The following is a 288,358-nucleotide window of genomic DNA, read 5'->3' on the forward strand; positions in this document are numbered from 1 at the left end:
CTGCTGGTTTGAAACTAAATGCTAAGGTTAGTGATGGTCAGCGTTCGGCGTGAGTAGTCAGTCACACAGCTGGGAAATAGGCCCTTCGGCCCACCGTATCCATACACACCACCACCCATCTATGCTAATCCCCTGGTGGATGAGTTCAAATGTATTTGGTTAATAACGTAGTTACGTTAGAGCATCATACATTATGGAAATATGCCCTTCAGCCCACTGCATCCACACTGGCCGTCAACTATGCATTTCCTGAAGAAGGGTCTCGACCCGAAACGTCACCCATTCCTTCTCTCCCGAGATGCTGCCTGACCTGCTGAGTTACTCCAGCATTTTGTGAATAAATCGATTTGTACCAGCATCTGCAGTTATTTTCTTATGCATTTCCACCAATCTACTCTAAACCCATTTTACTCTCCAAAGAATCCCATCATTTCCTCCCAGATTTTATCACTCATCGACACACCAGGGGCAATTTAAATCACTTACTAACTTGCATGTCTTTAAAACTGGGAGGAAACCAGTGCCAGCAGAAAACACATATGGTCACATGAGGATCATGGCGACTCCACACAGACAGTACCGGAGGCTGGGATTGCACCCAAAACTCTGGAGTTCTACCACCTTGCCACTGGTGGAGCAATCTCAACCCTGGCTGAAAGATATTCCTGGGAATCCTCCTTTCACCTTTTGCTAACCTGGTGTATGGGCCAGCATTGCCAAGTTAGATGCTCATGGGAAGGATATTGTGAGGTGGATGGACCTTCTTGTACCTTCATCGCTTCCAAATCCCATGTCCAGCCCCAAGATCTGAAACTCCTCATTTTCACCCTCCCAACCTGCAGCGGCTATAGGGGAGGAGAACCGTTTGCTAAACATCAGAAGGGGGCAGTTAAGAGTCAGCCATAACACTGTGGGGCTGATGCCATGAGTGAGCCAGACTTGGTCAGGAGGATGGATTTCACTCAATGAAACCCAAATGAACTAGTTGGGAGTTTATAATCTGGAGTTTCCCCAGTTGCTAATACTAAGTTTATTAATTTCAAACAATTTAATTAGCTGAATTTAAATTCTCAGCTACCGTAATGGTATTTGAACTCGTGTTTCTGGATCACTGGTTAATTAGATGACTATTACGCCCTTCCGCCAACCCCAAGGAAAGTTTGGCAAACAGTGGCATTGCCCCAACGTTGACTTAAAACGCCCAGGCACTGTAAACCTGACAAAGTGCTTGTGCCTAAACAAACTCTCTGGCCCTTTTGGCAGAATGCCTGTGATATGCTTTGTGAGCAGAGACCTGCGCCTTCTACCAACCATACTCCCAAGTCTGTCCATTACAAGACCTGGAATTTCCTGTTCACATCCCAAGATGGAATCTCTGGGCAGTAGGTGTTTGCACTGGACAAGGTAAATATTCTGGCATGAGGTAAGAGAAAAAGGCAAGGGATGGCTGTTGGCTAGCTGTCATGCAAGTCACTCAATCAAAATTGTCTGAATCCATGGGCCCAGCCAACACCCTGGACTGACCAGCAGAAGTGCCCTGACTATAGCCACATACCACTAACCTGAGAACCGTGACCTCCAGGATCAAGAACATCTTCCTCCCATCAGCCATTTGAACCATCCTGCACAATCCTACCTCAGCATCTAATGATCTACTGTGGACTTTTTATGGGTTGCAATCTGTACTATGGATCAGTAATTACATAGTATCGCTGATTTTATTGTATTATTGCATGTTTATTTGTTGTGTTGCGCTAATGTGCTGTAAAACTGCAGAAAGTAAGAATGTCAATGATCCAGTTTTGAGGTATATGACAATATATTGCCTCTAGACCCCAGTGGGAGTGCACACAGCAATGACACTGAACAACACCCCTTTAAGTTTAAGAATAAGGGGTAGGCCAGTTTAAGAATAAGGGGTAGGCCATTTAGAACTGAGATGAGGAAAAACTTTTTCAGTCAGAGTTGTAAATCTGTGGAATTCTCTGCCTCAGAAGGAAGTGGAGGCCAATTCTCTGAATGCATTCAAGAGAGAGCTAGATAGAGCTCTTAAGGATAGCGGAGTCAGGGGGTATGGGGAGAAGGCAGGAACAGGGTACTGATTGAGAATGATCAGCCATGATCACATTGAATGGCAGTGCTGGCTCGAAGGGCCTCCTCCTGCACCTATTGTCTATAACAAAAGTCAAGTCCAGTGAAGGGAATGAGGAGTATAAGAAAATAACTGCAGATGCTGGTACAAATCGATTTATTCACTAAATGCTGGAGTAACTCAGCAGGTCAGGCAGCATCTCGGGAGAGAAGGAATGGGTGACGTTTCGGGTCGAGACCCTTCTTCAGGAAATCAGTGATAGAGATTGGGGGTTTATAGCCCAGTAAAACTGGCAGTGAGGTCAATCGCATGGTACACACCGCACAAAGATAGTAGGTAACCTGCCAACAGCACTAACGCAAGCAATATTTGCAGAATTTATTTTTTAAGATTGCCAGGTAGGTCATAAGAGCAGATACAATAGCAACATTTAAAAGGTATTTAGACATGAATAGGTTGGGATGCGGACCATGTGTCAGCAGATGGGGTTAGGTTGGCATCATGGTCTGCAGACACCCTGCCCCAAGAGCTTGTTCCTGTGCCACATCTACAGATCTTGTTTTTCATCCCCATATTTTCCGATAACTGATTCTCCCACTCCTGTCTATCCCTCTTTCACTGCCGTTCCAAATTTGCTTAATAACTGCCATTCTTGGGACATGGCAGGAAATCAATGAAAAGCAGGAACCCCACAATCACAGGGAGCGCATGCAAGCTCCACGAACATGGGTCAGTAAGGATCAAATCATAGTTGCTGGAGCCACAAGACAGCAGCACAATCCTTCACCACGCCACGTGCCCTCAGCACAGTGCAGTGGAGATGGAAGGTGGTTCATCGCCTTTGAGGACTGATATGATTGATTTGTCATCTTCACTAACCATTCCCATCCTTGATTGCAGAGAGGCTCATATTAAGATTATTTGAGACCATGCCTGCTTTAAACTCTGCCAAAATTGTTTTATTTCAAAAAAGACAATGCTGGAGTAACACAGCAGATAAGGGAATATCTCTGGAGAACATGGATAGATGACATTGTGAGTCAAGACCCTTCGTCCATCAGAGGAATAGCTGCCACCCAGAATCACCGCCAAGAAATTACCACAGAACATCTGTAACCAAAGTTTATTTCCAAGAAAGTCACAAAACAGCATACAAATGGTGCAGTATAATGGCAGGATCAAGAGCACAAAGGAGAAAATGTATTGCTCCAAGTTTTCAATACCTCCAGTGGGCAAAATGCACATCAGGGCAGCGCATTATTTACAATGCAGTCATTGACGAGTGAAGGATTAAGCACCAGCATTTCTGACACAGGAAACAGCAGTTTTCTTCAATCTCTGGCCACAAGGTCATATCACAAGTCAGAAATTATCCATACCAGAAATACTAAACTCTTCTCTCCTCACACTGTAGCCAGTATCTGTGAAATTCATGCAGGAAAAGTTAATACACCAACAGCAAGAAATGTCACTTTCTTGATTAAATGTATCCTTTCAAAGAGCTACCACATCACAAGTCATTTTAAAAGCCTGCAGGACTACCTTTTAATGTACTTATCTTCTGTTGAAATTCAAGGAACACTTCCAAATACACACTGGTATAGCACAATTTTGTTTCCAGTGTACCCAATCTATAACTATGCCCCTCCAAACAATGCCCCAAAAATCACTACACAAATGAACTCTACCACAAAGTAACAAGTGCAGGATTTACAAACAGTAACACTACAGTTTAAACACCTCTTGCACTTCAGGAAACATGAAAAACTAATACATACAAAAACTAATCACAGCACTCAACCCACAGATAGCATGGCACAGGTACGCTTTAATGTTAAAAAATGCCCTCGGGGCTTGGAACGGTTATCTCACAATAACCAAGAATTGAACAAAAACCACTGCTGGTCAGACCTGCTTGTGGGAGGATGGGGTGAAGAGGAGATGGGATGTAATTCTCATCAATTGAAGATGTACAAGCTTAGCAATTCCAGCAAGAGACGAAATGTAACCCTTGTAGAAGTCAGTTATCTGCCCACAATACAATTCCACCTTTATAAAAACTTCAACTCTGCCTAGAATTCACGTCTGAAATTCTGCATATGAAAATCCGATCACTGGTTACATTATAGAATACATGAAAAGAAAAAACAATGAACAGCTAAAACAGGGTAAAAAATGCTTAACTACATGTCTTAAGAGTCTATTAAACAAATGCAAATCACATTCTTAACAACTCCGACAGTCTGTACAGAGATCTTCAAAGGCAACCATGCTTCAGATTCACTTCCTATCAGTTGACCTGGAGCGGCTAAAATAGAAAGAAACAAAACAAAGCTTAGAATAGAGCCAACAGTACATTTGATGCATCCAAGATAAATATTTCATTTCTCCCCTCCTGGCAGACCAAGCTGCACTCAGCCAGAATGTCTTGTCCCCACATCTTCATACATTTCCCTCTTCAGCTCCACCTTAATCCCCAAGCTTAGTGCTTTTTAAAGAAAGGTTTCTATAAAGATAAAATATAATTCCTTGTGGACCTATAAAATCCAAAATGTCATCCATACCTAGATATTACTCCGAATAATGTTACTCAGGTATAGGCAGTGTAAAATTATGTTCTGCACACAGAGCAGTTAGACTGTAGACAATACGATCAAGGCTTCTGCAGTACAAAACAAACTATTTGCAAACTAGAAAAGGAAGGAACTTTCAAGTGAAAGCTTCTTAGCTTCTTTTGCTCCTGAATTAATACTTTTTGCTCCCTCCAGAGCACGCGAGCATTCGAACTTACCTGCGAGACCTGGAGAATGAGCGAGATTGCTTATGGTTCCTCTCCCTAGACAGGGACCTCTCTCTTCTACGATCCCTTGAGAGGGACCTATATTAAAGGAAAATATGTTATGAGATCACAATACTTCATTTAACTACCTCGGGCCACTTGAATCAACATACACAAAGCCTTTTTTCATTGTGGTCCACTTATCAAAAGTCTTCTCTGCCGACTAGTTTTTTAAATGAAAACAAAGTGCTAGAGTAACTCTGCAGGGCAGGTCGCATTACCGGAGAAGATGGATAGGTGACGTTTCGGGTTGGGACCCTTCTTCAGGCAATTGTAGGTGGGGAAGAAAGAGGGACAGGACAAATTCTGGCCAAGCAATAGGTTGATACAAGTAATAGGTTGATACAAGTAAAGGAAAAGTTGCGAATAGTGAAGAATTGCATGCATGAAATACTGAAAAATTGAGCGCTAGCAAAGAAATCACTCCACAAAAATTACCAATTGCTAAAAATCAAAACCATTCAGAACTTGCAATGATCCACAAACTTAATTTAACTTCTGAGAAACTATGAACTTTCAGACAAAGACAAGCTTAGCACATGGGGTTCCAATTCAAAGGAATTGCAGAAACAGCAAAGAATAAGGACACGAGGATCCGATATTCATAGTATTGTCAGCTTGAGTAACTGTGACAGAAGGTTCTGGAATGATCCAAGACACCTTGTTACGAAAATAATCATTCGTATGCAACACTACACGCACCTGCTCCGACTCCTGCTGAAGCTCCTCCGGCGAAGTGGTGATCTGGAAGTGAAGGGAAATTAGTTAGGAATATGCTGACTGCACAATGACTGGTATGAAGTACCATAGCTGGTCCCAATAACCCAACTCACTAATAAAGGCAATTAATCGCAGTACCATAGGCACCTGAGGGCTGACAAACCGCCTGCACAAAAATCTTTTTAAAGATTAAAAATAATCTGCACAATACGACATGGAAAATGTTTTAGGTCAAACCATTGCAGGGTTTTCGTTACTGGAGCGCCTCGAAAGGCTTTCCAACCTATGCAGTGATGACTTGTGTTGCAAATAAACCAATTCATGGGAAAATTAGTACAAAATGGAAGCTAGTGAATTGTGAGGACAACTCATAACCATTGTCACAAAAGGACAGTTAAGCAGCAAGGACAAGGAAAACAAACTCGATGAAACAACAGGAAGCCATCAGCTGACTGCTCAGCTCTTGATGGACCTCTCGGGGTGAAACACAATCCTGGAAAACCCTGCATTGGTGTAATGTAACCGCTACGAGTACTAAGGTCCTTGCTATGGTGGAACAAATAAATTGCGCACTGCATATTCCAGAAATGAGTGGAATCCACTGGTTAACAGCAGGGATGGAAAACATTAAGAACAGGCTCACTGGTTGGGAACAAAACTAAAAACATGAGGCCTTGTGTGCATCAGCAGCACCTGCAATGCAGCTGGCACTCCACGCGAACAGCTTAAATTGCGGTTGCTTAATATTTTAGTTTGTGAATGAATCCCAAATGAGGGAGAAACACCCTGCAGATTATCTTCCTGCTTGATTTCCATCCCCGAGAACATCAAGGCGCACAAATGGTTCCATCATAGCAATGTACTTTGACATTATATACAGTTATGATAAATCGATAAATACACATTCTTAAAGACCCACATGGAAAAGTGTTCTGTTACCTCAATTGTCTGGGTTAACTGGCTCGAGTCCAATTTCACGAACTCACTGCAGTACCTGCCAGGCCTGACTGCTGCATCCTAAACTTGCAAAACCTACTTCTCTTACTTGAGGAAACAATGTACCCAGTAGTGGCTTACAAACCATTTACTCAGAAGCCAACAGAAAAATATAGTCTTTCATTAAAGTTATGTTAACACAATAATAATCTACCACACCCTCCCCCCCCCCCCCCCCATTATCATCAAAACGAACAAATATGCATAGATTTTACATTATTGCATTTGCTCCCCATACAATTTACAGTGAGATGCAGAAAAAAAGTCTGATGAAGCCACCACTGTATTCTATCCTCAATTGAAAAAAATCTAGGGCCTAGTTCTCAAAGAAATAAAAAAATTAGGACCTCCATATCACCATGACTGCTGCTGGACAGTTGGCACAAAGTGGCCACTGCCAATTCAATGCGGCTCAAGCACCACATTTAGCTATTGGACAGCCAGTTTCCATTTATGGTATTTTCCATCATGCTGTTTACTTATCCTTTTTACCTAGGACAAATCTACTCTGATTAACCTTTAATCTTTAACAAAAAATCTTAGCTGTCATTCCCACTTTAGCATCACTGGGGCCAGGGCAGCTCTCAAGGGAACATAGTTCTTTCATAAAAAGGACAGGCAGGATTTGAGATTTCACTGGATATTTCAACATAGCATAGAGACTTGAGAAAAACCCAATGGCTGTAGATACAAATCTTGAAAACTCAGGAGAGTTTACGAAAAACAAAGTTTAAGAATAAACAAATTGTAATACAAAAAAATCGAGTGCCCAATTTTGTTCAAACAGGACACGTCCCTTCAGAGTTACACTGGCCCAATTATCAAAACTTTTGCACTGAAGGCCAAGAATATCACAGGAATCAAGTGCCACAATTAATGAGTGCACAAAACAAAATGCTTAAATAGTATGATGTTATTCCTGTGCCCTGGTGCAAAATTGTCCTGCCCATTCTAAAAAGCTTTCACGTTAAATTTAGTCTTTACACAGCCAGCCCCTAACAGAACACTAGTCTCTTTACCTTGTCAAAAAGCTTACTCCATTATACCAGCAGTAGACTATTGTATAAAGCAGGAAAAACTTACTAGTCTTTTGGCTTTCAACAAGCTAGAAATGGAGAGGTGAGGCTGCCGGACTGACGGCCAGGTAGAATTTGCTGAAAAGGTTTGCCAGATGCGTGGTATTTGGTTGGCAGAGGGGGGTGTAGTGGTTTTTTTCCTGCTTTTTATTTAGCCGAAGGCTGCTGACACAAATGCTGAGTGTTCGGCTGCTGTTGTGAAGACAACGAGTAAAGTAAACAGCTGATTGACCAGTATTGTGCGGGCAGTTGAGGCAGCCGCTGCCGATTGGTCATGGTTGGAGAAGAGGCTGAGAAACAGCATGCTGGGGAACCAAAGGGCGGTGGTGCAACCTGACGACTGGACATGCCTTGGTCATGTGATTACCGACACCAGCCAAGCTGATTGGGGCGCGCTGGTCACATGACGCTGAAAGGGCTAGTTGACTGGCTAATGCAGATTCGAAGGGTGGTGAGAAGAGGCATGATGGTGACTCTGCAAGGGGGGGTTCATTTTTATTAATATAAATAAATGGATAAAATGCAATTTTTAAAATAGTGCAATATACAAGCCATCAGTAAAACCAATCTTGATTATCAAGTCATTAAGCCATTAGTGATGAGTGACAATGCAAAACAGCAATATATAACCTATTAACTTTCTCATTCTGATTGCAAATAGCCAGAATGCAACAACATGCGGAGCAATTTATACTCAGGGTTCCTTCTGGATGCAAACAATAGAAAGAAATACATGCCACTAACCTGCATACTGCTCCTTTCTGTGGCAAGAATTTGGATCCCAAAAGGGAAAGAGATGGGCCAACTCTGCTGTACTTAAATGTCAGCAATCGGAGTTGCATCTCAAACATGATGAGTTGGACAGTTACAGCATTGAATCTTTGATGGATAGCCTTGAGCCTCAGGCAGAATATGCCAGACGGCATATGCACTTACGTATCGCCAACTTGCCAAAACTCTCCCACACCAAGGAGAAAGGGCCGCCTTGTTTTTAATTTTCATTCAATGGTCAATAAAGCTACAGAAGGAAACCTGGCTAGAATGCAACAAGCTTCAATGTAACTTCACAAGGCACAGTGCACCCCAGTAACAATTTCAGCTCAGATTATTGCATTCCGCAAAAATAAGCTTAGTAAACCAGTGGCTCAGATAAAGCCTAGGATTAAATCACCAAATTGGAGAATTTAAGTCATTAACATTTTGGCAGCAGTTCAAATGCACAGTATGTTTGGAAGCATTTTGAATATCTTTATCTTAACCTCTGGTCACCAAAGGGCCATCTTCCAATATTCCCTTTAAAGAAAAACATTCTTTAAAAAAACAGCATGTCAGATTATTTGAATGCAATTTTCACCTTCAAATCTCTACCTTTATATAGTTTATCCCAAGGGAACTCAGGTGATGAAAGCCCCGTATTTTGCAACAACACTTACTAAAAGATTGATTCTGGAGATACAGAATTGGCATGCAAATGCATATATTCTGTCTGTTGCATAAATGCAACCCACTGGAGAAAATGTATAGAGCAGTTGAAGGCTAGCCAGATTAGGTAAAGCAATAGTTTACTGAACACTCAATTAACTAGTTACTCTACTGCAAAAAAATAGAATTAAATTTTTTGAAAAAAGTGAAATTTATCCCATTTCAGGGCTACTTTTAAAGCAGTCCCTTTAATATCCTCACTAGCCAATTCTGATCTCTTTGCACCAGTATTTTAGAAATTTAATTTGTGATGCTGTAAAATAAATGTTAAAAGCTCTGAGCCAACAGTGGCAGATATCAGATGGAGCTACAACCCGAGTGGTAGACCTCTCTGCTTACACATGGGGTGCCTCCAAGCCCAGAGACTACTGAGCTGACAACTAAGGATGTCACAAGGCAAATCAATTGGAATCAGATATATTCACAAGGAACATAATAGCAATGGATGATCATCTCCACTGGAAGTCCTTGAAACTCAAAGCTAAGGGATAACCAGGTCTTAGCAGAAATAGCATGGCACAATGCCAGGAGGCATTTCAATGCCAAGATTACTCCCCTGTTGATCAACCCCAAATGTAAGATTTCAGTACCATGAATTCAATCAACATTCCAAGGGAGCAGATAGTTGGTGACATATTAACTTAACATCTGACAACTTAAGATCATGGCGTTTATCCCTGTCCAAACTTATCAAAATGCAACTGAACACGACAGGAAAGTTCAGGCTGTTGTTGAAAACCATGTCGCCCATCACTAGTAGCCAATACATCAAGCAAACATTTTAAATAGATAAATTACACACAAAAAAAACAATTAATTGAAATTTTGCATGCACAGCTATCATCAGAAGACAAAGCCCATGGGTGTTACCTGCGCCGGACCGGGGGGCTCCTGCGGCGATAATCCTCACGAGAACGCCTGGCCCATGCTGGAGGTGGACCACGATTACGAATGCGTCTCTCACCATTAGAAAGCTCTACACGAACACGGCAGCCACAGAGATTCCTGAAAATCATCAAATCAGAAGCTGCCTATTCACAATCCTTGTCCTACACAAACACAGGCAGCCCGGGTAGGCTACACAGTGCATTGAGAAGTCCGCAGAAAATCTAAAGTAGAAATTCAAACTGAATATGAATACAATGGCAACTGTATTGAAGAAATTATCACCGAACAAGGAAACAAATAATTCTACGCTAAAATCTGTGCACGTGACAATTTTTTGCCGTGGCTACTCAGCAATTTCTGCAAAGCAAGCGTGTATGTGCCTAGCAGGACAAAGTGTATCATGTTCATTGAGTCATTGGATTATCTTGATCATGCGTAATGGGAACACTATCCTCAGAAACAATGTTTGGATCCCAAAGTTTAAACATCAACTCCCATGAAAAAAGGCTCTTGATAAACAAACATGTCGATATCCACCTTAAAAATTCCATGCAATCAAGAATTGAATCATTAAAGCCAAAAAAGTCAACGGCCAATCAGCTCAAAGATTAGCAATATTATTGATGTACATGCATATACCAAGGGACTCATTGTATTATCAATCAAGATATCCAGTGGGCAGCAGTAATCATTATTGCTACGCAGCTAAAGAACCTTGGTACCACTCGGCACCAGTGAGGTCCGTGCTGACAAGCTGGTGGTTAAGTGGCAGTTGTAAATTACTGTCCAGTCTAGGTAAATGGCAAAAAAATCAAAGGGAAGTTGAGAGAAAAAGGTTATAGGGGCAAAAGTAAACAGGAGAGGGGACGGGATGAGTGGGAGCGTTACCCATGAGCCAGCATAGACCCTATGGTTCCTTCTGAGCAATTATAAAGACATTGCATCCTGTAAAAGAACTCCGAGCTCCCCAAATGTTTAAATATGCCCCAGTATACACCACAATCTGGGACAACAGTATCAGAAAGAAATTCAGGAAAATTATCCAGCTGTGTTCACTATTCCTTTTTGTGGAAAGAGTGAATGCTTACATAGTTCAAGCCCAAGTACATTGCAAATTAGCTTCCAGCTGCAACTCTAGGTCAAAACGTAGGGATAACCAAAAGTCTGCAATGAAACAAAAACTTGTGATTATTACCAGTGCAAAGGCTGTGGCTGGAAGACATGCTAAATATATCAAATGTTTCTGATGTACTCTATAGTTATTAGGGCCAATTTGCTGTAAATCTCACTGTCACGATAATTGAAAGTTTTTACTGTTCCATTTGGTGCTAAACCAAAGATCTAAAAACATCATAAAAAATATTAATGGCAGTACCAGCATGGATTCAACAGCCTCGTGTATCACAAATTTGGGATCAGTAATAATTTGTCCAGTGACAAGAATTTCTCTGGCAATCATCATAGAGCTGCAGTCACACAAAATTAACACTTGGAAAGTGAGTGCAGCTTCACAGCTGTGTCTTTCTGCAATCTCTCATTCCAGTCATTAGGTGGAGCAAGTGTGGAGGCAAAACAATATTCAAGAAGCTGCAACCACTGTAAAAAAAATGTCTCCATCGTAGTAGACTGTATTGTAGTAACATTGGCACAATTGTTAACTGAAAAAAATGCAGTGGGGAAGAGGTGTACAGACTTGAATAGCTTGTTTGGAAGAAATAGAATGGTGAGGAAAGTATCATTACCTTCCGTCGAGCTCTCTGACAGCATCTGAAGCATCACGTGGATCTTCAAATTCAACAAAAGCAAAGCCTGGTGGGTTTCGGGCAACCCACACACTGCGAAGTGGGCCATAATATCCAAATGATCTCTCCAGTTCAGTCTTGTTCCCATTATTTCCAAGATTCCCAACATACACCTTGCAATCTAAAGGACACGAACCATGATTCATGGCTGCAAAGAGAGTACATTTTAGTTATCAATGTATCCAATACATCAAGCAAAACCAGTCCCTATTCTCTGCCCTCCGCCCATCAAATTGATTCAATCTACTCTTTACTGGAAAGCAATCAAGACCAGTCAACGCCCCAGTCACTCTCTGCGCTCCTCTTCCATCCCAAAACAGGATTGTTGTTCTCCATATCCATGTTCTCCGGGGTTGCTGTGTGTCTGTCGGGCCTGTTGAGTTACTACAGCACTTTTTGGTAAACAAATGTTGCAGTTCCTTTTTTCTACAGCGAATCAGAGGATTTCTCTGCCATTTTCTTTTCATTTTATCATTTTCTTTAACAGTCTTTTCATATGCTGAAGATAAATTCCCAATGTACTGCTTTACAGCCCTTGCACATTTCCTCATGCACACTACCCAATGCAGGCAACACAAACAGTTTTCATTATCTTAGACAATAGACGCAGGAGGAGGCCATTCGGCCCTTCGAGCCAGCACCGCCATTCAATGTGATCATGGGTGATCATTCTCAATCAGTACCCCGTTCCTGCCTTCTCCCCATACCCCCTGACTCCCCTATCCTTAAGAGCTCTATCCAGCTCTCTCTTGAATGCATTCAGAGAATTGGCCTCCACTGCCTTCTGAGGCAGAGAATTCCAGATTCACAACTGACTGAAAAAGTTTTTCCTCATCTCAGTTCTAAATGGCCTACCCCTTATTCTTAAACTGTGGCCCCTTGTTCTGGACTCCCCCAACATTGGGAACATGTTTCCTGCCTCTAACGTGTCCAACCCCTTAATAATCTTATACGTTTTGATAAGATCTCCTCTCATCCTTCTAAATTCCAGTGCACACAATAACAAACTAATAACTAAGTGAGATAGGATTACTATAATTATTTGAGCTTCTTTAGGTGATGAAAATTTTACATGCAACCACCCCCTTGAAAGCAATTGAAACAAAACGTACATGGGACTTAAATTAACAGGAGACTATTCTAATGCCAACTCTAAAGTTACCAAGGAATGAGAATCTGAAATTTGGCTTCTAGACCTGGCTGGCATGCGTGGGAGTGCCAACAGTTATGTTAATAACACTGCTTAACCCTTTAAAACATCAGAAAAAGGCTAATTGAAGGCAGTGCCAAAGTTTACTTTCCCACAGGAGGAATGCTGAAACTACTACCGATCAAGCAATTCCAGACCAGTATCTGTGGAAGTGGCCCTACAACTTATTCAATGTATACAAAATATTGCAACAGGCAGATAGTTGAGAGATAAGATGGGAAAACTAGACTTGTTAACTGCAAACTGATTTGAAAGACCCGGGGGGGGGGGGGGGGGGGGGGCGCATTTAAATGTTGCATTGCAACATGGTGAAAGACATCCAGATGCCACAGGTCAGTGAGTTAATGGGTTACTTAGAAATCTTCAACAAGAGTTCGCTCGGGGAAAAATAGAGTAACCTGATTCTCTTTGTCAAAGAGATATCAAGAACAAAAACACATAACAGGACACAGTTGCTGAAGGGGGGCAGTTTGATTTTCACAATAGCTCCACATTCTAATTGGGTGTAAAATTGGGACAGGACCACCACCAAAATTATTGGCAGAACTATTCTCAGGAAAAGAAAATGCAAATAGGTTTGCAGTTTACATTAAACACTATTTTAATATAGGAACGGGTGAGAAACAAGCACAAGATGTAGAAAAATATGCAGGAAGGAACTGCAGACGCTGGCTTACGCCGAAGATGTAGAAGTGTCTATGCAGAAAAATAGTTCGGGCTCACACGGTGAGAGCAGTTATGGAAGGGGAGCATTGGGGCGAGAACTGATCAGTTGAAGCTTCAAGCGCTGGGAGAGCAAACGCCCCTGGTGCCGGACAGACCTCGGCCACAGCATGGATAACGTGCAGTTAGTTAGGTAGGGGGACGGCGGAGAGACACAAAATGTTGGGAGTAACTCAGCGGGACAAGCAGTGTCTGTGGGTGTATATATTCAATCTTTGTAAAACCAGACATGGATCTACAGGCAGCACCTCTGGAGAAAAGGAATGGGCGACGTTTCGAGTCGAGACCCCTCTTCATATTGCGAGCTAGGGGAGCGGGAAACCAGAATATGGACGGGCAAGATGTGAAAACGACAGGTCAAAACAGGCGATCATCAAGTAAACGTGGAATGGCTCATTGGGTAGGAAGGAATTGCAGATCGTGGTTTAAAGCGAAGACACAAAATGTTGGAGTAACTCAGCGGCTCAGACAGCATCTCTGGATAAAAGGAATAGGTAGCGTTTCGGGTCTCGATTGCTTTTCTCCAGTGATACTGCCTGGCCAGCTGAGGTACTCCGACTTTTTGTTTCCACAATGGCTCATTGTTGGCTGAGGGGGAATGTGACATGGAGGCATACAACCAGTAACATTAACTAGGGGGAGGGTGGACGGCGGGCATGGAGCGGGGCCCCGGCCGCAAGGCCCGCACCGTCCGCCGCCTCTTTGTTCTCGCCCACATGGGCCTGACGGCGGCAGAAAATGGCGCCGCCGTCCACATGGTCCCGCCCGCCCTTCATGCCGTGCTCTCTCTGTCTCTCTCTTTCTCCCCTTTCCTCTCTCTCCCGGGGGCTCAATCCTCGAGTCTGGGTCGACGACCGCTTGGTTAAATGCAGCGGCCTCGGCCGCCGGGGGTCCACCCGGTCCGCCGCCATTTCGCGCCAGGGCCCCGGACCCCGACAACGCGGCTTTCCCTGCGTCTTGCCGTCGCGATGCCTGCACCGGGCGAGGCTCATCATCAGACGGGGGGTCACCGTCCGATAGCTGCTTCGATCGGGCAGGAGGGGTCCTCGGTTACCTGCAATTTTCTCTGCTTGCGACTGCCTGTCTTTCTTCTAAACCAACCGACCGCTCTCCCCTCACGAAGCAAAATGGCCGCGGCCTTGCGCCGCAACCGATGGAAATAGCCGCGGTCACGTGATGCAGCCGGGTCCACCCCGCCCTCCACAAGCCGATTGGTGCAGAGCGCCCATTCATTCATTTCAAACTACACAAGGACACCTTCTCTCGGCTAACAGTGATCTATTCTACATGGTCTGTGTCAAAGAAGGGTCTCGACTCGAAACGTCACCCATTCCTTCTCTCCTGAGATGCTACCTGACCTGCTGAGTTACTCTAGCATTTTGTGAATGAATTCTACATGGTCCTTGAACCTGTTTCCCTTTGTCCTATTTTCACACCTTACACTTCCTTACTTATGTACCTCCCTCCTCCCTGACATCAATCTGAAGAAGGGTCTCGACCCGAAACGTCACCCGTTCGTTCCCTCCAGAGATGTTGTGTGCCCCGCTGAGTTACTCCAGCATTTTGTGTCCATCTTGCGCAAGGATACATGCATGGCTGCAGCCATCAGGACAGTCCCCAGTCCCTTGCATATCTTTCATTCATTAGTTGTATATCTCTCTACATCACCGTCTATACATCTCGTTTCCCTTTCCCCTGTCTCTCAGTCTGAAGGAGGGTATCGACCTGAAACGCCACTTATTCCTTTTATCCAGAGATGCTGCCTGACCCGCTGAGTTACTGCAGCTTTTTGTGTCTTTCCCCAGTCCCCCTTATTAGAAAGGCCAAGCCAGTCAAGACTGTTTGTGTAGGAAGGAACTACAGATGCTGGTTTCCACCGAAGAGAGACACAAAATGATAAATTAGATTCTTTCAATTGAGTCATAGATCGAACATGGATCAGGTTGAAACATTTATTTGCAACAAGTAACGCTGCAGAAGGAGGGAGAAATCCACTTTGTTCCCAGACGTAAGTGTTAAGTTGAATGAAGTTGGCTCCAACCAAACGAGAAGACAAGAGCTAATTAAATCGTTTGAACAGCATGAGTGCCCAAGATAGACACAAAATGGACAAAGTACTGGAGTACCTCAGTGGGCAGGCAGCATCTCTGGAGAAAATGGATAAGTGACGTTTCAAGTCGGGACCCTTATTCAGACTGCTTGTACGGAGGAAGACGCGGGAGGGAGGGGAACTGGAAGCAAGAAAAGACCAGGAGAAATCTGGCTACAGATAACCTCAAGCAGGGAGATTCCCTGATAGGCTAATTGTTGGCGAGGGACAGTATGATTCCAAGAGGAGTACATCGTTGTGAACTGCGGAACTGGTTAACCGACTTTTAGTGGAGGAAGGGGACAAGGGAAAAGAGCGAGAGGAGGGGGACGGGAGTGTTTGTAGAATTTACCTAAAATTAGAGAATTCAACGTTCATACCGCTTAGTTGTGAGCTCCCCACGCACAATATAAGGTGCTGTTCCTCCAATTTACATTGTGGCGTCACTAGCAATGAAGGAGGTCCTGGGCAGAAAGGTCAGGATGCAAATGGGAAGGGGAGTTAAAATGGGTAGCAAACAAATGAGTGTCTAATTGAATCCAATTGTGTAACAGTCCACATGTACCACTGGAAACAGTATCCAGTTGAAACTGAGTTGGACTCTGTTGCAGATTAAGTAATAAAATGAGTATGAAAGAAACAAGGATGATGCTCGTTTACACAAAAGGACACAAAGTGCTGCAGTAACTGAACAAGGCAGGCAGCAGCTCTGGAGATCATGGATAGGTGATGTTTCGGGTTTAGTTTCAGTTTAGATTAGACATACAGTGCAAAAATCGGTCCTTCGACCCAACAGGTCGGCTCTGACAAACAATCCCCACACATTAACACTATCTTACACACACTGGGGGCAATTTGAGTGTTCATTCAATTTACAATTTTACCGAAGTCTACAAGCCTGCATGTCTTTGGAATGTGGGACGAAACTGGAGCACCCGAAGAAAACTCACGCTGCCATGGGAAGAACGTACAAACTCTGTTCAGACAGCACCTGTAGTCAGGATTGAACCCGGGTCTCCAGCGCTGTAAGGCATTAACCCTACTGCTGCACCATCTGAACAAGGGTCCCAACACGAAACGTTATCTATCCATGCTTATCCATCTATTGAGCCGCTGAGTTACTCCAGCACTTTATGTCCAAAAATTAGTATATTACAAATTTGGAGGTAATACTGCAGGATAACAAAGTTTGTGAAATCTATGGCATGAGTACCTAAGGGGGATTGCCCAGTGACAACAATGAATTTTAACATTGCCCAAGCAATGGAAGTAGTAGAGACACAAGAAACCCCAGAAGCTGAGATCTTGAACAGAAAACAAACTGCTAGAGGAACTCAGCATGTCAGGCCGGATCTGTGGGGGAAAATGGACAGGACTCAAAATGTCATCTGTCCATTTCCCTCCACGGATGCTGCCTGGCCCACTGAGTTCCCTCTTCAGTTTGTTTCTTTGAATGTTGATGGTAATCAATCATGCGCAGTATTTGCAATATTACCCAGTGAATGCTCAGTGTGTTAATAAGGTGAGCCTGCTTCACATTCACAAAGTCAAAGCTGGACACATAGCATCTGTTTGACCTATTTGCACTATTTATAGAATATCGAATAGTGCAGCAAAGGAACAGGCCCTTCAGTGCACAATATCCATGCTGAATATAATCATATCATATCATATCATCATATATATACAGCCGGAAACAGGCCTTTTCGGCCCTCCAAGTCCGTGCCGCCCAGCGATCCCTGCACATTAACACTATCCTACACCCACTAGGGACAATTTTTACATTTACCCAGCCAATTAACCTACATACCTGTACGTCTTTGGAGTGTGGGAGGAAACCGAAGATCTCGGAGAAAACCCACGCAGGTCACGGGGAGAACGTACAAACTCCTTACAGTGCAGCACCCGTAGTCAGGATCGAACCTGAGTCTCTGGCGCTGCATTCGCTGTAAAGCCAAGTTTAACTAATCCCCTCTGCCTGCATGTGATTCATATCCCCCATATCCATGTGCCGATGAAAGCCTGTTAAATACAACATTGTATCTGCCTCCACACCAGATACAGCGCGTATCAGATGCCCATCACTCTCTGTCTAAAAAACTTGCCCTGAACGTACCCTTTAAACTTTTTCCTCTCACCTTAAAGCTCTGTCCTCTGGTCCTTAACATTTGCACCCTGGATAAAAGTTCTGACTGTGTACCCCATCTAGGCCTCTCATTATTTTTATATATGTTCTTCTATCAGGTTTCCCCTCAACCTCTGATGTTCCAGAGAAAATATTCCAAGTTTGTCCAACCTCTCCTGACAGCTAATATGCTGTAAACCAGGCAGCATTCTGGTAAATCTCTTATGCACTCTCTCCAAAGCTTCCATATTTAAGGTACATTTGTTCACAATTTACTTGAAAATAAATACTTGATGGGCCAAATGGCCTAATTCTGCTCCTGGAACTAAAGAACATGAACAATAAGACACAAAGTGCTAGAGCAACTCAGGTAGCATCTCTGGAGAACCGGAATAGGTGATGTTTCAGTTGGAGACCCTTCCTCAGACCTTCCATGGCACAGCAGTGTAGTGGTTGAGTTTCATGTCACATCGTATTGTATGGTATCGTCTCATATTTGTTGCCTACAGCACCAGACATCCTGGTTTGATCCTGACCACGGGTGACGTCTGTACGAAATTTGTACGTTCACCCTGTGATCACGTTGGTTTTCTCCAGGTGCTCCAGTTTCCTTCCACACTCCGAACACATACAGGTTTGTAGGTTATTTTGCTTCGATAAAAATTGTAAATTGTCCTTAGAGTGTGAGTTACTGCTAGTGTATGAGGCGATCGCTGGTCGGAGTGGACTCGGTGGGCCGAAGGGCCTGTTTTTGCACTGGATTTCTAAAAAAAAGTTAAAAAGTCATAGCATCTCATGGAACATTTTCACCCACGCCCCACAGACGGCAGGCCCTGACCACTCCATCAGGTGGTTCTGGGCAGCAATCTGAAACCAATCCAGGGTCAGGGAATCTCATGGATCACCAACGATATCCATTCAGTCTCAAAGGACGTCAGGCAGCAGCCACTCGGGGCAGCAGTCACTCGGGGAAATACAGTGTAACACTCGGACATCCAAACCAACAAGCAATGTTCCTGATCCGTCAAGATACCAGGGACTTCTTTTCACTGAAAGATGTAATTAATACTTTGTATATTTGATTTTCAATTTTTAGAAAACATTCTCAAGGCGTCAGAACTGTTGAAATTTTATGTTTCATGTTTCTTGATGTGTTATATGACTGTTGGCAGACCAATTTCCCTGCTGGGATTAATAAAATTCTATCATGTCACATCTTATCGTATGATATCGTATCATATGTGTTGCGTTTAGTATCAGTGATCTACTTAAGAATGTAAAAATAAGTAACATTGGTGTGGCAGCTGCTGTCAAAGCCATGCCTTACTTCGAAAGTTTGTGAATAACGTGTTAGCTGTGGATGTCAGTCATACAGAAAAGAAACAGGTCCTTCAGCCCAACTTGTCCATGCCAACCGAATGCCCATCCACGTCGGTCTTATTTGCCTGTGTGCTCAATGTAGTACATAACCTGGCAGTTGGTGGAGGTGGGTACTCTAACAACATTTAATAACCATCTGAATGAGCATTTATATTGGTAAAACATAATAGGCTACGGACCAAATACTGGTAAGTGGGATAGTACAGATAGGGTAATTGCGGACTGCAGCAGACTGCATGCATTCTCAATGCAGTTATGACCCATGTTTGTTGCGGAGGTATAAGGACCCGGGGAACTAATTTTCACAGAAGGTGAGTGCGTATATGGTACCGACCGCCAGAGAAAGTGATAGAGGTGGGTACAATTATTACACGGATGGGAAAGGTTTGGATGGATAATGGCCAGGCACAAGCATATTGCTGTAGGACCCTCTGTCATTTATTTATATTCTCTTCAGAGTTTCCTCAAAGAGGAAGGGAAGGAACCCCTGTATTGCAACCATCAGAGTGACTTGCAGAGTAAGAAGAGATGCCAGTGCAGAATGCTTCAATAGAAGAGCATGACCTTGGCCCAGTGCGCTTGTTTCCATAAAACATGTGCTCAGATACTGGCACTGATACTGGTTCAACAAGAGTCTGAAGAAGGAAACCCCTTCTAAGTTACTCCAGCTTTTTGTATCTATCTTCAGTTTAAACTAGCATCTGCAGTTCCTTCCTACACCCGGGATGTAATTTGCTCTTTCATGCCAGAGAGACACCCTGGCAAAAGGCTTCTATTGAATTTCAGCTTTTATTCACCTCTTATTCTCCTTTTGTTATTGGCACACCTTTTGTTATTTTAAAAACTCGCTTTCAACAGATGCCACTAACACTTAGTCATCAAGTCATAGATCCTGTCATTCAATTTTTACCTGATCTCCTCCCTGTTAAACACGCTTCATTTTGTTCTCTCCTCCCTGTGTCCCTCAAATTAAAATTCATTTTACTTCTAACTCTAAAAGGTAATTGACTGGAAATTCTGTTTCTCTCTCCACAGGTGCTGCCTGATCTGCTGAGTATTTCGTTTCAGGAGGACAATCTAGTGAGATGCACATGGCGGGGAAGTGTGATTTATGTTGAAGGGTAGAATGTAAATGTAACCTAAATAAAATTAAACAATTTTAACCAGTTTGCAGTAAAGAATGAGAGGTCCAGGGAGGTCTTTGAAAATGGCAATTTGAGTTTGAAGAGGTGAGTTAAAAACTCCCAATCTGATGAGAGATCATCAACCTGAAATGTTATCCATAAGTGCAATAGGTAGTGCAAAAGAGAAAATAAACAGAGTGGAGAATAGTGTTAGATTTAAAATTAGAAGAATGAGTAATGATGTGAGGAGAAACAGTTTTTGTGATCCAGCATCATAGTGGAAGCAGATTTTGTAATAAATTTGAAAAGGGAAATTAATAACTATTTAAAGGGGAAAAATATCAAACTCCTGGGGAAAGAGTGGATTATTGGAACAATTTAATAGTTCCGGCTTGATGGGTTGAATATTCCCCTTTTTACCAGAGATTGGTGTGGAACAGTGGGAACAGATAGTAAGTAGATCTATGCAGTTGTGCAGATGTTATATATAAGGCACATTCTCTCCTAGCATTATTGAATGAATCATTTCGGAGTTTAAACTTGTCGTCCAAACATGGACTGTTTAGAAGAATGAGGGAGGACCTTATTGAAACGTACAAAATAGTGAAAGGCTTCGATAGAGTGGATGTGGAGAGGATGTTTCCACCTGTGGGAGAGTCTGGGACTAGAGGTCATAGCTTCAAAATTAAAGGACGTTCTTTTAGGAAGGAGATGAGGAGGAATTCTTTTAGGAAGGAGATGAGGAGGATTTTTTTTTTAGATTTAGAGATACAGCGCAGAAACAGGCCCTTCGGCCCACCGGGTCCGCGCCGCCCAGCGATCCCCGCACACTAACACCATCGTACACCCACTAGGGACAATTTTTACATTTGCCCAGCTAATTAACCTACATACCTGTTTGTCTTTGGAGTGTGGGAGGAAACCGAAGATCTCGGAGAAAACCCACGCAGGTCACGGGGAGAACGTACAAACTCCGTACAGAAGCAGCCCGTAGTCAGGGTCGAACCTGAGTCTCCGGCGCTGCATTCGCTGTAAGGCAGCAACTCTACCGCTGCGCCACCGTGTCATCGTGTCGCCCTAAGGGTGCCGTAGTCAAAGGTTGGAGAATCTGTGGAATTCTTTAGCACAGAAGGCTGTGGAGGCAATGTCAATGGATATATTTAAGGCGGAGATAGATCGATTCTTGATTCACACTGGTGTCAGAGGTTATGGGGAGAAGGCAGGAGCGTGGGGTTAGGAGGGAGAGAAAGGTCAGCCATGATTGAACGGCCTAGACTTGATGGGCCGAATGGCCTAATTCTACTCCTATCACTTATGATCTTATGATGACTGCATTTGGATAAGTTGAGTTGCAGGGATCTTGGTTTGGGACCTGGGCTGCAGAAAGTAACCCGACTGGTTGCATCATGACCTGCTTTAGCAATTCCAATGCAGGAGGTTGCAGGGAGTGGTGCACTCAGCTGTGCCCATCGTGGGCGCAACTCTCCCCATCATCAAAAGCATCTAGATGGTGTGCAGCCTGAAGAAGGTGACATCTGTTATCAAAGATTCCCATTATCCAGGCCATGCCCTCTTCCCACTACCACGATCGGGCAGGAAGTTATCGAAGAATTTGAGGGCAGGGTGGAAGTTAGTGAAGTCCACGAGTTCCGCACAGGTGCAGGAGACAGCACCGATTCAGTCGTCGATGTAGCGGAGAAAGAGTTGGTGGATAGGGCCAGTGCACACCTGGAACAAGGACTGTTTAACATAACCAACAAACAGGGAAGCATAGCTGGGGCCCATGCAAGTGCCTATGGCCACACGTTTAACTTGGAGAAAGTGAGAGCAGTGGTAAGAGAAGCTGCTGAGAGTTAGGACAAGTTCCGCCAGGTGGGGGAGAGTGTTAGAGGAGGGAAATTGATTTGGTCTCTGTTCAAGGAAGAACTGGAGGGCCTTGAGACCTTCCTGGTGGGGGAATGGAGGTGTAGGAGGACTGGACGTCCATGGTAACGATGAGTGAATGGGGGCCTTGAAATTGAAAGGTACTAATGAGTTGAAGGGCTTGTGAGATCATGGATGTAGATTGAAGGGATTGGACAAGGGAACATAGGATAGAATCAAGGTATCTTTCAAAACTATAACTCTATGCAGTATACAGGGGCTGGATGGATGCAGACTTTTCGGTGAATGGTGCAGTTTGTATAGGAGAGCTATACCATGTGACAGTGTGAAGAGCACTGATTAAGACCCAAATAACAGATGTGTCTGAAGGGTGAGGTGCAGAGCCAGTAGGAACTGAGGGGAGGATGTGAGGGTGGGAGCAGCAGGGGTTGAAGGTGAGGGCAAGGGCAACTGGAGATGAGAACATGTGAAGTTTCCAATGGTGGAGAGGATTCACAAGTGCTCCATAAACTGCCCTGAATGAAGTGGTTCAAGATTGGGAAACATTTGTCTGCAATATAACAGTCAATGACATGAAACTTTTAGTGCAATTCTAAAAGTATTTGCATTAATCACCATTTCCAGAATAGTAAAGGATGAGACATTACCTAGGCTGACCGATAAGGAATGAAACAAGGACAATGATAAATTGGACCTCTCGATTAGCACTCATTGTCCCTAATGATGACAATCTGTCTCAGAGACATTGCGGCTGGAATTAAATTTAAACTGAAATCTTCTGCCTATGTTCTCTGCTATCATTAACCTTTGAAATTATAACCAAGAAAGATGCAAAGATCAATCTTTGCAATCATTAGCTCTCCCAGGCAACAGCTCCCCCTCACAACAATAAAACACAGTCTTGCTCAGCACTCATTCCACACACATGACTACGGTGGCAGGAGATGGGTGACCTTTACACAGTGAAACACTTATGGAGAAGCCTCCGTTATATATATTTCTGATTATGGGGCCATCTTTATTGCCCAGCCATTGTCGTGCTGCATGACAGGAATGAAAGGGAAGGATGTTGGCCCAATGAAGGAAAATGGAGTGTGGACGAGTGGGGCTGAAGGGCCTGTCTCCATGCTGTACAACTCTATCCATGACGTGGCACAGGTGATCACCAGGAGGGTGAGGTGGAGAACTAAGAGGAACTGAGGAGAGGATGTGAGGTTGGAGGCAGCAGGGGGTGAGGGTGAGGGTGGTAGGGGGTGAGGGTGGGGGCAGCAGGGGGTGAGGGGGGGCAACAAGGAGTGAGGGGGGGCAACAAGGGGTGAAGATGAGGGTGGGGCAGCAGTGGTGGGGCAGCAGGGGGTGAGGGGGAGGGCAGCAAGGGGTGAAGGTGTGGGGGCAAGGGTAACTGGAGATGAGGGTAGGTGGTTTACAGGGGTGGAGGGGATTATACAAGGCTGGGGGCAGTAAGCAGTAGAAAGAGGCAACACCCAGCCACTGAGGGCAATTAAGACCAGACCAGTGTGAGAAATACTAATAACTGTGTGACAGTTTCGTGAATGGTTTTCAGTCACTGCCTGGAACAGAATGCTCAGTTCAAACTGTGTTTAGAGGTACTTTAGAAATACTACACAAACCAACAATGGGGAGGGATAGATGAGTACTGAAGCTGTAAAACTCAAGTGTAACATGACCATTGTTATATTCATTCATGAGTGTCCCAAAACGACCCTGAATGAAGTGATTCAAGAATTTGTCTACAATTTAATGAGCATGAGATTTTGAGCCAATTCTAAAAGGATTGGCATTAATCACAATTTCCAGAATGGTAAAGGATGTAGAAACGACCCAAAGTGCTGGAGTAGCTCAGCAGGTCAGACAGCATCTCTGGAGAACATGGGGAGTTGCTGTTTTGGTTTGAGTCCCTTCTTCAGACTGATTGTAGGGGGGAGAAGAATGTTGTAGAAAGGGAGAAAAGGGGAGTAGAGGATGGGCCATTAACTAGTCATGGAGGCTGGGATTAAATTTAACCAGAAAGCTTCTGTCCACAGCTTCTGGCAGCACAGTGGCACCTGGACAGTACAGTGGCGAGACTGGTAGAGCTGCTGCCTCACAATGCCAAAGACCCGGGATCGATCCTGACCTCGGGTGCTGTCAGTGTGGAGTTTGCTCGTTCTCCCTGATACTTTGTGGGTTTCCTTCGGGTGATCCGGTTTCCTCACATATCTCAAAGACATGCGGGTCTGTAGATTAATTGGCCTCTGAAAATTGCCCCCAGCGTGTAGGGGGTGGATGAGATTACATAGAACTAGTTTCAACGGGTGATCAAAGGTCGGCATGGACTCAGTGGGCCGAAGGGCCTGTTTCAAGCTGTATCTGGAAACTAAACTAAACCAATTATCTTCTATCAATAGGCAAGAAGAATGCAAAAATTAACCTTTCCAATCACTAGCTCTCCCAGGCAACAACTCCTCCTAACAAGAGAAAAATAGTCTAAGTACCTTGCCACGCACTCATTCCACTCACCACAGTCCTTTTGTCAAACACTTGATGATGGCCTCTCCACCACTGGTCTGTGATCTCTTGTGGGTAATGTTCACCAGGTTTGCCAGAAAACAATGCAAAGTAACTAGAGTCTTTCAGCACCTGGACAGCCCCTTTAGGCATTGAGTCATAGAGCGAGTAAACAGATGCTTCAGCCCAGCGTTCATGCTGACCAAGTAGGCATTGTGGGCTCCTCCCATTTGCCTGCATTCGGCCCATATCCCTCTGAACCCTTCCTATCCATCTATCTGGCCAAATGTCCTTTGAAGTCTTTAATTGTTCTCACATCTGTAGCTTCCTCTGGCAGCTCCTTCATGTAAAGACTACTCTCTGAGTAAAAATATTGCCCCTGAGGGCACTCTTAAATCTCCCCCTTTCACCATTATTTATACCACTTTTATTTTAGATTTCCAGCATACAAAGTTTTTGTTTGGGTTTCAATTAACTTGAAGGTGTGGGATGAGGGTTTATCATGCAGGTTACTTTGTTCTGAGCATGTTGAGCTTCTTACCTGTGTTGGAACTACACTTACCCAGATAAGTGAAGCATATTCCATCAGATTTTTAACTTCTCCCTTGTAAACGGTTGAAGGACTTTGGGAAACCAGGAGGTGAGTCATTTCCCTCAGTGCACAGAAAAGTCCAAAAAAAAAGCCTGTGTCAAATAACCATATAATCTGCTTTGATTTATGTAGAGATGTGGTCGGAGTAACACAAGGATGTCAGTACTGGACCTGTGGGATTGGTGTAAAACCATGGGTGGGAAACCTGCTATGAAATGGATGGTAACTACCAGAGATTCATTTTGTTTATTACATACAAGGTGCTTCGGGTCCGAGCCCTTACTTATAAAACTGGCCAGGTGAAACCAGTGACAAATTGCCAATGTGTTTATTGCCCCTCATGCCGGTTCATTTCAAATCTCCAATTGCGAAATCTCCTGATGCTCATTACATCCCGCAAGGATATCGTTTTGCAAAATTCCTTGCATTGATTAACTGTAAAAAAGAACATGAGGTATTAGTGCCATGGACTCCAGGTCGAAAAAACATGATGCACAAAAAGATACTGGTATGGCGAGTCCGAAACTTGTTGGTTGTAGAAGAAGTTTATTGCAGCCGCAATCTTCGAATACAGAGTTAAACAACAAGGTAAAGGACAACCATTACAAACTTACTGTCTTCCTTGAAGACTTCGCCGAACTGACTAAATCGGGCGCCAAACGCGCACATGACATCGCTGGCCAATCAGCGATGTCGCTCCCTGGACCAATCCCCATGGTCGCATTCCCACGTGACCTCACTGGCCAATCCGAGGGTTCGACGACCTGGACCATTCTCTATGGTCGCTACATGACCCCCCCCAGAACCCGAGGTGCGGAACCTAACAGGGAGCCGGATTTCGCGACCATAACGGGTACGGAGAGGGACAGCCTGAACCACAGGAGCCGGAGGTTCCGGACTTGGCGGAACAGCCGGGACGGGAGGTTCTGGAGGAACTACCGGAACGGGGGGTCCAGGAGGAACTGCCGGAAAGGGGGGTCCTGGAGTAACTGTCGGAACGGGGGGTCCTGGACTGAGCGGAACTAACGGAGGTCGGCCTCTCCTAGGGGTTTGACCGACCAGGACTGGTTGATCTGGATCCAAATGGGCAGGTTTGAGCCGGGACACCGAGACGAGCTCACTCTTGCCGCCCATGTCTAAGGTGAAGGTAGCCGTTCCCTTACGCAAAACCCGGAACGGCCCTTGATAGACCCTCTGCAACGGGGCGCGATGGGCATCTTTACGCAAAAAAACAAACTCACAGTCCTTCAGGGAAGACGGTTCATGTACCATGGGACACCCATGACGTGAAGTCGGAACTGGAGCCAGGGAGCCCACCCGTTCCCGGAGAGATGCTAACACTGATGGGACGGTAGGCAGCTGGTCTGAAGGGTCAGGAAACAGATCTCCGGGTACTCGAAGTGTCGAGCCATATACTAGCTCTGCGGACGACGCACCGAGATCTAGCTTAGGAGCAGTCCGGATGCCCAAAAGAACCCAAGGGAGTTGGTCTACCCAGTCCGGGCCTTCAAGCCTTGCACTGAGGGACGCCTTAAGTTGGCGGTGGAACCTTTCTACGAGTCCATTTGCCTGGGGGTGATAAGCAGTCGTGGGTTGTAACTTGGACCCGTACAGTTCTGTCAGCGCGGCCCAGAGGGACGAAGTGAACTGTGGCCCTCTGTCAGTGGTAATAACTGCCGGGACCCCAAAACGAGCTACCCAATGAAGGGCCAAAGCCCTAGCACAAGACGCGGACGAAATATCAAACAATGGGAAAGCCTCTGGCCACCGGGTGAACCGATCCACCACCGTGAGGAGGTGGGTGTAGCCCCGGGAGGAAGGTAAAGGCCCGACCAAATCCACGTGGATGTGGAAAAAATGAACAGCCGGGACCTCGAAATCCTGTACGGGGGGCTGGACGTGGCGCTGGACTTTAGCGGTCTGACAGGGCACGCAGGAACGTGCCCACCCCGCTACCTGTTTCCGCAGGCCATGCCAGACAAACCTCGCTGCTACCAAGGCCGAGGTGGAGCGGATGGACGGGTGCGCCAGCCCATGAATGGCATCAAAAACCCGGCGCTGAAGGGAGGGCGGTACTACCGGTCTGGGACGGGGAAGAGAAACATCGCACCAGACTTTCATGCCCTCCGACCCACAGGCTACCTGGGCCAACTTCAATCCCGAAGTGGTGGACCGGTAAGCCGAAACGGTATCCGCTAGGAGCTGTGCCTCCGCAAGCTCCTGGGGATCCACTTCGCAGTCCACCGCCGAAATAGGGGGAAAAGCAGGTCTAGACAGGGCGTCAGCAACGGCATTAAGCTTACCCGCGACATGACGGACATCGGTGGTAAATTCGGAGATAGCAGTCAGGTGCCGCTGCTGGCGGGCCGACCATGGGTCAGACAATTTCAAAAAAGCAAATGTTAATGACTTGTGGTCCGTAAATGCCACAAATGGGCGGCCCTCGAGGAAATACCTGAAATGACGAACAGCTAAATAGAGGGCCAGAAGCTCTCGGTCAAATGCGCTATACTTCAGCTCGGCCGAATTTAGTTGCCGGCTGAAAAACGCTAAAGGCTGCCAACGGCCACCGACCTGCTGCTCCAGAACCCCGCCCACCGCCACGTCAGAGGCGTCAACCGTCAGGGCCGTGGGGGCGGAGGGGCTCGGATGGACCAACATGGTGGCGTCTGCCAAGGCTGCCTTAGCTGCTGTAAAAGCCGACTCAGCGGTCGGGGACCACAACAAATCTACCGGATTCCCTGCAAGGCATTGGAAGAGTGGGCGCATGACTCGCGCAGCTGCCGGAACGAACCTATGGTAGAAATTAACCATGCCTACGAACTCCTGTAGCCCTTTTACTGTGGTGGGCCTAGGAAATGCCCGGATAGCCTCCACCTTTTCGGGCAAAGGGGAGGCGCCGGCAGGGGTAATTCTGTGCCCTAGAAAATCAAGAGCAGGAAGGCCGAATTGACATTTGGAGGGTTGGATTATGAGCCCGTGGTCTTGGAGCCGCTGGAACACGGTCCGCAAATGGGCCTGGTGTTCCTGCACGGAGGGGCTGGCGACCAGGATGTCGTCTAAATAAATAAACACAAACGGTAAACCCCGGCCCACGCGGTCCATCAGCCGCTGGAAAGCCTGTGCCGCGTTCTTTAAACCGAAAGGCATACGCAACCATTCAAACAACCCGAACGGAGTAATTGTTGCAGTTTTCTGTATGTCCTCCGGTCGCACCGGAATCTGATGGTATCCTCGCACCAAATCGATTTTGGAAAACACCACCGCTCCTTCCAGCCCAGATGAAAAATCCTGTAGGTGCGGTATGGGGTAGCGATCAGCCGTGGTGACAGCATTGAGACGCCGATAATCGCCACATGGTCTCCACCCCCCAGATGCCTTGGAGACCATGTGTAACGGCGAGGCCCACGGGCTGTCAGACTGACGGACAATTCCCATCTCCTCCATTTTCCTGAACTCCGCCCTTGCCACCACCAGTTTGTCTGGCGGTAGTCTCCTGGCCCGAGCGAAAACGGGAGGGCCTTCGGTGCGGATGTGATGGACCACACCGTGCTTAGCCAAAGGCGTATCAAAGCGTTGGACGAGCAGCTCCGGAAACTCTGCCAGAATCGCAGCATACGAGTCGGGGGCCGCGACGACGGCCTGGACAGTAGGGGTGGGCGAGGAGGCGATTGTCGGAGCGACGTGCTCATCTTCGGCGGAGGGTCGGAGGTCGTTACCGCGGACATCCGGAACCAGTGAAAAAGCCCAAAGAAAATCTGCGCCCAGGATCGCTTGTTTGACGTCGGCTATGATGAATGGCCATTCGTACGTGCGGAGGCCTAACACAAGGGACATCTTCCGTGTACCGAAAGTGCGAATGGGGCTGCCATTAACCGCGATGAGGGTGGGACCTGTCTTACCCGATCTGGTTTCGAGGTCGGTCGGCGGCACTATGCTGACGATGGCTCCGGTGTCTACCAAAAATTCTGTGTCCGTGAATCGATCATGGACATAGAGGCGCCGGTTCTGGCCAATCGTAACTGCCCCTATGTACGATCGGCCGAGGCATTTCCCGCGAAGGTACAAGGCAAACGGCAGTTGCGGGCTTCGTTACCCCATCGTAGGTGATAATAGCACCAGCCGCGCTTGTGCGGATCTTTTTGGCGGGCTTTCGGAGAATTGGCGGGAGATGTGGCGCCATCTTGCCGTCGCTGTGGCGTGGTCACTGATGTCGAGACTTTGTTGATCGAACCACTTGCCTTGTTTTTTGCCGCTATGAGCGCGTCCGCTTTCGCTGCATATGCTTCGGGGTCCTTAAAAGAACAATCCGTGAGCAGCAGTCGGACATCCTCGGGAAGTTTCTCGCGGAATGCCTGTTCGAACATAGGGCAATCCGTATGCTCACCGGCTAGCATCATCATTTCGGCCATGAGGACGGAAGGCAGTTGGTCTCCAAGATCTGGTAGGTGCAGAAGTTTTGCCGCACCACCATGCTTATTAAATCCGAAGGTTCGCAGTAATACTTTCTTCATGGCCTCGTACTTGTTTTCCGCAGGTGGATCCACGATGAACCGCATCACGCGCTTGGTTGTGTCCGGCGATAGAGCGCTGACGAGGTAGAAGTACTTCGTGGATTCGTCCGACACCTTCTTTATATGAAATTGAGCCTCGGTGTGGATAAACCAAGCTTGCGGTGCGTGCGTCCAAAACCACGGAAGATGAACTCTTCCGGCGCTTAACTCCGGTGTGCCCGGCTCGGTCATTGTCAACGAGGCGTCGGGTTCCTGCTCAGTCGGTGATCGTCCAGATCACGTCGGGGTCACCAATATGGCGAGTCCGAAACTTGTTGGTTGTAGAAGAAGTTTATTGCAGCCGCAATCTTCGAATACAGAGTTAAACAACAAGGTAAAGGACAACCATTACAAACTTACTGTCTTCCTTGAAGACTTCGCCGAACTGACTAAATCGGGCGCCAAACGCGCACATGACATCGCTGGCCAATCAGCGATGTCGCTCCCTGGACCAATCCCCATGGTCGCGTTCCCACGTGACCTCGCTGGCCAATCCGAGGGTTCGACGACCTGGACCATTCTCTATGGTCGCTACACTGGCGAATAAATATAGCAACAGTTGCAAGTATGAACAGTATGGCAGACAGCCAGATCCCTTGTACTGGATGACCCTCCTTGACTCTTTGATGTTTACCTGTGATCCTGAGGGCCCTACTTAAAGTTGCAGAGTCTTGTAGATCCTCAGTCTGCTCATACACCTTCGAACTAGAGCCACAACAAGGGGCTCCAAAAGTACAATCAGAAGGAAGCTTCGGTGAGATACTCACTGCTGTCTCAACCTTACAATATTTTCTTCTTCATATATCTCTTGCAGCTCATTAATTGCCTTACAACTGCACTAAATGAGTTAAAATACTCTGGATATTTCAATCCTTTATGCATAACCATCCCACCTCTACCAGGAATGCTGGGTGTTCTGCTTGATTCAGTGGCAGCAGAAAGATGTGTGTGAGTGCACGCAATTATCATCTGCTCATAGAAGCATCTGCAACTATGGATGCCTGTACATTGGAGTCCTCCTGTGCAAAGCCATATGTGTGGGTATTTCTGTTGCATATTTCCAGATATATGCAACAGATATTTCTGGAAGAAAGACACAAAATGCTGGAGTAACTCAACGGGTCAGGCAGCATCTCCGGATAAAATGGATAGGTGACATTTCGGGTCGAGACTCTTCTTAAGACTGATTGTAGTCGGGAGAGTGTGGAGAAAAATCTGGAAACGGAGAAAAAACAAAACAAATCGGAGCCGGCAACAGATGAACTCAGGCAAGGAGGTTCACTGATGGGGAAACGTTGCCTGTTAGCCAGAGACAGTTGTGAGCCCAAGAGGTGGGAAGCATTTCCTTTTTATTGGATACTAGACCAAGTGTATGGTCTAGTTGGGCCCAGGATATATCTCGAAATATGCAATAAATTTCCATTGTTTTCTTTCTCCTCAAATATATATTCTTGCTCTGCTTGCCTGCCCCTTTCCCCAAAAATGTACAATTAAATTCTCCCAGATTTTCCATAATGATTTTCATGCTTCATAAATCATCAAATATTTGCCATGGAATCTTTATCTTTCTGGATCAGGTTGCATTTTTTAATATCCCTTTAATATCCCTTTTAAAAAAATGCAATCTGATCCGGAAAGGTAAAGATTCCACGGCAAATATTTGATGGTTTATGAAGCATGAAAATCATTATGGAAAAGCAGGGGGAATTTAATTGTAATTTTTTCAGAAGAGAGGGAGGTAATCAGGAGACTGTTGAAGATACAGGGAGAGGGGTGAAGGATCAATAGGGAGAGAGCCTACTGATCTTGGGAGAGAGAAATGCATAATGAGGAGAGAGAAAATAAGCAGTTGGGGGTGAATGAGGGGTGAGGATTGGGGATCGAATAATAAGACGAGCCATTGGTATAAGGATTGTTACACCTCACTGCTCCAGAGACCGAGGTTTGATCCTGTTCTTTCGTGCTAACTGTGTGGAGGTCGCACATTCTCCCTGTGACCAGCAGGGTTTCTCCCAAGGGCTCCGGTTTCCTCCCACATCCCAGGGTCATGTTTGCTGGGTTAATCCACCCCTGTATGTTACCAATGGATTAGGTGGATGATGGGGTTCTCATAGTGGTGTTGATTGGCATGTGAAAGAGAACAGGGTACAGGGTACACTTTTTTTGCATTACTTTCATTCATTGTTCTATATCTCTCCACATCACCATCTATACCTCTCGTTTCCCTTGGGTGACGTTTTGGGTCGAGACCTTTCTTCAGACTGGTTAGGATTTAGGGAAACGAGAGATATAGACGGTGATGTGGAGAGGTAAAGAACAATGAATGAAAGATATGCATAAAGTAATGATGATAAAGGAAACAGGCCATTGTAAGCTGTTTGTAGGGTAAAAATGAGAAGCTCGTGCAACTTGGGTGGGGGAGGGATAGAGAGAGAGGGAATGCCGGGGCTACCTGAAGTGAGAGAAATCAATATTCATACCACTGGGCTGTAAGCTGCCCAAGTAGAATATGAGTTGCTGGTCCTCCAATTTGCTTTTAGCCTCTCTCTGACAAACCAGCACCGCCATTCAATATAATCATGGCTGATCATCCTAAATCTGTACCCCGTTCGTGCTTTCTCCCCATATCTCTTGATTCCGTTAGCACAAAGAACTATATCTAACATCTCCCTTGAAAACATTCAGTGAAATGGCCTCCACTGCCTACTGTGGCATAGAATTCCAGATTCACAATTCTCTGGGTGAAAAGGTTTTGCCTCATCTCAGCACTAAATGGTCTACCCCTTATTCTTAAACTGTGACCCCTGGTTCTGGACTCCCCCCAACATCGGGAACATTTTTCCTGCATCTAGCCTGTCCAATCCCTTAAGAATTTTATATGTTTCTCTAAGATCCCCTCTCATCCTTCTAAATTCCAGTGAATATAAGCTCCAGAGATGCTGCCTGCAGTTACTCCAGCATTATGTATCCATCTTCGGTGTAAACCAGCATCTGCAGTTCCTTCTTACACATTACAGAATCTTCACTGACTGGACAAGGTAGCCTGAGGGAGGTTGCAGCCAAAGTCACTGGCAACTTCAGCATGCACACACCTGCTGACACTGAATAATAATAATAACACAGGACACACTGATAATAACACAGTGCTTTATTTCCGGGCGGCACAGTTACACAGCTGGTCGAACTGCAGCCTCACAGCCCCTGAGATTTGGGTTCAATCCTGACCTCTGGTGCTCTGTCTGTTTGGAGTTTGCATGTTCCCCCAGGAGTTCCAGTTTCCTCCCACAATCCGAAAGATGCGCAGGTGGGTACAATTAATGACTTCAAAAGACATTTGGCCAGACAGATGGATAGGAGGGTTCAGAGGGATATGGGCCGAATGCAGGCAAATGGGAGGAGCCCACAATGCCGACTTGGTCAGCATGGATGCTGGGCTGAAGCATCTGTTTCCCAGCTCTGACTCAATGGGCTGAAGAAGCTGTCCAGGTGATGTAAGACTCTAGTTACTTTGCATTGTTTTCTGGCAAACCTGGTGAACATTACCCACAAGAGATCACAGACCAGCGGTGGAGAGTCTATCATCAAGTGTTTGACAAAAGGACTTTGGTGAGTGGAATGAGTGCCTGGCAAGATACTTAGACTGTGTTTTTCTTTTATCAGGAGGAGATGTTGCCTGAGAGAGCTAATGATTTTCAAAGGTTAATTTTTGCACCCTTCTAGGTTAGGATTTCCACAGCTATTGATGGAAAAGAATGTGTTTAGTTTAGAAATACAACATGGAAACAGGCTCTTTGGCCCATCAAGTCCATGCTGACTACTGATCACCCGCTCACACTAGTTCTGGTATTCAGTTATCTCATCTCCTCTCTAAATGCTTGGGGCAATTTATAGGTGCCAATTAACCTGCAGAGGCCAAATATCCTACAAACCTGCACATCTTTGAGATATGGAAGGAAACTGGAGCACCCACGAGGTCTCAGGGAGAACGAGCAGACTCCACACAGACCACACCTGAGGTCTACATTGAACCGCGATCTCTGGCGCTGTGAGGTAGCGGCTCTACCAGCTGTGCCAGTGTGCCGTCCAGGCACCACTGTGGTGCCCAGTCACCACTGTGCCGCCAGAAGCAGTGGACAGAAGCTTTCAGGTTTTCAGCTTCAAATTTGATCGCAGCATCCATGACTCTGGTGGAGTTTTATCATTCCATCATGGTATCATTAATATGTAGAATGTTCGCGTTAGTGACAATGAGTGCAAAACGAGAGGAACAGTTTATCATTTTCCTTGTTTCATTCATAAGCGGTTAAGCTAAGTAACGTTCCATCTCTTATTCACCTTTACTCCCCTTTTCCAACTTTCTTCTGTCCCCCCCCCCCCCCCGCCCCCTCTACTATCAGTCTGTAGAAGGGTTTCGACCTGAAACACCACCTATCCATGTACTCCAGAGATGCTGTCTGACCTGCTGAGTTACTCCAGCACTTTGTGTCATTTCTACATCCTTTACTATCCTGGAAATGTTGATTAATGCAAATCCCTTTAGAATGACTTCAAAATGTCATATTATTGACCATTTAAGGCAGAGATTAACAGATTCTTGATTAGTACAGGTCATCCCTCAGCCTCCGATGCTCCAGAGGAAAAAGTCTCTGTCTATCCAGCCTCTCGTTATAACTCAAGCGCCTCATTCCCACTAACATTCTCATGAATCGTTTCTTCACCCTTTCCAGCTTAATGACATCCTTCCTATTGCTGTGTGACCAGAACTTCACACAACACTCCAAATGCGGTCTCACCAATAACTTGATGTTCCAATTTCTGAACTCAAACCCCTGAATGATGAAGGCCTGACAAACGCCATCCTCCCTATCTGTTTGACCACTCTCACTGCAAAATGTACCTTTGCCACATGGGAGCGGATTAAAGGCTCACTTGAAATTAGAGAAATCAATATTCATACCACTGGGATGTAAGCTGCCCAAGAAAAAAATATGAGGTGGTGTTTCTCCAATTTGCATTTGGCCGCACTCTGACAGTGGAGGAGGCTCAGGACAGACAGGTCAATATGGGAATGGGAAGTGGACTAGTCTGCTCTCTTCCCTTCATTCCCTGCTGCTTACCTTCCGTTCTCCACACCTACTGTCTGCTCTCTGCTCCACTCATCTGCTCCCAACTTTCCCCACGCTCCACTAACTACGCTCTACTGCCTGCTGTTGACTCTTTGCTGTGTGCACTCAGCTCCTTCCTGTCTGCTCTTGACTGTTGGGAAAAGGGATTGGTGATGTTTCAGTCTGAGGAAGGGTTTCGACCCGAAATGGAATTTACTCCTTTTCTCCAGAGATGCTGCCTGACCTGCTGAGTTACTGCAACTTTTTTGTCTGTCTTCGGTTTAAACCAGCATCTGTTGTAACTCGCGACACATTTTTTCTACTCTCTAATCCCCGTTGTAATAGAACTATTACCTCCAGCATGAAGACCAGTTTCTTCCCACTGGCCATCAGGTTCTTGAGCTACACTCTACTATCCAAACCATATCCCTACCTCCCCACCAAACCACTGTGGACTTTGCTGAAGGTTTGCACCACGGACTTCAGCTTGCACTACTATGATCTGGTTGCCTGGTGTCACTAATGATTTATGACATTATTGTTTATTGTACATTTATTTGCTGGGCTAATGCACCTGTATAAGCTGCAGCAGGTGAGAATGCCATTGTTTTGTTCCTGGTGCAGATAACTATTAAACACTTGAATTTTCATTGAATCAGAGAATTTTAATTGAGATCGTACTAAGATTTTTTTTTTTTTTTTTTTTTTTTAAATAAAATTTTATTGGGGATAGGTACATAACCTGTTTACATCTTTACAGTCATACATTTTTGAATTGATAATATTGTCAATTATTATTATATACCTTTTACCCCTTTTTTTAAATTTATTTTATATAAACTAAATAAAGCTAACGAAGTAGATGAAGTGAAGAAAGAAAAGAGAGAGAAGAAAACTAAAAACAAAAACCAATTTAAAAGAAAAAATAACTAAAAACAAAAAAAAAATAAAAATAAGGAAAAAATTAGTTAAAGAAGAATGGAAAAATTTATTAAAATAACAAAAACTTCATTCGAGATATATTCGTACATTCCAAAGTATAGCATTTCATTCATTCTTTAGTCCGAGTGCTAGTCAGGTTCCTGTGCTGAACTATTCTGACCCTTTAAGTAATCAATAAAAGGAGACCATGTTTCCATGAATAATTCCTGTTTGTCCAACAGGGAAAATCTGATTCTTTCCACGTTTAAGGTCTCCGTCATTTCTATAATCCACATTTTAATTGTGGGGGCCGTAGGGCCTTTCCAAAATTTTAGAATTAATTTTTTTCCTGTTATTAAACTATAATCAATAAAGTTTTTTTGTGTTGTTCTGAATGTTTTATTTAATTCTAATTCTAATATTCCGAGTATAATTAATTTTGGATCTGGGTCCAATTGTGTGCTGGTTATTTTAGATATTATACTAAAAATATTTACCCAAAATTTTTTAATTTTTATACAGTTTGCAAACATATGAGATAATGTAGCTTCTAAATGTTGACATTTATCACATTTAGGTGAAATATGTTGGAAAATTTTATGTAGTTTTGTTTTTGAATAATGTAACCTATGTAATACTTTAAATTGTATTAGAGAATGTCTGGCGTTTAGTGAACACTGATCTATATGTTGCAAACTTTCTTCCCAAGTATCTTTCGTTATTACTTGATTTAATTCTTTTTCCCATTTTTGTCTATATAAATCCGTAGAAGGCATGTCACTGTCTAATAAAATATTATATATATAAGATATTAATTTTTCTGTATTAGGATGTTTGTTCCAACATTCGTCAAGAATTTCTGAATTTCTAATTTGAAAATTTTGGGAGTTCGACTTTACGTAATCTCTAAGTTGAAGATATCTGAAATAATCATTTCCACGAAGACCATAAATCTGTTGCAACTCCTGAAATGTCAGAAAGGTGCCTTCCTTATAAAGTTGTCCCATATTTTTAATTCCATAATTCTTCCACTGTGTAAAACCCCGGTCTAACCATGAAGGCTTAAACAAAGGATTATTCACAATTGGAAGAAAAAGCGATAAATTATCTAGTTTTAATGTCTTTTTTAATTGTTTCCAAATTCGTATAGCACTAAATATTATACGGTTTTCCCTATAAATTTTTTTGTTTAATTTAGACGTGGCAAATAATATCGAACCAATATCAAAAGGCAAACAATCTTCCTTTTCCATTTTTAACCAGTCTGGTTGAAGATCTATTTCTTCCAACCAGAAATTCATATTTTTAATATTAACTGCCCAGAAATAAAACAAAAAATTGGGTAAAGCCAGGCCTCCATTTATTTTTGATTTACACAAGTGTCTTTTATTTATCCTATGATTCTTATAATCCCAGATGAAATCATTAACAATAGAGTCCAATTTTTTAAAAAAGTTTTTTGTCAAATATATCGGAATTGTCTGAAAAAGGTATAATATTTGCGGTAAAAAAATCATTTTTATGGCATTAATTTTGCCTACCATTGAGATGGGGAGTGTTTTCCAGTATTGAATATTCTTATGTAGTCTGTTCAGTAACGGGGGGAAGTTTGCTTTAAATAATGATGTATATATCTTAGTTACATAGATACCTAGATATTTAAATTTTTCATTTACTATTTTAAATGGAAATTGTTGTATTATCTGTTTGTTATGTTCCCTTATTGGCATAATTTCGCTTTTATTCCAATTTATTCTGTATCCTGAAAGTGATCCAAATTGGGTTATTAGCTTTAATAAGTTTGGAATACTAATTTCTGGTTTTGTGATGTAAATTAATACGTCATCTGCATATAGAGAAATTTTGTTCTCTGTGTTCTTTGTGTTATATCCATGTATTTCCGGATGCCCCCTAACTCTTTCTGCCAGTGGCTCAATAGCAAGCGCAAATAATAATGGGGATAACGGGCATCCTTGTCTACAACCTCTAGCTAGGCTAAATTTCGATGACAACCTTTGGTTTGTAAATATTCTAGCCGTGGGATTTGTATATAACAGTTTTATCCATGTACAGAATTTCTCCCCTAGCTGCATATTTTCCATCACCAAAAATAAATAAGACCATTCAACCTGATCAAATGCTTTTTCAGCATCTAGTGAGATTATTGCTAGATCTTCATTAATAATTCTCTTGGAATATATAATATTAAATAATCTTCTTAGATTATAGTATGAGTATCGTTTCTGAATGAAGCCTGTTTGGTCAGGGTGTATTAATTTATTCATCACTGTACTTAATCTATTCGCTAGTATTTTAGTTAAAATTTTTTGATCTGTATTTAAAAGTGCAATTGCTCTGTATGATCCCGGGTCTTCCGGATCTTTATCAGCTTTAGGAATCAGTATTATTATAGATTCATTTAAAGTATCTGGAAGTTTCTGTTGAGTATATATATACTCATACAGTCTATGTAAACGTGGGCTAAGCAAATCATAGAATTTTTTATAAAATTCGGAGCCTAAACCATCTGGTCCTACTGCTTTACCGTTTTTTAAAGAACCAATAGACTCCTCAATATCCTTTATCGTAATCTCCCTTTCTAATAATTCTCTATCGTTTGAATCTAAACCTTTTAAATTACATTTTTTTAAAAAGTCTGCTATTCCTTCTGATTGTGCTACGGTTTTAGTTGAATAAAGGTTCTGATAATATTGAAGAAATCTATCATTTATGTCCTTGGGCATTTTTAATAATTCTCCTGTCTCTGTTCTAATTTTATGAATTATTTTTTCCCCTTCCATTTTTCGTAATTGACGTGCTAATAGTTTTTGTGGTTTGTCTCCGAATTCAAAATGTAATTGTTTTGTTTTTTGATAAAGTTTTATTACTTGTTCTGAATACATTTTATTTAATTTATATTTCAATACAGCAATTTTATTATGTTTTAAAGTAGATGGCATTCTCGCATTTTCTATATCTAGTTGTTTAATTTCACTTTCCAATGTATGTTGCTTAATCCTGTTCTCTTTATTATAAAATGCTTGAGCAGAAATTAATGTACCTCGAACATACGCTTTAAACGTTTCCCACATAAGAGAAATAGGTGTGTCAGGGTTGTCATTTACCTCCAAAAATATTTGAATCTGTTTAATAATATATTCCTGGGATGACTTTTCGTTCAAAATTTGTGGGTTAAATCTCCAATATGCTTGTTTCTCGGACATTCCATTTAATTTAATCATGAATGTTACAGGTGCATGATCCGAAATTATAATGTTATGGTATTTTGAATTATAAATAAATGGAATAAACCATTTTTTGTCTGTCTTCGGTTTAAACCAGCATCTGTTGTAACTCGCGACACATTTTTTCTACTCTCTAATCCCCGTTGTAATAGAACTATTACCTCCAGCATGAAGACCAGTTTCTTCCCACTGGCCATCAGGTTCTTGAGCTACACTCTACTATCCAAACCATATCCCTACCTCCCCACCAAACCACTGTGGACTTTGCTGAAGGTTTGCACCACGGACTTCAGCTTGCACTACTATGATCTGGTTGCCTGGTGTCACTAATGATTTATGACATTATTGTTTATTGTACATTTATTTGCTGGGCTAATGCACCTGTATAAGCTGCAGCAGGTGAGAATGCCATTGTTTTGTTCCTGGTACAGATAACTATTAAACACTTGAATTTTCATTGAATCAGAGAATTTTAATTGAGATCGTACTAAGATTTTACAGAAGCAATCAGCATCGCACCACGGAGCCAAAGACAGACCCAAAGAACGAATGCTGGCTACAAACAAGCAACACCAGGGCAGTTGCCTAGAACCTTTGGTTCAATGTGTTGGAATCTACCGTACATCGTTCATGGCCTTTGCCAGCCACCAGCAAGGTTTTATTTGCCGGTGAGGATGAGGCCCGTCTGGATCTCGTGGGTTCCTCTTGGATGGGCGGTCTGGCGTGGGGCGGTCTGGCGTGGGGCGGTCTGGCGTGGGGCGGTCTGGCGTGGGGCGGTCTGGCGTGGGGCGGTCTGGCGTGGGGCGGTCTGGCGTGGGGCGGTCTGGCGTGGGGCGGTCTGGCGTGGGGCGGTCTGGCGTGGGGCGGTCTGGCGTGGGGCGGTCTGGCGTGGGGCGGTCTGGCGTGGGGCGGTCTGGCGTGGGGCGGTCTGGCGTGGGGCGGTCTGGCGTGGGGCGGTCTGGCGTGGGGCGGTCTGGCGTGGGGCGGTCTGGCGTGGGGCGGTCTGGCGTGGGGCGGTCTGGCGTGGGGCGGTCTGGCGTGGGGCGGTCTGGCGTGGGGCGGTCTGGCGTGGGGCGGTCTGGCGTGGGGCGGTCTGGCGTGGCTTCCTCTTGGATGGGCGGGATGGCGTGGGGCGGGAATGGTGTGAAGCGGGCTGCGAGTCCGGTTCCTCTGCTGTGTTGACCCTCATCAGGGCGTTGATGATCCACATCATGCGCTTGAATTCAGCTATCGACTTCGCTTTGTCATTGAGGAGCTGGTGTTCCGCGACCGTCCGCTTGCTGAAAGATAAACCAGGCGACTGGTTGGAGGTTACCGGCTCTGTTGAGACTTTATGCTTTAGAGATACACCGCGGAAACAAGTCCACACCGACCTGCGATCATCCCGGACACACTAGTGAAGATTTAGACTTTTACAGAAGCCAAATAACCTACCACCCTGTACGTCTTTGGAGTGCGGGAGGAAACCGAAGCACCCGGAAAAAAACCCCACACAGGTCACGGGGAGAACGTACAAACTCCGTACAGACTGCACCCGTATTCAGGATCGAACCCGGGTCTCTGGCGGTGGAAGGCAGCAACTCTGCGCCACCGTGCCACTCTGGTCAGTTGTAATCCTGGAGGCAGTGTCACATAAATCTCACATTTTCAGCCACGCTGCTGATCGCTGCTTAACTTCGCCAACTGAGGGACGAGCTCAAGTTCTGTGGTTGACCGTTTGCTGAAAGATAAACCAGGCGACTCGCGAGAGGTTACCAGCTCTGGTCGGCTGTATTCCCGCAGGCATTGCCACATAACGGAATCTCGTCCAAAAACATGTTTTTGGATGACAATAAAGGCTATTCTATTCTATTCTATTCATAATCTCTCATTGCCAGCCTCCCTGCCCACCTCATATTCCAATCTGCCAATTGTACTCCCCTCACCTGTATCCACCTATCACTTGCCAGGCGCCCACCACTTTTTCTCTCCTTACTACAATCAGTCTGAAGAAGGGTCCCGATCTGAAACATCGCCTGTGCATTCCCTCCACAGGTGCTGCCGGACCTGCTGAGTTACTCCAGCGCTTTGTGTTTTATTAGGCACATGGATGCTCAGGAAGTGGAGGGATATGGATCATGTGCAAGAAAGGGAGACCGTTCAACTTGGCATCGTGTTTGGCATGGACATTGTGGGCCAAAGGGCCTGTTCCTGTGCTGTACTGTTGTATATTCTGTCCAAACAGGGTTGGGCAAAATGTTTCCTCAGCCAGTGCCGCCTTGTACATACCAATGCAATAAGATCAGCTCTCTCCTGCTTATTCCTTAGTCCCTACCTTTCAGACGGACCAAACTGGGAACTGTTTTCATTTCATTCACATATAACCCTTACCCCGAGGAGATTTGTACCGTCGCAAAACACGTGCTACTTACTTTTCCTCTACTGTGCTGACTGATGAGCAAAGGAAGAGAATTGCAACCGTTATCATCAGAGTGTGGATGGTTGACACCTTCATAACGTCAGGTTCTCCTTCAAACAAGACATTGAGATCTGTTAGTGACTGAACTGTCCCGAGCACTCGGACGCTGATCGTCCCAGGTCCTCTGTGGAACAAAATTAACTCGGTTCGCCGAAAGTCATTCTACCGCTCAGACTGTGGTATTCTGAGTGGATCTCCTTATAAGCCGTGAAACGGAGGACATGCCTCGTAGAGTCCAGGTACACGTGAGAATGAAATTAACTTGGATCAGCCAAGCACTCGGAATGGAGGAGAATTCTCAAGGCGCCAATGGCCAAGTCCTGACAATATGTTGCTATCATGAGCACCGAGCAGAAGATGGGTGACCAGAGCTGATGATGCCGCTGACCATGGTCATGGCAGTGGAAGGAAACGGGATGGGAGGCAGGGCCATCTTAACGCATGGGCCTGATGGGCACTTGCCCGGGGGCCCACGAGCATAGGGGCCCCATGCTGATCTGTGTATGTTAAGTGACTTGCAATAAATAAATACTACTTTAAAAATGTAGGTTCAATAAGTGCTTTTTTCGCAACATTTTCGGTCACTAAGTGCTTCTCACAGCGATCTGTAAGTACTTTTCGCAACAATGTAGCACCCTAAGTCCATCGCTAAGTGCTTTTCGGTAAGTGCTTTTCGCCGGCACGACAGGGGGGGGGCTGGTAGGGAAAGGGGGGTGGGGGAGAGTAACGGTAGGGGCCCCAGTACACTGCTTTGCCCGGGGGCCCATAATGCTGTAAAAACGGCCCTGATGGGAGGTGAGGTTAATGTGGGAGGGAGGAGCGCAAAACTTCACGTTTTGTTTAGAGTAAAGGGACTTAAATTGCGAAGTCAGAAATTAATTGTTTAAGCAAAGAACGACACTGATTGTAAGTGAAAGATTTGGGTTTCCTCACAGATCCAGGGTTGGGGAAATGGGTGTTGCAGCAGCAGAGCTGAAGCATCGCAGCGCCAGAGAACCGGGTTTGATCCTGACTGCGGGTTGACTTCTCCACCTTTAGATATTTCCTCTGTCCCTCTCTTCCCCTTCCCCTTCCCAGTTCTCCCTCTATCTTCCTGTCTCCACCTATATCCTTCCTTTGTCCCGCCCCCCTGACATCAGCCTGAAGAAGGGTCTCGACCCGAAATGTCATCCATTCCTTCTCTCCTGAGATGCTGAGTTACTCCAGCATTTTGTGAATAAATACCTTCGATTTGTACCAGCATCTGCAGTTATTTTCTTACACTGACTGTGGGTGCTGTCTGTACAGAGTTTGTACGTTCTCCCTGTGACCGCGTGGGGTTTCTCCGGGTGCACACCTCCTCCCACACTCCAAAGATGTACAGTCTGTAGGTTAATTGGCTTTGGTAAAATTGCAAATTGTCCTAGTGTGTGTCGGATAGTGTTAGTGTGCGAGGATCGTTGGGCCGTAGGGCCTGTTTCCGCGCTGTATCTCTAAACTAAACTAAACTAAACTAAACCAAACTAAACCAAACCAAACGGTTTATGGCACCTTGGTGGATCTTGGTCTTTCTTTTGTGTATGAATTCCTTTTGAACACGAACAACCATCCCAACCGGCTCTGTTTATTTTCTACCACAAGTTAAAGATCTGTAATGTAGAAGTGGCCATCGTTCAGGTTACTGATCTTTTGTTCAGTAAGGGCATCTGAAATGCAGTATCTAGCGTTCAGTGTATGTTCAATCCAAACCTTCAGTTGCCCTAGAACATTAGGCTGCTCTTTCAAAGACGGGTATTAATTTCGTGGATTATTTCTCGCCACACTACGCGAACGGAAGGAATTTGTTCTTTAAACAATAAAGTTGCTTCAGCTGAGAATTCCAGAGGCTGGGACCGAGCAGTTTTACTGGGATTGGGCACCAGAGGAGCTTTGCTGCCAACTTCCCTCTGGTTTCAGAGCAGGAACTTCCAGGACTTGAGTATGGTGGAGAGATGGAGGTTTCCCCTACTCCAAAGGAATATTGAATGTGCAAGAGACTACATTAAAACAACTTCCTTGCAATAATATTTCACTGCAAGCTTTTATTGCAGGCAGGACTGTCCCTTGAAATATTATATCTTGCCACTTTCAATATTGCATCAAATCTCCAGTACCGTCTGCAGGCAATTTACACTGTTCATATTTTATATCGGCTCATGACACGGGAGCCATTCAGCCCATCGAAGTCTATGTTGACTCTCAGAGCAATCCCACTCCTCACTTATTTCCTGTACCCTGTTCTCTTTCACTTGACAATCAACTCCCCTTTGAAGAACCCTATCATCCTCCTAATCCAGGGGTAACGTACAGGGGATAATTAATGCAACATACAGTACGACTTTGGGATGCCGAAGAAAAACCAGGGCACCTGGGGGGAAACCCATGTGGTCACAGGATGAACATTTGCACAGACAGCACCAAAGAGCAGGATCAAACCTGGGTCTCTGGAGCAGTGAGGTGTAACAATCCTTACACCAATGTGTAAGAAAATAACTGCAGATGCTGGTCCAAATCGAATGGATTTATTCACAAAATGCTGGAGTAACTCAGGAGGTCAGGCAGCATCTCAGGAGAGATGGAATTGGTGACGTTTCGGGTCGAGACCCTTCTTCAGACTGATGAACCAATGGCTCATCTTATTATTTGATCCCCAATCCTCACCTCTCATTCTCCTACAATTGCTCGTTTTCTCTCCCCTAATCTCCTAAGATCAGTAGGCTCTCTCCGTCATGATTCTTCACCCCTTTTCCTGCATCCTAAACATTCACCTGATCACCTCCCACTCCTCTGGTGCCTCTATTATATCCCCCAAATCCTCAGTTCTTCCTCCTGATACCTTGCCTATCTCCGTTATATCACCACCTCAATCCCAGTTCTTCACCTCTTTCCCTCTCCCTAATTATTTGTCTATCCCCTATTTCTCCACCTATCTCTTTCCCGCCTCCTGATTCCTTGCCTCTACACTGTAGTTCCACAATTCTCTCTCCCTTTATTCCTCACGTCTCCCTCGTTGTTGTACAATACTTACCTCACTAATTTCTCATCTCCAGCTAGGGTAATCAGTGGAGAGTTGGTGGGCATGTGGGTGAGAATAGCTTACAGATAATAGACAATAGACAATAGGTGCAGGAGTAGGCCAATCGGCCCTTCGAGTCAGCACCACCATTCAATGTGATCATGGCTGATCATTCTCGATCAGTACCCCGTTCCTGCCTTCTCTCCATACCTCCTGACTCCGCTATCCTTAAGAGCTCTATCTAGCTCTCTCTTGAATGCATTCAGAGAATTGGGCTCCACTGCCTTCTGAGGCAGAGAATTCCACAGATTTACAACTCTCTGACTGAAAAAGTTTTTCCTCATCTCTGTTCTAAATGGCCTACCCCTTATTATTAAACTGTAGCCCCTGGTTCTGGACTCCCCCAACATTGGGAACATGTTTCCTGCCTCTAACGTGTCGAACCCCTTAATAATCTTATATGTTTCAATAAGATCCCCTCTCATCCTTCTAAATTCCAGTGTATACAAGCCTAGTCGCTCCAGTCTTTCAACATATGACAGTCCCGCCATTCCGGGAATTAACCTGTTAAACCTACGCTGCATGCCCTCAATCGCAAGAATATCCTTCCTCAAATTTGGAGACCAAAACTGCACACAGTACTCCAGGTGCGGTCTCACTAGGGCCCTGTACAACTACAGAAGGACCTCTTTGCTCCTTTACTCAACTCCTCTTGTTATGAAGGCCAACATTCCATTGGCTTTCTTCACTGCCTGCTGTACCTGCATGCTTCCTTTCAGTGACTGATGCACTAGGACACCCAGATCTCGTTGTACGTCCCCTTTTCCTAACTAGACACCATTCAGATAATAATCTGCCTTCCTATTCTTATCACCAAAGTGGATAACCTCACACTTATCCACATTAAACTGCATCTGCCATGCATTCGCCCACTCACACAACCTGTCCAAGTCACCCTGCAACCTCATAGCATCTTCCTCACAGTTCACACTACCACCCAGCTTTGTATCATCTGCAAATTTGCTAATGGCACTTTTAATCCCTTCATCCAAGTCATTAATGTATATTGTAAATAGCTGCGGTCCCAGCACCGAGCCTTACGGTATCCCACTAGTCATGGCCTGCCATTCTGAAAGGGACCCATTTATCCCCACTCTTTGCTTTCTGTCTGCCAACCAATTTTCTATCCATGTCAGTACCCTACCCCCAATACCAGGTGCTCTAATTTCGCCCACTAATCTCCTATGTGGGACCTTGTCGGCTTTCTGAAAGTCGAGGTACACCACATCCACCGGCTCTCCCCTGTCAATTTTCCTAGTTACATCCTCAAAAAATCCCCGAAGATTAGTTAAGCATGATTTCCCCTTCGTAAATCCATGCTGACTCGTAACGATCCTGTTACTGCTATCCAAATGCTCCGCAATTTCGTCTTTTATAATTGACTCCAGCATCTTCCCCACCACTGATGTCAGACTAACTGGTCTATCATTTCCCATTTTCTCTCTCCATCCTTTCTTAAAAAGTGGGATAACAATAGTTACCCTCCAATCCACAGGAACTGATCCTGAATCTATAGAACATTGGAAAATGATCACCAATAATGAAATGGAGGAATGGGATTGCCCTGAGAGTTAGCAAAGACTCAATGGGCTGAATGTCCTCCTCTAACGTCGTGGAGTGTTATGAAAAATGCAATCTCACCAACAAAGGGAAAAATTCTGTGGAAAATAGTTAAAGATTTATGAAGCAAGGGAACCACAATAGAAAACCTGGGGGGATTGAATTGTATGTCTTTATGGGGAAAGAAGTAGGCAAGCAGAGCAAGAATATATATTTGAGGAGAAAACAAAACTATGGAAATTTGTTGCATATTTCCAGACATATTTGATGTATACATCTGGAAACATGCAACAGAAATACATTTACATGTGGCTTTGCACGAAGGGACTCAGATGCACAGACATTCAAAGTTGCAGATACTTCTATGAACGGATGATAATTGAATGCAGCCGCTTCATATCTTTCTGCTGCCACCGAATCAACTAGAACATGCGGCGTTCCTGGTAGAGGTAGGATAACTAAACATAAAAGAGTTAAATATCCAGTGTATTTTCACTTACTTAGTGCGACTGTAATGCAATTAACGAACTACAAGAGATATATGAGGAATAAAATATTGTAAGGTTGAAGAGCACTTACCGTGGAGTGATAGAGCAGTTGGTGTCTCGCCGAAGCTTCCTTCTGATTGTTGTCAGGCTGGCTTTTTCAGTAAGAACAACTCTGATTTGAAACTCTCATCAAAGTATCTTTGGAGCCTCGTGAAGTTGTGGCTCTAATTCGAAGCTCTATCAGCAGACTGAGGATCTCCGAGTCCTCAGCTTTAAGTAGGGTCCTCAGCATCAGAGATGTACGTCAAAGAATCAGGGAGGGAAATCCAGTACAACGGATCTGTCTGTCCGCTATCATCCCTGGACTGCTGCCACTTATAATTGCCATCATCCTTTTATACATCACATTTTTTGACCCTGGAGTCCATGGCACTAATACCTCATTTTCTTTTTTTTACAGTTAATCAATGTGAGGAATTTTGCAAAAGAATATCCTTGCGGGATGTAATGAGTATCAGGAGATCCCGCAGTTGGAAATTTGAAATGAACCAACATGAGGGGCATTAAATACGTTGACAATTTGTCACTGGTTTCACCTGGCCAGTTTTATAGGTAAGTGCCTTGTATATAATAAACAAAACAAATATCCCGTAGTTACTGTTGTGATATTGCTGGGACTACTTTGTTTATCCAAGAACTACTTTGTATGGCTGTGTATATAAGTGATGGGTGTGATTAGGCAGACACTCTGGATCCAGGCGGCCTTGGAATAAACAGCCTGGAGTTAAGCTCCACCATGATAACATCTTAAACATGTTGTTGTACCTTTGTTGTGACCCTGGAAGGACCACGAGTACACATGTTTAAGATGTTATCATGGTGGAGCTTAACTCCAGGCTGTTTATTCCAAGGCCGCCTGGCAGTTACCATCCATTTCGCAGCAGGTTTCCCACCCATGCTTTTACACCAATCCCACAGGTCCAATGCTGACATCCTTGTTTTATTCAGGTCAATGTATGTTCTTCAACTAACATCTCTACATAAATCAAAGCAAATTATCTGATACTTTGACATGTAGGCTTTTTGTTGGGGGGTTTCCAAGCACTGAGGGAAATTACTCATTTCCTGATTTCCCAAAGTCCTTCCACCATTTACAAGGCAGATGCTAAAAATATGATGGAATATGCTTCAGCTGTTAGAGGCAGGATAGTTAAGCTGAAAGTATCTAAATATCTAGAGTATTTTAACTGATTTAGTGCAGTTGTATTGCAATTAATGAGTTACAAGAGAGATATGAGGAATCACAAATTGTAAGGTTGAAGAGCACTTATCGTGGAGTGAGAGAGCAGTGAGTGTCTCGATGAAGCCTCCTTCTGATCATATCTTCAGAGTCCCGTGTTGTGGCTCTAGTTCGAAGGTCTATGAGCAGACGAGAATCTCCGAGAGTGCTGCCACTTCCAATTGGCATCTTTTTGTACAAGTTTTATGAATTGGAGTCAATGGCTCCTCTACCTCATGCTCTTTTTTGCTATGCGAGGAATATTTCAAAAGAATATTCTTGCAGAATTGTAATGTATGGTATTGTAATTCATTTATTAGCCAAGTAAGTAAAAACATGCAAGGAATTTGATTTGCCATACAGTCATTGCAAAAAAGCAACAAGACACACAACTACATAAAAATTAACATAAGCATTCACCACAGTGCATTGTGATGGAAGGCAATAATGTATTATCTTCTTCCCTCCTTTCCTCCTGTGGTGGGGCAGTCGAACCATCTGCAGTCGAAGCTCCTGCAGCCGATCGAAGCTCCTGCAGCCAGTTATCGAAGCTCCTACGTCGGGGCAATCAAAATACCCGCGATCGGGGCGGTCGAAGCTTCTGTGGTTGGAGCTTCTGAAGCCGGTCCCTAACCAAGGGACCGTGAGCTCCACGATGTTAAGTCCGCAGGCTCCTGCGGCTGGAGCTCCTGAAGTCGATCCCTGACAACGGGATCGCAAGCTTCACGATGTTAAGTCCGCAGGCTCCCGCGGTTGGAGCTCCCACAGTCAGTTCCCAGCAAGAGGCCGCCAACTCCAGGATGTTAGGCCGCAGTGCGGACGGAGATTCCTATTAAATCTTTTCCCTTCACCTTAAACCTATGTCCTCTGGTCCTCAATTCACCTAATCTGAGCAAGAGACTCTGTGCATTTACCTGATCTATTTCTCTCATGAGGAATTGTCCTCAGTGGTTGGGTGTTGCCTCCTTCTACTGTTTAATGCCCCCATCCTTGTATAATCCCCTCCACCCCAGGGAAACTTCACCTACCCTTATCTCCAGTTGCCCTTGCCCCCACCTTCAACCCCTGCTGCCCCCACCTTCACCTCCTGCTGCCCCCACCCTCACATCCTACCCTCAGTTCCTCCTGGCTCTCCACCTCACGCAAATGTTGACTACCTGTGCCATATCATCGATAGAGTTTTACAGCATGGAGACAGGCCCTTCAGCCCTACTTGTCCATACTGCTCAAGAAGCCTATTTACATTGTTTCCATTTTACTTCATTTGGCCTGCATCCTTCTCTTTCTTTCCTGTTCATGCAGCACCACTGTGTAATCAGAAATATATATAATGGAAGCTTCATAAGTGTTTCACTGTCTGAAATTCATCCATCTGTCAGTGTGTTCAAGGTGAGTGGAAGGAGTTAGTGGCAAGACTGTGTTTTACTGTTATTTTCCTGGTTTTCCATCTCACCCATCTGGTGATCAGACAACATTCAGTCAAATCCGTTATTTGGGCCTTAATCTGTACTGTTCACACTGCCACCATATATGTATATATATGTCTGAAGGGTCTCGACCCGAAACGTCACCCATTCCTTCCCTCCTGAGATGCTGCCTGACCTGCTGAGTTACTCCAGCATTTTGTGAAATAAATACCTTCGATTTGTACCAGCATCTGCAGCTATTTTCTTACACTATATATATATATATATATATATATATATATATATATAGTGTATATATAAGAGCTGTATATATAAGAGCTGTATATATATATATATATAAACATAGCACAAAAAGTAAGGAAATTTGTGTTTGGTAGATTATTTCTTTGTTGTAACAATGCTTCTTGGCAATAAATCTTATACCGTTGGAAAGCCTGTTTATTTCCCTTTTAAATGGTGCCACATTTGTAAGGAACATGCATTTGTGGGATGAGCAGCAGAGCTGAGTATGTGGGTTGCGCCCATGAAAAATCTGCCAAATCTTCTCTGCCAATGCCAAACAGCTTATTCTGCCATTGACTCTTGTTCGGTGTTGTTTGGTGGATTGGATGATTGAAGTCTGAAGAAACAAGACATATTGGCAATTTAACAATTTATTCATTTAATAAACAGGAGCCTCAGTAGCCACTTCACGGCCTGTCTCTGACATCCCCTGTTATATGGAACTTGGCCTTCACTTTGGAGATGGTACTAGGGCTCACTCCAAATAATGCCGCAACTTGGTTTTGCGGAACACCAGCTTGAAGTTGCCCTATCGCACGGGCCCTATCCAGATCAATCAAACGTGGCATGCCGATTCTTGGAGCAGACACCTACTGACCACTGTAGCAGGGCCCATGCTCACAGATGCTGCCAATCAGGTGCCAATCAGGCACCTGATTGTCAGCACCTGGCGGTACCAGAAGCGCAAAACAAGAGTCAAGAGCAACAGCAGAATAAGCTGTTTGGCATTGGCAGAGAAGATTTGGCAAATTTTTCATGGGCGCAACCCATATACTCAGCTCTGCTGCTCATCCCACAAATGCATGTTCCTTACAAATGTGGCACCATTTAAAAGGGAAATAAACAGGCTTTCCAACGGTATAAGATTTATTGCCAAGAAGCATTGTTACAACAAATAAATAATCTACCAAACACAAATGTCCTTACTTTTTGTGCTATGTTTATATATATATATACAGCTCTTGTATACAAACTGAATCTTTCACTGAAAATTCTGCATCTATCCTCACCCTTGCTCCTCTCGAGCGAGTGGAGCGGCTCCTCCCGGCCGCCGGCGGCGCTGTGGAGCGTCTCCTCACGGCCGATGGAGGCGCTGTGGAGCGGCTCCTCCCGGCCGATGGGGGCGCTGTGGAGCGGCTCCTCCCGGCCGCTAAAGTTTGGCTCCTCCTGGCCGCTGGCGGCGCTGTGGTTTTTGTCGCCTCTGCTCGGTGCCGCAGCGGCCGGGTTGCTGGCTGCTCCAGACCTGTCTGAGGCGGAGCGATTGGGTTGCGGCAACGAATGGTGAGTCATGCACCAAGCATGAACGTAAGGTTGTGTCTGGGGAAGGTGTATCATCGATGAAGCTGCGATGGCCTGGGGCAGGTGATTGCAGAGCTGGTAGTGAGGGGGACGGAGAGGAAAGGGGGGGAGGGGTGTTGGGAAGGGCGGTGCCGGTGATGGAGGGGGAGGGGGGGTGAATCGGGGGAGGGAGAAGAGGGGTGTTGGGAGGGAGCATAAAGGCTGAGGAGGACGGAGTGGGGGGTGAGTAGGGGGTGAGGAGTTGGGGGTAAGGGAGAGAGAAGGAGGGGGGATAAGGAAGGGAGAGGGAGTTGAGGGCGAATAGGGTTTGAGGAAGGCAGAGAGAGGGGGTGGGATTGAGGAAGTGAGGGGGTTGGGTGGGAGGGGTGAGGAGGGTGGAGAGGGTTATTGAGAACGGTGCCAGGTCTGAACATGGGTAGAAGGGTGCAGTGCAGGGAGTGGTCAGGACTGGCGTAGTGGAAGGTGAGGGTGGAGAGGAGAGAGCCACAGCTGCTGCAGTGGAATTGCAGCCCAGGTTGTGTCGTGGGAGTTGCTGGAAATCGGTACTGGGGATTGGGAAGGGAATGTGCCAAGTATTTAGGAGGAAGGATTTGGTGATTAGAATGGAGAAAAAAATGCCCTGTAACTTGAGTGACCAGCTTGCACCTTCCACTGTCGCCCCAGTGCTGAGCAGTGATCCAGGGAGGAGAGGGGGAATTGGATGTCGCTGCACCAGAGACCCAAATTCAATCCTAATCTCAGATGGGTTTCTGAGATTAGGATTTGGAAACCCACATGGGTTTCCTCTAGGTGCTCCATTTTCCTCTCGCATCCCAAAGCTATGGGTGCCTGGTGGGTTAATTGGCTGCTGTAAATTACCCACTTGTGTGGGCAAGTGGTTGAATTTGGGGGGGGGGGGGGGGGTTGGGTTGATGAGTGTGAGTAGAATAAAAACACGACATTAGTGTGGGGTTAATGTAAATGGATGGTTGATGGTCGGGGTGGATTAGATAGATATTTCCGTGTTGTTCACTCTATGATGACCGTTGGTCTTGCAAGGATCATCTGACTCCCCTGAGATAATGTTGAGAAGGTTCAGCTTATTGATACTCAATCTGCTCCCCTCGCCATCATATCCTTCCTACATCTAGATCAACCCACCCCCCCCAATCCTTTGCATTACCCTCCCGCATTAACGTTCATCTCTTTAGAAGTATTCAATGATTCCCAGTCTCTGTGTTTTCCCTCAGTACTTCTCAGTAGGTTTATCATTTTGCACTATATAAGGCAGCATGCTACTGTTGGCTAAACTGTGGGAGTTTTAAATGTTCTTGTGCACTGTATCTGCAGGTGTTGTGTGAATGGGAAGTGTGAGGGGATGACTGAAGAGTCTTGGTTCAGTGACAGTGGCGGCAGTGAGAGAGAATCCTGGGCCAGGAAGATCATTCGTCGCCAGTGTAGACACACCAGGTAAGCAGCTCGACGCAAGAAGCCAGCAGTACTCGTCTAGGGGAGATACCACTTCGAGTAAAATATGCATTGACCTTAGAGACTTTCACCCAACAACTTTCACCATTGCAACATTTCATCCCTAACAGTCTGTGAGCGATATATAACGGAATTCTGATGGCGTACTCACCAATGGTAAATGCCTTTCTGTAATAGTCATAGAAATGCAGCATGGAAACAGGCCCTTCAACCCTTCGAGTCTATGCTGACCCTCAAGCATCTATTTTTGCACTAATCCTATGCTGACCCATTTTATTCTCCCCACGTCCCCATACACTCCCTAGATTTTATCACTTGCCTATATACTAAGACCAATTTACATGCCCAGTTAACCCACCAACATTCCATATTTGGGATGTGGAAAGAAACCAGAGTACCCAGACGAAATGCAGGGCGAAAATGGAAACCCCACACACACAGTATCAGTGGTCCAGTCTGAACCTGTTTGCTGGAGTTGTGAGGCAGCAGTACAATTAGCTATTACTGTGTGGCTGCATTAATGATAATATTTTTAACTTAAAATTAAAACCACAAAGCTTGAATGCTATCAAAAAAAGCTGCCTTCCCCATGCAGTTGTTTATTTTCCTGTGAGCAACCATGCTCTCATAACAATTCCCCTTCCCAGTCCAACAAAGATCTGGTGGATGAACATAAAAAAACCCTGCAGATGCAGGAACTTTGAATAGGAAACACAACAGTGTAGGGAGGAATTGCAGATGCTGGTTTAAACCGAAGATAGACGCAAAAAGCTGGAGTAACTCAGCGGGTCAGAGAGCATCTCTGGAGAAAAGGTGACGTTTTGGGTTGAGAACTTTCTCCAGACATGCTGTCTATCTGGGAAACACAACAGCCAGGTAGCATCTATGGAAAGAGAAATAGATCAGTGTTTCAGATTTTAGATCCTTGTCTGATGCTGCCTGACCTCCTGACTATTTCCAGCATTTTCTGTTTTTACAAGTGTAGTGGAGACAGGCAGAGCCCAAACAGTCGGTTGCTGAATCATTACGTTTTCCTGCTGTTCGTGCTTGTATTCTGGTCGATAGATACTTTGTGTTGGTCACTAACGTTTTCTTTGTTCCAGATTCACTTGTTTACGTTATTCTTTTTAATACGTTATGGTGCATCAGCAATTGATCACTGATCTAAGTGCAGAGTCTGACTTTGTGTTCCTGATTTTTGAGACTCACTTTTTTACTTTTGTAGTCTGCAAATCTTTCTTAGGAGGTTGTCATGAAGCTTGATCATGACAGCAACGGGTGTCAGCTTGTTCAGATTCTTGTATCCCCTGCCTGTTATACCTTTGCACTAAATGTTGTACCCTTTATCCTTCATCTTTGCACTAAGGAGGGCTTGATTGTATTTCTGTGCACTTTTTTGACTGGACAGCAGGCAAACACTGGCATCTCTCGGGATACCTGAACTAAACTCATGGAGAAATTATATGGAGGGATATGGATTATGTTATGGTAGATAAGATTTGGACTTGTGCTCGGCACAGGCATTGTAGGTTGATGGGTCTGGTCTTGTGCTGGGTTTGTCTCGGCAATTAATTCCAGGACCCATGGACCTATTACTTTCCCTGTGAGCAAACCTCATCCACAAACTACCCCTTGCATTTGAAGTACAATGCTGGTTTCCCAAACTCTATCACTGTACTGACTGACTTTGTTTCCTGGAGAAGGCCAGGACTGTGCAGGTGACAACCTCTACCAGTAGATGGCAGAGCAAAGCACATTGTAAGGCAAGAGTCAAGAGTGTTTCATTGTTACATGTACCAACAATGATATTCTTAGTTCTAGCAGCATAACAAACCTATGTACAGATACGGAATGTGAAAGAGTCAATGAATTATATTTCAGTGGAGATTATTAATACAGTAAAACATCAGGGCTGCTGAGGCAGAGCTGGTAGTGAGTGGGGGGGACGGGGACGGGGACTCAGGGCTGCTTTCCTGTACTAACTCCTTATCTCTTATTCCCTCCAGCAATCTTTGTGGGTAGAGAATTCAAAGGTTTCCTCCCCTTCATTCTCACAATGATCCTCGGTAGCTGACCCGTTTGAGACTTGCCCTTGGGTCCAGACACTCCAATGAGGGAGAACATCAACTGCACATCTACCCTGTCAAGTCATGTAAAAAAATTAATAGGATAATCACGTATTGTTCTAAACTAGGGAGTATAAACTGGTTTGCTTAATCCATTCTTGTAAAACAAACCTGTCTTCCCACAAATTAATCTGGCGGACCATCCCCGAGTTCTCTGCATTGCAAATGTGACCTACCTTAAGCGGTGAGACCAGACATATATGTGCAGGAAGGAACTGCAGATGCTGGTTTAAACCAAAGATAGACACAAAAAGCTGGAGTAACTCAGTGGGTCAGGCAGCATCTCTGGAGAAAAGGAATAGGTGATGTTTCGGTGCTAGACCCTCTTCAGACTGAGAGTCATGGGAATAGGAAACTAGAGATATAGATGTGATATAGAACAAATGAATGAAAGATATGCATAAAGTAATGATGATCAAGGAAAGTTGGAGGCCTCAATGGTTCATTGTTGGCTGTGGGCTAGATGCTAACGAGTTATACAGACAGTGAAACTCAACAGGACGTCAATGAAAATGACTGCTGCTTACAACCCAGCAGTCTGAATATTTATTTAACTTCAAGTAACCCTTGCATCCCCACTCTCTCCATCCCACCCCACCCTAGTCCTGGTCCTTTCAGCCTTGTCATTTAAAGAGTACTCTGCCTTTCTACTAAAATGAGCCACGTCACATTTTTTCTCATTGCATTCCATCTGCCATGTCCTTGCCTATTTGCTTAACTTGTTGCTATCCCACTGCATCCACCTGGGCCCCTGGAACTGTGAGGCAGCATCGCCACTATCTGTGCCACTTACATCCTACATAATGCTGTGTGACCAGAAAGAATCAGTATTCAGCTGGGTACAGGTTGCTTGCCACAATATCTCTTACTGTTCAGCACTCTAATGATTACTTTCACTGTAACCATTCAAAATACTAGTCAGCAAGTTGACATTATATGCTATCCGGCCAAAGAAATAGCAGCAGGATTTTAGATCAGTTGTTGTAAAGAATATGTAGTTAGCAATGTAAGGGTTACTGGCTGTGCAGCCGATGAGTTATTTACTTCAGATTGTTGTTTTTCAATACTTAACTGTGGAAGCATTCAGGTGAGTAAGACACTTAATGATGCATACAATCTAGTTTCTGCCCTAGTGCTCGTTAAATGTGGTTGTTGGAAATGAATTATTCATTTTTGAAGCAGGTATAAACAAGCAATATCTGTTCAAGTTGTATTTTTACATCTGTACTTTGACTTTTTTTTAAAAAGTACTCAATGTACTTCATGGAGAAAGAACGACTTTTCCATTAAACAACTGCATAAATACTTTCCGTTGGAAATTTCCACGAGAGGTTATCATTAGTGGTATAAAGGAATTCGAATAATTCTGGTTTTGTTCCATGTGAGGAATTATGACGAAGCCGGAAAGTTACAAGAGGCAATTCATGCTTATAGTAGATAAATCTCACGACAGTTGAAGTATTGTGTTCCAGATGAGGATTTGAAAGACCAAGAACCCAATGGAATGGAATTTTATCAAGGTAATCAGTGGGTTAAAAAAATTAACAATACATGTAGCCATCACATTTGTCCTTGCTGGTTCCAAAACATCTCAGATTTAATATTCCCATCTTTTGTTTTGTAACCTTTCATGACTTCATCCTCAACAAACTAATTTCCTCCAACTACACAATTCTTTGAGTTATCGCTGTTACCAATCCCTCCTCGTGAAAAAGTTTTTCCTCAACTCCGTTCTCAATGGCCTATCCCTTGTTCTTAAACTATGGCCCCTGGTTCTGGACTCCCCCAACATTGGGAGCATGTTTCCTGCCTCTAGCGTGTCCAATCCTTTAATCTTATATGTTTCAATAAGATCCCCTCTCATCCTAAATTCCAGTGTATACAAGCCCAGTCGCTCCATTCTTTCAACATATGACAGTCCCGCCATCCTGGGAATTAACCTCGTGTATGGATTAAGACATTTCTTTCCTAATCCATTACCAATCAACCTCACCTCTGTTAAAAGCACATTTAAACATATTCCTGGCTAAGTACTTGACTGTTTACCACAATATGACTCTATTTACCAAAAGAAGCGACACAGTGGCACAGTGGAAGATTGGTGCCTTACAGCACCAGAGACCCGGGTTCGATCCTGACTAGGGGTGCTTTCTGTACGGAGTTAATATATTCTTCCTGTGAAATACTGATTAAGGTTGAAGATTAACAGGGAACTCTATATAGATCAGAGCACCGGAGGACGAAGGGTGATCTTATAAAGGTGTACAAAATCATAAGAGGAATAGATTGAGTAGGCGCACAGAGTTTCTTGCCCTGAGTAGGGGAATGGAGAAACAGAGGACATGGGTTTAAGGTGAGGGGGGAATGATTTAATAGGAACCTGAGGGGTAACCTTTACATACAAAGAGTGGTGGGTGAATGGAACGAGCTGCCGGAGGAGGTAGTTGAGGCAGGTAATATCGCAACGTTTAAAAAACATTTAGACAGGTACATGGATCGGACAAGTTTAAAGGGATATGAGCCAAACGCAGGCAAGTGGGACTAGTGTAGATGGAACATGTTGGTCGGTGTGGGCAAGTTGGGCCGAATGGCCTGTTTCCACGCTGTATGACTATGACTCTAAATGGTTGCTGGCACTGCATAAGGAGGGAGGGGCTGGTGTTCTGTTTACCGGGATTGTTGTATTGCCTGTGATACTTAGATGATATGGACAGAGCCTGTTTAGCAGGTTTCTTCTCTGTACGTTCCTCATGTTCTTGTACTTCTGAACATAGTCACTGTATATATCTGGCTCATTTAGCTATAATCCCCAAATGATTATGAATTATTTTGTTATAAAATCTTCCTATTGTGTCATTAGTGATTTACAGTTGCCTGTCAGTGTTAGAATTGTTGACAAAAGTACACTGTTTCATTTTTGGATCCTAGCCAAGAGGGTGGAGTCTTCCTTAAATCTTCATTTAAAAGTAAGAGTCTTGAGTTCGCTTTTGGCCTTGATTATTGGCAGATCTCGCCCTCTTCAGAAGGATTGAGGACTCAAACCATATTCCAGAGACTGGAGTCACTTCAATGTAGAAGCAAGGGAGTAATTATCAAAAGTGAAGTTTTAAACTTAAATAAAATGACAGTGCTGGAGTAACTCAGCGGGTCAGGAATCATGCCCAGGCGACAGGCGACATGGACAGGCGATGTTTCAGGTCAGCACCTGGCAGGTAATAGGTGGATGCAGCGGAAAGTTTTTAATAGGTAGATGGTGGACAAAGACCAGAGATGAAAAGACAGAAGTTGTGAGACAATAGGATTGGGTGGCACGGTAGCGCAGCGGTAGAGTTGCTGCTTTACAGCGAATGCAGCGCCGAAGACTCAGGTTCGATCCTGACTACGGGTGCTGCACTGTAAGGAGTTTGTACGTTCTCCCCGTGACCTGCGTGGGTTTTCTCCGAGATCTTCGGTTTCCTCCCACACTCCAAAGACGTACAGGTATGTAGGTTAATTGGCTGGGTAAATGTAAAAATTGTCCCTAGTGGGTGTAGGATAGTGTTAATGTGCGGGGATCGCTGGGCGGCACGGACTTGGAGGGCCGAAAAGGCCTGTTTCCGGCTGTATATATATGATATGATATGAACAGTTGCCAAGGAGTTTGTACGTTCTCCCCGTGACCTGCGTGGGTTTTCTCCGAGATCTTCGGTTTCCTCCCACACTCCAAAGACGTACAGGTATGTAGGTTAATTGGCTGGGTAAATGTAAAAATTGTCCCTAGTGGGTGTAGGATAGTGTTAATGTACGGGGATCGCTGGGCGGCACGGACTTGGAGGGCCGAAAAGGCCTGTTTCCGGCTGTATATATATGATATGATATGATGATATGATAACTGTGAAGCTGGAGGAATGAATGTAGGTAGAAGGAGGGGGGGGGGGGGGAAGAAATAGTGCGAGTCCAGGTGGAGCACAGGGGAGAGGGGGGTTGGGCAAAGGGATCGAGTTTATGGGGGAAGAAGGGAGATGGGAAGGCTTTGACAGTTACCTAAAATTTTAGAATACAATTTTCAATTCTTAAAGCTAGACCACATTTCCACCTTTAAGTGGATGTAAAAGATTCCAGGGAACTCTTTTGGAAAAACAAGAATTCTTCCAACTGCCTGTTGAACAATGGTTCCCCACATGACAGGTCATTTGTACTTTTACCCTTCATGAGACCCAACTGTGTCCAGATTGACTTCAGTGTTGTTTACATCACAACAGTAACTACTAAAAATGGTTCTCCAAATCCAAACTTTTGAGCCTGTCCACTAATACATTAACTTTCCTTTTGAAATCTCTTCCTCTAGTGGGCACTAAATCTCGCATTGATAAAACCAAGAAACTTTCTCTTCAACACCCATCCTGCTAATATTTGTTTTTAGGAAGCACTAACCTCAGTGACCTATCTAACTCAGCCAAACCAGTCCCTCTGGAATATTAGCTGTCCCTTTAGAACTCAAAACTCATTGTGCCAAGTTCAACTAATCTACCTGAACATGATCCATGTCCTTCCATTCCCTGCATACCACTGTGCCTATGCGAAAGCCTCTTAAATGCCACTATCATATCTGCCTCCACCACCATTCCTGGCAGTGTGTTCCAGGCACCTACCACTCTCTGTGTAAAAAGAAAATATCATCTTTACACCTTAACCCTCTCATCTTAAAGCAATGTACTCTCGTCTTTGACATATCCGTAAGGGAAAATGGTTCTTCCTGTCTACCTTATCTATCCCTTTTAATAATTTTACAACCTTCGATTACGTCTTCTCTCAGCCTCCGACACTCCAGAGAAAATAATCCAAGCTTATCCAACCTCTCCTTAGCTAATACCTTCTAATCCACACAACCTTGCGTAGGTTTTTTTTGCACCCTCTCCAAAGCCTCCACATCTTTCCTGTGTGAGAAGGATTTGTGTATTAAATGGAAGCACATTTGCCTGGAACATTAACTTCCCCATTGAAGCCCAATGACTTGTATATGGCTCCATAATTGTTGGTCAATGGAGTACTCAATGGAGTACTGATTGAAAAGAGATTGTACTTGTGTAGATATCCTCAGATGAAGGCAGCTCCATCAGCTGTGGAAGGAGTTTAGTTTAGAGATACAGCGCGGAACATACAAACTGCGTACCGACGGCACCCATAGCCAGGATTGCACCTGGGTCTCTGGCGCTATAAGGCAGTAGCTCGACCACTACGCCACCGCAGATATGAATCCATCTCGATTACTTTTAACCATCACAGAATTGCCTGGCAAGATGATAATAAAATTATTGACCAGTCGATCTTTACAGATTATTCTATAGAAATTGCAGGTATGCACTGACAAAAACCTCCTGTGTCCAAAAGTTTTGAGAAATTGAGCTTGGGACTGTTAAGGGTGAAAGTGGCGGTCCAAAATAGTATTCACATCATGCAGTTCAGGTTTGGTTTAGTTTAGAGATACAGCATGGAAACAGTGAACCCACTGAGTTCGTGCCGACCAGCAATCCCCATACCCTAGCACTATCCTACATGCTAGGGATAATTTACAATTTTTACAGAAGCCAAATTATCCTTCAAGGCTGTACATCTTTGGAGTGCGGGAGGAAACCGGAGCACCCAGGAATACCCATGCGGTCACGGGGAGAACGTTCAAACTGTGTAGAGGCAGCACCCGTGATCAGGATCGAACTCTGGTCTCTGGTGCTGTAAGGCAGCACCTATGCCACAGTGCTGCCCATTCAAACTGGGCTGCAGCTTCAGAGCTCTGATCACAGGGGCTCGTTCAACCTGCCCATAGGCTGCGGATGTCCCGATGAGGTCGACATCGGCTGCCTCACCCGGTCTGGGACCCACATTTTCGGGGGGACTTCCTGGGGGGAATTTCAAGTGCGCTCTTGTAATTTTGTCCGGTTTAAAGGAGGTGCCTGAACACTAGTTGCCGGAAAATCGGTGGTGGACCCCTGTATTTGAACCTTGATTGCTGATCAATATGGAGGATGCTAGAAGTCCATTTAAAAACATTATCACTAGAATTTACCTACAGCTAATACTGTAATAACTTTGCATCAAGATCTAACTGAACGATCATGGCCCAATGAAGGTGACTGGACAGTGAACTTCTAAGTCTTGCTCCTTCCTAAATTATAATAACAACTGTTCATGAAAATGTTTAATTGGACATAGAGGTTTGGGATGCCCTGCAAGAAACATGAAATATGCTTTAGAAATACAAGTCTTGCATTTCAATTTTTTTTCTAGGCTGCTGCTGGAGAGATAATCAACATCTTTCAGTTTGCCTTCCCTATGTTGTTTGAGAAGTCATTGAAGTTTTCGGTACGGAGGCAACTCCTTTTAAGAGAATGAAGCAAGCAAAGTGAGCAGAAAGTTTTGTAAGGTTTGCGGATTTCCACATGGTGCATGGACTGCATGCACAATGGTTATGAGTTGCGCATGTCAACTGCTGCATGAAGGGCTGGACTTAAGAGATTTTTACTGATTTGACCACCAGGTTGGTAAATAAAGAGCAAGAGTGGATGTGGCGATTCTCGATTTTTTAAGTCAATCCATGTACTGTATGAAAGGTTGTTAGATAAACAAGGGATTAGAGGCAAATTTCAGGGACAGGGAACGGTAGGAATCGATATGTTTTTCCGGACTGGCAGTCTTGCGAGTAGCATACCAGAGGAATTGATATTGAGTCCAAAGCTCTTCACTGTAAATGTACGTGAATTTGAGAGGTTTACATTGTCTTTTCGTCTGCAGTTTCTGCAACGAAACTAGGTGGGAAAGTGATCTGTAAGGAGAGGATAAGTCTGTAGAAGGATATAGGTTAAATAGTTGGCACAGTGTTGCAGCGGTAGGGCTGCTGCCGCCTCACAGCGCCAGAGATCCAGGTTCGATCCCGACCTCGGGTACTGTCTTTGTGGTGTTTGCACGTTCTCCCTGTGACTGAATCACTTTTCACTGGGTGCTCTGGTTTCCTCCCCCATCCTAAAGGCGTGCAGGTTTGTAGGTTAATTGGCTTTTGTATATTGTACCTAGTTTGTAGGGTGCAAAACTGGGATAACAGGACTAGTGTACGGGTGAGCTTTAATTGGAGTGGATTCGGTGGGCTGACAGACTTTTTTCCATGCTGTATCTCCAAAGCAAAGTAAACAATTTAAAATAATGTGGGCAAATATCAGGTTGTGCTTTATGATTAGGAAAATATAAAAGTGGATTTTTTTGAGAAATGGTGAGAAATAAATGAATTGAATCCAGAAGGATTGGGGTGTGCTGGTTCACGCAAAGAAGAAAGCACGTGTGCAGGTGTTGCAAACAGTTAGGAAGGCAAATGGATTGTCAGCATTTAATGCAGGTGAGTTTAAACAGTTTTGAGTGACCATAATTGATTCGATGATGAAAGGGTTATCCTCTATAGAATATATGAGGAAACCAAGCCTATACTTGCTGGATGAGAGGTGATCTTTAAAGCACAAATGGCTGATTTCCTAAAACAAGGAATTGACTACTTGCTTAAGCCAAGGATTGCTGGCAAGTCTAATGTGGCCCCATTCATTTCCATGGTGTTGCCAGCAATTACTTAATGAAGGTAATGAAAGTGCAAATGAAGGTTTGCTTTTTTGGAATTAATATTTTTAAGTTATGTGCTGAATGTAACTGGCAGCACAGTGGTAGAGCTGCTACCTTGCAGTGCCAGTAACCCGGGCTTGATCCTGGCTACTGGTGCTGTCTGTACGGAGTTTGGACGCTCTGCCTATGACCGCGTGTGTTTTCTCCGACTGCTCCAGTTTCCTCCCACATTCTACAGATTTTCTAGGTTAATTAACTTTGGTGAAATTGTAAATTGTCCCTAGTGTGTAGGATCGTGTTAGTGTATGGGGTGATCGCTGGTCGGTGGGCCGTAGGGCCTGTTTCTGCGCTGTATCTCTGAAATTCATTGACAGACGCATTCTTTAAACGTATTATTTTTAATATTTTTCAACTGTTTCAAAACGTCTGTTGTCAGTGACATTTAAAACAGTCGACTCCGTGACAGAATGAACTGTCGGAATGCCATCAGGTCAGGACCTTTGTTTCCACCACCTGAGGCTGGGTCACTGCTTGCAGGCTACTCTGCCTCAAGTGACAGCTGCAGTAGTAAGACGGGCAACATGCATCTGCAACCTTGGGTATCCCTAGAGAGGCAAATACAAGTTCAGGTCGAGCCCACAGAGCACTTCCGCAGTGTGTGGAATGGTTCGAGTAACTCGTGCCTTGTGATCTTGGAGGCCGTGTTGGGGCTTATCCAGTTAGCTCCAATTGCTGCTTCTCCCCTCCCAGTCGTAAGATTATGGAAGAAAGGTCTCGACCCGAAACATCACTCATTCCTTCCCTCCCGAGATGCTGCCTGACCCGGTGGGTTACTCCAGCATTTTGTGTCTAGGTAAGATTATGGGATCTGGAGTAGGGCATTCTCTATAGAAGTAACATGTCCAACATTACACGTGGCTAGAGACGAGTCCTGCCTTGAAACGTCACTCATTCAGGTCCTCTGCAGGTGCTGCCTGACCTGCTGACTTGCTCCAGAGCTTTGTATCTTTTTTACTCGTACTGTATTCTCGTATCGCATTTCTATTTTCACACTGGTTATAAAATAGTTAATTTTTCCAGAAAGAATGCAGCTGTTATTTGCATACCTCCACTCGGGACAGCAATGCCCCAAAGTGTTTTACAACGAGGGATGGTGAGTCACTGCTGTGATGTGGCAGCTAAAATGTGCACAGAAAGCACCACAAGCCAAACCATTTGTTTTTAATGAAACTGGTTGAAGAATAAATATTAACCTATGCGGCACCATAGGGCAGTGGTAGAGCTGCTGCTGCACAACGCCAGAGACCCGCGATCAATCCCAACTACCAGTGCTGTCAGTGCAGAGGAAGGAACTGCAGATTTTGGTTTATACCGAAGATAGACACAAAGTGCTGGAGTAAGTCTGGGTCAGGCAGCATCTCTGGAGAAAAATGGTGGGTGACATTTCAGGTCGGTGCCCTTCATCTAAGAAGGGTTCCGACTTGAAACTTTACCCACCCTTTTTCTTCAGAGATACTGCCTGACCCGCTAAGGTACTCCGGCACATTGTGTCTATCTGTCTGTGCGGAGTTTGCACTTTCTCCCTGTGACTGTGTGGGTTTCTCCCACATTCCAAAGACATACAAGTTTGTAGGTTGATTGGTTTTTATAAATTGCCCCCTAGTGTGTAGGATGCGAAAGTGGAATAACACAGAACTCGTGTACAAGCGATTATAAGGTCATAAGTGTTAGGAGTAGAATTAGGCCATTCAAGTCTACATAATCAAGCACATTCAATCATGGCTGATCTATCTCTCCCTCGTAACCCCATTATCCTGCCTTCTCCCGATAACCTCTGACACCTGTACTAATCAAGAATCTATTTATCTCTGCCTTAAAAATATCCACTGGCTTGCCCTCCACAGCCTTCTATGGTAAAGAATTCCACAGATTCACCACCCTCTGGCTGAAGAAATTTCTTGTCATCTCCTTCATAAAAGAACGCCCTTTAATTCTAAGGCTATGACCTTTAGTCCTAGACTCTCCCACTAGTGGAAACATCTTCTCCACATCCATTCTTTCCAAGCCTTTCACTATTCTGTATATTTCATTGAGGTCCCCCCTCATTCTTCTAAACTCCAGTGAGTACAGGCCTAGTGCTGACAAACGGCAATCATAGGTTAACCAACTCATTCCTGACATCAATCTTGTAAACCTCCTCTGGATCCTCTCCAGATAAAGTTTCGATGGACCAAAGGGCCTGTTTCCACGCTGCATCTTTAAAAACTAAAACTACGAACATACATCAGTGTAGATGTTTCAGAAAGCCCTGCTTGAAATTTGTTTTCAGGCTTCTCCAACTCACTGGAAGTGCAAACTAAAGGGAAAGCTTTAAATACTCAGCTGTAATTTCAGCATCCTGATGACTCGACACCTTGGTTACACCGGAAAATAGAACCGCTACCTCTATGGGTTGAGGGGTGGTGAATGGATCAGTGATAGCGTAATAGATATTAACATTGAACATTGAGAGTGCAAATGAATTAAGTCATGTTTCATTTCAGTGATGATCCTGATGCGAGACCGGAAACCAGAACCATTAATCACATATATACAATAGCAAGGTGTTGTCAGAATTTGAAATCGTAGAATCATGTAGCATGGAAACAGGAACTTCAGCATATTGACTTCACTCTGACTATCATGCACCTGTCCATACAAATCCTTCACTGATCCCATTTTACTCTCCACATTTCCATCAAACACAATCACCCCCCAACTCCACTGGATTCTACCAGTCACCAAATATAAGGGGTAATTTATAATGGCTATCACCCTATGACCTGTTCCCTTTATCATTGTTACTTTTTTCCATATTTTTCATTCATCTGTTCTATATCTCTCTACATCATCATCTATATCTCTCGTTTCCCTTTCCCGTGACTTTCAGTCTGAAGAAGGATCTCAACCCGAGACGTCACCCATTCCTTCTCTCTAGAGATGCTGCCTGTTCCCCTGAGTTACTCTAGCATTTTGTGTCTACCCTATGAGCTACCTTTGGCATAGGGCAGTAGATCAGAGCTCCTGGAGTAAACAAGGTCAACGAAGAACAGGCAACTCCGCACAGACAGCACCCGAGATCAGGATTGAGCCTAGGTTGTTGGAGCCATGAGGCAGCATCTCTACTGGTTGCACCACTGTGCTACTCTACATCGGCGAGAAAAGAGCTCCATTTTAATTCTGTAATCCAGGCAGAGCTCTGACCATTTGGGAATCCTCTGGTTGGGTGGACTGGTTTCTTAATTACTTCATGATATAATTGAGGTATGTTCTTCTGTGTTTTTTTTAACCGGTTTCTCTTAATTGTTGACGACACTCGGCATAGGACAAACTTTGCCTTTACTTTCCTGAAAGTTGCACAAGTATTTTCTTTAACCTAGAAATAGTTTGTATGCTTTTATGGCAGGTTAGAAAACTGGTTCCACGAAGTTAGGCAACAAAAAAAAGTTTACAGAATCTGCCAATGTCAACAGTTCCCTGTCAGGAAATCAGCCTAACATTCCAACCAGGTCTGATTCTTAGACCACAGAAACCTATTGTGAAAAGTTGCAGAGAGAGCGTTGTGCATTTTTTTGGCACCTTTTTTGTACATTGTATCTATCGTCAGACTGACATATGATGAAAGAATGGGTCGACTGGGCTTGTATTCACTGGAATTTAGAAGGATGAAAGGGGATCTTACAGAAACATATAAAATTCTTAAAGAATTGGACAGGCTAGAGGCAGGAAAAATGTTCCCGATGTTGGGGAATCCAGAACCAGGGGGGGTCACAGTTTAAGAATAAGGGATAGGCCATTTAGAACTGAGGTGAGGAAAAACTTTTTCACCCAGAGAGTTGTGAATCTGTGGAATTCACTGCCTCAGAAGGCTGTGGATGCCAAATCACTGGTTGTTTTCAAGAGAGAGTTAGATTTAGCTCTTGGGGCTAAAGGAATCAAGGGATATGGTGAAAAAGCAGGAACGGGGTACTGATTTTAGATGATCAGCCATGATCATATTGAATGTCAGTGCTGGGTCGAAGGGCCGAATGGCCTACTCCTGCACCTATCTTTCTCTATTTCACTGTTTATTGAATTGCAGGGTGCAGGTATGGATTGAAGCTGGGTTTAACCAGAATTAACTCAATTGTCATGAACAAAAATATATTTCCGAGCATAGGTGATGTAAGAAGTGCTTTCCGGCATATGGCCCATACTAGATATTCATGGAACCAAAAATCTCTGCGTCATTTAGCTGTTATATAACAATGCTCCTTTGTGCTCCTTCTTGCATAAGTGTGTTAGGATATTATGCATTCAAAGTCACCTTTCTGCTATGCGGCAAAATGTTGCAAACTGCTTTGTGAATGATTTCATATCTCAGTTGTAAGCCCGTGAAACATACAAAAGCAAGTAAAAGAATAATGTATGTATTTCCTGTAGTTTTTGTACAACAGCCCTCTTGCCTTCAAAGCTGTGTACATCTCATGACTTTCTGCAGCCAATTAAAATTGAACCGATTAATTTTCCTTCTCATTTTTTCTACCAACATATGTTCCCTTTCTAATATTGAACTCTACAAAACTATTTTATACTTGCATTCAAGGCGAGAAAACAATCCTCATAACTTTATTCCAGTCTCCCCATTGACTTCAGATATTCAGAGGGCAAGTTTCTACACTGTATCACTCTATATACACAAAGTGCTGCAGTAACTCAGCGAGTCAGGCAGCATCTCAGGATGGATGACATTTCTGGCTGGGACACTTCTTCAGTCTGATGGACTGTGTCTATCTTTGGTATAAACCAGCTTATGCAGTTCTCTGTTTTCCACTTGATTTAGACACACACACACTTCTCATTTGTCTTGTGCTCCTCAGTCATAGTTTTGCTTCTCCCTTAATAACTCTACCCTACCTCCATGCATTGAAAGCTTCCTACTGGTTTGACGACATACTTGCCCATCTCAGAATCCCCCCCCCCTGAAATAGATCTATTGTAAACAGATATGAGGAGTGATCGTATTAATGGTTTTATTCAATTTAGATTTGTTACAGCAAATCATAGTAGCACAGCATCTCTGGAGAGAAAGAATGGCTGATGTTTCAGGTCGAGACCCTTCCTGTAGGGTCTCGACCTGAGACGTCAGCCATTCCTTCTCTCCAGTGATGCTGCCTGTCCCGCTGAGTTGCTCCAGCATTTTGTGTCTACCGGAGTATAAAATTAACCATAAATACACCTAATTAATATTTTTTAAAGCAATATTTTCTTACCTCTACAAAGCAAAACTGGAAAATACAGATGAAACTCGGGTCTGTATACGCGCAGCAGATCAGCCAGCGAGAATGTTTAGCCCCTATGACCGGCGCATGCTCATTCGAGATACCGAACTCGCTTATTGTGTGACATGTAACTTGTGAATTTAAGTTGTTTTTAATGTGTGCTTATGTCCCAATTATTTGTCCCATGTGTGAAGATTTGTCCGCAATTCTTTCGAAATACCTATGATTGAGAGTTTCACTAGATTTAGACAATAGACAATAGGTGCAGAAGGAGGCCATTCGGCCCTTCGAGCCAGCACCGCCATTCAATGTGATCATGGCTGATCATTCTCAATCAGTACCCCGTTCCTGCCTTCTCCCCATACCCCCTGACTCCGCTATCCTTAAGAGCTCTATCCAGCTCTCTCTTGAATGCATTCAGAGAATTGGCCTCCACTGCCTTCTGAGGCAGAGAATTCCACAGATTCACAACTCTCTGACTGAAAAAGTTTTTCCTCATCTCAGTTCTAAATGGCCTACCCCTTATTCTTAAACTGTGGCCCCTTGTTCTGGACTCCCCCAACATTGGGAACATGTTTCCTGCCTCTAACGTGTCCAACCCCTTAATAATCTTATACGTTTCGATAAGATCTCCTCTCATCCTTCTAAATTCCAGTGTATACAAGCCTAGTCGCTCCAGTCTTTCAACATATGATAGTCCCGCCATTCCGGGAATTAACCTAGTAAACCTACGCTGCACGCCCTCAATAGCAAGAATATCCTTCCTCAAATTTGGAGACCAAAACTGCACACAGTACTCCAGGTGCGGTCTCACTAGGGCACTGTACAACTGCAGAAGGACCTCTTTGCTCCTATACTCAACTCCTCTTGTTATGAAGGCCAACATTCCATTGGCTTTCTTCACTGCCTGCTGTACCTGCATGCTTCCTTTCAGTGACTGATGCACTAGGACACCCAGATCTCGTTGTACGTCCCCTGTTCCTAACTTGACACCATTCAGATAATTTAGGGCTTACCAACAGTCTGTATTTAAATTGCTTCCTCAAAGAAAATTGGTTTAGGATGTCCTTTCACAATTATAACTTTACTACTTGGTGGCGCAGCAATAGAGTTACTGCCTTGCAGCGCCAGAGACCCGGGTTCCAACCTGACTATGGATACTTGTCTGTAGGGAGTCTGTACATTGTGACCTGCGTGGGTTTTCTCTGGGAAGCACCAGCCTCCTCCCACACTCCAAAGATGTGCAGGTTTGTAGGCTAATAAGCTTGGTATAAATGTAAATTGTCCCTAGTGTTTGTAGGATAGTATTAGTGTGTGTGAAAGAGTTAATGGCTATTAACTTTGCATGATGAGATGCTTGACCATAATAAAACGGTAGAATGAATAAAAAGCCTGAACTCTGAATAGCTGATGTTTGCAATATTACACCTGGCAGGATATTACTCCTAAATCTTGTACACCAGGCTGATAGTACATCCCCCATTTTGCTTGGGCAGGACGTCTTGGAATGATGAGAACAATGTTTCCGCTGAGATTGGGATGTAGTTGATTGCTGACTGATTGTGGAATTGTGCAAACATGACCTGTGGTATAATAAGGATCCTTACCTTTGACTAATGACTTTGTGTGAAACATTTTATGACAGTAGAGTGATAAGAATATTGGGCAGGAAACAATCTGTTATTAATTTGAAGGAAATGTTGTGTGAAACATTCTTGCTGCAAATTCTGTATAAAAATGCTGCGAAAATGCTGTATCTTTGAGTGGAAGCAAGGGGAGTGCTGAGTATGGTCATACACCCTTAACACTGGTCCCCCCCACTCCCGTCTGACGATAATTAAAGCTTTGCTTGGTTTACCTTTATCTGTTTATGTTGTTGTCTGTTTTAAGAAACGAACTTTAACATGTGGGGATCGCTGGTCGGCATGGACTTGGTGGTCCGAAGGGCCTGTTTCCGTGCTGCATCTCTAAACTAAACTAATCAGAATAGATGGATTTTGAGTTGATTCCAAAATGAATGAATTTGGAACGATTGGATTAGGAAGGAGGAATTGAGAGGAAGGGGACCATCAGTCAGTCCCGTTTTCATACCTACATTGACAGCCATAATCAGAATGTTAATTTATGTCTTAGTTTCTAAGTAATGATTTTGACATTGTGCATGCATTTGTATGTGTGAGATTTTGTTTTAGTCCATATGAGGGGTATTGACTTGAAATATCAACTGTCCATTTTCCTCCACAGAAGCTGCCTGATGTGTTTACTTTAGTTTAGAGATACAGTGGAGAAACAGGCCCCTCTGCCCACCGTGTCCGCGCCAACTAGCCATCACTCCGTACACTCGCACTATCCTACACACTAGGGACAATTTACATTTTTTAACCGAAGCCAATTAACCTACAAACCTGTACATCTTTGGAGTGTGGGAGGAAACTAGCGCACCCAAAGATAACTCACGCAGTCACGGGGATAGCTTAAAACTCTGTACAGACAGCAGCCCGAGTCAGGATCGAACTCTGGTCTCTGGTTCTGTTAGGCAGCAACTCTACCTCTGCGTCACCCTGCCGTGAGCTCCTGTGTGTCTGAATCAGTTGTTTGTGTGAAATTGAACAAGTTTAAGTGTATTTAGATGTTTGTGCGAAAGTGACTTTGTCAATCTGTGAGTGAATTTGTCTCTAAGTTTGTGTATCTGAGTGTTGAGGTGCACCTTTAAATCAATGTGTATTTGTGTGCACTGCAGCACTGCTGTGAAAAGTGGACTCTTACTTTGACACATAAAAGCACCGTCTGGTTGGATCTCCTGTTGTATGGGCGGGGATCGTGTCAATTGGGCAGATTTCAAATGCTGGAGATCATTCCTGACCGGGCCCTTTTCTGCCCGGGGTCCTTGACGGAAAGTGGATTTCGCCATGGCATGAGAAGACAGTAAGTGAGAGCCCAGCGTTCACCCAGACTGGAATTGAGGATATCTCTCAAAACTGGTGTGAGAAATGAATGAATTTGTGCACTGATTGAAGTGATTAGCCGTCTCAGTTAAAGTGTCGGGAAATATCTGTTAGTAATAAATGAGAGATTGAAACAGTGACAAATGGGGCTCTTTCCAGCTTGGAACTACTGTACAAATTCTACGGCTGCATGTGCTGTTTTAAGGAAAAAGAGCTCTTTAGCTGCATGAAGGAAAAAGAGTAGCAAGCAGTGGAGCTAGGATGTCGAAGGCAGTTTGTGTGAAGCTTGCTTGGTGTGGAGCAGCTTGGTGCTTTCAAAGTTTCTCTACTGTAAATTTTAAGTAATTTTATATTAATGCTGAATATACATTAAAAATACAGGCTTGGCAATCAGTGACTAAACTGAACTGTGTTACTATTCATTTGAAAAATAATGATGAACTGGAATTCTGAGAATCTCGGTGAAGTTGGTGGGCATGTGAGAGGAAATAAATTGTCGGGAAGTCAGTGGTGGTAGGTGTTGGTGGGATTGTACTGAGCGCTGGCATTGAATCAATGGACTGAAAGGTCAACTTCCATATTGTATGGAAGGAAAAAATAAATTCTTCAATTTCTTTCTTTTCCATCTATGAATATTGTTCTTTTTAGAGCATTTTGGGCCAGGAATTATTTTTGAATCTGCTTTATTTGTACTGTTTTGAAACCTGACTCTGGTGGAATATGCTCACTACATAAATGATAAGAATGACGGGGATTTCCAGGGCAATAACTGACGTTATCTGGGAGGTGTATGACGGGAACACAGCCCAAACATCGAGGGGAGAGATGAGTGGATGTTTGTGGATCCTTGTCTGCTGCAAGCTTGGACTGTTGGTGTTGTCGCAGTAGAGACACAGAAATAATCCATTCAGACTGTGGGCCATTCCTTATGGGACAGCATGTTGGCACAAGCTGGTAGAACTGCCTCTTCATGCCTCTATTGACCCACCTTCAATCTTGAACTGTGGAGTTTGCATGTGATCCCTATGATCACGTGGGTGTGTATTCTGGTGTCTTCCCACATGTCAAATATGTTGATCTATTAATTGGCCACCATAAATTGTCTCTAATGTGCGGTTGAGTGGTATAATGTTTGAGGGTGGGGGGGAGTTGATGGGAATATGGTAGAGAATAAACTCTGATTATTGTAAATGTGCGCTTGTTCGTTTGTGTGGGTTGACGGGCTTGTTTCCATACTGCTTGTCTCCTAACTATGATTTACCAAGCTTATACCTTAATGTCGATTCCCAGATCAAATGTACCACTGGGAACTCAGCCAGGGTTCTTGCTTCTGATGACATTCTTTGTCCCATGTGTTCGAGAGCATATCTCAGTTTGGGTTCCTGCCCTGATGACTCCTTTGAAAACCCTGCATTACAGAAAAGGGAGGTCAGTGTTTCCATTTCTGATCACAATCCTGTATAAATGCTGTGATCACAATTAATGCGGCATTCCGAGAGTGGAGCAGTTGACCAACAAGTGCTATCTAGACAGACATGGCAAGGCTGAGATGCTGGAAATAGAATTAAACAAGGGGTGGGTGCAATGGAAGGTCGCCTAGTGGGTATGCTTCCAGGACTGACGCGATGAATTTGTGATGGGCTCTCTCGGTGGGTCGAAGGGCCTGTTTCCACGCTGTATATATAAAATCTAAAGTTGCAGCTGCGCCCCTTTGTGGCTGCTCGTAGACTTGTAAAAGGTTTCGCCAATTTGTAGCATATGACAGACTGACTAAAGAAACCATTTGCGATCATAAACCCCTAGATGAAGTCTTTATTGTTCTCAATGAGAAGGGGTAGAAACCTGGACTTCCTGCAGATAAAAATGCGGACGCCATTAAAGCCCTCTCCTTTGTACCCAGTACAATCCCCAAACATAACAATGCTCTTAACCTTCTTAAAACAACATTAACATGTATTAATAGGCATTAAAAAAAAATTAAGTACCTAAAAGGCAAGGTTATTAGTTAATAGCCTACTTCCGTTGACTGCATTAATCCTTACAAGCTGAGTCTGTGTTAACATCACAAGGTACAGGTGCGTAAGCAAAGACTGCTTTCTGTTCCAACAGTGAACAGTGGAAAGCCACTTGGTGCGAGTGGTCTGGAATCTGATAATGGTACTAATGCAGACAATGATGGGTTCATCAATGTACACGTGCATATAGATATATTTCTGTTCTTGCCAGTGCTGTTAACCAAGCCTTGTTGTTGTGCCTTTTTCAGATGGCACACAGTGCAGACTCCTGCTGATAACAAACTCCCAGAAACAACAAATAAATAAATGACCAGAGGACCTATATAACCAAAGTAGGCTGATGGATAAATATTGCTCAAGATTTTGTATTTATCTAATGCAATATTAAGAGAGAGAATGCCTGTGTACCTGCAGTTCCTTGCCTGCATGTTGATACCCAAAGTTATGAGACAGCTGTGTGGAGTGAGGGCAGAGAGTGAAATGCCCATTGACTCGAGGAGAGAAGAGCAGGAACACAGGCTATTTCAGTCGAATGGACATGTGTAATTTAGCAGGTACATTTACATCAAAGTTCACAGTTTTCAACACTGTTTTCTTGCGTGGCATTTGGTCTGGGAGAATTTGGGAGATTAGGCCAGAGTTTTAGATCTGTCGACAATGAAGTCACAAACACAACTTGTGAGTGGGCTGTTTGAAGTGTGTCATGTGCTCCCTCATGGCGATTGATCTGCTATAGTCAGCAGGTCAGCTTGCAGAAATGACTCCACACTCCAAACTAATGCAGATGTTGGAAACCTGAAATTAAAACAGAGTACAGGGTCTCCCCAGTTATGGATGTCCCGACTTACGAAAATCTGACTTTATGCAAACTCTTCAATACAATCTTAAAACATTTTTCAAAGAAAGTAATAATAATGAAAAGTTTTGTGATATACATTAATGACTGAATTTAGTATACATTGCATTGATAATTATGGGTCATGTTTGAGTAAATATTTGAGGAAATGGGCAAATTAATACAAGTGTATGATGAGTTCTACAATATGAGTTACTGAATAAAATGGATGTTTCAGACTTATGGAGAATATGTTTACATACGATTCTCAGGAATGCAACTCTTATGTAACTCAGGACTGCCTGAGCTGGAAATACTCGGTAGGTTGGGCACCTTCTATGAAAGAAAACAATTAACACTTTAAGCCAATCCTTGACCTTTATCAGGAAAAGTAACTCTGCAGTTTTGGCATCTTGAAGAGAGATATACTTATACTGGAGACACAGTAAAGACATCTGGGAATACAACTCTTTGGACTTTAGAAGAATGAGAACAATGTACAGAGAAGCTCATAACAAGATAGATGCTGAGCGGATGTTTTCCACTCAAGGGGGAATCTAAAACTGAGGCTGTTTAGAATTAGGAGGCTCTTTTCAGCATAAAGTCACAGCTATACAGCATGGAAACAGGCCCTTCAGCCCAATGTCCATGCCAATCAAGTTGGCATTCTTGGCTAGTCCCATTTGCTTGCTTTTGGTCCATTTGGCTCTAAATGTTTCCTATCCATATATCTGTCCAAATGCCCCAGCTGTAATGGGAAAGGTGTCTGTTAGTTGTTTGGAATTTGTTGACCACGGTGTGCAACTCCTCCAGTACTGGCCAAACATCTGCTCGAGACTGAATGTAGACCACAGTCACGATGATGGAGGTGAATTCCTTTGGGAGGAGAAGGGATGGCAATTTACTGCTAGGTTATCCAGATGTAATGTCCAAGAGTGACAAGATCCCTGCCACGTCTGAATAGCACGAGGAGTTTGCCATGAGGCTGATGCCACTGTCCTATTTCCTAATGGTGCCATCCGATTCTTCCGATGGATTGAGAAACCTTTGGGCTGGAGGGATGAGTCTGGAGAGCTGGGGTGAACCATATCTGTGAAACACAGTGCACAGAGTTCCCTCATCCCTCTGGTAAAGCAATCTTGCCCTCATGTTTCCAATCTTATTTTATAGGGATTGTACATTGGGCAATACGATGCTGGGGAGGGGTGGGGCATAGTCTTCGGCATTTCATTCTTATTTGCAGGCCACCCTGACGGCCATGTTTCTATGCACAAAGGAGTTCTCCCAGTATAGCAAAGGGGATTACAGAGGCATGAGGCGGGAGCTGGCCAAAATTGATTGGAAGGAGGCCCTAGCAGGGAAGACGGTAGAACAGCAATGGCAGGTATTCCTGGGAATAATGCAGAGGTTGCAGGATCAATTTATTCCAAAGAGGTGGAAAGACTCTAAGGGGAGTAAGAGACACCGGTGGCTGACAAGGGAAGTCAGGGACAGCATAAAAATTAAGGAGAGGAAGTATAACATAGCAAAGAAGAGTGGGAAGACAGAGGATTGGGACTCTTTTAAAGAGCAACAAAAGTTAACTAAAAAGGCAATACGGGGAGAAAAGATGAGGTACGAGGGTAAACTAGCCAATAATATAAAGGAGGATAGCAAAAGTTTTTTTAGTTACGTGAAGAGGAAAAAAATAGTCAAGGCAAATGTGGGTCCCTTGAAGACAGAAGCAGGGGAATTTATTATGGGGAACAAAGAAATGGCAGACGAGTTAAACCGTTACTTTGGATCTGTCTTCACTGAGGAAGATACACACAATCTCCCAAATGTTCTAGGGGCCGGAGAACCTAGGGTGATGGAGGAACTGAAGGAAATCCACATTAGGCAGGAAATGGTTTTGGGTAGACTGATGGGACTGAAGGCTGATAAATCCCCAGGGCCTGATGGTCTGCATCCCAGAGTACTTAAGGAGGTGGCTCTAGAAATAGTGGAAGCATTGGAGATCATTTTTCAATGTTCTATAGATTCAGGATCAGTTCCTGTGGATTGGAGGATAGCAAATGTTATCCCACTTTTTAAGAAAGGAGGGAGAGAGAAAACGGGTAATTATAGACCAGTTAGTCTGACATCAGTGGTGGGGAAGATGCTGGAGTCAATTATAAAAGACGAAATTGCTGAGCATTTGGATAGCAGTAACGGGATCATTCCGAGTCAGCATGGATTTACGAAGGGGAAATCATGCTTGACAAATCTACTGGAATTTTTTGAGGATGTAACTAGGAAAATTGACAAGGGAGAGTCAGTGGATGTGGTGTACCTCGACTTTCAGAAAGCCTTCGACAAGGTCCCACATAGGAGATTAGTGGGCAAAATTAGGGCACATGGTATTGGGGGTAGGGTACTGACATGGATAGAAAATTGGTTGACAGACAGAAAGCAAAGAGTGGGGATAAATGGGTCCCTTTCGGAATGGCAGGCAGTGACCAGTGGGGTACCGCAAGGTTCGGTGCTGGGACCCCAGCTATTTACGATATACATTAATGACTTAGACGAAGGGATTAAAAGTACCATTAGCAAATTTGCAGATGATACTAAGTTGGGGGGTAGTGTGAATTGTGAGGAAGATGCAATAAGGCTGCAGGGTGACTTGGACAGGTTGTGTGAGTGGGCGGATACATGGCAGATGCAGTTTAATGTAGATAAGTGTGAGGTTATTCACTTTGGAAGTAAGAATAGAAAGGCAGATTATTATCTGAATGGTGTCAAGTTAGGAGGAGGGGGAGTTCAACGAGATCTGGGTGTCCTAGTGCATCAGTCAATGAAAGGAAGCATGCAGGTTCAGCAGGCAGTGAAGAAAGCCAATGGAATGTTGGCCTTCGTAACAAGAGGAGTTGAGTATAGGAGCAAAGAGGTCCTTCTACAGTTGTACCGGGCCCTGGTGAGACCGCACCTGGAGTACTGTGTGCAGTTTTGGTCTCCAAATTTGAGGAAGGATGTTCTTGCTATGGAGGGCGTGCAGCGTAGGTTCACTAGGTTAATTCCCGGAATGGCGGGACTGTCGTATGTTGAAAGGCTGGAGCGATTGGGCTTGTATACACTGGAATTTAGAAGGATGAGGGGGGATCTTATTGAAACATATAAGATAATTAGGGGATTGGACACATTAGAGGCAGATAACATGTTCCCAATGTTGGGGGAGTCCAGAACAAGGGGCCACAGTTTGAGAATAAGGGGTAGGCCATTTAGAACGGAGATGAGGAAGAACTTTTTCAGTCAGAGGGTGGTGAAGGTGTGGAATTCTCTGCCTCAGAAGGCAGTGGAGGCCAGTTCGTTGGATGCTTTCAAGAGAGAGCTGGATAGAGCTCTTAAGGATAGCGGAGTGAGGGGGTATGGGGAGAAGGCAGGAACGGGGTACTGATTGAGAGTGATCAGCCATGATCGCATTGAATGGCGGTGCTGGCTCGAAGGGCTGAATGGCCTACTCCTGCACCTATTGTCTATTGTCTATTGTCTATTGTCTTGTACTCACTATGCAAGCGGTGTGGTTGGGGTCCCCTGCCGACGGAATCCCCTGCCATCGGGTACTCCTTTCTCATTGGGACATTGTGATTAGCGCTAATCCATTTAAATGGACTAGCAGCCTGTCTCTTACAGCATTGATTTATGCTGTTTCTTTGAAGTTATGAGTTTCAAAACGACAAAATTTAATCTTAGACACAAAAAGCTGGAGTAACTCAGCTGGTCAGGCAGCATCTCTGGTTAACAGGATTAGGTGACGTTTCGGGTCCCACTGAGTCACTCCAGCTTTTTTGTGTCTAACCAGCATCTGCAGTTCCTTCCTACATATTTAATCTTGACCTGCTCTGCTGTTTGCGAAATGTTACCACACTCTGGCACCATTTTATTTCTTTCCTGCTCCCATTTCTTGCCCTTGCCACCCCTCATCCTTTCACTCTTCCTCTTTTTGCCCTTTGCAGGTGCTAAAATATCTGTCAGCAGAAACGTGAGAGAGAAAGGATGTGAATCAATTCTAACAGAGACAGAGTTTTTGTTAACTTGGTGTGGGTCACTTTCCAGAGTTAGAGGGTAGTCACTCGGCGTGTAGGGAAGTGAAATATTATTCTCCTGGAGATGGAACCTTTTCTGGAAGCTGTAGATAGATTTGCACAACTTACTGGTGCAGGAGGGATCTGTTGATGTGAATACTGAACTGCCGTTCCCTCCAGGCAACTCTGATTTCTCACATGCACCACGGCATCAATAATTAACAATGGATTGAGTGTCAGCCGCACCCACACCAGGAGGTGTCTTCACAGCAACTCAGATGCTGTCAATTCAGGGCTGTGCATTTCATAACACACAGACCAGGAAGGTTATTCAGCTCACCGTCTAACCAGAAAGCCTGGATTCTCAGTAGGCCTTCGAGAAGGTGCCGCAGGTGAGGCTGCTAAAGAAGACGAAAGCCCATGGTATTGCAGGGAAGATACTGGCATGGATAGAAAGAGTGTGAATAAAGGGGTTTTTTTCTGGTTGGCTGCCAGTGACTGGCATTGTTCCGCAAGGGTCGGTGCTGGGGCCGCTACTCCTCGCGTTGTATATCAATGATTTGGATGAGGAAATTGAAGGCTTTGTGAACAAGTGTGCAGATGATACAAAGGTAGGTGGATGGGCAGGTAGTGCAGAGAAAGGAGGGAGTCCACAGAAAGACTTGGAACAGGTTGGGAGAGTGGGCAAAGAAGTGGCAGATGGAATACAGTGTAGTAAAGTGTGCAGACATGTATCTTGGTAGTAGGAATCAAGGTGCAGACTATTTTCTAAATGGGGAGAGGATTCAGAAATCAGAGGTGCAGGGGGACATGGGAGTGCTGGCGCAGGATTATCAAAATGTTAAATTTGCAAATTGAATCGGTTGTAAGGGAGGCAAATGCAATGTTAGCATTTATTTAGAGAGGACTAGAATATAAAAACAGCAATGTAATGCTGAGGTTTTATATAAGGCACTGGTCAGACTGCATTTGGAGTAATGTGAGCAGTTTTGGGCCCCATATCTGAGGAAGGATGTGCTGGCGTTGGGTCTAGCAGAGGTCTATGAGATTGATCCCGGGGATAATTGGGTTAACATGTGATGAGCATTTGACGGCACTGGGCCTTTGCTCGCTGGAGTTTAGAAGGACGAGGGAGGACCTAATTGAAACTTCCTGAATAGCGAAAGGCCTGAATAGAGTGGATGTGGAGAGGATGTTTCCACTAATGGGAGACGAGTGTTTATGAATAGTTCTCGGCAATTGAACCCTGTCATAACCTAGGGGGTGTATGTATTTGTAGAATTATTGAAATCCGCACCGATATTTAAAAAATCGACATTTATTGAACGTCGCCTCGTATTTTGAAGTCTGAAGAAGGGTCTCGACCTGAAACGTAACCCATTCCTTCTCCCCAGAGATGTTGTCTGCCCGCTGAGTTACTCCAGCGTTTTGTATTTATCTCGTATTTTGAGAGTAGGCTGCTGGTGACACAGTTAGTAGTGATAACCATGCACTATCCTGTGGGAATGCTGCTGCAGTCTGATGAATGTTGGTGTTACATTTTGAGCAGGTTCAAATCCTGAAAACCCAATCGTCATCTTGCTATGTATGTCTTCTGACTATTTCTTTTACTGCGTTCCCATCGTTCTATGCCAGTTGAGTTAGTTGGTCACGGTGCTATCAGATTAAATAACTTCTTCTGTCCTGTGTGTTGCTCTTACTTGCAAATAACATTTTTTTTACCCCATCTGAGTATTCACTGTTGATGTGAAGTTTATTCTTAACAAGTAATAATTAAAGACTATCCTAGTTGACACTTTAAAACCTGTTTTCTGTAAAGATTGGGCCATTTATTCTTAATTATAATTGTAAGAGAGTCCACGAGGTTCTCATGGGCTTTATTCAAGCATTTATACAGCACGGATGAGGGCCCTTCATTCCAACACATCCATGCTGAATAGGTGCTGCCTCAGCAAGTCCTACCTTCCTGTGTTTGGTCCATTTCCCCCAGAGCCTTTCCTATCCATGTATCAGTGAAACATTGTAATTGTATCTGCCTTTATCAGCTCATTCCATATACCCACCATCTTCTGTGTCACCAGGTCACCTTTAAATCTCTATCCTGTCTCCTTAAACCATGTCCTCTATTTAAACTCCGCTACCCTGGGGAAAGGACTATTTAGCCTAGTCCCTCATGATTTTATAAACCTCTATAAGATCACCCCTCAACCTCCTTCACTTCAGAGAAAAGTCCCAGCCTATCCAGTCTCTCCTTATAACTCAAGCCCTCCATTCCCTATAACATCCTTGCGAATCTTTTCTGCTGCCTTCTCTCAATGCTCTGTGAAGAATCTTAGGTTTGAATGGTGTTGCGGATCGAGGGAAGGACAGCCTTCTCCTTTTCCGTGCTTCCTATGTAGAGCAGTGAGGACTGGGAGTCATTCGGGCACAACAATTGAGCTCAGTCGAGATCGTTGCCTTTTTTGATGAGCTGTTATCTTCTTCCCAGTTAGACTTATGGTCATAAAATAACTTCTGGTATTCATAATCCTGCAGAAGACCCTTTGCTATTTTGTTTTGTGAGCCCCAGGTGAATTTTAACAATCTGGATCAAGGCCCCTCAGCCTCTCAAACTTAGTGGCCCTTTGAAAGACTCATAAAACATAGAACAGTACGGCATAGGAACAGGCCCCGAGGATGTCTATTGTGATGCAAGAGAGGCATTATACCCGTGGGTGGGAGTGGCTTTGGGTTTACATTGCACCTAGTGCACATTTGCTATCTGCAGTCGAAGAGAGGAAAGGGGGATGTACACTTTAGTAAACATGAGAGTCAGAACAGCTCAAGGTACCTCACAGCCAATGAAGTGGCTAGTGAACGAGTGAAATTCAAACACGATTTTGAACAATGAATAGGATTAAATATCAAGTTAATGTTTTGATGTGAGACTAACGGTGAGCAATATTTATATGATCTCCTAACACTAGTTTCTGCTTTAAGTTATTTTACATTGCTTGGACAAGTGCCTTGGTTTCGCACACTCCATAGAATGTGTTGGAAGCTGAGGGGTGATCTCACAGAGGGGTATAAAATCATGAGGACAATAGGTAAAGTGAATGGACAAAGTCCTTTTTTTCCAGGGTGGAGGATAAGTGGTTCTTATCCTCTCCACTGGATATGTTGAAGCTGATCATCATCCGATCCACTGTTCCTTCAAAGCCGCAGCGCAAACCAGATGGTGTTGAACCTTCCGTGATCTATGATATTTTACAAAGATGAGTTCAGAAATGACCAAGAACACAAAGGAAGGCAAACTATAGTAAACGGCAGCACATCATGGAGAGTGTTGAACTGAACATTGTGAGGGGGGTGGTTGAGCTTTAAATCAATTTTGTGTATCTTTGGCGATGAGCAGCATCACTAACATTCATTGTTTTTCCATCGTTGTCCTGAACCAAAGAGCCATTTAAACCCATTTTGGGTGTTAGCAGTATTATTGTCGACATTTGTAAAGAATTAAAGACCATGCAGGACTGCTGAGATGATAAGGAGGGCAATATATATACGGTGATTAGTAAAACCACAACATTGATTAAAAGTAAGTTAATAGATGCAATAAAAGTATTCAAGGAAAGTTGCCAGACATTGATGGGATAGATTCATCTTTTCAGAGAGATTTGAGCAGAACTAGCAGAAGCCCAGGAAGTTATATTAGGAATGGATATGTTCTCTAGGAAGTGATCAAGAAGGGAAGTTGAGCCGACCCAGAGACAGTTAGTTTGACTTGGACTTGCAAAAGTCCTTTGCTCCAATATCACATGGATGTTAATTGCTAGATAATTAAGAAGATGGCTGCACAATTTTGCAAAATTGGTTAGAAGCAGGGAAGCAGAGAAGTGTGACAATGTGAATAGAAGTTGGGGATGTGATTAGCTGTTCTAGTTTAGGTTCACCTCTATTCAACATAGAGTTATAGATCTATACAGCATTGAACTAGGCCCTTTAGCCCAACGTCCATACTGACCAAGTTGCCTAACTAAGCTAGTTCCACACGCCTGTGCCGACCCAAACTCCTCCAAACCTTTTGCTGACTGTACCTGCGCAAGTGCTTTTTAAATGTCATTATTGTACCCGTCTCTACCACTTTGTCTGGTAGCTAATTCCTTGCACACACCAGCCTCGGCGCAAAACGTTGCCCCTTGGGTCCCTTTTAAATCTTTCCCACCTTACCTTAAATGTATGTCCTCCAGCTTTAGATTCCCAACCTTCCAGACCCAGTAACACTCTTATAAATCTTTTTTGTATTATTTCTAGTTCAATTACATCCTTTCTTTAGCAGGGTGACCACAATTGTACTTATGTACTTATTGTCTTCTGCTTGTAGAGCTGTTTCCTGCATTTCCAAATGTTACTACTTGGATTAAAGAACAATGCCAAACAGGCCTAGTGAATAATTATTGGGACCAAAGGAACTTGCAAAGGTATATGGAAAAGATAAGGGAATGAGTTAAAAAAAAATAAAGTCAGATTGAATTCAATGTCATTAAAGGTGAAGTTGCAGGGTTTGGTTAACTAGTGTGGTAATTATACAGCCAGGCATGACTGGATAATGTGGCACTACAGAGGGATTCGGAGGCTCATTTTAAAGCAGCATTCGACTCGATGAAGGTGTAAGGAAACTTGATGGAATGCTGATTTTTAATGCAGAATTATCTAAGATTAAAGTTAAGTTACAATAGACTTTCACTGTCAAAACTGGGCATGCTGACCTGAATCAAGCAGAAGGATTACACAAAGCACAGAGCTCACGTTATGGAGTGTTTCACCCGTCTCCCTTATCTCCCTCCACCTCCTCTCCCTCCTCTGTCACCCCCACCCTCCACTTCATGTGGTACTGGATCTGATGGGATGCAATGATGTTAGTCCCTGATGCCTAGTTTTGAACTACGTAACCTGTTCTGAACCAATGACCTTTAGAATGGTGGTGTTGCTACACATTATGATGCTCTTGATGTGAAGAGAGGACGTTGCTTCAACAAGGACTGAGCAGTGATTAATCCCACCAGCACAGTCGTAGGTTTAACTGTGATGGTTAAATTGGTGGCAAAGCAGAGTGCTGTCGTTGTTCTTGGAAGCTGTTGGTGTATCACATATGTGGAGTAGGGACGGTTTAATATTTATTGTTGGAACTGTCCTTCCAACACCTGTTGATTACAGGAAACAGGGTTTAGTAGGAATAGATAGTATGACTTTGATTAAAGTCTTGCTCTCAGCATGCTAACTACACTGGAGTTCCCATTCCCTCTCTCCTAGATGCTGCCTGACCTGCTGAGTTACTCCAGCATTTTGTGATACCTTCGATTTGTACCAGCATCTGCAGTTATTTTCCTACACTGGAGTTGATCAGTAAACCCTGTGGTTTCTGCATTATTGTACTGAATAGCATTATTCATGTCATAACCATTGTTGGTAGGAAAGAACTGCAGATGCTGGTTTAAATCGAAGGTAGACACTAAATGCTGGAGTAACTCAGCGGGTCAGGCAGCATCTGTGGAGAGAAGGAATGGATGACGTTTCGGGTCGAGACCCTTCGTCAGACTGATCTTTGTTACCATTGTTGGACTGTTTTCAATTTGTAGTGGACCAATATGATTTTTAGCCACAGGTACACCTGGAGGAACCTTAGTTCTCTTTAAAGTACTGCTGTAATATTGGCACCACTGGGCCCATTAGACAGTCTAAAGGAGGGAGATGCCAGTTCCAGCATGTGTAGTCAGTCAGTGAGACGAACACCTCTGATGGGGCCCAAAGGAGAATAGAATTAGCCTTTTTACAGTGGCTGGGGTACCAGTCGACACTCGCTGATGTAAAGAGAACAACTGCTGGAGGAATGCTGGTTGTCAGGCAGCATCTGTGGATACAAAGGGATGGTCGATGTTTCGAGTGGAGATCCTACATCAGGACTGACATTGGCAAAGGGGAGATGGCCAGTACATAGAAGTGGTGGGGAAGGTTCTAGCAGGAGCTGGCAAATTATCAGCGGATCCAATTGAGGAGGGGCTGTTGGTCAGAAGGAGCCTGGTGGAGGAGGGATAGGGACAGGTGGAACTGTAAGGTGATGAGTGGAGCCGACAAAGGGCTGCAGACAATGGGGTCTGATAAGAAAGGAAGGTAATGAGTGGAACCTGATAAGGGAGAGATAGTAGGCAGATGGGAACAATAAGAGCTGGGGATGCAGAACCCAGTGGGTTAAGTGTGAGGCAGATGAAAGAGGTGGGGGTGGCGAAAGAAATCTGGTAACAGAGGGATTGTGGGTGTGTGTATGTATACTGACCATGTGGTATCCTCTGTGTGTCTTTACTGTGGCAATGGAGGAGGCTGGTGTGAGAATGGCCGTTAAAATGCCTTGTAACCTGTTGCTTAAGATGGCCATGATGGACAGCGCATAGATGCATGGTAGAAGAGTTGTTTGGTTTGTTCTCTGTGTCACTGATGTAGAGGAGGCCGTATTGAAACCACTGAATGCAAGAGATGTGGTTGGAGAAGATGAATGTATTGCTGTGTAATACTAGTGGGTAATACTGCTGCAGTAATATTATCCCCCTAACTTGCAAGAGACTTGGTGCAGTCGGTAACCCTGGAGTGTGCTGGGCATGATCCTGTGTGTAATACCAGGTTCTCTCCTTCTGCTGCAGGTCTCTGCCACGTTTGCGGAGGCAGCCAGTGGTGCGGAGTCCCAGGATGAGCCTTCAAGGAGCAGTGGCCAACAAGAATCCATATCCTTCACAGCAGGTGAACCAAGCCCTTGACCAAAGGGAAGAAGGCAATCTCCTGCCTTGCCTCCGCAGCACATCTCCATCTGTCAGGCAGCGGACCTCAGGTGGGTAGTTCAACACTTTCATCGGCATTTCTGCAAGTAGAAAAGGGGTGACTTGCATTTGGGTGGCACTTGGTGTCTCTCAATGCTCTCCCGACCCTCTGACACACTTTGAAGTGAGTTACTATTGTGATGTGGCGAAAGTGATTGCCAATTAGTACACATTGAGACTCCCCAAAGCGTGAAGAGATAATCAATAATCAGCACTTGAGCAATAAATAATGACCAGATCAGCATGGAAAGTTGCCTTGGTGTTCAAAAACCTCTCGATTTATCACATCGAAGCAGACCGTTCAGCCCTTGTCCATCCCTCTCGAGCCCTTGTTCTGTAAACTTGTGGGTCCTGCACTCGAGTGCATGTTTCATTACTTTATAAATATTTCAATACAAAATATTTTCATCTCCACTCTAATCCTACTACCAACTCCTTTCTGAAATAGTTACTTACTGTTCACCCTATCTAGGCTTCTTACAATTGTCTAGAGTTGCTAAATCTCTCCTTTGCTCCTTTTATTCTAAATATCTTGGCATCTTGTCTTTATAAACAGAAGAACTTAGCAATCTCAAATCCTCATTAAACCAAGAACGTAATATTTTATTATAGTTATTATATTATATTTTAATATATATGTTTAGATTTTAATTATTTATATTTAAATTTATGTTTGAATTTAAAATGTTTGCAATTGTCCCTGCCTCACCATCCAACACGATGTCACTGAATATACATGAATCTTGTGTAGAGTGCTATTGACGTTACTTTATTTTCGATCCTTGCTCTTAGTTCAAACTTTTCCTTCAGACTTATCCTTAGTTCCCTTTGCTCCTGCTGCCCTCCTCTGATCTGATTGTGACATTGCTATTTACATTTATGCTTGCATTTCGAGTTGATCTCTGGGCTTCATTTCACCTCTGCTCTGTTTCCCAAGCATCTCAGTAGCTGAGTTTTATACTGCCTCGTTACTCCCACTGTTTCTGCGCATTCTATACTCTTTGCACTGAATCTGTCTCTCTAAGTAATAGAATCAGACAGCATGGAAACAGGCCCTTCAGCCCAACTCTTCCATGCCAACCAAGATGCCTCATCAAAGCTAGACCTATTTTCCCACATTTTGTCCATATCCCTCTAAACCTTTATTATCCATGTACCTGTCCAACCTGCCCCAACTACCTCCTCTGGTAGCTCATTCCATAAACCCACCAATTTCTGAGTGAAAAAGGTGCCCCTCAGGTTCCTTTTAAATCTTGCCCCTTTCATGTTAACCCTAGGTCCTCTGGTTCATGATTTCCCAACCCCAGGTAAAAGACACTGTAGGTTCACCCTATCTATTCCCTCGTGATTTTGTACACCTCTATAAGATCACCCTTCAGCCTCCTGCGCTCCAAGGAATAAAGTCCTAGGTTGCCCAATCTTTTCTTGTAGCTCAGGCCCTCGGGTCTTGGCAACATCCTTGTGAATCTTTACTGCATTCTTTCCAATTTAATGACATAACTTATCAGAAATATGGATGTTCTATGTTATTAGTGTCAGAGGTTTGCTCAGATATTTTGCTCTCCCCAGTGCATGGTTGGTACCTTTCTGTTTTATAGCTCAGATGATTTGGTTTCCATTTGATTCTTCTAGAACATCACATCTATATTCAAATGTTAATGCATCTTTAACCAATATTTTAGACCCACACTATTTTTATCCTCTCTTTTCCAGTCAGTAATGTTGTACTGCTATTCCTGTCCTTTAAGCCAATCTGAACATTACCTACAAAGTATCTCAGCCTCTTTGCCCTCAGCTAATCTGCCTTGTTCCCTGAGCTTTTTTTGCTGTCTATTTTCTAGTCTGCCTTTCCTCTGCCTTCCACCCTCACTCTGTATCTTCCACTGAATCTTTGAATGAAAGTTCAGGTTACCAACCCCTGCCAACCTATTTGCACCTTACTAAACCGTACCAACCAGCCTCCCTGCCATCCACATCTGTTGAGCTGCAATCTGCCCAGTCTAATATGATTTGAAATTATAAACCGAATTAAATATTTACATGTAATTATCCTTGCTGTCTCCTCTTGCGCTGTGATCGCTTGAGTCAGTGTTTTATTCAGATCACTTTCATCAGTCATTGATTTCATACAGTGGCAGTGGAACCCACAGGGTATATATCGTGACTATACGCAGGACATCCACTAGAATGATCAGGCACCTTAATCCCGCAGCCCTCCACATGTAGTGTGTCGGCGCTGATTGGAGTTCGATCTCTTTAATCTGAGCCAGTTCAATTCGCTGATCTGGCCTTGTGTTAAAAAGCTCCTCAGCACCACTGAAACCTCACACTGTCAGAGTCCCCATTCCTCACTCTGCACGCACCCTCCCTCCTCTGGGCCCAAAGCCCACTCTCACCAGGGTCCCTGACCTTCCCTTCCCACTCGCCAGGCTTGCCCTCCCTCTCCAAGGGCCTGGTCCCTGCCTCTCTCCCCTCACATCCTGACCAACTCACACTGCCTTGCTACTCACTGGGGTCTTGCTGTCCTCCCTTTTAACCTACTGTGTTCACAGGAGAAGTATATTGTGATATATCTTTTTTTAAATGTAAATGAAGTGTTTTGGCATTTCAATAGGAATAGTATTTAGCCGTCTGGAAACTCTGTGACCAGCATCAGCAGATTCCAGAGTCTGCTAGATTATCAGTGCAGATGATTCATCTGGCTGGTACTTTCGGCCACTCCGATCATCAGCCTCCAGCTATGTTGCACACTGCTTTTGAGAAGCATCGTCGAGTCAAACCAACATTGCTTTCTGCTCTCTCCCCATCTCCAGATCCTGACCTGGGGAGGCCCTCACAGTCTGCAAGCCCTCAACCGTGTAAAGGTGGCACCTCGCCCTCCTGCGGAGATGAGCTTGGCCCGGTCAGTTTTGAGCCAGCCTTCTGGCCCAAGGATGGATGGGCTGTTCCCCATTTGGGGCCGAACACAGGTCCGAATAAAAGAGGTGCAGCAGACGTCAAGGGCAAACACTGCTGTGAATCGTGGAAGTCCTGTGAGCGCGTGGTGCTGATTGTTGATAACACGCGGTTTGTGGTCGATCCCGTCATCTTTGCAGCACACCCTGACACCATGCTGGGCCGGTAAGTGCTTATCTCCGTACGCCAGACCAGAGCTCCTGCCTACAGTTGCATTCATTCATCACTACCAATTGTTGCTAGAGTTATACAGCACAGAAAGAGGCCCTGTCCATGCCGATCAAATACCTTCCTGTACAAGTCCCATTTTCCAGAAGTTGGTCCATTATCATCCATGAAAGGCAGTTAACTAATGGCTTAAATTTATATTTTGATTGGGATCCGAGCAGCACAAATCAACACAAGATCCTGGCTTCATTTTTGATCGGTCTGAGCTGTTCTGATCCAGATCTAAGTTGATCTGTACAATCCTGAGTAAATGCTGATTTGTGCTGAGCTATACCTAGTTAAGTTCTGGACTGTAATATAGTATAGACCTGAAGGGTCCCAGTTTTTTTTAGTTCAGAGATAAAGCATGGAAATGGGCCCTTTGACCCACCAGGTTCATGCCGACCATCGTTCACCCACTCACACTAGTTCTGTGTTATCCCACTTTCGCATCCACTCCCTACACACTGGGGCAATTTACAGAGGCCAATTCACCTACAAACCCACTTGTCTTTGGGACGAGGGAGGAAGCTGCAGCACCCAGAGCTGGAGCAAATGGGTACTTGGAGAGCATGCAAACTCTACACAGGCAGCACCCTAGATCAGGATCGAACCCGGGTCTCTAGTGCTGTGAGGCAGCAGCTTTACCAGCTGCACCACTGCCGCCCCTCGTGAACCAGGGGCAGGAGAGTGTGAGCGAAGAATGATTGGTCTTAGTCAGCATTTGTGAAGAACATTACTGGACAGCAGGGACTGGAGTAGATGCCTCGGTGAAAGGAATGTGGGAGCTGTCTGTCTGATTCTTGCTCTGAGGACCTTGTTCTTTTCCCTTTCAGAATGTTCACCTCAGCGCGACAACATAACGTCACACAGCCGAATGAGAAGGGCGAGTACGAGATCACTGAAGGCATCACCTCCACTGTCTTCCGTGCAATCCTGGTAAGCTTCCTTTTTGCAGCACTTTAGACTTTCCGTTAGAGATACAGTGTGGAAACAGACTGTACCGAGTCCACGCCGACCAGCGATCTCCCCGTACACTGGTTCTATCCTACACACGAGGGACAATTTACAGAGGCCAATTAACCTACACATTTTTTGGAGAGTGGGAGGAATCCAGAGCACGTGGAGAAAACTCACATGGTCACAGGGAAAACGTACAAACTCCGTACAGACAGCATCCATGGTCAGGATTGAACTATGGTCTCTGATGCTATAAGGCAGCAACTCTACTGCTGCGCTACCGTGCCGCCCTACTTGTGTTTAGTTTCCCTAAAAGGGTCACAACATCCACTGCAGTCGGCCTTGATTCAAAGCACAGTGGGGGAACAGGAGTGAGAGGTGTCGCTTTGCAAAATAAACTGAGATAAGGAAACAGTGAGACTACACCGTTTTAATTCATTTTATTTATTCTTTGGGGTGTGGACAAGGCTAGGGCGTGTTGTGCCTTTGAGAAGGCAGAGTGTTGTGGTGGAAGGATAATATTCAGGCTGGGGCCCTATGATCGGTGGAATCCAAATAGGATTAACAATTAGATTGAAGAGTTGCAAATTGTGACGCTAAAGGAATGAATGTAGGTGGAAATGGAGGGGGGGGTCGGAGAGAAATAGGTGTGTGTCCATGTGGGGCATAGGGAAGAAAGGGGGGTGGAGTTACCTACAATTAGAGAATTCAATGTTCATACTTTTGTGTTGTAAGCTACCCAAGTGGTGCCACGATGTAGAGTGTCAGGAAAGCTTCACTTGTTGCTGGGAACCCAGCCTCTAACATGTTCTTATAACCACGTCATCTCTCTAACCAGTCCAGCTGTGTTTCTGGTCAAATTCCTATTGTGTGTAGGGTGGGGGACTCTGCAAATGCCATTGAATGTCAAGGGTACGTGGTTGGACTCTCTCTTATTAAAGATGGTCATTTGAGTGGTGTGACTACTACTGGCCTCCTATCAGTCATGGGCAAATATTGTCTCGGTTTCGGTGCTTAATCTTTTGGAGAATTGTGAATGATAAGCAGAAGGCAACCATCAGCCAACATCACCACTTTGGATCTTGCAGTAGCAGGGTGGTCATTGCTGAAGGAGCTGAAGCTGGTCGAGCCGTGGATACTACTGCATTGAAGAGCTCCCACCGTGAGGTGATTAACCTCGCACAACCTGAGAGTAGGAAGACGTTCTTCAGGCTGAGAGTGTTTTTGAACTCCTTGGCACAGGGAGCTGTGGGAGCAGAATCCCGATGAATATTTAAGGCTGAGGTAGATATATTTCTAAAGATAGACACAAAGTGCTGGAGTAACTCAGTGGGTCAAGCAGCATCTCTGGACAAAAATGATGGGTGACGTTTTGGGTGGGGATCCTTCTTCAGACTGCTTTACATTTCTACTTAGTAGATACATTTGTAATCAGTAATAGAATTGAGGGTTATTGGGGAAAGGACAGGAAGGTGGACGAGGAACGTCAGATCAGTTTTGAATGACAGGGCAGCTTGAAGAATCTATTCTGTTCCCAATTCTTAAGGTCATATTGTAGCCACATCCATTCTCCTTTGTGCGAGGTATAATTCCAATTATTGGCGTGTTTTTGCAAAACAGTAAGTTGCTTGGTAACACTGCTGATGACACTTTGCCGATGATCACTTTGCCGATGATTCAGAGCAGATGGGCATTAATTAACTGGGTTGGATTCAATCTTTTTTTGAACAGGACTAGCTTGGGCAATTAGCCACTCACGGTAGACACGTGTTTTGTATCGATACTGAACAGCTTGGCTCCAGGGAAGCTAGTACTGGAGTGCAGATCTTCAGTACTACTGACAGGGGTGTTTTCTGCTCCTGTAGTCTTTGCTGTATTCTCAGCTGTTCGTTGGAGTGAATCAAATGAGCTCTCGTTATTCATGCTCTCTTTGCTGTGCATTACCGTTGCCAGGTTGGCATCTCACCAGGCAAGCTAAGTGCTGCCCCCTGCATGCCCTGGAGTGTGCTTCACTGAAATAGCTTTGATTATAATAGAATGAAGGATATGCTTGGCTATTCGATGGTGCCCATTTCTGCCGCTCCTGCCAGTCTTTGGTGCCTTGTGGATGCCAAGTTTTCAACCGATAACTCTGAAGGAGTCTCCCCTATTGTAGTGCAACACAGCAGGGTGCTCTCATTGTGACGATGAGACTTTGCCTCCATAAGTTCACTTCAACCAGTGTTATTGTGGATAAGTTTGCCACAGGGCGATTTATAGCGATGTGATCATACTGGTTCAGTGGCTACCTGCTGTTGCCGCGATCTGGCAGCTGTGATCTTCAAAACCCCACCTACCGTGGTCCCACCAGGTCTTGTTTTCGTGAAGCACATGGGAGTTCACCACCCAAAATACGTTCTATACCCTTGCTATTCTCAATGCTTCTTGCAAGTGGTCGTTAGCTGAGGGAGGGCAGTACGCTGTTATTGGGAGCAGGTTCCTTACCCTCATTGTTTCCTGTTAATTGTACCCCTTTGGAACAACAATTGGCTTTGGGGAATTAGATTGATTAGAGTATGTTGCATGACTTAACATTAGTGACGTTAACTGTTGTCTTGCCATTCCAGGATTATTACACCACTGGCATCATTCAGTGTCCAGATGGAATTGCAATCCAGGAACTCAGGGATGCCTGTGAATATCTGTGCATCAACTTCAATCACAATACAATCCGCTGTCGTGACCTCAGTAAGTACGTCTTCCATGGCTGAGTCAGATTCTCCTTTTTCAGAGGTTTTAGTTCAGTTTAGTTTAGAGATACTGCGCTGAAACAGGCACTTAGACTGCCCGAGTCACCGAGTCTACACCGACCAGTGATCCCTGCATGCTAGGGACAATCTTACCGAAGCCATTTAACCTACAAACCTGTACGTCTTTGGACTGTGGGAGGAAACCGGAGCATCCGGAGAAATTCCACGCAGGTCACGGGGAGAGCGTACAAACTCCGTATAGACAGCACCCGTGGTCAGGATCGAACCCGGGTCTCTGATGTTGTAAGGCAGCAACTCTGCCGCTGTGCTGCCGTTTGTATTGTTTTTAACTTCATCAGAAAAGCCAGTATCTCCAGACGATTAAAAAAAAAAAACACGGCTGATATACAGATTGCACTGGTGACATGGCTGAGAAGATTCTGTTGAGTAACAATATCTTATACAAGGTTTTGCTTAAACACTGCATCAAATCACAAATGAGTCTCTAGGATAGTGCAAGTGTGCAGGATGATGGCTGGTCGGTCGGTGGGCCGATGGGCCTGTTTCCACGCTGTATCTATAAAGTCTAGTCTAATTACACATCTCTGGTGTCCTGTGTTGATGAGCACCTGCTTGAGATGCTGCAATGTCCCTGTTGAGGGTGGCTTGTGGTGCTGCTGGATGGAGTAGTGTTTTGATGTATAAGCCAGCATCATTGAAGAAACTATGGCATATTTCCAAATCAGTGTGGCCATTCCTTTGGTAAAATTGGAAATTGTCCCTGGTGTGTAGGATAATGTTAGTGTAATGATGATTGCTGGTTGGTGTGGAACAGGGCTGAAGAGCTTGTTTCCGCGCTGTATCTCTAAAGTCTAAAGTAAAGCCTTGGGATTTACCTTACTGTTACACCATTCACCTTAGTTTCCTTCAGTTGTTGGACCCTTTGACTGCTGCCCACTCACTGCTTGCTCCACTGATTTCCTCTGGCAGGTGCTCTGTTACACGAACTGTCCAACGATGGGGCCAGGAAGCAGTTTGAGAGGAACCTGGAGGAGCTGGTGTTGCCCCTGATGGTGTCCAGTGCCCGGAAGGGAGAGCGGGAGTGCCACATCGTGATACTGTCTCACGAGGACACGGTGGACTGGGACGAACAGCACCCACCTCAGATGGGAGAGGAATATTCTCAAAGTAAGAATTGAACATGAGCAGGCAGCCCCTACTGAGTGATATCACTGAGCTGTTCAGTCTGTGAGCTTAATGTAATAATCTTAACTTCCTGAAAAACCTTTGGATAGAGTACAGTCAAATGCAAGTTACAGAAGTTACAACCTGTAATTGTGATCCATTTATCTCTCTGCTTCTTCCAACCACCTTCATCTCACTCCAGGAGCCCACAGAGAAATGGCACATAAACAAGAGCAGGCTATCTGATCTGATCTGACATTTTCTTGATTCAAGATTATTTTTCTTGCTCTGATCTCAATAACCCACAACTCTTTTATTAACTAAAAAATCTATCATGTCCTTGTCTATGTTCAGTGACTGTCTCCAAAGTTCCCTGGGGTAGAAAATTCTAAAGAGGCACAAGTTCCTGAGCAAAAAATATTCCTCCATTTTTATTCTTAAGCATGACCCGTTTTCTGAAGTATGCCCCTTGGTTTCACCCATGACAGACAAATATCCTCAATATCTGCTTTGTCAAGGAACTTGAGAACCTTGTTTCAGTAAGATTACCCCCTCTCCTGAATTCCCATTTGTGTAGATCCCAGCCTCTCCCCCTTTCCTCATAAGACAATATCTTCATCCCAGGAACTAACCAACTCCAGTGCAAGATAGACACAAAATGCTGGTGTAACTCAGCGGGACAGGCAGCATCGCTGGAGAGAAGGAATGGGTGACGTTTTGGGTCGAGATCTTGACCCGAAACATCACCCATTCGTTCTCTCTAGAGATGCTGCCTGTCCTGTTGAGATACTCCAGCATTTTGTGTCTATCTTCGGTTTAACCTAGCATCTGCAGTTCCTTCATACACACCTCCAGTTCAAGTGCACCCTTCCTTAAACAACTGTCCTCTAGGTGTGGTCTCACCAGTGCCTGTGCAGGTGGAGCAGGCTTTCCATACGTCCCTTCTCCATCCCTTTGCAATTCCTTTTCCTTTCTGACTCGAGTGCATTTTTACCCTTCCATGAAAGCCCTCCGTTGTTTGGCTCAGATATTTCCTGTTGCAGTGAGCTCCACAGTCTCACCATTAGTTAGATCAATAACCTTTTCTCTCATTCCCGTTTACATTTATTGGAGAATATCCTTTTTAGAACCTGTATCTGCCCTGCCCATCAGAGGGAATTGTCTTCTACCCTGTTCACAGTGCTTTGAAACCCTTTAACTGTGTCTCTCAGCCTCCTCTCCAAACCAGGCCTCATGCTGTTTAATCCACTCTGCTGTTCTTTTCAGCCACGGTATCGTGTGAGTAAATCTCCGTACCATCACTGTTGTTTGTTATCCTTCTTATGGAATGCAGAAATATGTCCAACCCTGCAAGTGCTGCAGTTTGGCAAGACAAACCAGGGCAGGACATGACTAGGGCTGATGTAGTTTAAGCTGCTTAAAATAGAAACATAGAAAAATAGGTACAGGGGTTGGCCATTCGTCCCTTCAAGCCAGCACTGCATTCAATATGATCATGGCTGATCATCTAAAATCAGTACCCATTCCTGCTTTTTCCCCATATCCCTTGATTCATTTAGCCCGAAGAGCTAAATCTAACTCCCTCTTGAAAACATCCAGTGAATTGGCCTCCACTGCCTTCTGTGGCAGAGAATTCCACAGATTCACAACTCTGGGTGAAAAATGTTTTCCTCATCTCAGTCCTAAATGGCCTACCCCTTATTCTTAAATGCGAGGTGTTGGGAGTCAAATGTAAAGGGACAGTATGCAGTTCATAGCAAGACTCTTAACATAATTGATATACGCAGGGATCTTGGGCCCAAGCCAATAGCTGCCTGAAAGTGGCAATGAAATTAGAGTGGTAAAGAAGATGTACCTTCATTGGTGGGGGCATTGAGTATATGAGTCAAGAAGTTGTATTACAGGTTTATAAAACTTTGGTTAGGTGGCTTTTGGAGTATTATGTGCAGTTCTGGTTGCCCCGTTACTGGAAGGATGTGAATAACCTTGGCTTTTTTGCGTTCATTGGACAGGGTATTAAGTTGGGATGTCGGTTACCATTGTACAATCATTGGTAGGGCATCATTTGGAGTACAGTTCTGGTCTAACTGCTAGAGGAACAGTGTCATTAAACTGGAAAGAGTGCAAAAAAAGTTTGAGTAATAAGGAAAGACTGGACAAGCTGCATCGTTTTTTCCTGGAGTGTAGGAGGCTGAGTGGTGACCTTAGAGGTTTGAAATCATGGGGAGCACAGATAAAGTCAATAGCCAGTCTGAAGAAGGGTCTCGACCCAAAACGTCGCCCATTCCTTCTCTCGTAGATGCTGCCTGACCTGCAGAGTTACTCCAGCATTTTGTGATACCTTCAAAGTCAATAGCCAGTGTCTTTTTCCCAGGGTAGGGGAATCCAAAACTAGAGGCATAGGTTTAAGGTGAGAGGGGAAAGGTTTAAAGGGGACCTGAGGGGGAACTTTTTCACACCGGATAGTGTGTTTATGGAATCAGCTGCGAGAGGAAATGGTAGTGGTGAATACAAGATCCTTGGGCAGGTGGGACTAACTCACTGTGGGCATCTTGGTTGGCACATACGAGTTGAGCCAAAGGGCCTATTTCTTAGCTCTATAACTTTACACTGTACACACCTGTTACCTGTTTGTATAGCTCTTTGACTGAATATCTTCTGATTTTCAATTTGATTTCTTAGGAAGTGAAGATAGAACAAAGGCCCCTTAGTCCACAAAGTACAGTATATGCTGACCATGATGGCAAATTAAACTAATGCCATCTGCCTGCACATTGATCCATAACCCTTCATTCCCGACCTGTCTTGTGTCTGTCTCAATACCTCTTAAACATCACTATGATATCTGCTTCCACCATTTTCCCCTGGCAGTGCATTCCAGGCACTTACCATTTTCTGTGTTTTAAAACAAAAATTACCCCCACATCTGATTTAACCGTTGCCACCCCCCCCCCCCCCCCCCACTGTCGCCTTAAATCAATGACCTCTAGCATTTGACATTTCACCTGGGAAAATGACTGACCATTTTACCCCACGAATGTCTCCCATCATTTTATGAACCTCCATCAGGTCTCTCCCCAGCCTCCAGAGAAAACAATGCAAATTTGTCCAACTTCTCCTTGCAGCTAATACTCTAATGCAGGCAATGTTCTGGCGAACCTCTTCTGCACGTTCTCCAAAGCATCCACATCCTTCCTGTAATGTGGCAACCAGAACTGCATGTAATACTCCAAATGTGGCCTGACCAAAGTTTTATGCAGCTGCAACATAACTTCATAACTTTTATGCTTAACACCCGACCAATGAAGGCAATCATGTTGTATGCCTTCTTTCCCACCCTATTCCCTTGTGCTGTCACTTTCAGGGAGCTAAGGACTTGCACCCCAAGACCTTTCTGTACATCAATATTCTTAAGGGTCCTGCCATTTATGCACACTTTCCCCTCATGTTTGACCTCATACTTGTCTGGATTAAACTCCAGCTGCCATTTCTTCACACAAATGACCTATCCTTTGAAAACCTTCCTCATTGTCCACAACTCCACCAATGTTTGTGTAGTCTGCTAATACTTTATCTGCATTTTAATAGAGTTTTTAACCCGTGTCAACGTTTTAGTGATCAGCGAATCAGATACCCTAACTATTTTGTGTAGGAAAGAACTGCAGATGCTGGTTTAAATCGAAGGTAGACACAAGATGCTGGATTAACTCCAGGCGGCATCTCTGGAGAGAAGAGCATTCAGATTGAAGAAGAGTCTCAACCCGAAACGTCACCCATTCCTTTCCAGAGATGCTGCCTGTCCCGCTAAGATACCCTAACTATTTTGCTCCTTTGCCTTGTATTGCTCTCAATTTTCCAATCAATAAGTGGTCCCCTTATTTCTCCCACCAAATGTCTCGGTCATATTTATTTTTTACCTTAATTTTCCATTAGCTTATGCAACCCACTGGGTTGATTTCTCCTCCCAGTAACTGAGGGGTCGCTGTTCTGTGATTAGGAGAGAATCCCAGGCTGATTTCCCGCTCTGTTACACTAGCCAAAAAGAAACCCAAACTGATTTTGCTACTCTGCAACCCAGGGTCATCAAACCCAGTTGTTCTTTCTTTCTTCTCTTTGACCCAGAGTCAGTAACTTTGCCCTTTTTTCATGTCAACATTCAGCTGAGTGCTCCCTCATTCTTTCCACCATTCCTCTCCATTGAGAGGGAGTAAGGAAGTAAATCAGGCAACACCCTCCAGCATTACTTGCGGTGGGAGCCTGACTGGTCTGACCATGATTCTCCCGCACAAGAGAATGGCACAAGCTACAGGATGTCTGATTTATATCTCCTGTGTTTCAGTTATTTACAGTACCAAACTCTACAAGTTCTTCAAGTACATTGAAAACCGCGAGGTTGCGAAAATGGTGTTGAAGGAACGGGGCCTGAAGAATATCCGCATTGGAATTGAAGGTGAGCTGGATGGGTGGGAACAGGTTACTCCTGTTCTCTGATTTACAACCAACCCCTTGCGAGTGTGTTCTATTGTTCAAGTTGGCATTATCTTAGAGTTCCTTTGTTAACATGGGTTCTGCCTCTTTCTAAGTAAACACCTCTTTCTAATTGGAATAAATACCTGCTGAGTTTTACAATTAGCCCTTTGAACACCTGCCACTGCTCATCCTGTCTCTTATTATATTTACCCAATCCAAATGACTAATTTCATCTTCAAACTATGAGAATCGCCCATATTTAATTGAAGATGGTGGTCTTTAACCTGTGATGTTCACCCTCAACCTGTATCTGGAATTCTGTCATATTGTGGTTAATATCTCAATGGGATCTTTAACCTCAAGATCTCTCGGTATCACAGGGCTGCATGGTGGCGCAGCGGTAGAACTGCTGCCTTACATTGCCAGGGACCCGGGTTCGATCCTGACATTGGGTACTAATCTGTAGATCCCCCTGTGACCTGCATGAGTTTTCCCCGGGAGCTCTGGTTTCCTCCCACATTTCAAAGACGTACAGGTTTGTAGGTTAATTGGCTTCGGTAAAATTGTAAATTGTCCCTTGTATTTGTAGGATAGTGTTAATGTGTGGGGATCGCTGGTCGGCGCAAACTTGGGCTGAAGGGCTTGTTTCCGTGCTGTATCTGTAAACTAAACTAAATCTAAAATAGCCTGCTCCAAGTAGATTCTATAACGTGTTGTCCCAAGAAGCGATCATTGATACACTTTTGCTAATTAAAACAGGTTAAAATTTCCCATGACAATTGAACTTCCGGTTAAGGGCACTAATTCCCTGCATTAATTCCCTGCCCCTCTTTGAAATAGTCATAGTCGTACAGCGTGGACACAGGCTTTTCGGCCCACACCCGACCAACGTGTCTCATCTACACTAGTCCCACCTGCCTGCATTTGCTGCATATTCCTCTAAACCTGTCCTATCCATGCACCTGTCTAACTGTTTCTTAATTTTCTAGCATCTTGGTATCTCATCCATTCACCTGAGGAAAGATGGGATCTTGGTTGAATATCTTAGTCAATGGGTCATACCTCAGTTCCTCAGTCTGTGTGGATATTGGAGACATTGTACCATCTACATGTCCAGAAAGAGAAGCCAATGAGATTGTTATGTGCGCTAACTGCACAGTGAATCTGTGCACAGAAGGATCCAATGAACACCTCAAAGATGACTAACTAGTTAATGTTTGTTCTCTGCTGACCAGGTTATCCGACCTGCAAAGAGAAGCTGAAGCTGAGACCAGGGGGCCGCTACGAGGTGATCTACAATTACGTGCAGCGCCCCTTCATTCACATGTCCTGGGAGAAGGAAGAGGGGAAGAGCAGGCACGTTGACTTCCAGTGCGTCCGGAGCAAGTCCATCACCAACCTGGCCTCTGCTGCTGCCGACATTCCCCGGGACCACGGCATCCCACATCACCCACAAGTGGACGAGCTCGACATCCTGGGCCCACCTCAAGAAGGAGTCACGGGACACAGTCCACGAGTAGCAGAGACCCCAGAGCATTGACACGGCTCCAGAATGGGCCATGGATGGCAGGTGAGGCTGTCCAAGCAGCCTTCCCCCATCGTGCCCTGGAGTATTTATCGTGGTAGACTAGACGTTCTCGTGGTGTTGACAGGCTTTTTGTGCACCGAGCAGATGAGGTACAGAAACTGTTACTGTGATCAGGAGCAGGATCAAGTACTGACGAGAGCTTTCCTGTTGCCACCTGCCGACTCCTGCACTTTGATACATGAATAAAATCTATCAGTTTGTTCACACAGGAAGCAAGTGCAATCAATCTAAAACGGGTACATCAGCTCCTGTCCCGGTCGGTATCAGGACTATGCTGGTGTGGTAGCTGTGGAAGGGAGGGACATTTCTACATGTGTCAGCACTTAAGAGACTTTCATCAGGGTTGTGACTTCTGCATCTCGTTCATTTTGTCTAAATACATTGTACAGAGTGTTTGGGGAGAGATGCAAAGGTCTTGATTCATAAACCAAGTTCCACTCACTGAAGTGCTTTTGTGACAGATTACTTGACACATTGGAAACTGGAAGTGGCTAGAGGCAGTGGTAGAGTGGGTGCAATAATGTTTAATCACACTTGGGACCGATTCATGGATTGGAAAGGTTTGGAGGCCCAACACAGCCAAGTGGGATTAACTTGGTTAGGCAACTTTAAGCTGGAAAGGGTGGAGAAAGGATAGGAGAATGTTGCCAGGACTTGAGGGCCTGATCTATAGGTTGAGCAGGCTAGAACTTCATTCCTTGGGGCACAAGAGGCTGAGGGGTGATCTTATTGAGGTGTATAAAATCATAAAGGAATAGATAGGGGGAATGTACCAGTGTAGGGCAAACAGAATGAGTGGGCCTAGGTTTAAGGTGAGAGAGGCAATGTTTCTCACATAGGGTGTGGGCAATAGACAATAGGTGCAGGAGTAGGCCATTCAGCCCTTCGAGCCAGCACCGCCATTCAATGCGATCATGGCTGATCACTCTCAATCAGTACCCAATCAGTATGGTGCATATGGAACCAGCTGCACAAGCAGGAAAAGGCAGGTACAATAAGACACTTGGACAAATATATGGATAGGGAAGGTTTAAAGCAGGCAAGTGGGTCAAGCTTTGATGGGCCATCTTGGTCGGCATGGACGAGCAAAGAACAGATTTCTGTGCTGGAAATATCAATATTTTCTCATGCAGAATGTCCTTGCACATGATTCACTTTTCAACAAGAACACATCCATTTTAGCAACTAATTTCCATTTCCTCTATCCTTTGGATTTGATGACACTGAAGAAACAACCATTTCAATAAGTTTTTATTGAACAAAAGGGAACCTGCAGATGGTTGTGTTCTTGTCCTACCTTGGCAAGGGGGCACACTGTTGGCAGAGTCTAGAGAGCTAACAGTATTGCATTTTGAACACAATATTGCAGCCACCGTGTGCCTTTGGTGGAGGGTGTAAATGCTTAGCCTGCTGGTTAGGCTGCTCTGACCTGGATGGTGTCAGACCTTTTGTGTGTTGTTGAAACACCACTCGTTTCGGCAAGCAAGAGTATTCTATCACAGTTCTAACTTGCATTGTAGGTAGTGGGAATGCGCTGAGCAGACAGTGAATCGTGACCGCGTGGTTACCATCTTGCCACATCTGATGCCAATAGTGAGTGTGTTGCTATGACAAGCATCTGGTGAACAGTGGCATTTTGGTCACAATATTGATTAGTTGTGCGACAAGATAGTTAATAGGCACATTCCAGAGCATGTCTAGATGCAGCCTAGCTGCAAATGGAATTGACCACTGCCTTACCATTTAGAATTCAGTTCATTGAACCAAGGACATCATGGGGTTTGGAAACATCATTCTAATTTCTGATGAAACCTGTAATGATGAACCCAGGTAACTGCCATTTGATGATACTGTCAAATTATCCACCTTAAAGCCACCCTCTTATTTATACTATATGCCCCGTTATTTGCTGAAGAGTTTTGAACAAGCCTCTACCTCGACCGTGAATCCCATGCAGAATATTGCATTTAATTACATTACCCAGTTCCTCAGCCTAAGCAAGTATCTTCTCTTCACTATGGAGAGCAGAACTGCAGGCAGTCTTAGAATTATTTATTCTTGTATCCCACTGTGCTTGTAATAGTGTTCAATCCCATTCATCTCTAGAATTGCTTGTTGTGTACCTACTAACCTCCTGGGATTAATAAATCCACACTTGCTGCAAGTTTTCCTGCAAAAGCATTTCCCCCCATCATATTCCTTGAGCTGCCTTTGAGGTCAATTTTATATCCACCAACATCATCAACCCACTTCCCCACCCAGCTTTACGTCAGCAAACATTGCACTGACTTTACCTCATTGTAATTATCCAACTATAAAAAGCTAGTCAAGCTTTGTAACTTCCACATTTCCAATGTTACCCACATTTTTGTGCCCTTATATTACTTTGAGATACTTGACCAAGTGCCTTTTGAAAATCTATTTGTGCATACTAGCTTTCTCCAGACCCATACACTAAATCTTTAGTAGAAATAAAGATGCTGGTTTGCAACAAAAAAAAAGATAGTGCTGGAGTAACTCAGCAGGCCAGGCAGCATCTCTGGCAAACATGGATAGGTGATGTTTTGGGTCGAGACCCTTCCTCAGAAAAACAAATCTTTGAGGATTTAACAAACTTGATTTACTATAACTTATTAACAAAGAAATCACAGCATTTTCCTACTTAATGGATGAAGTATTGCATTAAATACTTTTCAATTTGCTGGGACTTAAACTCTGGAATTTGAGATCATTGCCCATTTGCAGGCTCAGGTTCTAGATATTTTCAGAATTGAATTCCCTTAGGTTTATCCACTAACATCACACTGTGGCTTCCTCCTTTTCTGGTATGTGTACTGTGCCCAGTGAACACATTATTTGTTTAATGTCCCAGCCATTTTACCTACTCTTTCAACTGAAATATTTACAAAAAAATTGTACACGAGGACACTGAGCTCTTAAAGCTAATGGAATCAAGGGATATGGGGAGAAACCAGGAACGGGTTTAGGATGATCAGCCATGATCATGTTGAATGGCGGTGCTGGCTCGAATGGCCTATTCCTGCATCTATATGCTATGTGTTTATGAGCTAAGGCATGAAATAACTAATCTGAGTGAATGCTGGAACATAAAGGGAAAGGTATCTACACTTCTGCAAAAAAACAAGCCACTGGAGGTACTCTGGGTCAAGTGTCTTTGGGATGGCCAACGTTTCAGGTCAGGACTCTGCATCAGGACCACACTTCCTATCATTGTTTGTGCACTGCAGCCTTTGTACAGGTTTGTCGAGACCATTTTGATTAATATTTACATAAGTCGTTGCTGCAAACAGAAAACAGATTTCTGACGTGTAATGGGAGTTAATCTGCAATAGCAGACCCTAAAGGTTGCTTTGCTATTTAATACAAGGATAGATCGCCTGCTTTTCTGTGGGTTTTCTATCCCCCTTCCCCCCCAATTTCCTTAGTATCCAAAAACTTGAGAACCCAATGTAAGCCCCAGTAGCTACGTGAGCCACGAGTGTGTGGCCATTGTACTCCAGCAAGTTCCAATTACATTTTACTATTGAATGCACTGAAATGCTTTGGCTAACTCCTGTCCCCACACCAGCTTTATAGCACAGACTAGCCATCTGGCCCATTTCCAAGAATAATCTAAAACTAATCCCACCACCTCTTCCGGGAGCCCTTCTCTTCATCTGCTTCAAAACACCAAAAGAAAAGGCCTCTATCACAAACATTAAATTTCAATAGTGTAAAGAAATTTGTCCGAATCTTTCCCTTCAATATACTGAATATCAAGAGTAAGCCCTCATCACCAATTCCCAGAGTCAGGGGGTATGGAGAGAGGGCAGGAGCAGGGTACTGATTGGTTATGATCAGATTGAATGGCAGTGCTGGCTCAAAGGGCCAAATGGCCTACTCCTATTATCTATGCCACCACTGCTTTTGCCCTTTTGTTCACTGGCATCCCTGTTATTTTCATTGAGGGAGGAAATTGAGCTGAATAGCTCAAGGAAAGGAATACTGAATCAATGAATGGAGAGGAGGAATAGGTCGTTGGGTCTGCCGTTTACCTTTTCACATCTAGGTTGGTTGTAGATTAATTGGTAGAAATTAATCACCAAGGCTAGTCACAAAGTGTATTTGTGTATCACCAGAAGGACAATTATGTCTAGAGATTCCTGTGTTCAATCTAGCATGATCATGTTAACACACACTTAAATGCAGGACTCTAACAGCCCTACATTGAGGTAGAGGTAATACTTGTTTTTACTCAAGGATTCCATGGATGTTGAAGAAAATGCACATGTCATGTTTCAAGACTGCCACCAGAGGGGGCAAAAATGATCAGGGGCATCTGCTGCTTTCCTTTTGCTTTGATCCTTTGTCTAAAGTTGGAAACAACAAAGGGTTTGAGAATATGCTGCCCCACCTCCCTCACTTTTTAAAAGTACTCTTAAGTGTGCAATTTAATATTAAGGCTGCCTCTTGAGCAAGGTCTGTGTAATATGGACTGCTCACTGCCCTAATCAGACACGGAAGAAAATGACAGCTAAAGCACTGACCAATCCCCTTGCTTGTTGGGTTATGGGACTACCTCAGACTGTGCACTGACCAATCCCCTTGCTTGTTGGGTTATGGGACTACCTCAGACTGTGCACTGACCAATCCCCTTGCTTGTTGGGTTATGGGACTACCTCAGACTGTGCACTCAGAGAACAGCACATAATTGCAAGTCCAGAATAAAGTCAACCACCAAAGTGGAGAAATAACATTTCAATAAAAGAATGAAACAGCATTAACATTCAAAGAGACTTGATGTTATGTAAAAGGTCTTTTATAATACAGGTTTAAAGAAAGTAGGTGGCTATTCATAAAAAGCAATTCTGCAACTTATACAATACTTACACCAGATCCCAAATCATTCCCAGGCCCCACAACACTGGTCACAAACACATCTCTTCCTGAGACTTCATCCACTGACCTGCTTCAATCCACTGAGAGGCGTCAAAGCCAAAACTACAAACCTACGCTGCAGGTACTGAAGGAAAAACTGCAGTCACTCTCTCCTTTGGACATGGAAGCCCAGATAAAGTGCTTCATTTAACTCCAGACTGGCTGTGAAGCTGCTTTTTCTCCTCAGACCTCCCTTGGGGAGATGGTGCCAACTTTGTGAGGTTACCTTTAGTACCTCACTCAACCGACCATTGTAGAGATGTGTACCTAGTTCAGTATTCACATAGTATTAAGGGGTGGGGAAAATTTACAGCTCCTGTTGGGTATTAGGATTGACAAATTAATTGCTAAGACTAACAGCAGGCCTCTTCTGCTGTGACCATCAACTTCCCCCTCAGATTTAGTGATATTTTTAACCAGTGTAACACCGTTTCTTCTGATAATGTGCGCGTCCCACTGAGATCGAATTGCTCAGACCTCTGTGTCTATGGTTTCAGGCAGAGTGCCACCGGGATTCATTCACTCTCAGGGTGAGGAACAGGGCACAAGAAGAGTCGGGCTGAAAGGTGAAGAGCAGGAAATAGCAGGACGCACTGCTGCTAGACAAGCAGCCCGCTTCAATGAAATGCATTGAATTTAACTTTGCTGTTAATTTTGCTGTCCCACAGAACCCAAAGATAGTCACCAGAAAATATCTGCACCCAATAACATTAACTTGAGCAAGGTCTACAACAACATCCCATGAAACTATTATTATTGCAGTTAGAGGTGGCTGCACCTTTGGGATAAACAGCATGTCAGAGCATCACGGGACTACATTGAAGAGAACTTCCTTTAGTGTGCAGGGTTTGAGGATCTCCTGCAAAAAACACCATTCAATTTCAACATCAGCCACTCAGTTGCAAGTCTGCCCATGGGCTTAGGATTCACCAGCCACTGGGAGTGAGGGTAACATTCACCCACCCAACACCAAAACTAATACCCTTCTGCTGGAGGCCCAGACCAATGGAACAAACCATCCTCAGATCATCCCAGTGAAAAGGAATGGAACTGACCATTGGGAGGAAGGGGATAACAGCCTGCGGTGATGAGATTTGGGGAGGGAAGGGGGAAGAATATTATTTTTCCTTCCATTGCTGAATCTCAGTTGTTAAGACTCCATCATAACATATTCAACAAATGTTCTCAGAATAAAGTAGAAGAAATACTAAAACCCAACCTTCAGCAATGTCCTAGACTCCGGTTCTGCTGAAAGCCTTTGGGAAGCTGTAGGAAGCAGCAGGCCAGGTTGCATGCTGTGCCTCCTTCTGCTACAGAGTGCCGCCCAACACCAGGACTCACAGCTAAAAGAACTGAGCAGGACTAAACAAAAACTTACTGCTCTACAGCATAAGCGCTTTCAGCATATCATTGGCCAGCAATTACCAAAATATCTGGTCCACATTTAGCAGCATCATGGATTTTTATATTTTGCCCCCTGACAGGTGAAGTGACACTGAAAGAATTGTGTGGACATTCTATAAGCAAGTGATATACTAGGTTATAAAGTAATACTGGACCTGGAAGTTCAGTCGAGTCAAGACAAAGGGGAGAGGGTGTGATTGCGGAGAGAAGCAAGGAGAAAAATGAGCAGGGATTTCCAATTAACTATGCAGGATTAAATGGGGGTAGAGAGTCTGTACTTTCAATCATCAGCCCATCCGCAATGGAGCTGGTACATAAACTACAAACAAAGACAATAATACCTCAGATTCCAAAGCCCCATATAACAAACAAAAAAATAATTGCAGCAAAGTCCATTCTTGGGCCTCCCAATGTTCATCCCAAACTTTCCCCTTTTTTTTGCGAAGTAACTATATGTACAGTATAAAATGGCCGTTCTAATTAAATTTCACATAATGGTTTCGAGGAACAGATACCCATTGTAATGTGAGGTATTACTGCAACGCAGACCTTGGCTTTGGAGGGAGGAGAGTTTTCAGCCAAGCCTGCAGAGATCCAGACTCAATCCCATGCCCCTCCTCCCGAGAACAAAGCCAAATCAGGCAAACATTTCTATACAGGTACAAACACACAACCGGTATTTACAGACGAGAACCAACCACAAATGCTCCCCTTATAAAATAATAAAAACTGCATGAAGTTAGAAAGGAAGGAGGAATCACCAAAGAGTTCGTTACGAACCCTGTCCAATTAAATGTATCCAGATAAGAGATAAAAACACATGATGGGAATAGTACCTTGGTATTTGCAAAGTCGTTAACAGAAATGGGAGCTGGCACTAACCAGTATCAGCACGAAGCAAACCGATCGGCTGTCGGGCAGCTGTATGTTTGCCAGTGTGCTCAGCCAGCTGGGCACCAGCAGCCATGTACGTTGCCAGATATGCATGGGCCACGCACAAGCTGACCAGCTGTGGACAGGCTGGCTGCCTTGCCCATCACTGGGCTGATTTCTACCCATTCTTTACACAGGGAACCTCATTACACTGCCCACTGCACTGTGCGTCTCACCCTGGGGTAGGAACTGGAATTTGCACAATGTTGACAAACTTCAATGTTCACAAATAATTGCTTCCTGCACTGGACAGATAACGGGGGGAGGAAGGGGGGAAATAAGATACCCTTGACCCACCCACCAAGGAGCAGTTAATGACAGGTACGCCACATAGCTCCTTATTGGACACCATTGGTGGCAAATACGTGTTCTGGAGGACAGGAGGAACCTGTGTAGACTGGGCAGTCAGGCAGGGGATGGCAGTACAGGTGAAAGGCAGAGGCTCAAACTCCAGGCATCCATCTGTCCTGCGAATCCAACTGACCCATACACCACCAGTGCCACTGATTCAGGCAGCCCGCAGGTCTGGGACTGCCTCCCATCAAATTACCGGCCGTGCCGCACGGGAAGAGAGATTACAAAGGATATCTGGATATTAGGAATAAAATCTTCAGTCCTTCACAACTGTCACTATCCACAGCAGTAAGGCTCCACCAAAGGATCAATCGAGTTGCTAAGAAAAGATAGGCACTAAAGCAATGACGTGAACCCGTGGGATCAAAGTTTGTCATTTTCCAGACTTCATGTAGGAGGGGATTGCTCCTCGGGCAGTCAGTCCCTCGAATCGTTTGTACGTGTAGTTGATGAAGACCCAGTCCTTGTTCTTGTAATCCGACTCTGAATGGTTGCTCACTGCAACTGGAAGGGAGGAAATACACAAGGACAAAGTCTCAGCTTCATGACAGATTATACGAGAGCAGTAACAAGCAAGCTCCACCAACGATACCCGAGTAAAAAAAAACAAAACATTCTCCCTTTACAATTGCACTGCCGTTTGTAAACTGGCCCCACAACAGAGGGAATTCCAGTAATAGCTTCCCACCCTCTCCCAACAGCAGAACAAACGCCTTGTGATGTGGACCTCAGCCTGGTTACTGTCTGCGCAGTGCTGCACTGGGTTTAATGAGTTAATATTTGACAAGTATTCACTAAACAAAAAGTATTCATTTTCCCCTCCTAAGTGCAAAAGCCCAAATTATTAAGGGATTGGACTGGCTAGATGCAGGAAAAATGTTCCCCATGTTGGGGAAGTCCAGAACCAGACGTCACAGTTTAAGAATGAAGGGTAGGCCATTTAGGACTGAGATGAGGAAAAACTTTTTCACCCAGAGTTGTGAATCTGTGGATTCTCTGCCACAGAAGGCAGTGGAAGCCAATTCACTGGATGTATTCAAGAAGATATAGCTCTTAGGGCTAACGGAATCAAGGGATATGGGGAAACGCAGGAACAGGGTACTGATTCTGGATGATCAGTCATGATATTGAATAGATATAATGGGTCGAAGGGCCGAATGGCCTAGTCCTGCACCTACTTTCTATGTAAGTCACCAGTGTGGGGTTAATCAATTACTGGCAGACCTTGAGATGTGCTTATATTCAGGGTGTGGTATTCTCTAGGTTTCCCAGCACGAAGGTCCAGTTTATCCACTGTATCCCAGTTCAAAACACAAACTAATGGAGGAACTCAGTGGGTTGGGCGGTATCTGCGGGGGAAGGAACTGAGCGCTTCAGGTTGAGACCCTGCAACAGGACCCAGAAACCAATCCACACAACCAGAGGTCTGTAATAAAAACCAAAAATACTGGAGGTACTCGGGTCAGGGGGGATCAGTTGAAAGGACAAACAGTTGACATTTCAGGTCTGATTTAAAGGTCTTTGACCCAAAACATTAACTGTTTCTCTTTCCCCGGATGCCATATGCCCTGTTGAGTGTTTCCAGCATTTTGTTTTTATTTTAGATCACCAGTAATATTGATTTCTGACTAAAGTTTGTTTGAGTGAGACCCCTGGAATTATCCCTGCAGGTGCCCAGGTCATGAGTTACAAATCTGTGCCTGTTGGAGCCCAGCGATGCCTGGGCACCACCCAATGACAACTCCGATGTCCAACAAGCCTGTCAGCAAGGGATGTTGAGCAACTCCAGATTTTCAAACAGATCTCTGCCTCGTACTCAACCCTGCAGCTGTACCCAGAACATCGGCCTCTGGCAATCCCAGTGAAAACATTGATTAGATAAGTAACCAAGCTGAGGTACAGGACCAGTTGCTTGTGGAAGTTAGTTCGGTTTGAACACGCTGCCTCAAACTTGCTGTTACTTGCAGGCAGACGGGTTAGAAGCAGTTTGCAGCAGGCAGCATCAGAAGTTTGTTACCCCGTTCAAAGGGCACACACTGACATAAGATGGTACCCATCAGTCACACTCACTGACCGGTATAGATCACAAGGAGCCAGCCATTTAATTACTACTTTGTTTCTCTTGTATAAAGTACAGGATATCTCAACATCACCTCCTGGTCAGAGCATAGGACTATGGCTCCTGTGGGGAGAGTCTGTGCCCTGACTGTTGCCACTAACACAGTGAATGGGGACTAGCTGAGTTCTACTATCATCTTACGTGGATAACCCACAGTTGCACTGGCACTGCTGTGGGCTTGGCTCAGTATTTGCAGCATCTCAGTCTGCAGATCCTCAAGTGACAATTTTTCCGACCCACAACCTCCCTCATCCTTTCTCTGGGACCCATTTTCCTCATGTGCAGAGCTATATTGGTGTCGTTTGTTAACTGCATCAAGCAGTCAACACTGGTTAACAGCGTCACTCCAGGTTTGAGTCCCACTGTCTAAAATAAAGTGGCCCACCTTCAAAAATACCCTTCACAAATTCAAATCATTGTTTCATGGAATCAATGGGGGAGGGGATAATGTGTAGGAAACAGACCTGGATTTGAGAGAGGCTGGAAATAAGAGTTTAACGACTTCTTAAACAGGAATAAAACAGGGAAACATAGACCAGTTAGTCTTGCGTATGTAATGGGGAAAATGCTCAAACCTATTATAAAGAAGCATTACTCGCATTGGACAAAGCAAGCTTGAGTTTATTTAACAAACCCACTTTGAGGATGCAAATGCTGTAGATTAGGGACAACCAGCGGATGTGAACTTTCAGAAGGCTTTTGATAAAGTCCTGCAGAAGAGGTTGGTGTGCAGAATTAAAACGTGGGAATGGGGGTAATATAATATACTGTCATGAATTGAGAATAGGTGGCAGATAGCAGAAATAAACAGGTCTTTTTCCAGATGGTAGCCAGTGACAAGAGGAGTGCTGCAGGGATCAGTGCTTTGGCCTGAACTACTCAAAGAAATATCAAGACTTGATGAGGGAAGCAAATGTAAAATTAGGTTCACAGCTGGAAAAGACTTGGTGGTGGTGGAGAGGAGGGAATAGAGGGGATGGGGCAGAGAGACTTCATAGCAGGATTGATCAGGTCCAGACAGACTAGATACAGCGAGGATGCTCCCAATTGCTAGTCTAGGCCCAGAGATCCCACAATCCCACAAAGGATACCAAGTGTGTCATTTAGAATGAAATCAGGAAAATGTTTTTCATCCAGATGGTGGTGAACCAGTGGCATTCACTCCCAAAGGCAAGTGAAAATATTCAAGGTGGTGATAGAAATATTTCTCAATGGAAAAGCAATGGAGGGATACAAGGAAGAGGAGGACCAATGTTCTGAAGTGGATGATCAACCATGATCGCACTGAATGATGGAACCGGCCCAAAGGTCCACTCCCCTCTTATTTTCTATGTTCCTCTGCCCCACTATAATTGCCTTTGGATCAGCAAAAGTCTTCCATGCCCCAGAGACCAGAGAAACAAAGGTTAGCAAATGGCTGCTCCAAATATTAAACCACTGCAGCAAAGGACCGGGAATATTTTAGTAAGGGTTGAGGGGAATAAAATGCTTGTTACCTGTCTTAGAGGACAGGCACTTCTTACCACTACTCTCTAGCCCTGCCTGTGACACTCCTGGGGAAGAACATCAGAAAACACTGTATCATATTCAAACACATCAGCTTCATGTAAATCTTCCTGGGATATCAGACAGGCACGGCAAGTGCAACTCTATTTACAGGAGCAAGGCTGTTTGGGTCTCAACCTATCACCAACCACACTTGTTTTAATTAGTGGTCGATACTACACAGATGCAAAGGCTAGTGGAAGCAGATTCTAAAGGGAATTAAAGTAAGTGACAAAAAAATGGGAGAAAATTCTGGGACTTTGGAGAAAGAGCAAGTAGTGGCTTTAAATGGGTAACTCTTTCAAAGAGCTGGGAGAAGTTCAAGGCATCGAAAGGCAAGTTCCTCACTGCACAAAAAATTGAAAGAGCATTTGTACAGACGCTTTTGATAGGGACACGTGGAGTTTGTCTAAGTGGGGCAGAGAAGGGGCAACCACTTTGCCCCTGGTTAGTGTGGGCAGACCACTGGCTGCACTGGGCATTGTTCAGGATGCTGGGTGCTGGCAGCAGGCAGAGAGAACGGGTTTTGAAACAGGGTTCCATCATAGCTGGGGAAAGGTCTCACTTTTAATGCAGGGAATCATTTTGAAAAATAGTTCTCAGGGCAGCCTGGTCAGCTCTTGATGTGCCAAGATAAATCAGCACGGTTAAATAATAAAACCATCATACAGTGTACCTTCTCAAACCCCTTCATCTCATGTTCATTCACCTCATGAGCACACAGTATGGAATAGAGTTACACTGACACACTATTACAGCAGCCCTGACTGGAAAATGCAGGTGTGAGAGTTCTCTGATCTCACAAAGATGTCTTAGTGTTGAGATCAACTCAAATATCAACAGGTCCTCAGAGAGATCGATGAGCCAAGCTGTGGATCTCACCAAATGCCCAGTGAAAGGGTCTAACAGATCTAGGCTCCATACCGAATCAATTACTTACTCAAGTTCAAATGAGACTTTAGAGACACAGTGCAGAAACAGGCCCTTCAGCCCAACAAATCCGTGCTGACCAGCGATCACCCCATGCACTAGCACCATCCTACACACTAGGGACAATTTAGAATTTAAAGAAGCCCAATTAACCTACAAACCTGCACATCTTTGGAGTGTGGGAGGAAACCGGAGCACCTGAGGAAACCCACCCGGTCACAGGGAGAACGTACAAATTCCGTACAGACAACACCCGTAATCAGGATCAAACCCAGATCTCTGATGCTGTAAGGCAGCAACTCTACCGCTATGCCACTGTATAACAAAGAAATTGCTTTTTGATAAGACAAAGCTCTCCAACCCTGGCAAACCTGTGTAGATCTACTGATAAACAAAGCCATGTTTCCTTGAAATCCTTACCAGGCTGCAAGATGTCCGAATCAGGAAATTCATCAAAGTTCGATGTATCATCAATGCTCTTTATTTCAATTGTTATAGCTGCTGGCCTTTCCCTGTTGAAAAAGGGTTGATTAGAACTAGGTAGCTGCTGGAGAAACTACTCCGATGAATGATAGAAAACCATGAGGATTTAGGGGGAGATTAACAAGGTTATCCCTCTACCGAGGGTGTACGCCAGATTCATACAGGGCACAGGTGATCTTGCAGTGCACCGCAGCAGATTGCAGGCTCAGGATACCCAACGTCCACCAGCAGTTGGGCAGGAACTGCCTGCATCACACACACCAGCAGCTGAGGAATGAGGGAGCGCAGGGTGTGTTCACGTACAAGAAGGAAGGCAAATGCATCCCAGAGAATGAAGACAGAGGGAGGAAAGCCGCAGGCAAATCTGGAATCCTGAGAGCACCTAGTTACATTCATAAGAAACCTCGTGATATAGTCAGAGCCATACACCAAAGAAACAGATCCTTTGGCGTAACTTGTCCATGCTGACCAAGATGTCCCGTCTAAACTAGTCCCATTTGCCTGCATTTGGTTCACATCCCTCCACACCTTTCTTATCCATGTAACTTGTCAGATGCCTTTTAAATGGCAATGTAGATCATTGCATTATGAAGACAATTGTATCAATGGGGGAAAGGGATTAGGAGCTAGAATGTTTCAGGCCTGCAATAACTGTTATATTTCCCCTTCAAGGTTTTAAAAAATATAGGTCTTTTCAATAATAAGTTTTTTTTGTTACTGTAAGCTAGAAAATACTGAAGACTACATATAACATTGTTTAATAGAGTATCATTGTGCAATTTGGGGTGAAGTGATTCTTCACAATTTCAATAGCCACCCGTGATTAAAGTAGTAGCCATGTTCTTAAGAAACAATGGCGTTTGGGTGCTATGGGGAGGCTACATGGAATTTTATTTTCCCTACAGTTTAAATCCAAGACAGCTTTCTTTTTCTGTTCGTCAATTTCCAACGTAACTTTTAAATGGTTCTCTAATTCCCAATCTAAAGTGTTATTGAACATGACCCACGTGGATCAAATAATAATACAATCATCAGACTGAAGAAGGGTCTCGACCCGAAACGTCACCCATTCCTTCTCTCCCGAGATGCTGCCTGACCTGCTGAGTTACTCCAGCATTTTGTGAATAAATCGATTTGTACCAGCATCTGCAGTTATTTTCTTATAATACAATCATCAACAGGCATTATGGCAGAACTGAACAAGATTGGACAGCATTGGACAGGACCTATCCATATCTGGGCTCAGTCTCACCTGATGTGCTCCCAGTCCACACATTCAAAGAACGGATTGGTCTTCACGTCCTCCACTCCATTGGCCCCAATTCGCATTTCAGATTCGCAGCAGAACCTGGAGGATCACAAACCGTCGGAAGGTAAAACAAGCAGCAGGGACATGGTCCACAAGTCTAGCAAGATTTCATGACAAAGGTTGCCATCGCAGCATCTCCTCCTGAACACTCCCATCTCTCCTTGGGATTCAGGTACAGGGGCAACTGCAACCAGTTCATATCTCACTCTCGTGCTCATTCATCAGGCACGAGAGGGGTCAGAGCCAGTCCTCATCTGTGCACGGTCCAGTAAGGGGCAAAGGGCAGCAATCAGGATGGCACCTCTCAACTCAGGACCACTGAACCATACAGTGACGTTGGAGTTGCTGCCTGCAGAATGACTGCAGGAAATCACCAGGACAGGAACAGGAAATTTATCCTAACATTCCCCCACCCTTCTGTACCTGTCATCAATTCTCTTTACCCTTATGTAGCTGTGCATTAAGTTAATCCATTATTCACCTACACTGTTCCACGTGGTAACAAGTTCTACTTCCACACCGAGCTCTGGTTTCAGGATGACGGAGCTGGTAGAGCTGCTGCCTCATAGCTCCAGAGACCCTGGTTCAAATCCTGACCTTCCATCAACTGGATCTACAAGTATGGCTAGGAATCTATGAAAGAGGCAGCGTTTCTTCACAACAATGCAGAAAAGCAAGCCAAAAAATTAAATTTAATTCTAGACGTACAGAATTGAACAGTGGTAAAGTTACACTGACACAGTTTGTAATCCGAAATGACTTGGAGTTTTTGCTTAAGAGCTATAAAAAGAGAAAACAGCTACCAAAATGCAGCCAAGTGGAAGCATCTGTGGAAAGAGAAACCAGAAATGTTTCAGGTCCAAGATTATCAGAACTGGGAAATGCACACAAGAGACTGCAGAAGCTGCAATCTGGAGTAAAACAATAGCCTGCTGGAGGAACCTGTCCAGACAGGCAGCATCTGTGGAGAGAAATGGACAGGCAATATTTTGGTTCGCACTCAGCTTCAGACTGGAGAAAATGTGTTAGTTTTAGGTAGCAGTCAGTGAGAAGGAGGGAGGGAGGGAGATGGTGGGAGATGATAGGGGGATACAGGCTGACCTGACGTGACAGTTAAAATCAGATCAAGCCTCAGTCTGTGCAACACCTTGCTAATGGTAAGGCTGCGAGACAAGCTAATGTGTTCCAAAGAGAGCTCATAGAGAAATACAGCTTGGCAACAGACCTTTCAACCCACCGGGTCCACGCGACCATCAATCCCATTTTATTTTTCCCACACTCCCTGAATGCCATCTTCCACCATTCACCTACAAACCAGAGGCAGTGGCAGTGGGCCAGTTAGACGTGTGACTCCCACATCTTTGGAATATGGGAAGACCTGGAACAAACCATGGGATCACACAGAGAACGTGCACACTGCACCTGGACAGCACCTGAGGTGAGGATTGCGCCTGGGTTGCTGGAGTTTTGAGGCAGCAGCTCTACCAACTGTGTGACTCTGTCAACCTGAGACAATGAACAACTTGTTACCAGAGACCGATACCGCTGGTCACTGCAGCAGAAGCATAAACTTGAGCACAGAACAAAAAGGATGACTGTAAAATAAAGTCACAGGAGATTGCTGGGCTCAAGATGGTGAGCACGGTTACACTGGATGTGCACAAGGCTATTTCTAGTCACTTTGTAGTTACTTCATTGAAGTATTTCCACCAAGTCAGGTAAAATAGGAAATGCAGAGTCAAAGCCCCTTGACCCAATCCCATGGCTGACTCCTGCAGCAGGTGCAATGTGGCTTCCACACAGGGTTGAAATGTGTGGGAAGGGTCTCGACAGGAAAGGGCACTGTTGATGTCCTTTCTGCTTATTACCTTTACCTCAGAATTAAGTCCTTTGCTTTCTCTGAAATGGGGACTTCTGGTGGAAATGTGAGGGTCTCTCTCCAATTCATCACCTTCTTGTATGTTTCCTGGGGAGTCTCTGAGCAGAAGGGTGGGTAGCCTGAAAGGAAACAACACACAGGAATTTAAGGCAGGACCAAGTGCATGGGATGAAACACATTTACAGATCAGGTTCAGTTTGTACCATGTACACAAAGAGCACAAATGTCTTGACAAGGATGTGCTCACTCCTCGTCACCATCTACTACGGCAAAGGACCATGCTGTTTACAGAAAATGATTTAACAAGTAGGTTTTATTTTCCAAACTGAAGCTCCTTGCGATTGAAGATGACTGACTTCAGCTTTGTGGGGCTCGAGGTGGCTGAGAAGACCAACTGCAGACTGGGCCACAGGTGGGACAGAAACTGCTTGATAGGACTGGCAGCTACTGGATTGGGAGGTGGCAAGTTCTTTCCAACTTTGATACTGGGCTCCTGCACGCTGCTGATGAATGGGCTCAGTGCACTCAATGCCATCTCTAATTGCTCATTCTTCATTTTGAGTGGTCATGGGTCAGGCATTCTCACAAGGCAGTGGAACATTACACATTCTAAGAGGCTTTCAAACCTTTCTGAAGCCCAGCATTTGGAAAGTAGTGAAAGGATCGGTCAAAGCCAGCATGGATTTATGAAGGGGGAATCATGCTTGACTAATCTTCTGGATTTTTTTGTGGATGTAACAAGTAGAATGGATAAGGGAGAGCCAGTGGATGTGGTGTATCTGGACTTTCAAAAAGCCTTTGACAAGAGATTAGTGTGCAAAATTAGAGCACATGGTATTGGGCGTAGCGTATTGGCATGGATAGAGAACTGGTTGGCCTACAGGAGGCAAAGTGTAGGAATTAACGGGTCCTTTTCAGAATGGCAGGCAGTGACTATTGGGGTGCCGCAAGGCTAAGTGCTGTGACCCCAGTTATTTACAATATATATTAATGATTTAGACGAGGGAATTAAATGTAACTTCTCCAAGTTTGTGGATGACACCAAGGGTGTCAGTGTGAGCTGTGAGGAGGATCCTATGAGGCTGCAGGGTGACTTGGATAGACACTTAGAAAATAGATGCAGGAGTAGGCCATTCAGCCCTTCGAGTCAGCACCGCCATTCAATATGATCATGGCTGATCATCCCAAATCAGTACCCCGTTCCTGGTTTCTCCCCATATCTCTTGATTCCGCTCCAAGAGCTCAGGGTCCTCGTGTACAATTTTAAAGTAAATATTATGCGTGGCAGTTGCAGTATAATGTGTATAAATGTGAGGTTATCCACTTTGGTGGCAAGAACAGGAGGCAGATTATCTGAATGGTAGGAAAGAACTGCGGATGCTGGCCCGAAATATCACCCATTCCTTCCCTCCAGAGATGCTGCCTGTCCCGCTGAGTTAGTCCAGCATTTTGTGTCTACCATTATCTGAATGGTGTCAGACTAGGAAAAGGGGAAGTGCAACGAGACCTGGTGTCCTTGTACATCAGTCACTGAAAGTAAGTATGCAGGTACAGCAGGCAGTGAAGAAAGCTCATGGCATGTTGGCCTTCATTGAGAGGATTTGAGTTTAGAATCAAGGAGGTCCTACTAAAGTTGCACAGGGCCCTGGTGTGACCGCACCTGGAGTATTGTGTGCAGTTTGGGTCTCCTAATTTGAGGAAGGACGTTCTTGCTATTGAGGGAGTGCAGCGTAGGTTTGCCAGGTTAATTCCTGTGATGGTGGGACTGACATATGATGAGAAAATGGGTCGACTGGGCTTGTATTCACTGGAGTTTAGAAGGATGAGATGGGATCATATAGAAACATATAAAATTCTTAAGGGATTGGACAGGCTAGATGCAGGAAAAATGTTCCTGTTGTTGGGGGAGTCCAGAACTAGGGGTCACAGTTTAAGAATAAGGGGTAGGCCATTTAGGACTGAGGTGAGGAAAAACCTTTTTCACCCAGAGAGTTGTGAATCTGTGAAATTCTCTGCTGCAGAAGGTAGTGGAGACCAATTCACTAGACGTTTTCAAGAGAGAGTTAGATTTAGCTCTTAGGTCTAACGGAATCGAGGGATATGGGGAAAAAGCAGGAACGGGATACTGATTTTGGATGAACAGCCAAGATCATATTGAATGGCAGTGCTGGCTCGAAGGGCCGAATGGCTGACTCCTGCACCTATTTCAGGTCTGGTTTTAGGCATGCAAAACGGCTTCGCCTTCCCAGAGATACCGAGTGTGATGAGGGCCTAAATGGCCTGGGAGAGAGCACTAATGTTAGCTTGCCGACCCTGCATGTGGCTTTGTAGGATTTTGCAGAAGTGGTGTTGGCAGTGTCTCTCCAGAATTTTGAGGTACCTGCAGTGGGTAGTCAATGACTCAGTGGGTAGTCAACAACAGCAGCACTCTCAGAGCTCATGCACAACAGCTCAATGGTTGATTATAAGTTGCAGAAACAAGGAACTGCACATGCTGGTTTACAAAAGACGATGCGGTCTGAAGAACATGCATCGGTGACATTTCAAGTTGGGACCCTTCTTCACCTACAACTAACTACACCTACAACTGGGGTTCTTCCTGCACAGCCACCTGAAGGAAGGGAATCATCCCATTTACCCACAGCGCCCCACCTTCTACTGTAGCCAAGAGCAACCTTACCGATCAGCATCTCGTACATGATGACTCCAAGTGACCACCAGTCGCAGAGTTTGTTGTAGCCGGTCTGCATGAATACTTCAGGTGCAATGTAATCCGGGGTCCCCACTGTGGAGAAGGCCTGGGGATCGGACAACGGAAAAGGCAAAGGAGTTAGGAAATGATGTATCCGCACCTTAAATGTCCTTCCCTTCAAACTAATCAGATTTGGTTGTGTGGCATAATAAAGGCCAGTGCCACCAGAGCAGAGGGTGGTGTGCCACAGTGTAGGCAGGAGTGTGGCAAGTTATCTCCCCTTGTTAAAGTACATCAACTGAAATGGAAGTCAACCTCTCAAGCCTCATCCCCCCAAGCCCTAAACAACGTTTGTAGGAAGGAACTGCAAATGCTGGTTTAAACCAAAGATAGACATACAAAGCTGGAGTAACTCAGCGGGTCAGGCAACATCTCTGGAGAAAAGGAATAGGTGAAGTTTCGGCTCGAGACCCTTCTTCGGACGCGTCACCCATTCCTTTTCTCCAGAGATTCTGCGTGACGGGCTGAGTTACTCCAGCTTTTTGTGCCTATGCCTGAACAAAGTTGCTGTCCTCAGCTGGTTCCTCTAACATTGTTGACGTGGCTCCAAAGGCCAGTCACTGCTGATACCTCTCCATTTCCCACTGCCCGACCTCTCCACCGACACAGCCTGCACTCACCAACTGTCGCCGATTCCTCTTCCAGGTCTCTGCTTTCCGCTTGGAGTTCATGTTCTGAAACGCTGAAGGGGCACAGGGTTTAGTACACAACATAAACTTCAAGAGTATTTAGTCCTACAATAGCATATTCGGCAGTCTGAGTGAACACCAGGCATGGGAAGAATCGCTGCAAAGATGCATCTAGTCCCTGTTTGACCCTAGTTAAGCTTTCCCAGCCAGGGTAACAATTGCAGCTACATTTAGTCTGAAAATGAGGATAATTGGGTATCCTCACCCTTGCATTTGCCCTTGTACAGAGGACAAAGTGGGATCAGGCTCCTCTCCTTCCCTCTATTCCACTGGCACACCCCAGCCAAGCATAAAAGGGGCAATCTTCCTTGTTTTAGTCAGGAGAGTAAGAGAGCCAAAATAAAATGATAGCAAAATGATCTCTGCAGGTAGAGGGGGAAAAAGAAGTGAGGCACAAAAACCAAAAATGCAGGAAATACGCAGCACATCAGGCAACATCTGTGGAGAGAGAAAGAGTCAACGGTTCAGGTAATGAAAATCAACCTGAAATAGTAACACCGTTTTTCTCTCTTCATAGATGCTGCCTGACCTGCTGAGTGTTTCCAGCATTTTGTTTTTAATTTTAGAATTGCAGCATCTACAACTTTTCGACTGTTGTTTAGAAAAAGCCAAAGTTTGGTCCTTTGGTCACCTGTGCATAGAACTAATGTCCAGGAAGCTATTTTTCTTTAAAAATAACAATCTAAAAGTTGCCCTAGCTAAGGTTTCACACTACTGCAACTTGACTTCCGGACTTTTATACTCTATTCCTTTTCCTATGAAGGCAAGTATGCCGCAGGCCTTCTTTACCATCCCATCTACTAGTATTGCCACTTACAGGGAGCCATGGTGTGTCACCCAACATCCCTCTGTATATCAAGGGTCAGCCATTTATTGTATACTTTCCAATTAAAACTTGACCTCCCCTTTTACTTTAATACACAATCCATTGTCGAGGATGTACAGAAGCCTACACCAGGCTATCAAAATACGGTTACAAGGAACTGCAGTTGTTGGTTAACATATGAAAGGTCACAAGGTGCTGGAGTAACTCAGCAGGTCAGGCAGCAAGTCTGGAGAACATGGAGAGTCACCTACCCATGCTCTCCAGAGATGCTGCCTGACCTGCTGAGTTATTGCAGCACCTTGTGCTCTTTTGTCCTCCAGGCTCTCTATTGTTTCCACACATGCTGCTAGGTTTATCCAGCATTTTTAGTTTTTATTTCAGATTTCTAGCATCAGCTGTTTTTTTTCTTTCTTTTGAGCCCTCTATCATCTATCATTCCCAAACATCTGGCTTAATATGCAGAGCTCATGCAAATAAAGGCCGCCACAGGGAACCCTCCTGGAACTGGAAACATTTTTGAAAGCAACGCAACCTGTCGATCTCAAGCAATAAACCGCTGGCCCACATGATCTACTCACTGAAGTCGCTCGGCAAACTGTGGCTGAGGTTGCGGTAGAATTCCGTCCTGTGAGCTTTCTTCAGTCCTGTGCACAAGCCGAAGTCAGACAGTTTAACGTGTCCCTGGATAAATACACAACAAGAATATCAATGTATATCAACACCGCCATACCACAGCCACTGTTCACAGAAGCTCAGCAACAACAGAGAGGTACACAGACTGAATGTGTACCGCCATACCACAGCCACTGTTCACAGAAGCTCAGCAACAACAGAGAGGTACACAGACTTTCATGATGTCAATTGTAAGGTTCCAAATGTTTCAGAATAGTCCTGCAGTTTAAAAGGGATGCTTTCAGTCTGATTGATTGATTGAAAGATACAGCATGGAAACAGGCCCACTGAGTCCACACCGACTATCGATTACCCTTCACGCTACTTCCAGTGCATCCCATTTTATCATCCACTTTCTACATAGACTAGACAATTTGCAGAGACTAATTAAATTGCCAACTTTGGGATATTAGAGAAAACCCATGCAGTCACGGAGCGTCCAAACTCCACACAAACAACACCCAAGGTCAGGATCAAACCAGGATCTCTGACGCTGTGAGGCAGCAGCTCTACCATCTGTGCCACATTGCTGCCTATTGCTGTTTTATTACATTCTTGGCATCGTATATATCTTTTAAATAGTTATTTTGTTGTTCTTTAATTTGGAATGGCTGACTTCACTTTAAATTGAAGTTACAGCTCTCGAAGGATTCCTCCATTTTTGCTTTTGCAAAATCCAGGCACCTATGTGGCTATTTAAAACTGTGCCAGGGTGACTGCTAACAGTAGAGCTGCAAGTGATTAGCTGGGAGAGGTGTTTATATGGTTTGCGTGAATGTGTCAGGATAGGTTGGATGGGACAAGTTAGCAGTACATAAGCACGTCACAGTAGCAGGTGCATGTTACTGAGTGTATTTTACAGCATTTGTGCGTTATCCGGCACATACCTTGCTGTCCAGGAGCAGGTTGTCTGGCTTGATATCCCTGTGGATGAAACTCATCTGATGAATGGAATCAATGGCCAGCACAGTCTCGGCTATGTAGAACTGTGTCTCTTCTTCACTCAGTGTGTCCTTCTTCATTAGCAGAGTCATCATATCTCCTGCAGATAGAGGCAAAGTACATTTGCTCAGTTTATTCAACATGCTCCAGAAAAGGGTGTGCATCTAGTTAGTGCATCCCATCAGCTAGATGCATGGAGAGTCCAGTGAAGATCAAAATAAACTGATGAACAGATCCCACGGCAAAGACTGACGTCATCTCAGGACTTGGAATTGATGGGAGTACAAGAACTGGACTCTTGGGTGTCTTTACTGGGTTGTATGCAAGTGCAATCCTGAGCAATGCTGGTATCAAAGGCAACAAGCAATATCCCCATGAAATTGGATATTTACACATTCTGCTTATTCACTCAAAATATGTGGACATGGTAGATGTGGCTAGTTTTTATTTCTCATCCCAAATTGTCTTTGGCAATGCTATGGTAAGCCACCTTGAAGCATTGTGGCTTTTGTGGTGGAGGTACTTCCACTCTAACGATAGTGAGCTCATGGATTTTAACCTAGTAATGACGAAGAAACAGAAATGAATTTCCAACAGAGAACTGATGCAACTTGGAGAGGAACCTGAAGGTGGAGGTGAAGGTGGTGGTTTGTACCAGCATCTGCAGTTATTTTCTTATACTGAAGGTGGAGGTGTTCTCCTTTTCTTACATCCATTTCTCTTAAGCAATGGAGGTTGAAGTTGAGAGTTTGGGAGGTGGTGTCAACAAACTTTGACCAGTTGCTGCAGTGAAGCTTGCAGATGGTAGTTATGTGTCCACTGTCTTGCCAGCGGGGGCAGGTGGACAGAGGAAGACCAAGAAAAGTGCTCAGATGAAGGATAGCGTTAGAGGTTCAAGACCAAGTCCATCTAAGCAGAGAAATTCACAAATCAGTGGCGCAAGGCAGTAGAGCTGCTGCCCTACAGTGCTAGAGAGCCGGATTCCATCCGGAGCTCGGGTGCTGTCTGTGCAGAGTTTGGACCTTCACAGTAACTGTGTGTGTTTCCTTCAAAAGTTCCGGTTTCCTCCCACATTCCAAAGATGTGCAAACTGGAAGATTAATTAGCCACTTTAAATTGTTCCTAGAGTGTCAGTGAGTTGTAGAATCTCGGGGAAATTAAAGGAAATATGGGAAGATTTTTTTTTAAATGGGATTAATGCAAGGATTAGTGTAAATGGGTGATAGATGGTCAGTGCGGATTTGTTGCGCCAAAGGGCCTGCATCTGTGCTGTATGACTCCATGACTATGTATAGAGTGAAAAGCCTATACAAAGTCCGATAGCAAACTTCTCCTTTATATCATGTGGCTGCTAACCTGCTCTCATAGCTATCTTATTAGTCTGGCTAGTTTATTTGCATCTCTGATCACTGTGATATGTAGAGCAGGGAATACATTTGCAGTGCTGCCACTGAATGTCAAGACTGCGTTTGTGAAAATGATCGTTGATTTTCTCACGTTAACCCAAGCGCGAATGCTGACTAGGTCTTGTGGTTTGTGGGCACAGACTGATTCATTACCCGAGGAGTTATGAGTGTAACTATTGTCAGTAAGCACCAACACTACCGGCCTTTCAATGGAGGGAATGCTGTGAAGATACACAAGGCTTGGTAGCCACTCCGAAATGTCTTGGTATCAAGGCGAGTCATTCAACGTCACCACTGAAAATTAGCCCTTACGTCAAAGTATAGATCAAGACGATAAGGAAACAGACTGAGAATGACTTAAACTAAGTGACATTTGACAGTATTGTTAATATAAGTGCCTTGTGTCCGTGGATGTTTTAAGAGTGCTCTGATGAGGTAGTAAGAGAGGGAGAGAGGGGGAGGGAGAGGGAGAGGGAGAGGGAGAGGGAGAGGGAGAGGGAGAGGGAGAGGGAGAGGGAGAGGGAGAGGGAGAGGGAGAGGGAGAGGGAGAGGGAGAGGGAGAGGGAGAGGGAGAGGGAGAGGGAGAGGGAGAGGGAGAGGGAGAGGGAGAGGGAGAGGGAGAGGGAGAGGGAGAGGGAGAGGGAGAGGGAGAGGGAGAGGGAGAGACTTACCTCCTGGAAGGAACTCCATGATTAGGTAAAGATTGAGTTTGTCTTGAAAGCTGTAGAACATTTTCACCACCCACTGGCTATCAGCTTCCACCAAGATGTCCCGTTCAGCGCGGATATGCCCAACCTAATGCAGGAAGGCAAGCCAAACACCTCACTGAAAACATGTTACACGACTCATACTCTTAGACGCACCTTACTCCACTTTTTACCATTTTTCCCACTATTTTGCTTGAGCAGTGGCACAATTTTATAGTCACTTTGCAATGCTGATCCTTAACAGCTAAAGGCACAAGTTTAATAGCCTCGAGTTCCACTGAAAAGAATGGCAACAGGCAGAGTCCCTAGCCCTACCCAACCTAATTCTATGTCCATGTTCTCCTGATGCCAAACCATTGTGACCAACTGTTGCATCTCTATCAATTAGCCGAGAGCTAATTTAGTTAAACGGGAGAGATCAAAACAGATACAAGCCAGTACCCTCATCAGCCAGACAAGTTACCCACTGCACAAACAATGGAGACAGTGGATGCTACATCTGCCCCTTTGATGTGCCAATAATATTACTTGGGGATTGAGTTAGAACTCAGGGGAGATATTAACAATGAAAGCCTGGTCTTGCAGGAACAGTGTTCCCACCGACTACAATCCTCCACAAACGACCCTTTTATCTCCCTTCTCCAAGCCAAATTTAAATCTAATTTACTAAAAGTAAGTAAAATAGGGATGCCGTAAAAAAGGAGCCCAACAGAGCCAGTGCTAGTGGGCTTGTCCCATTTGCCTGCATTTGGCCCATAGTCCTCTCAACCCTTCCTATCTATATATCTATCCAAATATCTTTTAAAAGTTGTGATGTTGTCTGCTTCTATAGCTTCTATAGCTCCTTCGAGCACGGATGACAGAGTGAAAATATTGACCCCAAGGTCCCTCTTCCATCTCATCCCTCTCACCTTCAGTCTATGCCATCTAGTTTTAAAATCCTCTACCCTGGGAAAAAGACTGGAGTTAGACACAAAATGCTGGGGTAACTCAGAAGGACAGGCAGCATCTCTGGAGAGAAGGAATGGGTGACGCTTCAGGTCGAGACCCTTCTTCAGACCTTTCTCCACCCGAAATGTCTCCCATTCCTTCTCTTCAGAGATGCTGCCTGTCCTGCTGAGTTACTCCAGCATTTTGTGTCTACCTTCGATTTAAACCAGCATCTGCAGTTCTTTCCTACACAAACGGACTGGAGTGTTCCTTTCATCCTTGCTGCTCATAATCTTGTACACCTTTAATAAGGTAACCCCTCAGCCCGTCTATTCGCCAAAGAAACAAAAAACCCGGGTTATCCAAACTATCTATAACTCAAGTCCATAAGCATTCTGGTGCACACTTTCCAACTTATTGAACCTCTTCCTATAGCTAGGCAACCAGATTTGCACCCCGTACTCCAACTGTGGGTCTCACCGTTGACTTGTACCGCTGCATCATGATGCCCACCGTTTGTACTCAATACCCTTCCCAAGGAAGGCAAGCGTTCCAAACTCTTTGTTCATCACAATATCCACCTGATTCGCCACTTTTAGGGAACTCTGCAACTGTACACCAAAATTTCTGTCCTGCAAAACTCTCCAGGGCTCTTCCATTTACCTTTCAACTCCTGCCCTAGTTTGACACACTAATGTGCAACATTTCACACATCAAAATTAAATTCCATTCTGTGGCCCACCTCCCAACTGATCTACAACCTGTTGTAAATTTAGATATCCTTCCCCTATGTCCACCACACCACACATTTTGTCGTCAACTGTAAATTTACTAATGTTAAATAAATCGCCATTCAACGCGTTAATGTAGATAACAAACAGCAGTGGGCCCAGCACCAATCCCAGCAGCACCCCACTGGTCACAGGCCTCCAAACAGTAAAACAACCCTCCACAACGACCATTTTATCTCCTTCCATTAAATTAAAATGCGCACAATCTAAGTTGAGAGCTAACTATTGTTATGCTGGTAAAACCACAAAATTGTATGACGTGGATAAGTCCAAAGGCCTCACTCTCCGGGTATCATTCTCAGAATCCACCCAAAACAGGGGTTCTTTCCCAAAACCTAGCAGCTTCCTCTGATATGATTGCCAGCCACTTTTGCCCAGCCCCCCTCTCACCCATACGCTAGCTCCAGACACTGCTGAGAATCATTGGATCATTCTGCCAGTTGCTTGTCATAGAATTAACGAGAATATTATGTGATATGTGACAATAAACTGACCTTGACTTTGAATATCACCCCTTCTCTACCTCTAGCTGCTGACTTTAGATCAGTAGATGAGGCAGGTGCTATCGCAACGTTTGAGAAACATTCAGACAGGTACATGGATAGATTCATTCACAAAATGCTGGAGTAACTCAGCAGGTCAGGCAGCATCTCGGGAGAGAAGGAATGGGTGACGTTTCTGGTCGAGACCCTTCTTCAGACAGGACAGGTTTAGAGGGATTTGGGCCAAACGCATGCAGGTGGGATTAGTGTAGATGGGACATGCTGGCCGGTGTGGGCAAGTTGGAACGAAGGGCCTGTTTCCACGCTGTTTGACTATGACCTCTTTGAATGTATTTAAAACGACAGTGGGAAAGTGGTGACTTTAGTCCCGTACATTCAAAGAACTAGAAATAAATTAGTCAGCAGTGGTATCATGAGACTATTTTGGGGACATCACACCCTAGTAGGATCATGTAAGGAAGTCACTGCCCATACTTCTCAGAACTAGTCACTCCAAGAACATGACAGTCCCATTCAGCACAACAGAGCAAGTTTATTTTTAAGACAAATACAACCACGGGTTCTTCTTCAGGGAAAGAAAGGACTGGTGAAAGCATGGTGTGAAGAATTCTTCAAGAGCTCTACTGGATTTGGGAACTAATATTAAGAAAGGTGGCAAATCAGCTTCTGACTCACCTGCTCCTTCTCCAGCATGTCTGACTTGCGTAGGATCTTCATGGCGTAGATATGACCTGTGTCCTTCTTCTGTACAAGACGCACCTACAAATGTCAGAGTATTCGCACCAATTAGGCCTCATTTTACTTTTTAACCACAGTCCATTTACCTTAGCAGCAAAGCACAGTTGGTAGCGCTCTCATCTCGGAAAAAAATAAACTGTTGAAGGAATCAGCAGGTCAAACAGCATCAGTGGAAATGGACAGACTGAAGAAGGGTCCCAGCTTGAAATGTAATCTATTTTACTTCACAGATGCTGCTTGACCAGCCGAGTTCCTCCAGCACTTTGTACTTTGCTCAGGATTCCAATATCTGCTGTTACATGTGTCTCGAATCAGAAGGTTAGTGTTTCAAGGTTCACTCTAGGGACTCAAATGCAAAAAGCTGACATGGAAGTGCATGACCAAGAGAGTACTGCATTTCAGAAAATACATTAATCAAGTCTGCCCACTCAAGGTAATATCGAAGATCAATTAACTCTATTTGGCGAAAATTACAGGAGTCCTCCCACTGTTTTGGCAATGATTAAATCTTTAAAAAATCCAACCAAACCTGAAACAGGGCACTAGCTTTTGTCGGAACATGTTGCGTGCATAATGTCTGCACGTGTCCTAAATTACAATGATAACTACCTTGCTTAAGTACTTGACCGTGAAATGCTTTAGATGTCCCAAGTTTGCGAAAAGCCCGAACACAAATTAAACTTTTGGAAAGGTTAAATATAAACTGACAAAGTAACACAGCCTCACCACAGATCATAAGATTGTTCAAAGCTATGCCAAGATAGTACAAGTTGAGGCTTGCGAAGGAAGCACCATCCTCACCTGCTGCAGAAAACGTTGATTTTACTTCCCCCCCCCCCCCCCCCAAAATTGAATCAATAAGGTTTATGGAGGGACTTGCTATTCTTCAGTGATTAATTGCACTTCTTAGACTTTGACAGTCTTACCTCACCAAATGCACCTCGACCTATAACTTTTAAGGATTCAAAATCATCCAATCCTAGTCTGGTCCTCTTGAGCCGCAAGAACTCTGTCTCCTTTCTGGCGTGTTGGGACCGTCTCATTCGCTTCTAGATGATTAATAGAGAACACTCAGTCAAAGTCAATGCCCAAGCATATTGTACAAAGCATTCTTATATCAATGTACGAAATATGAGAAAAGACAGCAACTCTCAGGGCAGCACGGTGGCGTAGAGGTAGAGTTACTCCCTTAAAGCGCCAGGGACCCGGGTTTGATCCTGACTACGGGTGCTGTCTGTACGGAGTTTGTATGTTCTCCCTGTGACCTGTGTGGGTTTTCACCGGGTACTCCGGTTTCCTCCCAAACTCCACAAACATATAGGTTTGTAGGTTAATTGGCTTTAGTAAAACTGTAAATTGCCCTTAGTGTGTACGATAGTACTGGTGTATGGGTGATCATTGGTTAGTGCGGACTCAGTGGGCCGAAGGGCCTGTTTCCGCACTGTATCTCTATCTCTAAATTCTCAAACCCACAACATCCATCATCTAGGTAATGACAACAAATGTATGGGAACACTAATATCATCTGATTTTGTGACATGATGCTGCTTCACTGTTACAATTCCCCAGAACTCTCCATTAAATAGTCCCATCGGAGTTCCTTCATTACGTGGACTGCAACTGCTAAAGTGAAAAGCTTTTCACCACCTACTTAAGGACTCTATGGATGAGCAGCTATTACTTGTCTTACCAACGATATCCATACCTTAAGAAAGAAATTAGTAGAAGGCCAAATTGCTCTCCATGAGAACAGCCCATTTCAGCTGGCTGGGAATTTTAATGACATGGAAACCAAGGTCGATGGACAAATAGGCTCACCTTCTACACTGAAATTTAGAACACGTATTGTAGCCACCAGATCACAGACTCCTGGGGTTATGCACTGACCTGATTTAATCCAATCCCTAGGATATTGATTATTCCCTGAAGGCGTTCCATCAAATCTCAATGACTCAAAATCTATGCTCAGTGAAATGCCTTTTCAGTTACTTATACCTGCTAATGTAAATGGTCTGACCTATCTTGTGATCTTGTGCAGTCCCCCGGAAGTCCTTTCCCTAGTGAAGCCAGCCTAATACTCAATGGCAAAGCCTGGAACTTACTGACATAAATGTAGAGGAACCAGAAGAAGCCATGCCCATAAAACTGCAGAAAACTTTCCAATCCTGGCTTAGTTGGCTATCAAAGCCGACACAAACATTGATCACATTTGACTTTCCAAAACAATGAAGCTCTTAAAAACTTCCTTAAAAATAAAAATCACTAATTTAATTGAAAAAGTTAAGTATTTTCAAATTAAAATGCAAATCAAATTGATCCCTCTTCTCCAATGAAATGAAAGGACATGGCGACCTTTTAGCTGTTCAAGACTGGCTGCTTCAATGGATTTCCGAACTACATACCTGCTCTAAGCAGATTCCAGTTAATTTGACCAGGTACAGGAGGTGACTTTAACCTTGAACTCCTTATCAGCTACCGTGCAGCCATTATGTAAATACAAATGTGTAGGAAGGAATACAAGTTGTGTAGGAGGAACGGCAGGTGCTGGTTTACATTGAAGATTGACGCAAAATGCCGGAGTAACTCAGCGGGACTGGCAGCATCACTGGATAGATTCCTTCTTTCCAGAGATGCTGCCTGACCCGCTGAGTTACTCCAGTATTTTCTTTCTATCTTCAAGGAATACAAGTTGCTGTTCCACTAAGATGATCTTGGCCAGGCCAAGACAAGACAAGAGAGCAATATATTTACCTCATCATCTCCTAGTCCTTCTTCTTCCATTACCTTTTCCAATTTTCTTTGCCTAGAGGAGAAACAAAGTTGTCAGGGAAAAATGATTGTTAGTGCTTTGGTCAAAGTATCCAGTTTAATCACGTTGCCAAAACAGCATTAAGAAAGGAGCCAGCTATAATTACAAAGGCATCGTCTCTTCCAGGTTTTGGTCAAGAGTAGAGGGACAGGGGGAATTATTCTCCAAATAATTATATATTAATCATTGTTAGTCTATGGGCCGAAAGGCCTGGTAACACGCTGTAATTCAAAACTAAACTATGCTAATTCCAATAAAAAAAAGATTATATTCAAGAACGCTATAAGTATATCAAGGGTAAGAGGATAACGAGGGAAAGAGTGGGGCCCATCAGGGACCATAGTGGAAAGCTGTGTGTGGAGCCAGAGGATGTAGGAGATGTTTTAAATGATTTTTTTGCGAGGGAGGAGGGCGATGCAGACTTAGAAATGGAGCAGGAGGGTTGTGATGTTCTTGAGCATATTGCTATTGACAGGGAGGCGGTGCTGGAGGCTCTGGCAGGCTTAAAAGTGGATAAGTCTCCGGGCCCTGACGAGATGTATCCCAGGATGCTCAGAGAGGCAAGGGAGGAGATTGCGGGGGCTCTGGCACAAATTTTCAGAGCCTCTCTTGCAACAGGGGATGTACCGGAGGACTGGAGGATAGCTAATGTGGTGCCATTATTTAAAAAGGGCAGTAGGGATAAACCTGGGAACTACAGGCCGGTGAGTCTGACATCGGTGGTGGGGAAGCTGCTAGAAAAGATTCTGAGGGACAGAATCAGTCTTCACTTGGAGGATCGAGGGTTAATTAAGGATAGTCAACATGGCTTTGTTAAGGGAAGGTCGTGTCTGACTAACTTGATTGAATTTTTTGAAGGGGTGACCAAGGAGGTAGATGGGGGTAGTGCAGTGGATGTGGTATACATGGATTTCAGTAAGGCTTTTGACAAGGTCCCACACAGGAGACTAGTCAAGAAGGTAAGAGCCCATGGGATCCAGGGCACCTTGGCAAAATGGATAAAAAACTGGCTTAGTGACAGAAGGCAGAGGGTGATGGTAGAAGGGTGCTTCTGTGACTGGAGGCCGGTGTTGGGTCCCTTACTGTTTGTAATCTACATAAATGATCTGGATGTTAACGTACAGGGCATGATCAGCAAGTTTGCAGATGACACAAAGGTAGGGGCGGTGGTGAATAGCGAGGAAGGGATCTGCAAGCTGCAGGAAGATATAGATGAGATGGTCAGATGGGCGGAGCAGTGGCAGATGGAATTTAATCCTGAAAAGTGCGAGGTGATGCACTTTGGCAGAAATAACTTGGAGAGGGAGTACACCATGAATGGAAGGACCCTAGGGAAGACAGGGGTACAGAGGGACCTTGGAGTACAGGTACACAAGTCCTTGAAGGCAGCAGGACAGGTTGACAGGGTGGTCAAAAAGGCATATGGGTTACTGGCCTTCATTAGCCGGGGCATCGAATATAAAAGTAGGGGGGTAATGATGGAATTGTACAGAACACTGGTGAGGCCACAGCTGGAGTATTGTGTACAGTTCTGGTCACCACATTATAGAAAGGATGTGATAGCTTTGGAGAGGGTGCAGAGGAGATTCACCAGGATGCTGCCAGGGTTGAAGGGCCTCGGCTATGAGGAGAGACTGGGCAGACTGGGGTTGTTTTCCCTGGAGCAGAGAAGGCTGAGAGAGGACATGATCGAGGTGTACAAGATCATGAGGGGCATAGATAAGGTAGATGGCGGGGAACTTCTTCCACTGGTGGAAGGTTCAACAACGAGGGGACATAGATACAGGGTAAGGGGAGGGAGGTTTCGGGGGGATGTGAGAAAGAACTTTTTCACCCAGAGGGTGGTTGGAGTCTGGAACTCACTGCCTGGGGTGGTGGTGGAGGCGGGAACACTCACAACGTTTAAGAGGCATTTGGATGGGCACTTGAAATGCTACAACATTCAGGGCTACGGTCCAAATGCGGGAAAATGGGATTAAAATTAGACTGTGTTTGGTAACGGGCGGCGCGGACACGATGGGCCGAAGGGCCTCTTTCTGTGCTGTAGGATTCTATGACTCTAACGCTCAAGGACTTGGCATTGAAACTTGACATAAAGAATCTTTCCATTCCCTCATGTGGGATGCGTCAGTAGCCAATCAAGAAACTCTGCTCTATTCCACCCTTTTGGATGTGCCAGCTACAAAACAGCAGGCATAATATAGTCCATATAATGGCAGATCAACCATCATTTAAAATATTCCTCAAACACCTACCAACAAATGGATTGAGTGTGGAATAGAAATAGATGCAGAGTGCAACGCATTTATTTCCCATCGCTCGCAGTTCTTGACATGTGGGCAATGGTAGCCTTTATGAACAATAAGGGGAAGGTCCTTCTACTGCATCATTAGACAGAGTTTCAGAATTTTACTTGCAGAGCACAGTAAGGATCTGCAATAGATTTCTAAGCCATGATTGCATGTAAATTGATAGAGAACTTGCAAACTGTGGAGTTGCCACAAGCCTACTTAAGCAAGTCTAGTTGGCAAGATGGTTACTGGGTTGGAAATTGGAAATCAAACATTAAGTAAAAAACAGACTGCAGCCACAATACGTGGAGGAGACAGGTATTTAGGGTAGACTGTCAAATAACCAGATTACATTGGGCAGAATGGTGTGAAGTTGAAGGAATTCTGTTGGAGTTGCACCAGGCAAATGGAACGAATCCAACAACCTCCTGACATGAACCTTGTAGATGATGGAGTCAGGGGCAGAGGTAGATTAATGCACAGGGGCATGAGCCTTATCAATCGTGGGCCTAGGAAAACAGTGGAGGTGCCCAAGGGGCTAGGGGGCCTGGATGGTTAATAATCATTGTGGTCCAGTAGTTATGGGACCACTCCAGGAATCCCTTGGCAATTACAGCTCCTTAAGTAAGCTGTGACTTCACCATTATGTTAGTGGCTAGTGACCAGAAATCCTCTAGAGGCTCTGGCTACAAATTGAAGATGTAATCTGCTGTAAGTCTGGGGATTGAAATAGATGTAATTTGAATAAGTATCAACAGGGGGCAACAATCTGCTCTGCTGCTACAGAAGATCAAATACAATAGGATCTTTGTATGGAGCACAGAGCAGCGGGTGGGTCAGAGGAGAGGTGGCGGACAGAATGTAGACTGAATTGCAGAAATGGAGGTATGGACGGGCACAAGAGGGGAGATGGAGAGCAGCATGTCAATGGGAGAAAGGATGCACGAGTAGGAGGGTGTTTAAGTAACTTGGAGATAGTAGGGAGGGATGAACAAGAACGAGCGAAAGGCAATGACCAGTGTGTAAGTGAGGATATGGAACATATTCACTTGTTAACACAGAACAGGGAGAGACAAAATGCATCTGCAGGGAAGAAAGGATGCTCTGGAGAGACACTTGGTAGAGGGAGAAAGCCGTACCAGCTCAGGGTTCAGAGGCAAACAAAAGCAGAAGTGGAGAGGAGTGAGGAATAAGGGGTGGGAGGGTGTAAGAATAAGGAAATTGATGTGGAATGGGCTGGCAAATGGTATGTGTGCAGCAGGTGGGAAGGAAGGGTACATACCACGATGTAAAGGTGCACACAAAATAGGGCATAGGGATAGTAGGTTGGCGCTTTGTTCCATACAGTCTGATACTCCATAGATCAATTTGGCTAGAATAATCTGCATTAAAAGCTGGTGAAGAATTCAGGCAATAATTCAACCTATTCGTGCTCGTCAGTTTGCGTCTGGAAGAGATGAAGTCCAGGGAGTAGGAGGAGTAAATCACGTAGATTTCTGGTGCGTGGTGAACAAGCTGATTGTGTTCAGTCTGCAGACAGACATTAGTAAGCACACAAACATCCTACACTCTTACCTCATTTCTCTCTCTTCGTGCTGTGCGATCAGATTACTGTAGAAGTTTTCAAGGGTAACTTTTGTAATGGTGACCCGCTCCTTTGTGTGATTGCTCATGGTGGGGTAAGGGGTCGGCTGCCCAGTCATCGCCATGGTTACCTGCCTAGCAAAAATAAACAGATGTGAATGGCGAAGTTTATAATATTTGATTTTCACACAGCTGCCGCAGTATGTTTTTCACTGAGTCACCAGTAAAGCTGCAACTGCCAATTTCCTCATCTCCAACTTTTTCCTAACTTTGTGTAAGGAAATACTGTGAACACTGAACCTGCACGGAGAGATGTTTTATTTTTAGAAGATTGTTGGCAGACAAAATGGTGCTGAAAGAGCAAAAGAAAAAGCTGACTGCATCCGCTTAACCCAGTGCCCATCAGCAAAAGCCGAACCGCATTCCATTAAAGGGCTGTGACAATTTAATACATTGTGTATAAACAAACTTCATCTCAATAATGCACCCCTTTTTGAATAAATTATTTAATTTAGCGTTTACAGGACAATTGATTTAACATTGGCAATGGTTTGGATGAAGTGGTCAATTGATTAATTACGAGTCAAAAGTCAGTACAATACCGTCAAAACTGCAAATTGTTCATGACTCGGGTGTGGACGAGCACAGTTGCTGTACAGGTGCCTGGTACGATGTCACACAGTGAGCTTACAATTCTCTGGAATAAATGACATATAGACAGCCGGGATATGAAATTGGCTTAAGGACAAGAAATGGTTCGCAGTAAACAGATGTCACGCTGGAGAACGCATTTGGACGTGTTCCTCACAGGTGGGTTATTAGGAGCAGTCAGATATTGATTAATGACCTGGACACTTGTGTTTAGACTAACGCTTCAAAATACACAGCTGAGACAGAACCTGGAAGCGTGGCACAGTGTACCCTCACCATACCGCAGTTCGGATAACACCGTCAGAAATTCATAAATCACTACCACGAAATTTGAGCAGGACACAAATTGGTGGAGGAACTCAGCAAGTCAGGCAATAACTGTGGAAGAAACTGGACAGATTACTTTTCTGGTTGGGACTCTTTTTTAGACTGATTCCAGCATCAGCAAGATAGTGCCTGATCTGTCAAGCTCTTCTGGCGGTTTTGTGTTTTGCTCCAGATTCCACCATCTGTGGTCCCTCGCGTCACCAAAAACTTTAAGTATGAAATAAAAATTCGTTCTTACAAACTAAACAAACGGCAAGTGAGAAACTAATCAAAAGGCAAAATAAACAATACATTCCGCCAATCATTGTCAAGGGTTCATATTATGGAAAAATCACAAGACAGAGAGTTTTAACTCATTTCACCCACTACCTCACCCCTCTTTCCTTTCCCCCATCCCTTTCCACCAGCTTAACATTTCATACCTCTTCTCTCCTTATCTCACAGCCTTTTGGCTTCCTATCTCTGGCCTTTGTCCACCTGTCTGTCAATTATCCCCACCTCTACACTGCATCCATCTATCACTTGCCTGGCGTTGTCCCACCCTCACCTCTCATTGCTTTCTTCCCCCTACTACAATCAGTTTGAAGGAGGGTACCCACAGAAATCATCACCTCCAGAGATGCTGCCTGACCCGCTGACTTATTTCAGCACTATTTGTCTTTTTTTGAAAACCAGCATTTGAAGTTCCTTGTGCCTATAATACATGGAGGGTTAGATCCACCTCACCCTCTCGCCTTCAGGTAAGCAGTTCAAAACCCAGCTAGCCTTTTGGTGAATTTGTCCTTACATTTTCCTGTAATCTTTCTAACAAATACCTTAAGTGTTTTGTTTTAAGCCTTCATACCATGGGAAGCAAGTGCTTCCTGTTCATACTTTCCAGACCTCTCATTTAAATGCTCCCAAATTAAATGTTGCATTGGCATTTTCTGCCAAAGAAAACAATCCCAGTCTTGACATTTTCGTACTCCATACTTGGCAAAATGCATGTGAATCTCAAATGAAAACAGGAAATGCTGGAAAAATTCAGCAGCTCAGGGAACATCTGTAGAGTCAACGTCTTAAGTCGATTTCATTCTCTGTTCCAACCTCTGGAACAGTGCAAGAATCGTAGCGTAGACCAAAGCCTGCTGAGAAAGAACACTTATGCACAATGCAGCTGTCGGGATTTAAAAATGAATTGGAAAAAGTTCAGATAACCAGCCTCCCCAACCTTTGTCTTAAAAGACCATTTCTGATACACGGTCAACTACTTGTACTGTTAACTCAGTTTTTCTCTTTCTACAGATGCAGCCCGACCTGCTGAATATTTCCAGCATTCTCTTATTTAAGATGTCCAGAATCCAATCCAAGTTGCACCACTGTTCTTTGTTCTCTCTATGTCCTTGTTTATTTCTTTTTTTGTTTGTTTTCAGGCTCTGGGCCCTGCTGCCTAGACTAGCATTTTTTGCACATCCTTAATTGCCTTTGTGAAGGTGGCAGTGAACCACCTTTTTGAATGGCGGCAGTTCACCTGGTGAAGGTGTTTCCATCGTGCTGCTGCTAAGGATAGAGTCATAGAATGATACAGTGTGGAAACCGGCTCTTTGGCCCAACTTGCCCACACCGGCCAACATGTCCCAGCTACACTAGTCCCACCTGCCCGAATTTGGTCCATATCCTTCCAAACCTGTCCTATTCATGTACCTGTCTACCTGTTTCTTAAATGTTGGAATAGTCCCAGCCTCAACTACTCCTCTGGCAGCTTGTTCCATACACCCACCACCCTTTGTATGATCCACCACCGTTTGTGCCAGGATGCTCCAGGCTTTTGCTCCAGCAATGAAGAACCAACAAAATATTCCCACATCAGGATGGCACACAATTTGGAGGGGGATCCTCAGATGTTGGAATTCCTGCATACCCACTGCTCCATGTTTGAAATGATTGGAGCAAGAAACTGCAGGGCATTTTGTATAGGGTTCGCACACCGCAACTGGATGCTGGTGGTGAAAAGAGTTAACGTTAAGGGAGATTAATGTGGTGAAGGGTTTGATGAGTTGCTGGAACAACACTCATTTAAGCCAGTGGAGAATATTGCGTCAAGCTTCTGACTTGTGCTGTAGATGGTATGGAATGTCAAGTGGTAAGCCACACACTACAAAATACCCAGCCTCTGACCTGCTCTTATAGTCACTGTACTTATGTAGCTGCACCAGTTGAGTTTGTGATCAATGGTGCCCCCCCCCCCCCCCCCCCGAAATGTTGATGGTGGGGAACATGGCAGTGGTAATGCCATTGAATGAGATGGCCTATTATAGACGGAAAATGAAAGTTATTTTCTCAGCCTGTAAAAGCAGGGATCCCATATGCCTGCATAAGCACCAGAACTTTGTACTGCCATTCAACTTTGTAAAGCCCTCCATAACCTGGCCCCATCCTACCTGACTGACCTCCTCAACAGGCACACTCCCACCTGCACCCTCCGCTCTGCTGCTGCCAATCTCCTGTCGTCCCCCCCATCCAGACCAAACTCAGATCCTGGGGGGACAGGGCTTTCTCCATCGCTGCTCCCACCCTATGGAACTCACTACCCCAAACCGTCAGAGACTCCTCCTCACTCACCACATTCAAAACATCACTGAAGTCTCACCTGTTCAGCACTGCCTTCAACCACTGACCGTCACCTCACCTTCTGTCTCCTTTTTCTGTTCGTTTACTTATTTATCTATTTATTCACTTCTCTATGTTCTAGTAATCCCTGTAAAGCGTCTTTGAGTGTTTGAAAAGCGCTATATAAATGTAATGCATTATTATTATTATTATTCAATCGACTTGGTTTAATGGTCTGCTACTCAGAAGGATATAACGTTTCAGTATTTATGTTCCTAAATCTCTCAGGTTTGAAAATTTGGACTCCTTCCACGATCTTTTCTGGTCAAACGGTCCTAATTTTGAGTCATTTAGCATCATCTTATCCTCTCATTCCTTGTTTTGGAGAAGCGAACCTTGCTGTAACTATGAACAATTAACAGAACCAGGAAGCTACTGCATCAATTTGAGGCTAACATCCTTGACAACTCTGTAACTACCTGGGTCACAAGCCAAAAACACAGAAGAGTATCAGGAAGAAAACAGAGAACAAAGAAAACTCATTTACAAGGATAGTGTTCCCATCCTCCATAACACCAATTCTACGATAAACTGCCACAAAGTCGCCATCTTTTTGTTCCACGTGTACAACAATTAAAAAAATTGTATAGACAGGAAATCGTGTGATTAATCTTTACTGTTCATAATTCACCATAGGAAGAATCAACGACTTGCATTCAAAATGTCCGAAGTTGTTTCACTAGAGCACAGAAGTCACCAAATCCCCAAACAAATAATACTTTTAATGCACATTTAAAGAGGTAGTGACTGTAGAGCATTGACAGTCGGAAGTGGTGTTTCATAGCAAAAGGAGGCAAGGTGATAGTATACTATGTAGTAGAAACAAAGAACTGCAGATGCTGGTTAATATACAAAAGGACACAAAGTGCTGGATTAACTCAGCAGGTTAGCCAGCATCTTTAGAGATTATGGATAGGTGACGTTTCAGGTCGAGACCCTTCTTCAGACAAGAACAAGACTGAAGGATCTCGACCCGAAATGTCACCTATCAATGTTCTCCAAAGATGCTGCCTGACCTGCAGTTACTCCAGCACATTGCACATTTTTTGATAGTGTACTTTGTGTCCTTTTTAAATATTATATCAACTTTCTTCTGATGGTGCCTAATTGTACTTCAAAATATATACTCCTACTTTTGTCATTAACCATCGGAGCAGAACAAAAAAATTCAAGAAAGTCTTGTGTCAGTAGGGATACAAAATTTGAGTTGTGCTACATGGTTACTACTACAAAAGAAGGACCTTATGTAAAACTATATAAGTGGCCATTAAATATAACAAATGTAAGGAATGCCAACCAGTTCTTCAACTGTTTTCTCGCTCAGTGTTGCTGTTTCCAGCCTGCGCTACATGATTTTGAGAGTGTAGTTCTATGATACTTGCAGACATACCTGCAAGATAAAGAATAATCCAACCGGGCAAACTTCCCTTTGAAGGAATTGGTATTCTCAAAGTCTTTTTCTCTAAAAATGATGTGCATTTTTGAGTCAGTTTACTTTTCTTAAAGCCATACCAAGAAGTTAACCAGGGCGGCATGGTGGCTTAGCAGTAGAGCTATTGCCTTACAGCGCCAGAGTTCAGAATTCGATCCTGACTATGGGTACTTGTCTGTACGGAGTTTGTACTTTCTCCCCGTGACCTGCTTGGGTTTTCTCCGAGATCTTCGGTTTCCTCCCACACTCTAAAGACCTACAGGTTTGTAGGTTAATTGACTTGGTATGAATGTAAATTGTCCCTAGCGTCTGGAAGATAATGTTGGTGTGGGGGGATCGCTGGTCGTTGCGGACTCGGTGGGTCGAAAAACCTGTTTCCGCGCTGTATCTCTAAACTAAACAGGGAGTTCTCCCTGCATTCCCAGCCAATATGGACTCCCAACCACGATCTAGTCATCTCCAAACCAATTAATTAGTGAGCCGAAGGGCCTGTTTTCACGCTGTATCTATAAACTAAACTAAAATAAACTAAACTAAAGAATGATTTAGGGGGTCAAACCCAGTACAAAACACATGGTCCACGAGCAACTGGGGCCAAAATCTTCCTATGTGATTCATAGAACAATTATACAAAGTCACTGGAGAGGTACCACCAATATTTCTCCCCAAAATCCTCCACCTCCTCTGGCACCTTTAGTTTAGTTTAGTTTAGAGATATAACCTGGAACCAGGCCCTTCGGCTCAGCGAGTCCATACCGACCAGCGATCCCCATACACTAACACTATCCTACACATACTGGGGACAATTTACATTTACACCAAACCAATTAACCTACAAAGTTGTACATCTTTGGAGTGTGGGAGGAAAAAGATCTTGGAGAAAACCCACGCAGGTCACAGGAAAAATGTACAAAGAGCACCCGTAGTCAGGATCGAACCTGGGTGTCTGGCGCTGTAAGGCAGCAGCTCTATCGCTGCGTCACCATGCTGACCTATGTCAACAATCTTTGCTGGCCACCATTCCCTGTACAGAGACTCCACTTACATTGAGACAGTATCAATAGTCATATCATAACCCACAGAGATAGAGTAAAAGCAAGTCATCATTGTCCCCGAGAGATTGCCTTTGAAGAGGATTTACCTCTCATTAAACTTATGCCAGTTAGTTTAACACTGGTGCTAGCTTCTAGTCAGAAAACACGTATTAAAATATTCACTCTTGTGTCTCTACAAACCAATCTTGTGGTCACCTGTTCTATTGTCTCCTCTGGTTCAGACAAGTTTTATTTGCTAATGCTTCTGTAAAAGGCCCAGGGACAACTTAGTATCTTAAACATGCTTTATAAATACGTTATTATTTGCATTAAGCAAATTTTTAGGTTGTGGCTCCAGGTGATGACTCCTGCAAAAGAATGCAAATGAAGGGACAGGGCTGGGCTCAGTTGAACAGGGTAGATGTTGGGCTCACATATGATGAAACACTGCAAATACAAAATTATTTTAAAGAATTGATGATTTGGACAAAAGTGATATTGAGTACACAAAAGATGCATTAAAAAAGCTAGGAGATTGCTGGAAATTGGCCAATTGAATACTGCATTTTTCCAACTCTTTGATTTGTGGGATACTTCAATATTAACATTTTCATAAAAATTAGAACTAAAAATGCAAGAAGGTGGAAATACAAAAATGGTGGAAACTGTAAGATGTCTATCAGGAGTTTCCAATGACTTCACCAACATGAGGCATGCCCTGAACAGTAAAAATTCAGGGCATTTCAACAAGGAAGAAGTTACACAAAGTCGTCAGAAAAAGACTCTGTTAAACATGGTGAGGAGCTTCGTGGGGTATAAACATCCAAGGCAGATGAATGTAATATGGAAAAAGGAGACATCATCCAGATGAGTAGGGAAATTAAAGCAGTGTTTTTAACTGGTAAGAAATTGACATTTGCTGGTGTACTGAGGGATACATTGAAATTTTATGCAATTCAGTAAGCATTTGGGACAGAAAACAACATGTTGGCTTTTTTTTTTTAAAACAAGACGGTTTGAGAATAAAGGTCGGGATATCTTGGTCCAATAAAAACCCGGTGTGAAAACATTGGTATATTGGCACAGTTTTGTTCTCCATCATATAGAGATGCATTCTTGCAATATAACAAATACAGTCATTCCAGGGAGAGATTACGATGACAATGTGCGTACTCTTGAGCTTGGAAGAATGAGCGATGATTACATTCAAAAGCAAAATGCCTAAAACGCTTGATGGATAGATGAAGGGAATCATAACTGGCTTACTGATAGAAGTTAGGGAGTTGTGATCAAAGATACTAGAGGAACAAGATGGACCACTCCGTTGAAATCGCCTATACTGAAGTGTAGTACGCAAAGGAGCGTAACGTCTGCCATTTTAGTAGGCAAAACCCGCCGTTCGCTATGCCTCTCGCAGTGTAATCAGTGTTTTGTGGGAACAGTATGTGTGATGATACCATAAAAATGCAGAATATATCTCATCTATCAATTCACAGATTTTTGTTATTTTTCTTTTTAAATGTTTCTGCAAGTTTCTGCCTACTAAAATGGCACCATGACCAACTACGGTTTTTAGGTCGAGGGGTCTATTCTTGTTCCTCTAGTATCTTTGGTTGTGATGGAAGAACAATATTCAGTGGCGTGAGTAGTGGAGTTCTGCAGTGATCTGCTTTGGAACCTCTGTTGTTTGTGATATACGTAAGTGACTTGGACGAGAACATAGGTGGGTTGGTTAGTATATTTGCAGGTGGCAACAAGAATGCCAGGGTCACAGACTATGAGGAAAGCTGTAAAAGTATACAACGGGATATTGATCGGCTATGGAAATGGTTGGAGTATTGGAAGATGGGATTTAATCCGAGTAAGTGTGAAATGTTGCACTTTGGGAGGTCAAATGTAAGGGGAAAAAATACAATGAATGATAGACCCTTAACACCACTGATGTAATGAGGGGGCCCAAGTCCATAATTCCTTGAAATTGGTAACACAAGTAGTCATAAAGTGACTGTGTGGAAACAGGCCCTTTTGCCCAACTTTCCCACACCAGCCAACCAGCTACACTAGTCCCACTTGCCTGCGCTTGCTCCATATCCCCCCGAACCTGTTTTATCCATGTACCTGTCTAACTGTTTCTTCAATGTTGGGATAGTCCCAGCCTCAACTACCTCCTCTGGCAGCTTGTTCCATACACCCACCACCCTTTGTGTGAAAAGGTACCCCTCAGATTCCTATTAAATCTTTTCCCTTTCACCTTGAACCTAGTTCAAGTAGATAGAATAGTAAAGTAGCCATATGGAATGCTTGCCTTCATTGGTCAGAGCATTGAGTACACAAACCAGGAAGTCATGATGCAGCTTTATAGGGCTTTGGTTAGGCTGCATTTTGCATACAGTTCTGGTCGCCCCAAGGCTGTGGGTGCTTTGGAAAGGGTGCAGGGGTGGTTTACCAGAATTATATCTGGATTAGATGATATTAGCTACAGGGCGAGGTTGGACAGACTTGGAGCGTTTTGTCTGGACCACTGGAGATCAATGGATACAAGGTTAATGTAAAACAAAGCTTTACACTGTACACATGACACGTGACAATAAACCTAAAAGGCAGTGCTCAGGTTCAAGAGCTCCCATAATCCTACATTGAGGAGCTGACATGAGGGGATTGAATGGCTTACTTTTTCCCTTGAATTTCTAATTTCTCTGACCATGTCCCTGATTCATCGCATTGAACAACTACATGTCCCACAGGATCATTGGGTCAGTTTGTTCACATGACCTGGTATAAATGGTTGTAACTATCTAGTATCAGAAGGCTTTGAAAGACACTTGTTTGAACAATATATCCTGATGTGAGATCCCTGCCAGTCCTGGTCTATATATGGTCAACAATCAAACAATGCCAACATATATTGTGCAAAAGGGCCTTCTGTTTATCCATGAGAACACAATCTGGAGAGCCCAGAGCAAAGTCATCAAAAGCCTCATGTTTGACACTCCAAATTTCTTGTGCATCATGTGATCTGATGCCTACATAGCCGACCTTCTCTGCCGTAAGCAGATAACTGGAAGCAGAGTCTTTAATGTAAGGCTAGCAAAACTATAGGCACTGCTGAGAATACTGCTCTTCTTTGCAAACTTTGACAGGGTTAGACAAGAGACATTTGCCAAGTCTCTCTGTGATGTGAATATCCAACTCCGTCTAGGGATCTGTTCTCTCTTAAACATGCAACACAGTTGATTATCACAGCATAACCAGAGAGAAAAAATGAATTCATATTTCTAGTGTTTTTTACCATCTCAGAAATGGTCAAAATTCACCATACAATGCCACGGTACTTCCGAAAATGTCTTCTGTTATAGAAGAGCCAATTTACAAAACCCCAAACCAGTAATGGTTTTATGATATTAATTCTGTTTAAATATTGGCCAGCCACACAGCAAGAACACTTTTTATTCACAGCAATTTTGCAGGACTTCACACGCCAACTAGGGTTTTGGTTAACCATTTCCAGAAGACACCACCTCTCACAGTGCATCACAGCAGTTAATTCCAGATGGAGCAACTTATGTTGTGGAAATGCAGCTGTCACGGCAAGATTGAAACATCTAAGAAACATCTAACATTTAATACTGTTGTAAAGCAGTGAGTCAGGCAGCATCTCTGGAGAAAATAAATATGTGGTGTTTTGGGTCAAACCCTTCTTCAGACTATGAGAGTCAGGGGAGAGGGTAACTAGAGGTATGAAAAGATACAGAACAAATAACACTGATGACCAAGGATAGATGGAGCCCACAATGGTCCTTTGTTAGCTGTGGAAGAAGTAATAACAAAGGGATATATGGATGCAAACAGTGGAAGCGAAGTGGAACTGGCAGGACAACTAGGGAGGAGGAGAGAGGGAATATAGGGGTTACTTGAAATGAGAGAAATCAACATTCATACCTCCCAAGCTGAAAATTAAAGCTGCAGATGCTGGAAATCCAAAATAAAAACAAAGCATTTCGGGCATTGTGTGCATCCCACCCTAGATGGTATTTGGCAAGGAATGAAAGATGCTTTGACAAGCAGAGGGCCACAATTGAAGAGCTGCTAGCACTTATTGCTGTGGAACTGGATGCTCTCAGCAGGAAGTCTAGAGAAGGCAGACAGGGTTCACAAGCTTCCCTTCTAAATTTGATAATAAAATGGAAACACATGGGAGGACCAAGGGGAAAAAAAGATTTCATTAACTCACATCAATGACAATCATGCTACATTCTGGGTGAAGCTCTTTGAAGAGGGGAAATGACAAATTCCAAAACAATAAGTTGATGAAGCAGACATTTATAGCTATTGCACTGATGTCCCAAATATTTGGCACTCACAATGTGACTAATTGGGAATCCAGATGTAGCTATTTTCCGACTAGTAAATAAATAATAAGTCACAGACACCACTATTGGTAATGTGATCGTAATACTCACAGCACATCTCTGCGGATGTCTGCTTTCAAACCCTTTTGTTAGTGTAATAATGATTAGGCAAAAAGTGGAACCAGTGGGTTTATGATCATTGTTTGTGTTTACTTCCTCGATTATTGATTATTGGTTCTTTGCTAACAGAATGCCATAAAAATAGCAGCCTAAGGCCCCATAGCATCAAAAATATCATTTGACAGCTTCAAAATGCAGCAAAGGTAACAGATCATAATGGAGAGGAGAGAAGGAATGGGCGACGTTTCGGGTCGAGACCCTTCTTCAGAAGAAGGGTCTCGACCCAAAACGTCGCCCATTCCTTCTCTCCTGAGATGCTACCTGACCTGCTGAGTTACTCCAGCATTTTGTGAATAAATACCTTCGATTTGTACCAGCATCTGCAGTTATTTTCTTACATAATGGAGAGGAGAGTTTATGAGCTTCCTTTGTTACAACTTGATTGCTGGGTGGACGTTCAAGTCTAACAGGTTGTTCTTTCAGACAGGTTCAATTTTACAAGAATTGAAATGGCCTTTGTTACTAAAGCAGATGCTGCAAACCTGTTTTTTTAACTCCCGGAATCTGCTTGACATACTTATGCTATGGTTAATTTTACAACCTAATGAATCACAGATTGTGGCCTGAAATATGGTTTATTTATTTGACTGTTAGCTCTTTTCAGCTGACTGGCTTTGATCTTACCTGCCATATACCTCAACAGATTCAAGAACAGTTTCCTCCCTTCTGTTTTCAGATTCTTGAACAGATCGCTCATAAACCAAGAATGTATTAGTGATCTTCCAATCTCCCTTGTTGCAGTCCTTGTACTTTATTATCCTGCCATTTTTCTGTAGCTGTAACAGTATACATTGCACTGTTCATTTACTCTTTTTGTATTACCAGCTGTAATCGTGTATGGTTTGATTGTGCTCGTGTGTGTTATGATTTGCATGGATAACATGCGAAACAAAGCTTTTCACCGCATCTCTGTACACATGACAATAACAAACCTGAGCAGAACATTGGCCAGACTAGTTGAAGTCATAATTGCAAGTGAGGAAATAGCATGGGGGCAAACCCATTACAAATATCCCTCACCTCACGATTATCCTTTGCAGCCTTCAATGCTCAAAGCTTCACTGCTTCAGCCATTGTGGCAGATTCTGAGACCCTACCTTATGGTCTTTTCACAATTCAGGCATTCAAGCAAAACCTTTCCATTTATCTCTAAATGTTCATGATCTGATATACTTGTAACAGCTGAAATGTTTAAACATAAAAGTTATTTAAAAACATTTTAAAATAATGTTCCGGCTTAAAATTTTAACTGTCTACTGTAAATCACTTCTTTAGTCCCTTGGGATCTAGGATGACTTACTTCCTCTCTGGTTTGTCAGTTTTGTGGTGGCTAGTGAAGTGTATGTGGAACCACAGACTTGCACAGAGGGGCAGGTGGTCGCTGACAGGTGGGTATATAGTTAGGTGATGCACTACTTCCACAGCTTACACCAGGCCTGTATGTGCTCCGAAAGCATACATTTGTGGTTCAGCAGTAACCCAAGTACTCCACCTAGTTACAGGCCAGAGATCTTCAAAGGACATTACATTTCTCCAAGGGAGCTTCAAGCATATCCTTGAATCTTCTCTACCCACCTGGTAATCTCTTCCCAAGACAGACCTCAGAATGGAGTCTCTATTTTGGGAAGAGTTTGGCGAAAGGGCACATGAACAACATGCCCTGCCTAATGTGCCCGAATCAGTGTATGTAGGAACTCAACATTGGGCATATTGCCCTGCGAGAAGATGCTGACATTGTTATCCTTCCCATGAATGGGAGGATTTTGCAGAGAGAGTTGGTGATTCTTTTCCTTGCAATGCCTACTGTAGGTAGCCTGGGACTCAGAAGCACATGGGCATACTGAATCACTGCTGAATGGTAGACAATGGATGTTGGCCTAGAAACACCCTTTTTCTTGTGCATCGAAGCCAGGGGTAAATTTCACTGTCACTATGTGCCCTCATGAGGAGATGTCTTCCAAGATATGGGAAATAGTCCATGTTTTGCAGGGTGTCTCTGTGAACCTTTATTTTTTAATTAATTTTATTTAAATTTTAACAAAACAAATACATGTATGAACTCATGGTACGCTATGGTACCTACATTATAAATTTGATTATACATTTTAAATTTGATTATACTTGTATTGTTCTGTATTATCTCCCCACCCACAACCCCCCTCCCCCCAGTTAGAAAAAAGAGGAAAAAGGAGAAGAAGAAAGATATATTTTTAAAATATATTTTAAAAAAAGGAAAGAAAGAAAGAAAGAAGAAAACCTGGAGACAAGAAGGAACACTTCCGGCTAATTTCTTATTAAATTCTTTTTAGGGGTATCAAAACAATCCTGGAATTAAATATTTCCAATTCTTAATCCTAGTTTTAAAGTGAATGGGTTCCAAAGTTTCAAAAAGAAATCATATTTATTTCTCAGATTATAAGTAGCTTTTTCTAATGGGATACAACTACGCATTTCTGCATACCATCTTGCAATTCTTATTTCATTGTGATCTTTCCAAGTGACCGCCACACATTTTTTTGCTATTGCTATTGCTATTTTGAGAAATCTTTCCTGATATTTATCTAAAATTAATCTTGGTAATATTCCTTTAGTATCTCCCAATAAAAACAACCTTGAATCCATGTGAACCTTTATTGAGCGAATGCAGTGTGACGTGGCAGAGAATCTCCGTGCGAACACCAAGTGCCACTCCTAGTGTATGCTTCACTGAAAGTATTGACAATAACTTGGAGTTCTGCTTTTGTCATCTCCATATTGTAGCTCGCTAACCAAAGCTTGTGTAACCTTCCTTCTGGAATGTACTTGCCATCGGTTGAACAGTTTCCTATTACTTCTGAAGATTAGCTCCTATGGAAAGTTTATTTAGGCAAGAATAATTAACTTATCAAAAACTTGCTTTTTACACATCGCTCAGTGAACCCATTCACAATGACTGGGCAGTAAACCAAAGAGGCCATTCCGAAGTCTATCAGCTCCAGTCAATCAGTAACTACTCCCGAACATGGAGTAATGAGAAGACATAGAAATGTGGAACACAGAGCTGCAAGGAGCATATTTTAACCAATTACTTCCCAAACTGCTGACCAAAAGGCAAAAACATAGCGGGTAACCCACAATATATAATTTATGCAAGCTGACGATTTCAGGTGAGGGATCAGATTTTTGACAGTGGCACAGAATCCAATCACCTTCTCTGGTATCAGTCGCAATGTTGAAGAGGAACACAAAAAATCAGCACACCTAGACTTTAAAAGAAAATCATAAAACTGCACATGCTAGAAATCAGAAGCAAAACAACAGAAATTGCTGGAAAAACTCAGCGCCAGGCAGCATCCATCAGAGTAAATGTGGCAAATCCAAAACATTGACCGTTCCTTTGCACAGCTGCTGCCTGACTAGTTGAGTTTTCCCCTCATTTTCTGTTTATGTTTCAGAATTTATTAGTGAGGCACTAGGCTCAATCTTGGCTGATGACACAATCAGCCACTGTTGTGTTCCCTCTTGGTCACATAAGCTAAATGATGCGCAGAGGCAAAGAGAGCCAGAATAACCAAACCGTTTGTGTAAACAATTCCCCAAGGGAAGGTTGTTCCACCAGTCTGGGTGATTAAACTACGTTTTTAAAAATGTACTTGGGAATTAATCAAACAGCAGGTACAAGCCGCCCACTGTATGTGCTGTGGATATAAAGGACCTCTCTCTACTCAAACCGAGGCGGTTACTAAAAATAAGCAAGTGAGTTATGAATGGAGATCAGCAGACTAATTCTTGAAATACTGACAAGCCGTTGCCCACGTTAAAGTCTCCTACACTGACTGCAAGTTTTTAAATCCAGGCTACAATGTCTAAATAGGGAGAATTCCACTTTAGATTTTAGAGACTACAACCCGGAAACAGGCCCTTCGGCCATCAGAAGCGACATCGACCAGTGATTATCCTGTGCACTAGCACTATCCTATACACTAGACAATTTACAATTTTTTACCAAAGCCAATTAACCTACAAACCTGTACATCTTTGGAGTGTGGGAGGAAACCAGAGCACCCAGAGAAAACCCACACGGTCACAGGGAGAACGTACAAATTCCATACAGACAGCACCCATAATCAGGATCAAACCAGAGTCTCGCGCCGTAAAGCAGCATCTCTACCGCTGTGTCACTGTGCCACCCCTATTGCCGCAGAGTAATGCTGCAGGAAAGTGCAACCTGAGCGAGTTGTTTCCAGAAACTCAAATCCAACAGATCGAGACGGGTAACAGAGCAAGAAGACAATAGCCTTCCCTTTCCATTCGCCAGTGTCAAAATGCCTCTGCCACACCCGTGTCTCCTGCTCCAACAACATATACAGTAAAATGAACACTGATCCATTCACCACAATCCCACACTTGTTAAAGTACTTTCCAATAAATCTGTTCTGGGTCCCATAAAATAATATGGTACCAAAGGGGAATATTAAGTGCGTGATTCCAAAAACAAAACTAAAATATGTAATTGGAAGGAAAAAGAGAACATATAATACAAGTTGAAATTCAAGAGAAGTGGATTATTTCTTTAAGTGGAGATGCACTGAAACGTTGTGACGTATTATCAATGAGAAAGGTCACTTCTGCAATTTTCTGCCGCAGCAACCCCTTTGAAAGATCCTTGATGTTTTCTGGGATCAGTTTCATGCTCAGCTTCCAAAGCTCCTGCTGGGCTTTTGTCCTCCTCTGGCAGGCTGCCAGATGGAGGCAACAGTCAGAAAAGAAGACAGGCTAATACTGGTGGATCTGACTATGAGCATTTGTGACGAAACAAAATCCTGTTACAGCCTGACCACCGTGGTCTTGACCAGGTGTACTGCCAAAAGGTTGCTCAAGATGCAGCAGAGATCTTGTCATCAAGTACCACGTCAATAAACAAACGGCACTGCTGCCAATGCAGTAGTACAGCAAGTTTGTCAATCCACATTGCAGAATAATGGTTTAAATTCACACTGACATAGAATGGTCCCTACTGAGCCAAGTTAACCAAACGACAATTCTAAGGTATCACAAAATGCTGGAGTAACTCAGCAGGTCAGGCAACATCTAGGAGAGAGGGAATGGGTGACATTTCGGGTCGAGACCCTTCAGAAGGGTCTCGACCCGAAACGTCACCCATTCCCTCTCGCCTAGGTGCTGCCTGACCTGCTGAGTTACTCCAGCATTTTGTAATACCTTCGATTTGCACCAGCATCTGCAGTTATTTTCCTAAACAACAATTCTAAGTTGCATCCTTTACAGTGCAAGTCCTGTGCCCTGTATATAGACAATGGTTTATTCCTTAACCCACACTGGATCCCAGTCCAAATGCCCGTCAAATTTAAAATGCGTCTTTCAAATCTTTCCAACAACCTTGTTTCTCCTTTATCATGGTTAGCTCCTCATTCTTACAATGCCTGAGGATTACCTTCCCATTACCTCTTACGCATCAGCTGATTCCTCTAATCCATCAGTAATGCCCATGCCTTCTGTTGCCTCACCCCCTGGCTCGTTAAATATCACCACCCCTCTCTGTGGTTTAAAAATAATAACTTTGACCAAATTTTTGTCATCTGTCCTAATTTCTCATTTTGTGTTCTATCATGTGGTTATGAAGTACCTTGCAATGTACATTAATGAATGTTAAGGACAATTCCCATTGAAAACAAGTGCTCCTCACCTTACAATGAGGTTACGTTCCGATAATCCCATCGCAAACCGAAAATATCATACGTCGAAATGCATTTAATACTCCGATTAACTGAACGCACAACAGTGTTCATTCGGCTTCATAGCAAAATATAATATTTTCCAATGCAGGTGGTTGTGAAAGATCCCACTTCACTTTTTGGACTAGGATTTCCCCCTACATATTAGCAACATTTCATTCTTAACAAACACAAAACCATTATCAGGTTCATTACCACAGTTTATGATACCATATTATGACTGCTGTTCTCATCTGCTTTGTAACCACACTTTAATGACTCAGGTGCTATTTAAATGCAAGTTCATTTCCTTGACCTTGCAAAACAGGAAGTTACTAAAATTTGACAGTTAAGAGAACTGTGCCTTGAAGATTATAGCAGCACACAACCGATGTGAACAAACAGCCTCATTTTGGAGAAGTAGTTCATGCCTGTCGCAATAGATAATTCACCTTGCTAAACTCGATTTCCTGCATAATTTTATAATGACATTTGAGCAAAACTCAAGCACTACAGGAGAGGAGTGCTCTGTGGGCAGCATTAACAGCAATCTCCACCATTGGGATCCAACAACACCGGAGAATCTTTCACCTGCGGTAATGTCAGTGTGAGATGCTACTGACTTGCTGAGCGTAGGTTTTGCACGATATCATCCCAGGTGGAGCCTGCTGCTACTACCAAAATTGATGTCAGGCAAACATTTATTTCTAATCCAGAATGTAGCATAAATGAGATAAGGAAGCTGGAGAAATGTTCTGGCTACCATTGACAATGGAGGTTTTGCACTTTTGGCATTCAGACAAAGCCTTTATTTTTTATCATTTAGTTCCTACTTTGACTTTTTGCCCTTTTTACTGCTTTACACTACTCTTAACTTTAACTCTTATTTTTGACCATTATTGCTATATCTTCCTTTCAACCTTTCGCTTCAACTTTCCCATTTTAAAATTTCATAATGACTTCAACCTGCTGCTATCTATCTACAGTCCTAGTTGTTGCAAGACTTTATTTTTGTTGTGTGATCAAATGTCTGTTCTGATAATGATAAGTCTGTGGTCCCTTATCTCAAAACAATCACTCATTTTGAAATGCTGTTATGGACTCTGTCTATCTGCATGGATGAAGAAGGCCTAATTTTAACTTGTGCAAAAGATAGCATGTTAAACAATATTGTGTTCATTGAGTACTAAGAGTGCCATCTGTGACTTTGTCCTTGAATCTTTGGGAATGTCTGCTTTTTGTGTGCAAGCACAAGTTCGGTACAGTGTGTAAGGAGATGATGAGTGGGAGTCGGGGATATTAGTTTTGGCTTCGAGCCGGTCATTGGTGTATTGTTGGTTCATTATTACGTGATCTTTGTTGGTCTGGCAAAACGGATAATACGGCAAGGCTCTGGAACCATGGGTGCTGGAAAATCGGTGGTGGACCTGTACTTGCTTGCAAGATGATTAAACATAATGTGACAAGTTTAAAATATCCATAAATCTAATTGGTAAATATTGAACTTACATTCCGTGAATTTGCTCTCAAGTCTGTTTCCTGGAATAATAAATTGTGGACTCAACCAAAGAACAGGTTATTTTAGATCTCCTCGTGTGGAACGAGACAATATTAATTAGTGATTTCAAAATAAATGGAAGTAGACCAGAAAATTAAAGAGTTTGGCACAATGACAAATAAGCAATGGAAGTTTTTTACAATCGTCAAAGAAATGCAGAGAAATAAAAACTTTACAGGAAAAAAGATTCATCAATGGTGAACTAAAGAAATGAAGGATAGTGATCGATAAAAATTGAGAAATATTGAGAAAAATTAAAGTAGGTGTGAGAATTTAAGAAAATTTCAGAATCAGCAAAGAAAAATTAAAAGATTGACAAGGAGAAAATAGAATTTAGGGTAAACCAGTAAAAGCTTAATTGTATATACTTAAAGTAAACTAGACCAAGTGGCCCAGTTGGGCCCAAACCTCTCCTGCATTGGTGCAGCACCCTCTCCTCCTCTCCTTTCCCCCTCGCTCCCTCCTCCATCCCTCACCTCCCCCTTTTCCCCTCCCCCACAACCCCCCTTAGCCTCCCTCCCCCTCCCTAGGAGATAGATTTAAACTTTAAAATGTGAATAACTTTAAAAATATAACACAGATTTCAATGAAACTTCTTCCATTAGCACCAAAGGAACGACGGTGAGTAAGGTGGGCCTAAAATTGATGCGCTATTGTGCACCATTTTGGCTGTAGTTCAGGAACAAACAAACGCGTTTTAGTATATAGTAGATGTTGATTCCTCAGAAGCCAAGACAGGGAATAATGAGGAGAGATAATAAGTGGCAGAGATATCAGACAAATATTTTGAGATACTTTAAAAAATAGTGAAAATGTACCAAAAACCGGCGCTCCCACTTAATTATACATCATCTACTCATGGAGCAGAGATGCAGATGCCCTAGCACCCGTAACCTGTCATATCCTGGACTTACAATGGGTCCTTTCAAATCTAGGCTTTCCTTACCTAGGAGTGGTTGTAGCCCGGCAATTCCCTTTAGTATCATTATCCACTGCTAACTTGATTTATAACCATATAACCATATAACAACTACAGCACGGAAACAGGCCCGTTCGGCCCTACCAGTCCACGCCGACCACTCTCTCTGACCTAGTCTCATCTACCTGCTCTCAGACCATAACCCTCTAATCCCCTCTTATCCATATACCTATCCAATTTACTCTTAAATAATAAAATCGAGCCTGCCTCCACCACTTCCACTGGAAGCCCATTCCATACAGCCACTGAGTAAAGAAGTTACCCCTCATGTTACCCCTAAACTTTTGTCCCTCAATTCTGAAGCTATGTCCCCTTGTTGGAATCTTCCCCACTCTCAAAGGGAAAAGCCTACCCACGTCAACTCTGTCCGTCCCTCTTAAAATTTTAAAAACCTCTATCAAGTCCCCCCTCAACCTTCTACGCTTCAAAGAATAAAGACCCAACCTGTTCAACCTCTCTCTGTAGCTTAAATGCTGAAACCCAGGCAACATTCTAGTAAATCTCCTCTGTACCCTCTCCATTTTGTCGACATCCTTCCTATAATTTGGCAACCAGAACTGCACACCATACTCCAGATTCGGCCTCACCAATGCCCTGTACAATTTTAACATTACATCCCAACTTCTATATTCGATGCTCTGATTTATAAAGGCAAGCATACCAAACGCCTTCTTCACCACCCTATCCACATGAGATTCCACCTTCAGGGAACAATGCACAATTATTCCCAGATCCCTCTGTTCCACTCGATTCCTCAATTCCCTACCATTTACCCTGTACGTCCTATTTTGATTTGTCCTACCAAAATGCAGCACCTCACACTTATCAGCATTAAACTCCATCTGCCATCTTTCAGCCCACCCATCCAAAAGGCCCAAATCTCTCTGTAGACTTTGAAACTCTACTTCATTATTAACTACACCACCTATCTTAGTATCATCTGCATATTTACTCATCCAATTTGCCACACCATCATCCAGATCATTAATGTAAATGACAAACAGCAGTGGACCCAACACAGATCCTTGGGGTACTCCACTAGACACTGGCCTCCAACCTGACATACAATTGTCAACCATTACCCTCTGGTATCTCCCATTCAGCCATTGTTGAATCCATCTTGCAACCTCACTATTAATACCCAACGATTTAACCTTCTTAATCAACCTTCCATGTGGAACCTTGTCAAATGCCTTACTGAAGTCCATATAGACAACATCCACAGCCTTGCCCTTATTAATTTCCCTGGTAACCTCTTCAAAAAATTCAAGAAGATTAGTCAAACATGACCTTCCAGGCACAAATCCATGTTGACTGTTTCTAATCAGGCCTTGTTTATCCAAATAATTATATATATTGTCCCTAAGTATCTTTTCCATTAATTTTCCCACCACAGACGTCAAACTAACAGGTCTATAATTGCTAGGTTTACTTTTAGAACCTTTTTTAAACAAAGGCACAACATGCGCAATGCGCCAATCTTCCGGCACCATCCCGTTTTCTGGGCCGTGTCTCCGTTCCTGCTGCGGCCTACCATCGGCCCAACTCCTGGAGCTGGCGGCCTCCAGGGCTCTGGTTCGCAGAGCCCGCGGATCGGACTTACCACCACCGGAGCCGGCCGTCCTCGGAGGCTGCGGGAGCGGCTGCGACTCGCCTTAGGCTCGGGCCGCGTGGATGCCGACATCGGGAGCTCCGGCAGCGGCAGCGGGTTCGCCCGCCCCGAATCGCGGGGCTTGGGTCGCGGACATTTCACCATCCGGCGCAGCCTAAGATATGCCGCGGGATATTTCTCTGCTGGGCGGGGGCTTCAATGTCGGGAGCCACGACCGCCCCGACGTGCAGCAACAGCGGCAGCAGCGTGTTCGCCCGCCCCGGATCGGACTTATCATCGGCGGAGCCGGCCGTCTTCGGAGGCTGCGGGAGCGGCTGCGACGCGACTCGCCTTGGGCTTGGCCCGCTGTGGACCGTCCGGTGCGGCCTGCAACCACAACAACCTGACTGCGGGCGAGGACAGCGGGAGAAGGGAAAGACATTGTGGCCTTCCATCACAGTGAGGAGAGGACTGGAGGAGACTCACTGTGATGGATGTTTCTTTGATGGATGTTTCTTTTTTTTGAGTGTTTTTGGGGTTGGGTGGTTTGAGTGCCTGTTTGATGCTTTTATTGTTGGACTGTGTTTTGGGGGTTTTTTTGGGGTTGTGTAATTTGAATGCCTGTTTAGCGCTTTTATTGTTGGACTGTGTTTTGGGGGGTTTTGGGGTTGTGTGATTTGAATGCCTATTTAATGCTTTTATTGTTGGACTGTGTTTTTGGGGGTTTTTGGGGTTGGGTAATTTGGATGCCTGTTTAGTGCTTTTATTGTTGGACTGTGTTTTTGGGGGTTTTTTGGGGGTGTAATTTTGATGCTTATTTAATGCTTTTGTTGTTGGACTGTGGGTGATTGAATTAACATTTTGTTCAAGATGGCCGGGCCCTCGTGTGGTTGGCTGCCTGCCACTGTATGTTTCTTTTTTTTCCTAGTCAGATGTGCAGCACTTTGGTCAACGTGGGTTGTTTTTAAATGTGCTATACAAATAAATTGACTTGACTTGACTTGACTTGACTAATGACGTTTGAAATATTTCCGTCATAGCCCCTGCTATTTCTGCACTAACTTCCCTCAATGTCCTAGGGAATATCCTATCAGGACCTGGAGACTTATTCACTTTTATATTTTTCAAAAGTGTCCGTACCTCCTCTTCTTTAATCCTCATAATTTCCATCACTACTCTACTTGTTTCGCTTACCTCACATAATTCAATATCCTTCTCCTCGGTGAATACCGACGAAAAGAAATTGTTTAATACCTCCCCCATTTCTTCCGGCTCAGCACATAGCTGTCCACTCTGACTCTCTAATGGACCAATTTTATCCCTCGCTATCCTTTTGCTATTGACATATCTGTAGAACCCCTTGGGGTTTACTTTTACATTACTTGCCAAAGCAGCCTCATATCTTTTTTTCGCTTTTCTAATTTCCTTCTTAAGATTCCTTTTACATTCTTTATATTCCTCAAGAACCTCATTTACTCCCTGCCGCTTATATTTATTGTATATCTCCCTCTTTTTCCGAACCAAGTGTCCAATTTCCCTGGAAAACCACGGCTCTTTCAAATTATTATTCTTTCCTTTCCACCGAACAGGGACGTAAAGACTCTGTACTCTCAAAATTTCACCTTTAAATATCCTCCATTTCTCTATTATATCCTTTTCATAAAACAAAAAGTTCCATTTCACTCCTTTTAAATCCTTTCTCATCTCCTCAAAATTAGCCTTTCTCCAATCCAAAATCTCAACCCTTGGTCCAGATTTGACCTTCTCCATAATTATATTGAAACTAATGGCATTGTGATCACTAGACCCAAAGTGCTCCTCAACACATACCTCCGTCACCTGACCCGTCTCATTTCCCAACAGGAGGTCCAAAACTGCCCCTTCTCTGGTAGGTACCTCTACGTATTGCTGCAAAAAACTATCCTGCACACATTTTACAAACTCCAAACCATCCAGTCCTTTAACAGAATGTGATTCCCAGTCTATGTACGGAAAATTGAAATCACCCACAATCACTACTCTGTGCTTACTACTAATATCTGCTATCTCCTTACATATTTGCTCTTCCAATTCTCGTTCCCTATTTGGCGGTCTATAATACACCCCTATAAGTGTTGCTAAACCTTTCTCATTTCTGAGTTCCACCCAAACAGCCTCCCTAATCGAGCCTTCTAGTCTGTCCTGCCAAATGACGTTAGTCCATTGGTACACGTCAGAAATTGGTTTGCAATGTTGGAATTAGCATGCCAATTTACATGAAGGCCTCCCAGCCAAGCAAAGTTCAAATGATCTACATTGCAACTTAACTAAACTTTGCAAAGCTCCAATATTCAGCATGGGTGACGTTTCGGGTCGAGACCCTTCTTCAGACATGTTAGGGGAGTGTACAGGACAGAGATAGAATGTAGTCAGAGACAGTAAGACTGGTAGGAGAACTGGGAAGAGGGAAGGGATGGAGAGAAAGACAAAGCAAGGACTATTTGAAGTTAGAGAACTCAATGTTCATACTGCTGGGGTGTAAGCTACCCGAGCTAAATATGAGGTGCTGTTGCTCCAATCTGTGTTGGGCCTCACTCTGACAATGGAGGAAGCCCAGGACAGAAAGGTCAGATTGGGAATGGGAAGGGGAGTTAAAGTGCTGAGCAACCGGGAGATCAGGTAGGTTAAGGCGGACTGAGCGAAGGTGTTAAGCGAAACGACAGCTGAGTCTGTGCTTGGTCTCGCCGCCAGAATTGACACCTGGAAAGGCAGTTACAGTAGATGAGGTTGGAGGAGGTGCAAGTGAAACTCTGCCTCACCTGAAAAAACTGTCGGGGTCCTTGGATGGAGTCGAGGGGGTAGGTAAAGGGACAGGTGTTGCATCTCCTGCGGTTGCAGGGGAAAGTACCTGGTGAGGGGGTGGTTTGGGTGGGAAGGGACGAGTGGACTAAGGAGTTGCGGAGGGAACGGTCTCTGCAGAAAGCAGAAAGGGGTGGAGATGGGAAGATGTGGCCAGTAGTGGGATCCCGTTGGAGGTGGCAAAAATGTTGGAGGATTATATGCTGTATGCGACGGCTGATGGGATGGAAGGTGAGGACAAGGGGGACTCTGTCCTTGTTACAAATGGATGTGAGGGGGAGCAAGAGCGGAGCCACTGGATATCGAGGAGACCCGAATGAGAGCCTCATCTAACCAGCATCTGCAGTTGTTTCTTACATAGCAAAGGGAGTACTATTTGGAGAAATATTAGGTTATCCACTTGGACAGGAATGTGCAAGTCTGATGCTCAGAGAGATTGGAATGCACTTAAACAAGAAACAACATTGGCGGATAGGTCTAAAGGCAATAAAGGCGGTAAGTGAAATGTTGACCTTTATTTCAGGAGGGATGGAGCACACGAGGAGTGGTGGAGTGCAATGTGCATGCATGCACTGGAGGAGGGTTAGACTGCAATGTGCATAGAATGCACTCAAGGAGGGATAGAGTTTCATTCTATGCATGGATACACCCGAGGAGGGATGGAGCACAATGTGTGTGGGATGCACTCGAGCGGTGGTGGAGAGCAATGTCCATGGATGCACTGGAGGAGGGATGGACTGCAACGTGTGTAGAATGCACTCGAGGAGGGATAGTGTGCTTTGTGTGCATGGATATACATGAGGGAGGGGCCGAGTGCAATGTGCGCAGAAAGCACTTTGAGGAGGGATGGAGTGCATTGTGTGGATGTCTTGCTGCAATTTGCACGAGGAAGGTGATATTATACCTCTAGTATCGTGTACAATTTTAGAATGTTGATTATGTAAGGGGGCATTGCAGGAAATGTTCATTCGATTAACTCCCTGAATGAATAATTTCTCTTTTGATGCAAGGTCGAATAGATTATTCAAAGCATCACAGTGCGTCAGCGATCCTTCACCACACGCACCAATGATCTTTCACCACATCTTGCATCACAACAGTTCTGACAAAAAGTCAGACTATACAGAGATGCTGTCTAACCTGCAGAGTTTTCCTGCGGTTTTATTTCAGATTTCAATCATATGCAGTATGTTGCTTGTGAGTAGATAAATGGTGTGAAAAAAGTACCCTGTGCTGAACAAATCTAGGGCTCTCATACTACAAGGATTACCCATTTAAGAGAGGGAGATGCAGAATTAATTCCCTCAAGGGACTGTACCACAAAGGAACCGTGTTTGCTTAGTATATTTAAGGACAAAAAAAGATGGTTACATTGAGTTTAATGGAGATGGAGTGATTGAGATTAGGCAAAAAAATTGAGTTAAGCCCAAAAATCTTACTGAATGGGAGAATGAGGTCAATAGGACCACATGACCAACTCCTGTACTGACAAATTATTTAGTTTTGAAGTAGTCACTAATGCGGAAAGTGCAGTAACCAATTTGCACACAGCATGTGATCTTAAATCAGCAAAACTTTAATGATCTGATTACCTGAGAAATAATTATTGGGTATGCCAAGATGAATAAGCTTGGTTCTCTTGAAGACTGCACAAAGATGGAATTAAGATTACAGCAGCCCGCTGCTGACCTTCCAGTCCAACAGCTCAGATCACTATATCACTTCAGTTACGATCTGCAAATATTTTGGTTGAGTTCAGTTTGGAGATACAGCCTTCGGCTCACCGATTCCGCGCCGACCAGCGATCGCCGTACACTAACACTATCCTGCACCCCTACACAATCGGGACAATTTTCAATTTTTACTGAAGCCAAATTAACCGACAAACCTGTACATTTTTGTAGTGTGGAAGGAAACTGGAGCACCTGGAGAAAACCCACGTGGTCACAGGGAGAACATACAAACTCTGTACAAACAGCACCTATATTCAGGATCGATCCCGGATCTTTGGCGCGGTAAGGCAGCAACTCTACCGCTCTGGCACTGTGCCATTTACTGTGGCTGCAGTTTTCTGTGTCGAACTGTAGCCAGTCACATTTTTAATCTGCACACTCCAGGTTCGGCAGTTTTGTCATTAAAGTAATGCCTTACTTCCCACCCTTCTCCCACCCCCTTGCCCCTCACCCTCACTCCTTTAGGAAGACTTTTAAAGCTGGCCAAAAAATTTGAGGCTTCCTTATGGAAGCGGCAGAGCCCGGGACTAATATTTTATAAAAAATATACCACAGAACATACTTTATTTTGTGCTGAAACCACTGATGTACGGTGTGAACCAACAACGTTACCAACAAATTAGACAATAGACAAAAGGTGCAGGAGTAGGTCATTCGTTCTTTGAGCCAGCACCGCCATTCACCGTGATCATGGCTGATCATGCACAATCAGTACCCCGTTCCTGCCTTCTCCCCATATCCCTTGACTCCGCTATCATTAAGAGCTCTATCTAACTCTCTCTTGAAAGTATCCAGAGAATTGGCCTCCACTGCCTTCTGAGGCAAAGAATTCCACAGCTTCACAACTCTGAGTGAAAAAGTTTTTCCTCATCTCCGTTCTAAATGGCCTACCCCTTATTCTTAAACTGTGGCTCCTGGTTCGGGACTCCCCCAACATCGGGAACATGTTTCCTGCCTCTAGCGTGTCCAATCCCTTAATAATCTTATATGTTTCAATAAGATCCCCTCTCATCCTTCTAAATTCCAGAGTATACAAGCCCAGTCGCTCCAGTCTTTCAACTCCTTCAATGGCAAGAATGTCCTTCCACAAGTGTGGAGACCAAAATTGCGCACAATAGTGACCAAACACGCTGGGCTCCAATTCACATTCCCACCTCTACATAAAGCACTTCTTCAAACCATTTACATCACGTCAACAACCATCTTCTAACATCAAAAACTTCATGCCTGATTAAGTATCAACAGCCAGATCTAACCTCCATCTCTCTCTAAATCCATCTCATGTCAGAATTTGTAAATACTATCATCATTAATGAAAATATAAAAAGTGCAGATGTTGTAAATCTGAAATAAAAACATGCTGAAACACTCAGCAGGTCAGGCAGCATCTGTGAAACTAGAAGCTATTTATGTTTCAGGTTGAAATCTCTTCAGTAAGCCTAGATAATGAGTGTTGGCTGAGTTATTACTGATGGAGAGTTTGTTAACAGATTTTCAACTTCACTTGCTCCGTGCACTTTAGAGAGGAGTTGCTAGACCCTTCACCTTCCCATAGATGTTGCCTGATTTACTAAATGCTTCCAGCCTCTTCTCATTTTTATTGTAAAGAAAATACACAAAATAGCTTAGCTGATCGTGCCATGCAACTTCATTCCCTATTTGTAACTTAGGTCACATCTAGCTCACAGGCTCTGTTAGCTGCTACAAGATTATGTAACTGATCCTGGTGCCCTTAGATTAAAGAGGAACTAGAAGGGTGGTATGCAAAGAGAACAAGATTGAACATCTGCCAGGATTCTGCACCCAGTCATGATCTAGCAATTCCTCTCTAAAGTGCACGGGGGAAGTGAAGTTAAAAACCGGTTAACAAAGTCTCCAACAGTAATAATTCAGCCAACATTCATTATCTAGGCTTACACATGAGCAGACACCAAGTGCTGGAGTAACTCAGCGCAGCATTTCTAAAGGACATTGATAGGCGACGTTTCCAATCAGGATACTTCTTCAAACCCAACCCGAATCGTAGCCTATCTATGTTCTCCAGAGTTGCTGGCTGACCTGCTGAGTTACTCCAGCACTGAGTGTCCTTTTGTGTAAACCAGCATCTGCAGTTCCATGTGTTTGCACATGAGCAAACCTGGGTCAAGGAGTGCAAAGAACTACCTCACAATATCAATCAACTCCAGAAGGAGGAAAAAAAAAGAACAGATTATTCCATTTAAATCATTCACCCTTGTCTGGATTCTTTGCATGGACTGTTTCTTTTCACAGCCCTATATGGTTTGTTCACATGAAATGTAACTCAATTTGTGCTCTGAAATGCTTTGGAGCATAGACTAGGCAATGTTGATAGTCTATTTGCTTTGGCAATCATTGCCATACATGTGGCAGCCGTCTTAATTAGACGTCACACCCACATTCCTATCACCTTGTTTAACATACTGTTCTGTAGATGCATGTTTTATTTTTAGCACACTATGCACTTGAATAAATTTCAATGAGCAACATACAGCATTACCTCTAAATGTTTTGTTGAGCCCACAGAACAAACCACGTGTTCAGAGATCATGCGCCTCATTTGGCCAGTAGATCCAGACTATGCTGTAAATATACAATAAGACCGCCTGCTCTTGAGATGCCATCTACATCCCTTCTCAAACTTTAACTCAACTCCACCCTGCACAGACACTTACGAATCTTTCCAGAAATAAATATTTTTTCTTTCCCCTCCTGCTGACGTTGATCAACTGGGTAACTTTCCAAGTACGACAGCAAGTTTGTCAGTGGACCAAGACTCCAAATTAAAACAACTGCAAACGTTTCCCTTGCATTATTTCTACAAGGGATCTCCTTCATCACATCCTGCACAACGAACATCAGTTAATAATCCAGTTATTGTCATATTGCTATTTCTCAGATACAAGACGACTCGTGGACCCGTCGGGTCCCGTTGTTACTAAAGGTTCTTTAGTAACTTGTCAGTTTCTTTGTTGAACAAAAATAAGGTGCATGTTGCAATCAAAAGCGTCTGAATAATTGGTTGGGCAGAAAGCCTGCAAAACAGTACACGATAGCGCAACAATTTGAACAAAACACGACCCGTACACCCGTTTTGGGTTCCCGTTGTGACAGCGGTTGATGAAAAAAGACACACGATTTTAATATTATTGAGTGGTCAAACTTTAACTTGAAGAAAATTTGAGCATTCAAATCAAAAGCAATTCATTGGTTGCGAATCGATTTGGGAAATCCTGTATGAATAAAAGCCACGCATATTTCTTATTGAGCCACACAAAACAAAAGATCCTAGGTGCACCCTGGCGTCTGCTGAATTAGCCCCTCTGTTTGAGGATAGGAATTTCGCTTCCAGTGTTGATCCTAAAAAATGAAATGTTAACGATTAGGTAGTCTATTTTAATGTTAATTGAAGAGTAAGTGTACGGTTGCACTCTGTGGCTCTTTATGGAATAATGGGATGGATTCTTTAATCTTCATCAGGGACACTGGTTGGGGCCAATTTTTAACTTTACGTGTGAAAACACAACAATGCTTTAACCAACTAGGTACAGAAAAATTAGACCAGTGCATCTGATCAAGTTTTTCTTTTCCCCTTCCAATAGAAATGAAAAATAAACAACTAGGTGGGCATACAAAGAAGGAAAAAAAACAACCTTTTACAACACCATGCAAGATTGATAAACTAACTTAAAAATACAATTTAATAGGCAGATGGCTCTCAACCCCAACTGTTTGAGTTACCACAAATGGTGCCTGTGGCATCATTCTGGCTAGGGATGAAGGAGCATCAAGATAACATGCTGAAATTAGTTTTGGATTACCCTGTTGGCCTATCATTTCAATGTGCATGATCCTGATGCATGAGATGCCACATTCCATTTTGCTCCAACTTGAACAAAATGTAGGCAGCAAAACCTTCCCCCAACACCTTGGGAGTTCCAGGAGTGATGATTTTAAGCCTTCCTTGGTCACTCAAGGTCAGGCATGGTTACTCTTGTGAGGAGGTCATACTACACCGAGCCAAAATGTGCTTGCACCTACATCATAAACATAATGGGGCCAAATTATATTCCAGGTTATATGAAAAACTATGCACTGCAACAAACCACTAATCAGGGAGTAAATTAACAAAACTTTCAGAAATGAAAGTTGCCCATTCGGCTCTTCTATCCATTTACCCAACTTTGACCAAAGTCTTCAATCTAGTTTGTGTTTTGGGAAAGATTATTCCACTATTCTAACAGTACCCTAAACAGTCATGCTATCATCTCAAGGTGTATTCCCTTTCCTTTAGGGAAATTCCTAACAGTTTTATTTTATCTACCCTACGAGATCCACTTATCATAAACACCTTAAACAGATCATCCACCAAATCTTTTTTCTCTACTCAAAGTAAATAATCATCACTTAGTTTTAAAGTGTTATTTGCTCAAGTTAAAAACATCAAAATGTTTGTTGTCTGTTTTAGCCCTTAGGTCAATTTTTAAGTACTCTTACTCTAGCTTATTTGCTTAAGCAGAGTATTTTTAATACCTGCAAATAGAGAGAGAGCAGCTGTCAAAATTGTGAGCTGACATAACAGGAGATATTTAACACAGTGTGGACCCCTATATATCGACGAGACCAAGCGCAGACTGGGCGATCGTTTCACTGAACACCTTCACTCAGTTCAACTTGGCCTATGCAATCTCCCAGTTGCCAAAGACTTTAACTCCCCTCCCCCTACTGACCTTTCTGTCCTCCAACTTTCTTTTATTATCATCACTGTCAAATTGGAGGAACAGCACCTCATATTTCACATGGGCAGCTTACAATCCGGCAGTATGATTATTGATTTCTCTAACTTTAAGTAATCCTTGCATCCCCTCTCTCTCCATCCCTCCTCCACCCCAGTCATCATACTAGTTTCAACTCCGCATCACTCCGCAACAACCCGGACTTAATCATTAAACCCGCTGACAAGGGAGGGGCTGTGGTAGTCTGGCGTGCTGACCTCTACCGTTCCGAGGCCAGACGACTACTATCAGACACCTCTTCCTACCTATCCCTGGACCATGACCCCACCGATAAACACCAGACCTTTATCAGCAGCACCATCACTGACCTCATCATCTCCGGCGATCTACCCCCCAGTGCCTCCAATCTCATAGTTCCCCAGCCCCGCACAGCCCGATTCTACCTCCTACCCAAAATCCACAAACATAACTGTCCCGGCAGACCCATTGTCTCTGTCTGCTCATGCCCCACCGAACTTATCTCTACCTACCTCGACTCCATCCTATCCCCCCTGGTTAAATCCCTCCCCACCTACGTCCAAGACACCTCACACGCTCTCCATCTCCTTGATAACTTCCGGTTCCCAGGCCCCCACTCCCTCATCTTCACCATGGATGTCCAGTCACTCTACACTTCCATCCCCCACAAGGATGGTCTCGAAGCCCTCCGTTTCTTCCTCGACCGTAGAACCATCCAATCCCCATCGACCAACACTCTCCTCCGCCTAGCAGAGCTGGTTCTTACCCTCAACAACTTCTTCTTTGACTCCTCCCACTTCCTCCAAACCAGAGGCGTAGCTATGGGCACTCGCATGGGCCCTAGCTACGCCTGCCTCTTTGTCGGGTACGTCGAACAATCCCTGTTCCAGACGTACACTGGCCCCATCCCCGAACTCTACCTCCGCTACATCGACGACTGCATTGGCGCTACCTCTTGCACCCATGCAGAACTCACTGACTTCATACACTTCACCTCCAATTTCCATCCTGCCCTTAAATATACCTGGACTATCTCTGACATCTCCCTCCCGTTTCTGGACCTCACCATCTCCATCACAGGAGACAGACTAGTGACGGACATTTACTATAAACCCACTGACTTGCACAGCTATCTGGACTACACTTCTTCCCACCCGGTCCCCTGCAAAAAGTCTATCCCCTACTCCCAATTCCTTCGTCTACGCCGCATCTGCGCCCGGGATGAGGTGTTTCACACTAGGGCTTCCGAGATGTCCTCGTTCTTCAGAAAACGGGGCTTCCCCTCCTCCATTATAGATGAGGCTCTCACTAGGGTCTCTTCTACATCCCGCAGCTCCGCTCTTGCTCCCCCTCCCCCCACTCGCAACAAGGACAGAATCCCCCTCGTTCTCACCTTCCACCCCACAAGCCAGCGGATCCAACATATCATCCACCAACATTTCCGTCACCTACAACGGGACCCCATCACTGGCCATATCTTCCCATCCCCTCCCCTCTCTGCGTTCCGCAGAGACCGTTCCCTCCGTAACTCCCTGGTCCACTCGTCCCTTCCTACCCAAACCACCCCAACCCCTGGCACTTTCCCCTGCAACCGCACGAGATGCAACACCTGTCCCTTTACCTCCCCCCTCAACTCCATCCAAGGACCCAAACAGTCTTTCCAGGTGAGACAAAGGTTCACCTGCACCTCCTCCAACCTCATCTATTGCATCCGCTGCTCTAGATGTCAACTTATTTACATTGGCAAAACCAAGCGCAGGCTCGGCGATCGCTTCGCTGAACACCTGCGCTCGGTCCGCATTAACAAAACTGATCTCCCGGTGGCCGAGCACTTTAACTCCCCCTCCCATTCCCAGTCTGACCTTTCTGTCATGGGCCTCCTCCAGTGCCATAGTGAGGCCCACCGGAAATTGGAGGAACAGCACCTCATATTTCGCCTGGGCAGTTTGCAGCCCGGTGGTATGAACGTCGACTTCTCCAACTTTAGATAGCTCCTCTGTCCCTCCCTTCCCCTCCTCTTTCCCAGATCTCCCTCTATCTTCCTGTCTCCACCTATATCCTTCCTTTGTCCCGCCCCTCTGACATCAGTCTGAAGAAGGGTCTCGACCCGAAACATCACCCATTCCTTCTCTCCCGAGATGTTGCCTGACCTGCTGAGTTACTCCAGCATTTTGTGAATAAATCGATTTGTACCAGCATCTGCAGTTATTTTCTTATACTAGTTTCACTGTTGTCCTGCTGAGTTTCATTGTTTGAATTACTTGTTATCACCTTCCGCACAACCAACAATGGACCATTGTATAGGCTCCAACTTTCTTTTATCATCATTGCTGGCTTTGATCTGTCTTTTCGCATATCTTTCATTAATTTGATCTATGTAACTTTTCATCTCTCTCGGTTCCCTCTCCCCTGACTCTCAGTCTGAAGAAGGGTCTCGACCCGAAATGTTACCTATTCCTTTTCTTCAAAGATGCTGCCTGACCCGCTGAGTTACTCCAGCTTTTTGTGTCTATCTTCAGTTTAAACCAGCATCTGCAGTTCCTTCCAATAGATAAATTATATGAAAGTTTTCTTGTTAATTGCCTAGTATCTGAACAAATGGCGTCCAAGTGCAGCAGCAGCACAATTACTGGAACTAATATGCCCTGGAGGGAAATTAGAACATCGCTATGAAGTTTGCCGCATCAAGTAAGAGTGAATAAGTTTAATCCTGTGCACTGGGCTCAGTAAGTAAAAACATACCGACAAACATTCACAAACATGGGGAAAACATGACAGAGAGCAAAAGGTGGAGACTGAGCAGCTCAAGGTCATCAGTCTAACCAGTACAGAAATGTTTACCGTAAAACAAGGTAAGTGCCCTTTCAATAGCTGATGCAGGTGCAGTGCATTCAAGGTCTAATTCACCTGTCTCCCAGGCTGACGAAAGCTAAATGTACCATCGGGCAGGAGCTATAGAAGCCTGAAGTCCTTAGAATTATCTGGTTCTTGAACCGACCTCTACAACTCTAATCCTGCCTCACCGATGGAACAGCACAGACCAGCTCTTCCACTATCAAGGACTTTCTTTCTAATTGTATATTGTTGCACTAATAGCTTGCTTTTTTTGGCACAGTCTTTTTCTTTTCACTGACTCGTAGAATTTGAGCAATTTATGTATAATTTATGTTTATCTGTATTGTCTGAGGCTACATGCCAGTAATGCCGCTGCAAGCAAGACTTTCATTGTACTGATACTTCACTGTACTTGTTCATATGACATTAAACTCGCCTTGACTTGCTGTAGGTTTGGGGAGTAAAATTTCTAAAGAGTTCAGAGATGGAAGTTGGGGAGTGTTGACAGGAAAGCATTGAAATGGAGGCAACAAAAACACAAATGAAGGTTTCAACGGAAAATATAGCGATATATATTATAAGAAATGCCTAGGAAAGAACTGCATTTGCTGGTTTAAAAATTCCAATGGAGGTGTACGAGTATTTATTTGTTTCATTTCGACCCCATTATTCTCCTATTGCATGAATATGATGAATCCCAAAACCTTTAGTTTATGTGTAGGAAGGAACTGCAGATGCTGGTTTACACCGAAGATAGACACAAAATGCTGGAGTCACTCAGCGGGACAGGCAGCATCTCTGGAGAGAAGGAATGGGTGACATTTTGGGTCGAGCCCCTTTGCCTGAAGAAGGTAGAGTTGCTCCAGCATTTTGTGTCTACTTTTATAGATTAGTTTTAGTTAAGAGAGACAACGTGGAAAGAGGCCCTTCGACCCACTGAGTCCACAGCGACTCGCGATCCCCACACGCTAACACTATCCTACACACACGAAGGATAATTTATAATTGACAATTTTTATTACACCATTATTATAGCCCTGTGCCAATCCTGATTCTGGCTCAATTCTAAACAGGACAGCTGTGGAGACAGAATATGTAGAATACACATTCCTTCTCCCCCGAGATGCTGCCTGACCTGCTGAGTTACTCCAGCATTTTGTGAAATATAGAATACACAATGTGCAACCAGGGCATTTAGCCCAATTACCCGTAGTGTTTATGCTACTATTCTTCCTGAACTAGCAATCAGCATCACACCCTCTCTCTCCATGCTTATTTCACATTCCCTTTAAACACTGTTCTTCTCACAGATAGCACTACACACCACCTGGTGTAAATAAACTCAACTTTGCAAAAGCTAATGTACCGAGCAAGCACCAAGGTAGCAATAAAATATCCAAAGATTCAGGACAATATCAGAAGCAGACCTCACATTTGCTGCATTTTGGTATTTGAAAGGACTGTATTTTTCTTGTGCACAATTTAGTTCCAATTCCAGCACCTAAATATTGCATCATAAAATGGTCCTTCTCTTACATTCAAACAAAATGCGTAATAATCAATTTTGACTTACACCTAAATCATGTTTGGAGTCCAATAGTATAAAATTAAACAAGATTCATCAAAGCAAGGAGATACTGAACTCAGTAGTATAAGAAAATAACTGCAGATGCTGGTACAAATCAATTTATTCACAAAATGCTGGAGTAACTCAGCAGGTCAGGCAGCATCTCGGGAGAGAAGGAATGGGTGACGTTTCGGGTCGAGACCCTTCTTCAGACTGATGTCGGGGGTGGGACAAAGGAAGGATATAGGTGGAGACAGGAAGATAGAGGGAGATCTGGGAAGGAGGAGGGGAAGGGAGGGACAGAGGAGCTATCTGAAGTTGGAGAAGTCGACGTTCATACCACCGGGCCGCAAACTGCCCAGGCGAAATATGAGGTGCTGCGCCTCCAATTTCCGGCGGGCCTCACTATGGCACTGGAGGAGGCCCATGACAGAGAGGTCAGACTGGGAATGGGAGGGGGAGTTAAAGTGCTGGGCCACCGGGAGATCAGTTGCGTTAATGCGGACCGAGCGCAGGTGTTCAGCGAAGCGATCGCCGAGCCTGTGCTTGGTTTCGCCGATATAAATAAGTTGACATCTAGAGCAGCGGATGCAATAGATGAGGTTGAAGGAGGTGCAGGTGAACCTCTGTCTCACCTGGAAAGACTGTTTGGGTCCTTTGATGGAGTTGAGGGGGGAGGTAAAGGGACAGGTGTTGCATCTCGTGCGGTTGCAAGGGAAAGTGCCCGGGGTTAGGGTGGTTTGGGTAGGAAGGGACGAGTGGACCAGGGAGTTGCGGAGGGAACGGTCTCTGCGGAACGCAGAGAGAGGAGGGGATGGGAAGATATGGCCAGTGGTGGGGTCCTGTTGTAGGTGACGGAAATGTTGGTGGATGATATGTTGGACCCGCTGGCTGGTGGGGTGGAAGGTGAGAACGAGGGGGATCCTGTCCTTGTTGCGAGTGGGGGGAGGGGGAGCAAGAGCGGAGCTGCGGGATGTAGAAGAGACCCTAGTGAGAGCCTCATCTATAATGGAGGAGGGGAAGCCCCGTTTTCTGAAAAGCGAGGACATCTCGGAAGCCCTAGTCTGAAACACCTCATCCCGGGCGCAGATGCGGCGTAGACGGAGGAATTGGGAGTAGGGGATAGACTTTTTCCAGGGGACCGGGTGGGAAGAAGTGTAGTCCAGATAGCTGTGCGAGTCGGTGGGCTTGTAGTAAATGTCCGTCACTAGTTTTTCTCCTGTGATGGAGATGGTGAGGTCCAGAAACGGGAGGGAGATGTCAGAGATAGTCCAGGTATATTTAAGGGCAGGATGGAAATTGGAGGTGAAGTGTATGAAGTCAGTGAGTTCTGCATGGGTGCAAGAGGTAGCACCAATGCAGTCGTCGATGTAGCGGAGGTAGAGTTCGGGGATGGGGCCAGTGTACGTCTGGAACAGGGATTGTTCGACGTACCCGACAAAGAGGCAGGCGTAGCTAGGGCCCATGCGAGTGCCCATAGCTACGCCTCTGGTTTGGAGGAAGTGGGAGGAGTCAAAGGAGAAGTTGTTGAGGGTAAGAACCAGCTCTGCTAGGTGGAGGAGAGTGTTGGTCGATAGGGATTGGCTGGTTCTACGGTCGAGGAAGAAACGGAGGGCTTCGAGACCATCCTTGTGGGGGATGGAAGTGTAGAGTGACTGGACATCCATGGTGAAAATGAGGGTGTGGGGGCCTGGGAACCGGAAGTTATCCAGGAGATGGAGAGCATGTGAGGTGTCTTGGACGTAGGTGGGGAGGGATTTAACCAGGGGGGATAGGATGGAGTCGAGGTAGGTAGAGATAAGTTCGGTGGGGCATGAGCAGGCAGAGACAATGGGTCTGCCGGGACAGTTGTGTTTGTGGATTTTGGGTAGGAGGTAGAATCGGGCCGTGCGGGGCTGGGGAACTATGAGATTGGACGCACTGAGGGGTAGATCGCCGGAGTTGGTGAGGTCGGTGATGGTGCTGCTGATGAAGGTCTGGTGTTTATCGGTGGGGTCATGGTCCAGGGATAGGTAGGATGAGGTGTCCGATAGTTGTCGTCTGGCCTCGGTGCGGTAGAGGTCAGCACGCCAGACTACCACAGCCCCTCCCTTGTCAGCGGGTTTAATTATTAAGTCCGGGTTGTTGCGGAGTGAGTGGAGGGCTGCACGTTCAGGAGGGGAGAGGTTGGAGTTAGTCAGGGGAGTGGAAAATTTGAGGCGGCCGATGTCACGCCGGCAGTTTGAGATAAAAAGTTCTGGTGGGGGTAGTAGGCCATACTGGGGGGTAAAAGTGGAGGGGGTCCGTTGGAGACGGGAGAAGGGGTCATCAGTGGGGGGTCGGGACTCCTTGCCATGGTAAAAGGCTCGGAGGCGGAGGCGGCAGAAGAAGAGCTCCACGTCATGGCGGACGCGGAACTCGTTGATGTGGGGGCGGAGGGGAACAAAGGTAAGGCCTCTGCTGAGGACCGACCGTTCGGTGTCTGAAAAGGGGAGGTCAGGGGGGATGGTGAACACCCGGCAATGGTGGGGGTTGGGGTCGGATGGAGGCAGGGGGGCAGGTGGAGGGGATGTATGGTGGGGGGGTGGTGGGTTAGCTGGGCAGACGGGGGCATGAGGACCGATGTGGGGAGTACTGGGGGTCAACTGGCTGGAGGGGGAAGGGGGAGACCCAGTGGAACCCCTGCTGCAGTTACCTGTAGTAGAGGGTGGGCAGTAGGAACCAGCAGTGCTGAGGGGCTCTGCCTGGTGGGGGTTGTGGGCCAATCATGTTTGGAGTCCAATAGTATAAAATTAAACAAGATTCATCAAAGCAAGGAGATACTGAACTCAGTTGAGTTTGGCAGATTTCGAGGATGCATTGATTTGCTGAGGAAAGTCAGTTTACTCACACCAGGAAATGGTGCAAAGTTACTGTTGTAACAGCAAATAGTGGATTAGATATTTCAGTCCAACGTTTCTGATCAATGATGCAGTCACCAGTTCCAAAAACAGAAACGTCAACAAAACAAAAATATAACACACAGCATCTCTGAAGAACATGGAGCTGCAACATTTGCATTGGGGGGGTGGGGGGTGTGCGTGCGTGCGTGCGTGTGGTTGAAGAGAGGGGCCGGACAAAGCCTGGCAAGTAAGAGGAAGAAGGGTTCTGACCTGAAACGGTACCTATTCCTCTTCTCCAGAGATGCTGCCTGACCCGCTGAAGTTACTCCAGGATTTTATGTCTATCGTAAGTAATAGGTAGATACAGATAAAGAGGGATTTTGATAGGCAGTTGGTTGGACACAGGCCATAGATGCTGTCTGACTCGCTGAGTTACGCCAGAACTTTGAATCTTTGTTTTGTAAATCTGCAGTTCCTTGTTGCTAGAAATGTTAACAACATTATTTCTCTCTCCAGAGATGTTGCCTGATATACTGAGCAGTTCCAACTTCCTCTGTTTTAGTGTTTCCAATTACTTCTACTGAAGATCTGCAATGCTTTTTTACAATTACGTACTTCTTCAAAATGCCATTGTTTAAGTATTGAAGCTCACACTTAGATTCTGTGCAGAATTTCACCCATGAAGTGGCAATGTTGCACAGGGTCACAGCTTGGATGTAATTACTGGGCTCTCTCGTCCATCAAGCCTTACAAAACCAATAAACTAGACGGATTGATTAGAAATTTAAAAAAATCAAGGGAAACTATTACAGCACAAAACTTAGGTCTGAGTGACCACTATGCTTAAAATCAACTAACGAGTAAATTGCATTTATCCTGACACCTTTAATATAGAAAAATGGATCAAGACATCACATATCATCGTAATCAGACAAGTATGGACACACAGACAAATTTGAAAAGTGAACATTTGAAAAGTGACTAAAAGGTTTTGTGAATGTAATATTTAAGGAACATTTTAGAGCATGAGAAAGATATAGAATAGAACTTGATTATAAATGTGTATAAACCATTAAAAGCACAAGGGCATGTTGAGAAGGCAGCGAATATAACACATGCAATCCTGAGATTCATAAATAGAATCAGAGCACAAAAGCAGTAAGGTTTTGAAACCCTGGTTACGCAACTTTTTTAAAAAACTGGTTGTTATGATCTGGAACTCACTTGCAGTTGAGTTGGTGGAAACAGGCCAACTCAAAAGAGAAACAGATACTTGAAAAAGAGCTAGCCGAGGCAAGGGGAAAAGGAACAAGAGAAATGGGAGTGGCCACAAGAAGCCAGCAAACATTCAGCTGAATGGCTTCTTTCTGGGCTGTAGGTGCACACGTGGCTCCCTTTGCAGAACCTTTGCATCTCGTTGGTGGCATTGCACACAAACATCAGGAGGCCAAAACAAGGTGGTTGTCCTGGTTTCCCATTATCCTATTAAGAATAAAAGCAGAATGCTGGGAACATTCACCAGATGAGGAAGCATTAGTGATAGAAGAAACAGAATTACTGTTTCAAGTTGGAGAACCTTCTTCAGAAATGGGAGAGATAAAATTATGGTTTTGTTGATTCCAGGAATCAACCAGACTGGAATGACAGGAATCTTGGGATTATAACAGTGAAAATGGATCATGGCAAGTGTTTAATTGTTGGAATAATGGGGAAAATAAGGTGAATAACATTCCCCCAAATTTATACTCAGTGTAAGATAACATTTATAGTTTTATATTTCCACTGTGGGATGATGTTCATTGTTTAATTGTTCTATTTGAATAGGTGATGATAATCTTCATTGTTTTACATTGGGTTCAATTGCATAAAACATTCCGAGAAAGGATGTGGGGAAATATTACACAAAAGTTAAATGTGTCTGAGGGGGTGCATGATGTCGCTTTACTGGAGGGAGGGAAGGAGGGAGGGAGGGAAGGAGGGAGGGAAGGAGGGAGGGAAAGAGGGAGGGAAAGAGGGAGGGAAAGAGGGAGGGAGGGAGGGAAGGAGGGAGGGAAGGAGGGAGGGGAAGAAGAGGGTGCTGCACCAATGCAGGAGAAGTTTGGGCCCAATGGGTCCACTTGGTCTAGTTACATATATATAGTTCACATAAAACAGTTATAGCAGACACCATGGAAGAGCAATAAACAGCAAGACAACAACAACGGTGTCGATAAAATGGGCACACACTTAGCAGATGAAATTCAACAAATCTAAATTGACATCTTAGAGGAAGAATTTAAAGAGGTGATACATATTAAGGGTCACATTTAAAGAAGAACTCTGGGATTGGCAGTTTTGGAGATGCTTAGAATAAATAAAACCAATTAACAAATCACATGGGATTGCGGGTTTTCTTTACAGCCAAAGAGTACAAACACCAGGTGGATATACCAAACACAAAACACAAATTTGTTTTTAATAATGGTAACGCGTTTTAATTAGGGGCATCGGACTTTCAGGAGGATGTAAAGGCTTTAGATACTAAACGGATTTACTCAAATAGATCTGGGGATAACGGATACAAGGATAGACTGGGGAACCCAAAATCATGCAAGATTTAAGATGACTATAACAACATTTAAAAGACATTTGGACATGAAAGGTTTAGAGGGAAATATAGACCAACCTCGGGCAGATGGGTCTAGTGTAGATGGGGCATCTTGGTCAGCATGGCCAAGTTGGGCTGAATGGCCTGTTTCCATGCTGTACAACTATTAGTTTCTGTTTGCTTACTAGGCTAATTGTAAAACGTCACAGCTGTGAGATTCGTGAAATAATTAGAAGTGACAAAACATGTTGTAACAATTTAAGATTTAAAATGGCCTGCTGAAATAACAATGAAAATATAAAAGCTAAGAAAACAGTGCAGGAAATGACAAAAGAGTAAGGAGAACCAAAGGCCAGCACAGACCTGCTGACTGAATCGCTCTTTTTCTGATCTACTATTCCTGATTGTGTGACAGCCTAAACGTTTTTGGGCATGACAGCAGATCGGGACTATCACTGAGTGAATTTACCATTTAAAGATCACCTCACATTTGCCAGCATTCTATGATAAGGATCTTTGCTGTAGCCGCAAGCTGACTGGTTTTTAACATTGGGTTTTTTAAGCAAGCTACCAGAATGCCATCCTGTCATTCACATGCACAGCATGTCCTTCAGGAGAGAATCCCGACCCCAGGTGCTGTCTGTGAGGAGTGTGCACATTTTCCCTATGACCTCATGAGTTCCCGCCTGGTGCTCAGACTTCCTCCCACATGCCATAGACGTGCGGGTGTGTCCTCTGTAAATTGCCCCTAGTGTGCAAGGAACAGGGAGAAAGTGGGATAACCTAGAAATAGTACAAAAGGGTGATCAATGATCAGCATGGACTTGGTGGGCTGATTAGGCTGTTTCAAAGCCGTATATCTAAATGAAACTAAACCATGGAGCATTTATTTATAGAATACCCAGCAAAAAATAAAGAGCAAATATAAAAGCACTATTTATAACCTCTGCGAACATCACAAGGTTAATGTCAGTCAGAATGCTATGCAAGTGCATCAATAGCAATGAATATTTTTTTCACGCTAAGTGTTGACATAAACCTGCACTTAAAATTCTGGAGATTTCTTTGAAATTTATATTATAACTAAAGCCCGGTTGGCAATCCTACAGTTAGACAGCGTGGATGTGTCACTGAGGATCATCTAACAAGTTTCACTTTTTATTGATATGTAATTGTAGATTACTTGCAAAAATCAACTGATTTCAGTTCGGAAAAAAAACCTCTCGCTTCAATTTCAACCAAAGGATGATGCAAGTAATTATGTCCAAACTATGACTTTCAAAGCGTAGACACGATTGTAAGATAGAGAACAATGCACAAGCATTCACAAATAACAATTAAATAATGACCCGATAATGATAATTCCCTTGTAATGATGGTTGACCAGGGACAAGGAACTGGGAAGAAGTCCCCAGCTCCTCTGCAGGAGTGCTCAGGAATCCTTATCCTGAAGAGAAAAGATAATACCACAACTTTCTGAGTACCGTGGAGGAGTGGCTTGGACTCAACCCTGGATATGGACTACATATTTAGGAAGGAACTGCAGATGCTGGTTTAAACCAAAGATAGACAAACTTCAGTCTGAAGAAGGGTCTCGGCCCGAAAGGTCATCCATTCCTTCTCTCCAGAGATGCTGCCTGTCCCGCTGAGTTACTCCCGTTTTTTGTTTATCTTCAACTACATGTTTATATCATCGCAGTTAATGCAAGGCACATATGGTGGTTCTTGTTGGATGAAATAGTTACAGTTCATTAATGTGGACAGAAGCCATTTATTAACCCATAGACGTGTAGGAAGAACTGTGGATGCTGGTTTACACCGAAGATAGACACAAAATTCTGGAGTAACTCAGCAGTACAGGCAACATCTCTGGAGAGAGGGAATTGGTGAGGTTTCAGGTCAAGACCCTTCTTCAGACCCATGGAACCAGCACAGTAGCCAAGGTGGTTGGTGAGGGAACAACAGTTCCCAGGTAAATTATTAATGGCTTGAGATGAGATCCAGTAATTGTATACCTGCTATAGCGTGCTATCCAGGAAACAGAAACTCATAGTACAGTCTTCGTGCTGTAATACACAAAATGAAATAGTAAGTCAATTTATACATAACGCATTTCTCATTTAGCACTGAGATAATTACCACAGTTTTTAATAAAACTGACAGAAGTTGGACCACCAAGGAGGACATCCCCATCTCTTCCAAAATGATTCTGCAGGTTTTTTTATATCCACCCAGAATTTTGGTTTAATATCTCATCTGAAAGACCACCTCTAATCTGCAGTCTACCCTCAGATATATGCTTGTGATTTAGCCCAATATTTTTCTCGAGTAGGACTTGGACCCAGTCTTCTGATGTTTAATGTTGAAAAGGTAACTCAGCCACTTAGCACAATTTTACCCAGTAATCCTTGAAATGGTTAACACATCTCACAGGAGGGGTGCTTACTAATGCAACTCCCTGCCAAGCATGAGTGGTTGCATTCTCTTGGGATTTCCTGCTGTCTCACACAGTCTCAATGTGAATGCGTGCAAGTCGGCAGGTTTTAATCATGCAGCTTGTTGCGATCAGGTTTTCCTTTCAAGCTGCTCCAACATACAGGACCATCAATCCTTTCAACTGACCCCATGGCAGATTCCAAATTTCATGTGGCTTGTGGAACCAATCCCAAAAGGAGTAACTGTCAATTGGTGCCTGTGCTATGGTTTAAGCAACTAGGGGATTACATTTTTCTACAGTCACTGAAATAAACTAGTTTCTGCACTTTCAAATATATTATTAACAGCTTTTATGGCTACGGCTTCCTCTGCGACTTATTCTGGAAAGTTTCCATGGCATCAAATACATTCATTTATTATAAAACCTTGTGGGAGTCCCGTGGTTGTGGAAGCAAGGATTTTTTCAACTGTACCACCCTTTCACAGAGTCTTGCATCAGACTCCATCCAAGGAAGAAAGACAGCCAAACCACACACAACCAATAGTAGTACAGGAGCGGGAGAAAGCCTTAGCTAGTATCTGTTTCTCAAGCAACTTACTGATGCTTCATATGACAAGTAATTAGTACAGTTGAGTACCAAATAAAAAACCTATTTAAGCCGAATGAATCATTTTTCATATCCTGAAACCAAACAGTGGGATTCGTATATGTCAGCATAAATGATCGCAGACACAATTTTACTAAAAGCTGTGGTAATTATCTCAGTACTCAATGTGAAAACGTGTTCTGTATAAATTGACTAGTTACTACATTTCCTGTATTACAGCACTAATGCTGTACCGTGAGCTTCTGTTATCTGGATAGCTCGACAATGTACTGGTCCTCATCTCAATCCATTAATAATTTACCTGGGAACTGTTGCTCCCCGAGTTACTGTGCCAGCTCCATGGGTTGTGTCTACACACCAAATATAAACTATGTTGTAATCTCAGGATTGCCACCTGTGCCATGTGCTAGTTAGGCAAGAAATGGAAAGACACTGTAGTTCAATATGTAGCTTAGGAGTTGGTGAAGGAGAGAGAGCTTTAGATATATGGATTATTGGGCTTTCTTCCTGCACTGAAGGGATGGATTGCACCCAAACTTGAGGGAAAACCAATATTCTCGCAAAGAGGTTTGCTTGTGCTACTGAGGAGGTTCAAACTAGAGAGGCAGGGGGGTGGAAACCAGAGAAGGTGGACAACAGGTGGAGAAATCGATGGGGAAGGCAGAGGTAATGGGAAGTAAACCTGAAAGGAAGGATAAAGCAGGGACATGTTCATGAACATGGCGAGACTGTTGCCGGGGCCTCAACGAAGGGCTTTGTATAGTCTTTACCCACAGGCGAGTCCCGTAGGACAGGAGAGTAGCCAACGCTGTTCCTTTGTAAAAGAAGGGAAATAGGGATAATCCAGAAAATAATAGGCCAGTGAGCCTCATATCAGTAGTAGGGAAGTTATTGGAGAAAATGTTTAGGGTAGGGTTTACTCACATTTGGAAGAGAACAGGCAAATTAGCAACAATCTGCATGGCTTTGTGCACAGCGGGTGATTTCTCGTAAAATTGAGCAGGTTTTTTGAGGAGGTAGTGAAGGTGATTGATGAGGGCATGGCAGTGGCTGCTGTCTGCATGGGCTTCAGTAAGGCATTTGGCAAGGTAGGTTAATCCAGAAGATTAAGCTGCATGGTATCCAAGTGACTTGGTAGCTTAAATTCAGAACTGGTTTGTGCAAAGACAGAGGGGTGGTGGTGGAAGGGTGTAAATCTGGCTGTAGATCTGCAGATCTGTAACCAGTAGTGTCCACCCATATAGCACTTTAGCAGACAATTAGTGATAGGATCCTTAATAGCATTGATATGCAGAGAGATGTACATACTTGGATTGCTTTCTCTGGAGTGTCGGAGGCTGAGGGGAAACATTGATAGAAGTATATAAAATTATGAGAAGCCTGGATAGTCCCAAGGACACAGATAGTCCGAACCTTTTCCCCTAGAGTGGAAATATCAAATACTGGAGGGCTGGGCTTTAAGGTGAGAAGGGGAAGTTTAAAGGAGATGTTTGTGATTAAACACAGACGCAGGTGCCTGGAGCACGTTGCCAGGGGTGGTGGTGGAAGCCAATACAACAGTGGTATTTAAGAGGCTTTTAGATGAGCACATGGATATGCAGGGAATGGAGGGATATGGATCATGTGTGGGAAGAATGATTAGTTTAATTTGGCATCATGTTCAAGACAGTGTTGGACAAAGGGCCTGTATCTGTGCTATACCCTTCTACGTTATCTCATGCATGTTGTATAATATGTACTGTTAGATAAAGTTAATACAGGTATCTTGTATACTGATTTGGAAAATGTATGCTTGCACATTAGGTGCCTTACAAGTCAACATACCATGTAACTAAAAGGATCGCATACAATAGACAGTGTTTTGCTGGTATTTAATGTGTCCTTAGGAGTACAGTATGTATGTGCAGGAATAAATTGCGACATTAAGATATAACTTCTTTTGACATAAATTGCTACAACAAGGTATACAATATGTTGTTGCATGCAATCAAAGGGGTGCGACATAATGCAAATAAAGAGATACCATGTACAGTGCCTATTGCGTAGTTAGTGTGCAGGATCCTTTAATCCATTTTATAAAACAGTTGCAAAATCGGAATCCACACAAAGCGTTCTGCAATCTTCCTGCTCTGCTACAGGGGTTTGGCTACGAACACACCCACTTAAAGAACAACCGTCCCAGAGCAGTGCACGAATATGGTGCTGTGAGCTGGCAACAACTCAAGTTTCAGTTGCGGCCTCAGGCAAGACACCTGGATTTGCCCCAGGATACAAACACTTGATAAGTTTTGTGAAGAGAGTTTTCATCTCTGGCAGCACTAATACTCCAACAGACACCAGAAGATCATACATGCATATGTGTAACATAAGTTACTTTCTCTCCAGTTCCTCCCATCTCCATTAAACTCTATACACTGCTTCCTTCCATCACAGGATCAGATAGAATTCTGGTACATTCAAAGATCACCAATAACCACAATATTGCCAGGAACTGTAATTCCTCGCTCTCTTTGGCAACTTTCACCTTGGATTTGTTACTTGCCACTTTTGGAATTAAGAATGCAAAATGGGGGAAATTTAAAGTTCATTGTTTAACATTTACACAGTACAATCTAGCCTCATGGAGTACCCATTCTACACCACCCCATTCACTATAGTCATCAGCACTTCACCAAGGAAGTGATTCCCTTTCATCCATCAGTACAGCACTCAAAAAGGGACCACCAGGTAACTGCCCCACATTCACCACAGGCAATTGTGGAAACAAAAAGAGTACACGATATTTTACATGCACAACAAAATAACTTTTGCCAGGCTCAAATATCCACCCAATCCTCTCATTGCTCCAAGATCAGTAGCAACAAATACTTATGCCCTAGCACGAGTTAGCACCTGTCAAACATTACAGGTGGGGGGATAAACAAAACAAGAGAACAGACAATGGCATGACTTGGTGATATTTTACAGGGACAGCCCCAATTGTGTATATAAAAAATTACAGCAGCCTGACTCCACAAGACCGTCCAGAATGAAGTTCAATCAAGGTTATCCACTGCATCGAAGTGCACGCAATATATACTTGGAAAAACGTAGAACATAAATAGGTACAGCACAGGTGCCCTTCACACTTAGGGTGGAGGGTAAATGGAATGAGCTGCCAAAGGAGGTAGTTGAGGCAGGTACTATAAAAATATTTAAAAGACATTTGGACAGGTACATGGATAGGAAAGGTTTAGAGGGATATAAACCAAACGTGGACAGATGGAATGAGTATAGATGAGGCATCTTGGTCAGCATGGACAAGTTGGGCTAAAGGGCCAGTTTTCTTGCTGTGTGACTGACTCTATACAGCTTACAATGTCTGTGCCAGACATGATGCCAAGATAAACTAATCTCCTCTGCCTACACATGATTCATATGCCTCCATTCCTTGCATTGCCTATCTAAAAGCCTCTTATATGCCACCTTCAGTAGCATGTCCTGGCAGCGTGTTCCAGGCACCCACCACCTTCTGTGTAAAAAATGAACTCTGCACATCTCCTTTAAACTTTGCCCTTCTTAACTTAAGTCATGCCCTGTAGTCATCCCATTGCCATTCATGGGCCACCAGAGGTGAGCAATAAATCCCGAACACACCAACTCCCCCAAACAATTTCAATTTCTCAAAAAAAGAAGGAAATTGCAGATTGTGGTAATCTGAAATAAACCAAAAATACTGGAGGCACTCATCAGATCCAGCATCTGTGGAATTGACGTATCAGGCTGAGAATCTTTCACAAAAGCACTGAAATGTGAAGTGTTTCTCTTTTGACATCTGGTGTCGGACCTAATGGGCTCAATGTTCTCCTCTCCCCAAGATTGGAAAGGAACACTCCAATACATTGGATGTCACAATTCATAATATTCCTCTCCACATTTTATAATGGCTAAATTGCCATTAATTAATGCAGCCGACCACCAAACCATTCATCATTTCTTCCTTTGAAAACCTGGTGAACAAATCTAAGTAGACAATTCAACAAACAATCTGTTGGACGAAGGGTCAAAACCTGCATAAGGACTGAAAGTGGAGAGGGATATGGCCGGTATAAAGAGGAGAGGTGAACTCTGCCTCTTTACTCTGTCTTTATGCAGGGGTTTGGCCTGAAATGTCAACCATTCCTTTACCCCCACAGAGGCCATCTGACCAGTTGAGTTCCTCCAACAAATTATTTGTTGCTCCTGATTCCAGGAAAGAACTGTAGATGCTGGTTTAAAGGTAGACACAAAATGCTGGAGTAACTCAGCAGGACAGGCAGCATCTCTGAAGAGAAGGATGGGTGACGTTTCGGGTCGAAACCCTTCTTCAGACTGATGAAAGGGGAGTGAGTGGGACAGAGATAGAATGTCATTGGAGGCAGTAAGACTATTGGGAGAACTGGGAAGGGGGAGAGGATGGAGAGAGAGAGAAAGCAAGGGCTATTTGAAGTTAGAGGTCAATGTTCATACCGCTGGGGTGTAAGCTACCCAAGTGAAATATGACGTGCTGTTTCTCCAATTTGCGCTGGGCCTACTCTGACAATGGAGGAAGCCTAGGACAGAAAGGTCAGATTGGGAATGGGAGGGGAAATTAAAGTGCTGAGCCACCAGGAGATCAGGTAGGTTAAGGCAGACAGAGCGGAGGTGTTCAGCGAAACGATCGCCGAGCCTGCGCTTGGTCTCGCCGATGTACAGATGTTGACACCTGGAACAGCGGATACAGCATATAATCTTCCAACACTTTCGCCACCTCCAATGGGATTCCACTATGGATTCCACTACTGGCCACATCTTCCCATCACCACCCCTTTCTGCTTTCCGCAGAGACCGTTCCTCCCGCCACTCCCTGGTCAACTCGTCCCTTCCCACCCAAACCACCCCCTCCCCAGGTATTTTTCCTTACAACACCTATCCCTTTACCTCCCCCCTCGACTCCATCCAAGGACCCCAACAGTATTTTCAGGTGAGGCAGAGATTCACTTGCACCTCCTCCAATCTCATCTACTGTATCCGCTGTTCCAGGTGTCAACATCAGCGAGACCAAGCGCAGGCTCGGCGATCGTTTCGCTGAACACCTCCTCTCAGTCCGCCTTAACCTACCTGATCTCCTGGTTGCTCAGCACTTTGACTCCCCCTCCCATCCCCAATCTGACCTTTCTGTCCTGGGCCACCTCCATTGTCAGAGTGAGGTCCAGCGCAAATTGGAGGAACAGTACCTCATATTTCACTTGGGTAGCTTATACCCTAGAAGTATGAACATTGACTTCTCTAACTTCAAATAGCCCTTGTTTTCCCACTCTCTCCATACCCTCCCCCTTCCCCCACCAGTCTTACTGTCTCTGACTACATTCTATCTCTATCGCGCCCACTCCCCTGACATCAGTCTGAAGAGGGGTCTCAACCCGAAACGTCACCCATTCCTTCTCTCCAGAGATGCTGCCTGTCCCGCCAAGTAAAATTATGTCTGTGATCCAAATTTTCCAAGAGTCTGTATATAATCATTAGGAAGAGAAACCCGATTTTCCTCTTAAGAGTCTGGGAATTAGATGGCTGAAGGCCCACTCAAAACAATGGGAAGTAGCAGAAAATAGGAATCAAACAAATCAATCATTCTGGGACATGAAGTTGCTGCACAGGTTAGTCCTGTGATCCAGAATGCTAACCTTCTCCTAAATATGATTTAGCAACACAACTAGATATACAAAATAACTCACGCCCATGGCTTAATTTCAGAACACGGTCTCCCGAAGATTCACTAATGTTCTAAAAATATATACACTATCGAGGCCACCAATGACAATAACGCCATCTTATAGGGGCAGATGAACCACAAAGAGATGGCCAGCGCTCTCAGGCAACAATTGTGATCAATACTTTTGTTAATTGTCTTTCCTGTGAGTGGAGTGATCGCCTGGGGTGTAATATACAGACATCCAATAGTGAACGCAGGATGCCTTGAGCCAACCTCACTCCCTCCACCATCCACAGATATAACCCCCGCCCACACTGCCACCAACAACTGACCTCAGGATGTGGCCTTCATAACAACTGGACGTGGCCTTAAAGGGCCAGACCCTGGCAGGAACGGTCATCGCCAGCCTCCTGTATTAGCCACTGTTCCGCACGCTTGAGTCCTCTGTAACTCGGCTAATTATCAGCGGCCAGCACTGGCCCACTGCCCGACCTCGGTGCAATGAGGCCTTGGGTCCGCCACTCACATACCCCTCACCCTCCTCCATCGCCATCTGGCACCGAACCTCTTCCCGGGCCCTCACTCCCTCCGCCGAACCACGATCTCTCCCGGACCCTCACTCCCTCCACCGACCACCGTTACCGGCCTCTCCCCGGACTTGCACCCTCTCCACCGACCTCTCCCGGACTCGGACCCACACCCCTGGGCCGGGCTTCTCCTCCTCTCCCTACCCCGCCAGCTCAGCGGTGCGGCCCTCGGTTGCTGCTCGCTGCCGCTCCGAGTGGCTGCGAGCCGCTTCCATTCCTCGGCCTCTCCGCACGTCGCCGCTTGCCTTTCAGGCGAGCTCGGCCCGGGACTAACCGTGTGGGGCCGCTGTCATTGCCTCACCTGGCAGCGCAGAGCTGAGGCGAGGGGTCTGCTCTGCTCCGCTCCACTCAGCTCTCTCCTCCCCGGACGCGCACTCTTCCCCGGGCTCCACGCCGCTTCCGCCAGCGCGCACCTGCGCAGCCAAGGACCCGGCGCGCGGCCAAGGCTCCAGCGCGCCCCCGCGCGGCCAAGGCTCCAGCGCGCCCCCGCGCGACCAAGGCTCTAGCGCGCCCCCGCGCGGCCAAATATTCCGGCGCGCGGCCAAGGCTCCATCGCGCCCCCGCGCGGCCAAGGCTCCATCGCGCCCCCACGCGGCCAAGGCTCCAGCGCGCCCACACCGAACACGGCAACCAGGGAGCCCAGGGCAACCACCTACCCCATGACAACCACCCAACCCATGGCAACCACCCAACCCATGACAAGACACAAAATGCTGGAGTACCTCAGCGGGTAGATATGTATATCCATGTTCACGAGAGATGCTGCCTGATCCGCTAAGCTACTCCAGCACTTCATGTCCAAAACATAATTTTGCAACATTTCTGGCACCTTAGCTGTGATCCACCATCATTCATATTTTCCCAACTCCACCCTTTTCTGCAGAGACCTCTCTCCTTGATTTGCTTGTCTGTTTCCACCCAACCCTTCCCCTCCCCAACCACAGGGGATGCAAAGCCTATACCTCCTCTCACATCCATTCGGGGACCCCAACAGCCCTTCCAGGTGACACAGAAGTTTACTTGCTCTTCCAACTTTGTCCATTGCTTGCAGTGCTCTCGATGTGGCCTCCACTGCATCGGCTAGACCAAGCGTAGACTAGGTCACTGTTTTACCGAACACTTAAGCTCTGTCCGCCAGGGCCTGCTGAAACTCACGGTTGGTAGTCATTTTAATTCCCCTTCTCATTCCCATACCCTCTCTAAAGCCTCCACATTATTCCTGTAATGGAAACCAGAACTGCACACAATACTTTAAGTGTGGTCTAACTTAAGTTTTGTGGAGCTGCATCATGACTTCCTGACACATATTCTTAATGCTTTGACCAATAAAGGCAAACATATTATACATCTTCTTTATCACTCTTGTCTACTTGTGGTGCCACTTTCAGGGAGCTATAGACCTGGACCCAAGATCTTTCTGCACATCAATGCTGTTAAGAGTCTTGCCATCAGATGTTGGATTAAACAACATCTGCCAATTCTCCGCTCTACCCATTTCTGTAGTTGATCTCTATTCCACGGTGTACTTTGACAGTCTTCCTCACTGTCCGTCATTCCAGCAAACTAATTAACCCATCTATTTTACATCCAAGTCATTTACATACATCACAAACAACAGAGACGCCAAGCACAGATCCCTGTGCAACTCCAGTGGTCATGGACATCCAGCAAGAATAATGCCCTTCCATCACAACACTGCCTTCTATGAGTAAGCCTGTTCTGCATCCAAATGACTAAATCACCATGAATCCCATGAATCTTACTCTTCTGGATCAGCCTCCCATGGGGGACTTTATCAAATGCCTTACTAAAATCCATGTAGGCCACATCCACTGCCCTACCCCTCATCAATCACCTTCGTCACATCCTCAAAAAACTTGATCAAATTAGTAAGTCACAACCTGCTGTATATAAAGCTATGCTGACGAGTCGGTAATTAACCAGCTGCACCAGTGTACCACCCAGCATCTCGCTAACGGTGTTAAAAGTAAAAACCCCCGTGCAATAGGGGACACTAATTGGTGGTTCGTGCCGGGAATCAAAACACGGCAGAAGTTGGAAATCGTAAATAAAGGCAGGATGTGCTAGAAACACTCAGGAGGTCAGGCAACATCTACAGAATGATGGGGTGGCTCAGAAGCACAGTTAGTAGACCTACTGCCACATTGGCGGGTTCAATCCCCACCCCTGTCATTGTGTGGGTGGAATTTGAACTCTCATTAGAAGGTTATCCCTCCAATTCCTGAAGAGAAAGTAGGCATAGAAACCTTTATCATTTTTTAATTATTCGTTCATGCAACCTACCTACAAATTTAGTGGAACACCTTTCACTTTCCCAGATGTGTACAGTTTGAACACTCAAGAAGCTCAATTGCATCTTGGACCAACGTCCCCTTGATTGGCACTCCGCCCGTTCCCTTGGAGATTGACCTACTGCAGCTGTTGCTTCTATCATCCTCAAAACGCTCTCCAGAAATTTACCAAAGCTTCCCTCATAAAATCTCCTGAATATACAAAGTCTGTCACCTGCAAGAACAAGGGCAGCAAGTTCCGGGGAACACAATCTCCTGCTAGTTCCTCTCTGAATCAGATACGTACTAGCATATCCAATATATTTCACTTTTCCTTCATCATTACTGAATCAAAAACTTGGAAGTTCATAATCAATAATACTACCTTACACTATAACAGCACCCTTACGACAAGGACAACTATAATTTCCACAAGGACAGTCTCAAAAAGGGAGAGGGATAAAGAAAGACCATGTGCCAAGAGTTGTGAAGTACTTTCTTTAAGCAGGATTATCTGCATGGCCTTGTTCCATGAATTAAATTTAGATTATATTCTGATAACTCATTGAATCCCAAGCAGGAACTTCACTGATTACAGACTGGAATCCTGTGCCTTTCGTGTCAGAAATCTCACTTATTTCCAACCCATATCATCTCAACTTCAAACCAGGAACGTCATACATCCCATTCAGGAAGGTTACCAATACAGTTTGAAACACAAGCCACTGTACAATTCTCTTACTATTCACTGGAATCTCAGGTTCAAACATCTCCTGCTGCCACCTTGGAGCTCAAGCAAACTCAACCAGATAATGCCAAGTGTAGGAAGGAATTGCAAATGCTGGTTTACACCGAAGATAGACACAAAATGCTTGAGTAACTCAATGGGACAGGCAGCATCTCCTATAGAAGGAATGGGTGGTGTCTATCTTCAGATATCTCAAGTTCCAGCTGGGATCTTCACCTGTTTAGTAGAAACATAGAAAATAGGTGCAGGAGGAGGCAATTTAGCCCTTTGAGCCAGCACCGCCATTCATTGTGATCATGGCTGATCAGTAACCTGTGCCTGCCTTCTCCCCATATCCCTTGATTCCACTAGCCCCTAGAGCTCTATTTATATTGGAATCCTCAATGACTTTCACGCAGGATGTGTAGGAACTGCAGATGCTGGTTTAAACCGAAGATAGGCGCAAAAAATTGGAGTAACTCAGTTGCTCAGTCAGCATCTCTGGAGAAAAATAATAGGTGATGTTTCAGACCGGAACCCTTCTTCAGACTCAGGGGAAAGGAAAAATGAGAAATATAGATAGTACATAGAACAAATGAATGAAAGATATGCAAAAAGCAATGATGATCAAGACAAGGATACTCATTCCAGTATCTCACCTACATCAGAAATCTCAATACTTTTACTCACATGGGTGATCTACTACCAATTAGGTACTCACCAGCAGCCAGGGACCCCATCTACTCCCAGTAAGAAAACTATACCAATGTCGGACAGGGAACTAATCGAAACCCAGGCAGAAATCTCATTCACTCTCTATTAATGAAGAATAACAGCAGTGTCTGCCATTCAACTGTTCTTCGTTCTTGTCCATCATCCATGTTTCAAATGTTACATCACTGTCATCATCCGTCCTGAAAAGTTATTGTATTGGTAAGGTGTTAAGGCATTCGGTAGTATTCGAGGGGTGAGAAATAAGGTGAAACATTCAACCAATGTATGTGCTCAACATAATTAATAGATACAAAGAAATAAGGAGCTTTTGACGTATTACTATATGTTGATAAATGTATATGTTCAAAGGGAATCATGCATTTTCATGTAAATGCTGATATAGACTTAGATGTTATAACTTTTATACAGAGAATTAATATAATTAGTTACCAGTTATTGTATGGAAATAGATATACAACTAGGAGTTACAAATCATTGTTTAGATATCAATTAGCTACAAAATCACTGCCTATGAAAACTACATTAGAAGTTCCAAGGGTGGCATAGTGGCCTCATAGTTGTGCAGCTAACTCACAGCTCCAGTGACCCTGGTTCAATCCTGACCTCTGGTGCTGCCCCTGTGGAGCTTGCATATTCTCCCTGTATTCATATGGATTTCCCTACATTACTCTGCTTTTCTACATATAGAGCTCTTAATGATAGCGGAGTCAGGAGGTATGGGGAGAGGGCAGGAACAGGGTACTGATTGTGGATGATCAGCTATGATCACATTGAATGGTGGTGCTGGCTCGAAGGGCCGAATAGCCTAATCCTGCACCTATTGTCTATTGTCTAAAGACGGGCTGGCTGGTAGGTTAACTGTTCCTCATATAGGTGGCAAATGGGACAAATGTGAGAGAGAATAGCTTACAAGATCAATAGAATGGTGGGATTTCTTTGGGAGCTGGCATAGACTTGTCTATTTTGGTTTGTTCTTTTAATTTATTTTTACTGTGTATTGCTTAAGCCACAGTCTGACTGGATGTGAGATGAAGAGAGGACTCAGAATACACTGAGTGAGTTAAATAATCCTGCTTGACTCCTGTTCACCTACATTTCCAACTATTCGTAAATGGGACATAACACATTTGTTGAGAGATACATTAGGGGGGATTTACGTGTCTTCCTGCATATAATAAATATAGTTAGTTGAAATAGCTGCCTCCATCTTATGAATTTGAAAGCAGAAGTTACAACAGAAAATTAGAAACTCAAAAGCAACATTTTGATTAGTTGTAAAGTATTATAATGCAATGCATCATTATAACTTTAACATGGAGTTAATGTCAGTGGAATATGGCAGTGTGCTGTGAAATTCTCTCAGACGCCACCCCACCAGGTTTAATTTTAGGTTGTCTCAATGGGTCATGTTGCTCATGTATTGGAACAGCTGTTTCAAAGTGAAACTAAATCTGGTACAAATGTTCCCTGCCCTACATTTAGGTTAATTCCCAACGGGTCTTCAGTTACACTGAATCGTTAGTTGGAAAAGTACAAGGAATGAGTGCATGGAGGTCATCAATAAAGACATGGAAATGGTGGAGGAGGATAGGGTGGGGTTATGTGGTGCACATGCAGTCTTAGAAAGTATTTGTTATGGTAAACCGAGGTTGTATAATAAACCCATGGAAACGTGAAACTAAAACTTGAAATTAAAAGTACGCCATGGATACGAAATAGGCTAAAGGACAGGTTGTTGAGAACAATGATGAATGTCTTTCATTATGAAATAAGACTTACAATGCCATCTCCAGAGGTTAGCCTTAGGGCAATAGCTCTTTTTAATGTTTACTAATTACCTTAGCTTGGGTCTGGGATAGAATTTCAAAGTTTGCAGATAGAATTAAATTAGGAAATTGCAAACAAAAAAACAAACTGCCAGAGGAATTCAAGGTGTTGAGGCAAAGGGATGGTGGACGATTCGGGTCGAGGCCCTCAATCAGGGCTGAATGTGTAAAGGGAGGGTAGACAGCGTGTAGAAGCGAGAGGGCAGTCTGCCCTGCCATTTAACATAATGGCTGCATATCCTAGGCTCAACTCATCTTCTGTGCCTTTCCTCCATGCTCTCTATTCCTTAATCGATCAAATATACACCCATCTGCACTATAAATATTTCTAAAGAACAAGTTTCCACCACTTACTTGCATAGCAAATGGTAGAGTCCTGGAGCATGTTGCAGAACAGAGAGATGTGGGAGGACAGGTGCATGGATTCCTAATAATGATGAGTCAGGTGAACATTGTGGTGCAGGTGTGCAGATCGGCAGTGACATCACACTTGGGAATACTATATGCAGACCTGGTCACTTAGCTATAGGATGGCAAAGAAGATTCACCAGGATATTACCTGGTCTTGCAGGCTTGAATTACAGGGAGAAACCGGATCGTCTGGAACTTTTGTTGGAGAGCAAGAGGCTGAGGCACATCAGCTTCCACCACTTACACATAGTAAATGGTAGCGGGGCATTGATAATGGTGAACACTTTTTCTCAGTGAGATTCAAAAGCTAGGAGGCATAGGCTTAAGGTGAGCGAATTAAGAGGAAGCTTAGGGATAGTGTTTTCACTAGGAGGGTAGTACATACCCAAAACGAACTACCAGAGGAAGCTATAGAATAGACCATTAAAACACCAAATTGTGACTTTTGAAATATATTTGGACAGATATAGATAGGAAGGGTTTTAGAGGGATATGGGCCAAATAGGACCTGTCCGATACAATAAAACTTTATTTATCCCAGGAGGGAAATTAATCTGCCAAGTCACAAAACACAAGATACATGAAATTAAAGTGACGAGTGGAAAGGGTTGGGGATAGTCTACCCTTCGACAGAAGGGGGGGGGGGGGTTATACAGTTTGATATCCACAGGGGGAAAATGGATCTCCTGTGGCATTCTGTACTGCATCTTGGTGGAACCAGTTTGTTGCTGAAGATACTCCTCAGGTTGGCCAGTGTGTCATGGAGGGAGTGAGCTGTATTGTCCAAGTTGTTCTGCAGTTTGAGGAGCATCCTCCCCTCCAAGACCATCTCCCATGAACCCAACTCCAGTGGGCCAAAGGGAGTTTCTGTGTTGTACAACTCTCTGACTCCTTCCTTCAGGGAAGAGAATTACAGAGATTCATCATCCTGAAATAAAAAATCTAAGTTTTAAAATGACTGGCCCCTTGAAGTTAAACCTCCGGATTCAAGACTCCCATTAGTGAAATCATATTATCAGTTATGTGGTCAAACCCTCTTAGGATCTTCTGTTTGAATAAGGTTACTCCTTGATTTCTAACCTCCAAGGATAACAACCTAAACTATTTAGTCACTCTTGGTAAGACAACCCTCTGGAAATAGCCTGTTGAATCACTGCAATATTGTCCCCTATTTATATTTTGTTTAGGCAAGTGGACCAAAACTGTACATAGTATTGCAGGTGAGGCCTCACCAACACCATGTACAAATGCAACAAAACCATCTGCCGTCAACCATATACTTTCCCCTTACATTCCACCTTCCAAAGTTCAACATCTCACACTTGCTCAGATTAAGCACCCGATAGTTCTGCCGGTTGAGCAATTCTTCTGACCTTTCCTTTAAAACCTTAGTGTACTGTTCATTAAGTCCTGGCAACTTGCCCACCTTTAGGTCCAGGGTTCTCCTGTACTATATTCCTTTATTTGGGATTTTTGTAAGCCTTGCCTTGTCATTTGAAATTAAGCGCACCTGATGAAAAAAATGTCTTCCCTGGTGAAGACTGTAGCAAAGGAAATGGCATTTCCTTGTTTGCTGTTACTTCACCAGCTTTGTTTATGAGGCCCCACATTTAGCCACCCTCTTCCCATCTATAGACCCACAAATGTTTACTGTTTTTAAAAAGTACATGGAAGTTTTCTAAAACATTTTTACCCCTTAAGAGTTCTTGTGCTGATGAATCCCCAAACCTTTCTGGTCCCCTGATATATAACTTGCACTTGCCATTTTTTTTTATATCCTAGTATTTAATTTAACATTATCCTACACCTTTGTTAACCACAAACTGTGTGTATGCCTCTCATGAAATCCCTCTTTTTGATTATTTAGTTTAGCATCAGACCAGTTGTTTGAGTATCTATTCCTCTACTTACCCCTCAACTCATTTAACCAGTCCACCTCAGACAACTCTCGCCTCACACCAAAATAATTGCTTTATTTAAATTGAAGACATTGGTTAAGGACCTATATTTGGAATTCTATTATATTGTGGACAAAATTCCCATGGGACATTTAGTCATAAAAAGGCCCATGCAGGTCTTCTCTCACTACATGACCAAATCTAAAATATTATGATGAATTTAGCATTTAAGAGGCAAAAATTAAGCAACCACATTTTCAGACTACAGGAAAATGTTCATGTACAAAGATTTTAAATAAGATACAATGTTGCTTCTTATAGGAAGATCATAACTACTCTGCAAATAAGGGAATCAACATAAATTTAATTTGTGAATGAGTCTCATGTTTCCAATCCAGAAAATTAATAACCTGTTTGCAAGAAATGCAGTGCCCTTACAGACACTAAGCCCATTTCCTCTCAATTACTAATCCCAAATCCATTTTGCATGGACAAAGCACAAAGACAATCTGAAATGCTCAATGAAAGAATCAGGTTGAGACCTGCATATAAGATTGAAGTCTTCTGTGTTTAGAAATTACTAGACCAAGTGGGCCCGTTGGGCCTAAACCTCTCCTGCATTGGTGCAGCACCTTCTACTTTTCCCCCTCCCCTCCATTCCCCTTATCCTCCCTCCAGGAGATAGATTTAAACTTTAAAATGTGAATAACTTTAAATATATAACACCAAGTTCAATTAAACTTCTTCAATTAGCACCAAAGGGTCGACGGTGAGTAAAGTGGGCCTAAAATTGTTGCGCTATCGTGTACCGTATTGGCTGTAGTTCAGGAACAGGCAAGAGTTTTAGTACATAGATACCAAGACTGTGTTCAGCTGATAGTTAAATATCAATCACTAAGAAACATTGACACCTCATTAATACCAAAATAATAGCCAAAATCAAACACAGTATCAGCCAAAAATTACAAAACTCTGAGTTTATTGTCACAGTATCGTCACAATTGTAAAATTGTTTGTAAACAGCTTTACTTCCATGTAGAAATTAAAATCTTTGAGAATGATATTGTTATGTGTTGTAAACCAGCCCAACGGCATAAATGCACCAGTGTATCAATCTAAAAAAATGACCAGAGGCATTATTTGTTTCATGACATTCACAATTTTAGTTAAAAACACCAAGGTAAAGGGCGAGTTACAAACTAACGTGTCGAACAGTAACACCATCCCTTCCTCAGTGGAGTGAATGCCAGTTTCTGACATTGTTTCAAACTGTCTCCTAAACAAGTTGAGAATATGATCGTAAACATTGTGATTACTTATTTAATGTTATGTATCCAAAGGCACCTTTTGCTACCGTAGTGCCAATGAGAAAAAGATGTTTGGCAAGAAATGAATCTTAGCCTTGACGGACCTATTTTAAAGCACCACCACAGTATGTGAACACATCAAAAGTGGCAAATGGTAATTGAACCAATTACAGTAAGCATGCCTCTTGATCAACATGGATCTGGAACAACGAGTGGCTTGCAAAAGGGTAACGGAATTATGGATTATTTTATTCTCCCAGTATTAATTCCTAGACAATTCAAGAAATGCTTACTGAATGTATCCCCTCCATGACCACATTTGTGTGACCAGGGAAGCAGTCATAGTTCAGGGTTGATTAATTCAGCTGTCAACATTTGATTTGGCAGCTTCAGGTGAGAACGGTTGTGAAGCCACCAGAAGTGGTTCTCTCAGGACAGAAAAATGCGAGTCAAGCTTTGACTGAGGTGGCCAAAGTCACAACTTGGTCTGTTCCTCATATAATACTTTTCAAATACAGGCTTGGTATTTTATTCTTGCACTAGGGTGAACTTATTAGGAGTAATTTTAAGGAGTTCAAGTCTCAATATTAAGGGCTTAGAAAGTGTGACCAATATATAAACGTATAAAAAGGTTTTAAATACTGTTAATTGTACAAACATTAGTTTCAATTTGTTACAAATAGAAAAGTGAATATCGAGCTATAGAGGGAACAAAACTTGGCCCCTTTAGTTTAACCGTGCTTTCTTAACGTTTCAAGACATTCTTTCCACATCAGTCATCCGACAGTAGCTCAAAGAGTTGAGCAATATTCCTCCTCCTCCTAACACGTACAAGACCACTTTATGAATCTGAACAAAGGCAAAATAATGAATGAACCCTCCAATAACTGCAATAGTGTCTTGGTTCCTTGCTTGGTATTTTTCATTGTACAATGCAGTCCTTCAGGAATGGATGCCAGCAGATCAATACACTTCAAAATGTGAAAAACCCAAGACAAATTCTCCAACTCCTACAAAGTAAATCACTTGGGCAATGCCAAAAAGTGGTGCAATGACTAATGCCCGACAGACTGATCCCTTCAGGAATGAAGAAGGTCCTTCGTTTTTCCAGATTTTCCTGCACAGAAACAGCAATTGAAAGTCAATGAACAAATTATCATTAAGCATTTGGTTTCAATTACAGCCAGAGCCAGAGCAAAGAAAGCTTCCCTCCCTTGCTGCATGTCAATAATTTATCCAGGTCAAATATTTTGGCAACTTAAGTTCCCTCAAGTTTCACACCAGCACCATTTGGAAATACATGGTTACTCTTATGGTTAAGAATCGTACAATTCCCTTTCACTTTTTTTCTAAAGCCCAATTACAAGGAGTACATCATTTTAAATACAGCATAGCTCTGAGAATAACTTAAGACAACAGATCAGGCCTTGCTAATATTAAGAACAAATAAAATGAATGGATAATGGAGCCAAGAATCACAAGCAGGACTGTACTTCAAAGAAGAGAAAATGGAAAGTTCCCTCAAAAGTCAGTTCTCCTTCCTGATGTCTTGCGCTTTTATCTGTTCTTAATATTGCACGTCATTAAAATGTGTATCTATAATATATCATAGACAGACATGCAAGTAAATCTCAAACATATTGGGGAATAAACTAACATTTATTAGTACACGTACAACATGTCAGTTGCAACTGGTTAAGGAATCTGGGGTTTTTTTTGTACATTTCCGTTACTCAGATGTGATTTTTTTGATTTTTTTAAAACTTTGCTCACTCACCTAGCACAGTCCACAACTCCACTGTACGCTTCTTCATTTGCCCCTCTATGTAGTGACTGGAATCGTGTTTTGATCACTGCAATTAAAAAAAAAATTATAATCAAGCAACTCTGTTCATTTTCACAAACAGTGCCCAACAGGAACTTGAACATTAATTGAATCAAATCTAACATACAGGAAGAATAATTGCGTTATTCTCAAATGCAACCCCACTTTGACGGGGGGCCTTCCATCCCCTTGCGGGGGCTGTGCGTGTCGTTTGCCTCGGTAGGGGTCGAGCTGCCTGTCCGTGGGTGCGGGGGGAAGAGAGGGGAAGTTTTGTTGCCTCCATCACAGTGAGGGGGTGTTTGGAGTCACTGTGATGGATGTTTGTGTTGGGGTCGGGTGTCCTGTGTTCTTTTCTTTTTGCTGTATTTTGTGTGACTGCTGAAATTTCGCTCGGTGTTGTGCCGAGTGACAATAAAGTGTTGTTATGTTATGTTATGTTATGTTGACTGGCCAATTGCCAGTTAAAAAACTGAAAGCTCACAAGATTGGAAAATCCCCAAAAGGGGACAAGTTAACCCTCTCAAGTGAAGCACAACTGCTGCTAGTAACTTTACAGCAAATCTCATTGAATAATTGTTCTCATCTTGTTTCATCAAATCCAACTTCATTCAAAAAGGTCTATCGGAAAACTCAATTATAAATTTTAACTGTCATGAGTTCTCCACACACTCCCACTAGATTCCCTTTCCCCTACTGCTCACCCCTCCCCTCCTTTGTTCCCATCTCAAACCAACCCTTCTTATTCAGTTCCATTCTTCAACTTCTTTTCCTATCAAATTTCAGAATCTGCAGACATCTGCCAGTTTGTTGCTATTTCCACATTTCCCTCCCCATCTAACTGTTATCTGCCAATCAAGCAGCCAACTTGTATCCAGCTATCGCTTGCTAACTCTTGCCCCAGACTCGCAACCCCCAACCTACGTTCCTTCTACTTTTCTGTCCAAATAAAGGATCTCAACTCAAACCGTTGCTGTCCATTTCCCTCCATAGATGCTGCTTGACCTGCTGCATTCCTCCAGCAGCTCGCCTTGATCTATAGTCTCTTGTGCTTCAATTATAAATCTTGAATCCAAATCAGGTTTGATTGATCTTGCCTATATTTGCAAACTTAGATTGTCTCTAAAGATGCTTTTACTTTTAATCTAACAATTAAGATTTCAGCCAGGCCAACTCCCAAGGTGCCACAATAAATAGCCTGCACCAGTCGAGATAACAATTTGTGCTGTTCAGCAATGCCCGAAATGAACCCATCCAGACTGCCGCTTAATAAAAAATCACTATACCAATAAATAGCTATCCCAATGTATAACCCAATGTATAACCCAGCTTTATAGTAGATAAAATCTTATGTCACTGTGTGATTCTTACCATCACATGGATTGACAGCCACAGCTGCAATGGAACCAGCAATGCACCCAGATAAAAATGAATGGACAAAAGAAGCTCTCCCATCCACTGAATTTTGCCCAAGTTTGTTCAGATTGGCAAACAGTGGAAAATAGATGACAGAAAATGGAACATCCCTGTTCAACAGAAGAAAACAATTTTGTATAAATAAACATGTCGAAACTATAACATTACTAGTGTCTATTTATTATCATTGCATAACAGAGAGGAGCAATGACAAAGAGGAGACGAACAATAATAACATTTGAGGTATCTGCACAAGTATTTGAATAAATAAAATACAGAGTGCTATGGAACTAATGCAGGCAATTGGTATTAGTATCAATAGGTTTAATGGTTGGTATGGACATGGCAATTCGAAGGGCCTGTTCCCATGTTGTACATGTCTATGTCTCTCAGCACATTAATCCTCTAGTTCAACAAAAACACAGCACAAACCCCACTAAACAGTCTCCCACCTTCCCACAGGGTATTGCTGCAAAGATGCCCAAACACCCTAGAGAAAACAGGAATAAAGAAAGAAGCTATAACCTACATGCAATTTCTGAAAGATAATGGTATTTAATTGTTTCCCCAGCCTCGGGTACTTCTGCCAAAAGCATCTTGAGCTGCATAATAAAGGTATTGCTGGCTAACCAAAAAGTCGTATCTTGTTTTGAGGCAAAAGAATAACATTTTATTTGTACCTTAACTATACTACACCGCATAGATATATTTAGAATTGGTAAACTCATTGGTTACCCAACATATAAAGCTTTTGTACCTCAATATAGTGGCTCCTAATCCTTTGTACAGTCCTCTAAACCCTTGGGAGTAAAACAAATCCTTGGCAATCTGGGTCGCAGACATCGGTCTGGTAACAGCAGCAAGGCTAACGTAAGCCCGACTCAAAACTGGATTAGTAGCTACAACTTTAATGGATGAACTGGTCGGTAGTATCAATCTCTGCTGAGCCGCTGAAACAAATGAAGGGACAAGTTTAACATTTTGTATGGGTATTACAAGTATTATTAATTTAAATAAGGATGGGTAAATTGGATAAATACCTAATCTGCCAGCATCTTGAAGTTGGATTTTCAGCATCTCCATAGGAGTAGTGATAATGACCTGACAGAGCCCAGCTCCACAACCAGCCAGCATCTCTCCAAATATATTTAAACCCTTGCTGAAAAAGGCATCAAGTACACAAATCATGAATATTAACTCTATTCAAAATAAATTACTTGAATTTTTAGACATCACTTTTTGAACAATTATACCGAAACAAAAATTCCATTGCATTAAGATGTATCAAGAATGTCAAAATTAATCTGTACATACAATACCAAAGACACAATAAACCAGCAGGAATAAATAAGATGATCTACTCATCATCAGTATGTGGAGATGAACTAAGACAAAGCAAAAAAATTGAGTCAACAGAGCTCTATCTAGTTGACTGATGCTGTGTTATGCTCTTCTGCTGTTAAAATGGCATCAAGTTCAGGAGATCCAAGTCTGGGTGCCAAACTTGGAAGCCCCCTTGCTGGTTGACTTAGAAAGCCAAACCAGCCAGTATGTTTTGCTGCTTCTCACAGTTCCTATACCCCAATTTAAATGACAGCAAGCTTTGCACTTCGGTGTGTGTGTGTGTGTGTGTGTGTGTGTGGGGGGGGGGGGGGGGGAAGAGACTTCAAAATAATTTTTCATCACAGTTTTAACAAAGAATATTTTCTAACAAAGTTTGACTTTAATTTTGTGACATTTACTTGAACATTAAAAGTATAATAATATGCCTTTTAAAATCTTAGCATTCATAGCCAGCTTTTAAAGCAGTGCTTCGTATCACAGGAGGTTCTGCACAAGTGCAATTACATGTATGGACAATTTTAAAGAGGAAGAACTGAATAAAAGAATCGATGCAAATAATTTGCATATTACAGCACTGCATGCAGATTGTCTACTTCATGAGACTCAGATCAGGCTGTTGGAATGCAGCACGCTTCAGGCCAGCCGGATAGACTAATTGTATCAGGCGAGTATAGACTGAGGGATACTGAGGGGTAATTGAAATTAAAATTTTAATAAACTGAAATTTTAAAATGTTCTTGTAACATTGATACACAAAAACGTATTTTGAGACATACCCATTTCTTGACAGATATGAACGAAATAAATCATTTGCAGCCAGTTTAATAGCTTTCTCTGGTGTTACCAATGTAAGGTTCACAGCTGCGCCTGTCATATAAAAACAAAATCTTTCATTAAGTTCCTCTCTTAATTTTGTGAAGTGCCATTTAAATTCAACTTCGATAGACAAATAGAAGAGATATTATACAATAAGAATTTAGTCCCTTTTTCCTTCCTTAGCACACAACTGAATTTATGCAGCATTTAAAATGATATTTTGACTAACCGCTGAGAGATTTGAGTCTTCCAATCAGTCAGATATCATAATAATAGGGAAGGCTCAGAAAGAGGAAGAAGCATTTGCCAAATTTAAAGTGCAGGTTCAGTTTCTGGCCAAAAAAAGTTAACAGTTAGATGGGGAACAATTAATTTCACTTCATTGAATATGTGGATCAGAATTCAGAGCATGCTCCAGAGTTCAGAACAGCTGCTTTAATTGTAATGATGCTATCTGTATTCACATATACCACAGGATACAGATGTTCCTGACAATGGCATACATACAGAGCTTTGGGCTTCTGGTCACAATTCAATGAACAGGTCTCATGTATGACAAGGATTAGACTCGAGATGTTTGCATCTGATCAACGCTATCCAAGTCCAAAGAATGTTGAACTTAGCCTGGGTATCAGGTGTCCCACAGATATAACTTCAACCAATCAATGCATGCAAAATCTGTCCAGCTTGGAAAGTATAAAATCAAATGACGATTTTCCAATGGCTCAGCCATATATTAATAAAAAAGACATGCGTGTGTTTGACAAAAATTTCAATAGTAAATACTTTAAAATCAAGGACCAATTGCTGCAAAAACTTCAGTTCTGGCTAAGGAAATAGGGAATATTTCTGTACAAGTGCACAATTTTAAAGAGGAAGAACTGAAAAAAGAATGAATGCAAATAATTTGCACATTATAGCACTGCATGCAGATAGTCTACTTCACAGAGTTACAATAAGAGTGACAGCACTAATGGAAAGAAAGCAAGAAACTAGAATATGAAGAATATAAAAAGACCCCATGAAATTAATTTAGTTTTCTGTTGCCTAGTGTAAAGATCATAATTAAAAACTAATTTTTTAACAAACTATTTACAAGTTTGAAATAAGTACTTGTTAGAACAGTTGTCCACAATTTGGAATGCAAAGATTAACTATTTGAAATCTGCTACTGTCCACAAGAAAACCTTCAATTCAACAATCTAAAAAACTTTCCAATTGAAAAGATACATGCCATGTTATTCCATGTACATCAGTTTTATGACCATTTATGACCTTTAATAACAGACCTTGTGGTCAAGATAAAACAGGTTTGTACCAAGCTGGCTGAAATCAACTTTATCTGTGCTATAGACACACTAACTTTAACATTGGATTAAGGGGTGGGTTGGGGGTGAGGGAGGAGGACATCTGCTATTTAACTATTGCCACTTGAAAAGGAAATCACCCAGCTGCAAGCTCTACAGCCAAAAAAGAACTGTCAATGCCTAATTTTCCACTATTAATAACCATACTGCCAACTCATTTAATTGTGCAGGTGACTGCGATTTCCAAACAACCTGGTTAACATCTAAACAGTCAACATATTGCAAGTATTAATCTGGAACCTGGGGGGGCCAATAAAGAAATCTAACTCAAGCTCATCTCCAAGTGTGCTGCATTTATGGAGTTAAAGCTGCCTTTAGGAGACGAAAGGTATAGCCCCTGTAAAAATTTCACTCAAAAGGTGGAAAACTAAAGATAATAGGGTAGGATTCCAGAATTTCTTTGCAAACTGAAGAATGACTGAGCAATGAAATGTTAAGGATAGATTAAAGAGTGCTAATAAATGGTGGTAGGAGATAGGAAAGACAGGAAAATTAAACAAATAGCAATGGAATCTTCAGATTTTAAAAAGATACGCAATTAACATTGAAAATAGAAAGAAACGTATCCTAATTACAAGAGTAAATGGTACTGTAAACCATTTAATGGTTTGATCCATCGTGGCTTCGCCAGATCGGCTAGGCCTCAATATCCATGGCGACCGTCTGTAACATGAAAAACACAGATGCAAACAAGACCATTTCCTACAAGATTTTGTTTATATATATATGTAGCGGACAGTAGGCATTAACATTTCCCTTTGATGATATTTTAACATCTGAACATCTAACCCCTCTACTTTCCTGATCTAAGTTTAAAATATCTCAACCAATGAGCATGTTTTCAGAAGTCATATTACTGATCTCTGAAGTACTATTAACATTTTGTATGAGTCAAACAGGAAACGTATGTGTAAGCTTTAATGAGACTGTGTTGAAAGCATGCAGAAAGTAGGCCAGTTTAATTATTTGAACTGTGTGTGCTTTAAGTAGCCCAGACTAATTATTTGAATTACATGCAAATTATAGCCTTTCACAAAGAACAGGCTTCAACATGTTGGAGCTTGAACTTGTATGGCAAAAATCCATGAATAAAAATGTGGGCAAATGCCAGCCAGTGTAACCTTACCAAACCAATCCTACCATGGATAGGAACCTGGAGAGATTCAGTTCAGCACCTGCTCCAAGCTGCATTGTTTAGAAATTATAATTTCTCACAAGGTCTTCTATTTTCCAAATTTATATTATCTCAGCCCAGGAATTATTAGCATAATGCCAACCATCAACCCATTTACACTAATCCCAATTCTCCACTAATTTCAGCAACGCTCTCCCTGTTCCCCACCTACCCGATTCCACCACTCATCTACATATTAGGGGCAGTTTACAATGGCCAATTAATCTGCTTAATTTTTGGGATGCGGGAGAAAACTAGAGTAACAGGAGGAAACCAGTATGATCTCAGAGCACCAGGATTAAATCATCGCCCCTGGCACTGTCAGGCAGTGGTTCCATTAGCTGTGGCACAATATCATCCTGTTTGTCATAAAGAAAAAAGTCAGTTTACTATCATTTGGTGGGAATATGATGACGAGATAGATTCAACCTTATTCAGAGACACTGACTCCAGAAAACATGCCCAATAACTGTACATTTCTCAAACTCTTCAGCAGCACATTCGATTTAGCTGTACAAATGACATTGGAGTTAATTGCTTAATGAGCACAAGATCAAAATGATCTAGCTATAGTCTTAAAATGTTCAGGAATTTTAACAAATCACAATATTTAATTTAGAAGTCTTCCCAAACTAATACTTCATGAATAACATCACTATGAAATATGAGGCTGCTTCGACATGTTAATTAATCTAGGCAACAGTACTCTACTTCCAAGTTTAGAAAATGATTTCAAAAAAATTTAAACAGTTGTCACTCTATGACCCCTGCTGGATGTGCAGGCAAGACAAAGCAAAGAATGGCCCGGCTATGACCTCTTACACATGAAGAATGACAACCAAGGTACCAGTTAATCCCTCTGGTCTCAAACCCCAATGCAAGCCAAGCCATCAGCAGGTAAGAATTTAAAGGGCTTTAGCCATTTTTAATTAAAAGATATGAACATATGTATCAACTAACATTACTGCACTAAAAAAAGTATTTAAACTAAACTGCTTGTTATAAACACTATCTTCAACAGTGAATTCATTTTACAAATTAATCACATGTTACTTTGTGGAAGAAATGCAGAACATCACCAGTAACATGAGGTTTCTACGAAGTTCTGTTCTGCATATTTCCGAAGATTGCACCAATGCATGGAAAACAAACCCCTACCTCTATACATTCCAAAATATCCTTCAGATCGCACGGTCTTAATGAGACAGTCCATCCTAAAGAAACAAAGACAGCAACGTTAAAAACAAATGTACACCAAATGGCACAATTGAAAGAAATTAAAGGTAAAGCCTAGCAAGTCAAATTAATCCAGTTCCTACTTCAAAAAGAGTACTGATGCTAAAGCAACTTGAGCATTAAAATCACCAAATGGTAAGATTTGCTCTATGCTAACAGAAACATAATCTCTAATGAGAATGCCCATTTAGAACAGGAGTAGTAATTTTGCCTTCCATGAGCTAAAATGTCCAATAATAGAACATATCCAAAGTGAATAAAGCCAGTAGGGATCTTTGAATGATTCAAAGTGTTCAGGAAGCTTAAATGCTAAACAATTATATATTTAAAATAAAGTGTCATTGCTTTAATATGCCCATTTATGTTAGTGCAACTTACATGCTGGTATAGGTACGCTGCCCATTCCTTTGGTTCTGCAGTCTGGTTTTAGTCAGATCAATCGGAAAAACACACGTAACTCCAATTAATCCAGCAATTCCACCATTGATGAGTTTAGCAGGAAGACTGAGAATTGAACAAAAACACAAGTTAGCTGCAAGCCACACAATATTTTAAAATATAAATCTTCATATGCTAAGCCTTCAGCAGGATCTTTAAAACAGAAACTTATCCAGAGTGATAAAGGAACCTGCCATCCGTGACAAATCATATCCAGATTGTCCTTACTGTTTGTGGTAGAAGTTTAAGTAAAAGAATATCATTTTCCTACCAGTAAAGATAACCATTTATTCATTGGAGGTGGTTATTACTAATAATGCTATAATTTCACGAGAACCCCCACTTGCACCCAAACTGTGGCGATAATTAAAAGTCAAGCACAAACTGTACACAGAAGCACATCAGACCAGTTATCGGTTTAATCATCCTGCTGAGGTACGGCACCAAGCATACAGAAACAGTAGTCAGAGGCAAATGTTAGCACCAGGGCACAAGCAAGTGAAAGTTTACAGAGTTAACAGGAAAACAGCAAAATTCCTACCTGACTTGGTTGTTAGACATTTTAATGATCTTTTTCAAAGTATGCAGAAACCAGATATTTGTAGAGGTCCACACGACACAGCTGAAGAGTCACTGGTAATTGCTGCCTAGATACTAAAATTAGATCTTTATTAATCTACTTAATTCATAATCAGCCGCACAAGTAAACTTTTCATATCGCAATTCATCCCCACTGTGAAAAGAGCCAATTCGGACTTCAGTGCATCTACCTTACTTTCCATGATATACCAATATTGAGTTGAACAACATGAATAAAAGGAGAAATCAATGCCATTCTAGTCTTAACCAATTGTGGCATATATCTATCGAAGAAAAAAATATTTAAATTTGAAAATCTGCACTGCTATTCAAAGTACATCACACCATTCTCAGCTCTAATAAACACAGGAATTCTAAACATGTAACATGCAAATAGATCTTGTTGGGATTAAAGGTCTTGAAACGAAAAAAGGAGATCAAAAGCAAAATCTCACTCCCCTACAAATGCATACATATATACAATATAAGATAACAGTGCAAGTGGGCTGACTCGAATTTCAGAGCAGCCAAGTAAGTTAACCACTTGTGTGCAGGAGGTAACTGCAGATGCTGGTTTACACTGAAGATAAGACACAAAATGCTGGAGTAACAGCATTCACTGTCAGGCAGCATCTCTGGAGAAAAGGAATCGGTGATGTTTCGGGTCAAAACTCATCTTCAGTCACTCATGCCACCAAGGTAGAACCAGCCAAAAATTGCAATTAAGTTTTAAACTTGGACTATATGACTGGGGGACAGCAATTGTCAGTTCCCTCACTGTTGCATGTAAAGAGCTTGGGCTGGATTCATGTAGTTAATGACATGTCCACAAAAGGTTACAGCTTCCAGAATTCACAGTAGCAAAATCCCCATCATGGACCAGGCTGCAGACTAAAAGTATTGCATTTATTCATTTCACTAAATTCTTATCAGCAACTTTGTTATTTCCTAGCAGCCTAAATTTCATTCTCAACTTTAACTAATCAAGATTAGTTATTTTGCCAAAAAACGACATCAACCTTTCCTTCCAATCAGGCTATTGCATTTACTTGGATATATTCAGCGAAAGACACCACACAAACGTGGCCAGTGCAGATAGGCACACAGTCCATGATATCACAATACTTTCCACACATCACGACCACAGAACCTCAGCCAGGCAATGCATGTAGCTGCTACTATCCGAGTAGCTTTAACTACCATCTCTGCTTCACCCATTTATTGTTTTACCACTTTGTAAGGTGGTCATAGTTATGAGAAATATAGAAGAAACAGGCATACTCAAATGGTACCATTTGAACTTTTAACAATGGACACATCTATGTAGTGACAGGACAGGTGGACAAACCAAGAGAAGCCAGGAGAATGGAGTTTAAAGAGAAAGATAAATCTGCCATGACTGAATAGCAGAGTAGACTTAATGGGCTGAATGGCTCAATTTTGCTCCTAGAACTTGTGTGTGGGCAGGTGGGCTTAGTTTAATTTGGCACAATAGACCGTTTGCCAACTGGTGGCCAAGAAGCCGGTTCCTATGTTTTATGGTAAAACATAGGATCTTGGGGTTTTACAAATAAAAGGCAAAAACTAATAAACTTTTCCAAAATGAAAAACAAACTAACCCCCAGATGAAGTATTGTGTCCAAACCAGAGCATGATAATACTAATTGAAGAAGGAAATGTTATGTTGATCAAAATATCTTCAGAGATAATGTCATACCAAATCAGTCATTATGTCTGCAGCATAAAGTTGGAGCCAATTTTACTCACACTATAAATCCCATTATGAAATCCTGGTCTGGGCTCAAAGCAGATTTCAGAGATCATACAAAAATCCCAAACTCTCATTGAAAATTTAGTGATGGCTTTACAGCCCAAATGGGATTATATTCTATTTATATAACAGTAGAAATATTGTCTAATGTGGGAACTAGTGATATTACACTAATGAGATGGCTATCACTTGGCCTCGGCAGAAGACATGATCACAGAATATCTGCAACATTCTATGTAAGGCACCTGAAGTGCCAGCAAAAATATATTGAGGGAGCATTTTGAAAAAAGTATGGTTGAGCCTCATGGCACTAAATGATATTCAGAAATCTACACATCAAGTCGAGTTTATTGTCATATTCACAAGCATGGTGAGGTACAGGCACAGTGAAAATCTTGCCTGCAACACAGGTATTTTGACTAACAACATTCAAAAAACAGAAATGAAACAATTTCTGCAAGACAGTAAAGAAGAAAACGTCAACACATTAGTGCCAATGCAAGGAGAAAACAAGACTATGTCGATGCAATAGGTATCCCATTATGTCCCATTGCCGAGGTAGGATTAGGACTGTGCTGATAGTTGTAGGGAAGCAAATTTATTGAACCTTCAGGATTCTGTACCTTCTGCCCAACTGCAACAGCAAGAAACGAGCATGGCCCAGGGATACTGCCTTCTTGAGACAGGGCCTAGTGGGAAGGGCTGTGATGGACTAGGCTGCATCCATCACTTTCTCCAGCCTTTTGCATTCTTGTATGTTGGAATCACCATACCAGACAACAATGCAAGCAATCAGGAAACATTCTTCACTGTATCAGTAGAAGTTTGTCAGAGTATTTGGTGACATTAAATTAAGAAAGTGGAGGTCCTGGGCCCAGGACAAGTCACCTGATATGCAATGATCCAGGATTCTGAAGTTGGCAAGCATTTTGCAATATGACCTGTAAATCCAGATCACATCTCTCTACGTGTCATGTTCTTAGTATGAATTTGTGAAGCTGCAATAAGGAGTGCAAGCCTAGCACTCAGTTCAAAGCACTTTTCAATTCTACTCTTAGTTGCCCAATCATAGATCTGTGTGGCACCAAAGGATCAACTCCAATAGTACTTAGTTGCCAGACTGTTCTCGAGTCATCTGTAATTTACTTAAGTGATTGGCACAAACGTTGTTGGAGCAAAAAGTTAAGAGGACAGTTGTATTCTTCAAAATTGCTCAACACTTTTTCCAGATCAAATTTTTAAGACGCATATTTGTAATACATCCAGATCACAGTAATTTCTCACTGAAACAACGACAAAGCAATCTAAGGAATCTCAGAACTAAGCAATCCGAGAAGAGAAATTTGGGATTTTTAAAAAGCTACACTAATATTTTAACGACAATTTCAGAACCATAAGGTTACACACTTTGGTAGACACAAAATGCTGGAGTAACTCAGTGGGACAGACGGCATCTCTGGAGGGAAGGAATGGATGACGTTTCGGGTCGAGACCCTTCTTCAAACTTTTACAGCTCAGCTATCAAAATCATAAATTTCAAGAATTAGCAGTGTCTTTGAAAATCAGAAGGGTTTAATGGCACTCTTTCAGAGGCCTCAATACTAATCGAGAAATAAATGCAGCATAATCACAAAATTAAACCAAACCTTTCTCGTATACCTCAAGCACAACAAATACACCCAACGTCAGTAATAAATGTCGTCTGATTTGGAAATTGTAGAATTACTATGACATACAATTCATATATCATGGCCACGGGGACATTATGCTCGTTAGATCGCATGACATACTGTCATTACACTGAATACAACTCAAGACAGATGACATTGAAAACCTGCATATTTCAAGACCAAAGCCATTAGTTAGTAATAGTCTCTAACCTGTTTGTTAACTATGCAAGATTCAACCATCAGCAGAGCAGCAGGTTGCTGCAAATTCAGGTCCTCCTCCAGAGACCTCAGCACACAAAAATCTCAACCACTCCATCTGCTCAGAGGGTCAAACTAAATTAAACATTGCATGGGGTTACATCTATTCTCACAAATGGATATAAAAGAACCCATGGCATAATCCTGAAGCACAACAATTTGGCCACAACACCCTATATAATATTCACCCCCAAACTAACATTATTAAATTGATTATTTAACCTATCACGCTGCTGCTTCTGGACAACACATTTTCAGTTTATAACATTAACCGCATTGCAGAAATACATTTTGGACTTCATTGTTTGAGGGGATTTTGGAACATTGAGATCATAAATTATGCAATATGCCAAATTTTTCCTGTCACAACTCTACTAGATTTTATGGCCCATTTAAGAGACTAGGATCATCAATACAATTCAAAACAGCCAGAGTGATAAAGTTTAGGTGTAAGAATTAATTTTTTTGACTAAGCATATTTACACTAAAATTGTGAAATGTGATAAAATTACACGAAAATTGCACAATTCCATGGAGGCAGTTACCGTTTCATTGTGTGGCCTTGACATTTGAAAGATGCTAAAACAAATCCTCAAACCCACTTCCTTTCCAGTGGAGGATTGTAGTCATTTCCTGGACTGCACCAGATTAACCGACTGCATCTGAATCGAAGCTCCTACAATTGACTTCAGCTGATATAACAGAGTGGAGTCAACTAATAATCATACTCCTTGCACGTGGAGTAATATTCCATGAGTAAGATTATTACTCAAGAATTTCGCAGCAGTGACAAAAGTCAATCTTGTGCAGGGTCAGTTTCAATTCCTATGGCAACCATAACTACAAGAAGGAATCAAGTACAGCAGCAAGGCAACACTCAGAGAAGTGCTCTACGCCTTCAAAACATAAAAGCTGATAAAGGGAAGGAATGGCTAATAGACTACATTAACCCACAACTTTTGAAATTTATTTAATTGAGTGTCATTAACGAGGTCATATAGAATCACACAAAAATAAAAATCAATCTGAAGAAGCTCTCCTCTGCCCGCAATTTATTTTCCAGCATTTATTTATTTTTTAAATCAAGCATACTTTGAGATTCAGGTTTCTAATCTACTACTTGAAAACCCACGTTCTATGAAACCCACAAACTGAAACCTTCATCGTCAGTATTGCATATTTCCGTTTCTGGGTTTAGGTCGTGTACTGTCTTTGAGTGTTTGAAAAGCGCTATATAAATGTAATGCATTATTATTATTATTATTACTGTAATCAATGTCCCCATCTGAATGTCTTTCCTGCCAATCGAATTTAACATTCTCAAAATGATTGAGTGTAATTCTTAATGTAACGGTTTCGATATCAATTCTTAACGTAACAGATGCAAACGGCTGATTTAACTTCAGAAAACTGCCTGAATCGTTCATGATTACTCATTCACTAACGAAGAGTCTCGAATGTACGAAGAGGATTCCATTCAGTCACATGGAATTTTATCATTTCATTGGGAAACTGGTGACAGAATGGTGGAATGTTAAACTTTTAACAACTTGTTAGTTGCACAATGTTCTATCTAAAGTTGAAACCATACCACAACGATCTGGAATATATCGTTCGAAGGGATATTAATGCCAGAGTCGACAACCACTTTCATGATGTACTTTAAGAAGGATTGGAATCCTTCAAGTAAGAATTTCACTGTTCTGTCTGGGGCATCTGACAATAAAACACTCTTTACTCTGTAGAGAACAGGTTGGCGAGGGGGTGGGGCGCCCAAACCAAAGGAATCCGTTACCCATTCATTAATTCACTGAAGGGTCTCGACCCGAAACACCACACATTCCTTCATTCCAGAGATGTAGCCTGTCCCGTTGAGTTACTCCAGCTTTTTGTGTCTATCTTCGGTTTAAATCAGCACCTGCAGTTCCTTCTTACACATTAATTCACTGGTTCGCCCTTTCCCTCGTACACGCCGATTGAGCTCAGACATTTTACAACAGTTCCTAACGTTAAAATAAGAGCTGGTAGATCAGCCCACGCCTGTTGGCGAGCTTGATTTGCCGCTAGCTAGCGCGAAGCAGGGTCGCTGGTCGTCCGGTCTGACGGCGCCCGAAAATTAAATGACCTTGGCAGTCAAACTCCACGGTACTTACCGTCTGGATTTCACAGGTAGTGACGTTTAGGTTGCCCTTTTTGTAATCTCGGTGACAGATTGTTTTTCTAATCTGGGTGACTGGTCGTTCTCAGTGGCGTGTGGTTCGACGCAGCGTTGGAAGTGTCCGTGCGTCGGCAGCTCTGCTGGTGGAAAGGACTCGCATCCGGCTCGCCTCCGGACCACTAAGCGGGAGGCGGGACCTTGCCGGCCCCTCGGCCAATCCCCTCCACGGCCGTCTGAGCCCTCGCTGCTCTATTGGCTTTTGCGCAGTGACTGACGTACCCGCCGGATTGTGAGCATTTCAAATCCGCCTCGAACCACACCTCCGATCGGCAGCCAATCACGTGTCGGACCCCTCCCCCCACGGGAGCCAATCGCGTGGCGGCTGGGCTGCATGGTCGCCGCGTGATCAGCGTTTGCCCCAGATGAGGTTCGCACGCAGTTAACGGTCTGCGGCGCCTCAGGCTTGCAGAGCGGGTCGAGCCGAGGTGAGGAGAATCTGCCTCGCTTGTTAATGAAATCAATTAGGCCTTTCGGCCCATCAGGTCTACTCCGCTATTCAATCCTGGCTGATCTATCTCTCGCTCCTAACACCATTCCTCTGCCTTCTCTCCATAACCTCAGCCACCTTTACTAATCCAAAGACGTACAGGTATGTAGGTTAATTGGCTGGGTAAATGTAAAAATTGTCCCTAGTGGGTGTAGGATAGTGTTAATGTGCGGGGATCACTGGGCGGCACGGACTTGGTGGGCCGAAAAGGCCTGTTTCCGGCTGTATATATATGATATGATATGATAATCTATCTCTGTCTTAAATATATCCACTGACTTGGCCTCCACTGCCTTATGTGGCAAAGAATTCCACAGATTCTTGATTAATAGACAATAGGTGCAGGAGTAGGTCATTCAGCCCTTCGAGCCAGCACCGCCATTCAATGCGATCATGGCTGATCACTCTCAATCAGTACCCCGTTCCTGCCTTCTCCCCATACCCCTTTACTCCGCTATCCTTAAGAGCTCTATCCAGCTCTCTCTTGAAAGCATCCAACGAACTGGCCTCCACTGCCTTCTGAGGCAGAGAATTCCACACCTTCACCACTCTCTGACTGAAAAAGTTCTTCCTCATCTCCGTTCTAAATGGCCTACCCCTTATTCTTAAACTGTGGCCCCTTGTTCTGGACTCCCCCAACATTGGGAACATGTTTCCTGCCTCTAATGTGTCCAATCCCCTAATTATCTTATATGTTTCAATAAGATCCCCCCTCATCCTTCTAAATTCCAGTGTATACAAGCCCAATCGCTCCAGCCTTTCAACATACGACAGTCCCGCCATTCCGGGAATTAACCTAGTGAACCTACGCTGTACGCCCTCCATAGCAAGAATATCCTTCCTCAAATTTGGAGACCAAAACTGCACACAGTACTCCAGGTGCGGTCTCACCAGGGCCCGGTACAACTGTAGAAGGACCTCTTTGCTCCTATACTCAACTCCTCTTGTTATGAAGGCCAACATTCCATTGGCTTTCTTCACTGCCTGCTGTACCTGCATGCTTCCTTTCATTGACTGATGCACTAGGACACCCAGATCTCGTTGAACTCCCCCTCCTCCTAACTTGACACCATTCAGATAATAATCTGCCTTTCTATTCTTACTTCCAAAGTGAATAACCTCACACTTATCTACATTAAACTGCATCTGCCATGTATCCGCCCACTCACACAACCTGTCCAAGTCACCCTGCAGCCTTATTGCATCTTCCTCACAATTCACACTACCCCCCAGCTTAGTATCATCTGCAAATTTGCTAATGGTACTTTTAATCCCTTCGTCTAAGTCATTAATGTATATCGTAAATAGCTGGGGTCCCAGCACCGAACCTTGCGGTACCCCACTGGTCACTGCCTCCCATTCCGAAAGGGACCCATTTATCCCCACTCTTTGCTTTCTGTCTGTCAACCAATTTTCTATCCATGTCAGTACCCTACCCCCAATACCATGTGCCCTAATTTTGCCCACTAATCTCCTATGTGGGACCTTGTCGAAGGCTTTCTGAAAGTCGAGGTACACCACATCCACTGACTCTCCCCTGTCAATTTTCCTAGTTACATCCTCAAAAAATTCCAGTAGATTTGTCAAGCATGATTTCCCCTTCGTAAATCCATGCTGACTCGGAATGATCCTGTTACTGCTATCCAAATGCTCAGCAATTTCGTCTTTTATAATTGACTCCAGCATCTTCCCCACCACTGATGTCAGACTAACTGGTCTATAATTACCCGTTTTCTCTCTCCCTCCTTTCTTAAAAAGTGGGATAACATTTGCTATCCTCCAATCCACAGGAACTGATCCTGAATCTATAGAACATTGAAAAATGATCTCCAATGCTTCCACTATTTCTAGAGCCACCTCCTTAAGTACCCTGGGATGCAGACCATCAGGCCCTGGGGATTTATCAGCCTTCAGTCCCATCAGTCTACCCAAAACCATTTCCTGCCTAATGTGGATTTCCTTCAGTTCCTCCATCACCCTAGGTTCTCCGGCCCCTAGAACATTTGGGAGATTGTGTGTATCTTCCTCAGTGAAGACAGATCCAAAGTAACGGTTTAACTCGTCTGCCATTTCTTTGTTCCCCATAATAAATTCCCCTGCTTCTGTCTTCAAGGGACCCACATTTGCCTTGACTATTTTTTTCCTCTTCACGTACCTAAAAAAACTTTTGCTCTCCTCCTTTATATTATTGGCTAGTTTACCCTCGTACCTCATCTTTTCTCCCCGTATTGCCTTTTTAGTTAACTTTTGTTGCTCTTTAAAAGAGTCCCAATCCTCTGTCTTCCCACTCTTCTTTGCTATGTTATACTTCCTCTCCTTAATTTTTATGCTGTCCCTGACTTCCCTTGTCAGCCACAGGTGTCTCTTACTCCCCTTAGAGTCTTTCCACCTCTTTGGAATAAATTGATCCTGCAACCTCTGCATTATTCCCAGGAATACCTGCCATTGCTGTTCTACCGTCTTCCCTGCTAGGGCCTCCTTCCAGTCAATTTTGGCCAGCTCCTGCCTCATGCCTCTGTAATCCCCTTTGCTATACTGTAATAACGACACTTCCGATTTTCCCTTCTGCCTTTCCATTTGCAGAGTAAAACTTATCATGTTGTGATCACTGCCTCCTAATGGCTCTTTTACCTCTAGTCCCCTTATCAGATCAGGATCATTACACAACATTAAATCCAGAATTGCCTTCTCCCTGGTAGGCTCCAGTACAAGCTGTTCTAAGAATCCATCTCGAAGGCACTCTACAAACTCTCTTTCCTGGGGTCCATTTCCAACCTGATTTTCCCAGTCTACCTGCATGTTGAAATCTCCCATAACCACCGTAGCATTACATTTTTGACACGCCAATTTTATCTCCTGATTCAACTTGCACCCTATGTCGAGGATACTGTTTGGGGGCCTATAGATAACTCCCATTAGGGTCTTTTTACCCTTACAATTTCTCATTTCTATCCATACTGATTCAACATCTCCTGATTCTTTGTCACCCCTTGCAAGGGAATGAATATCATTCCTTACCATCAGAGCAACCCCACCCCCTCTGCCCACCTGTCTGTCTTTTCTATACGTTGTGTACCCCTGAATATTCAGTTCCCAGCCCTGGTCCTCTTGTAGCCATGTCTCAGTGATCCCGAAAACATCATACTTGCCCATGACTAACTGAGCCTCAAGCTCATCCATTTTATTTTTTATACTACGCGCATTTAAGTACAACACTTTAACTTCTGTATTTACCTCCCTTCTCACATCGGTCACAAATGGCCCTGCCCTTAATTTCTTTTCCCCTCTAGAACTTCTGTTCCCATTCTTCCGAGAGTCTTTTGCAATATCTCCTGTATTCCCTTTTACCTCATCTTCATATTCACAATTTGTTAACCCCTCCCCCCACTACTTAGTTTAAAGCCACAGGTGTCGCACTAGCAAACCTGCCTGCCAGAATGTTTGTCCCCCTGCTGTTAAGATGTAACCCGTCCCTTTTGTACAAGTCACCCCTAGCCCAGAAGAGATCCCAGTGGTCCAGAAATCTAAATCCCTGCTCTCTGCACCAGCCCCTCAGCCATAAATTCATACCCTCTATCTCTCTGTTCCTGGCCTCACCAGCACGAGGTACCGGTAGCAGTCCAGAGATAACCACCTTCGACGTCCTACTTCTCAGTCTTTTTCCTAACTCTCTAAACTCCCGCTGTAGCACCTCCTTCCTCTTCCGCCCGACGTCATTCGTGCCCACGTGCACAACGACTTCAGGTTGATCGCCTTCCCTCACTAGGATTTTCTGAAGCCGGTCCGTGATGTGTTGAACCCTGGCACCAGGGAGGCAACAGACCATCCTCAAGTCCCTCCTGCTGCCACAGAATCTTCTGTCTGTCCCTCGGACGATGGAGTCACCGACCACTACGGCTCTTCCTGACTTCGGTCTCCCCTGTCGAGTATCCTTGCCAACAGGTCCGCCACTCGGACTGGAAACGTCTTCTGCCCCGACAGTTCCCAAGAGGGTATACCTATTTGCAATAGGCACAGCCACTGGGGTCTCCTGTAGTCCTCGTCCCCTCCCCCCTGAAATAGTCTCCCACCTTCGCTCGACCTGGACCCTTGGCGTGACAGCCTCACAATAGATCCTGTCGAGGAAACTCTCGCATTCCCGGATGGCCCTGAGGTCATCCAACTGCCTCTCCAACTCCACCACACGTCCCTTCAGGAGCTGCACCTGGACACAGTTCTTGCAGGTGTAGCTCCCAGAAGCTCCAGCGACGTCCCTGTCTTCCCACATCCTGCAGGAAACACACTGCGCCAACTTTTCCGCCATTACCTTGTGTCTATAAACAGTTCTGGCTTAGTAAGGGTATCAGGGATTATGGGGAGAGGGCAGAAGAATGGGGTTGAGGGGGGAAGATAGATCAGCCATGATTGAACGGGGGAGAAGAATTGATGGGCGGAATGGCCTAAGTCTGCTCCTATAATTTATGAACACTTCTTCAGTGTCAACAACAGGTTATACTTGAAATGTGTAGAACAAGAAAGACTTTAAAAAAAACACAAAGTGCTGGAGTACCTCACTGGGTCAGGCAGTATCCATGGAGAACATGGATAGTATTCTGGATTTGTAATCAGTAATTCGAGTTGAGGATTAGATCATTTAAAATCCCAGAGATAAGGGAAGCCAAATATGAAAATCTAGACGTGGCAATTAGGGAATTTGCGGCAACATCTGCTAAACAGCCATGGGCTAGTTTCAGACGCAATTGGTGTTCTTCAAGAGTCAAAAGTGTTTATTTGTCATATGTATAGACAATGAAACAATGGGATTCTTACAAACAGCAGCATAACAGGCCTGTAAACACAATGAACATAGATACAAGCTAGTGCAAATAAACCTGAAGTCCTCAGTACAACCAGAGGCAGTTACTAGTTCAAAGTTTAGCTGTCGTTTTGTAGTGTTCAAGAGTCTGATGGTTGTTGGGAAGAAGCAGTTCTTGAACCTTAAGGTCACAGTTTTTAGACTCCTGTAGCGTCTTCCTAATGGCAGTAGTGAAATGAGAGTGTGGTAGGGGTGGTGTGGGTTCTTGATGATGCTGGCTGCCTTTTTCAGGCAGCGCCTCTTATTGATCCCTTCAACGATGGGAAAGTCAGTGCACTCTGCACTTGCAAGACCCAGACTTGCAAGGGCTGGTCAGGGCTATCAATGATGTTGAGTGTTTTTGAAGGAATGAACACCCATGAAGAGCACCAGAGAGCTGTATCTCCCCCTTCCCTGACTCTGTCTGAAGAAGGGTCTCAACCCAAAATGTCACCCATTCCTTCTCTCCAGAGATGCTGCTTGTCCTGCTGAGTTACTCCAGCAGTTTGTGTCTATCTTGAAAGGGGATGATGTTGCTGAGGAAGAGAAAGTACTTGATTGATGCACAGATATAGGCAAAGAAGGTTCACCCTGTTGACATTGACTTATCAAAGACCGCAATACCAATCAGACTTACATTTATTACCTCGACAGTAGTTCTCATGGCCACACTAGGGGTAGTGGCAGCAGCAGCGTGTTCGCCCGCCCCGGATCGGACTTATCATCGGCGGAGCCGGCCGTCTTCGGAGGCTGCGGGAGCGGCTGCGACTCGCCTTAGGCTCGGCCCGCTGCGGACCGTCCGGCGCGGCCTGCAACCACAACAACCTGACCGCGGGAGAGGACAGCAGGAGAAGGGAAAGACATTGTGGCCTTCCATCACAGTGAGGAGAGGACTGGAGGAGACTCACTGTGATGGATGTTTTCTTGATGGATGTTTCTTTTGTGTGTTTTGGGGGTTGTGTAATTTTAATGCCTATTTTGATGCTTTTGTTGTTGGACTGTGGGTGACTGAATTTCGTCCAATTTGGATGACAATAAAGCTATCTTGAATCTTGAATCTTGGATGTGGTAATATTAGAAAGGGCGCAGAAGAGATTCACCAGGATGTTGCCAGGAATGAGAGGCATAGATAGGATAGACAGTCAGAACCTTTTTTCCCAGGGTGCAAAAGGCAAAGACCAGAGGGCATATCTTTAAGGTAAGAAGGGTAAAGATTAAAGGAGATGTGCAGAGCAAAATTTTTTACAGAGAGGATCGTTGCTGCCTGTATCGTGCTTCCAGGGGTGGTGGTAGAAGAAGATATGACAGTAACATTTAGTGAGGCTTTTAGATAGGCCTGTTGCTGCGAGGTACATTTCAATGTTCTAATGGAAGACTGCAGTTATAAATAGAGATTACATTAGCGGCACATGAGCATAATGCAGGAAAATGGGATTAGCCTAGAAAGGCATCACACTGGGCATGGACAAGGTGGACCAAAAGGGCCCATTTCCGTACTTTATGTTTCTATAATTCTAACAGATACTTTCTACATAACGGGTAGCGCAGTGGCGCAGCGGTAGAGTTGCTGCCTTACAGCGCCAGAGAGCTGGTTCAATCCTGACTATGGGTGCTGTCTGCACAGAGCTATATTTTCCCTGTGATCATGTAAGTTTTCTCCGGGTGCTCCGGTTTCCTCCAACATTCCAAAAGACACGCAGGCTTGCAGGTTAATTGGTTACTGTAAATTCCCTATATTAGTGTGTTGGAAGCAAAACTGGGATAACATAGAACTAGCGTACGGTGATCACCATGGATTTGGTGGACCGTAAGGGCTTTTTCCACACTATATTTCTAAAATAAATTTGCAAATATGTAGCGTGGTAGTTAAATTGATTGCTGTTTACAGTGTAAGAGGTATAAGGTTTACATTATCGATAATACATCCTTGCAATGTTTACATTGTATTAGCACCCTCGACTTTTCATTTAGATATCCTATGTGTAATTTTTACACAGGTGTAATCCCTTGGTGTGCACTAGCAGGGGACCTCAAACAGTTGCCTCTCTCCGTAGAGCCTTTGTTGTGGCTGTACCAGGCTTAAGTATGTCCCACAACACATAACCCTGTGTGTGCCAGTCTGCAACATTCAGGCAGAAAAAGCTTTGTGGCCTGGAAAACCAACACATTTTGATCAACTAAATTGACTGAATAATCGAATTGAAAAGCTTAGTGTAGTAGATGATGTTTGTGACTGATGGCTTATACTGTCAAAAATCTTTGAACTCATGCAGGTTAGTTAACTTGCCCCATTACACTTTGTGCCTCATCTTTTCTCAGCTTTTGGCACATAAAAAATTGCAGCAAAATAGCTGTCTTCATTCCTGATATTTAATTATATATCATCTTAATACAGCATGGATGGGTTCAGTCTTCGCTGCTCTTTGGATGATGATGTGGTGGAATAAATCACTCATTCTTTCACCTTAAAGATTATTCTCTAGATTTCATCTATGATTATGTCTAAGAGTATGTCACAATACTTTATTAAAATGTCTGAGCTACTCTCACATTAGCAATTAAGGAAAGTGAATAATAAGCCTCAGACGACAGCCTGTCTGTGGTTAAGCAGAACATGTGAACATTAGAATCGTGTATGTATATATCAGCTGATCTCCAAAGATCTGCATAGAAGTTTTTCTTAAGAAAAATGGCATTATGGTGTGCACATGGAGGTCAAATGTTCTGTGTCCTATAATTGTCTTAGCTGCTCTATTAATCAGTCTGAATCATACTTCTTAGATAAATAAACCACACTGTACCAACCACCCCGTTCTTAATTATTGTTACTTCTTATGAAGTAAGATTCATACTAATTAATAGCTGAAACATAATATTATGGAAAACCCAACTGGACTAGAGATTTACTCGGGTATGAAGTTAAAACACCATCCAGTTGCAATCAGTCTGAGCCCAACCCAACAGAAGAATGTACAACTTTTTGATATATGACCTAGCCATCAGCATTCAGAATCCTGCTCCAGTCCAGGCACACCACATTTAAAGGACTCCATACATCAGTGGTTGGGATCTTGCCAGATATTATTGGATTAGTAACCCAGAGGCCAGGATTGATAATCCAGAGGCATGTATTTAAATCCCACCATGGTAGCTGGGGAATTTAAATCAGTTAAATAGAACATAAGGAATACAAGCAGAAGTAATCCATTTGGCACTGATGCCTGTGCCACCATTCAATAAGATTGTGATTGATATTTTACCTCAGCACATATTCCTGTATTAGCCACATCCCTTGAGTTCCATAATACGCATAAATCTATTATTCCCACTCTCATCCATCTCCATCTTCAATATATTTGGTAACCAATACTCTTCTGTGAATTTGTGAAATTCTCTGTCTCAGAAGGCAGTGTAGGCCGACTCACTGGATGCATTCAAAAGAGAGTTAGATAGAGTTCTTAGGGCTACGGAATCAAGGGATATGGGGAGAAGGCAGGAACGGGGAACTGATTGTGGATGATCAGCCATGATCACATTGAATGGCAGTGCTGGCTCGAAGGGCCAAATGGCCTACTCCTGCACCTATTTTCTATGTATCTATGCGATGACGTGGAATTTGCTCCTGTCAAGATGGTGGGAGCAGAAATGAACAATGATTTCAGGAGGAAATTGGAAAGACATTTGAGCGAAGTAATCTCACGTGTCTATGCAGTGATTGGTCTACTGGCAGCTGGCATGAACTTAAGCAGTGTAGCCTCCTTCTAGGTTGTGGTGACCTTGTCACTCTAAATAATTGCCTTTCTGCTGGAATTCCACAGTGCACCCACCAGAACGCTTCCACTAGCTTGACCTCGTGGTCATTAGTAAGCCAACATAAATTAATTTGTCGCCAATCAAAGCATGTCAAACCCTGTGACAATAATTCACTCATAGATATTTTAGTACTGATTCAACAATGAGCTGGAAAGTTATAAAAATCTATCTTTTCATTAAAGTACTTTTAAGGAAGAAAACATCCATTTGGACAGACTTATTTGGTTTCCAATACTACACCAAGATGGGGGACTCTTAATTGCTTCCTGAATTACCTGAGGAATGTTACTACACCCAAGTAATTACCTGAGGAATGTTACTACACAAATCCACATGCCATTAATAAGGAAAAAATAATTGCAAAATATTCAACTATATCAGATTATACCCACTCCTAATTTCACACCTGACCTGGATGTCTCACTCAGAGCAATGTACAAAAGTTCCAATACGGTACGATACAATACGATAGAACTTTATTTATTCCAGAAGGGAAATTGATCTGCCAACAGTCATAAAAACACAAAATACATTAAACATGAAATTAAAGTGACGAATGGAAAGAATTGGGGATGTGCAAGTATTGGGGGGGGGGGGGGAGGGGAGTCAGTCTCAGTCTACCCCACGACAGAAGGGGGAGGATTTGTACAGTTTGGTAGCCAAAGGGAAGAAGAATTTCCTGTGTCGTATATCTTGGTGGAAACAGTCTGCTGCTGAAGGTACACCTCAGGTTGACCAATGTGTCAAGGAGGGGGTGAGCTGCATTGTCCAGGATGCCATGCAGTTTGAGGAGCATCCTCCCCTCCAAGACACCTCACATGAATCCAACTCTGCCTTCAGCACAATGTATCGGGCAGCAGGCAAAGGATGTCACAGTAGATGTTGGTGTTATGTTACCCATGGTACAAAGGTTCAGACAAAGGAGGCCTTCAGTCATATGTCCCTTAGTTGGCAAACATAATTGAATAATTATTTTGGATGACGATCAAAGACAAGCCAGACAAGTCGGTACAAATGAGTTTGAGAAAGTGTCCTGACCCGAAACATCACCTCCCTATGCCCTCTGCTGCCTGACCCCCTGAGTTATTCCAGCACTTTGTATCATATGCAGAACTTGAGCATGTGCAGTTCTTTGTGTCTCCCCTGTACATAATCTGTATGATTTCCGCAACATCAACAATGTAATTGGCTACAATCTGGGATAGGCTTCTGACTGCATAATAGTTGACTCAGATTCGCCAGGTTATAACAGGCTAGGGAGGAACTTTGAATGCACACAGTCTGTGCACCACTGCCACAGAGTTTAGTGTAAAAATAAGTAGATATTTAACCATAAATAACTTGTCTCACAATATGATTATGCTTTATGTCGGTATGAATGAGCTCTCTGCAGGCTACTATGAAGATGCCACATGTACTTAAACAGACTACTTATTGAATAGGTTGAAATGTGTGATAGGTCGAGGCTTGATTTCGACAATGCAGCAGGGTGGAACTAACTCATTAATCACTCACTCTGCTGTTAAACATACTATTACTCTAATTCCCTTTTACTCCGATGTTGGTGATATAATTCCCTGCAACATTTTTGGGTAAAGATTTTTTTCCTTGATGAACAATAAATAGTCAGTAAGACTCTAGAACATTGATTCCTTCATAGTGTGATTCCAAAACCCTCTCAAAGTTGTTGTTTTCTATCTGAAGGAGACAATATGTTCATTATTCTATGGAAACATGTTCTCACTCAAAATCCATATTATACCAAATGAGTGGAAGTCTGTACTCTGATTAATCCTCACTTTCCAGATTATTCCAAATAATAATGATGATATTCTAGTGATATGACCCTGGCTGCTTATTTCAACTGTTTTCAAATTCTATTCAGTATTTGAGTTCAGTTTCATTGCTCTGGTAAGATTTTGGTGAGACTGGTAAGACTGTCTTCATGCTGTGGCGGCTCCCGAGGGTCGGGCCATACCACTCACGACCCCTCGGCACGGGAATGGGTCGAGCCAAGGAGGCGGACTTCGGCCGGGAGTATAAAGGTCAAGGACCGCATGACTCTCATTCCCTTTTGGAGTTCCAGAGATACAGTAAACACGCTTTTGTTAACCTTGCCTACTTGTCGTTATTTTGGCCTACTTGGCCCACTACACTGGTGACCCCGAACGGTCCATTATAGAAAAAATGGACAAGACATGGAGCTCAGCCTTCGCCTCGCTGTCCGAGGGCGCTACACCGGCTATCGAGGCAATTTCTGTAGCCCTCCCTACCTTTTGGACCCACCGACCCCACGTCTGGTTCCAGCAAGCTGAGGTATATTTCCAGCTCAAATCCATCCGGTCGGATGATACACGGTTTTTCTACCTGGTTGGAGCCCTGGACCAGGACACGGTCCAGCGGGTAACCGAGTTCCTCGCCGACCTACCGACCCAAGGTAAATACAACGCGTTAAAAGATCTATTGCTGGAAACTTACCGGCTTCCGAGAATGGAGCGGGCTAAAAGAATCCTCCAAATGCCTCCCCTGGGCGACCGGCGCCCATCCGCGCTGCTTAGTGACATGCTCGCGTTGCTGGACGGTCACAAACCTTGCCTCCTTTTCGACTATGTATTTCTCCCGCCGGATAAATTGCGTCTGGCGCGGCAGGAATTCCGCGACATGGAATCCTTGGGGATCGTTCGACCATCGAACAGTCCATGGGCGTCCCCACTTCACATGGTCCCCAAGGCAAGCGGTGGCTGGCGGCCTTGCGGGGATTATCGGCGACTGAACGCCGCTACCACGGCGGACCGATACCCCGTACCCCACATTCAGGATTTCAACGCCCACCTCGCCGGGGCTACTATATTCTCCAAAGTGGATCTGGTGCGGGGTTACAACCAGATCCCCGTCAATCCGGACGACGTACCAAAGACGGCGATCATCACACCGTTTGGCCTGTATGAGTTCGTGCGCATGCCATTCGGCCTCAAAAACGCGGCGCAGGCATTTCAGCGCCTGATGGATGGCGTGTGTCGTGGGCTGGACTTCATATTTGTGTACCTCGATGACATATTGATAGCCAGCCGCTCGCGGAAGCAGCACTGTGCCCACCTTCGACAGCTGTTTCAAAGGCTGAGTGAGCACGGCTTGGCCATCAACATCACCAAGTGCCAGCTCGGCGTGGAAACCATCGATTTCCTCGGCCACCGCGTGGCTTCGCAGGGTGCGGTTCCTCTGCCGGACAAAGTTGAGGCCATCCGCCGGTTTCCCCGTCCCTTCTCGTTACGTGGCCTGCAGGAATTCGTGGGCATGGTGGATTTTTACCACCGTTTTTTGCCATCTGCGGCCCACATCATGGAGCCGCTGTATCATCTTCTTGCAGGCGGACGTAAGGACATTGCGTGGACCGATGAGGCGGCGACGGCTTTCGATGGCGCAAAGGAGGCCCTGGCTCGGGCTGTGCTGCTCGTCCACCCACGGGAAAATGCCCCGACGGCCCTTACAGTGGACGCATCAGAGGTAGCTATCGGCGCCGTGCTGGAACAACTGACAGACAGGGGTTGGTGTCCCCTGGCCTTTTTCAGCCGACACCTTACCAGCGCCCAGAAGAAGTATAGTGCGTTTGACCGCGAGCTCCTGGCCCTGTACCAGGCGGTACGTCACTTCCGCTACTTTCTGGAGGGACGTCCGTTCACAGCATTCACGGACCACAAGCCACTAACTTTCGCCTTCACGAAGGTTGCAGACCCGTGGTCCGCCCGACAACAGCGTCAGTTGGCGTACATTTCAGAGTACACAACCTCCATCCGTTTCGTGGAGGGGAAAGAAAACCGGGTGGCCGACGCGTTGTCGCGCCCCGCCGTCGAGGTGGTTTTGGATGTGGCGCCTGGCATTGACTATTCAGCCCTGGCGGTGGCTCAACTGGTGGACGACGAGATACCCGCCTACCGAACTGCCATCTCCGGCCTCCGCCTTGAGGATGTCCCTCTCGGCCCCAATGGAGCGACAATTTTGTGCGACGTGTCATTGGGCCAACCACGCCCCATCGTGCCTGCTGCCTGGCGCAGGCGGATTTTCGATGTAATCCACGGGTTGGCTCACCCATCCATCCGGACGACAGTCGCACTGGTGGCCACACGGTTCATGTGGCACGGTCTCCGCAAGCAGGTTGGCAATTGGGCCCGCACCTGCGTCGCGTGCCAGACGGCGAAGATCCAGCGCCACGTCCGGGCGCCTCTCCAGCAAATCGGCCTGCCAAACCGCCGATTTGACCACCTGCACGTGGACATTGTGGGTCCCCTCCCGACTTCGAGGGGCATTACTCACCTCCTCACGGTGGTTGACAGGTTCACCCGGTGGCCAGAGGCCATACCATTGACCGACACGTCCACGGCCACGTGTGCTCGAGCGTTGGCTGCAAATTGGATCGCACGCTTTGGGGTGCCGGTGGACCTTACATCAGACCGGGGACCACAGTTCACCTCTGAGTTGTGGTCAGCCATGGCTGAGCTGTTAGGGGTTCGGCTTCACCACACCACGGCCTACCATCCGCAGGCTAACGGCCTGGTGGAGAGGTTCCACCGGCAGCTCAAGGCTGCGTTGAAGGCACGACTCTCCGGCCCCGATTGGCTGGACGCACTGCCGTGGGTCTTATTAGGCATCCGGACGGCACCCAAGGAGGACCTCGCAACGTCATCAGCCGAGCTCGTCTACGGGTCGCCGCTCACCGTGCCCGGGGAGTTCGTGCCCTCATCGCCGGGGCAGCAGGAACCGTCCTCGTCCACCCTACAGCGCCTTCGTGAGCGAGTGGGAAAACTGGCACCCGTCCCTACGTCTCACCATGGGACGTTCCACCCGCACGTCCCATTGGCCCTTCGAGATTGTGCCTACGTTTTTCTCCGCCGCGACGCCCATCGAGCACAGCTTCAGAGACCTTATGAGGGCCCTTTCAAGGTGCTGAAGCACGGTGAGACAACTTTTGTGTTGGACATGGGGGGCCGACCGGAGGCCGTGTCAATTAATCGCCTCAAGCCAGCGTACTTGGACATTGACCAGCCGGTGCGGGTTGCACAGCCTCGGCCGGGCGGGCGCCCCCCTTTACAAGTGCCTCCAACACCGCACCCGCCGATCCCCTCATCTCGACCGGTATTTGTACCCCCTTCTCCGCCCCCGTTTGTCCCTCCAGCAGTGCCCCCGCCAGCCCCCCCGGTTGTCCCTTCAGCTGAGCCCCCACCATACCCCCCGTCCGACGGGTACCGTACACGGTTCGGTCGACTAGTGCGACCACCGGTGCGCTTCGTGCCTCTGGTTCTGGGGGGGGGTCCTGTGGCGGCTCCCGAGGGTCGGGCCATACCACTCACGACCCCTCGGCACGGGAATGGGTCGAGCCAAGGAGGCGGACTTCGGCCGGGAGTATAAAGGTCAAGGACCGCATGACTCTCATTCCCTTTTGGAGTTCCAGAGATACAGTAAACACGCTTTTGTTAACCTTGCCTACTTGTCGTTATTTTGGCCTACTTGGCCCACTACAATGCCATATTAAGTGCTGCAGAAAAGCAGCAGAGTTAGTTATTCAAGTTTATACTTTCAATATTCTGCATTTTGAGCATCTTTTAAATCAATCTATTTGCTCTGCAAAACACCAAAATAAAACTATTCCTGAAAATCTTTTGATCAGCTGAAAATATAGAGAGCTGGATTCAGTTTCTTTGTTGTATTTCCCCCCCCATTAATTTTTCTGTCACCTTTCTAACTGGTTCTCATTGGCCAGATATTACTCATCTCCATCTCAATGCAACCAGGATCTGAAACTGCTCATATTACAAAAGGCAGCTGGCTCTGGTTTCCAAATAATAATACTTAGTCACCCCACCATGCTGGCTGCTCAGCGCAAGACCCATCAGCTTCAGTTACAGACCCTGTGGGAAATTCCACTTCAATGTCTCTGTTGAATTACTGTAAGTCTTACAGACACCAGGGGAGTTGTTCTCTGTTAACAGTGGTGATTTTATATAACTGCTAATTTTGTATGCACAACTTGCTTTATTTTCTGAAAATGTAATAAAGTTCTCTTGGAGCTTCTGTGCATGCTATTATGTATTCATGAAATCCTAAAAATTGGAAGTCAGGGAAGAAAGGTTCAAAGTGGGAGGATCGAGAGAGCAACACACACTTCATCGCCTCTTGTAGCGTGCAATTTGATTACATTACTTGGAATTAAATGATTTATACTAAGGTTTTTATTGTACTCATTCTCTCCCCAGTGAACCCAATCAGGTTTACCTTAAACCCCTTTGTTTCATTTACACTTTAATTGCACAATGCTGTTTTCCTGAACGTTTAAAACAAAATATTTCTCATGGTAGCAAGCGCCTATTCCTAACAGACTTTGATTAATAACTTTCTTTCTGATTTCCTATTGAACTAATCTGGGGTTTTCATTTGTATGGCATTTCTTTGGGTAGAAATCCTATTGTTTGGAACAAGTTATTTTATTCATTAAACCAAAGAATTGGACTCGCTCATGAATACATTTGAAGAGTCCATGCTTTTGATGGATTGTAATTTAAAATGGTTCACAAGATTGTCACTTAATAATTATGACACATAAAATGAATTTTAATCGGCAACTTTCTTTTACTTTACATTTCCACAAGAGCTATATAAATTATTGTCAGTTCTTGTGCCACACCCAGTTGTCAGCTGTCTGTGAGACTAAGTCACAGATATGTAATTAAATCTTAGTGGGACTATGACCAAAAAAGCAAGTTCTAACATTAAGTACATTCCTTGCACCCTTGCTATTTAGAGGGATTATTGATAACCTGAAAGTGTACACCTGGCTTAGTTGAACTTGAAAAGAATTCATTCCTTGTACAAGTTGTGACAGAGGGAAATCTTGGCTCAACGAGTGGCATCTTTTTGTTTGCAAAGTGGGTGCCTGAGCACTGGTCTTGAGGTGTTCAGCAAAGAGAGCAATGATGAACAGGCAAGAAAACAATGATGATTTGCTAAAGGAACTTGAAAGATGAGATTCAGAAGGACTGTTGTTTGGAGAAACTAGCCCTTAAATGTTTACTTCTTTCTCCATATTCCTTCCTCCAGCTGCCTGAGACACAAAACATCTAAAGGCTTAAACTAGTGATGGAGCGGACTACCTTCTACAGCAAGAGGTCCAGCCATATACCCATTCCTAGGCTGTTCCTATCATTATCACTGTTAGTAGAAGCTGATATTTACTTCATTTCCCAACTTACAGCTCACTACTGTATAAAGGTCATGTCATCGGAGCAGAATTAGGCTATTCAGCCCATCGGATTTTCTCCGCCATTCAATCATGGTTGAACTATCTTTCCCTCTCAACTCATTCTCCTTTCTTCTCCCCGTAACCTTTGATACCCTTACTAAGCAAGTCAATCTATGCTTTAACATTACCCATAGATATGGCCTCCACAGCCATCTGTGGCAATGAATTCCACAGATGCGCCACCCTCTGACTAAAGAAATTCCTCCTCATCTCCTTTCTAGAGGCAGCTCCCTTTATTCCACGGCTCTGCCCTCTGGTCCTCTCCACATTCACTCTATCCAGGCCTTTCATTATGCGGTAAGTTTCAATGACCGCCCCCCCATCTTTCTAAACTCCAGCGAGTATAGGCCTAGTGCTGTCAAATGCTCATCATATGTTAACCCAATCATCCCTGGGATCATTCCCGTATACCTCCTCTTGACCCTCGCCAATGTCAGCACATCCCTCTTCAGATATGGACTTATGGACAGCAATCAATAATGGGAATTTGGCTGTTTAAAGTTTTTAACATTTTGCTTTCATAGACCAGTGGTTTTACTGAAGTTCTGTGTAAGCTCCAATCTGATGCAACTAACACAGCACACACTAGAACCAGGAACTGTTTTGTGGTTCAATAACACAGAACAGATCTAATCACACACTTTGAAGTTGGACATTTAAACCAGGGAGCTTCACGGGTAAGAACTAATGACCAAATTTCCTCAATTTTCAGTTGAATTTCACTTTGTAATCAGTGCTTTATATCATTCAGATTCATCAGATACTTGGCCATCAAGGGAATGCAAGAACAAGTGAACTGGCAGATTACTCTTGGGCCTGCCCAGGACTGCTAACAAGTTCAGGATGCATGGAGCCCATGGTGAGAAACATTTTGGCTCCTTGGCGATGTTCCCAGAGTCATTGTGATTGTTAGCTCGCCCTGGAGTAGGCAGCATGTTCCAGACCTTCATGACCAACAAGCAAGATATCCCGGTTTACTTTGATCTAAAAGTATGGAGCAGAGTTCAATAATATTTTGATCACGTTATATTAACAGAGTTCCCTGAGTGGCTATTTATCATCATTTAAAAAAATATATCTAAATTGTTATTCACCCAACTTTCACAGGAACCAAAACTTGGTATTTTACCTTCAATTTAGGCAGTGAAGAATCCAATGTGGGTTTTTTTTGTCTTACCTCACTGGTTTAGTAATTGAAACAGGGCCTTAGTGTTTCTTATCTGTTCATTAAATACTGTATTCCTCTAGCAGTTCAGATGGCCCCAGTCATAGCTCACTGACCAGACTAGACCAGCCTGTTTGTTATCTCCTTGTTGAAGAGTCATACATTATTTCTTATCTATAGTTGGCTAAGAGAACCTCTTTGCTCTTTGAATAGTACTGGAGAAAATTTTACATACTGTATACCTTAGAGAGCAGAAGGTCTTGAAACTCTTACCTTAAACCCTCATCTAAAGAAAGGCGCATTAATAATGCAGAATGCCAACTGGGTTAATGTACTCAAACCAATGCATCTAATCCAAAACCTTTCAACTTGTATTTGAGTAGTCTTTTAACACAGCAAAACATCCCAAAACTCTTCACAGTACATTATTGAACAAGATAAACATAAAGGAATGTTAGAGTAGTTTTCTGTACTTTTTGTCAAGATTCTGAGGAGCATCTTAAAAGATAAGGTAAAGACGTTCAGGGGAAATTTCCACAATTTGCAACTCTGACAACAGAAGAAATGGCTGCCAGTGGTGTTGTGATTAAATTCAGGAATGATCAAGAATTCAAAATTGCAAAAAACTCAGAGTATTTTACTGCCATATTTACCAAAACTGAACTACGAGCTTCTTCCTTGCAGTTGCACAACGGGTTTGTAAATACAGTACTCAATAGATAATATAATAAACAAACAAAAAAAGTTCAATTAAAAAAATCAATATTGTGCAAAAAACCCACAAAGCCTAAAGTCCTTAGTGCAATCTAAGCATTTTGGAGTTTAGTTGGAGTTCATAGCATTCAATAGGCTAATGGTCGCTGGGAAATAAGTTGTTCCTGAACAATTTTCAGGCTCCTACATCTTCTTCCCAAAGGCAGGAGTGAAATGAGAGCATGGCCATTTGGTGTGGGTCCATGGTGATCCTGGTTGCCTTTTTGAGGCAGTGAATCCTGTATATCCCTTAGATGGTAGGGAGATCAATATTCATGTTGGCCTGGGCAGTGTTCACCACTTTTTGTAATCTCATTGTTCCTGGGCGTTTGAGTTCCACCACTAGCTTTTTGGTGTGATTGGTGGATAGTGAAGTTTTCTCAGAACATTGACATATTCCAATCAAATCAAATCAAAAATGTCTTATAATTCATAATAGTGCGGCGGAGGCCCTCCCAAGGTGCCGCTCCTGGAAGGTTCGTTGGTCGGCGGGACCTGGCTGGGAAGGTTTATCGGTCAGCGGGACCTCGGCCAAAGGCTTGGTGAACCCGTCTGAAGGCTCAGCTTGCGGCAGGACCAGGAAACCGCCCGAACGCTCTTTGGTCAGCGTAACGTGGAGGGAGTTGGAAACGTCAGACGTGAGGAGCAAGGAATGGTAGGAGGGTGAACCGGGCTAATGCCTTCAGCTGCAGGAGGCACCTCCAGGATCCAAAGATGGCCAGGAGAGCAGAGCAGAGGGATGTCAGTTCGTGGGAACTGCTCCAGTACATCGAGCGCAGGGCCAACCAGACTTTGGAAATGGCCCCAAAACGTGGTGGCGCCCACATGTGTAAAAATGCGAAAGGAATTTCATTGGAGTTGCATAATGTGATAAATAATGCACCATAGAAATATTGGTTGTCAATTCCCTGGTCATTGAACATTGGGATTATTTGTCCACAGTGCATTACCCAATCAACGGATGATTTTCCATCTCTTCGTGCTGTCCAATCAGCATTGCCTGGCCACTTATTATCAATTAATTACTCAGTACCAATTTAGTACCAGTTGTTACTGAATAACTTATCAATGCCCAGATAGACACAAAGTGCTGGAGTAATTCAGCAGGTCAGGCAGCACCTCTAGAGAAAAAGGATGGGTGATGCATTGGGTTGAGATGCTTCTTCAGACTTAAAGTGGGGGTGGGGGAAGGATTAGAGGCATAAAAGACCAGGACAAATTAGGGCTGGCAACTGATGACCTCAGGCAGGGTGGTTCCCTGGCAGGCCAATTGTTGGCTAGGGAGGGTGTGTTTTCAAAAAGGATTCATTGTTACGAACTGGTAGAATGACTCAGGTGGAGGTAGGGTGGAGGGAAGTGTTAGTTGAAGTTACTTAAAATCAGAAATTCAACGTTCATACTGCTGGATTGTAAGCCACCCAAGCAAAATTGAGATGCTGTTCCTCGCATTTGTGTGTGTTCTCACTCTGGCAATAGACGATAGACAATAAGTGCAGGAGTAGGCCATTCAGCCCTTCAAGCCAGCACCGCCATTCACTGTGATCATGGCTGATCATTCACAATCAGTACCCCGTTTCTGCCTTCTCCCCATATCTCCCCTTGACTCCGCTATCTTTAAGAGCTCTATCTTTAAGAACTCTTTCTTGAAAGCATCCAGAGAATCGGCCTCCACTGCCTTCTGAGGCAGAGAATTCCACAGATTCACAGCTTTCTGGTGAAAAAGTTTTTCCTCATCTCCGTTCTAAATGGCCTATCCCTTATTCTTAAATTGTGGCCCCTATTTCTGGACTCCCCCAACATCAGAAATATGTTTCCTGCCTCTAGAGTGTCCAATCCCTTAATAATCTTAAACGTTTCAATAAGACCTCCTCTCATCGATCTAAATTCCAGTGTATACAAGCCCACTCGCTCCATTCTTTCAACATACGACAGTCCCGCCATCCCTGGAATTAACCTCGTGAACCTGCGCTGCACTCCCTCAATAGCAAGAATGTTCATCCTCAAATTTGGAGACCAAAACTGCACACAATACTCCAGGTGTGTACTCAACTCCTCTTGTTATGAAGGTCAATATGCCATTAGCTTTCTTCTCTTCCTGCTGTACCTGCATGCTTACTTTCGGTGACTAATGTACAAGGACATCCAGATCCCGTTGTACTTCCCCTTTTCCTAACTTGACACCATTCACATAATAATTTGCCTTCCTGTTCTTGCCACAAAAGTGGATAACCTCGCTTATATCCACATTAAACTGCATCTGCCATGCATCTGCCCACTCACCCAACCTATCCAAGTCACCCTGCATCCTCATAGCATCATCCTCACAGTTCACACTGCCACCCAGCTTTGTGTCATCTGCAATGGAGGAGGTCCTTGACAGAAGGTCAGTATGGGAATGGAATGCCCTGTCACTTTGCATTCCCTAGTAATTCAGCACAATGCACAAATTCAGCATAGAAACACTTGCCACTCAGCACTACCAAGTCACATATCATGGTCACTTAACATTTTGTTGTCACTCGTCATTGCCCAATCAATTGACATTGTCGTATTATTATTAACTCAAATTTAAACTCAACTTTACCTCTGTCTCTTGGAATTACATGATCACACAGAATTGTACCAACACTCAAACTTGTCCAGTCATGCAGAAAGCCATTTATCTTTAATCCATCTATCAATATTGCCTTATCATGCACACATGCACACCAGCTTCTCATTGCCTTATCATGCACACATGCATGACACTGTGGAACAGCATCCCTCTCCCCATCAGAACTGCCCCCTCCATCGACTCCTTTAAGTCCAGGCTCAAAACCTATTTCTACTCCCTAGCGTTTGAGGCTCATTGAGGAGGCGCTGTGAACTGTTTGCGTGCTACTGTATGTTTCTTTTTTTTTCCTTAGTACCTAATCAGATGTACAGCACTTTGGTCAACGTGGGTTGTTTTTAAATGTGCTATACAAATAAAATTGACTTGACTTGACTTGACCTAGCTAACAATGGCCTATTTCCTTTATCATCGTTACTTTTTTGCATATCTTTCATTCATTTGTTCTACATCTTTCTACTTCATTGTCTATTTCTCTTGTACCCCTTTCCCCTGACTCTGGTCTGAAGAAGGGCCGAAACGTCACCTATTCCTTCTCTCCAGAGATGCTAACTGTCCTGCTGAGTTACTCCAGCATTTTGCGTCTACACACTGCGATAACTTGCAGGAAGTCAATAAATCATTCAAAATATGAATTGGATCTGATAATTGCTCCACTTTTGTTTTAGTCTCCACAACCTGTAATGTCCCGTCAGATCTGTTAGTCTTGTGTCATGTTCTGTGTTTAGATTCTCATTACAGGTCCCTTGACTTCCTGCCATTGTAATTGTCAGCCCCGCCTTGATTGTTTCCACCTGTGTGCCCTTACCTCATGTATATATAGTCCACGCCTCCCTTTGTCCTGTGCCAGTTCGTATTGTGATTCATGTGCTCTCGGGCGTAGTATAGCTAGTAAGTAATTTTTGTAACTAATGTTTTTGTAGCTGAGTAAGTTTAGAGTTTTTGGTTCGAATCGCAGTGTTCTTTAATGTGAAAATTAAAGAACGCCTTTATTTTCTCCAAATTGACTCTTGTGTGTGAGTCGTGCGTTTGAGTCCAGTTCCTGTGTGCCCCAGAGCTTAACACAACCTGCCCTTCAAAGAAATTTATCTGAGTATTTAATGCCTTAAAAACTTATTCAAGGTTTCTTTGTTTATTCTATTTACATAATGGAATGATTGGTTGGGAGGTACAGAATGGACTGGGCAATGTACAGTAATTAGGCATGCTTGCATGAAAAGGCAATATTGATAGGCGGAACTGAGTGACTCAACAAAGATGAATGGCCTTCTGCATGACTGGACAAGTTTGAGTGTTGCTACAATTCTGTGTGATCTGTTCTGTGAGAGTACAGAGGTTGGGATGTCATGTAGCAGTTGTATAAGACATTGGTGAGACCGCATTTAGAATATGGTGTTCAGTTTTGGACACCATTGTAAAGGAAAGATATTGTAAAGCTTGAAAGGGTTCAGAGAAGATTTACGAGGATGTTGCCAGGACTAGAGGGGTGGGTTATAGGGAGAGGTTGAGTAGGCTGGGTCTCTATTCCTTGGAGCACACGAGGATGAGGGGTGATCTTATAGAGGTATCCAAAATCATGAGAGGAATAGATCGGGTAGATGCGGTCTCCTGCCCAGAGTAGGGGAATTGAGGACCAGAGGACATAGTTTCAAGGTGAAGGGGAAAAGATTTAATAGGAATCTGAGGGTTAACCTTTTCACACAAAGGGTGGTGGATGTGTGGAACAAGCTGCCGGATGAGGTAGTTGAGGATGGGACTATCCCAACGTTTAAGAAACAGTTAGACAGGTACATGGATAGGACAGGTTTGGAGGGATATGGACCAAGCGCATGCAGGTGGGACTAGTGTAGCTGGGACATTGTTGGCCGGTGTGGGCAAGTTGGGCTGAAGGGCCTGTTTCCACACTGTATCACTCTATGACTTTGTGACTCTTTGTAATTCCAAGGGACAGAGGTAAAGCTGAGTGACTAGGTAATAATAACACGACAATGTCACAACGGGGCCCTAATCTCTGCAAACATACTTACTATTCCATAGATAGACACAACATGATTGAGTAAGTCATTCAATATTCATACCACTGGGATGTAAGCTGCCCAAATGAAATATGAGGTGCTGTTCCTCCAATTTGCATGTGGCCTCACTCTGACAGTGGAGGAGGCCCAGGACAGAAAAGGAAGTATGGGAAGGGGAGTTAAAATATTTAGCAACCCCCCCCCCCCCTCTCACCCCCACTGATTCTCAGTCTGAAGAAGGCATTTCGACCTGAAGCGTCACCAATTCCTTTTCTCGAGAGATGCTGCCTGACCTGCTGAGTTACCCTAGCATTTTGTGTCTATCTCGGGTGTAAACCAGTATCTGCAGTTCTTTCCTACACACTTACTATCCATGCATATATTTAATTGAACAGATAACCCCAGCTTCCTTAATGAGCTGGTGCAAGGTCTCAACCCAAAACATCGCCCATCACTTCATCTCCACAGATGTTGTTTGAATGGCAGAGTTCCTCCTGCAGCTTACTTTTTATCCCAGCTTCTCTTCCCCTCTACAAAATGTCATCTGAAAGAACTCTCTGTTATCCCCTGAACCCTTACCTCTAACAATGTTCTAGGAGCTCATTGCTTCTCAGACACAAAGATCGAGGCCATTGTTTCCCACCATTTTCTCAGTCAACCAAGAAAGTCTTCCTCCAGTGCCCCACCCTTCTCCCTCAAACCTCAATCTTCTCTCCAATCTCATATTACACCTGGTCCATGTGGTCCATGCTCATCATAGCTATATGGTAGTGGATAGCCCCACTACCATCTGGGCCAGCTGACAATATTAATTGTGGATGCAAGGAACTGCAGATGCTGGTTTACAAAAAATGACACAAAGTACTGGTGTAACACAATTCTTCTTCTCCCCCAGTATTGTCACTTTCAAATCTGTTTTTCCGCAGCTAAAACCCTGGATCCCTCTAGTTTTTTTGAAGCTCTCTTTACTCTTCAACATCTTCTAGGCTATGGACTTGGACCCCAAGAAACATATGTATCCTCTGTACATCAGCATTGACTTACAGAGGGATCTTAGGGTCCAAGTCCATAGCTCCCTGAAAGTGGCAACATGAGTAAATAAAATGTTAAAGATATGTACGGCACAAATATTATGGGCCCTGGGACAGCTGCTACGGAGAGGAGACTGTTGCCCACCCCTTCGCAGAGTTGGATTTGCAGAGTCCAGAGAAGGATGCAAGGCTCCTTGTCACAGTTTATCCCAAACAGCTCCGTCGCAGAGGGCTCTCTGATTTTCGGACTGTTCCCAAGGACACATTTGGAGATGGATGTCAAGTGCTCAACTTGAAGGTCATCAACTGAGTGGAAGGCCATCAACTCAGTGAAAGACGTTTATTTGGTCTGCCCGAATCTTGTTGATCTTCCAGCGGAGCGAGATGTCCGTCAGGGAATGTTGCCGACTGGCCCACTCCAGACTGCAGGAGTACGTGCTGAGGGATCCACTGAAACTTGGTGCAGCCAACGCCAAGGCTCTGTGGGGGAGGAATACAGTCCAGGGTCCTTCCGCTGCTGGACATTGGAGGGCAGGCGTGGTGGAGTCGCCCCTCAAATGCGGAAAGAGGGGCCACATGAGTGGCAAGGGTGCCGGGTACAATGATATTTTTGTGAACATTACCAAATACAACGCAAATGAATGTATGTATAGCTGATGAGAATATCGGAAAAATATTTGCACAGTTCTTGTTTTGATTTTTATTCTGAATAAAGTTTATTTTGATTAAAAAAACATTGTGGGCAAAAGGGCCTGTATTTCTCCTTTACTGTTTAATGTAACAAAAATAGAAAATGCTGGAAACTCATTTGGGATTTCAGCCAATAATTATTGTTTTCCCAGCAATCCATCCTGTGGCCGCATCCAAATTGTGATTGCTAGGCGGATGCAAAGCAGGATGGTCTGGCACAATGAGTTGCCTTCTCTATAATATAGCTGAACTCAATCTTCACTGGATCGCCATCTTTTGTTCCTGTGTTGTATTGTACGCCAGTCATCTGCATAAAATAGACCACTGAAAATGAACGAATTGAAAGCTTGCGATTCGTTTCACATTGAATCTTGCAAATTGTTTGAGAGAGCAGATCTCCAGTTTGTCAGACACAAAGTGCTGGTTTAACTCAATGGGTCAGGCAGCATCTCTGGAAAGCATGGAAAGGCTACCATGGATAGGTCGGGACCCTTCTTCAGACACGACTGAACTTAATGACTGAACTACCCCAGCGCTCTGGGGTAGTCAAGCTCAGAGATACAAGGGACTGTACATGCTGTAACCTTGAGCCAGAAATATCAATCCAAGGGAAAATATTTTGAACTAAGACTGAAACTACTCCCCACCCCCTCCCCCCTCCCTTCCCTAGCTCCCAGCCTTCCCGGTCTGACGCTGACACTCCTCAGTCAAGAAAATATCCTCCCAACATGGCAAGCCCTTTAAGAATTTTGTACGTTTTAATGATCCCTCTCTCCCCTTCTTCTAAACTGTACAGAATGCTATTCTGGTCTACTCAATCTCCTTGAATAGCAAATCTACTATTCCCAGATTCATAGTAGCAAATGTTCACTGCACTCTTTGGACGGGAAGTCCATCCTCAAGTAAAGAGAGATCAAAATTGCACAATGCTTCCACAGTGCATTTTACTGAGACCCTCTACAGTTACAACAAGGTCTACTTATTTCTTTACTGATAAAGATGTACATACCATTTACCCTTCTAATCACTTGCTGAATCTGTATGATGGCCTTCATCGTCCTATGTATGAGCACATCACTTAATACCATTCAATCTTTCATCACTCAGCAAATACTCTGCTTTTCTGTTAGCGCACCAAAATGGATAACCTCACATTTTTCCACATATTTCATCTTGTATGTCCTTACCCATTCACTCAGTTTGTCCATATCTCCTTGAAGCCTTTCTACAGCCTCCTCTGTATTCACAATTCCACTTAATGTCAATAGAAACTTGGAAAAATGACAAATCATATGATATAGATTATGAATAGCTGGGGCCTAAGCATCAAACATTTCAGTACTCAACTGAGAAGGATCTGTTTATTTTCATTCCTTTCTTTCTGTCCAATCACCAATAGAGGTTATTGGACAGGATAACCATCTATGTTTAGGTCAGTGTATTGCCCCACTTACAGTACAAGCACTGTAATTTTATTAACCAACCTCCTGCTTGGGATCTCAGAGTTTTCATATGGAAACCCAACTACACCACCCCACAGGAGTCTCCTTATGTATTCTCCAAATTTCCTTATAACAAAAGGTGGAGGCTATTTTGGCCCATTGTGGCAGCTTACAGGGCAAAACATCCTAGTTACGTCTTCAAATAACTCTAACTGATTAGTCTAATTTTCCCTTCATAAATCTACATTAATACTCAATCCTGTTAATCATTTTGAAGTGTTCTGTTGTTATACCCTTCATTATAGATTCTAGCATTTTACCAACTGCTGATATCAGACTAACAATCAATCGTTTCTTATTTTCTCTCTCCCTCTTCTTAAATAAAAGGGTCACATTTGCCATCCTCTGATCCATGAGAAAAATTCCAGAATCTACAGAACCTTGGAAGCTGATATCCAATGCATCCATCATCTCTAAAACAATCTTCTCAAAAATTCTAGGTTGAGCTCGTCTGGCCCTTGTGATCTTTCAGCCTTTAAGTTCATCACCTTATCCAGTAATATTTTTTGTCTATCACTTAGTTCCTGCTGGATCCTGCTTCTCTGATATATACTGAGGTTCTGTGAGAGTATATCTGTGAAGAAAGATGCACATGTTTGTTTAATTCTTCAACTACTTTCTTATTTTTTATTGTTAACTCTCCAATCTCCATCTGTAAGGAGCCCACGAATGTTTTCACTCATCTTTTTCTGTTTATGTATCTGTAACTGCAATTACAATCTGATTTTCCATGTTTCTTACCAGTCTATGCTTTTGTTGATCAATTACTTGGTCCTTCAGTGCTAAGTTCTGAAATGCTTTCAAACCTCAGACCTATATCTGACAATTTGTCTTTTTTAAATTTAATACAATGGTTAATTCATCTGATTACCAAGTGATGAATCACTTTTCCTGTTGAGTATTTATGCCCTAAAAGTATATGTTTCTGCAAAGTGTGCATTATTTCTTTGAATATAAACCAGAGACTGCCCATTGTGTTGTTTATTAAGTGTAAGAAAATAACTGCAGATAAAGTACAAATCGAAGGTATTTATTCACAAAATGCTGGAGTAACTCATCAGGTCAGGCAGCATCTAGGAGAGAAGGAATGGGTGAGGTTTTGGGTCGAGACCCTTCTTCAGATCAGTCTGAAGAAGGGTCTCGACCCAAAACGTCACCCTGTAGCGACCATAGAGAGTGGTCCTGGTCGTCGAACCCTCAGATTGGCCGGCAAGGTCACGTGTGGGCGCGACCGTAGGGATTGGTCCAGAGAGCGACATCGCTGATTGGACAGCGAGGTCATGTGCGCTTTTGGCGCCCGAAAAGAGTTAGTTCAGAGACGTCTTCGAAGAAGACAGTGAGTTTTTGATGGTTGTCCGTTACCTTGTTGTTTAACCTTTGTATTCGAATATTGCTGTCGCAATAAACTTCTTCTACAACGAACAAGTTTCCGGACTCGCCATATTGGTGACCCCGACGTGATCTGGACGATCATCGACCATGAACGAACACGACGCCCTGTTGTTGGATGCTGCGCCTGGCACACCGGAGTTAAGCGCAGTAAGCGTTCACCTTCCGTCGTTTTGGACACATCAACCGCAATCTTGGTTTGTCCACACCGAAGCCCAGTTTCATTTAAGAAACATATCGGCCGACGCGACGAAGTATTACTATCTCGTCAGCGCTCTATCACCGGAGACGACCACACGCGTGATGCGGTTCATCGTAAATCCGCCTGCGGAAAGCAAGTACGAGGCAATGAAGACACTGTTACTACGAACCTTCGGGTTCCATAGGCACGATCGCGCTAAAAAACTTCTGCACCTACCGGATCTCGGAGATCGACTACTGTCCGTTCTCATGGCCGAGATGATGATGCTAGCCGGTGAGCATACGGATTGCCTCATGTTCGAGCAGGCATTCCGAGAGAAGCTTCCCGAAGATGTCAGACTTCTGCTCACGGATTGTTCTTTTAAGGACCCCGAAGCATATGCAGAAAAAGCGGATGCGCTCATAGCGGCCAAATCGAAGGGAAGCGGTTCAATCAACAAGGTCTCGACATCAGTGACCACGCCACAGCGACATCAAGATGGCGCCGCGTCTCCCGCCAGTTCTCCAAAAGCCCGCCAAAAAGATCCGCACAAGCGCGGCTGGTGCTATTATCACCTACGATGGGGTAGAGAATCCCGCAACTGCCGCTCACCTTGTACTTTCACGGGAAATGCCTCGGCCGATCGTACATAGGGGCAGTTGCGATTGGCCAGAACCGACGCCTCTACGTCCGAGATCGATTCACGGACACAGAATTTTTGGTGGACACAGGAGCCATTGTCAGTATAGTGCCGCCGACCGACCTCGAGACCAGATCGGGTAAGACAGGTCCTACCCTCATCGCGGTTAATGGCAGCCCCATTCAGACAAGCGATCCTAGGCGCAGATTTTCTCTGGGCCTTTTCACTGGTCCCTGATGTCCGCGGTAACGGCCTCCGACCCTCCGCCAGCGAGGAGCCCGTCGCTCCGACAATCGCCTCCCCGCTCAGCCCTACTGTCCAGGCCGTTGTCGCGGCCCCTGACTCGTATGCTGAGGTCCTGGCGGAGTTTCCAGAGCTACTCATCCAGCGTTTTGACGCCCTTTCGGCCAAGCATGGCGTGGTCCACCACATTCGCACCGAGGGGCCTCCCGTTTTCGCTCGGGCCAGGAGACTACCGCCAGACAAACTGGTGGTGGCGCGGGCGGAATTCAGGAAAATGGAGGAAATGGGCATTGTCCGTCAGTCCGACAGCCCGTGGGCCTCGCCGTTTCATATGGTCTGGGGGGTGGAGACCATGTGGCGATTATCGGCGTCTCAATGCTGTCACCACGGCTGATCGCTACCCCATACCACACCTGCAGGACTTTTCGTCTGGGCTGGAAGGGGCGGTGGTTTTCTCCAAGATCGATTTGGTGCGAGGATACCACCAAATTCCTGTGCGGCCGGAGGACATACAAAAAACTGCCACGATCACTCCGTTCGGGTTGTTCGAATGGTTGCGCATGCCTTTCGGTTTAAAGAACGCGGCACAGGCTTTCCAGCGACTGATGGACCGTGTGGGTCGGGGTTTACCCTTTGTGTTTATTTATTTAGACGACATCCTGGTCGCCAGCCCCTCAGTGCAGGAACACCAGGTCCACTTGCGGACTGTATTCCAGCGGCTCCAAGACCACGGGCTCATTATCCAACCCTCCAAGTGTCAATTCGGCCTTCCTTCTCTCGATTTTTTAGGGCACAGAATCACCCCTGCCGGCGCCACCCCTTTGCCCGCGAAGGTGGAGGCTATCCGGGCATTTCCCAGGCCCACCACAGTGAAAGGGCTGCAGGAATTCGTAGGTATGGTTAACTTCTACCATAGGTTCGTTCCAGCAGCTGCGCAGGTCATGCGCCCGCTCTTCCAGTGCCTTGCAGGTAAACCGGTAGAGTTGATATGGTCCCCGGCCGCAGAGTCGGCTTTTACAGCAGCTAAGGCAGCCTTGGCAGACGCCACCATGCTGGTCCACCCGAGCCCCTCCGCCCCCACGGCCCTGACGGTTGATGCGTCTGACGTGGCGGAGGGTGGGGTTTTGGAGCAGCAGGTCAGTGGCCTTTGGCAGCCTTTGGCAGCCTTTGGCAGCCTTTGGCGTTTTTCAGCCGGCAACTGAATTCGGCTCAGCTGAAGTATAGCGCATTTGACCGAGAGCTTCTGGCCCTCTATTTAGCTGTTTGTCATTTCAGGTATTTCCTTGAAGGCCGCCCATTTGTGGCCTTTACGGACCATAAACCATTAACATTTGCATTTTTCAAATTGTCTGACCCATGGTCGGCCCGCCAGCAGCGGCACCTGACTGCCATCTCCGAATTTACCACCGATGTCCGTCATGTCGCGGGTAAGCTTAATGCCGTTGCTGACGCCCTGTCTAGGCCTGCTTGTTTCCCCATTTCGGCGGTGGACTGCGAGGTGGATCCCCAGCAGCTTGCGGAAGCACAGCTTCTGGCGGATACCGCCTCGGCATACCAGTCCACCACTTCGGGGTTGAAGTTGGCTCAGTTAGCCTGCGGGTCGGAAGGCACAAAAGTCTGGTGTGATGTTTCCCTTCCCCGTCCCAGGCCGGTAGTGCCGCCCTCCCTTCAGCGCTGGGTTTTCGATGCCATTCACGGGCTGGCGCACCCGTCCATACGCTCCACCTTTGCGTTAGTAGCCACTCGGTTTGTCTGGCATGGCCTGCGCAAACAGGTAGCTGATTGGGCCCGTTCCTGCGTTCCCTGCCAGACCGCTAAAGTCCAGCGACATGTCCAGCCCCCCGTACAGGAGTTCGAGGTCCCAGCAGTTCGTTTTTTCCACATCCACGTGGATTTAGTCGGGCCCTTACCTTCCTCCCGGGGCTACACCCATCTCCTCACGGTGGTGGATCGGTTCACCCGGTGGCCAGAGGCTTTCCCATTGTCTGATATCTCGGCAGCCTCTTGTGCCAGGACTTTGGCCCTCCATTGGGTAGCACGTTTCGGGGTCCCGGCAGTTATTACCACTGACAGGGGGCCACAGTTCACTTCGTCCCTCTGGGCCGCGCTAGCAGAGCTGTACGGTTCCAAGTTACAACCCACTACTGCATACCACCCCCAGGCAAATGGACTTGTAGAGAGGTTCCACCGTCAACTTAAAGCGTCCCTCAGTGCGAGGCTTGAAGGCCCGGACTGGGTGGACCAACTCCCCTGGGTCCTTCTAGGCATCCGGACTGCTCCTAAGCAAGATCTCGGTACTTCGTCCGCGGAGCTAGTATATGGCTCGCCACTTAGAATACCCGGGGATTTGCTTCCGGACCCCCCCGACCAGCTGCCTCCAGTCCCATCAGTCTTAGCTTCGCTCCGGGCACGGGTGGGTTCCCTGGCCCCAGTTCCGACTTCACGTCATGGGTGTCCCATGGTACACGAACCACTTTCCCTGAAGGACTGTGAGTTTGTGTTTTTGCGAAAGGATTCCCATCGTGCCCCGTTGCAGAAGGTCTACGAAGGGCCGTTCCGGGTTTTGCGTAAGGAGACGGCTACCTTCACCTTAGACGTGGGCGGCAGGAGTGAGCTCGTCTCGGTGTCCAGGCTGAAACCTGCACACTTGGATCCGGACCAACCAGTCCTGGTCGGCCAACCACCTAGGAGAGGCCGGCCTCCAGCAGTCCCGATCAGTCCAGAACCCCCCGCTCAGGCTGTTCCACCAAGCACGGAATCCCAGGCTCCTGTGGTTCAGGCTGCTGATCAGGCTGCGAGGTCATGTGCGCATTTGGCGCCCGAAAAGAGTTAGTTCAGAGACGTCTTCGAAGAAGACAGTGAGTTTTTGATGGTTGTCCGTTACCTTGTTGTTTAACCTTTGTATTCGAATATTGCTGTCGCAATAAACTTCTTCTACAACGAACAAGTTTCCGGACTCACCATAACCCATTCCTTCTCTGCTAGATGCTGCCTGACCTGCTGAGTTACTCCAGCATTTTGTGAATAAATACCTTTGTGTTGTTTATTAATGTATTCATCAATCAACCTACCAACTCTCTTCTCACACTTTTATATTTTCCCTTTGCTTAGGTTTAAGAACCTGTTTCTGTGTTAAACTAACTTACGTTCAAAACCACTGTAAAATGTTATCATATTATGATCACTCTTTCCCAAAAGTTGCTATTACAGCAAGATTATCAATCAACAGCATCCAATTGCTCTAACCAAAGTCCAGTACAGCTTTTTCCCCCCCTTGTTGATATCTCAACATATTGATCCAGAAAAGACCTTGAATTCAGTCCATTAATTCATCTTCCCCCTTATGACAGGAAATATGATTTGTCCTGCCTATATGTAGCTCAACATCTCCTGCAAAATGTACGACATATCCCTTCACATACAGCTTTTTTATTTGATCCATTGACTGTGGGATATCTTTGCAATATGAAAACTGGAATTCCCATTTGGGCGGACTAAATAAATCAGACAGGAAACACAGTGAGCCTCTACACAAACCGATAATCCTAAGAGAATTCTTAGTTTACAATTCGCTCTACAACCATTCATGCGCATTAGTTCTCATCAATTATAATTCATATGAATCACAGATGATGAATTAGGTTGACCATCAGTCATGGGTCTGACTTTAGTAGTGGGGCTGATCAAACCAGCCAGCCATTCATCACGCAGCAAATGAGGCTTTGTGGCACAGTTAGAAGTTGCAGTCTTGAAACTGGCCCTCAGCCAAGTACTGTAGTGATTAAGAGGAGAAAAAACTGGGCACCTGTTGAACTGTTTACAAGTTACTTTGTAAAATTGTCCTTGGATCAGTCCATAGTTAGACAAGACAGTCTTTGTGCTAAGTTTCATAGTTTACTTTCCTTGTAACAACTCGACTTCAAGTTGTGCAGTTTCTCACAGTACCAGTTTTGTTATCTTAGATCTTGCCATTTTAAACTGTGAGACAATAAACAATAACCTTGTCTCCGTGCTACACTAATTACAAAGCTTGCTTTGTTGCTATTGTCTGCAAATATTCACAGTCATTATCCTCAAAAAATGATTGCTGGTTTTCACAAAGTGGCCACAATTTCACCTTGGTTCCTACGATTGTGCGCTATTTTTTACTATTTAGTTACTTTTAAATTAGATTAATTAATTTAGTAAAGTGCTTCATTTTTAGTTATGCCTGTTTAGTGCGTCTCAAGTGGTCTCCCACGATCCACAGTGAAGCACGATTGTGGAAAAAAGATGTTAAAAAAGAAAAGAACTTCACTTTTCAAAAAGAAAAATATTTTTTGTGGAATTAATCATGGAAAGGAGATTGGCAATGAATCAAGCAGATATTTTGCATCAATATATCTACACATCAGGAGGGAGAGGAGAGCTCAGGAAAATTAAAATTGCCTGGGCAATTTTATTGAGCAAGTTATCGAAGTATTAAGTTGACATATCCCTAGAATCCTGAAGTTCTTCTACCTAGGGTGTTATAAAGAAGTGGATTAGTGGGATAGTTGGCATGTTGTTTTTAATTTTCCAAAATTGCCTAGACTTAGGGAAGATTCCATTAGATTTGAAAACAGCAAAGGTAACTCTTTTATTCGAACAAAGGAGGGAGACAAAAGGCAGCAAACTACAAGCTGATTAGCTTAACATCTACATAGTGAAATATTAATGTAGGGCATTCGAAAACATATGGCTATTAAGAAAAGTCAACATGGTTTTGTGAAAGGGCCGTCACATTGTAAAGTCTTGTATGTGAAAAGGGGTATGTTAATTCTTCATAAATGATTGAAATTTAATTGTTTTACTTAGTATCACTTAATATCTTGCTTATTTCACATGAATCGATTGCTATTTATTTCATAAATTCGTTTGGAGAACATAAATCAGCTGCTGTGTTTCGCAATGCAGTATTACAAAACTTCAAAAGTACGTTCAAAAATCTCAAGATATATTTTCTTTAGATTTATTTGATACATTATCTTTAGCCTGTGCACACTGGAATATTGTCATGTTCTTTTGCATCTGCTGAGGTTGATGGGGTGATCTGATAGACATCCCAGATGATTTTTGACCATCTATGAAAACTATGCTACTTTGATTTTTAACTGGTTGATCAACACATATTTAACTTTTACAAAGTAGACAGAGTCGATCTGCTTTGAACATAAAACCTGAGCTGTAAAGTTGTTTCATTTACTTGTTAAAACTATTCAACCCACAAGCAAACATTCCAACGTGGGAGAAAACTAAGATAAATTCACTGGGCTTGAACTGCTCACTGTCACATTTAAGAAGAGCTGTCAGCCAGAACTAATTGTGTAAGAAAGAACTGCAGAAGCTGGTTTAAATCAAAGGAAGACACAAAATGCTGGAGCAACTCAACGCTCCAGGCAGCATCTCTGGAGAGAAGGAATGGGTGACATTTCGGGTTGAGAGTCTATCTTAACTTACCTGATCTCCCAGATGCTCAGCACTTCAACTCCCCCTCCCATTCCCAATCTGACCTTTCCGCCCTGGGCCTTCTCCATTGTCAGAGTGAGGCCCAGTGCAAATTGGAGTAACAGCACCTCATATTTCACTTGGGTAGTTTACACCCCAGCAGTACGAACATTGACTTCTCTAACTTCAAATAGCCCTTGCTTTCCCTCTCTATCCCCTCCCCTTCCTACTTCTCCCACCAGTCTTACTGTCTCTGACTACATTCTATCTTTGTCCCGCCCACTCCCCTGACATCAGTCTGAAGAAGGGTCTCAACCCGAAACGTCACCCATTCCTTCTCCCCAGAGATGCTGCCTGTCCCACTGAGTTACTCCAGCATTTTGTGTCTTGCCAGAACTAATTGGCAGCATTCCAAAATCAGGCAGGTGCTAACCTCTACATCTGTGTGCTCAGCCCAGGAGATGACAGCTAGCTTCTTGAAGCATCAGGTTAATTTATAATCCTTGCCACAAAATCGCTGAGGATAGCTAAACTGAATCCAACATTTTTACAGAGCATTTATTCATTGTCTAGCCTTTGGCTCAGTGGGGGATGATCCTATGGATTCCAACAGCCCTCTGGAACTTTATATTTAAATGCAAGCCTCAATGGTAGGTGGTGGACACCTTAGCAATATCCTGCAGTCCTCAGGAACTATATGACAGGAAAATAGCAGCAGGAAAAGACCCCTCGCCCCTCAAGCCTGCTCGCTATTCAATATTGCTGATCTACCCTAATTCGCAACTCCTCTTTAGATTTAGATTTAGAGATACAGATTTTTACTAATTCTCCATAGCCCTGAATTCCTCAAACTTTCAAGACTCAAGAGTGTTTCATTGTTTCGTCTCTGGTGCAAAAGACAATTAAATTCTTGCACAAGAGGATACAAAGTGTTGGAATAACTCAGCAGGTCAGGCAGCATCTCTGGAGAACTTGGATACATGACTTTTCAGTTCGAGGCCCTTCTTCAGACAATGACATTCTTGGTGCAACTTTATAGGCACTATAGTTCCAATAATCTAGCCGTCACAACCTTATGGAATGACCAAGGAGCTTAGGAGCAGAATTAGGCCATTCAGCCCACGGAATCTGCTCTGCCATTCAATCATGACAGATATATTTGTTCCATCTCAACCTCATTCTCCTGCCATCTCCCTGTAACCTTTGATGCCCTTATTAATCAAGAACCTGCAAATCCCAGCCTTAAAATACTCAATGACTTGGCCTCCACAGGCTTCTGTGGCAATGAAATCCACAGATTCACCATCCTTTGGCTAATGAAATTCCTCCTCATCCCCATTCTAAAGTTCTATTTAGCATTCACTGCTGCAAGCAATTCAGAAGAACAAAGTTGAGGAAAAAGTTGAGGTGTCTCTCATCCTCTTAAAACATTTTCATGCTTTAATTTTAAAGATCAGAAGAAAGAAAGCTGTTCACTGACAAGCATTCACCAACATTTATGAAAGTTTGGGAGAAAAACTCGGTATGATGGTACGATGCCCTGGCTAAGGCAGAAGCAGAGTGTGGGGCTCCTGGAGAGAGTAGTTCTTGTGGTTTAACTTGCAGAAATGTGACTAACAAGTGCTGCAGCATGAAGCAATTTTATCTCAAGTTCAGGAATCAGTTGATGGGATTAATCAAGCTTCAGGCTTAAAGCCAACAGATAAAGCCACTGCTTCTTCTATAACTGAAGCACACAGTTTTGAAAGGTCTCAGGGTCAGTTTCTTATCTATGTAATGCCAGCTGATCATTTTATCTTGCAACAAATGTCATGACGTTGGGTGGGTCACCCAGAGGCCTACACTAAATTCCTGGAAACATGGGCGTGAATCCCATTGCAGCAACAATGGAAACAAATTCTGGAAGTTAAAAAAAACTGAGTAATAGTGATAGCAAAAGCATTAAAGGCCATTAAAAACCCATTTGATTTACTCATGTCCTGTAGGGAAGTAAGTCTGTTACCGTGGCCTAAGCCTAGTCCATTCGAACTCCACACCCGTGGTTGGTTGGCTTTATACTGTAGTATCAAATAGCCAACAACATCCCCGAATTGTATCAAAACCCTGCACCAAATTGCTGAAGAGTGAAGCTGATGTACGACTTCCCACTGAAAAAGTCCCAATGATTTGGACGTGACTTGTTTATCAGAATGCTGCCTGATTGAATGTTGTTGGCTGAAAAGGAAAGATTGGATACATTTAGATTATTTTCTCTGGAAAGCTGGAGGATGGGGAGAGGCCTGATAGAAGTGTATAAAATTATGTGGCATAGATAGGGTAGATAGAAACTTTTCCCCAGGGTGAAAATGTCAAATATTAAAGGACATAGCTTTAAGGTTTGAGGAGCAAAGTTTAAAGGAAATGAATGGGGCAAGGTTTTTAAACAGAGGGTAGTGAGTGCTTGGAAAGTACTGCCAGGAGTGGTGGTGGAGGCAGATATAGTAATGGCAGATATAGTAAGAGGCTATTAGGCACATGGAAATGCAGGCAAGGTAGCCTTATAGAAATGGCAAATGAAATTGGTTGATCTTAACATCATGTTTGGCATTGATATTGAGGGATGCTGTACTGTTCTTTGTTTATGATTATGCCATTATTAGCGAATACAGGCCAATGAACTAGGAGTTGCACCAAAATTCAGAGAAATATCCCACACCCTGGTCAAGGAGTAGATGTCACAATGGCATAGCTTTCTGCTCATGTCCCAGTTGTGTCACAGTTCCTGAGTATCTCCCTCCGAACAGCAGCACAGACACACAAAATACATAGAATGGTGCTTATGTATTGGCAGGGCGGAGCCTTCAGAGTTCTCAAGATTGATTCTGGATCCCATAATGTCTAAAAAAAAGCAGGTCAAAGTCAAAACTACACATTACTATCATTTACCTCCCTCAGATTTCTATTCTGCAACTTTTTTGATTTCCATTTATCAGTGAATAATGAAACAGATTAACAGGAGAGAAGGTAGCTACAAGAATATGATCATTATTTCACCACCAAAGATAAAATGGAGACATTTCCAGCCATCTTTGGGCAAATTCACATTCTATCTTGGCTTCCCACCAAGAGCCTAACTGCATACAATCTGATCTTCAGTCCACTTGATTTGTTATAGTAAGAAATACTAAAGAATAGTGGAGAGCACTTGACATCACATAGTCCATGGGGTCTGACAATATACTAGCTCCATTGCTGAAGATAGTGCCCCAGAATTTGTATACTTTAGTCAATCTCTTCCAGAACAGGTACAGCACTGACACCTCCCTGACAATGTGGAAGATTGCACAAGACTATTCCACCCACAGAAAAGCAGGACAAATATAAAACAACTATTCACCACTTCCTCAATCTGCTCCCAATCATTAGTAAAATAATTAAGTGATCGCTGGCAGTGTTATCGAGCAACATTTAGTCACCATGGACAGATTTTAACCCTGGCTGGGAACATTTGATTATAGACTTTTCACTCCCTTAGTCTTATTATGGGCAAAATATATGAATTCCACGGGCGAGATGAGAATTAGTGCTCTTGGGATAATGCCAGCATTTGAGCATGGTGGAACCCAAGAAAATTGAAATCCAAAACATCTTGACAAAAACTCTTTGTCTGGTTAGAGTTAGGCCCCAACAATCTTCAGCTGCTTCAACGGTGACATTCTCTGCCTCATAATGTAAGAATTAAGGACATTTGCTGATGATTAGATATCATTCAATTCCATTTGCTATCCTTCAGGCAAGTAGGATTAAAGAAAATCCTAAAACCTTTCATATGCATTCAACAGAGAGCTCTTAAGGATAGCAGAGTCAGGGGGTATGAGGAGAAGGCAGGAACGGGGTACTGATTGAGAATGATCAGCCTCGAAGGGCCGAATGGCCTACTCCTGCACCTATTGTCTATTGTCTCTATATAGGAAGCAAGAAGGTAGCTAAGGACCAGAGGGATAATCTACGTGTTGTGCCAGTGGATATGAGCATGGTCCTTCTCATTGGAATCCACCAGGGAGAAGGATGTGGAGGCTGGTGAGTTAAGGAAGGGGTAACACTAATATTTTATAGCAATGGACTTTGGGAACTTTTGAAGGGTCCTGCATGGATGGCTGGACTACAAAGCTAAAGCTCTAAAAGATCTGAGTGTGTTGGCAAACTGGATCCAAAATTGGCTTGGTGATAAGAAACATTGGATAGTGTTGGATGAGGGTGACTGGAACTCTGTGACAAGTGGTGTACAGCGGGATTCGGTATTGGAACCTTTCTTGCTTGTAATTATAGAAATGACTTGGATGAAAAAGTAGATGGTCTGGTTAGTAAGTTTGTAGATGATTTAAAAATCAATGGAGTCGTAGACAGCAAAGTAGGTTGTCTGGGGATACAGTGCGACATAGATCACTTGGAAAGTTAGGTGTACTTTGGGAAGTCAAATTCTGGTAGGATTTATAGAGTAAAGGGGAATGACCTTTGGAGCATTGATGTACTGAGGGCATTGGGATAAAGTCAAGTCAAGTTTATTTGTCACATACACATACACGATGTGCAGTGAAATGAAAGTGGCAATGCCTGCGGATTGTGCAAAAAAAAAGTACAATTTCAGCATATAAATTAAAATTAATACAAAAAAGAAAATTTAGTCCCTGGTGTTAACAGTCCTGATGGCCTGTGGGAAGAAACTCCGTCTCATCCTCTCTGTTTTTACAGCATGACAGCGGAGGCGCTTGCCTGACCGTAGCAGCTGGAACAGTCCGTTGCTGGGGTGGCAGGGGTCCCTCATAATCTTGCTTGATCTTGATCTGCACCTCCTGATGTATAGGTCCTGCAGGGGGGCAAGTGTAGTTCCCATGGTGTGTTCTGCCGAACGTACTACTCTCTGCAGGGCTTTCCTGTCCTGGGCAGAGCTGTTCCCAAACCAAACTGTAATGTTGCCGGACAGGATGCTCTCTACAGCCCCAGAGTAGAAGCATTGAAGTGGTGGCATAGGTGGATAAGGTAGTGAAGAAGGCATTTATTATGTTTGCCCTTGAAGGTATTGGGTATAAGAGTTGGGACATCATGTTGCAGGAATACAATACATTAGTTTAGTTTAGTTTAGTTTAGAGATACAGCACAGAAACAGGACCTTCGGTCCACCGAGTCCACACCGACCAGCGATCCCTGCACATTAACACTATCCTACACACACATTAGGGACAATTTTTACACTTATACCAAGCCAATTAACCTACAAACCTGTACGTCTTTGGAGTGTGGGAGGAAACCGAAGATCTCGGAGAAAACCCATGCGGTCACAGGGAGAATGTACAAACTCTGTATAGACAGCACCTGTAGTCGGGATCGAACCTGGGTCTCTGGCGCTGCAAGCGCTGTAAGGCAACAACTCTACCGCTGCGCCACCGTGCCGCCCTTGCCACCTAGTTGGACAGCACTTCATCAGTTCTGGTCACCACACTGCAGGAAGAATGTGGTAGCAATAGAAAAGATTCACCAGAATATTGTCTGGAGTTGTAGGTTGTAAAGAGATTCGATAAGCTAGGTTTATTTTCACTGGATTGTAGGAGGCTGATGGGGAACCTTACAGGAGGATATAAAGTTATGAAGGGCATAGATATTAGTGAAGAAAAGGCACAAATTGCTGGAGTAATTCAGCAGGTCAGGCAGCATGTCTAGAAAACATGGATAAGTGACTAAAGTGTCCCAAAACGTCACCTATCCTTGTTTTCCAGAAATGCTGAAAAAGGTGCAAGGGCCGCAACGAGGTAGGTTCGAGGTAGGTGACTCAGCGAGAGGGGCAGCATCCCTGGAGAGAAGGAATGGGTGACGTTTCGGGTCGAGACCTTTCTTCAGACTGAACCTCTATGATCTGTCATGTTCACACCTTACCCTTCCATATCTCTATGTCTCTCTCTCCCTTGACTCTCAGTCTGAAGGGTCTCGAACCGAAACGTCACCCATTCCAACTCCCCCGAGATGCTGTCTGTCCTGAGTTACTCCAGCATTTTGTGTCTATCTTTGTTTAAATGTTCTGCTCGACTTTGGCGAACACGTAAATGTTTGAAGCTAATTAGCGCCCCTTAGTGGATGAACACAGATCACTGCAACTCCACTGATTGGGAATGTCTACGATTTCGCTTGAAAGGTTAGTCTCTTAGATCAACTTAAAGGAAGTTCAGGAGACCAAAACAGATTTAAGAAATCCTAAAGGCAGCTAACGTCAAGGTGGTACCATTAAGATAGGGAATGTGCAGAGAGGCATTGGAGGAACACATATAATATGAACGATTGAAGGGATGGAATGATTATAGAGATAAGGAGCAACAAGCACATGGTGGTTTTTGAAAATATTAATTGTAATTTAACATTTGAAATGTAGTGGGACTGTGAAGTGATGTGTATCACAATACACTGGTAGGTGGGTAAAGGGGTTCGTTGTGTGTTGGAATTTAAACAGTAGGTTTTGGATAGGTGCATATTAACTAATAGTGGATAACCATGTAACATATAACCATATAACAACTACAGCACGGAAACAGGCCCGTTCGGCCCTACCAGTCCACGCCGACCACTCTCTCTGACCTAGTCTCATCCACCTGCACTCAGACCATAACCCTCTAATCCCCTCTTATCCATATACCTATCCAATTTACTCTTAAATAATAAAATCGAGCCTGCCTCCAACACTTCCACCGGAAGCCCATTCCATACAGCCACCACCCTCTGAGTAAAGAAGTTACTCCTCATGTTACCCCTAAACTTTTGTCCCTCAATTCTGAAGCTATGTCCCCTTGTTGGAATCTTCCCCACTCTCAAAGGGAAAAGCCTACCCACTACAACTCTGTCTGTCCCTCTCAAAATTTTAAAAACCTCTATCAAGTCCCCCCTCAACCTTCTACGCTCCAAAGAATAAAGACCCAACCTGTTCAACCTCTCTCTGTAGCTTAAGTGCTGAAACCCAGGCAACATTCTAGTAAATCTCCTCTGTACTCTCTCCATTTTGTCGACATCCTTCCTATAATTTGGCAACCAGAACTGCACACCATACTCTAGATTCGGCCTCACCAATGCCCTGTACAATTTTAACATTACATCCCAACTTCTATACTCGATGCTCTGATTTATAAAGGCAAGCATACCAAACGCCTTCTTCACCACCCTATCCACATGAGATTCCACCTTCAGGGAACAATGCACAGTTATTCCCAGATCCCTCTGTTCCACTGCATTCCTCAATTCCCTACCATTTAGTGAGAAGACACACAGATATTGTGAAAATTGAGTTTATCATTCAATTCAAATGTTATGAAAGATTTGGATAATGGTTGGGGAAAGTGCATTTCATGTGACTGGGACATTGGCGATGATGGTTCATCAATATATAGTTCTCACAATGATTCTGAGGGGAGGAGTAGGAGCAATGTGCTCACAAGGAACATTCTTTGACAACAAGGAATAGCTGAGGCGAAAAGAGACACAAGGTACTGAATTAACTCAGGCAATCTCCCTGAAGAACTGAGAATTTAAGCTATATATGGACTGATCTTATTTGACGTTCTTGAATCTAGAAACTAGACACTTTCTATAGCTTTAAGGTGAAAGGGGCAAAGTTTAAATGAGATGTGTAGGGCAAGTTATGTTTACACAGAGAGTTGTGGGCGCCTGGAATGCACTGTGGGGGTGGTGGTGGTGGAGGCAGATACCATAGTGGCATTAAAGAGGCTTTTAGATAGGCACATGGAAATGGAGGAATTATGGATCATGTGGTGGCAGATGAGATTAGTTTATAGACAACAGACAATAGGTGCAGGAGTAGGCCATTCGGCCCTTCGAGCCAGCACCGCCATTCAATGTGATCATGGCTGATCATTCTCAATCAGTACTCCGTTCCTGCTTTCTCCCCATACCCCCTGACTCCACTATCCTTAAGAGCTCTACCTAGCTCTCTCTTGAATGTATTCAGAGAATTGGCCTCCACTGCCCTCTGAGGCAGAGAATTCCACAGATTCACAACTCTCTGACTGAAAAAGTTTTTCCTCATCTCTGTTCTAAATGGCCTACTCCTTATTCTTAAACTGTGGCCCCTGGTTCTGGACTCCCCCAACATTGGGAACATGTTTCCTACCTCTAATATGTCCAACCCCTTAATAATCTTATACGTTTCGATAAGATCCCCTCTCATCCTTCTAAATTCCAGTGTATACAAGCATAGTCGCTCCAGTCTTTCAACATATGACAGTCCCGCCATTCCGGGAATTAACCTAGTAAACCTACACTGCATGCCCTCAATAGCAAGAATATCCTTCCTCAAATTTGGATACCAAAACTGCACACAGTACTCCAGGTGCGGTCTCACTAGGGCCCTGTACAACTGCAGAAGGACCTCTTTGCTCCTATACTCAACTCCTCTTGTTATTAAGGCCAACATTCCATTGGCTTTCTTCACTGCCTGCTGTAGCTGCATGCTTCCTTTCAGTCACTGATGCACTAGGACACCCAGATCACGTTGTACGTCCCCTTTTCCTAACTTGACACCATTCAGATAATAATCTGCCTTCCTATTCTTACCACCAAAGTGGATAACCTCACACTTATCCACATTAAACTGCATCTGCCAAGCATCCGCCCACTCACACAACCTGTCCAAGTCACCCTGCAACCTCATAGCATTTTCCTCACAGTTTACAATGCCACCCAGCTTTGTATCATCTGCAAATTTGCTAATGGTACTTCTAATCCCTTCATCCAAGTCATTGATGTACATTGTAAATAGCTGCGGTCCCAACTTCAAGCCTTGCGGTATCCCACTAGTCACTGCCTGCCATTCTGAAAGGGACCCATTTATCCCCACTCTTTGGTTTCTGTCTGTCAACCAACTTTCTATCCATGTCAGTACCCTACCTCCAATACCATGTGCTCTAATTTTGCCCACCAATCTCCTATGAGGGACCTTGTCGAAGGCTTTCTGAAAGTCGAGGTACACCACATCCACCGGCTCTCCCCTGTCAATTTTCCTAGTTGCATCCTCAAAAAATTCCAGTAGATTAGTCAAGCATGATTTCCCCTTCGTAAATCCATGCTGACTCGGAATGATCCTGTTACTGCTATCCAAATGCTCTGCAATTTTGTCTTTTATAATTGACTCCAGCATCTTCCCCACCACTGATGTCAGACTGGTCTATAATTTCCCATTTTCTCTCTCCCTCCTTTCTTGAAAAGTGGGATAACATTAGCTACCCTCCAATCCACAGGAACTGACCCAGAATCTATAGAACATTGGAAAATAATCACTAATGCGTCCACAATTTCTAGAGCCACCTCCTTAAGCACCCTGGGATGCAGACCATCAGGCCCTGGGGATTTATCAGCCTTGAGTCCCATCAGTCTACCCAAAACTTTTTCCTGCCTAATGTGGATTTCCTCCAGTTCCTCTGTCACCCTAGGATCTCTGGCCACTAGAACATCTGGGAGATTGTTTGTATCCTCCTTAGTGAAGACAGATCCAAAGTACCGGTGCAACTCGTCTGCCATTTCCTTGTTCCCCATAATAAATTCCCCTGCTTCTGTCTTCAAGGGACCACTTTATCTTGGCATTAAGTTTGGCACAGACATTGTTGCCAAAGGGTGTATTCCTGTGCTGCATTTTTCTATGTTCTTTGCTCATTAGGACATTTTAAAACCCACGCCATACTACCCAAAGACACTATAAACTTCGCAAGGTATAACCCACTGACGTCAGACTTTACAACATTCAGACAGCCAAACATCCACAACCTTTATATTGTACAACACGCAACCCCACACTGTAAGCTCCACATATATATCAACAACACGCAACCTCCCACGCTGTACAATGTGCAGACACTGCCAAACTCAATATTGTATTAGAATATAGAACAGTACAATAGAATAGAATAGAATAGAATTCCTTTATTGTCATTGCAACAGGTACAACGAAATTAAAATAGCAATCCTGACAGTGCATAACACACGAGAAATAAAACATATATACAATAAATGCAAATACAAAATGTAACAAACAAGTGAGTAGTTGATAACAAAAAAAAAAAAACCTACAAGAATGAATATGGATCACATTGTAGTGCAGTTTAAAAAGTGTAACCTAGTGCTGAGTCAGTGTAACAGTGCGTATCAGTGTTTGACAGTGTTCAGTTCACGTATGGCTCTGGGGTAAAAACTGTTCTTGAGTCTGTTTGTGCGAGATTTGATTGACCTGAAACGTCGACCAGCGGGCAGAAGATCAAACAGATGGTGGCCAGGGTGAGATGGGTCTTTTATTATTTTGTCTGCTCTGCTGAGGCAGCATAGGCTGAACAGATACTCCAGAGAGGGCAGTGAGCAGCCGATGATCTTCTGGGCCGTCTTGATGACCCTCTGAAGGGCCTTCCTGTCCTTCTCTGAGCAGCTGGCATACCATGTGGTTATACAGTATGCTAGCACACTCTCGATGGAGCAGCGGTAGAAGGACATCATGAGCTTCTCCTGCAGGTTGGTTTTCCTGAGGATCCTCAGGAAGTGGAGTCTCTGCTGTGCCTTCTTCACTATGGTAATGGTGTTGGTAGACCAGGTGAGATCCTCTGCGATGTGCGTACCCAGGAACCTGAAAGCGGGTACCCTTTCCACATAGTCCCCATTGATTTCCAACACAGGAACAGGCCATTCAGCTCACGATGTCTGTGCCAAACATGATGCTAAGTTAATCTCCTCTGACTGCATGTGATCCATCTCACTTAATTTCCTGCATATGCCTATCTGAAAGCCTCTTAACTGACACTATTATTTCTGTTTCCACCACCATCCCTGGTAGTGCATTGCAGGCACCCACCATTCTCCGTGTTAAACATTTGCCCTGCAAATGTTCTTGAAACTTTTCCCCTCTGACCTTTAGTCTTTGACACTGACACCTTGGGAAAAGGGTTCTGATTGTCTGCCCTTATTATGCCTCACATAATTTTATATACTTCTGTCAGATCTATTATATCTCCTCTCAACCTCCGATGTTCAAGAGCAAATAATCCAAGTTTGACACATATTGACTCATAGACATCCTGAAATCAGGATCTTAGATTTAAACAAAGGAAACTGTTAAAGGGGCAAATTGTCTGTGGATGATTGGAAAATTACATTAAAAGGTGTAGGAGCAAAAATGGAAAAGCCACGTGGAGTTGTTGTTCAAAGTAACAGGCGATTTATTAAACTGATGCGCAAGGCAGGTGACGTTTCGGGTCGGGACCCTTCTTCAGACTGATTGATTGCAGGGAGGGTGGGAAAGAAAGTTAGAAAAGAAGAGGGCAGGACAAAGAGCACCAGGTAATAGGCAAGGGGGTTTTAGATAGGAAGATAGTTGGACAAGAAACAGAGATGGAAAGAAAACGTGTGACACAAAAGTATCGAAGAGTTGTGAACTGTGAAGCCAGAGGAAAAAATGTTGGTGGACTGTCTATGTATGTTTCTACAAGAGAAATAATAAATGTGTTTAAATTGTGGAGATGGCGGGGAAGGGAAAGGGATCCTCTGAAAGGGTGATACCAAATGTGCAGTTAGAGACAGATTATACTTCTTTGTCTCCGTTATGTGCTGCTAATAGTAAGGTTGGGAGATTCGCTCAGCAGGGCATGGTGTACTAATGGTGAGGTGTTGGGATAGGTAATAGAACTGAGAGGAGTTCATGCAGCCCTTCAAGTCTGCTCGACCATCATCAAAACTGGTTGATCCACAGTGAGGGACTTGAAGTATCTATGGGTTGCTATCTATGGGTTGCATAATGCAAGGTTATGCTATGTCTGTAGGTTGTACAGTGTGGGATTTCAAAATCAAGTTTTGCTATGTTGTGGGTGGTACAATGTGGGATTTGTTTCAAGATGTTGGAATATCAGATGTGCTTTGTGGAATTTCCAACATCTGTGGGGTGAACATTGCCCCCAGAACAATCCACACCCACAGTATAACTGACAGATACCTGGAAACTACTCACATACACACGTGAACTCTGCATTGTACATCTAACAGTTGATCCAATACCCCAAAATATCCACACGGTCTAACCCACAGATACACCTAGACTTCTCTGGAATTCTCTGCCTCAGAAGGCAGTGGAGGCCAATTCTCTGAATGCATTCAAGAGAGAGCTAGATAGACCTCTTAAGGATAGCGGAGTCAAGGGGTATGGGGAGAAGGCAGGAACGGGGTACTGATTGAGAATGATCAGCCATGATCACATTGAATAGCGGTGCTGGCTTGAAGGGCCGAATGGCCTACTCCTGCACCTATTGTCTATTGTCTCACACTGTGCAGCGCATAGACATAGAAAATAGGTGCAGGAGTAGGCCATTCGGCCCTTCGAGCCTGCACCATTCAATATGATCATGGCTGATCATCCAGCTCAGTAACCTGTACCTGCCTTCTCTCCATACCCCTTGATCCTTTTAGCCACAAGGGCCACATCTAACTCCCTCTTAAATATAGCCAATGAACTGGCCTCAATTATCTTCTGTGGCAGAGAATTCCACAGACTCACCACTCTCTGTGTGAAGAAATGTTTTCTCATCTCGGTCCTAAAAGAATTCCCCCTTATCCTTAAGCGGTGACCCCTGGTTCTGGACTCCCCCAACATCGGGAACAATCTCTAGCCTCTCCAACCCCTTAAGAATTTTATATGTTTCTATAAGATCCCCCCTCAGTCTTCTAAATTCCAGCGAGTATAAGCCTAGTCTATCCAGTCTTTCTTCATATGAAAGTCCTGCCATCCCAGGGATCAATCTGGTGAACCTTCTCTGTACTCCCTCTAAGGCTAGATTATGAGACCAAAACTGTACACAATACTCCAGGTGCGGTCTCACCAAGGCCCTGTACAACTGCAGCAGAACCTCCCTGCTCCTATACTCAAATCCTCTTGCTATGAATGCTAACATACCATTCACTTTCTTCACTGCCTGCTGCACCTGCACGCTTGCTTTCAATGACTGGTGAACCATGACACCCAGGTCACGTTGCATCTTCCCTTTTCCTAATTGGCCACCATTCAGGTAATACTCTGCTTTCTTGTTCTTGCCGCCAAAGTGGATATCTCAAATACTACACTGAACAACTGATAAACACCCAGGACCTGTCACTATTTGACCCACATACATTCCAACACCCCAAAGCCCTGCAATCTAAAATGCACAGACACTACATTGTGGTAACACCATAGATATCCCAACACTTCAAAACTCCACATGGTGCAACATTGAGTCACACCAACACCCTCAAACCCCAAAATATCTACCACCCTGATACCTCAACAGCCCATTACCCCACACTGTGCACCCCAAAGATACTCCCAACTCCACCCATACAACCCACAGACCACTAATCCCTCACTACAATCCACAGGTATTTCAAACCTGTCACTGTGAACCGCATATATTCCAGCAGTCCAAAGCCAAGAATCTAAAATGCACAGTCACAATATTGTGCCATTATTACATATCTCAACACACCAAATCTCCAGATGGTACAACCAAGAGACACCCGACACCTTGAAGCCCTGCAAAGTTGTTAAAGTTCGTTTCTTAAAACAGACAACAACATAATGTAGGTTAATTGGCTGGGTAAATGTAAAAATTGTCCCTAGTGGGTGTAGGATAGTGTTAATGTACGGGGATCGCTGGGCGGCACGGACTTGGAGGGCCGAAAAGGCCTGTTTCCGGCTGTATATATATGATATGATATGATAAACAGTTAAAGGTAAATCAAGCAAAGCTTTAATTATCGTCAGACGGGAGTGGGGGGATCAGTGCTAAGGGTGTATGACCATACTCAGCACTCCCCTTGCTTCCTCTCAAAGATACAGCATTTTCGCAGCATTTTTATACAGAATTTGCAGCCAGGATGTTTAACACAACATTTCCTTCAAATCAATCACAAACTGTATCGAACACAATATATTTGACACAATACAGTTATAAAATATTCCATACAATAAGTCATTAGTTGAAGGTAAGGATCCTTATCATACCACAGAAGGTATGTTTACACACTCCCACAAGTAGTCAACAGTTAACCACATCCTAATCTTAGCGAGAGCATTGTCCATCATTTTTCCCAGACATCCTTCCAAGGGATAACAGGATATACCGCTCTGGAGGCTTTAGGAATCACAATGCTACATCCTGCCTGGTGCAATTTTACAAACATCAGCTATTCAGGACCCAAAGTTCAGGCTCATCCTGTTCATTCATTCTACCATTTTATTATTTCTGTGGTTTCAGCTACCAGACACATCCTAATGAGCAATTAACATTCCTACACTTGCAACAATATAGAAGCCCCAAAAGCATACAAACAGGTTCGCAGACAATGGCCAAGCATCCCATCATGCAAAGTTAATTAGGGGATTGGACACATTAGAGGCAGATAACATGTTCCCAATGTTGGGGGAGTCCAGAACAAGGGGCCACAGTTTGAGAATAAGGGGTAGGCCATTTAGAACGGAGATGAGGAAGAACTTTTTCAGTCAGAGGGTGGTGAAGGTGTGGAATTCTCTGCCTCAGAAGGCAGTGGAGGCCAGTTCGTTGGATGCTTTCAAGAGAGAGCTGGATAGAGCTCTTAAGGATAGCGGAGTGAGGGGGTATGGGGAGAAGGCAGGAACGGGGTACTGATTGATAGTGATCAGCCATGATCGCATTGAATGGCGGTGCTGGCTCGAAGGGCTGAATGGCCTACTCCTGCACCTATTGTCTATTGTCTATTGTCTATTGTTAATAGCAATTAACTCTTTCAATGCTCAACCCTGAACATTGCAATACAAGTAGATCGCATGGTAAAGAAGGCACAATAGACAATAGGTGCAGGAGGAGGCCATTCGGCCCTTCGAGCCAGCACCGCCATTCAATGTGATCATGGCTGATCATTCTCAATCAGTACCCCATTCTTGCCTTCTCCCCATACCCCCTGACTCTGCTATCCTTAAGAGCTCTATCTAGCTCTCTCTTAAATGCATTCAGAGAATTGGCCTCCACTGCCTTCTGAGGCAGAGAATTTCACAGATTCACAACTCTCTGACTGAAAAAGTTTTTCCTCAACTCAGTTCTAAATGGCCTACCCCTTATTCTTAAACTGTGGCCCCTTGTTCTGGACTCCCCCAACATTGGGAACATGTTTCCTGCCTCTAACGTGTCCAACCCCTTAATAATCTTATACGTTTCGATAAGATCTCCTCTCGTCCTTTTAAATTCCAGTGTATACAAGCCTAGTCGCTCCAGTCTTTCAACATATGATAGTTCCGCCATTCCGGGAATTAACCTAGTAAACCTACGCTGCACGCCCTCAATAGCAAGAATATCCTTCCTCAAATTTGGAGACCAAAACTGCACACAGTACTCCAGGTGCGGTCTCACGAGGGCCCTGTACAACTGCAGACGGACCTCTTTGCTCCTATACTCAACTCCTCTTGTTATGAAGGCCAACATTCCATTGGCTTTCTTCACTGCCTGCTGTACCTGCATGCTTCCTTTCAGTGACTGATGCACTAGGACACCCAGATCTCGTTGTACCTCCCCTGTTCCTAACTTGACACCATTCAGATAATACTCTGCCTTCCTATTCTTACCACCAAAGTGGATAACCTCACACTTATCCACATTAAACTGCATCTGCCATGCATCCGCCCACTCACACAACGTGTCCAAGTCACCCTGCAACCTCATAGCATCTTCCTCACAGTTCACACTTCCACCCAGCTTTGTATCATGGTATGCTTGCTTTCATTAGTCGGGGCATTGAGTATAAGTCAGGAAGTCATGATGTAGCTTTATAGGACATTGATTAGGCTGCATTTGGAGTATTGATTCTGGTTGAGTACCAGAGTTCTGGTTGTCCTGTTACAGGAAGGATGTGGAGGCATTAGAAAGGGTGCTGAGGAGATTTACCAGAATGATACCTTGATTAGGGTAAATTAGCTACAGAGGTTGGACAGACCTGGATTATTTTCTCTAGAATGCTGGTGGTTGCAGGGAAACCAAATAGAAGTATATAAAGTATCACATTTCCATTCCTCTTCCATATAAGAGGAATGGATAAGGTAGACAATCAGAACCTGTTTCCCAGGATGGATATAAAATACTGGAGGGCATAGCTTTGAGGTGAAGGGGCAAAGATTAAAGATGTTTGGAACACAGAGGATGAGTGCCTGGAACACACTGCCACTGGTGGTGGTGGTGTAGACAGATATAATAGTGGCATTTAAGAGACTTTTGGATATGGATAATATCCAGGCAGATAAGCGTTGGTCTTTGCACCCATCATGGACATTGTGGACCAAAGGGCCTGTTACTGTGCTCCATTGTTTTATGTTATAATGCCCTTCCAGCTCCAAACACCACACGCAATAATTTAGGGATACTATAAAAACTCAATGGTTTACGACTTTCATAAATTCGCAAGGTACCACCATGGACATCCCGGAACTCCTCAAATTACAACCGGCAAATACTGAAGCATCGCAATGCCCAACGTACTGTCTGTCCCTGGACATCTTGAAACTCCACGCTGCACAATCTATTGCAAAATTACATTCCGCACCGTTCAACCTACAAGCATTCAGACATCTCCAAATCCCTACAATCTAAAACCCACAGACTCCCCAAAGCTGCCCACCGTGCACCACAGACCCACACAGACGCCCACGCCTTTGCCTGGCACCCAAACCCCTGTAAAACACCAGTTCTGTGTATAACCTTCGATCACGCTAAAACATTACACAGTACACGCAGCACCCCTCCTAGGCCCTTAGGCCCATCGAGTCTACTCCGACATTCAATCATGGCTGATCTCTGCCTCCAAATCCCATTTTCCTGCCGTCTCCCCATAACCCTTGACACCCGTTCTCATCAAGAAGTCGCTCGACAAACGCCCCAAGGTCGCACAGAGTTGAAGGCACAGACATCCCAAAACATCACACCGTGTTATCTCCCGACACTCCAAAACCCTGAAGGACACAAAGTGCTGGAGAGGCAGCGGGTCAGGCAGCATCCCTGGGGAACACGGATATAAGCGAAGTTTCGGGTCGAGGCCCTTCTTCTGAATTCTGAACGTCGCCTATCCATGTTTGACCAGCTAAGTTATTCCGGCACTTTGTGTCCTTTTGTGTATTAACCGGCATCTGCAGCTCTTTGTTTCTATACTCCAAAGTTTAATACTGCCACGTATAGGCATCTCAAACAGTGCAACCCGGAAACATATCCAACACTTCACAAGACCCCCAGATTCCACAGCGTACAACCAATTTCACAGCCAAAAAGAACACTTCACACTGCGCAACGTAGTTACAAAACTCCACATTACACCTCAAACTCCTCACAATGCAATCGGCAGATTTCCTAGACCGCAACCTGGCTATTCCCAAAGCTCCACACAGCGTAACCCCAGATAACTCGCAACCCCAGAGAGAACAATATGTAGCAACAAAGAACTGCAGATGCTGGTTTACACATGAAAGGACACAAAGTACTGGAGTAACTCAGCGGGTCAGGCTGCATCTCTGGAGATCATAGATAGGCGACGTTTGAGCTCAAATGATACATAGAAACATAGAAAATAGGTGCAGGAGTAGGCCATTCGGCCCTTCGAGCCTGCACCGCCATTCAATATGATCATGGCTGATCATCCAGCTCAGTAACCTGTACCTGCCTTCTCTCCATACCCCCTGATCCCTTTAGCAAAAAGGGCCACATCTAACTCCCTCTTAAATATAGCCAATGAACTGGCCTCAACTACCTTCTGTGGCAGAGAATTCCACAGATTCACCACTCTCTGTGTGAAGAAATGTTTTCTCATCTCGGTCCTAAAAGGCTTCCCCCTTATCCTTAAGCTGTGACCCCTGGTTCTGGACTCCCCCAACATCGGGAACAATCTTCCCGCATCTAGCCTCTCCAACCCCTTAAGAATTTTATATGTTTCTATAAGATCCCCCCTCAGTCTTCTAAATTCCAGCGAGTACAAGCGAAGGGTCTCGACCCGAAAAGTCGCCTATCCATGTTCTCCAGCGATGCTGCCTGACCTGTTGAGTTACTCCAGCACTCTGTGTCCAGACTGCAGAAACCCAACGCCACCACTGGCTCATGCCTTTAACCGGGAGAATTCTGCTACTGGGGTAAAGCGAGAGCTGGTATGACGTGAATCAACCCACAGCCACCCCACCCCACCCCACAACCACCACAGTGCAAGTGCAAACTTTAAAAGTGGATTCTCTCTGGGCGATGCATCTTAGGCATTGCTGTGCGCCCGCGGACGTGGAACTACAACTCCCAGAGTGCGGAGCGGCAGCACGCCGGCGCTCCCTCGATCGGCTGCAACCCCTTGGCATCAAACAGCCGTAGAGGGAAGGAGAAGCGGAGCGCAGAGGAGCAGAGAGGTTTTCTGACCGGGGCAGTAAGTAGGCAAGAGTAGAAGACAGGAGAAGTGTAGGGAAATAAAAATAAATTCTTGAGGGAAGAAAGATTGGAAAAGCAATGTTAAAGAGTTTGGTGCAAACAAACTAACGAATTGTGTAAGGAAAATGAGGAAGGAAATGCTATCAACATCAAGAAAACAAGATGATGGGTCCCCGGGTGTTCAGTTAAGGCAAATAGGTCTCCTGGAACCGTGCCTAAAACCTAAGGGGACTTTAGCTCCCAGTCTTTGGAATAAAGGGCTTCAAAAAGATGTTGGAGGTCAGAATGTAGGTGTTTGGAAAGTCAGGTCTTCTGGAATTAGGGATCAAGAGGGAATTCTGGGATCTTTGCAGTGGGAAGGGGGTACTTCTGGAGTACAGGTTCAGGGAGATGGGCTTCCAGGATCCTTGCAAATGGGAGAGGGGTTTCCAGGAGTACATTTTCAGGGAGAGTGGACAGCAGCCTCTGTAAAAGGGGAAAGAAAGTCCTCGGGAATGCAAGCCAAGGGAGAGGGAATTCCAGAGTCCTTCCAGTCGGCAGCAGGGGTCCCAGGAGGATTTGGGGAAGAGGAGGTGGTGGGTCCCAAACTGTGGGGCGAGGAGTTTTCTGAAGCGTGGGATGGGAACCCAGGAGGTTGTGCGCCACGGATGAGAATGTGCGCTGCCCAAGTGAACTCTACCACCAAGCTACAGGGAGACCTGCTTCTGGATGAGCAAGGGCTCCATCCGCAGGGTGAGCCTGGCGGTTCGGAAGATAATGAAAGAGTGGGACGCGAGGTGGCGGATCACGTCCTGGAGGATGGCGGGGTCTCGCCCATGGAACTGTCCTTCTCTGGGTCCGGGTTTCTGGTGACCTATCAGATTGGCGTGGCAGAATGCTTGTTGGAAAACTTCCCCGATGTTGTGCGTGCAGCCCCAAGGGTGTTTGGGGCTTCTGCTGGCTCCCTCATCGCCGCTGCTGTAGTCTGTGGCGTTGATCTAGGTAAGCCTTCAACTTTGCTGCATTGACATGTATTTTTGCCACTGGCTTGCCCCTAACCTGTAGAAAATGGCCTGGTATTGATGAAGGAAAGGTGCTTCTGAAGTGTTTAATCAGGATGTCTACATGGGCTGTGTTCTAGGAGGGTTCCAGGTTTTATCCCGTTCATTGTACTCATTTGTTGATCTTGGAGGTGTGGGTGTGAAGAACATGGTAATGGTTCTAGATGTCTATTTGTCTTCAGTGCTTCAGTTTGGGACGAACACAACTGAAAGCTGTGCTGAATAAGAAGATGCCCATTGTCCTTCTTGAAATGAGGATTTTGGATGAGGATTAGTTTGGATGGTAACCAACAGTCAATTAACCTGCTGAAACATGCTGTCAAAAGAAGACATGTCTTTCACAGCCTTGGACAATGCTAAAGCACTTTACTGCCAATTTTGAAATGTGGTCGGTATTTAATATAGGGCAATACTAGTCCGTTTGTGCGCAGCAAAATCCCACAAAGTGCGGAGAGGTTTTGAGCAAACGTTGGAGTCACAGGGAGACTTCATGATCTTGTAGAAACAAGGAACTGCCAATGCTGGTTTACCAAGGTAAGACACAAAGTACTGGAGTAACTTGGTGGGTCAAGCAGCATCCCTGGAAAACATGGATAGGTGATCATTTGGGTCGAGACCCTTCTTCAGACTGACATTTTGGGTCGGGACTCCTCTTCTGAGGAAGGGGCCTGACCTGAAACATCACCTATCCATGTTCTGCAGGGATGCTGCCTGCCCTGCTGAATTACTCCAGCATTTTGTGTTCACTCATCACCTTGTGTTTATTATGGGGTGCTGGTTAAAGGTTTCATCTGAAAAGTGACAACCCTGGTCACCTAAATAATTATACTTCTGGATTTACACTTCTGAATGAGAGGATCTTACTCCAAATAGTAGGAAATGAATTTGTCTGCTAAACCTCCCGTTTCTGTTCCCTGTACAAGACCAGTGTGAATGAATGTGTGATGCGGCAAAAGTCAATCAATTAAGGTGGAGATTATAACACTCTCCATCAATTGCTCCTGACGAACACTATCACTGAGCGTGTGTTTGTGACTTTATGGTGTATAATTTTATAATGCATGGAAAACAATCAAAGGAATTGTACTTTCCATCACAGTTAGAATTCAGAAGCCCTGACAAATTATACTGAGTGCAGAGGTCTCAGTTTATGTTTATTTGTAAACTGAGTTTAACTTTTGATCACTTTTGTCTATACCCACGCTAAAGATGTCTACAGATACACTCCTGTCTAAGATAGACACTAAATGTTGGAGTAACTCCTATACTCAACTCCTCTCATTATGAAGGCCAACATGCCATTAGCTTTCTTCACTGCCTGCTGTACCTGCATGCTTACTTTCAGTGACTGATGTACAAGGACACCCATGTCTCATTCTGCCTGACACCTTTCAGATAACAATCTGCCTTCCTGTTCTTGCCACCAAAGTGGATAACCTCACATTTATCCACATTACACTGCATCTGCCAAGCATTTGCCCACTCACCCAGCCTGTCCAAGTCACCCTGCATCCTCATAGCATCCTCTGGTAACACTGCCACCCAGCTTTGTGTCATCTGCAAATTTGCTAATGTTACTTTTAATTCCTTCATCTAAATCAGTGCTTCTTAAACTATTTTAGTGTAATTCACCCTTGAATCTTTATCACAAAATTTCATTCACCCTCGACTAAATTTTCTTATGTTTTTTGGTAATTTTCGTCTTATTCTCCCTTGTTTATAATTTTATATATATTAAGGTATGTAGGAAAGAAAACTGAAGATGCTGGTTTAAATCGAAGGAAGACACAAAATGCTGGAGTAACTCAATGGGTCAGGCAGCATTGACCCGCTGAGTTACTCCAGCATTTTGTGTCTACCTGTTTATACATTTTAAGTCATCCACCCTTCATTCACCCCTCTAGTTTCATTCACCCCAAAATAATTTCATTCACCCTTGGGTGAACCATTCACCAGTTTAAGAAGCACTGATCTAAATCATTAATGTATATTGTAAATATACACTGTTGTCCTCAAACTAGTGATGTTCTATGTACCAATGGAATGGGTGGAAGCGGAGATTTAATTGATAGGCTGTGATTGGGGAGCTTGTCCAAGAGTCCAAGAGTTTGTGTTGAGGATGGAACTATTTGCTATATAACATGGAATTTGAGAAGGAAAGTTGCAATTTCCATTTTCCTGATGACGCTGACCTAGGCAGCACTGTAAGAAATGTGGATGGAATGTACGAATGATCAGGTATGAACGGTCAAAAAGAATTTATGGACAGAATAAGTTTTAGAATTTATGGATATGGCCCAAAAACAGTTAGGTGGGACATGTTGGCCGGTGTGGGCAAGTTGGGCCGAAGGGCCTGTTTCCTTGCTGTATGACTTTATGGCTCTAAAACTATAATTAAAGAGATGCCAAGAGATTGCAGTGGATCAAGAGAACATGGAAAATTGTGGCTCATTGATTTCAGTGTTGAAAAAATTAATCATTTTACTTTATTTCACTTTTGACAGAAGAGTTCTGAACAGATTTCCCTCCAAATTGTAAAATGTTAAAGGTAGTGGCAGTTTAGGATTGTTAAAATGTCATGGACAAAAGCAGAAAATAAGCATAAAGCTGGTGGAACCATAACACTGAATCAGACATCATGCTGCTGCTATGCATATTTGCTGTTGGAGAGTATTTGGAGTACTGCGTGCTTTCTGATCACCACATGATCAAAACACATCTTGGACTTGGAGAGAGCAAGTATGCACGTGTGTGTGCACGTTTATGTGTGCCTGCATGTGTGTGTGCGCGCGTTTCGCCCCCACTAGTATTCTGCAATTCAAGTAGCAGGTAAACTAAAATGAGTCACAGTGCTTCTTGATGCATTGAGGTGTGATGTGGACATAACCAAAATTCTACATCCAGGAACAGAGAATCACATAACGTAGAACATAGAGCAGTACAGGACAGGAACAGGCACTGTCATGCTGAACATGATGCCGAGTTAAACAAATCCCCTCTACTCGCATGTGACCCATATCCCTCTGCTCCCTGCATATCCATGTGACCCATATCCCTCTGCTCCCTGCATATCCATGTGACCCATATCCCTCTGCTCCCTGCATATCCATGTGCCTATCTAAAAGCCTCTTAAATGGCGCTATCATATCTGCTTCCACCACTACCCCTGACAGCGTATTCCAGACGCTCAGTATATCAAAAGTATGCCCTGCATATCACATTTAAACCTTCCCACTATGACCTTAAAACTATGCTCTCTAGTCTTTGACATTACCATTCTGGGTTCTTGATTGTGTATCCTATCTATGCCACTCCTAATTTTCTAGATTTCTATCAGGTCTCCTTCCAACCTCTGATGCTCCAGAGAAAACAAACCAAGATTATCCAACCTCTCCTTGTAGCTAATGCCACCTAATCCAGGCCAGCATTCTGGTAAACCTCCTGCACCCTTTCCAAAGCTTCCATGTCCTTCTTGTAATGGGGCAACCGGAACTGCACACAATATTCCAAATGCAGCTCCACCAAAATTTTATTAAGCTGGAACATGACTTTCTGACCTATAGGCTCAATGCCTAATCCGATGAAGATGAGTGTACCATATGCCATCTTCACCATTCCAACATTAGTATTGATCGTGAACTATACTGTCATGGAACACGGAAACAGGCCCTTTTGCCCAGCTCATCCATGCCGACCGAGTTACCTACCTGAGTTCTCAGTTACCAATATTGGCCTGAATCCCTCTAAACCTCTAAACCTATCCTGTCCAAATGTTTTTTAACAGACGTTCAACTTCTCCAGCCTTTCCTATCATTCACTTATTCATGATGTGGAGCCTCCTCCACTGTCAGAGTGAGGCCCAATGCAAATTGGAGGAACAGCACCTCATATTTCATTTGAGCAGTTTCTCCAACTTCAAGTAACCCTCTCTCCATCCATCCCCCACCCTAGTTCTCCTACTAGTTTAATTGTTCCCCTGATTAATTTTTCTGATTGTTTGCCTCGTTGTCACCTTCTCCTTAGCTAACAATGAACCATTCCACATTCCCTTGATAATCGTCTGCTTTGATCTGCCGTTTTCACACCTTACTCTTCCATATCTCTAGTCTCCCTCTCCTGACTCTCAGTCTGAAGAAGGGTCTCGACCCAAAACATCACTCATTCCTTCTCTCCAGAGATGCTTCCTGTCCCACTGAGTTACTCCAGCACTTTGTGTCTATCTTTGGTGTAAACCAGCATCTGCAATTCCTTCCTACACATTGAAGAATTTTACTTGGTTCATTTCAAAAGGTAAATTGGTGTGTTGCAAATTTCCAAATGCATTGTTGAATCCTACTGATGGCACTTTTCTGATAGTTTTGTGTTGTCCATGGGTCTCATGTCTTTTTTTGGTTCCATGCTAGATCGTTTCTATCAGAGCCTTAATCTGGCTGCTAAACAGTCAAGAAGATGGTTTCTTGGAATGATGAATCCACTATTTAGCCCTCTCCACATTGTAAAGAAGGGTCTGGTGGAGAATCTTCATGAAAATGCATATGAGCTTGCCTGCGGGAGGCTGTTTATCTCCATGACCCGGGCATCTGACGGACAAAATGTCCTAGTCTCTGACTTCAGTTCCAATGAGGAACTTATTCAGGTAACAATCTGTTGTGTCTCCTTCGACGTACAATAAGATAGTTTCAGGGATTTTACTTGAGGAAATATTTCCTGAGTTCTGATTTACTTTGTTGTACATTATTGTTGAACTGTCTCACCCAACTCTGAAGATATCTTTGTACAAAAGGAGAGAGCTGCTGAGGAACTCAATGGATCAGGCAGCATCTGTGGAGGGAAATAGACAATAGGTGCAGGAGTAGGCCGTTCGGCCCTTCGAGCCAGCATCGCCATTCAATGTGATCATGGCTGACAATGTTTTTTGGGTTGGGACCCTTATTCCGACTGATCCATCAAGATGAGGAGTCCGGATCTGAAACGTTGTCAGACAATTTCCCTCCACAGATGCTGCCTGATCCAGCGTGTTCTCCCAGAAGCTGTCCTACGCATTCCAGCATCTACAGTCTCTAATGTCTCCTGAAGATATTGTCTTTCGCTGAGGATTTATTCTGGGGTAGTGGCATACTCTTGCATCCAGTGTGAGAACCAATAATCATAATAAAGATTTTAACATGAAATTACTTTAATCCAATCTGTGTCTGTGCATGCAACGGGATTCGATTAAATTTTTAAAAACCAATACCACTTACTCCCTGTCCCACCTCTCACTCTCCCTCAAACTTGCTCCGTATCTTCATTCCATCACTGCCGATGCTCACTATGTAATTGGACTTTATCGGACTTCATCTTGCACTAAATGTTGTAACCTTTATCCTTTACCTGCACACTGTGGACAGCTTGATGGTAACCATGTACAATCATTTCTTTGACTAGATAGCAACAAAAGCTTTTCACTGTTCCTTGGTACACATGACAATAATAAATTAAACCAAACTCCCTCTGTTTGCCGTCATCCATCTCCCTGCTCGCTCTCAGTGTCTCTCCTGTCTGCTCACAGTTCCACACCTCACCCATGGCTAATTGTCACCTCGCTTTTGCCTCCTAACACTCTGGTCACATTCCCATCACCCTCCAAGCGTCCCTTTCTTGATGCATTTCTCACTGCCCTCGATCTATCTCTCCCTCTTTCTCCATCCATCATCCCTCCCCTCAATACTTTGCCACTGATCTCAATACATCACTTCTCCTCTCAATCCATCACAATCTCTCCTCAATCCATCCCTTCCACCCAAATCGCCCTATCATTCCATTGTCTCTTCGTTCCATCGTTTGCCTCAATCCATTTTTCACCCTCTCGATCCGTCTTCCCCTCCGCTCGATCTGCCGTCCCCTTGATCTGCCCCCCTCGATCCGACTTCCCCTCCTTTTGCTCTGTACCCTTCCCGTAATCCACCTCCCTTGCTCTGCTTCCTTCCCTTCATTCCACCTCCCCTCCCACTGTTCTGTATCCGTCTGCTCGCTCCATAACCCTCTCCCCTCGCTCTGTACCCCTCTCCCTCACTCCATCCTCTTCGACACTCCTCCCCATCACTCCATCCTTTTCCCCCTCCCCTCGATCCCTCCTCCCCTTCCCCCAGTTGATGTGCCCCTCCCTCCCCTGCATTTATTGCGGCAACGACATTTGTGGAGGGACTTTGCATTAAGTGTCTTGACTCCTTGGCTCTACGCCTGCAACATACCATTTCTGTCCCAACAGATTATTATTCATTTTGTTTATTCCTCAGGGTTTAATCTTGTTCTGGATGCCCTTATCCTGGTCTTGTTGGTTTTTGGATGAAAAATATTTAACATTACTAAAACACTTAACTCGGACAATATCCAGTAACACATTCAATTGAATGTTTTTATTGTCACTTATCTTGAAATACTGACAAACAAACATGTTGCATAAAAATAGTTTTTCGGATTGAATTTTAATTCTCCCTTTATATTCCCCTTGATAGGCTTTATTGTGTAGCTGTTTTGTTCCTGTCTACTGTGGACTGGTCCCTCCAATCTTCCGTGGTGTGGTATGTAGTCGTGAACGTTTTTGCCAGCAAGAATTACTTTCTGTAATTTGTAACAAATTGCAACAAACTATGAGAGGGGAAATTACTCCAATGTGTTATACACATTATCAATACACAAACATGCACATGCATACATACATATGTGTATACATTCCTCTGTACATGCACAGAAACGTGTGTGTGTGTGTGCAGAGATGACCCCTGCATTCCAGGGTGGGAGGTGGGGAGAGAGAGGGCTTGGGGGTTTGGAGTATTTACATTTCAAGAAAACAGTCTGCATGACAATGTTCCCAAGGGTGATGCTGCAGTGTTTGTGCATGTATTTATTATTTACTTTTTATCACACACATTTCAAAAAAACAAATTTTAATCTGTATCTCTGAGATTGTTTTGTGACCTCTGAAAGGTCAAATCGCTACTATCAAAACTGCCGTAATGCCTGTATATTAATTTTTGTAACAATGCCAACATTGCTTTGTTACAGAATTGACCTTTTTTAAAAGCTCACTGCTGATTCTGAGAGCATTGACTCAAATATTTGCCTCAGAAGGTGAAAGAAAAGATTTGTTTTGGACTATGTTGACTTTTAGTCACCATTAACAAGTTGAGTCTTGCCTTCCCGCAAACCTGTTTTTGCCCAATGAGTTTAAGCTCATAATTGGGACTAGTGGATCTCTGATGTCAAGGAAAAGAGCAGTCTCTGGGTTATGGATGGATGTTGTAGGACCAAGATGCATTGACAGATTTATTTTAAGCATGCATTCTTTCCTTATTTTTATATGTTGCTTCAGACTTTTACATAAACATTACAAAATTGAATCGAATGCCAATTTGACAAGTTGTAATTTTGTAATAGTGGGAGGGTTTCATTGTAGTGCAAGCAGGGAGGTGAGAGAGAATACACAACTCAGGTGGCTTTCTGGACCACCAATAATCAGGATGGAGCCACTGCGATCACAGTTTAAATGCACAAAAAGGGTGATGTGTAAACTGATAAAACCTAACAATAGGAAATGCGTTGTAGAAAGGAAATCCATTTGCTTTTTTAGTTTAGAGATACAGCGATAAAACAGGCCCTACCGCCCACCAAGTCCAGACCGACCAGCGCTCTCCGTATGCTATCCTACACACTAGGGACCATTTACAATCTTCACTGAAGCCAATTAACCTACAAAACCTGTACATCTTTAGAGTGTGGAAGGAAACCAGAGCTCCCGGGTAAACCCATGCGGTCACAAGGAGAACGTACAGATTCTGCGCAGACAGCACCTGCAGTCAGGATCAAACCCGGGTCTCTGTCGCTGTGAGGCAGCAGCTCTACCAGCTGCGCCACTGTGCCGCCCAAAAAATGTTACTTCTGTTTCCCTCTCCTCAGATGCTTCCTGATCTCTTGAGTATTTCCATAATTTTCTCATCACACCGCATATTTCCAGCCTCTGTGGTATTTTGCCATTGTGGTGAGGTTAGGATTTCTCTGAAGAAGATCACAGCCCAGCAATTGCATACGGTTTATGTTGCCTGCCACTTAATTAACTCCATCCTGAAAGTACCTTTGTCTCGGCATGGGCTGCTTCGTTGCCTGAGGTGCCAAGAATGGAATTGACACTGCTCAATCGTCAGTGTCAGGTTTTACTGCGCAGAAGTAATTTTGTGCATGGAAATTAAATGCTAGTTTGGTGTCCGCACGAAGATATAGGGGGACTCGTGTTGCAACTAATTCTGGTGAGCACGTTCCTAGTGCAACACCAAGGATGTCCAATGTTCTCAGTCCTTGAGATTAGTTGAAATGGCTAAAGACTGAGGAAGAAGGGTCTCAACCTGAAATGCCACCTTTTCTCTGGAGATGCTGCCTGATCCGCTGAGTTACCCCAGTTTTTTGTCCTGCACACTAGGAACAATTTGCAATTTTTACTGAAGCCAATTAACCTACAAACCTGTACGTCTTTGGATTGTGGGAGGACACAGGAGCACCCGGAGAAAACCAACACGGTCACAGGGAGAACGTACAAACTCTGTACGTTCGTACAGAGTCAGGATCGAACCTGGGGCTCTGGCGCTGTAAAGCGGCAACTCTATTGCTGTGCCACTGTGCCGCCCCTTGCAGCACATACTTGCAGCCACACTGCCATTTACTGCCATGCCAAGTAAGAATGTCATTGATCTGCATCAATGAAAGGTCAATGGCAATTAAACACTCCTGACTCTTGATAAAATAATCTCCTTTACACCATGGTCTGAGCCTTCTCTGTGCTGTTTTGTTGCAAACATCCAAAACTAATATCTGTCATTCTGCTTCTTTCACACGAACATGACAATTTTCAGTTATCTTGCCCTCGGTGCCCGATCATATGAGATCCTTGTGACTTGTAGAACTGAGTGCGTGGAAATTAATTTCAGATCACAGCAAATGGATTCATACCATTCATTTACATGGATTTACATGAATTTTTCACAGACCCTGACCCATCCGATGATGACTCGAGGGTAATGGAAAATATGAACGGAGTTAAACATAATAATAATAATAATAATAATATTCATTTATTGTCATTGCAACGAGTACAACGAAATTAAAAAATAGCCAATCCTGACGGTGCAATAAATGCAAAAACAAATAAATACAATTATATTAAGTACAAAAGTTTTAACAGTGTTGCCTAGTGCAGAAGGTAGTGTCCAGTTCTCGTATGGCCCTGGGGTAAAAACTGTTCTTAAGTCTGTTTGTTCGGGATTTGATCGACCTGAAACGTCGACCAGAGGGCAGATGATCAAACAGACGGTGGCCGGGGTGGGATGGATCTTTTATTATTTTGCCTGCTCTACTGAGGCAGCGTAGGCTGAACAAGTGCTTCAGGGAGGGCAGTGAGCAGCCGATGATCTTCTGGGCCGTCGTGATGACCCTCTGAAGGGCCTTCCTGTCCTTTTCTGAGCAGCTGGCATACCATGTGGTTATACAGTATGCCAGCACACTCTCTGGAAATGCAAGTGGTATAGTGACCACATCAGTAATGGGTGCATTGTGCTACAAAATGTCAAGTGTCCTTAATTATATCCTCAAACACACAAACTAGAGGTACTGGAGTAACAGCGTCTCATATTTTGCTTAGGTAGCTTAACCCAACACTATGAACATTGAATTCTCCAATTTTAGGTAACAACACCCCCCCTCCCCTTTTTTTGCCCCTTTCTTCACTGTTCCCCATCCATTTCTCCCACTAGGTAACGATTTACCTGTCTGTATCAGTTGTCCATCTGTGATATTTTCCCAGCTTGTTTAGTTTTGTTTAGAGATACGGTGTGGAAACAGGTCCTTGGGTCTACCGAGTTAGCACCGACCAGCGACCACCCACACACTAGTTCTTTCCTAGACACTAGGGACAAATTTACAAAAGCCAATTAACCAACAAACCTGCATGTCTTTGGAATGCAGGAAGAAACAGGAGCACCCGAAGAAAACCCACGAGGTCACAGGAAGAATGTACAAACTCCGTACAGACAGCACCCATAGTCAGGATTAAACTCGGGGTTCTGGCACTGTAAAGCAGCAACTTTAGTTTAGTTTAGTTTAGAGAAACAGCACAGAAACAGGCCCTTCGGCCTACCAAGTCCGCGCTGACCCTGTGCACTAATACTATCCTACCAACATCCTACACACACTAGGGACAATTTACAAATTTTACCAAAACCAATTAACCTACAAACCTGTACGTCTTTTGAGTGTGGGAGGAAATTGGAGCACCCAGGGAAAACTCACTGGTCATGGAGAGAACATACAAACTCCATACAGAGAGCACCCACAGTCAGGATGGAACCCAGGGTTCTGGGACTGTAAAGCAGCAACTCCACCACTGCCTCACTGTCATTTGACAATTTCTGGTTCCTTCCTAAAATAATTAGTTTCCATTACATCTAAAATTAATTGAGTGTTTGCTTTGGTTAAGTTGATACAAACAAGATTGTTAGATGTTTTTATTAAGTGACACTGAGGGCTTGTGATGGGTCACTGAACTGTTTGCTATGCTGTTCAATTAGAGAGCTCTTGAACTGTTGTCTGGGCACTCTAATTAGTGTTGTGTTCATCTATCTCATCTCAGATTGTAGTGAGACAGGGCAGAGTAAACTGGTAAAATGTGGTTTAGAGAGAAAGAGTTTAGGGATACAGCATAGAAACACGCCCTTCCATGACAACCATCATGACAACCCCTGAGTCCATGACAACCATCGATCGCCCATTCACACCAGTTCTATGTTATTCCATTTTCACATCCACTCCGTATACTCAAGGAGCAGTTTTACAGAGGCCAATTAACCTACACACCCACACATCTGTGGGATGTGGGAGGAAACCGGAGCACCTGGAGGAAACCCACGAGGTCCCAGGGAGAACGTGTAAACTCCACACTGACACTTGCATGGTGCTAATGAGGACAGGGAGAGTGGGAAGGATCTCCAATTGCTTTTCTAACAAGGTAGAAACTGGGAGTAGGAATTTTAATTAGTGAGCTAGCCTGATGCCATGCATTGCTGGGTGATAGAATCCAAAGACACCGAGAGCTGATTTTAGACCTTCATTGCATTATATGACATGATTGGCAAAAGAGTCGAGTACTGCCTCATAGTAGCAACAATTTGAGAAAATCCTGTGCTGTCTTTGAAGGTAGAATATACACTGGTGAAAAAATAAACTCCTTAGTTTTGAACTATTTTGGAAGCATTCCTATAAAAGGTGAGATAATTAGAAACACATGATGGTGACTCACTTAGCCGTTCCCATTTCTCTGCCTCCATCGCATCTGATCTGACTATATTTTTGTCTTCAATACCAGGGCCTTTGATGTGTTTTACTTTTTTCTCACTCCAGCTTTGTTATCAGGGCCTTGACCACATCTAATTTATTACCTTCACTTCTGGTCTCAAACCGTCTTTTCACTCTGAAGCTGGGAAAGGGTTCTCCATAGTTTCATTACATTCTACCCCACACCCTCTGAGCATTCTACATTGCTCACATTCCACCCCACATCTCCACCACTATGCCTGACACTTTCAGTGTGGAAGTGCTCACTCTCCATCGTTCTGTCTCTTCTACACTGCAGGTGTTTCTCAGTGTAAGCATTTTTCAGGGCAGTACCCTCGAATGTACTGCAGGAGTTCAGTGCTCTCAGCAAAACCATCTCCATTATCGATCTTCCTCCTCTCTTTGTGAAAATGTTTGCAGAGTGGTTTGTTCATTAACATTTCCCCAGGAATGGGTGTCAGAGGTTATGGGGAGCAGGCAGGAGAACGGGGTTAGGAGGGAGAGATAGATCAGCCAAGATTGAATGCGGAGTAGAATCGATGGGCCAAATGGCCTAATTTTGCTCCTATAACTTATGATCTTATGAAATGAAGAGGTGGGGTTGGTGATAACCTTTGACTAAAATCTTCACCAGACAACCAAGCACATTATATAACAACAACAGAAGAAACTGGCTTCTGGATCTTCAATGTTGAATGACTCACTTCTAGATTTCTCCAAGGCCTTTTGCCTTCTGCAATGCACAAGAGTGTGATTAAAATTTTGTCCACTTGCCTCGTTGATTACACCAGCAATATTCCGAACTCAACAATCTACCCAGAACAAAGCATTCCATTGATTGCCAGCCAATCTATTCCCCTGTTCCATCCAAGAACAGCTTATTCTCAGCAACCACCAGGCTCTTGAGCACTACATAACACTAACCTCAACTATGAATCAGCTTATGCGTAGAAAGGAACTGCAGATGCAGGTTTATACCGAAGTAGACACAACGTGCTGGAGTAATTCAGCAGGTCAGGCAACATCTGTGGAGAAAAAGGATGGGTGGCATTTCAGGTCGGGACCCTTCTTCAGATTAATTAGTTTAGTTTAGTTTAGTTTACTATTTATTGTCACATGTACTGAGGTAGAATGAAAAGCTTTTTGTTGCATGTGATCCAGTCAGTGAAAAGACTGTACATGATTATAACAAGCCATCCCACAGCTTACTGATACAGGACAAAGGGTATAACACTTAGTCTGATTAAAGATAGTTCAAAGGTCTCCAAGGAGGTAGATGGCAGGTGAGGACCGCTCTCTAGTTGGTGAGAGAACGTTTCAGTTGGCTGATAACAGCTGGGAAGAAACTGTTGTTATGGACTATGGACTGTCTTTGGTTGCGCTAAGGATTTTTTACATGAGTTCACATTAGTTTATTGATTTTTTTTTGGTTTCTTGTATGTTTATCTATGTATACTGTATTTACAGGTCTGTTATAATGCATCAAGTAAGAATTCCATTGTTCTGTTGTCAGCACATATGACAATTAAACATTCTTGTCTTGTACCTCACCTTGTCTTGTCTTGTCACTGCCATTTACATCACTGATTGCATCATGGATGTCGTGCCAAATGTATATCATTTCAGCAAGTTGTCAAACCTGCCTACAGTACTTCTGAAACCCAAATTATCTACTGGGATAGAGAATGGCAACAGGCATGTGGGAAGGCAAGTTGGCTGTGCGTTCCCTAACATCCCATGCCATCATTGCCAGGACCTATACTGCTTCTCTTTCACCATTCCATTCTGGGAGTATCTTCAACGCATCATCTGTTCCCACTGTTGGGGGAGTCCAGAACCAGGAACCATAGTCTTACAGTAAAGGGGAGGCCATTTAAAACTGAGGTGAGAAGGAACTTTTTCACCCAGAGAGTTGTGAATTTGTGGAATTCTCTGCCACAGAGGGCAGTGGAGGCCAAATCACTAGATGAATTTAAGAGAGAGTTAGATAGAGCTCTGGGAGCTAGTGGAATCAAGGGATATGGGAAGAAGGCAGGCACAGGTTACTGATTGTGGACGATCAGCCATGATCACAATGAATGGCGGTGCTGGCTCGAAGGGCCGAATGACCTCCTCCTGCACCTATTTGCTATGTTTCTATGTACTGCAATCACCTTCTGAAAGACAATTATGGATGACCAAGCTACTGAGGTCTTCATCCTAATTAAAACATAAATAAAATCTGAGTTGGGGCAAGGCCAACTTTGACCGGGACTTGCAAAAGTTTGTTTTAATAGGTTGTTTGAGGCCAAATCGATGTCTGGAAAATGGAATGTTTTAAAAGCGTGATGGTGAGACTTCAAAGCATGCATTTTTCTGTTAAAGCGAAGGACAAGGCAGGTGGGCATAAATACATTTGGATGATGAGAAAAATTGAGGGTCTGGTCTGGAAAAAGAAGGAGGGATTGTTGAGGTATAGGCAGCTGTATGCTCAGGGAAAGAGAGTAGCTAGAGAGAGAATAGGGCACCTCAGAAACCAAAGTAGTCATCTATGTGTGGAGCTGCAGGAGATGGGTAAGGTCTTCAATGAGTATTTCTCCTCAGTTTTTACTGTGGAGAAAGACATGAAGACGAAGGAACTTGGGACAGGAAATAGAGATGTCTTGAGAACAATCAGTATTATAGTCCAGGAGTTGCTGGATGTCAGAAGGCTTGTGAAGGTAGTTAAATCTTCTGGGACTGATCAGATATATCCGAGGACACAGTGGGAAGCTAGAAAAGAAATTGCATGAGCCCTCACTGAGATATATAAATCATCTTTAGATATGGGTGAGGTGATGGATGACCGGAGGGTGGCTAATGTTGTGCCTCTATATAGGGAGAGCTGCAAGGAAAAGCCTGAAAACTATAGATGAGTGAGCCGAACATCTGTGCTTAAAGGATTCTGAGGGATAAGGTATATATGCATTTGGATAGACAGAGGCTGATCAGCGATAGTCAGTATGGTTTTATACGTGGGAGATCCTGTCTCACAAATTGGATTGAGGAAGTAACCAAGAAGGTCGATGAGAACAAGGCTCTGGACGTTGTCTTTCAGGATTTCAGGAAGGCCTTTGATAAGGTTCCACTTGGTAGACTGTTCTGGAAGGTTAGATCGCATGGCATCCAGGGAGAGCTAGCTACCTGGATACAGAATTAGCTTCACAGAAGGAAGTAGAGGAGGTGGAAGGTTTTTTTTTTTTACTGGAGCCCTGGTGCTCGTGTTGTGCCCATTGCTGTTTGTGGTTTATATCGAAGATTTAGATAAGAATGTATAAGGCATGATTTTTTATTTTGTAGATGACTCTAAGGCGGATGGTATGGTACCGTAGACAGTGAATATGGTTATCAAAATTACAGCACGATCTTGATCAGCTGAGCATGATGGGTAAAGAATGGTTAATGGAGCTGCCAGAGGAGGTAGTTGAAGAAGGTAAAATAACAGCATTGAAAAGACACTTGGACAGGTGCATGGAAAGGAAAGGTTTCGATGGAGAATGGGGCATCTTGGTTGGCATGGAGAGGTTGGGCAGAAGGACCTACTTCTACGCCGTATGATTCTATGACTCTATGAACTTGCCACGGCCTCTGGATGTTAAAAGGGTTCAGAGCCGAGGTTTACTGTTGGATTGCAGTCCAGAGATGAATAAGCGCTCGGTGGAACTGAATGCTAATGCCTCTGGTTTCTTTGTCAGCGTTACATTGACGGAGGGTTTACCAACAGCCAGCCTCTGTATGACAAGAAGAACACCATCACCATTTCGCCGTTCTCAGGAGAGATTGATATTTGTCCCAGGGATTTTGCCGATTGCTTCTTACTCTGCTTTGCCAACTGCAGCTTCGGATTCACCCCTGAAAACCTGCGTCGCGTCACCATGGCTCTCTTTCCGCCAAGCCCCAAGGTAATCTTTTTGTTCAAGGACTGCGTTCAAAATTATTTCATATCCTTCCCAAAACCATCGGAAAACATTGCCTATAGGTAAACACTGCCTAGAGGTAGGGTCTCACTTTCCACCTGCCTTATTTTTCCACCAGGATTCTAGCATCTATCTGATGACAGGGGAGTCAGGGGTGATGGGGAGAAGGCAGGGGAATGGGGTTAGGAGGGAAAGATAGATCAGCCATGATCGAATGGTGGAGTAGACTTGATGGGCCGAATGGCCTAATTCTGCTCCTGTCATTTATGCTACCACAAGTTTAAAGACTAAGTGGAAAATAAATATAGTAATGATGGGTGAAGTTAACAATATTAATTCAAGGTACTTTCCTGACTGAAAACATCCCAGGCAATCGCAATACCATTCAATGTATTCAAGTAAACTTGCGTTTCCATCGGTTGGACTTTATCCGCTCTATGATTTAAGGCAACTGAGAATTGCAAAATATTTCACGTCTTTTCCTTCTTCCCTTCTTCATCTGCGATACTTACCTGGCAAATCTTTCCGGTTTCTGTAAATCCATAACTGGGTGGAGTGCATCGTAAATCCTTTCTCATTCACCTGCAATACACCCAGGCTGTGCTTTGTTCTGTACCTTCCCATACTTCTCGTGTTCCCCCTCCTGTCACCGACTCCTTTTCTCCAGAGACGGTGCCTGACCCGCTGAGTTACTCCAGTATTTTGTGTCTATCTGCTGCATTATGATTCTTGTTTTAGGTTCTGCAGAAATTTCTCTGCAATGGCTACAGTGACACCTTGCTTTACATGCTGGCAAACAGTGAGTATGAATGTATTGTGGAACTTGAACTTAACATGTGTTGCATGAATCTACAGAAGGTTCAGTAACTTTGCTTTCTCATTCTTGTTCTTGGCTCTGTGATGTATCTATGTGGGAGAGTCATCGAGTCATACAGTGTGGAAACAGGCCCTTCGGCCCAACTCGCCCACACCGGCCAACATGTCCCAGCTACACTAATCCCACCCGCTTGCGCATGGTCCATATCCCTCCAAACCTGTCCTATCCATGTACCTGTCTAACTGTTTCTTAAACGTTGTGATAGTCCCAGCACAACAAACTCCTCTGGCAGCTTGTTCCATACATCCACCACCCTTTGTGTGAAAAAGTTACCCCTCGGGTTCCTACTAAATCTTTTCCCCTTCACCTTGAACCTATGTCCTCTGGTCCTCGATTCCCCTACTCTGGGCAAGAGTCTAGGACTAGAGGTCATAACCTCAGAATTAAAGGACTCTTTAGGAAGGAGATGAGGAGGAATTACCTTCGTCAGAGCGTGGTGAATCTGTGGTATTCTCTACCAAAGAAGGCTGTGGAGGTCAAGTCAGGGGATATTTTTAAGGCAGAGATAGATTCTTGATTAGTATTGGTGTCGGAGGTTATGGGGACAAGGCAGGAGAATGGGGTTAGGAGGGAGAGATAGATCCGCCACGATTGAATGGCGGAGTAGACTTGATGGGTCGAATGGCCTAATTCTGCTCTTATCACTTACGATCTTATGATGTTCTGGGCTTGAGCCACCCCCTTCTGATGCAGAGTTGCGAGTGTAGCCACTAATATGTGGTTGACCTACAAATAAACATTGGTTATTCAGTGTAATGCTTCCCAACTGAGTCCATCAAGCACTTTATTCAGCCCCTTCACCACTAGCGAATGTATTTTCTCAGGTCGGCCTAATGGAACAAGGGTTCGACCCTGACTGTGGGTACTGTCTGTACGGAGCTTGTACGTGCTCCCTGTGACCACGTGGGTTTTCTCCAGATGCTCTGGTCCCCTCCCACACTCCAAAGACATACAGGTTTGTAGGTTAATTGGCTTCGGTAAAAATTGTAAATTGTCCTTAGTGTGTAGTGCAGTGTTAATATATGGGTTGATCATTGGTCGGCATGGACTCGGTGGGCCGAAGGTCCTGTTTTCACGCTGTAACTCTAAAGTCTAAAACTTACACAAAGTATTGATTCAGTTTTGGTCACCGGAAGGTTATCGTTAAGCTGGAAAGGGTGCAGAGAGGATTTGAGCACCTGAGCTGTAGGGAGAGTTTGGGCAGGCTGGGACTTTATTTCTTGGAGCTCAGGAGGCTGAGGGGTGATTTTATAGAGATGTTTCAGATCAAGAGGGCAACAGATAGGGTGAATGGTCAGAGTCTTTAACCCAGAGTAGGGGAATCAAGAACCAGAGGACATGGGTTTAAAATGAGATGGGAAAGATTTAATAGGAACCTGAGGAGCATTTTTTTTTACACAGAGGGTGGTGGGTACATAGAATGAGTTTGCAGAGGACATAGTTGGGGCAGCTACTATAACAACATTTAATTGACATTTGGACAGGTACATGGATAGGAAAGGTTTAGAGGGGTATGGGCCAAACGCAGGCAGGTGGGACTAACGTAGATGAGGTATCTCGGTGGCATGGGCAAGTTGGCCAAAAGGCCTGCTCTGTGCTGTATGACTATAAATATAAATGTATTTTCATTGAGTCATGCAACTGGAAACAGGCCTTCCCCACCCTATCCAAGATCATGCAGACCATTCCAACACTAATTGTGCTTTTGAACTTCCATAGACATAGACATAAAGCAGTACAGTGCAGGAACAGGCGTTTCAGCCCACAATGGCTCTGACAAGCTGCCTAGTTAATCTCCTCTGCTTGCTTCTGACCCACATCTCTCAATTTCTTACATATCAATGTACCTATCCAAAAGCTTCTTAAATGCCAGTCTCGCTGGGGATGAAAAGGTGTCGATGATTGTCCACTATAACCGTGAGGTATTACCGAGTAATAGAGTATGGTGGTCGCAAATAGTTGAAACAAGGAACTGCATTTGCTGGTTAAAACACAATTGAATGCAGAGTGCTGGAGTAAGTCAGTGGGTCCGGCCGCATCTCTGTACAACACGGATAGGTGACTCTTTGGGTCGTGACCCATCTTCAGACTCTCGGTCTGGAACTGGGCCTGGAATCCAGGTGAGTTGGCGAACCTGACCTACTGAGATACCCCAGCACTTTGTGTCCTTTTACAGAAAATGCTTGTGATGTTATATCCAAGTGTTCACCTTAAAAGATACTGCCAAAATTAAATAGTATTTTAACAGTAAAGAGTCTTGCAGTTTTTGGACAAATAGTGAATGATGTACACTTTGCTTTTACCTGTACTTTTATCTACACTCCCTGAAGGTCTACACTGTCTTTGAAAGCTATCTCATTCCTTAATGTTTGGGAAGGGAAGAGGCTATTATTTCAGAATTTAGTATTTACACAGAACCTGTGTTTGTTTTCAGACATGCTAAGTTTTGATGCCTCGATTATAGTGAAGATTTTATCAAATCACTACTGCAAGAAGCGTCTCCAACATCTGGCTTTATCAGGAGCTGAGGAGCTCAATCACCATCTGCAATTTGAAGGGAGCTGCAAGGCTCATTGGTCGGAAGGCTGGCCTTCTCGGCGCAAGGTCCTAATTCCTAAAGGTATCGTTGTCATATGTTTCTCCATCCTTTGATGATCACGTCACTTAATAGGAACCCGAGGGGCACTTTTTTTTACACAAAAGATGGTGGGTATGTGGAACGAGCTGCCGAAGAAGGTAGTTGAGGCAGGTTCTATCATAACGTTTAACAGGCATTTGGTACGTGGAAAAGATAGGTTTAAAGGGATGTTGGCCAAGCGCGGGCAGGTGGGACTAGTGAAGATGGGACATGTCGGTCGGCGTGGGCCAGTTGGGCCGAAGGGCCTGTTTCCTCGCTACATGACTCTGATTCTATGACACACCTTTCCATTTTGTTGAAGTTCCATATTTCCAGAGAATTCATAAGTTTGAGGAACACAATTAGGCCACTCGGCCATCGTTTACTCCGCCATTCAATCATGGCTGATCCATCTTTCCCTTTCAACCCCATTTTTTTTAGATTTAGAGATACAGCGTGGAAACAGGCCCTTCGGCCCACCGAGTCCGCGCCACCCAGCGATCCCCGCACATTAATACTATCCTACACACACTAGGGACAATTTTTACATTTACCCAGTCAATTAACCTACATACCTGCACGTCTTTGGAGTGTGGGAGGAAACCGAAGATCTCGGAGAAAACCCACGCAGGTCACGGGGAGAACGTACAAACTCTGTACAGACGGCGCCCGTAGTCAGGATCGAACCTGAGTCTCCGGCGCTGCATTCGCTATAAGACAGCAACTCTACCACTGCGCCACCGTGTCATTCTCCTGCCTTGTCCCATAACCCCTGACACCCTTTATCCAATTGTGAACCCACTGGCTCCAACTTCCCACTAGGATCCAGCCCACCTTTAGCCCTTGTTGTCCATCTATTGACTGGATTTGAATTTCCTCTTAACACTTAACAAAAGTCTACTCAACTAGTCATCTCCATTTGTCCCTTGTACGAGTTGTACGAGGAAAAGAGGCTCAAATCTCCACAACTTTCTCCACAGCTTGGAGCACAAGACTGGTTTCAGTCCTGCACCACCTGGCTCCAATCCTATTTTGCCCACAAATTTGCTGCAAATGGAGGTGGCAGCCAAAATTGTTTCGTAATTGATGAGAGGAAATAAAAATACACAATACAAACATTTCTGCTGGTGATGTTTATATCCAAGTGCTCTCTTCAACAGATAAGGCCAAATTAAATGCTAAAAGTATTTTGTCAGTGAAAACCCCTTGTAGTTTATGGACAAATAATGAATGATTTGCACAATGCTCTTGCATGGAGCCCCTCGTTGGAATCTTCACTCCAATCAATGTCCTCCCTCACTTCTCCATCACGGCCTCTTTAACACCCAGCTGAAGTACACTCCATAAAGCCCACACCCATGTCTTTGTCCTGAATGCTTGTGTGGCTCTATGAATTTAGTGTGAAAATTCCCCCAAAAGGGCTTTCTGATGCAAAAGCACATTAAACCTGTGATATCAGTGCAAGACATTGTTGTTCTATCCACGGACTGAGATCTTGTTCAAATTGGGAGGATTGGCAATTTTAATGACTGAGCGCTGCGTGATCAAAATTTGCTGCTTTGTGCCCCATATTTTCCAGTCATATAGAAGAGGAACACCAAACCATTGAATTTCTCAGAGGAATCACATTGCCACACAGTTATCGCTAGTGATCACAGGTGGAACGTGCAAACTCCACAGAGACAGCATCTGAGGTCAAGACTGAACCATAGTTGCTGGAGGTGTGAGACAACTACACCCCCACCTTCGAGACCAAACTTTTAGTGTGCCCCAGTTACATTGTACTGGCAAAGATCTGGGAGCAGGAGGCTGGCTGGTTTGACAAGTAGGAAGTCTACATTGAAGCACAGAAGAATTATCAGGGAGAGTGTGCCAAATACCCCTCATTTCCACTCTCCATCTGCTTGTCCCTCCCATTCATTCACAATTCCTATCCATTTCATTCTCAATTCTCGCTCCTTTTCGCCCTTTGCTTCTCACTCTATTTGTCTCCTGGGGTTTCCCTCCCTTTGCCTCCTGCAATTCTCCCTCCCTTTGCCTGCCTCGATCCACCCCACCTTTGCTCCCTCATTTCTCCCTCCCTTTGCCCCCTCGATTCTCCCTCCTATCCCCCTCCCCATAATTCTCCATCCCTTTGCTCTCCTCGATTCTTTCCATTTGCACCCCCCCTTCAATGGACTCCCTTCTCTCCCTTGATTCCCTGTTTTTGCCTACTTGAATCGTTTTATTTACTTATCCGGTTTCTCTCCTTTCACCCGCCTCGATTCTTTCTCCCTTAGCCCCACATTCTTTCTCACCATCAAGTTATATCTTTACAGTTTTGTTGATGTTTTGAGTTGTAGCTAAATCATGCTTTCCCCATTTTTTATCAGCATTACCAATGATGGGCATTTGGAAGAGCAGCATCCTTGACATCCTCTGCAGTTTGGTCTTCTATCCAATACACTACGTGACATCTGTTTCGCAAAGGTAAGTGTTGGACTCTTTCTCACAGATTTGCTTATGTTTCTTTAGAATTTTGCCTTCTGAAGTTTTTGTACTGATGTTCATAGAAAGACAGTGCTGACCTGAGGGGCTGAATGGCCTACCTCTGCTATTTCCCACGTTCCTTTGAAGATTCTTGATCAGCAGTAATGCTACCAAACCACTGTGTGCTAAACCCATACCCGGTACCATCAGTACGGATTCTAAGTGTTTCTCAATATAGTGAAACACTGAAACATCTCCCAAGGAGGGACACTAGATGGTGATCATGATGGTTTCTTTGTCCTTGTTTGGCCTGATGTCCTAATGACTTAATGGAGTCAATGTCGAGGTCTCCCGGGGCTACTCCCTCCCACTGGTGACCTTGTTTCTTGGCCAAAAGAACTGAAGTTACCGAGGGGGGTGATGGAAAAATAAAGACACAGAGTGCTGAAGTAAGTCAGTGGGTCAGACAGCATCTCTGGAAGACATGGACAGGTGAAGTTTCAGTCAGGACCCTCTTTCAGACTGATTGCAATAGTTTAGTTTACAGATACAGCGTGGAAACAGGCCCTTCGGCCCACCAAGTCCACGCCGACCATCGATCACCCCATACACCAATGCACACTACACTAGGGAAAATTTATGATTCTTACCGAAGCCAATTTACCTACCTGTATGTCTTTGGAATGTGGGAGGAAACCGGAGTAGCCGGAGAAGACCCACGTGGTCACGGGGAGAACGTACAAACTCCATACAGACAGAACCTCTAGTCAGGCTTGAACCCGGGTCTCTGCGCTGTAAGGCAGCAACTCTACCGCTGTGCCACTGTGCCACTTGGTAGGGGACAGAAAGAGAGGAATAGAGGTGAGGGCAGGTCAAAGCTGTGCAGGGTGGATAAAGGTGAGGTGGGTTTGAAAGGGTATATAAAGGCCCAAGATAAAAAGGAAAACAAAAGGCTGCGAGAGAAGGAGAGAAGAGAAGCGAAACGTGAAGCCAGAGGAAGGGATAGAGATGGAAAGGGACGTAGGGCGGTGAAAGGGAGGGGTGGGATAGGAGGGGAAATGGGTGTGCATCCAAGTGGGGAACTGGGGAGGGAGGGCAGGAGGAAAAGCTGGGGAGGGGGTGGTTGGCTTGTGAACTAAAATTGGAGAATTCAATGTTCAGACCATTGAGTTGTAAGGAATATGAGGTGCTTTCCCTCCAGTTTGTGTGTGGCGCCACCCATCCAGTGTGAGTGATGGACATTGAGTGCCCCATCCTGTATGTGGGTTCACTCATCAAGGGTGCAATGGAACCTCCTTTAGTAATAAATGATGGTATCCCTCGCTGAGTCCATTCCCAGTCAATGCGCCCTCAGTGGGGTAGCACCGAACCATCAGATGATGATGTTAACAGTGAGGTCTCTCTCCTTTCAGTCACCAGTGCCTAGAGTCATGGAGATCTCCGGTTCACCACTGGCCTACTCACCAGGGGGTAATTTACAATGGCCAATGAATCTCCCAATCTCGCACATCTCTGGGGTATGGGAGGAGACCAGAGTACCCAAACAAAACCTGAGTTTTGTATTGAACATGTAACAACATGCAATTGAGGATGAAAAATGAAGATATCTGAGACATTGGCTAAATCTGTGAGAGTATGACACTCTCAGGCTGTTCCTTGTCTAGTCTATGGGGTGATTCTCACGACTTTGAAGCAAACTACCCAATTTGTCAGTGACTAAAACATTGGAGGGATGGCATGACAGGGAGGGCTTGTACTTTGCAGAACTGTTCGGTATAACTGAATACCTTATAGTTTAGTTTAGAGATACAGTGCGGGAACAGGTCCTTTGGCCCACCGATTCTGCACCGACCAGTGATCCCAGTACACTAACACCATCCTACACACACTAGAGACAATTTACAATTTTACCACGCCAATTAGCCTACAAATCTGTACGTCTTTGGAGTGTGGAGGAAACCGGAGCACCTGGGGAAAACCCACGCAGGTCACAGGGAGAGTGTACCATTCAGAAAGAACCCTGCAGTCAGGATGAAACCCGGGTCTCTGGCGATGTAAGACAGCAGTTCTACCCCCGCGCCACCATGCCACCACCTTACTGGCCATTTTTCAAAGGATATTTATGTGTAGAGGCAATCAGCAATTGTAGATGCTGGAAATCTGAAATTAAACAGTAAATGCTGGAAACGCTTGAACTTGTCTGCCTCTGGTCTTCCCCAGTCTGTGTTGTAATCTTGAGATCCTCAATCTCCATCATTTCAAATGTCTTTAGCCTGGGCCTGGTAGATGAGATTGAAATCTGCTAGAAGACTTTGAACCTTTGCAAAATTAGACCTCACCTTTATCAGGTCGACCTGCGGTTATATGTATCAGTACTAACTTAGAAGAGAAGCGGGAAAAATTCAATCTTACTTGCTCGCAGCTACTGGCAAAGAACGTTAGAATCAATTTAGACACAAAAAACTGGAATAACTCGGCGGGTCAGGCAGCATCTCGAGAGAAAAGAATAGGTGACGTTTTGGGTTGAGATCCGAACTTCAGCCTCAATTTGAGTCTTCAGAAATGAGATTTCAGAATCAGTTTGCTCTGGCTTGCTGTGTTCCATCCATTCCTAAAATGAAATGGTCCTCCCGTGGAATATTTAAAAATGGATGTTGTAATATATTGGGTGGTTGTCTGCTGGCGGTAGAAAAAGTGCAATTAAATATCCCGCCACAGTAAGTTTTTTGATATTTTCTTTTTCTTTTATTTCTTCTTTGTCTCCCCTTCCACCAGGTTTAGGAGGCAGTTCCTTCGCATCCCGAAGGCAATTGGTTCGATGTTTACGAATGATGCTCGTAGGACCACAGAATTGCCGAATGTTTCCAGAACAGAAAGATGCCAATCAGCCCATTGCGTTCACATTGGCTCCATGTAACAGCAACCAATTTCATTCCATTTCCCGGCCATCTTCCTGCAGCCATGCATTTGTTTTTCCTTTAGCGGGACAATCGGTGTTTCTTTAGAACACTACAGTGGAATCTGCCTCTGTTATTGCCGCTGGCGTTGCATTTTTGACCTGAATTGATTGCTGCATAATAAGGCCTTTCAGAGAGTCAACATGAGATATCGGCTCAGCAGGTCTGTGCGGACCCATTTACACTAATCCTGCATGGATCCTATTTTTTATTCTCCCCACACTGTCATCACCTCTCCCCAGACTTTAACGCTCACCTACATACAGTGGACATCTAATCTCCCAACGTGCATGGACGTGGAAAGAAGTCGGAGCTTCAGGGAAAACCAATGAAATCCTGGACCCCTGACAACCCTGGGCCTCCACTGTCAGACTGGACCCCTGACACTCTTACCACTGTCAGAGTGAAGCCACACGCAAATTGGAGGAACAGCACCTCATATTTTGCTTGGGCAGCTTCCAACCAAGTGGCATGAATTTTGATTTCTCTAACTTCAAGTAACCCTTGCATTCTCTCTCTCCCCGTCCCTCCCCCACCCAAGTCCTCTTGCTAATTTCAATGTTTGTATTCCTTCGTTAACACCTCGTCCCCAGCTACCAAAGGAGCATTGTGGGCTCCACCTTTCCAGAGACATGGATGCAGGCTCGACTTTGTTTTGTATCTTGCCATAGTGTCCACTATAGTTTCCTACCCCACAGTGTCTAGTGTCCCCTCCCACACTCATCGTCTGATAGGGAATCTCGACCCAAAACGTCACCTATTACCTTTCTCCAGAGATGCTGCCTGACCTACTGAGCTATTCCAGCATTTTATGTCTATACTAGACCAAGTGGATCCATTGGGCCCAAACCTCTCCTGTATTGGTGCAGCGCCCTCTCCTCCCCCCTCCCCCCCCCCCCCCCCCAGCACTGGAGACCCGGATTGAACCCAGGTCTCTGGTGCAGTGAGGTAGTGGTTCTACCAGTTGCACCCCTTTTTTCAACTTGCCACTTTCAATACTCTTGTCAATTAATGCCTTTGCTCTGTGTTTCCTGGTGCTTGAGCCTTCAGCTGATAGGAATTGCTTCTCTCTAGCAACTCTCTTCATGATTTCAAATATTATAACAGATCTCCTTTGTAACCTCCTCTGTTACAGCCAAGAACAATCTTGGTTTCTCTGGTCTATCCATAAAATCAAAATCCCTCACCTCTAGATTCAGTTGCGTAGATCTCTTCTGCAACCTCTTCAAAGTTTTGTATGTTTTTCCTACCCCACAGCCAACAATGGACCAGTGTGGGCTCCACCTTCCCTTGATCATCATTGCTTTTTGCATATCTGTCATTCATTTGTTCTATGTTCCTTCTATATCTGTCTGCTTTCTCTCTCCCCTGACTCTCAGTCTGAAGAAGGGTCTCGACCTGAAACGTCACCTATTCCTTTTCTCCAGAGATGCTGCCTGATCTGCTGAGTTACTCCAGTTTTTTTGTGTCTAATATCTTCAAAGCTTCTTCATCGTTCCAGAAAGGGACACAATGCTCTGGTTGTAGCCGAACTAAAGTTCTACAAAAGCCTAATCCATCTCAATACTATCATGGTTGTACTGCCCAAGGACTCAACTCATCTTCCGTACCAGTTCCTCATCACCCTCCATTCACTGACCTTCTGCATATGTTTCTCTGGTGATCCAGAGATTTATTACTCCTTGTAAGAAGAAATTCCTATACAACCTCAGATTTAAATGACTGTGTCCTTGTTACTATGTCCCATTGTTCAAGACTTTCCCATTTATAGAAGACATCTCAACAACTACCTTGTCAATCCCCTTTAGGATCTTATGGTTCAATAATAAGCCATTATTATTGAAATGTTTCTAATCCTCTAAATCATAGAGGTTTAATATGATTTTTCATAGAAGACCAGGGGAGATTTACTAATAACTTGACTGACATCAATATCTATCCCACATAATATTAATAAATATCTGGTTCTCAATTATTTTGCAGGCTTTGGGATCTCTCTGCGCACATTGGATGACGGATTTCTTGCATTGCGATGGTAGTTACACTACAATTCGCTTTGTCAGTTATAGATCACTTTGAGACATTCTATGGTTGTGAGAGCAAATGTGCATGTTGAATGGAAATCTTTGACACTCACGGAATGTGAGGTCAGGAGGAACTCGAGACAAAGGGATGTGGAGAGAAGATAAACAAACAACGTGAAGCTGGAGAAGCCGGCATTGAATGAAGGGAATTTATGTTCATAAGTTACAGGAGCATAATTAGGCCATTCGGCCCATCAAGTCACACCACCATTCAATCATGGTTGATCTATCTTTCCCTCTCAATCCCATTCTCCTTTTTTTCTCCCCATAATCCCTGACACCTGTACTAATCAAGAATCTATCAATCTCTGCCTTAAAAATATCCATTGACTTGGTCTCCACAGCCTTCTGTGGCAATTAATTCCGCAGATTCACCACCCTCTAGCCAAAGAAATTCCTCCTCATACCTTTCTAAAGGTATGACCTTTTATTCTGAGGCTCAGGTCCTCAGGTCCTAGACTCTCCCACCAGTGGAAACATCCCTTCTGCATCCACTCCCTCCAGGACTTTCACTGAGGTTCAACGAGGTCCCCCCTCATTCCTCTAAACTTTAGCAAGTACGAGACCAGTGCTGTCAAACGCACATCACATGTTAACCCAATCATTCCTGGCATTCAACGGAATTCAACTGTGTGTTGATGCAACCGGGTGCCTTTGTACAGCAGTCGCTGAAAGCTAATGCAAGTGCAACACACATTCAAGATGGCAAATGATATGTCTTTCTTTATTGCAGTGGTTCCTCTCAGTATTTCACCCTCAGTGGCAGAAGAGCTATTCACCTTCGATTCTGTTCATCGAGAGACACAATGGACAGGTTTTTCACCATGCAGCAAATGCAAGAGAAACGTAGGGAGCAAAATCAACCACTATTCACAGCCTCTTGTGATCTCGCAAAAACCTTTGACTATCAATCAGCCGGGAGTGACATATTCTTCTCAGATTTGGCTACTGCACACATTCATCTCCATTTTATATTTACTACCGATTCACGTTCATAAGTCACGGGAGCAGAATTAGGCCATTCAGCCCATCGAGTCTACTCCACCATGGCTGATCCACCTTTCCCTCTCAACCCCATTCTCCTGCTTTCTCCCCACACCATTCACATGATCTTAACCAATGAATCTACAGTAGATGCAACCTTGGTACAAGCTAGGCTGTGCCATTGCCTGACACTTTTGTCAGTATTGCATCTCGCCTCCAACAAGCTTCTCGCTAATCTGCAGGACAAATGCAAAACTGGTCAACCTATGTAACCTGCACTCCAGAACCAGAGTGGCACATTGGCGCAGCTGGTAGTGCTGCTACATTGTGGCACCAGAGACCCGGGTTCGATCCTGACCTTCGGTGCTGTCTGTGTGGAGTTGCTCTTTTTGTGACCGTGTGGTTCTCCTTCGGGTGCTCCCGTTTCCTCCCACATCCCAAAGATGTGCGGACTTGTAGGTTAATAATCCTCTGCAAGAATAAAAATGCCCCTCGTGTGTGGAGAGTCGATGAGAAAGATTCTAGTTCCATGAACATAGACCAAGTGTGAAGGAGTGATCGATGATCAGCGTAGACTGGGTGGGCCGAAGGGCCTGTTTCCATGTTGTATCTTTAAACTAAGCTAAGCGAAACTATACCAAGGTCACAACTGTCGCGTACGTGTATGTTTGGAGGCTCCAAGCCATTGTTGACTCATTCACTAGATTGTATGAGATAATGGGTCTTGCTCTAAAGATCTGCAAACCCTCTACCAACTATCCCCTATTCACTGTCACCTTCAGTGTACCAGCATGGATTTTAACGTTTGAGGAAAAAGAACGTTTGAAGATCAAGAGCTCAAACCAAGCACTGGGTCGCTCGTCTGCTGGTCAGCAATGAACTCAGAGAGTCATGGAGTCAGGCAGCGTGGAAACAGGTCCTTTGGCAGGTTAATTGGCTTCAGCAAATTGTCCCCAGTATGCAGGATAGAACCAGCATATGGGCTCGGTGGGCCGAAGGGCTTGTTTCCACACTGTATCTCTAAACTAAACTAAACTAAACTCTGCCCCAGTAACATTAACTAGCCAACTAGTCACCACAGGCCTCTAGAGGGACCCATCAATGCCATCTGTGCACAATCCTCCAAATCTCCAGGCAGGGTGAGCAAAC

The 288,358-nt window shown here is 44.0% G+C and overlaps 4 protein-coding genes and 1 non-coding gene across 17 annotated transcripts; 1 reads left to right on the forward strand and 4 right to left on the reverse strand.

Annotated features, from left to right (window-relative positions):
* Positions 1–2,859: 2,859 nt before the first annotated feature.
* srsf3b (serine and arginine rich splicing factor 3b) lies at positions 2,860–14,979 on the reverse strand. Of its 2 annotated transcripts, none has more exons than XM_078420816.1 (6): positions 14,883–14,979; positions 11,836–12,043; positions 10,076–10,210; positions 5,634–5,675; positions 4,884–4,970; positions 2,860–4,400 (listed from the first exon to the last, which is right to left on the reverse strand). In XM_078420816.1, exons 2-6 carry the CDS (start codon positions 12,039–12,041, stop codon positions 4,373–4,375), a joined length of 498 nt encoding a protein of 165 aa, XP_078276942.1. In that variant the 5' UTR covers positions 12,042–12,043; positions 14,883–14,979; the 3' UTR covers positions 2,860–4,372. The 2 variants fall into 2 exon arrangements, 1 of the variants encoding a protein (XP_078276942.1); XR_013548854.1 differs by lacking the exon at positions 2,860–4,400 and adding an exon at positions 7,731–8,198.
* On the reverse strand, positions 13,121–13,256 carry LOC144605612 (small nucleolar RNA SNORA41). Its single transcript, XR_013548875.1, has one exon. It is a non-coding gene; the product is annotated as a small nucleolar RNA SNORA41 (small nucleolar RNA).
* A 36,155-nt stretch (positions 14,980–51,134) lies between the features above and the next one.
* LOC144605488 (BTB/POZ domain-containing protein KCTD20-like) lies at positions 51,135–98,865 on the forward strand. Of its 5 annotated transcripts, none has more exons than XM_078420812.1 (9): positions 51,135–51,223; positions 52,571–52,690; positions 84,222–84,406; positions 87,209–87,515; positions 88,394–88,496; positions 91,124–91,244; positions 92,237–92,434; positions 96,771–96,881; positions 98,137–98,863. In XM_078420812.1, the coding sequence occupies exons 2-9, from the start codon at positions 52,599–52,601 to the stop codon at positions 98,439–98,441; spliced, it is 1,422 nt and encodes a 473-aa protein (XP_078276938.1). In that variant the 5' UTR covers positions 51,135–51,223; positions 52,571–52,598; the 3' UTR covers positions 98,442–98,863. The 5 variants fall into 5 exon arrangements, with proteins under 5 accessions (XP_078276938.1, XP_078276936.1, XP_078276939.1 ...); XM_078420810.1 differs by having other exon boundaries at positions 51,218–51,304; positions 98,137–98,865; XM_078420813.1 differs by lacking the exon at positions 51,135–51,223 and adding an exon at positions 51,728–51,783.
* A 4,444-nt stretch (positions 98,866–103,309) lies between these two features.
* LOC144605495 (serine/threonine-protein kinase 38) lies at positions 103,310–181,454 on the reverse strand. 6 transcript variants are annotated; one of them, XM_078420834.1, is made up of 15 exons: positions 181,320–181,454; positions 132,015–132,158; positions 128,091–128,142; positions 126,266–126,388; positions 125,277–125,360; positions 122,342–122,465; positions 120,210–120,364; positions 119,229–119,331; positions 117,756–117,817; positions 117,064–117,181; positions 114,379–114,502; positions 112,448–112,543; positions 111,133–111,224; positions 109,734–109,790; positions 103,310–106,622 (listed from the first exon to the last, which is right to left on the reverse strand). In XM_078420834.1, exons 2-15 carry the CDS (start codon positions 132,146–132,148, stop codon positions 106,492–106,494), a joined length of 1,455 nt encoding a protein of 484 aa, XP_078276960.1. In that variant the 5' UTR covers positions 132,149–132,158; positions 181,320–181,454; the 3' UTR covers positions 103,310–106,491. The 6 variants fall into 6 exon arrangements, with proteins under 6 accessions (XP_078276960.1, XP_078276965.1, XP_078276961.1 ...); XM_078420839.1 differs by having other exon boundaries at positions 132,015–132,154; positions 181,320–181,428; XM_078420835.1 differs by having other exon boundaries at positions 132,015–132,154; positions 181,293–181,362.
* Positions 181,455–189,882: 8,428 nt separating this feature from the next.
* Positions 189,883–206,398, reverse strand: LOC144605491 (mitochondrial glutamate carrier 1-like). 3 transcript variants are annotated; one of them, XM_078420819.1, is made up of 10 exons: positions 206,258–206,398; positions 200,368–200,480; positions 199,767–199,892; positions 199,311–199,366; positions 195,572–195,662; positions 194,492–194,610; positions 194,209–194,401; positions 193,407–193,561; positions 191,991–192,066; positions 189,883–191,330 (listed from the first exon to the last, which is right to left on the reverse strand). In XM_078420819.1, exons 2-10 carry the CDS (start codon positions 200,385–200,387, stop codon positions 191,177–191,179), a joined length of 990 nt encoding a protein of 329 aa, XP_078276945.1. In that variant the 5' UTR covers positions 200,388–200,480; positions 206,258–206,398; the 3' UTR covers positions 189,883–191,176. The 3 variants fall into 3 exon arrangements, with proteins under 3 accessions (XP_078276945.1, XP_078276944.1, XP_078276946.1); XM_078420818.1 differs by having other exon boundaries at positions 194,209–194,610; XM_078420820.1 differs by lacking the exons at positions 200,368–200,480; positions 206,258–206,398 and adding an exon at positions 197,554–197,641 and having other exon boundaries at positions 199,767–199,840.
* Positions 206,399–288,358: the final 81,960 nt, after the last annotated feature.

The sequence above is a fragment of the Rhinoraja longicauda genome, chromosome 24 (genome assembly GCF_053455715.1).
Source record: "Rhinoraja longicauda isolate Sanriku21f chromosome 24, sRhiLon1.1, whole genome shotgun sequence".
In the NCBI taxonomy this organism is placed as follows: domain Eukaryota; kingdom Metazoa; phylum Chordata; class Chondrichthyes; order Rajiformes; family Arhynchobatidae; genus Rhinoraja; species Rhinoraja longicauda.

Bases quoted from the DNA above. Each gene is read 5' to 3' on its own strand.
- LOC144605488 (XM_078420810.1), top strand. The intron at 87,516-88,393 runs GTAAGTGCTTAT...TTTCCCTTTCAG, and splicing joins CCTGACACCATGCTGGGCCG to AATGTTCACCTCAGCGCGAC. The intron at 88,497-91,123 runs GTAAGCTTCCTT...TTGCCATTCCAG, and splicing joins CTGTCTTCCGTGCAATCCTG to GATTATTACACCACTGGCAT.
- LOC144605495 (XM_078420834.1), bottom strand. From the start codon at position 132,148: ATGGCGATGACTGGGCAGCCGACCCCTTACCCCACCATGAGCAATCAC. The intron at 125,361-126,265 runs GTAAGACTGTCA...TGACATTTGTAG, and splicing joins GTCGAGGTGCATTTGGTGAG to GTGCGTCTTGTACAGAAGAA. The intron at 112,544-114,378 runs GTAAAGGTAATA...GTGATCCTCCAG, and splicing joins GCAAAGGACTTAATTCTGAG to GTTCTGCTGCGAATCTGAAA.
- srsf3b (XM_078420816.1), bottom strand. From the start codon at position 12,041: ATGAATCATGGTTCGTGTCCTTTAGATTGCAAGGTGTATGTTGGGAAT. The intron at 10,211-11,835 runs GTAATGATACTT...GATGATTTTCAG, and splicing joins GTCAGAGAGCTCGACGGAAG to GAATCTCTGTGGCTGCCGTG. The intron at 5,676-10,075 runs GTAACACCCATG...CTTCACTTCCAG, and splicing joins AGCCCCCCGGTCCGGCGCAG to ATCACCACTTCGCCGGAGGA.
- LOC144605491 (XM_078420818.1), bottom strand. From the start codon at position 200,387: ATGTCTAACAACCAAGTCAG. The intron at 199,367-199,766 runs GTAAGTTGCACT...TTGTTTCTTTAG, and splicing joins CAGCGTACCTATACCAGCAT to GATGGACTGTCTCATTAAGA. The intron at 192,067-193,406 runs GTAAGAATCACA...TTTTAATTGCAG, and splicing joins GGCTGTCAATCCATGTGATG to TGATCAAAACACGATTCCAG.